This window comes from Taudactylus pleione, unplaced genomic scaffold (genome assembly GCF_031769625.1).
Source record: "Taudactylus pleione unplaced genomic scaffold, aTauple2 ptg000199l, whole genome shotgun sequence".
NCBI lineage: Eukaryota > Metazoa > Chordata > Amphibia > Anura > Myobatrachidae > Taudactylus > Taudactylus pleione.
Genome location: NW_028284601.1, coordinates 1749304 through 2037661, shown reverse-complemented (window position 1 = coordinate 2037661; position 288358 = coordinate 1749304). Strand labels below are relative to the sequence as shown.

At 46.2% G+C, this 288358-nt stretch overlaps 1 protein-coding gene across 1 annotated transcript; it reads right to left on the bottom strand.

The window, feature by feature from the left end:
- Window positions 1-69768: 69768 nt before the first annotated feature.
- LRFN1 (leucine rich repeat and fibronectin type III domain containing 1) lies at window positions 69769-266732 on the bottom strand. Its single transcript, XM_088477145.1, has 4 exons — window positions 266462-266732; window positions 148429-148518; window positions 92375-93776; window positions 69769-71674 (listed from the first exon to the last, which is right to left on the bottom strand). The coding sequence occupies exons 3-4, from the start codon at window positions 93754-93756 to the stop codon at window positions 70825-70827; spliced, it is 2232 nt and encodes a 743-aa protein (XP_088333271.1). The 5' UTR covers window positions 93757-93776; window positions 148429-148518; window positions 266462-266732; the 3' UTR covers window positions 69769-70824.
- Between the last annotated feature and the right edge of the window lie 21626 nt (window positions 266733-288358).

The following is a 288358-nucleotide window of genomic DNA, read 5'->3' as shown; positions in this document are numbered from 1 at the left end:
ATACATACTGCGCACATACCCACTGCACACATACATACTGCACACATACCCACTGCACACATACATACTGCACACATTCCCACTGCACACATTCCCACTGCACACATACCCACTGCACACATAAATACTGCACACATAAATACTGCACACATACCCACTGCACACATAAATACTGCACACATACCCACTGCACACATACATACTGCACACATTCCCACTGCACACATTCCCACTGCACACATACCCACTGCACACATAAATACTGCACACATACCCACTGCACACATACATACTGCACACATATCCACTGCATACATATCCACTGCACACATACATACTGCACACATATCCACTGCACACATATCCACTGCACACATACATACTGCACACATACATACTACACACATACCCACATACATACTACACACATTCCCACTGCACACATAAATACTGCACACATACCCACTGCACACATACATACTGCACACATATCCACTGCACACATACCTACTGCACACATATCCACTGCACACATACATACTGCACACATACATACTGCACACATGTACATATTACACAGAGTAATTATTTATACGTTTGTGTAGACGGGATCAGTATGAGTTACCGCCGGCCGCATGACCTGCAGTGAACTGGCCCGGCAGTGAAGATCCCAACAGGTATGTATTTTTTCTATTTACTAACCTAACCTCCCCTCCCTAACCCTAACCCTCCCTTAGGGGTGCCTAACCCTAACCTCCCCCCAGGGGTGCCTAACCCTAACCCTCCCTTAGGGGTGCCTAACCCTAACCTCCCCCTCAAGTATATAACCCCCGCTAAGTGCCTAAACCTAACCCCCCCTTCCCCTCACCCTAACCCTAAGTCTCCCGGGGGGAGTGCCTAACCTTAACCTCCCCCCGGGGGTGCCTAACCCTAATCCCCCCTTCCCCTAGCCTAACCCTAACCTCCCGAAGGGGTGCCTATCCCTAAGTTCCCCCGAGAGCCCCTAATCTAACCCTCCCTCCCCACGTGACAGTCCGTGCCCGGCTTAACTTCAATCGGTAAGCCGGGTGTCGGGCTCCCAGTTTAAGTCTAATGACAGGCGTCGGGATTTCGACACCTGTCATTAGACACTTGCCGGGATTAGACCATCGGCATCCCGACTGCATACCGTGTAGATATGTAGTTGCATAGTTATATGTGAGCATGCTTTAGATATGTGTATGGCTTTTCCCACGAGACCACATCCCCTTAATATTTTTCGTCTTGTGCACCTTCGGCGCGCACAACAGGACCCCTAGGGGCGCCCCCAAAATTATTCGCTTACCTTAAAAATTGGGCTCAGGCCGGCCCTGATGGTGTCCTCCATCTCCTCAGCGCTGAGGTAAAATCTGGCAAGCGCACTTATATGCATGCATGCACTTGACCAGCGTGCGCACGCATGCCTGTCGTGCACACGAGCAGCCAGGTGCAGGAGCACTTGGTAGAGCCGTGCACACATGATCGCGGTCTCCACGGCTGCCCCTGCTCCCTCGGCTGCTGAGAAGGTAAGTGAAAGTCTCTTTCATATTTCCTTCTCAGCGATTGTCGGGAGGCTTGCACCTAACCCACCAGCTGTTACTAGGTGGCAAGCCTCCCGACGAACAAAGGGGGTGTGACCATGTCATAATGAGGGCAAGCCTGTATCATGGTGGGGTGTTTATAACTTTCCTCTCCAACCAAATAACTGCTGTACGATTGTGAGAGGTAGTGCAGTGCAGTGCCTGCTGCCGTGCAGGTGTACGTCTGTTCCTTACCTTGCGTCGCGCCCTCTTCAGGCCGTGTGTTGAGCAGACGGTCCTGGAACACCCAAATAGAACACGGACACGATGACCTAGGGGGAAGGAGACGACGTGAGTACCGTCCTTCCTCACGTCAACCGACGCGCCCTACCGAACCGGGGGATAAATTCAGGTTTTAAGTGAAGATCATCATTGGCACTTTTGGCCTCAGATCCCGAATTTTCACCTATCGGTACTCACGCACCAGGTGAAGATCCGTCCTTGCACCGGGTTGCAAGGTTCACCGTCCGCCCAGAAGGAAGGAGAGATAGATAGTGACAAACAGGGAGAGAAAGTACACACAGATATTTCTCACCGTGTCCACTCTTGCTCTTTGTCCGCTCACTCGCCTACAGGTCCCTGTAAGGAGATACACAACACAGCCGTGCAGGGCCTAAACCTATGTCAAGCAACTACACATACTAAAACGGCATCACCCTCAACCTACAGTGTGTGTAGTGCGACAGATATAACAATAACTAAACTTTTGCCCTGCACGGAACACCAACCACAGACTATAAGTATACAAGAGCAAAACACGGTACTGTCTCTTTAAATGTCTGCTACCTACCTATCCAGAGCTGGCCAGCTCCTCTTCTCAGTGACTTGGAAAACACTACCTCATTGGTGGGAGCCGTACAGCTCTCCACCACTGCTCACACCTCTAATCATCCGCCTCTCTATATTAGCGCTGCAGCTAATGAGCACTGGGCCTAACGCCCAGGGTCTTACCTGCGGCTCAGGCCTAGGTGCCTGCCAAACGGTGGGCTCTGGTAGTGGCCTGGGCCTAATGCCCAGACCACTTTTTATGGGGCTCAGGCCTATTTGCCTGCCTATCTGTGGGGCTCATATATAGGGCCTAGTGCCCTCCTGTATGGGTACAGGCCTATGCCTGGTTTATAGCCACGGGCCTGGTGCCCGCCTACTTTATTGAATAGTGACCTTCCCGCTCGGCGCCGTCTAATACAAGACGGCGCGAGTGGGTGGGGCTATGACGTGGCGAGCCGCGATTGGCTCGTCGCGTCCACCTCTGATTGGCTGCTGGCCCGCGAGCCAGGTTTGGTTCCCGGCGCCGAAGTACCACCGGCACTGATGAAAGGGACCAGGCGGTCCCTTCACCAGGTGCCCGCGGTGTCTGCACCGACGCTAGCGACATCACTGTCCCAGCGCCGGCAACAGATGTGTCCCGCAGAGGACACATCCCCTCTGCCTGCCCCTGCACCTCTGCTGATGCTGGGATCAAACACTTGATCCCAGCACAGCCTTCCACACAATCAAACGTAGATTGAGAACATACCCAATCGGGTATGAGGAATAGAGCCCTCAAATCAGGACTGTCTGACAAATTCAGGACAGTTGGGATGTACTGTACGCGTAATGTAGATTCCCAAGTACTCGCTCCAATCTGTCTACAGAGATCTGTCATGGAGTAGAAAGCTAGAGTCAGGAGCTCTAATTGGCTCTAACAGCATCAGAGAGGCAGTTTGTACAGTGGACTCAACATACGAGAAAAGTGATGCTGCACCACAATTAGCAAATTAGATGCTTGAATGTCTGCTATTGTCCCTTATCAATGACATTGTAGTTTAGTTCTGCTGCCAGTTTAATCAATTCTCATACTTACCAACTTTCCCGGAAGTGTTTGGATGTTCCCGAACTTTCCCCCCCCACACCCCCTGGAAGAGTATCCACATTTCCTGCATCCCGCCCACTTCCTAGTGAAGTGGCCAGAGTGGGGAGATAAATGCTGGGAATCACGGCAACATATGGAGGGGCGGGGCTAATTGATACTAAAATGTGTAGAACCTAATGACATAGAAAGTCGGCCCCGCCCCCCTAGGTGGTCACAGTGACGGAAAGGTATATTTTCCCTTCAGATTCTGTACCTGGAAGTGACGTCAGTGAGGGCGGAAGTGCGGTTTCCTGCCCATACAGTCCACCAAAAAAAGAAACTTGTTCCCTCGCCGGCTTACTTCACTCGCCACGCTTTGGGCACGGTGGCTCGCCACAAGATTATGTTCCCCCTCTATGCCCACGTGGATGGTAGGGAATGATGTTAGTCTGTAACGGATGGCGTCAGGGTAAAGAAACTGAAGGGAAACTGTCCACTACCGTCACCAGTGTCTGCTCCCCGGCCATCTCCCGAGGAACAGATAAAGTAGGTAAGTATGTCACTTCAAAAGGTAGCATTACCATCCTTTACTAGTAACTAGGAGACAGCTTACAGCGCTGAATGAAAATGAGCAGGCCAGCAACGTTAGTAAACTAAAAGGGCAACGTGAGCTGTCAGTAATGACAGCTACAAGCTCTACCCCCAGTAGTGAGCACTAGAGGCTGCTGTGGATCCTCTATATTATACATAAATATCAAAGAGTAGTTGTAGCAGAACGATGTTCAGCAGGTCCCCCTGAGTCTAATAAACTAATAATCTGCAAATTATCAATACAAACAACAAAGGCTACATTACAAAAAGAGAAACAATGAGATCTAGGGTAATTAGGATCAGTTTCCCTGTAAACATTTAGCGGCATCACCCACAGATTGCATCAAAGCCGCTTCTGTCAAGTGAATACCCCGAGTTTCAGCAGTAAAATCCATGTTTGTATTCTTCAAAAATAATTATATGCTCAGAAAATGTTTTGGGTGTCAAACACTTGAAAGCTTTCGATTTTATCTAAATGACTGAGCCCATACAGGTATCCATTATGTGCAATTGTTTTTTAAATATAGTGAACAGTACTGGCGTGTTTCAGAAAACACCACTACGCTCACACTACAGTACTTATTACCAGCAAATAACAATGTAAGCAAGGCTATTTATCAACTAGGTATCCATATATCCATGGGGGGCCTATTTATCAAGCCTAAAACCATGCACAAACAACTGTTTCCAAATGGTTCAGGCAAATTTAGAAATCGGTACTAGTGAACAAAAGCCAAAGGCAGGAGATCTGAGAGCAAACTAATGCAGAATACCCTATCCTATCGAGAAATATGGTGGGACCAGGTGATCCTGAGGGGGTGTGGCCAAGTCCAGGAAACTTGGTCACGCCCATGCCACAAAAAAAAAATTCAATGAAAAATACTGCAAAGGGGAGCTTTTGTAACCCAGGCCTGGGTAATTAATACCCTGCCCCCCTCCTTGGCATCCTGAGAATACCATAGCCCCATTAATCTGAATGGGGATTGCGGTCTGGAGCAAAGCTACTGTATACAGAAAGATTGGCTTTTCAGTGCTTCGCCCCGATGGTTGATAAAATCACCACAGATACCTCCCTGCCATGTTGCACTATGCGTATGGGCAGCCCAATTTTTTTACATTTTATTTATGAACGTTTACTTATACATCGCCATCAAATTTGTTTGCGCTTTACCGTGCATGCCGTGATAAACAAGCTGCAAACGTAATGACAAAAGGCCGCTTCTCAGGCGCACTGTCCCAGATTTACTGCAATGATAAGGTAATGACTGTAATGACAACGTAATTGCTTAGTTACATTATCTGCTATCACTGCGAGTCGCAGGATTAATGGATTTTACTTAATGGGCAGAAAATACAAAAATTCATAAATAGGCCCCTACATCATGTATCTTACAATAGCTATACAGTATTTGGCACTTAGGTTGAATATTCTATGAAGGAGAAATTTAATTTTTGGGCCAGATTCAGAGTTGTATGTAAGTCCGTTTGGCGGACGGGCCGTGCGATTTCTAGCTACTGCGAATCCGCCAGCGCCTGCATACACAGCTTTGAGCAACGACGGGCACGCATCTCAGCCTTCTATCTACTTGCGGATGATTGGTAGCAGTAAAGGGACACTTGAACATAGGCCAAGGGTCCCAGGGGGGCGTTTCATGGACAGGTATACATAATTGTGGTCTATTCATAGGTGGGCGTGCGCAGAGGTCCAGCTGATATCGACCAGATCTTGTGCATGAGCAATGGAGCTGGTGCAGATGTGCGCTGATAGTGACAATGGTTACTTTCACAAGCAGATGTCTAAGGAGGATGGGGCTGCATAGACGCAGATAACTCCTAATAGGGGAGAAGAGACGTATTTTTTTGTGTGCGGCTTTGAATAAGCCCCTTTGCCTTCACTTGTCTGTAGCATTGTCTGTCACTATTTCATCTCTGCACTCAATAATGTCACCTCCTTTCCTCACGGCAAGAAGTAAAAAGCGGTTTGTAATTTAGTTAACGCCACAATAAAATGTTACTTTTGCAGAGAAAACGCAAAATGAAATGAGGTAATTTTTTGTTAATTTTTTATTTTTTTCCCCCTAAATGAATCAGCACCACATGTAGTATAGGGGAAGGAAATTAGGGTCCGATTCAGACCCGCTCACTAGGATACGTTCACACGATTTTTGCCATCTGCGCATGCCTATGCATCGCAGGGCGGGAACCAGTCTGAGCGATCGGGAAGCGTACGCTCACTGCGCATAGACACAAGTGACAGGAGAAGCCGTTTGTGGGTGGTAACGGGCTGGCCATTAAAAACGGGGGAGTGGAGGTGCGAACGCAGGCGTGCCTGAGCGTCTCAACGCCATTTCAGAGGCATGCATAATTAAGAGGCAGCATCATAGTACACGTCACCTGGTTGTATTTCACACTGAAGTGCTTGCTGTGCTTGCAGCAGGGTATAGTCAACCACAAGCGCTGCGAATGCATCCGATGGTTGCATACACTTCCTGGAGATGATGTGCGCAAGTGGGCGTCTTAAGTCAGGCTGGTGGGCGTCTGCATACACAAAGCGACCGGCACGCCAAGACATAATGGGTGTGCTTATGCCTTGCCGTGCGATCGCCTGCCTTCCCGAATTTGCATACACATCGAGCGAGCGAATGCATCTAGCGAGCGGGTCTTAATGAGGTCCTTAGACCCTTTGAAGGGAACAACTAGAAAAATCATTATTTTCTTACAAAAGCCGCAGGAAAAACAATATAGATATATTGAGTAATAAAAAAAAAGATAAAACTTTTTAATATAATACAGTGTAAAAGTCTACAGTCGTTCCGTCGATTACATTTTGAAGAACATTTTCAGACACCCCCCCACTCTTAAAGAAAATACCCTTAGACATTTCAATCTGTGACAGAGTGGAAAATCCTGCGACTATCTGAGGTAAAAACTACTGCTTCAAAGACCGTCATGTCTCAGGAAGCTCCGTATTGTCTGACGAACCAGTAAAGCTCCCTGTTCCACTGCAGATATTGTTTGGCATCACTGAAATGTACAGTCTGCCAATAAAACGTGTTTGATTCTGAGGGAAAGAGACAGTGAGGCGGGGAAGGAAGGGAGGGGGGGCAGTGATGCCGGAGGCGGCAGGGAATGGAGCAGAACATAAAGGGGAAAGGAGTGTAAGGGACAGGCAGAGATGTGTTAGCAGACAAGGAAATAGATACAAAGAGAAGGGGGGGGGGAGAAGGAGAGAGGTATAGATGGAAGAACGTAAGGGGAAAATATGAAGGAGGAAGGAGATAAGACTGGGGAGAGAGCGGCGGGAAGAGAGACAGAGCGAGCATTTGGGATAAGAGAGATGAGATAGTAACTGAGCTGGGTCTTCATCATTTATTATACCGGGGCTTCCCTGAGAGAAAATGCTGATCTGATAACTGGCGCTGGGAGAAGAGGCTCGGTGCTAGGTTGTAATCTGAATCCTCTCAGGGGAATTGGGGGCTGTGTTATGTCTTTTCCCTGATCTACCAGCCTGGAGTTGGCTTTACAGTACGGTTAATGAAGAAACATTTATCTGCACCTGTCAAAAAGATCTAATAGCGGAAAGTGCTCCCCTACCGGTCACCTAAGCACAGTGGAGGAAGACACCTTGTGGGTGAGATCAGTCACTAGATAGGAACTAGTTACATCTCTACTGGTATCAGGCACAATATGGCCGATCTATCAAACAAGATGTGCAGTCAATCCTCCAAAAATAAAAAATAAATCTGTTTCCAGAGGATTGCTGCATCTATTAGGAGTATTTAATAAAAGTATGTATCGGAGATATCCGCTGTGGTCCCTCAGATATCGATTGAAAATGCAGTCCCCATAGGTTTGTATGGGAACTGTGATGTATGTCCAAATGTATCAAGCACAGAAATTCCAAAGCTATCCGGAGATTAGTGCACGTTAGCTAATGGGTCCCTCTCCGGTAAAGACCGATTGTGCAAGGTCAGGCTGGGCAACCATCCAAAGACCCACACCATGCTCTCACAGTAGAGCTGGGGCTTTTCTGAGCATGCATGTGTCTGGGTCATGGGCAGTGGAGCCCCAAGCTTTCCAGCTAAGGCTGCCTATCTCACCTGTACTCTTATTCTCACCTGTGCTCTTATTTTTCTCTCTCATCTGTGCTCTATCTGTCTCTCACCTGTGCTCTATCTATTTATCACCTGCACTCTCTCTTTTTCTAACTTGTGCTCTTTATCTCTCTCACCTGTGCTTTATCTATCTCTCACCTGTGCTCTTTATCCCTCTCACCTGTGCTTTATCTATCTCTCACCTGTGTTCTCTTTTTCTCACCTGTGCTCTTTATCTATCTCACCTGTGTTCTCTCTTTCTTTCACCTGTGCTCTCTCTCTTATCTGTGCTCTCGCTTTTTTAAGCATGCGTAGTGCAGTTCAGGAAAAGCGACATCTGGTGGACAGAATGTTGTATTACACTCTCCTGGCTTTTCCAGTGTCTCAGTATGTTACGATGTGACTCAATATGCCATGAGGCGACTTAACACAGAAAGATGCCGCATGGCAGGACGTGACTAGCAGGGCGCGCTACATGGCATATAGATGCTAGATGTAAGAGGACATATCTGTATTACACACGCTGTGACTCCGCACAAATATGCAGCCAGGCATACATTATCATTCATCTCTAAGGGCTCTATTTATTAACATTATTTTTACTAAAATAAAGTGAAAAAGGGTGTTTTCACACCCTTTTCACATTATTTTAGTTTCACCTGTAGTTATTACAGGGCAATTGGAGTAGAATTAGTAAAATTCTACTCCAACCCCCAGTATCACTTATTTTTAGTAAAGCAGATCGCATTTCCCATAATTGTAATGGGAAATGTGATCTGTGTGCAAGTTACTAAAAATAAATTGTAAAAAAATACCGGGGGAAGCCCTGTGATAATAACGCCACCTGGAGGTGGCGTTATCCAGGGTCTCCTCCGGTTACCGGGCTCCCACTCTGCTCTAACGGGGAGAGCAGAGGCGGGAGCCGGTACCAGTAATCAGCTATGTGGTCTAATCAGACCGCAAGCTGATTGCTGTAAAAAAAAGAAAAAAAAAATGAAATATTTTTTTTTTACTTACTTGACTCCAGGGACCAGTGATCGGGCCTCCGGTGATGGCTCCTCTCCGGTCAGCTGGTCTCCCACAGTGCACTGGGGCCCGGTCATCAGGTGATCAGGCCCCAGTGCAGTATGGGAGATCACCTGATCGGGAAGCCCGGAGAAGACCACCGGAGGCCAGGAGGATGCAGGTAAGTGTAATGAAGGGAGGGGGGGTCGCGGGGGTCCGCGATCACGGGGGCGGGGCTTAGCGCCGGGGGCAGGGCTTAGCGTCGGTGGGGGGGTAGTAGCGGTGGTCGGTCGGCACATGCGCGGGCTCTTAGTCGCGGTATTTTTTCCGAAAATACCGCGACTAGAGTGCGGATGGGATCCGCAGGGACAGAGCTTTATCGCAAGCTCTGTCCCTGCAAGGGATTTATAGTAAATCCCTGTGATATTGCCTGAATTCGCAATGCGAATTCACTCGGTAATATCACACTACAATCCGCATTCAATATGCGGATTGTAGTAAATAGAGCCCTAAATCAGGCCCTCTGTCTCTCAACTGTGCCCTCGGTCTCACATATGCTGTTTAATTCACTCACCTGTGCTCTCTCTCTCACCTGTGCTGTTTATCACTCTCATCTGTGCTCTCTTTCCCTCTCACCTGTGCTCTCTCTCTCACCTGTGCTGTTTATCACTCTCATCTGTGCTCTCTTTCCCTCTCACCTGTGCTCTCTCTCTCACCTGTGCTGTTTATCACTCTCATCTGTGCTCTCTTTCCCTCTCACCTGTGCTCTCTCTCTCACCTGTGCTGTTTATCACTCTCATCTGTGCTCTCTTTCCCTCTCACCTGTGCTCTCTCTCTCACCTGTGCTGTTTATCACTCTCATCTGTGCTCTCTTTCCCTCTCACCTGTGCTCTCTCTCTCACCTGTGCTGTTTATCACTCTCATCTGTGCTCTCTGTCTCACCTGTGCTGTTTATCTCTCATCTGTGATCTCTTTCCATCTCACCTGTGCTCTCTCTCTCATACATGTGCTGTTTAGCTCTCTTTATTGTTTATCAGTGAAAAACTTCTCTGAAATGCCAGGGATAAAACTTACGGGCACAGTGGTTACCGCAATCACTGTCCCTGTGAGTTCCCAGTAGTACATAGCCAGGATATTTTTATTAAACATTAAAACATCCCCAGCGAGTTGGAACGTTAATAAAAGCTGAGCTTCTGTGCATCTATGAATCGCTCTAGTGTATGGGGAAGCGATCCTGAGATAGAGCTCGGGCACCACGGGAGAAATCTGAGATTTCTCCACGGTAACCCCTTCTGTGAATAGGACAAATCAGTGAAAAGCCCTATTATCACTGATAAAGGGCTTTTCACTGCTTCATGAATAGACCCCTAAATATGTCTCATAGGTGTATGCTCTATCAAGAGCTGTGTCTGTCTCTCTCACATGTGCTTCCTCGCTAGTATGTCACTCTCACCTGTGTGCTCTCAAGAGATACGTATGTCTCTCACCTGAAGAGTCATGCATGTGTGTCGCTCTCGAGAACTAAGGAGTCTACACTAAGCAGTGTTAGGAGACAGAGTGCAAAGTGATAAGAAAGTGATAAGGTGCCAGCCAATCAGCTCCCAACTGTCATTTTTCAAACACAGCCTGTGAGATGACAGTTGGGAGCTGATTGGCTGGCAGCTTATCACTTTCTTATCACTTTTCACTCTGTCTCCTAACACTGCTTTGTAAATAGACCCCTAAGTATCTCTGTCACCTCACCTGTGCTCTGTCTATTTCTGACCTGTGCTCTGTCTATTTCTGACCTGTGCTTTGCCTTTCACATCTTCTTGCCTTTCTCTTCCTCCCGAGCCAAGCATTGCTGTATCCTCCCTCTCTCCTCTCTCTCTCTCTCTCTCTCTCTCTCTCTCTCTCTCTCTCTCTCTCTCTCTCTCTCTCTCTCTCTCTCTCTCTCTTCTCTCTCTCACTCACCCCTCCCCCACCTCCTCTTATCACAGTTTACATCAGGATACAGTCACTTATTTCTCACCATCTGTCTGGGATGCTCACATGAGGGGTACAGTACTATACCCCCTCTTCTCTGTAGGTTCCTGGGAGAAACAGATGTTCATACCCTGCTTCATGTTAGTCAGTGGGTGTGATGTGGGACCTACACTATCATCTATTTTTATCTTGCCTACGACATACCCCTGCAAAAGAGCTCATACAATTAACCCCTTCACAGCCAGACACACAATTTACAGTAACAAGCTGTAACAAGTAATTCAGCCCTCCAGGACTATCAGGCAGCCAAGCAGAGTTCCTAATTAATGATCTAGCAGAACAAGATTGTCTCATTTCTAATTCCCCTTAATGGGCGGTGATATAATTTATGGCCATTAATGCAATTTAAATAACACTGTGAGCACAGAGGAACCTTTTACAGCCAGCCAGAAATAGTTGTATGACATCCAGTGCACAGGACAGAGCCAGCATCTACACATCTAAGTGATGTCTTCTTAAAATCTTTTTATGGGGCAGGAGAAGGAAGGGGTCACCTCTCCCAAATCTATTTCATTTCTCTGAAATCTGCTGATCTGCAAATATCTCCATCTGTCTAACCAGCATCCAGTCAAGTCAGGTGGGTACAGGGCTGCCTGTTCTGGTGCTCCAGTGCAGAACTCATTGTCCTTCTTTGTTGCCTAGACCAGCTAAAAATAGGTACATGCTTGGTACAGAGGTTTATATGATGTATATAGGTTTGTTTGAGCTGTGTAATGCTAGCATACTGCAGATGCGGAGGTCTGTACTTGTCAGCACTGTGACATGCTGCCATCTTGTGGTGAAAAATAATAATGGCATACACATACATTTGTGATGCTGATAAGGGGGGCATGGGAGTAAATTTACTAAGAATCGTGTTTGGGTGAGATTGCATTCTCGTGTGAGTTTAGCCTGTTTTCCCTCCTCACAAAATGGAAACACTTGCAGGAAACAAACATTAAAACTTGCACGAACTTAAAAAACACGACCAAATACACCATCGGCCAAGCTTGCAAGTACTTTCCATAGGAAACAATACAACACAGAAATTTACCAAGAATCAAGTTTTGAAACTCACATGGGAAATTACCAAACGCGCACCGAAATAGATTTTTCACTGAGTTCAGTATTTGCATGTGTTCACAGGTGTTTGAAGTTGCAATTAGTGGGAACACAATAATGATGTCTATAAAAGGGGCGAAATTAGTTGCATTGATTTGTGTGAAGTAAAAATGGCAGAATATACTACCATTGCTATTCACTGCATGTGGCTGGGATTTCAGAGTCTCTACCACCAGGCTTGAAAAACCCAGGGGCAAGAAAGTGAGCAGGCTCATTAGGTAATGCAGGTGCTACAAAGGCTGTGCAGGCTACAGTTTTTTTGAACCTGAAGGGATTGGCCGATGTTGAGGTCATACAGATGTTCCGGCTGTACCGTAACAACATATTCCATCTGTTTGACCAAGTCAAACTGGACCTAAACCAGTGGACCTAGCCCCTCTGCCGCCCCAGTAAATCCACCACTCGCAGGGACTGTCTATCAGTGGTGGGGACTCCCTGCTGATCACAGCCAGACAGGCAGTCCCAGGGGGAGGTGTTTTCTGCCCCTGGGACTGCCAATCTGGACTGCAATAGCACAGAGAGCGCTTTCCATGGGAAGCGACTCCTCTGCTATTACGGCAGCCCTATCTGGCTTCTAAGGGCTGCAACTCATGCAGCCCCTATAAACCAGCTGGCAGCTCCAGGGTTAAGCCACGCCCCCTAATTTAGGCCCCACCCATTGCAGCTGTCAGACTGTAGTCGTGCCTCCATGTGCTATCAGCTGTCAATCAACAGAATGGCAGGGAGGAAGGGGCTGCATAGACTGCAACCTATGATGTGTAGACCCCCGGCCAGACAGGGAAGGAGCCGCCGCTGACCTAGACCCTGAGATAGCACGTTCCCATGGTCTCAGGCCTGCATAAACTTAAGGCTGTGTTGTACTTTCTGGCTACTAGTAATTTTCAGTCTGTGACCGGTAGAGTTCTCTGGATATCCCAGTCCACATTCTCACAGTACCTTACTTAGGTCATGGCGGCATTTCAGCCACCAATGGATTCCTGCAACTGCTACCCTAGCCAGGAGTCACAGTGTCATGCAGTCAGAGTAGCTTTTTATAGCATTGCGGGCATGCCTAATGTCCTGGGTGATATTGACGGCACTCACAAGCACTGCCCAGATGGCATTCTTGCGGCGGGTTGATGTACTGGCAGACTTTCGTCCAAACAGCAGGTGGTGGGATTTCATGGTCCTCCCTATGCAGTGCCACTTATATAATGAAGTAGTAGTCCCCCCTATGTAGTTCCCCAGTAGTAGTCCCCCATATGCAGTGCCCCTAGTAGTAGCCCCCCCATATGCAGTGCCCTCAGTAGTGCCCCTTATCTAGTGCCCTAGTCGTAGTCCCCCCTATGCAGTGCCCCCCACTTCCCCCCAGCAGTGCCAGACAAAGACACACACAAAACTCACTAACCTTAATCCCCGCTCGTGCGCCCGCCGCCATCCGCTCCTCCGCCGGCCCGCTCTGCACTGTGGGAGAGATGTCATGGCGTCTCTCCCATCATCCATTGTGGGAGCCGGAAGATGGAGCTCATGAGTGAGCTCCAGCCCGGCTCTGGCAGTGGGCACAGCAGTTCTATAATGCATGCAGTTTGCAGATTTACATAGCATATACTATATATAGGAAATGTGTGTGCGAGATTGGATATTGCAGAGTTGTATAGGCACACACCAGTGTATGTCTCGAACTATGAACAGCCCGGTTACTGTACTTAACCAGTTGTGTTGGTTTATTGATATATAATATGACAGGTACAGCTGTACTCACTGTTACGTGTAATAGAGCGAAGCTTTAGCGGAGCGGGGATCTATACAGCTCACCAGCCAGTGAGTGTGCGCTGCTTGTAAGTAGCGGTGCAGGATGCTGGAACAGCTTTATGTCAGGCAATAAACAGGTCTCTGACATGGACAGTGCCGGATTAAGGCTTGTGGGGGCCCCGGGGCAACTAAGTTGTGGGGGCCCCATCGATAAAATTGCTACGGCCCCACACAACGACTACTATGCCCATTGTCTCCGGACTCTCCACTGGCCGGCAAGGATTGCTGTATACTACATCATGTCCGCAACACTGCTGGGGATCTAGTACACTGCTAGGGGCAAACGCAGGATTTTGAGTGTCTTTGGGTACATACTGCAGTTGATTACCGCGATATGTACCTAGAATATTGCAAATGACAGATCTTCCCATAAGAGCTGTCTTTTGCGATGGTTCCGGACAGAGGAGCTTCTGGGTTTAACACTCAGAAGTCCCTCTGGCATCCTTCTGCGCAAACACAGATGGCCGCAGGGGGTGATGGGAGGGGTCCGATCAGATCCCTCCCAAGAGGAAGCATCCCGATAAGAAGCCCATAAGCTTCTATGGGGTAACGCCACCTGAATATGGCGTTACCCATTAGAACAAAGCATTTTGGTGCTTTGTACATATGGGGAATGCGGTAAAACCCCTGAAAACTGCATTTTTGGGGGTTTTACCTCATTTTCCCCTTAAGTACATGCCACTCATAGAGAGGGAGAGGGGATAGAGGGGATAGAGAGTGAGATCAAGCTAGATAGACAGATTGAAGATATGAGATAGATAGATAGATAGATAGATATGAGATAGATAGATAGATAGATAGATAGATAGATAGATAGATAGATATGAGATAGATAGATATGAGATAGATAGATATGAGATAGATAGATAGATAGATAGATAGATAGATAGATAGATAGATAGAGGGATAGGGATGAAGCTAGAGAGAGAAGTCATGAGCAAGTTAGAGAGAGGGGGGGAGGGAGGAATGGACAGTCAGGAGCACATACATATTTCCCTACCTCCATTTACAGCAACAGGCAGCAGCACGGTAGGCTTCTAATGGGGGCAGGCACTTCACTGCAATAGGCCCCGCCCCCTGCCAATACACCCGCGAATCGCGGCATTATGTCAGTGTGGGGGCGGGGCTTCCGTCCCCTGCTGCTGTCCCGCTGTGTGCTGTCACTGCTGTGCAGTTCCTATGCTGTCGGCTGTGATCGGTAGTCGGCCACGGAGGGTCCACAGTGGCCAGGAGTGTTTTTGGCAGTGTGGGGGCCCCTGGACGACCGCCCCATCCGCCCCGCCTATAAACCCGCCCTGCACATGGATCTAAGCAGGAGATTACTGTCTCCCATAATTTCATTCTACAAGGAGTACTAAGGGCCTGATACAGCAAGGAACGCAGTTGCTTATATGCACGCAATCGGCCAATTGTTGTGTACTGGACATGTGTATGCATCGCAGTGCGCGTGCACGAACTAGCCATTGCGATACGCAGACCCATAACAGAGGATACGCAGACCCATGGCAGAGTGATTGACAGGAAGTGCCGTTTGTGGGTGGTGACGGGGTGGTTGGGTGAATGCAGGTGTGCCAGTGCGTTGGGACAGCTTTGCAGGTGCGTGCATAAATTAGCCACTGCGATACCAGATGCAGCCTGCACAGTTTTATGGGGTATATTTATTAAAGTGCAGGTTTTTAGAAGTGGAGATGTTGCCCATAGCCACCAATCAGATTCTAGCTATTATCTTCTAGAAGGTGCTAGTTAAATGTTAAGTCGAATCTTATTGGTTGCTATGGGCAACATCACTTTTAAAACTCACTTCTAAAAACTATCACTTTAGTAAATTTACCCCTTAGGATCAAATCCTGCTGAGCAGTGCAAATCCTGGACAAACCATGTTGTGATACAAATGTCACGAATGCTTTTTTTTTCCGCGCAGGGAAAATATTTCCAGCACTTTTTGCATGTAGCCCACAGATACCGGACGCTTACGGGATGACAATTACTGTATTTCAATGTTTTAAATTCTGCTCAATCTGAAAAAACAAATGTAAAGCACATAAAAAGTACATTTTTTTTTGTTTATTTTTTAAAATAAATGAATGTTGTATTAATCAGATCTCCATGCACTGAGATTATTAAAGACCTGATGAAAGCATTAAAACTACAGTACATGGTTTTTGCCCATGCACTGTAAAATACAACTCGGGACATACAGTACTGTGCAAAAGTTTTAGGTAGGTGTGGAAAAAATGCTTTCAAAAATAGAAGTATTAATAGTTTATTTTTTACCAATTAACAAAATGCAAAGTGAATGAACAGAAGAGAAATCTAACTCAAATCAGTATTTGGTGTGACCACCCTTTGCCTTCAAAACAGCATCATTTCTTCTAGGTACACTTGCACACAGTTTTTGAAGGAACTCGTCAGGGAGGTTGTTCCAAACATCTTGGAGAACTAACCACAGATCCTCTGTGGATGTAGGCGTGCCCAAATCCTTCTGTCTCTTCATGTAATCCCAGACAGACTCGATGATGTTGAGATCAGGGCTCTGTGGGGCCCATATCATCACTTTCAGTACTCCTTGTTCTTCTTTATGCCAATGTCATGAAGATAGTTCTTAATGAAATTGGCTGTATGTTTAGGGCCATTGTCCTGCTGCAGAATAAGTTTGAAATCAATCAGACACCTCCCTGATAGTATTGCATGATGGACGAGTACCTGCCTTTATTTCTCAGCATTGAGGACACCATTAATCCTGACCAAATCCGAAACTCCATTTGCTGAAATGCAGCCCCAAACTTACAAGGAACCTCCACCATGCGTCACTGTTGCCTGCAGACACTCATTATTGTACCGTTCTCCCCCTACTCACTCTTTTGGCTGAATATTTGTTGTGAACCTCAGGTTGATAATACATCACCTGCTAGTTCCTCCCAGGAGCAGAGGAAGTATGATAATTATGTAAAGGATGTGATCAACTCTGTGGATTTCTTTGTCCCCTGAATTAAGGTCCTTATAAATCTGTGATGTACTGGGGCAATTCCCTGATCTCCAGAAACCAGGATCGAGGTATCGGTGAAATCCAAAATGTTGGATCTCTCTGATTTTCATATCCCTACCAAAATATGATCGTGATCAGCAAATTGGGGATTTTTAACATGAAGAATTTCACAAATTTTCCCAAACGATCAGTATTTCCCACCAGCAGATCTGCGGTTTCGGTACAATCGGTAGATGTATGAGGACCTTAAGACTAGGCCCACAATGTAAATTCCAAACTACACCGCTACTCATGTACTTGCTGATCTTAGTATTCTCCTCTCAGGTTTAGTATTGACCCTCGCAGAATGTTTTGACTCCTGGCTGACAGGGGCACCAAGAGGGGGGGGGGTAGAGAGCAGGTACTAATTACCTGTGCCCAAGCTTGCTAGAGAATCTTTATGTTGGAGAAAAAAAAAAATTCTAGAAATTAATTATTAAATTCTCCCCCTGGTGGCAGGGGAATGTGCGATGCCCAGGTCCACAATGGGGAAACCTAAATCTGCTGTCCAAAATCTGCAGAGGAAGAGGATAGAAGTGACAACAGGTGAGTGTCAGCTCTTGTGACAAGTGAGCATTGTATCACCCATTAACGCTCACTGTGTTTATCTTCCAGGTATATATTTTGAGAGAGAGAAACTATTTTGGAGAGATAACATCTGGAGACTGTGTCAATTTATTTTTCAAATCAATGCGCAATAATGTATTAGAAATCCTAAGGATGACCTGAAGCCATCTACTGCATTTGTGAACCACTTCCCCTGCTTCATCTGCACTACACTCAGTTCCTCTCAATCACACCTGTATGTGTGAGGGCTCCTATTTACCCATGCTCATCATATGACCCTGGGTGAGAGAGGCTAAACTACAGTCAAGTGTTTAACCTAAGGTAAGTGTCATGGAAAATAAAACACCACCATAAAACTATGCAAGCATATTATGAAACCATGCCCCAACATGGCGAAACGCGTAAAGGAGTTATTTTTAGATTGCAATCCTCACATTGGTTATTGTAACTCTGTTCCTGCCATACTATTCAGCTGCTGACAAGTACTCCAGCACTATGATCTACATGATAATCATGGGATCATTCTGCATAGAGCTCGTCTACATATCTATCCGCACTGGACATACCATCTACATGCACACTGACTTCATTCTTATACTCTGTGCTAATGCCATAATCCAGAAGACCGAAGACCTCTTTCTTTCAAACCAACAGTCCAGAATTTGTCAAACTACTTAATTTGTTTTAAAAAAGATCCAAGGAGGAATCCCCTTTCTTAAGCAGCATATTTGAACCATTTTATTATTGCAGGGACTACATGTCCCAGAATACACCTTGGAACGGACATTGCTCTTAATAGGAATGGACATTGATTAACATTTAATTCAAGGATGTTAAAATCCAGTACCAAACAGACAACACCCTGTATAAGGACATTTTTGTTCTATCAGCATTTTGTTAACACTGATAAAATGTTTATTGCTACCTCTAAAAGATGTTTTGATGCTGTTGATATTTTACTGCAGCCATTTTTACTAGTCTATATTACTGATATCTGTGCTTGATATTTTTTATATTTGTACGGTAATTGTGCTAGCTCTTCACGTTTCACTTTCTTATTACATTCTAAAAATAAGGCACCACTTCACATTTATTTTCACATTATAAACTTGTCTGGATACAAACAAATGTACCATTACCAATTACCATATTGAATATCATCAGGAAACTCACCCATCCCCAGTGTTTATTCTTATTTTGTGACATTACCGACCTGGACTTAGTATTGCACCCCTTCTACTCGGCAACACCACATCATGATGGCAATGTCAAGCTTTTTGTCTTCCAATTGGATAGGGAATTCCTGGGCAAAAGCTGGCTGTCCTCAGTGAAGAGCATAATGGGCTTTCTAAATGTAAGCATTCAAATAACTTCACTCTAATTGATTAGTACAAAACCTTTGACGTCAGTGGCATGACTGTCAGAGGCAACTGAGGCAATACTTTGCTTCCCAGAGGTTTCAAAAGAATATGTGGACGGTCTTCTCCTGATAACATACAATAAAAGAAATGATCACAATAGTGTAAAACCGTTTCACAAAAACATATGCATAATTTTGGCTATAAATCCATTAATGATACAACATAGGAAGTCTTCAATAGAACTGTTGTAGCTTTAAACCAGGGGTATTCAACATGAGCCCCTCTAGCTGCTGTGTAACTAGCAACTACACAACCCAGCATGCCCTGCTACAGTTTTGCTATTAGTGCATGTTACAACTGTGGCAGGGCATGCTGGGTTGTGTAGTTCCACAGTAGCTGTAGGGTCGCCTGTCGAATAGGGAAAATGCTTTAACACATTGCAAATTGTCGCTCTGGACATAGCCAGTAGGTAATGCACTTACTTGATTAAGGTTTAAAAATATCTTTTTGTGTTGCTTTTTCGTTCCTTCTGTATGACGCTGGTCAATGTACAGTAATTAGGTACCTCTACGTCTTGATGCAGCAAAACATTACAGCGGACATACAAGGATCCACAAGGGTACAAGTCCACATTGCCTTCAGAAAGAGTTACCGAGCTCGAAACGCGTCAGCTCCTAGAATAGTCAAGCTTATTTGGACTCCCAGACAAGAGCTGAGTAACCTGTTACCAGTTTATGAGGTTACCACTTTGGAGGTTCTGGAGCCTTCAAGATCCAGGGGTCTATTTACTAATCAGTGTTAGGAGATAGGGTGAAAAGTGATAAGAAAGTGATAAGGTGCCAGCCAATCAGCTCCCAACTGTCGTCTCACAGGCTGTGTTTGAAAAATGGCAGTTGGGAGCTGATTGGCTGGCACCTTATCACTTTCTTATCACTTTTCACCCTGTTTCCTAACACTGTTTAGTAAATAGACCCGTGGGCCTTGATTTACACCAAAATTTGTACAAGTTGCACTCACACTGCTCTACAAGCTGGCAAGGTGTGTGTGTGGTGACATCAGGGCACCAGGGCAGAGGTGCAGCCACTATTTGAGCTTTCTGTGATTACGTGTCAGACACTATTTTGAGTGGGATCCTGTATATAGCAGCCATGTGCAGTTCTCATAGAAACTCACATCTACTGTATAAGCATACAATGAACCATTAAAATGTCCGAATTGACACGTCATGTAAAATGTCCACTTATTTTCATGAGCCATGACTAATTCAATACATACATGAAGCTAAGCAATACTCAACTAATCCCCAGAATGTCTGGGCAACTTCTGAATCTCCTGGAGTTTTCCCTGACTCCTGGGAAAGTACAGTTGGGCACCTTTCTGGATCCCGTCTTGATTAGCGAATTGCTTCATTATATCCACAAGTCCTGAAGCTCAGTAATGCAAAGTGTGACATAATGACTCAAATCACGATCTGCCCCCACGCTTGCTTTTTGCCCCTCCCCTCTGGATCCCTATGAAGGAGGCAAGTATGGGAAAAATGTAAAAGATCATTCATTCAGAGAGTGGCCTGAAAGTAATAATAGGAGGTCATTTAAAATGATGATTTTACTGTAATGTTTTCAAATCAACTTTAGAAGTAAAGGAACCAATCATTCATTTGCTTTCATTGTCAGACAGAAAATAACTAGCAACGTTTTGAAGTCAGTATCAGGACACAATTAAGACTCTCTTGTGATCCTCCCAAATCATCGCAAGATCCACTAAAGTCTTTATCAGAATCCATCCAAAGCACGCCCATATATGTCCCAATCACATCCATATTATTGCTAGGCCACACCTCTTCTGCGAAATGGTAGTGTCACTCAAAGTGTTGGGAGGTATGGAAAAAAGCTTATCAATATGCGACAAGTATATACTATCACCACCAGTCATTGATGACATTTACTAATACAATGGGCTTAATTCAGAGGCGGCCGTACGGTCTACGACCGCACGGCCGCCTCGATGTTTGGCCAGTGCGCATGCGTGAGACCCGCTACGACCGACAGCGCCGGTCATAGCGGGTCTCTTTCCAAAGGGGGTGAGCTGTCGATGTTGATTGACAGCTCGCCCCGTTTGGAAGGAGGGCCGGGGGGGGGTGGCAGCCCAAACGGAGGTGTTCCCATGGGAACGCCTACCATTTGGGCGAGGCCCCACTGACATGATGTCAGTGGAGAGCTTCCGGCTCTGACAGAGCCAGAAGCTCTCCGGGGCTTACGACAAGGGAGACCCTACCCTAGGGTCTCGTCGTAAGCCCCGATGGTCGCGATGGTCTCTTACCATCGCGACCATCACCCGAGCGGTCGTTAGAGCTGTGGGTGTAAACCCACAGCCTAACGACCGAAACAGAGGCGGGCGGTCAGGATGCAAGCGGCCGCCCAGTTTCTGAGCGACCGCTTGCATCCTCCGACTGCCTCTGAATGAGGCCCAATGTCTCTACAGTAATTGAGTTATACTCCGCTGCCTAATGATACTGACTGGAGGAGTCTTTGCCGGTCAGCATTAAAGGGTCTGTGCATGCGTGACCCAGCTTTGTCGGTTTATACCTACGCTGTGGGACTGGAACTTCTTTTTAAGGGACAACAGTAATAACAAAAATATATATATATATATATATATATATATATAGCTAAAAGGTAGAAAATAAAATTGAAGCATTCTTTCTATTAATATCCTGTGCTATTGCTACCCTGAGAAGGCGATAGCGTCAGCAGTACTGCGTGGTCCTTGTATGGCCGTAGTCCTTGTTAACTAGGGAAGCTTTCGATAGCAAAAACTTTCTTTAGTGCTGTGTAAAAGACAAGGAGAAGCTTTAGCTCTCTAGCAAAACACCCGCCTAATTGGTTGCTATGGTTTTATTACAGATTTGAATCTCTGAGCCATATAAGTCAATAGCCTCTGTATTTATAATTAGAGAAATCTGATCCGGAACAACGTGTACTGGGGGAAATGCAGTATAATAGAAAGAGAGCATGCCAGCAACCCAGCTTGGAATTTTGGCAATATGTCCTGGAAAATGACTTTGTCCAATGCAAGAAAGTAATGTGGGAATTCTGATGGCAGCATTTTAGCACAGGTACTGTACACTGTCAGACACAAGATCTTTTGTAAGGAGCCCATAGATTCTCATTGATTGAAACATTTATTGTAATCAGATCAATAGTTAATTAGAGCTTGATGTACAGCAGCTGGAAATACTTATGTGAAAAAGCTAATAAAACCCGTTCCAGCCACAAGGGGCTAATTAATCCAAATTTATGCTGTGTCCAGGAAAATCATTAGACAACGTCCTGTGCTCTGTGCAGTAATATCAAAAGAGAGGAGACACAGATATTTAGGAGAGTTGAGAGGACTGAGTATTACATGGTGCAGAATTTCAAATGACTGAAATGGGACACTCTTACTGTAAGTGCTGTCCTGCTATTACTTGCTATATAGTACTTGCTGTTGTCATTTTAATCTTCCAGGCAGATGTCTATTTCCCTGACCCTGGCTATAACAGTAGATAATCCATAACTTTGCAACTGTTTGAGTTAAGCAGGGGTGGGACTTGTAGGCCAGGGTGTGGTTTGTATGAATTGGGTGTGGGTCATGGGAGGGTTTTTTTATTTTGTGCTGATCTTACAGGAACAATGGATTACCCTAAAATGTACATGTCACCTACACACTATTGTACATCAGTCTGATGTCTAAGTTTACAGGACATTAAATATTATGTATACTTAGAATTTATTGGGGAATATTCCCAATAATTATAATTTCTTATTGAAGCAACAAGAAATTAAATAGTGCCATCACTTTTCCGGCCACACGTCTGCACATGCCCGGTCATCAGACCATGTATGTTCGACTGGCCAATGTTGGGGAGCCCTTTTTACGTAAGGCTATGATGGATACCGGGGCCAAGCTCCAGAGTGTTTTGCATTCCTGATTTTGGTCAATTTGGCATTTTATCAGCCTCAAAAGCAAAAAAAACCAGAGGGATTGCAAAAGATATCTCCCCTGTACATAATGTATATCTAAGTACTTACATCTAGGTGATGATAAGGGGCCAAATTACTAATTATTGGGCTTTGGACCTGATAATTATAAGTTCTTATTGCCGCTATTCACGGTAATAAAAAATTATCTACCACCGGCATGTATCATCTCACACATGCAGGGACAATGGAATCTAATAGGAGCCTGTCCCTCTGATGTGTAAAAGTAAAGTGATCGCATTAGCATTCGCTAGTGAAGAGTGATGGAGAGGGATCCTAAGGATCCCTCTCCTGATGCTTTTGGGGGGTATCCACTTAGCGACATACAAACGACAGCACGATTGCGACATTGCAATCGTGCTGTCGTTTGTATAGCTAGTGATGTGCCTAGATTGAGCGTTCACTCGTTCAGTCCCGGCACATCCCTCATCCCCACACATGCAGAACCTGACAAGATCGTCAGGTTGACCTGCATGTACGGGCGATGTCGGATGTCGGAAGCGACCTGCGGGCACACGCATCTCGGGTCGCTTCTATCCAAAACAAGCCCGATGCATGCGCGATTTGCAAGCGATTGCACGATAACGACATTGTTATCGTACAGTCGCTTGTTTAAATCGCTTAGTGGATACCCCCCATTTTTTGTAGCGCATAGGCTACAAAGGTTATAAAACCTACCTGGGCCAAGCTCCGGAATGCATTGCATGGTAAATTTGGCCACAAAATAGCCATGTTATGATACACCTGAACAATTGCATAACACCTCTAGAACCACACTACAGAGGTCTTCCTTTTTCCATAGAGAGAGATGCTCTCAAAAGCACCAAGATTCCACCAGGTCTTAAACTGAGGATAGTAGAGGTGATCAGAGGGTTAATGCTAGATTAGTAGAATATAATCTGCGAGAACAATGAGACTGTATAATTAAACTTGTGACTTTCTGACAATAACAGCAGGAGCTATATAATAACAGGTACTGTAGCTTGATAATGGTACCTGCAAACAAATGACACTTTCCAATATTAAGTAAGGTGATACCTAACAAAAGGTGATGCAGGGAGCAGGATACCATGGATCAAACTGGATTAGCAGACAAGGATTCAGGATACCAGCAGTACAGAGTATTCAAGGTATTCAGATCAGCTAGTTTACACCAAGGCATGAAGCTATAACTGACAAGGAGGTGAAAGCCTGGCTGCCTTATAACACACACATAGACCAATAACCAAACATCAATTACAACCAACACCTTGAAAGCGAAATAAGTAACAGGTGTGATGCTGCACATACAACTAAAGAGTATCTCAGCAATTAAACAACATTCCTGTGCAACCTCTGAGCACATACACTGTCCTGGTCTCCTAGCAATGACCGGGACCAGCATGCCAAGCGGCTACTGACGTTGGAGTTCAGACCATCTAGCAACCAGCCTGACCAGAGGAGGTAGTGAAACACCCCATAGGATTCTACTGGAGATCCTTTTGCGGTCGAAAATGGGATAGCTTTGATATCTGCTGCATTCCCCCGAAGATACATTCAAGGGATACTTATTATTTGCAGGTACCCCCCAAAAAAAGTTTTACTTTTTTTTTGTAGCACATCCCGCAAATAATAATTGATAAATAAGTCCCTGAGGTAATAATCATATTAGAATAACAAAACCACTTTAGACATAAAAGTAGATGGAAAAATGGTCATAGATGTAAGCACAGGGTGTGTGTCTGCACACTGCTTGGGCAGCCCCTGTCCTAATCTGTACCATTGGCACCTAGTAAGTGCTGGGATCGGTAGACACCAATCTAGCAGCATACTTGGGGACGAGGCTGTGACGCTGGCGGGCACTCCATTCTAGTGCTACAACTCCGTTGGCCAGCCTCCAGACAGAATAGCTTTGATGTGAGGAGCAGACTCAACAGAGCAAGAACAGCAGACGGATCAGCCAGGGTTCACAGAGTGGTCAATGTCTAGGAAAGGAGGGGAGGCAGTGAATGGTCTATATCTGTGGGGGCGAGTGGTCTGGATTCCAGTCAATAGATCTACATTAAAGGTTGACAATGTCTAGGTAGACACCACATGGTAGACAGTCAATAGCTTGACAGGGACAAGAGGTCGACACACAAAAGGTGGACATAGATGAAGATAGACAGGTGCAAAAGATCAACAGGGTCAAAAAGTCGACACTGAAATGGTCGACACATTTTGTTGTTGTTCGGGTTAGGCACTGACCGGAGGGTTAGGCTCTAGGAGGGGTGGTTAGGGTCAGCATTTACCCCGAGAGTTAGGGTTAGGCACTAGGAAAGACGGTAAGACTTAAGCTGGCCACACACTAGACCAACTTACATCCAACCAGCCAGCTAGTTGATTGGTTGGAATGAAAGTCTGGTAAGGGATGAAAGCAAATGACAATCAGCAATTTGCTCCCAAATGCCGGAAAATGGACAAAAACTGTTGTTTGAACAAATTGTTTAGATCAAACATTTAACAAACTTGTCTGAACGTCCATTTTCAACTATTTTCTGGCATTTAGGAGCAAATTACTAATCATCATTTACTCCCATACGTTACCAGATTTTTATTCCAACCGATCAACAAGTTGGCTGGTTGGATGTAAGTTGGTCTAGTGTGTGGCCAGCTTTAGGCACTTACCGTAGGGTTATGCACTTGGAGGGACGGTTAGGATTAGGCATTTACCCCGATGGTTATGGTTAGGCACCAGGAGGGAGAGTTAGGGCTACGCACCAAGGGGAGGGTTATGGTGAAGATTAGGGTTAGAAAACAATAACAACAACAACAAATTTAGATAATTTTTGTGTCAACCTTTTGACTCTGTCAACCATTTTGAACTTGTCTATCTTCATCCATATCAGCCTTTTGTGAGTCAACCTTTTATCCCTGTCGACCTATTGACTGTCTACCATGTGGGGTCTATCTAGACATTGTTTATTTATTTCCTGTAGATCTTTTATACCAGTGTAGCAGGGCTGAGTGTACCAGTGCGGTCACTCACCCTGCTACTAGGCATCCTCACCCTCCACGCCTGGATGGTGGGGGTGCCTTGGGGCAGCGGGAGCCCCGGGCATCAGAGTGGGGTGGGATCCGGAGAGATCCCAGCCCCGTTCGAGCGTGTGGTGGGGCCCATCCGCAAGCTGGCCGGCGGGTCAGGATCGGTCGTGATCCCACCCCCCATCCGGCGCAGCGGGCGTGGAGGTAGCGGCGGATTGCCGCCGCTACTCCACGGGCATGATGGCAAGTCTGAATCCTGGTGGATTCAGACTCAGCCAATCAGCACGTGCCCCTTTGAATGTGGCGCCGACTGTGAACCAATCAGGGCTCACAGATCGGCAGCCAGCAGGGGATGGCCACGGCGAGCCAATCGTAGCTCGCCGCGTCATCACCCCGCCCCCTGGCGTCGGCTTGAATTAGCTGGTGCGAGGAGAGGACGGGAAGTGCGACGGCCGGGACGGAGCGGTGAAGAGCTCCCGAAGATACTAGAAGGAAGACGACGGAAGTCCCGCCGGGCGGCGGCCATCGAAAAAGAGCTCCCCCAGGCTGCCGTCCGCCGGGCGAAGAGCTGCAGACCGGCGCCCACCAGGAGTGAAGACGGAGAAGGCACCGGAGGCCCCGGCACTGGTAAGTCTCTCACACCTCCCTAGACCACCAGGGTTCGGCGCTAGGCCGTGCCCCATTGTAGTTCGGCGCTAGGCCGTGGGTCATTGTAACTTGGCACTAGGCCGTGCACCATTGCAGTTTGGCGCTAGGCCGTGGGTCATTGTAATTCGGCGCTAGGCCGTGGGTCATTGTAATTCGGCGGTAGGCCGTGTCTCATGGTAATTCGGCGCTAGGCCGTGTGTCATTGTAGTTCGGCGCTAGGCCGTGGGTCATTGTAATTCGGCGGTAGGCCGTGTCTCATGGTAGTTCGGCGCTAGGCCGTGGATCATTGTAATTCGGCGGTAGGCCGTGTCTCATGGTAATTCGGCGCTAGGCCGTGTGTCATTGTAGTTCGGCGCTAGGCCGTGGGTCATTGTAATTCGGCGGTAGGCCGTGTCTCATGGTAATTCGGCGCTAGGCCGTGGGTCATTGTAATTCGGCGGTAGGCCGTGTCTCATGGTAATTCGGCGCTAGGCCGTGTCGCATGGTAATTCGGCGCTAGGCCGTGTTGCATGGTAATTCGGTGCTAGGCCGTGTCTCTTGGTAAGTCGGCGCTAGGCCGTGGGGTATGTTAATTCGGCACCAGGCCGTGGTCACTGTGAGTCTGTGTTAGGCCATAGGAGTTGCTGCTGTCGGCGTTAGGCCGTGATCTTTGTAGTTCGGCGCTAGGCATCGGACAAGGGGCAGTCAGGCTAGGCCACAGGTACACAAGGGCAGAAGGCCCTAGAAGCATCGTGAAAATTGGTCAGGCAGTCAGGCCCCCATCAAAGGTAGACCGGGCTGGGACCAGGACGTTCTCCCCCTCAGTCAGGCCCCCATTAAAGGTAGGCTGTTGGTAAGTCGCTGTATCTCCCACAGTCAGGCCCCCATTAAAGGTATCGGGTCCTGTGCGGGGCTCTTGCTGTTGTGTTCATCTACAGGTGCTGAGATCAGGACTCGTCCAGCAAAGGGACAAGATTATTGTTGGTGAGCGTAATTGTTTTGTTTGCTGTTTGTGTTGTGTGTCACCCAACTTCCCTTTTCCCTGTCGGGCGTTTTCGTTCGGGGTACACCCTTGTGCTTGGCACGTAGGTGTAGCCAGTCTGAGGCCACAAGTGCCAATGATGACCATCCACTGATCCCAGTGGAGGTCACCCCGCCTCAGCACCTTGTTCTTTTCCAGGGCCAGGAGTGGAAACCCAGTTCGCGACTGTCCGCGTCCGACCTGTGTTCCAGGACCATCGACGGGAGCGGCCTGAAGGTGAGAGTCTGGGAGTCAGGAGGTAAGTGCCCGAGTCCACCGGCACCGCAGCCGAGGCTCCACTCAGCCAGTTCAGGGGGACCCCCCCTCCCACCTCTTACATTTGGCGTAGCCGGCAGGATCCGGAGGATGGCGGACGCAATGTGGAACACCGTCGAGAGGACCCCCCTTCGGACAGCTCCGGAACAGAACCATAACCAGATGTGCGGAGATGAGAGTAACTGGATCACGGTGTCTGCAGAAGATGTCAAGGAGATACTGCAGCGGGCAATACAGCGCAGTAAGGAGGAGCGCCGGAAGGAGAGGCGCGAGAAAGCCGCCGTGACCCCCTGCAGGACATGTCAGCAGCTGGGACATCACGCCAATGAATGTCCCGGGCGCAAGGATAAGGCAACGGAGGATCCAGAAATGTCCCCATGGAAGGTCCCACCCATGGCCCAACGAGCAGTACGGAGCTGCAGTCAGAAGGACCTGGGGACGAGTCGACCCTGGTGTATGCTCTGTGGAATCTACGGGCATGAGCATCATACCTGCCCCTGCAAAGAAGAGTGGTACCAGGAGTCTGAAGCATTCCGGTGTGGAGGCTGTAGCAACCGCGAGCACGAGCTCCCAGATTGTCCATGGAATGGGACCCCGTGGATGACAGAGGAGGCCCAGGTGACTGATGACGAGGAGGAAGACGCCCTTCACCGGCAAGCAGTGCAACGATATCTGGCTGCCCGGCTCGAGACGGAGCTCCAGTGCAGCTTGTGCGGGGGCATTGGACATGACCACAACCATTGCCTATGGGATGAAGACTGGAGGTATGAGGATGACGCGCTACCCCGATGTGATCACTGTGGCAACCCTGAGCATGAACTGACAGACTGCCCCTGGGCCACTCCACAATCGACCAACAAGGAGGAGGCAGGGCAGCCTACAGAAGTACGAGGGTTCTCGGCGGAGGAAAGAGGTCCAGTGGGAGAGGCATCCGAAGGGAGTACGTTCTTCGACCAGCAGAGTGCCGCCCCTCCGAATGCACCACATGGAGAGTCGGTCACAGTCAAGGAACCGTCAGCCCCTCTAGGACGGTTGCAAGAGGCCAGTCCATGTCATGTGGAAGGACAGGTGCCCATTGGGAACGAAGAGCCAGCGGAGCCACCACGTCCAAAGAGGCACCCCAGACGGAGGCCCAGCTGTACCCGTACGAAGAGTCCCGACTCGGAAGCGGAGGTGAGTACTGCCTTTGTGGGGACCACAAAGGAAAAAGCAGGGAGGAGTGTAGCAGGGCTGAGTGTACCAGTGCGGTCACTCACCCTGCTACTAGGCATCCTCACCCTCCACGCCTGGATGGTGGGGGTGCCTTGGGGCAGCGGGAGCCCCGGGCATCAGAGTGGGGTGGGATCCGGAGAGATCCCAGCCCCGTTCGAGCGTGTGGCGGGGCCCATCCGCAAGCTGACCGGCGGGTCAGGATCGGTCGTGATCCCACCCCCCATCCGGCGCAGCGGGCGTGGAGGTAGCGGCGGATTGCCGCCGCTTCTCCACGGGCATGATGGCAAGTCTGAATCCTGGTGGATTCAGACTCAGCCAATCAGCACGTGCCCCTTTGAATGTGGCGCCGACTGTGAACCAATCAGGGCTCACAGATCGGCAGCCAGCAGGGGATGGCCACGGCGAGCCAATCGTAGCTCGCCACGTCATCACCCCGCCCCCTGGCGTCGGCTTGAATTAGCTGGCGCGAGGAGAGGACGGGAAGTGCGATGGCCGGGACGGAGCGGTGAAGAGCTCCCGAAGATACTAGAAGGAAGACGACGGAAGTCCCGCCGGGCGGCGGCCATCGAAAAAGAGCTCCCCCAGGCTGCCGCCCGCCGGGCGAAGAGCTGCAGACCGGCGCCCACCAGGAGTGAAGACGGAGAAGGCACCAGAGGCCCCGGGACTGGTAAGTCTCTCACACCTCCCTAGACCACCAGGGTTCGGCGCTAGGCCGTGCCCCATTGTAGTTCGGCGCTAGGCCGTGGGTCATTGTAACTCGGCGCTAGGCCGTGCCCCATTGTAGTTCGGCGCTAAGCCGTGGGTAATTGTAATTCGGCGCTAGGCCGTGGGTCATTGTAATTCGGCGGTAGGCCGTGTCTCATGGTAATTCGGCGCTAGGCCGTGTCATTGTAGTTCAGCGCTAGGCCGTGGGTCATTGTAATTCGGCGGTAGGCCGTGTCTCATGGTAATTCGGCGCTAGGCCATGTGTCATTGTAGTTCGGCGCTAGGCCGTGGGTCATTGTAATTCGGCGGTAGGCCGTGTCTCATGGTAATTCGGCGCTAGGCTGTGGGTCATTGTAATTCGGCGGTAGGCCGTGTCTCATGGTAATTCGGCGCTAGGCCGTGTCGCATGGTAATTCGGTGCTAGGCCGTGTCGCATGGTAATTCGGTGCTAGGCCGTGTCTCTTGGTAAGTCGGCGCTAGGCCGTGGGGTATGTTAATTCGGCACCAGGCCGTGGTCACTGTGAGTCTGTGTTAGGCCACAGGAGTTGTTGCTGTCGGCGTTAGGCCGTGATCTTTGTAGTTCGGCGCTAGGCCTTGGACAAGGGGCAGTCAGGCTAGGCCACAGGTACGCAAGGGCAGAAGGCCCTAGAAGCATCGTGAAAATTGGTCAGGCGGTCAGGCCCCCATCAAAGGTAGACCGGGCTGGGACCAGGACGTTCTCCCCCTCAGTCAGGCCCCCATTAAAGGTAGGCTGTTGGTAAGTCGCTGTATCTCCCACAGTCAGGCCCCCATTAAAGGTAGGCAGTGGTAAGGTATCTGTTATTGTATCGGGTCCTGTGCGGGGCTCTTGCTGTTGTGTTCATCTACAGGTGCTGAGATCAGGACTCGTCCAGCAAAGGGACAAGATTATTGTTGGTGAGCGTAATTGTTTTGTTTGCTGTTTGTGTTGTGTGTCACCCAACTTCCCTTTTCCCTGTCGGGCGTTTTCGTTCGGGGTACACCCTTGTGCTTGGCACGTAGGTGTAGCCAGTCTGAGGCCACAAGTGCCAATGATGACCATCCACTGATCCCAGTGGAGGTCACCCCGCCTCAGCACCTTGTTCTTGTCCAGGGCCAGGAGTGGAAACCCAGTTCGCGACTGTCCGCGTCCGACCTGTGTTCCAGGACCGTCGACGGGAGCGGCCTGAAGGTGAGAGTCTGGGAGTCAGGAGGTAAGTGCCCGAGTCCACCGGCACCGCAGCCGAGGCTCCACTCAGCCAGTTCAGGGGGACCCCCCCTCCCACCTCTTACACCAAACCCTACCTAAAGCCTGTGCATGACTATTAAAACCTACTTACTGCACTTGTTCTATACTCAGTGAAAACCTATGTCCTGCATAGAGGTGGTGATATTGGACCAAGGCTTATTTCTTGTACAGTATGTGGCATACAAAGTGTTTCCATGGGCTCCATCCTCTAGTATGACTCCACAACTCTTTCCCAGCTTGTGCCACATACCAGTTTATCAGTGGTGGAACTATCGGCTGGTGGGCCCAGGCTCTAGTAAGTGGTGCCCGTCCTCCCCCACCCTGTGTCCTCAGGGGCACTGCGGTGGTGCAATAGTTCAGCTGCTGCTGTTTTTTTCTCATATATGCCTATTCCCCGCAGTATACATCATTATTTTGGCAGCACTATGACCAGTCTAGCATGTCATAATTAACCCATAGCATCCACAAACTGTTCTGTTGGGCAAAATGCCACTCTAATTATTTTAAGCAATTAAATTTGGTGACGTTTGCCAAAGGACAACTGTACAGCCTCTTCTGGAACGTACCCCAAGCTATGCTTCAAAGCTCAGTGTGCTTAAAACAAATTCTCCCATCCCTTATCATCTGGGCCCAAAGCTTTCCAACTGCTGTATAGTGGATGCAAATTGTTTAATCCTTTGAATGCCAGAAGATCCTACAGTGTAGTGTTTGTGAAGAAACTTCCATGCAGTATGAATATTGAGCAGCAGGGGGCAGCAAAAGGACAATGTGAAATACAATTCTGAGAGGGAAAGGACAAGAAACTGAACAAGACTAAAATTAGGATTCTTAATGTAGCTGGGTCCTGTTTAAACAACGATGATATCGCCATAACTCATTGGTAAACATAACTGCTATCTAACTGCATGTCTGTGGGCAACGGTAAGATAAAGCTGGTAATTAATATTACAGTAATGTGCTTTTGAATATGTTTTATTGGTTTCAATAATTAGTTATGCAGACTACTACAGTAGTTAAGGAGCTACATATATTATGCCCTTTAAATCAATGCATAAACTAGAATAACAATGGTTTATTCAAAAAAGCATTTATAATTTGCTTACTGTACACTGGTATATTGCTGCGGAAGAAGCCACAGTCCCACATTCCAAGTGACTGACTTCAATTAATACAACAGAGCTTTTTCACTGTTTCAATGCACGGAGAACTCTACACGCATCTCGCAGAGTATAGTGAGGATGTGAGGGGTGGCTATGGGGCATACATGCCTACCCTCCCGGAATTCGCAGGAGGCTCACGATTTTTCGGGTAACCCCCCGCACCTCCGGAAGGGTAGGCACTTCTCCCACATTCTGCCCACTTCCTAGTGAAGTGGGCAGAATGGGAAGAATTTCCGTGGCGATCTCGGTTGCCCCCGTGTAGGGGGTGGGGCATAATGATGCGATTCTCCATGAATCGCACCATTTAGCCATGCCCCCTATTTAAATTAGCACCAATCGTGATAATTTGCCATGTAGGGGGTGGGGCTTAATCACATGACCCATCAGGCCCCACCCCCATCACAACCCACCTGCCTTTCCTCCCCGGGCATCTCCCGGGGAAGAGACAACAAAGGTGGGCAAGTTTGCCATGGGGTGCAGATGTAGTCTGGTATCACCTTTCTACACATGCTCTCACCTTCAGGCAGGGGCGTATGTTTAATGGGTGCAGGGTGTGCAGGGTACATGGGCCCCTGGGTCCAGGGGGCCCCAAACTGCACACCCTGCACCCTTATGTTTAATACATACCTCTCCAGAGTACCACAGCGGTGGTATCAGCGCTGTAAAAAAAATGGCCTGGAAAATGGCCGCCATGGCCAACTTTCCCGGAATTTAGCGCATTCACAATAGGGAAATCGCCTGGAAAATGGCTGCCGCACCATTTTACCAGTGACCTGTGCATGTGCAGTAGACCCTGGGCACAGACTAGTGCCAAGAGTCTACTGCTGTGTCGCTGTCCTCAGTGCGCTGCTGGCCACCGGAGGGAGAGGAGGGGGCCCTAGACAGAGACTGCACATGGACCCCCTCCTCTCTAAATACTCCCCTGCCTCCAGGCTAACGATCCATCCCAGTTGAAGGTCCTGGGAAGCAGGTCGGACGTTGATGGTGTGGAAGGTAGCCCTACACAAAAGGAAAACATGTGCTAGACATGGATGATCTCCACTGGGATCATTGGATGGCCATCATTGGCACTTTTGGCCGCAGACTTGTTTACACCTCAGTACCAAGCACCAGGGATGCAACCTGAACGAAACACCCAAAAGGTAGGGGATGGGGGGAAATACACAAATCACGCTCATTGAGTCTACTGTGGTCCCCTTGATGGACAAATGGTCCTGATCTCTACTGGCCACCCACATCGCTGTACTAGGCTGACCTATTCTACCTAGCGTGTACCACCCACAGCAACCTGGCTATACCATCACTCATCAGGCCCTAACTCTAGCTGACCAAGTGAACAGTAACAATCACAGGCTATGTGTAGTGGACTACCCAATACGCATTTACTAGGATCCCCAACAATGCATGGGCACAACAATACAGCAATAGTCAAAGCACAAAGCAACAATGCAGTTACAACACAATGCAATAATCACAAGCAGTCTACAACCCGAATTGACAAGATTACGAGGATCTTCCTAGCAGTGCCCATCAAACCAATGGGCTTATACCAACAACGGGAATTACAATCCAAAAAGGGCCTACTGCCCTCTGTGGCTCGGTCTGGTGCCATCTAAACAATGGGTCTATCATGAACTTCAAGGCCTAATGCCGCCTACCAGGACTTGTAAAATACTGTAGGGACTAATGCCCTTGGGGGTTGGCCTAATGGCACTTACTAGATGTTATACCAAACTATAGGGCCTAGTGTCACCTAACAAAAGGTAATGCTATGGGGCCTAGCACCCTTGGATGTTGGCCTAGTGCTACCTAACTATAGGGCCTAGTGTCACCTAACAAAAGGTAATGCTATGGGGCCTAGCACCCTTGGATGTTGGCCTAGTGCTACCTAACAATAAATTTATCCTGGGCCTACATCCCCTTGATGGCTGGCAGGCCTAATGCCCCCTTTTGTGTCACAACCTATTGCCTAAACATGCCCAAGGGCCTGCCACCAAAACCTCTGTGGTCTTTGGAGGATGAAAAAAGGAATTACCAGACCTGTAGTCGTCGGCTGAACGAAAGCCTGGTCTAGCCACGCCCACCGTGGCTGAACAACTCCGACCAAATCTTTGGGCTTTTTGTAGCCTTCACCTAAGGTGGGCCAATTCCCACAGCCTCAGGACTTCTAGCAGTCTTCACCTGAGGATCTCCCACATCTGCCTCAGAGCTTCCGCTGTCTTCACTGACCCTACTTCCGGTGGGCATTGATGTTCTCCTGACTAGCGGTGGCCTGCTTAAGCTACAGTATTTTGCAATGGCCACTATTCCGCCATCCATGTTGCCGCTCCTGGCCTCTTCTTTCTTCAGGAGCTCTTGCCTGTTCCAGCTCTGCTGTGGAACTGTCTCCTGATGCAGTGGTCGTGAGGGAGGGGGGGGGATCAAAAATCAAAACTAGCTCTCTTCCACAGGTAGATCACATCCACTTATATGTAGGGAAGTGCAGGCTCTGATTAGTTCGGATTTTCCCACCAAAAATCAGGTTTCAGAAAGAGGCAAAATGTCATATATCAAAGACAAACATCATCATTCCATGAAAGATGATGCTTGTCCATGAAAGATGACGTTTTGCCTTTTTCTGAGACCCGATTTTTGGCGGGAAAAATCCGAATTTGGCGGGAAAATCCGAACTTATCTGAGCCTGCACATCCTTACTTATATGTATTCTTGATCTAACACAAGTGTACATTTATAATTATAGATTGGATCCAAAAAACTTTGCGCAACCACAGCTGCCTAAATTAACAAGGGCTTAGGGTGTCATCTTACACCCAATACAGTAAATCACAAAGAAACATTTTAAAACCTCAGATAAAAGCTTTGAAAAAACACATCAATGTCATATTTATATGAGAATAAAAGTCTAATCAAATGTTCAAGTCACAGAATCTTCCAATATTTTCTTTGCTTCCCTCCTCAAAAGTCCAGACGACCAGGAATTGAGGGAGAAATTAAGAAAAGGGATAATGTATTGGTGTTATTATTTATTACCAATATATTATAACAACTGGATTATCCATTAAACGCACCTTACTCACACAGATAATGAGCAGGTGCATGTATCAAGATATCTTTTTAACACATTCTAATTTTCATAGAAGAGGGCACATATGAACAGTAAGGGACGTACCCCACTCACTTTAACATATGTCCATATACTCCTATAACAATTTCTTTTATGGTTGAGCGTACCATGTACTCACATGCAGCATCAGATGTTCTTTCCCATAAAGGTTTCTTGTAAGTTGGTCCTATATATGGAAATCCACATGATCTTCATAAATGTACCCAGCTTTACAGTCCAATATTTATACAAACAATTTAATGGGAATAATACTAATTACGCAACATGCAGCAGAGAAAATGGAAGACCCTGGACATGTCAAGCTATGTAGAAGGAAAAAATTACTGAGCTAGGATTTATAGCCCGATTCTTAGTCGGACACAATGTTGATGTCGGACGCAGTTGAGAGTTTCTTTAACTTCTGCGAATGGATCGCACTTCCGGCAGCAGCAGCATCTCCTGCTCTACTATTGGGAGTCTGGCACCAGTCTCCAGCATCATCAGCACGCAGATGGCAACTTCTCACTCATGAAGCTTCTGGCTGCTGCCTCTCCATGTTGGTGGCTAGTGCCAAAGGTGGGGGCACTGTGGGGGCCTATTCATCATCGAAGGCTGTATTTCTCCATGGTCTACTTCGGGGCATTGAGAACAGGACATGTAGCAGGTAACATTGGGTTGCAGTGCTGTGATGTCCAGCAAGGTGGATGTATGCGAAACACTGTGTTTTGGTTCTAGTTCATTAGCGTGTTTTGGTTTTGGCTCTGGATTTAAAAATGTATAAAAACAGCTAAAATCATGTCATTTGGGCCTATTTTTGTTTCTACAGTATTACTAACCTCAATAACATTAATTTCCAGTCACTTTTGACCACCACACAGCTCACGATATTGTTTCCACCAATATTGGCCAAAGGCTGCAGTGAGCTGATTGGCTTAACTAAGTGACAGAGCAAAGGCATACATGGCAGTTTAATAGAATATAGTACATCTAGGAAACATAGTGGCACTACAGTGGCAGACAGGAAGACAGTTTAATATAAAACTATACAATGTTATAGTATGTTTTCATTAATCAAGAACTAGATCAGAGATCTGAGGCCAGTACAGGGAGAGTATTTAATACTATTTATGTAGTGGAAGCCAGGTAAATCATTGATTGATTAATTATACGAACAGAGAAACCTATAACTATAAAAGGAATGAAAACAGGCATGTGGCTGCCAAACATGTAGTGTGGAAGCCAGTTAAAGCATACCATTGATTGATCTGATTTATTGCAGGGCTATTTTTCTGGAAAAATAGGTTCAGGAATTGTGGGTGGGGCTAATGGGGGTGGAGCTATAGAAAAACAGTTCTATATATGTATATACATATACATATATATATGTATGTATATATAATATATACACATATATGGTATTTAGAAAAGAAGGCACTCAATAGGGACTTTAAAATAAAACTTATCTTATGGAAAATACATTTTAGCCCAGGACATCACGTCATAGTTAATGAGATGTTTAGGAACTGAGTGCTGAAAAATAGCACTGATTGATTGATTAGATGAGAAGTAGTTATAGCTATAAATAAAAGAAAAACAGAGAAATGGGCCTTTCAAATCAGAAGACCATCAACAATTCCCTAGTGAAGTAAAGCCCAGTAAAGTACAATGAAAAGAAAAGTGGTGCACAATGGAATTGTCCTTGGGCCCTCCCACCCACCCTAGTTATATATTAAAAAGGACATGCACAGTTTAACATACTGAGCACTTCAGCAATAGGGACTGTCACTTTTGTGGCTGAAGTGCTTGGTTTGTTTGGGCCCCTACAAAACAAGCTACCAATTGGCTTAAGGTGGCTAACAGTATTGTTAAACATTTCTACAGTTATAAGGTGTCATTATCATCCTCACCCTCATCAGTGTTATTATCATCATCACACAATATTACCTCACCCCCACTGGAATCCACCATTACAAAAGTCTCTGCAATTGTTGTAATTGGCTGCAAAGGTCTTTCTAATAGAATTTGTAGATAATTTTTCCACATTTTGAGGAAGTAGGTGCCTATGCTGATCACTCACAAGGTTCCCATCTGTGCTAAACACTTTTTCCGAGTACGCATTGGAGTGTAGTCAGCTTAAGTGCACAATGCTGGTTTGTACAAGGGGCTACAAATAATTTTTTTTCCTCCCAGTATTCAAAGAGACTCTGTGACATGCTAATTTGTACACTGGGCCTGATTCAGCTTGGATCGCAGTTGCTAATATGCACGCAATCGGCCGAGTGTTGTATTTTGGACATGCATATGCATCGCAGTGCACATGTGTGAGCCATCCACTGCTTTGCAGAGTGATTGACAGGAAGTGCCGTTTGTGGGTGGTGACGAGGGTGGTCGGCAAAATGCAGGTGTGCCAGTGCGTTTGAACTCTGTGGCATAAATTATCCACTGCGATGCCCTATGCAGCCTGAGGCCTCATAGCGTGCAATGAAGTTAGCAATGGCTGAGTAAGGTCTGACCTTGTGCAAGTGTGCGTGAGGCTGCGATGGTACTCGATGTTACCGAGGTTTTCACAGTGTTGGTAAATATTACGGATGTGTGTAAGGTAAAGTGGGCGTCTGTATGTAGTGCTGCAGCAGCATAGTGATTGAAATGGATTAGCATACTATCGCAGTTGATCTGCGTGCTTAATCACAGCTGCGATCGCAGTAGCGATCCTTGCTGAATCAGGCCCATTGTCATTAAAATAATCTAATGCTTAGTGTATCAGATTGAGTCAAGGTAAAAGTTTCAGTAATTTTGTGCAACTCTTATAAGAATGACCAGATGTCATAAATGTTGTTTCATCCTCATCACCAGTGGGTCTCTTGGAGGAGGTCAGTTTTTTTTTCTTGGCAGCAGTATTTGCAGGAGAAACTGCAACAGAAGATGTCAATGTGTCATGTGCCATTGGTGTTGACAACTTGCTGGCAAGGAGCTCTTTGCATCTTGTAAGATCTGTGTTAGTTGGAAATAAATATATTACATAATGTAGTGACACAATTGCAAGGTCTTGACAACCCTTTGGTCCTGGCAAAGCGAATAAAGAAGTTGATCTACAAGTACAACATACTTAGCGGAATCACTTTGTTTCATTTCCTCCTTCACTTTCTCTAGCTGCTGCTCAAATAGTTTTATTAAGGGAATCACCTGACTCAAGCTGTCAGTGTCTCAACTCACTTTATTAATGTGCGCACACACGGTACGATCAGTCAGCGATAACGATATCTCTGACTGATCGTCCTGCACCTTCCCGGTTGATATCGACCAGGTTGGCCTGCATGCACGGGCAAAGGATGATATCGCAGGTCATTGGTGGGTTGGAAGGGACCAAAAAATGCACGATATGAACGATAACGATATGATCGATATTGTTCATATCGTGCATGTTAATCGTCCCGTGTGTACGCACCATTAGTTACTACTTCAAATGGTTTCAGGAGCTTGCATAAAACAGAGTATTCTACAATGTGCTGGCATAAGGTACATTCCCCATCCTCTCCCTATATCATGGCTTCATCAAAGCCTTCTAACTCTCACCCTAACCTCCTGCTACATGCTCCTTCCTCCCTATCTACCCCATGTCACGCCTGTTTGTCTGCCCCTCCCCATTAGAATGTAAGCTCTCATGAGCAGGGCCCCCTACCCTCTTGTGCTTCTCCTTAGTTATACTTTCATCTACTCCTTACTAGGGCACCTATCGCTTGGTTGCTTACTCCCTGTTGCTTATTTGAGTGTTATGATCGCTAATGTTGCAATGTATATAAACATGGTCCTTGTCCTGCATTGTATTATACTGTCACGGGTTTCTTGTTCACTTATTTAAATACTTTGTAAGGTGCTGCTGAACACTTGTGGTGCCATATAAATAAAGAATAATAATAATAATTAATAATAATAGTAATGGCTTGTTGTGTAGATTTGGATGACTTGTTGCAGTTCCTCCATTTGCTGAAGTATATAAAGGGAGGGTGGTTGTTGAATGCCAAAAATGTCCAGAAATTTTTGTGGCCAGACAGCATCTCCTGCACGCCTCTTTTATTTTTGAAAAAATGTAGAACCATTAAGTTTATCGTGTGGGCAAAACATGGGACATGTTAAAATTTACCCATTTGTAATGCTTGTATAATGTTACTTGCGTTACCGGAAATGACAAATCCCGAGGAGAGTCCTAGCAGGGAAAGCCATTTTGCTATGTCATCTGAGTTTTATTAACAGGTTGACACAGGTATGCCTCTTAGTGAAGCCGGTGATACAGAGTAGCCTGTCTGTGACTGAGCTGGCATTCTGTGTTATGCTGGGTACACACTGGCCGATATATTGTCCGATCAATTGATCGGCCAATATATCGTGCCCCCGTCGGCCAGTGTGTACAGATGATATGTCTGTGAACGACGTCGTTCACAGACATATCGCTTTGGCTGTGCTGCACAGCCAATGAACAGATATGTCTGCAGACATATCTGTCCATCGGCAAGTGTGTATGGGCAATCGGCTGATTGCCAGTACACACTTGCCGATGGACAGATATACTGCTGTGTGCTGGGCTGCACTGGGAGACTGTCAGAGGCTGCTAAAGCAGCAGCCCGAGCAGTCTCATATGCCAAAGGGAGGGAGTGATCACGCCCCCCCTCCCCAGCACGCAGCACCGCATCGGAAATGTTTTCTTTCCCCTGAAGGGGGCATGGCCACGCCTCCCACGATTAGGCCACACCCCCTACCCGCCTCCAGTCTGACTCGACCTGCTGCAGCAGCAGATGATGGTCATTCAGTGTGTATGAACGACCATCATCTGCAGATATACTGTATCTGTAGATCACTCGATCTGCAGATATATTTGTAAGGTGTTTATCCACCTTTAGATGTTGCTGCTGTAGGTGAAACACCCACCATGTGGGCTGTCACAGTCATGTAATCTTTTGTTTGATCAGTACCGCTTGTACACATATCTGTAGTTAAATGAATAGTAGGTACACTAGTATTTATTAGGACAATAACTAGTTTTTATTTAATGACCCAGTACAGTCGAGCAATTGCTTTTCTTGTAAAATGGAATTTAGATGGAATTTGGTAGCGGGGAGGCAGGACCTCAATTAGCTGTCTAAAACCACATGCATTTATTGTGGATATTAGATGCAGATCTAATGCTAATATAGCTGTCATGGTTTCAGTGAGCTGCTGTGCAACTGGATGGCTGCTTTCATACTTGCTTTCTCTTGCACAGGTTTGTTTTACAGTCAATTGCTGATTGAAATTACTAGTCTTCTTGGTCCCCTTCTGGGATGAAGATTCACCCATAGCACCATAGATTATTGTGTGTAACATGTGCTGCTGTTCTTTTCAATAAAAATATGTTTAGTGAAAAAACAAAAAAGATTCACCCATAGCAGCAGCAGTGATAGCGTGCAAGGGTTTTTCTGGGGAATCCTGGATAAAGGAGGAATTAGTTTTCACAAGCTGGATGCAGGAAGATTCCCTTCCATCACTAATGAGGAGATTGATGATGAAGGTGTTGGCGATGGAGGTTGCATGTACTGGGATCTACCTGAGAGTTGGAAGCTAGCTGATGCTGGATGGCTTATTACTATTTTACCAGATTTTTCCAAAAGCATTGCATGAACTCGCTGAAAATAACATAACAGGGAGGAGGTCCCTACCTCTACTTATGTTGGCTTCACAAATGGTAGAGATGGCCTGACAAATGCTGCCTGACAAATGTTGTCAGGATTTGGGTAAAAATAATTGTACACAATAGAGGTGGCTTTTTTGGACTTTTGCTCAGGCATGACAAAGGCCTTCTTTATTTCATGGGCAAAAACTGCTGCCACTGGTGGCTGACTTACTTTGACCCAGACAACATCATCATCAACATCTTCATCTGTGTCAGATACACAAATATCCCCTCATCCTGTTGCCCTGCATTTTAGGATTGCAGTTGCACTGACTGAGAAATTGCACCTGCCTTAGGGCTGGTGTAATTTCCAATGGTGCGCCTTAATGCACAGTGGCAGATTAGCGAAAAAGCCAGTTGGCTTCTGTATGAATCCCATCGGCTGCTGCATTAGCATAAAGACACAGTCACGGCTGTAATAGCCTAAGGAGCAGGATGGACACTGGCTTCATGAACCTGCTGCTGTGTCTCGATTATGCAAATTTGTACTCAGTGGTAAAGGCTCCGGCGCCTTACTTGCGACATACATTCTGAGCGCTCATAGGGTTGCACAAAAGATGGATGAGGCCACGGATGCGCCACCTATGGTGCGTCTTTGTACGTAAGTGGTGGATTACAGACCACACTATTGGGCGTCTAAGTGCAAAGTCCTGCTGCTGCGATATTTGCATATTTTCGCACAACCGCTGCGTGCGAAATCACAGCCGCAATGAGATTTGCAAATCTCTTTGATTCAGGCCCTAAGTCAGAACATGTGTATTCAAGCAGGGATGTAGCCTAGTATAAGCCAGCTCAGTACACAGGTAATATTTGAAGTAACAAAGTGATATCACAATCACATACCTCCCAACATAACCCTCTCCAGGAGGGACACAATGCTCTGGTCCTGGACTTCCCTGGTAAGAGGCGGGGCTGCAGCGCAGTTCAAAATTCAAATAGGGGAGTTACACCAACTGTCATTTCACACGCTGCCCAACATCACTGGCTGGGACTCACTGGCAGTTGGTGTGACTCCTCTATTTGAATATTGGGCTGTGCTGCAGCCCCGCCTCTGGAGCCTCCACCAATCATAAATTACCAGGGAAGTCCAGGACCAGAGCATTGTGTCCCTCCTGGAGAGGGTCATGTTGGGAGGTATGCAGTATTGTACATAATATCATAATAATAATAACAATCAGGCAAGAGAAAAAGGGTTGGGTCTAAATACCCCAGAGTTTCCTCCTATTGGCTCATTGACATTTGGAATCCCCTGAGAAGAGTCTCCTGGGAGCTGCAACTCCCAGAATTGCAGTCTCAGTGGCAGACAAGTGGCAATGGGCCAGCATCACAGAATACAGGATTTGAGGCCCTGCAGGTGCAGTCCCTGACAGCATCGTTCTCACTTACTGGAAGGCAGCCGTACATGTCTCAGACCTATCTCACTGCAGCCTGATTCGTGGCAGGAGCTCTCACTCTATAATTCAGTCTCATCCACTAAAGAACATTCTTATTCATTGAAGCACAGAATGAAAAGGATGAAGATGACATGTATCTGTTTGGGATTCTGCTGGGGTCTTTGCTTTCCCATAGGTATGAATCGTGCAGCTGTCAGGTAGTGCTCAGAATCCAGGAGGTGACAGAGAGCAGTAATGAATGTGATTCCTATCCTGTGCTTCCGCTTCTGTCTAATCTTCTGCACAATGGGCCTGTGTTTACCATCTCTGCATGTATCTCGTATCCTGGGCTATGTTTGCAGTTACTGTACACACTGAAGTGTGAGTTATTTTTCAGCTCTATGGACAATAAAAAATATCTTTTATCTCTAAAACGAATGAATATTTAGCTTCTTCCAATATGACCCATTTCTCCATCACACAGAAAGAGTTTCTCAGTAAAGTAACAATATACGATAAAATCACCCAAACCATTAAAATACTCCTCCGCCCCTGGTTCTGGTGGGTTTGCTTCTGTCTATTATAAGAAACTCTCTTGACCTCTCACATCTATATTACTATACCTTTTTAATGCTGACTTTTTAGGGTCTAAATTTGATTCTTCAAAGAGAAAGAGGGGTTGGCCCACCGGGGAGTGGTCTATGTCAACATTCATACTGTTGACATGAGAATGACGACACTGTCATAATGTTGACATGCTTAGTATGTTGAAATTGACCATTCATGTGACACTGATGAAATGTCAACATGATACCAGGAAAGATATATCGTTCCAGGAGGCCCAGCGGTGATTTACGTACCCGCGGCGGCTGCAACGGCGTCTTCATGGTCGTGGCTACCATGTGAGTGTCAGTTCCAGTGGAGTTATCTGACAGAGCAGCATTCAGCTCTATACCTAACCGCTACCCCTAACTATCCCTCTAGTGCCTAGCCCTAATTTCCCCCCTCAGCCTAACCCTCCCCCTAGTGCGTAACCCTCACGTACTGTAGCCTAACCCTAACTCTCCCCTTAGTGCCTAACCCTAACCCTCCTCTTAGTGCCTAATCCTCCCGTCCCATAGCCTAATCCACCCCCTAGTGCCTAATCCTCCCATCCCATAGCCTATCCCTAACCATACCCTAGTGCCTAAACTTCCCGTCCCATAGCCTAACCCTAACCTTTCCCCTAGTGCATAACCCTCCACCTAGTGCCTAATTCTCCCATCCCTTATCCTAATCCTCCACCTAGTGCCTAAACCTCCCATCCCTTATCCTAATCCTCCACCTATTTCCTAAACCTCCAATCCCGTAGCCTAACCCTCCACCTAGTGCCTAATTCTCCCATCCCGTAGCCTAATCCTCCACCTAGTGCCTAATTCTCCCATCCCTTATCCTAATCCTCCACCTAGTGCCTAAACCTCCCATCCCGTAGCCTAACCCTCCACCTATTGCCTAAACCTCCAATCCCGTAGCCTAACCCTCCACCTAGTGCCTAATTCTCCCATCCCTTAGCCTAATCTTCCAACTAGTGCCTAATTCTCCCATCCCTTATCCTAATCCTCCACCTAGTGCCTAAACCTCCCATCCCGTAGCCTAACCCTCCACCTAGTGCCTAAACCTCCAATCCCGTAGCCTAACCATAACCCTCCCCCTTGTGCATAACCCCCCGACCTGTAACCTAACCCTCCACCTAGCGCCTAACCCTCCCATCCATACCCTAACCCTTAACCTAGTGCCTAATCCTCCATCCCATAGTCTATATCAGTTCTATTGTGTACTATGGTCCTGATTCAGACCTGCTCGCTAGATGCGGCCGCTCGCTCCCAGCTTATGCAAATTCAGCTAAGTGATGTCAAGACAGGCGATTGCATGGCAAGGCATAAGCACGCCTACTATGTCTTGGCGAGCGATCACTTTGTGTATGCTGATGCCCATTAGCATTTGGTGAGATGCCCACTAGCGCACGTCATCTCCAGGAATGGTATTAAAACATTGGTACATCGGGAACCATCAGATCAGACCGCAGCGCTTGTGGTTGACTGTACCCTACCGCAAGCACTGCGAGCAGTTCGGTGTAAAAATCAACCAGGTGACGTGTACTATGATGCTGCCTGTTAATTATGCACGCCTCTGAAACGGCGTTGAAACACTCAGGCACGCCTGCGTTCGCAACTCCACTCCCCCGTTACTACTGGCCTGCCCCTGTTACCACCCACAAACGGCCTCTCCTGTCACTCATTCCACTGGGCTGCCTTTGCTGGGCGATCGAGCGCTGCCTGATCGCTCAAACTAGTTTGCGCGCGCTCACTGAGATGCATGCGCAAATGCATAACATCGGCCGCGTACGAGCGAGCAGCCGCTTGCGAACGGGTCTGAATCAGGCCCTATGTCTAGCACCTTTATTTCTGCAAGTAATCCAAAATGTTAATAACTACTGTACATATGCTTGTGACTCGGGGTGCTACCAATAGCGACCAGAATGATACATACAATTATACAATATACAAATATAAGAAGAGAGAAGCTTTGCGGTGGTGCTCTGTAATAAAAATCTGACTTTTATCTATTCACACAATAAAATGAAGACCTGTTAGTTAGGTGGCGTCACAAAATAATGAAAAATCTGATTACTTAAGTAGTAATTTCGTGTGAAAAAGTAGGAATGGTGTTTAAAAATGGTAACGCTGTGTGCTAATATTTACTGTGCAATGTATTTTTTATAATTCTTGATATAATAAGGAGATTCCCTATTGTTTTCTCCCATAGTAAATGTGTTACTAAATCCTCACCATTAGTTTGTGAATGGTGTTACACTTTTATTTGATAATATATCAGCGACACCATTCCTGGCGTCCCCAGAGAGGTCTCAGTGTGTGTGGTTATAACCATAATATCTAGTCTAATTAGGGCCGCTTATTAAACTATTAATTCATGAATGTGGAATAAATATTGCTAGTGGTTAAGAGCTCTCTAGGACGCCAGAGATGGTGTCGCTGATATATTATCAAATACAAGTGTAACACCATTCACAAAGTAATGGTGAAGATTTAGTAACACATTTACTAAGGGAGAAAACAAAAGAGAATCTCTATATTCTATGTAGTCTTGGCTTAACCCAACCGCCGCGCTATAATACACGTACTGTAGATAACACACGGGTGTGGATTGAAAGATCTACAGTAAAAAGGTAGACAGTGTCTAGATAGACAACAGATGTTAGACAGTCAATAGGTCGACAGGGACAAAAGGTCAGCACACTAAAGGTCGACATGTAAGAATGTTGACAGGTACAAAAGGTCGGAACAAAAAAATTGTTTTTTCTAACCCTAATCTTCACCCGGACCTTAACCCTCCCCTTGGTGACTAAACCTAACCCTCCCTCCTGGTGCCTAGCCCTAACCATCCCTTCTTATACCAAACCCTAACCCTCCCCTCTGGTGCCTAACCCTAACCACACCTTCTAGTGCCTAACCCTCCGGTAAGTGCCTAACCCTCCCTTCTGGTGCCTAACCCTAACCGTCCCTTCTAGTGCCTAACCCTCCCTTCTGGTGCCTAACCCTAATCATTGGGGTAAGTGCCAAACCCAAGAAAAAAAAACCCAAAAAACATGTGGACCATTTTTGGGTCAACCATTTTCATATCGACCATTTGACCCTGTCTAGCATTTGTACCCGTCAACCTTATTACATGTCAACCTTTAGTGCATCGACCTTTTGTCACTGTCGACCTTTTGTCCCTGTCAACCTATTGACTGTCTAACATCTGGTGTCTATCTAGACATTGTCTACTATTTACTGTAGATCTTTAGACTGGATCCCGTAACACACACACCGGAATGAATTATAAATACATTGCACAGTAAAACTTAGTACACAATGTTACCATTTGTAACACTTTGCCAACATTTTGACATGAAATTACTACCTGAGTAATCGTATTTTAATGACATCGCCGACACTACCTAACTACAGGGTGTTTCACTCGCTATTGGCCCCCAAGTTTTTCTTATAACTTTTAAAGTAATTGATGTCATTTAGTGACATGTGACACAGACATACCTTGGCCTATGAGAAACATGGGGAAGTCACAGCCAGGGGTGTAGCATGCGTGGTTCCAGTGGAGCATGTGCTCTGGGCGCCAAAATGGACAGAGGGCGCCATCCAGGGTTCCGGAATTCATGGTATATTGGCCGCCTGTTAATTTATCTCGGTTTGTTTGCTCTATATCCTAAATAAGTTATGAGTCTGAGATCCTTTTCTACATTTCATGCTCCTCAAGCTGCCCAGATTGCCGGCCCTCCCTATTCTCGGTGATCATTTTCTGTCACCTCCCCTTTCCTGTCAGATTGATTACATTCACTTCTCACCTCTTTAATTCCCTCCCCTCTCTATCATGTGATCCGCTCTTTGCCCCTCTCCTCTCCTTTGTTATTGGCTTCTAAAAAAATATTAGGAGAACTGAAATAATAATAATAATGGTGGTAGACAGAACATGGTTAGTAATACTCACATTATATAGGTGCAATGTATATATGTGAAGTAGGACCATAGCTGAGAATGGAGCTTCCCATAGGTGTTCCCACTCCAGTGATAGCTGCTTGTGGCAGTAATTGCAGTAATAATCTGTGCACCCTGTGGAATCTCACTCTAGCACATGTATTCTGTCAATTTAAGTTAAATGATCAGAATATATAATACAATCTGCTCTATTGACTAATAACAATGATTCCAAGGAGATAAGTCAGATCCTAGGTGCTATACATAAAGTAGTGCCAAAGGAGCTATCCCTTAATGTCAGATAGCGCATCACTAAAGCATTCCATTACCCCAGTTGGACCTCTACGCCCGGCGTGATACTGCCACTGTTTGCTGTTTTTCTCTTCACTTCAGTTTTCCCCTACAGGCTGGCCATACCCCACTGGCACAGGTCAGTACAGGGGGGCAGCACTATGACATGCACTGTCTCCGGGCGCCATGGTTCCACGCTACTCCTCTGGTCGCAGCAAGTGTTGAAAGTGTTCACCATGAGCATCCAGGCCAGCTGTTCACCACCCTAGTCAGCAGCGCAGTCATAGGCGAGCCACACCAACTGCCAGTGAGGATGCCAGCAAGGATGGCAGTGAGGATGACAGCAAGGATGGCAGTGAGGATGCCAGTAAGGATGGCAGTGAGGATGCTAGTGAGGATGGCAGTTGGTGTAGTTCCCCTATTTGAATTTTGGACTGTGCAGTAGCCCCATCTCTGGAACGTCAATTACTTTAAAAGTTATAAGAAAAAACGTTGGGGCCAATAGCGAGTGAAACACCCTGTATTAGGTCTTCATTTCAAGTAAAAGTTATACAGTATTTTAATTACAGTGCACCACCATAAAGCAACTCCTTGCTTCTGTATATTAGTATCTAAATGTCATTCTGCCATTTTGGATGCAATGCATCCCGCCAATGATCACATGCATACCGGCATTTAGTAGCGCAGTAGGCATGATCATTTAAGCAAAGTACTGGAAGAATATTAACTGCGCTAGTGCATATTTGCATCTTTTATAAACAATTACCCAAACACTCTAACAATATAAAACATTGGGGGTCATTCAGATATATTTCAATACTTATGTAATAGGTACCTAGACACTCATATTATTGCAGAAAAAAATGGTGAAAAATTACAGTAAAAGTAGGAAAACAGTTTTTTAGTTGTAGTCAACAGATTCTTTAGTGTGGTCCTATGTAAACGCAGATATTATGTGGCTGGGATCAAATATATTTTCTTATTTGGCAACACTGTCTCAAGATGCCACTCTCTGTCTGTTATAGTCAGTTTTATACCTGTATTGCCTGTATAGTGTGTCCTGCACTTAAAAGGTCTCTAATACCACTTTCAGACATAAAATCCCAGCTTCAGTCCGGCTCGGTCCCGGGACACCGAGCAACGGTTGAAGCCGGGCTACCCAATTCACACCAAGGGCTACAACCCGGATTATTCCCGGGTCGTCACCCTACACACCGGACCCGGGTCTTGCAGTGATCCGGGTCTTCCGGCATTCAGTGGGAACTCCAGGGCCACGGTCCCCGGCCAATCAGTTTGTTAAAGGCGTGATCCGGGTCATCAAGACCCATGTTGCATCTTTCACACTCGAGCCAGGCCGTCTAACCGAGTTGCAAGTCCTGGGGAAAACCCTGCTAGTGAGCAGAGTCGTGGAACGGGACTGTCAACCCGGGTTGCTTCTTTCAGACTTACTCCAGACCCGGGTTGATGCACGTTCACGCGCAAAAACCCGGGTTTTAGGCTTAAGTCTGAAAGGGGTATTAGATTAAGTGGTGCAGGCAAATAGTATGGTAACTTCCAGATATCAAAAATCACTGACCTGTTTGTGATGTAGTATGCAAATGGCCGAGCACTTGGCTAGAGTCTTGGGGCGATTGTCAGTGACATCCTCAGGTCATCAGAAGGAGCACAGTGCTCAGTTGCTTCTGATGAAGGAACACATTGCTCTGAAACGCGTTAAGCAGTTCACTTTTTAAGGGAGCATTTTTTATTTTTCGCCCTGGATACAGCCTTTGTTTTTATTGGACTTATCTGTATTGCCAAATAAGAAAATACATTGTTTAATTTGATCCCAGCCGCATAATATCTGCGTTTACATAGGACCACACTAAAGAATCTGTTGACTGGAACTAAAAAACTGTTTTCCTACTTGTTCTGGATTTGTTTTCACCATTTTTTTCTGCAATAATATAAATGTGTAGTGAAATATATGATTCTTATTTTTACAAGCTATATGTCCATGTTTTCCTCTGCTTTATGAAGTTATTACTGTTTATTGATAAGTTTATGTATTTTTATGCTGCAATTAAAGAGAATGTTTTCTATTGTTAGAGTGTTTGGGTAATTGTTTAGAAAAGATGGAAGTATGCACTAAGGGCCTGATTCAGAGCCGCTCGTAAGCGGCCGCTCGTTCGTTCCGAGCGATGTTTGCCCCACTGCGCATGTGTACAGATCGTAATACGCATGCGCGAACCAGTCAGTGCGGCCGAAAATCGTTTGTTCGCTAAATAGCGAATGCCTGCTAATAAGAGTGACAGGAGGAGGCGTATGTGGGTGGTAACAGGGGAAGGTGCTTGAAAACGGGGAGTGGAGATCAGAACGCAGGCGTGCTTAAAGGTCAAAACGGGCGTTTTATTGGTGTGCATAATTAATACAGCAGCGTCACTGACCACGTCACTGGGTTATTTTATAGCCAGAACTGCTCGCAAATTTGTGGTAGCAAACACCAACCCCAAGAATAGCGAGCAGTTCATGCGCTGGTCGATGTACTCGATTAATCTAATAAATAGCGGACATGACGTATTATGCGAGCGGCCAGGGGGCGTTTTTATAAAAAAAACGTCAGCATGTTTTGTTCGCTCGTTCAGACCTAGAGGCGGCAACAGACCGCGAAGAGCGAACGGTTCATTTGAATAGCCAGCCCCTTTTTCTGAACGAGCGAGCGCTAATAGCGACCGGCTCTGAATCAGGCCCTAAGGCAGTTAATATTCTTCCAGTACTGTTTCTTTTTGTTAGAGTTTGCGCATCGTCTTCTTATTAACAGCAGCTCGGCAATATTGCATCAATGGTCAAGCGCCAGTGACAACTTATTTTTTTTTATATCATTTAATTTAAGCAAAGGACAGCTCTTATCGTTGTAGGGATTTTCGGGTTTATGATCCTGGAGTCACTCTGTGCAGGCGCGGCCATTGACCAGCGCAGGTGGAGCAGTGGGGGACCCTGGGAGGGATCCTATTGGTTCCCTCTTGGGGAGAACTCAGAACAGAAGTCCATAGCCTTCTGTAGGCAATGCCGTCTACAGATGGCATTGCCTGTTGGGTCTTTTCCTTTCCGGTGTTTGGTGCGTATGGGAAATGCGGACGAACCTCCGAAAACTGCATTTCCTGAAGTTTGACCGCATTTTTCATCATAGTGCATCCCCTCCCTGGTGCCTTATGCCACTGTAGGATGATCCCTCATTGATTCCAGGCAAATCACCATCTTCTTTCTCCCACTGGAGCCATTTTGATAGAACATTCTTATCAGACCTCACTCCCCGGTGTTCTCTACCATTGTTTGCTGATCTTCATGCTAGGTATCTGGTCCCCAATTTCTTCTTTTACCAGTATACCCTGCTCAAACATGTCTCCTCTACTACTGCAGTCCCTAGAAGCTGCTTTTATTCTGGGTGCACTTAGCTGGCCAGCCACCACCGAGTTGACAGGTAAGAGTCCCCCCAGGGCTCCTCTGTTACTCTCATGTATTATAGATCCTATTGTGGTCTCGGAATGGACATCGGAAGCCCACCATCAAATGATGGCTGGGCTTCATCCTTTGAAACTTTCAATGTGACGGTAACTAAAAATCAAAACAAAAGAATTCGATGGCAAAAACTACTTAAATGACTGGTAGGGGGCGGAGCCTCTGTGAAAGGGGTTGGAGACTCCAGCTCCCCCGTTCATGTTACTGTGGGGGAGTGCCCAGCACTCTCCGAGATGCTGGGCTGCCCCCATGCTCCCTACTGAACAGATTTTCATGAAAGTTGCATCATTTTGTAGTAGAAATAACCTGCACTTATTCTCATCTCGATCCGTCAAGTTAAAGCTGAGCCATAACAAAAACAATTTTTTTTACATCATCAATGCAAAATAGGCGAGGGTGTGGCATCATGCGCGCGGCCGGTAAGGGGTGGAGGGGAGAGGTGCTTTGGGGCCGCGCAGGGTTGGATTAAGGTCTGTGGGGGCCCCTGGGCAACAAACATGTGGGGGCCCATATATATATATATTTATATATATATATATATATATATATATAGACACACACACACACATATAGACACACACATACAGTATATATATAGACATATACACAGTACACATATACATATATACATTACTTACTGCTTCAGAGGCAGGGAAAGGCATATTGGCCAGCAGCAGCAGAAGGGGGCGGAGCAAAATGCAGGGGGCGGGGCTTAATTGCGGGTTGTGGCAGGCTGCTCAGATAAAAAAAAACAAACAGTTCATCTTGGGGATCGGGGGCCCCCAATGTTTGGGTGCCCCGGGAAGACCATCCCTGTCGCCCTCCCTATAATCCGGCCCTGGGCCCGTGGTCACATGCATAGGACAGGCTACATAGCAGTCTTGGCACAGGGCACACAGTGACATTGGTGTGAGTGGTGGGTGAAGGCGCTGCTGCCACCAGTCTGTATAGCGCTGCTGGTCACATGGGACACTCCCACGACTGGGATCCTATGCTGCAAAACAATACAACTAGAACACCTCAAATAAAAACAATGTTGGCAGAAGTTATTACATCGTGGGCAACAGCTAGTATATACTTTGCCAGTGGGGAAATCTCCCACGCTATTGTGCGGTGAGAGGATTATCTTATCCATAGCATTTACAGGAGTGCTCTGGGAAAGGAGATTGTTGTTATAGAAAGAGAATTAGAACTATGGCAAATGTACTGAGCAGTGATCTCTGCGAGCCGACTTACTGGCGCCATCGGAAAAACTAGGTAAACTCAGATAAGAGAATTTTTTTTATACATTCATCCCTTAATATTTATCTTAGACAAATATATATATAGGATAAGAGTCCCTTTAATATATGAGGCTGGCAGCGTGCATGTGTAGAGATATGTTCTTAGCTGGGAACGGAGGGCAGTGGGAGAAGGCGCAGGACCGCAGGTTGGGGCGATAAGAAGTGAGGTTCCTGCAGCAGAAGAAAGCTGGGAGATAAGAGCGGATCAGTGATAACAGGATGAGAGAGCTGTGATATATATAAAAGGAAAACAAAGACACGGAGAGGGCAGGAGCCGGCAGAGATAAGAAAGGGAGGAGAGCTTCAGAGGATGCAGAAATAGCGCAGAGACAGGGAAGGGTAAGGAAAGCAGTCACCTTTATGATTTGGTATGTTGTGTACTAAGTTATGCAGCATGGCACAACCCGGCCCGCAAAGCCCCATTTTTTGCATTCCTTGGTTTTACACTTTTTTAATCGTAATCCTACACTATGTAGACAAAAGTGATTGGACACTGACAGCAAATAGATCAACGAGATTGTATGGTACTTTGTAGGTCCACCACGTGCAGTCATTACTGCAGACCCTCTTCTTGGCAAACTGACCACAAGTTCCTGGACAACAGCAGGTTGTATGTAAGTACAGTGACCAACTGGGACACTGAAGAAGGCTGAGTCGGCCTAGAATGCACCAGTCGCACCAAATCATCCCAGAGGTTCTCAATAGGGTTAAAATCTGGACTCTGAGCTGGCCAGACCACCCGGGTTACCGAATTTTCTGTATACCAGTCCAGCGTCGCCCTGGAAACATAACAGGTGGCATTGTCGTCCCGATAAAAACATTTGTTGTTTTTGTTTCCATAGAACTGTAAGTGCATGTGCCTCCCTATGTAGGGCTCTTGTAGAAACCGCCACAGTAGCGGCTATGTGGAACTCTTGTGCAATGGTATGCAATTCGCTTGCACTGGGATGTCCAATCACTTTTGTCTATGCAGCGTATTGATTAGTGCATTGCAATGGGCAAACTTCCCTAAATGTGACACCAGCACTGCGTTATTATATGATATTGCAGCCATCTTTTTTGCATCACCTAATCATACTTGACAACTCCCAAATTGTCCCAGGTGGGTTCTCCCGGCCTCCCGACAGAGTTGGCCATTTCCCACAGCCGCTCACTTTCCTGATTGAAGTGAGCGGCTCGGAGGTTCGATGACACAAATGGCATCATACTACTCCTGCTCCCCTGCTGTAAATGCTGTAACTCATGATATTAAAAAGCAGGGAGCTGGGCTACAATGACACTGAACATTTAAGAATGTCTATATTTTTCATGTCAGCATTTTGATAATATAATGCTGACATTCAAGTTGTCAACAGTCATAATAAAATAACACAGCCACTGCTAAAAGCCGGCGGCTTAGACGCCTGTGAGAGCCGCCAGGATAGGAGCAGTTATGTAAATGGTTAACTTTAAGACCGGACCTCTCAGCCTGGGCTGGTATTGGAAAATTGGTGGTGGTGGTGGGGGGGGGGCAGTGTGAGGTTTCCCCTATTTTTATGCTGGCATTTGTGGTCCTGCAAGTGCCGTCATGCCGCGGCAGGCTTGCTGGGACGTGTAGGCTGCCTGAAAAGAACATAAATATTTTTTAACTATCCATTAACCATTACCCACGCACGAACCCCATGCTGTTCCCCTCCCCCCCTGATTTTTAAGTATCAGTCCAGGCTGAGAGGTTAGGGGCTGGTTATTGATTTTTTTTTTTTTTTTTTTGGTGGGGGGCAATACATTGTTTTTTAAATGTAACTTTTTCTCTGCTCTTGGCAGCATTTAAACCGGTGGTGGCTCTCAGTCTCCATCCTTTAGCTGCATCTTAGATGCAGCCGGCTTTTAGCATCGGCTGTGTTGTTTTAATATGACTGACGACCTTTTGATTTGTCTATATTTTGACGTTGTCTACATTTTTGACTGTCGACCTTATGACCCTGTCAACCTTATGTCCATGTCGACCTGTTGGCTGTCGACATTTTGACTGTCAGAATTTGAAAAACATCACTGCTACTGTCAGGGGCAGGACCCCTCCTTGCTGCAGTGGGGCAGACTCTGGCATTGAGTCCACTGCGCATGCTCAGGTCTACAGCAATATTTCGCCTGCGCCATGCTCCTGTAGACTTCCCGACTGCGCATGTGCAAATCTGAGAAAATGGCCACCACGCCATTTTCCTGGTGAATTGGGCTGCTGTAGCGCTGACACGAAGTTTGAAGAGGTAAGTATTAAACACGGGTGTGCGGTATGGGCTGCCCGGGACCCAGTGTACCCATATGCACTGCACACCCTGCACTTATTATAGATACGCCAATAGCCATGGTTTTTGTATGGCGTTAATCAGGTGCATATGTCATGCTTAGTATAAAAAGGGGGGGTTAACCCCCTATTGTTCCTCAGCACACTGAATTATACTTGCAACAATATATGAAGACTAAGGGCTCTATTTACTACAATCCGCATATTGAATGCGGATTGTAGTGTGATATTACCGAGTGAATTCGCATTGCGAATTCAGGCAATATCACAGGGATTTACTATAAATCCCTTGCAGGGACAGAGCTTGTGATAAAGCTCTGTCCCTGCGGATCCCATCCGCACTCTAGTCGCGGTATTTTCGGAAAAAATACCGCGACTAAGAGCCCGCGCATGCGCCGACCCACCATCGCTGCTACCACCACCGACGCTAATCCCCGCCCCCCGTGATCGCGGACCCCCGCGACCCCCCCTCCACCCCCCCTCCCTTCATTACGCTTACCTGCATCCTGGCCTCCGGTGATCTTCTCCGGGCTTCCCGATCAGGTGATCTCCCATACTGCACTGGGACCCGATCACCTGATGACCGGGCCGCAGTGCACTATGGGAGACCAGCTGACCGGAGAGGAGCCATCACCGGAGGCCCGATCACCGGTCCCTGGATTCAGGTAAGTAAAAAAAAATGTTTACATTTTTTTTTTCTTTTTTTTACAGCAATCAGCTTGCGGTCTGTTTAGACCACATAGCTGATTACTGGTACCGGCTCCCGCCTCTGCTCTCCCCGTTAGAGCAGAGTGGGAGCCCGGTAACCGGGGGAGACCCTGGGTAACGTCACCTCCAGGGCTTCCCCCGGTATTTTTTTACAATTTATTTTTAGTAACTCTGGTCGGATCACATTTCCCATTACAATTATGGGAAATGCGATCTGCTTTACTAAAATAAGTGATACTAGGGGTTGGAGTAGAATTTTACTAATTCTACTCCAATTGCCCTGTAATAACTACAGGTGAAATTAAAATAATGTGAAAAGGATGTGAAAACACCCTTTTTCACTTTATTTTAGTAAAAATAATGTTAATAAATAGAGCCCTATATGGTAATAGAAATTCAGAGATATTGGTTGCATGCATTTGCAAATATTTGGGAAGCTGCTAGGCCACCTCACGGCTTCTCTGTTACTAGCAGTCCCTAACTTCTCTGTTACTAGCAGTCCCGTCCGGGGAGCAGGACATCCCAAAAAATGTCCAGCCCAGGACCCCCCCAGGGCATCACATGAAAAAAGGAAGAAGGGTGACAGTGAAGTGTAAAGTAAAGATGGATAAGACTAATTAATAAGTGTTGAAAAAGGGGTTAAAATATATATGAAAAAAAACATGAAAGAAAACATGAATAAAAAACAAACATTAAAGGTGATGTGAAAAGTAACTATGTGTATGAAGTGGTGATGCCATGAGGAGGCCCAGCCAGAGTAGCCTCGGGGCCCATGCCCAAACACTCTCCCCAAATGTAATATAAACCAATTATAAGGCCTCATAATAAAGGCACATATATTTTGACAAATGTGAGGCCACATGATAAAGGCACGTACATAAATGGATCCAAATTAAGAGCCAGCTTGCCTGGGAGCCACCCCTGGGAACTCCAACTAGCACTACTAGAACCAGCATGCCCTAATAATACTGGCTCATTCATGCATCTCATAGCAACAAACAAAAAATGGCAGCTGCTCAATTAATCTGGCAGTACTTTTCAGGTGCATGAAAGGAAGGGGTCATACCAAGTAGAAAAGGGGGGGGAGGTTTAACCCCCTATTGTTCCTCAGCACACTGAATTATACTTGCAACAATATATGAACACTATATGGTAATAGAACTTCAGAGATATTGGTTGCATGCATTTGCAAATACATGGGAAGCTGCTAGGCCACCCATGTATTTTGCGGATATCTTTACTCATGCACGGCTGAGTTCAGGGCCGTAGTGAGTGGTGCTGTCACGCAGGGCCCCACAGCTCCTACATCTGATGGGGTGCCTAGAACAGTAGCGTTGCTGCAGTGTTGCTGGGACTGTCCAAAGTACACTGCGAGCACGCACCCTGGAGTCTGTAGAGCCACTTGGACCATCCGGCCAGCTCTCTACATGCTCCTGCTGACGGCCCCACCCCCTCATGTAACCTCACATGTTTGGGGAGTGGGGTCGGCACAGGGCGGCAGTGAGACCTGCTCCGGCATTGGGTGAGGTAATCTATGTTACTGGGTCGTTAATTACCACACCTGCTTCCACAGACCAACATCCTCAAAATATGATCTATTGGGAAAACTTCAGTGTTGAGATTGAGGACAACTGTCTTATATCATGCATTAAATTTGTACATTTTTATGTTATTTTATTACATTGGTATTTGTGCATATATACAGTATTAATCTGTATAAAGTGTGCTTGGGTTTGACAGCATAGGCTCTAAGGAAGAGAAATATGTTGTTTTAAAGGGAAAAAATTGCTCTGCGCCCACCCAATAAATCAGAAACCATCCAATCCCAAAGCATAATGTTCACCCCTCAATGTGGATGCAACACTGGTTGCATTCTTGTGCCTAAAGCAGAGGCGGCTAACCTTTTTTCTGCCAAGGGCCATTTTGATAAACAGTATATAACAATATTCGCGGGCCTGGTGCAGACCACGCCCTCACTCCCTATGATGTCATAAGGGGCGGGGCCACAATCACCAGTGATTACAGCAATGCCTGGAGCATCCTCAGGATGCTCTGGGAAGCTGTAAGGGCAGCGGTGTGACCATCTGAAGCATTCTAAGGCCGCTCCAGACGGCACTGCTGCATAGATTCTGGCTGTAGGGTGCCATTCTGGGCAACCTGCTAGCCTCATAAGGCTAGCAGGATGCCCAGAATGGCACCCTACAGCCAGAAAAAAGCTCAGAGGGCCAGACCAAATTATTCCGAGGGCCTTATACCAGAGGTTCCCCATCCCTGGCCTAAAGCATCGGATCAGCTCCGATTGGCCAACCTCATTACATCAGATGGAGTAAAATTGCATCAGTTTCCTGTACAGACAGGTATAATAGCCCAAACACATGTGTGTGACCCCTCTAGCACCATTCTTGCTGCAAATGACCTTCAATCACACTTGTCCAGGAGACTGCTACATTTTGGGAAGCACTCCTTGTGTCACATATGCCTGAATGCTACAGACTGTAATAATGTTTGCATTTTCATTGCATAATAGTGACTATCTGCTTGAACCTCCTTACTGAACATCTCAATGTAAAATAGAGTAGTGTCAGCATTGGGGATCCCTGTAATCCCTACAACCCATTGGTCAGTAAGTGTGAGGTAAGAGATCAACAGGTAAGAGATCGACAATGTGTAGGTCAACAGGCAATAGATGGACTGCGTCAAAAGCTCGACCGGTACAAAATGGCGACTGACAAACATGTGTCGACCATTGGTGTGTCGACCATTTGAACCCGTCAACCTTTTGCACTGTCTACCTTTTGTCAACCTTTTGTACCTGTCGTCCTTTTGTCCCTGCGACCAATACCATGTCGACCATTTGGTGTCGACCTGTCATCCGGATACCTTATTCTGGACCATCTCTTCTATTGTGGAAAATCTATATACACTATCTATGGGGTATATTTACTAAAGTGCGGGTTTTTAGAAGTGGAGATATTGCCCATAGCAACCAATCAGATTCTAGCTACTATCTTCTAGAAGGTGCTAGATAAATGTTAAGTAGAATCTGATTGGTTGCTATGGGCAACATCTCCATTTCTAAAAACCTGCACTTTAGTAAGCACACTCTATGTATATAAAAGGAAAGTAATAGACAAGGCTGAAGCAGGTGGGAACAGGGGGAGAGTGGCATATTAACTGTTTGCTGACTGGAGAGTGCAATATTTCTTCAACGCTGAATGAAAGGATGCCAGTCACTGAGACAGATCTCTGTCTAGGCTTCAGAGCTTACAGTTGCTTACCGCTGCCTGGAGGTGGCCAGGTTTCAGGAGGTGTGAGAGATTCAGGAGGGGGGGGGGGGGGGAGATAGAGATTGATGGTGGGCATGGGAGATCAGGAGGATCTGGCAGAGGACAGGGAAGTGAAGCCGCAGAGATGTAGGGGGATTGCAGGGTAAGGAGAAGGGAAGCAGTAGAAACAGATGCAGGAATGAGCTGGGCGGAGACGCTGTCTCATGTGGCAGTCAGACAGCTGTTTTGTTGAAGAAGTGATTAGTATTAAGCACTCTGCTGGGCTCCTGACATATGGGATGTAGGAGATTTGCTGCCAGTTCTTGTTCTAATTATTGGGCTTGGGGAAGACTGATAGCACATAATGATGCTGAATATAAAGAAAACTCTACCCTGTGTACTTACATTCTTCCCATCCCACTTTAATCTTATATTGATGTTCTTTGCATCAAACTATTCTGTGTTGTATTACTGCTGCACCTCACCCAACATTACAGTGTGCTCTTATAACACTGCCCCTCTCGCCACCCTGCTCTGTGATCCTATACCACTGCCCCTCTCACCTCCCTGTTCTGTAATCTTACACTGCTGTCCCTCTCGCCACCCTGCCCTTCGATCCTATAAGGCTGCCCCTCTCACCGCTCTGTGATCTTATACTGCTGCCCCTCTCGCCACCCTGCTACGTGAATTTATACTGCTGCCCCTCTCACCGCTCCATGATCTTATACTGCTACCCCTCTCGCCACCCTGCTACGTGATCTTATACTGCTGCCCCTCTCACCACTCTGTGATCTTATACTGCTGCCCCTCTCGCCACCCTGCTACGTGATCTTATACTGCGGCCCCTCTCGCCACCCTGCTACGTGATCTTATATTGCTGCCCCTCTCGCCACCCTGCTCCGTGATCTTATACTGCTGCCCCTCTCGCCACCCTGCTCTGTGACCCTATAAGGCTGCCCCTCTCACCGCTCCGTGATCTTATACTGCTGCCCCTCTCGCCACCCTGCTCTGTGATCCTATAAGGCTGCCCCTCTCACCACCCTGCTCTGTGATCTTATACGGCTGCCCCTCTCACCACCCTGCTCCATGATCTTATACTGCTGCCCCTCTCGCCACCCTGCTCCATGATCTTATACGGCTGCCCCTCCCACCACTCTGTGATCTTATACTGCTGCCCCTCTCACCACCCTGCTCCTTGATCTTATACTGCTGCCCCTCTTGCCACCCTGCTCCGTGATCTTATACTGCTGCCCCTCTCGCCACCCTGCTCTGTGATCCTATAAGGCTGCCCCTCTCACCGCTCCGTGAACTTATACTGCTGCCCCTCTCGCCACCCTGCTCTGTGATCTTACACTGCTGCCCCTCTCACCACCCTGCTCTGTGATCCTATACGGCTGCCCCTCTCACCACTCTGTGATCTTATACTGCTGCCCCTCTCTCCACCCTGCTCCGTGATCTTATACTGCTGCCCCTCTCACCGCTCCATGATCTTATACTGCTACCCCTCTCGCCACCCTGCTACGTGATCTTATACTGCTGCCCCTCACCACTCTGTGATCTTATACTGCTGCCCCTCTCGCCACCCTGCTATGTGATCTTATACTGCTGCCCCTCTCGCCACCCTGCTACGTGATCTTATACTGCTGCCCCTCTCGCCACCCTGCTCCGTGATCTTATACTGCTGCCCCTCTCGCCACCCTGCTCTGTGATCCTATAAGGCTGCCCCTCTCACCGCTCCGTGATCTTATACTGCTGCCCCTCTCGCCACCCTGCTCTGTGATCTTATACGGCTGCCCCTCTCACCACCCTGCTCCATGATCTTATACTGCTGCCCCTCTCGCCACCCTGCTCCATGATCTTATACGGCTGCCCCTCTCACCACTCTGTGATCTTATACTGCTGCCCCTCTCACCACCCTGCTCCTTGATCTTATACTGCTGCCCCTCTTGCCACCCTGCTCCGTGAACTTATACTGCTGCCCCTCTCGCCACCCTGCTCTGTGATCTTACACTGCTGCCCCTCTCACCACCCTGCTCTGTGATCCTATACGGCTGCCCCTCTCACCACTCTGTGATCTTATACTGCTGCCCCTCTCTCCACCCTGCTCCGTGATCTTATACTGCTGCCCCTCTCACCGCTCCATGATCTTATACTGCTACCCCTCTCGCCACCCTGCTACGTGATCTTATACTGCTGCCCCTCACCACTCTGTGATCTTATACTGCTGCCCCTCTCGCCACCCTGCTATGTGATCTTATACTGCTGCCCCTCTCGCCACCCTGCTACGTGATCTTATACTGCTGCCCCTCTCGCCACCCTGCTCCGTGATCTTATACTGCTGCCCCTCTCGCCACCCTGCTCTGTGATCCTATAAGGCTGCCCCTCTCACCGCTCCGTGATCTTATACTGCTGCCCCTCTCGCCACCCTGCTCTGTGATCTTATACGGCTGCCCCTCTCACCACCCTGCTCCATGATCTTATACTGCTGCCCCTCTCGCCACCCTGCTCCATGATCTTATACGGCTGCCCCTCTCACCACTCTGTGATCTTATACTGCTGCCCCTCTCACCACCCTGCTCCTTGATCTTATACTGCTGCCCCTCTTGCCACCCTGCTCCGTGATCTTATACTGCTGCCCCTCTCGCCACCCTGCTCTGTGATCCTATAAGGCTGCCCCTCTCACCGCTCCGTGAACTTATACTGCTGCCCCTCTCGCCACCCTGCTCTGTGATCTTACACTGCTGCCCCTCTCACCACCCTGCTCTGTGATCCTATACGGCTGCCCCTCTCACCACTCTGTGATCTTATACTGCTGCCCCTCTCTCCACCCTGCTCCGTGATCTTATACTGCTGCCCCTCTCACCGCTTCATGATCTTATACTGCTACCCCTCTCGCCACCCTGCTCCGTGAACTTATACTGCTGCCCCTCTCGCCACCCTGCTCTGTGATCCTATACGGCTGTCCCTCTCACCACTCTGTGATCTTATACCGCTGCCCCTCTCTCCACCCTGCTCCGTGATCTTATACTGCTGCCCCTCTCACCGCTCCATGATCTTATACTGCTACCCCTCTCGCCACCCTGCTACGTGATCTTATACTGCTGCCCCTCTCGCCACCCAGCTACGTGATCTTATACTGCTGCCCCTCGCCACCCTGCTCTGTGATCCTATACGACTGCACCTCTCACCACTCTGTGATCTTATACTGCTGCCCCTCTCACCACCCTGCTCTGTGATCTTATACTGCTGCCCCTCTCGCCACCCTGCTACGTGATCTTATACTGCTGCCCCTCTCGCCACCCTGCTCCGTGATCTTATACTGCTGCCCCTCTCACCGCTCCGTGATCTTATACTGCTGCCCCTCTCGCCACCCTGCTCTGTGATCTTACACTGCTGCCCCTCTCGCCACCCTGCTCTGTGATCCTATAAGGCTGCCCCTCTCACCGCTCCGTGAACTTATACTGCTGCCCCTCTCGCCACCCTGCTCTGTGATCTTATACGGCAGCCCCTCTCACCGCTCCGTGAACTTATACTGCTGCCCCTCTCGCCACCCTGCTCCATGATCTTATACGGCTGCCCCTCTCACCACTCTGTGATCTTATACTGCTGCCCCTCTCACCACCTTCTCCTTGATCTTATACTGCTGCCTCTCTTGCCACCCTGCTCCGTGATCTTATACTGCTGCCCCTCTCGCCACCCTGCTCTGTGATCCTATAAGGCTGCCCCTCTCACCGCTCCGTGAACTTATACTGCTGCCCCTCTCGCCACCCTGCTCTGTGATCTTACACTGCTGCCCCTCTCACCACCCTGCTCTGTGATCCTATACGGCTGCCCCTCTCACCACTCTGTGATCTTATACTGCTGCCCCTCTCTCCACCCTGCTCCGTGATCTTATACTTCTGCCCCTCTCACCGCTCCATGATCTTATACTGCTACCCCTCTCGCCACCCTGCTCCGTGAACTTATACTGCTGCCCCTCTCGCCACCCTGCTCTGTGATCCTATACGGCTGCCCCTCTCACCACTCTGTGATCTTATACTGCTGCCCCTCTTGCCACCCTGCTCCGTGAACTTATACTGCTGCCCCTCTCGCCACCCTGCTCTGTGATCCTATATGGCTGCCCCTCTCACCACTCTGTGATCTTATACTGCTGCCCCTCTCTCCACCCTGCTCCGTGATCTTATACTGCTGCCCCTCTCACCTCTCCATGATCTTATACTGCTACCCCTCTCGCCACCCTGCTACGTGATCTTATACTGCTGCCCCTCTCGCCACCCTGCTACGTGATCTTATACTGCTGTCCCTCTCGCCACCCTGCTCTGTGATCCTATACGGCTGCACCTCTCACCACTCTGTGATCTTATACTGCTGCCCCTCTCACCACCCTGCTCTGTGATCTTATACTGCTGCCCCTCTCGCCACCCTGCTACGTGATCTTATACTGCTGCCCCTCTCGCCACCCTGCTCCGTGATCTTATACTGCTGCCCCTCTCACAGCTCCGTGATCTTATACTGCTGCCCCTCTCGCCATCCTGCTCTGTGATCTTACACTGCTGCCCCTCTCGCCACCCTGCTCTGTGATCCTATAAGGCTGCCCGTCTCACCGCTCCGTGAACTTATACTGCTGCCCCTCTCGCCACCCTGCTCTGTGATCTTATACGGCTGCCCCTCTCACCGCTCCGTGAACTTATACTGCTGCCCCTCTCGCCACCCTGCTCCATGATCTTATACGGCTGCCCCTCTCACCACTCTGTGATCTTATACTGCTGCCCCTCTCACCACCCTGCTCCATGATCTTATACTGCTGCCCCTCTCGCCACCCTGCTCCATGATCTTATACGGCTGCCCCTCTCACCACTCTGTGATCTTATACTGCTGCCCCTCTCACCACCTTCTCCTTGATCTTATACTGCTGCCCCTCTTGCCACCCTGCTCCGTGATCTTGTACTGCTGCCCCTCTCGCCAGCCTGCTCTGTGATCCTATAAGGCTGCCCCTCTCACCGCTCCGTGAACTTATACTGCTGCCCCTCTCTCCACCCTGCTCCGTGATCTTATACTGCTGCCCCTCTCGCCACCATGCTCTGTGATCCTATAAGGCTGCCCCTCTAACCGCTCTGCTCTGTGATCTTTTACTGCTGCCCCTCTCACCACCCTGCTCTGTGATCTTACACTGCTGCCCCTCTCGCCACCATGCTCTGTGATCCTATAAGGCTGCCCCTCTCACCGCTCTGTGATCTTACACTGCTGCCCCTCTCGCCACCCTGCTCTGTGATCCTATACGGCTGCCCCTCTCACCGCTCCGTGATCTTACACTGCTGCCCCTCTTGCCACCCTGCTCCATGATCTTATACTGTTGCCCCTTTTGCCACCCTTTTGTTGTATATACTCTTAGATAGCTGCCCTGCTCCTAACACTGCCATGTGCTTTTCTAGTGCCGTCCCACTAACCACCCTGCTTTGTGCTCTTACACCGCTACCCCGTCCTATCCCATCACCATGCTCTGAGCTCTTAAGGCCCCCCATACATCAGCAATGTATTGGGCTAATACACCGATGCCCAGGCGCCGGGGCATAGTGAAATCCTACATGTTGTATTTCACTGATTTGCCGATCCCGACCAAAATATGATTGTGATCAGCACATCTGGGATTTTTAACATGTAGAATTTCAATGATTCCCTGACGGATCGGCGACCATCGATGGCATTTCCGACCGCCGGTTCCGGTCCGATCGAGGGATCAATGAAGATGTATGGGGCCCATTAAAGTATATTGATGCACCTGTCCTAATACTTCAATGTGCTTTTATACTGCTGCCTCTGTCCTGACAGTAATCTGTGCTCATACACTACTTCCTCTGTCATTGCTATACTCTGTCATCTGATACAGCTGCCCCATCACGCCACCACACTGATTCAGCGCTGTATGCAAACCCAATGGTTGCAGATCCGTACTGAGCATGTGCAGAACTCTTTCTCCAAGCTTGCTCAAAGTGCACGGACGCACTGCGGCCGGTTGAGAGTGGAGATGGGGCAGCATCCCAAAAAACGGGGTGCATGTTGGCCCCCGTTATCTGGGTGTCCTGAAGCCAGTGAGTGCATCCTTGTACGCAGCTTCACTGGCTTAAGCTGTGTGAAAACACACCAGCCATCCTGAGTGCTCTGAAAGTTGCTCAGATGCCCGACGGTCACGCTGAGCAGCAGATCGCAGAAGCTGGTGGAGGCATCTAAACGCCTCCCGCGGCATTAGGATGTGTTAGCATCGCTGCTGCATATAAAGACAGAGCAGCGATGCTAATAGCGTACAACTATGAATCAGGCTTTATGTACATTAACTTCCCACTAGTGACCACAATAAATCGCACTGGATGCACTTTGGCTTTGTACCGCAGCAGGTTGCGCGTATTAATGTGCGTACCTATTCTCTGCTCTCAAGAGATACCTCCACAAACTAGAAGTGCGCCTGGCTGGCGGGGAGGTGTAACAATCTAAAAAGGCGCACCGTACTAAAGTGTCAACGTCACACCTTAGTCTAACCCAATACCGTTCTAAAACCACCATTCCTTCGAACGTTTGTGCTGTGCTCCTAGAACACTGCTTATTCTATCCTCCCTTATGGATCACATTGATCGTAAGAGCGCGGCGATTGGGGCAGGTGACAATTTGTGTATACCAGTGGGGCCTTTTGCTACATCGTACGGGGGGCCTGATTCAGAGATGTACCATACGCTATGCCGATATTATCGCAGTTAACCGATTATTGGTAAAATGCGCAGCCGTCTAAGTCGCACTGCGCATGCTTCAAGTTACATTACTGTCACTTTTTACCAGCAGTGTGATTGAAATTCAGGGACCGTTTGTGGGAGGTACTGGGGGGAGCGGTGGCATAAACGCAGGCGCGTTGCGACCGTTTTTTGGGCCATGTCGCAGCCTGCAATGGCTCCAGTACGGGCGGCTATTCTGCGTGACCGTGGGGTTACTCAGGAAGTCGATGATCGAGGTCTCTGCAACTGATGCTGCGTCTTTCTAGACAGTCGCTTGGAGTTCCGATGCCGCCTGTGGCCGTATCAATACCAATCCTGGCGGCTGCGACATTTGCCTATTTCTGAATCAGGCCCAGAGTGTGCGTTTAAATGCGCTTTCAATGAAAATCCCCCCTCTCCTGGCTATACTCTCATTACAGGGCAGGGATGCATCACTACTGCATCATTATAGTGACATCTTATGTAAATATTACATATGATGCCACTATAACCCAAGCATCGGGACAATACAGTACTGTACGAGTATATACATTAGTTTATTTGATGGAACATAAGGCACCTTAGAGATTTTTGGTTTCTTACATGATTATATCCCCATAATGACCTCTGCACTGTCCTAATATAACCACTACCCCCCAGGCACATTAGATACTGTAGTTCTTCTGGGCTTCCCTCTGCGCACCCACCCCTACTATACATTTCTGGGCTTCCCTCTGCGCACCCACCCCTGCTATACATTTCTGGGGTCACCTCTGCGCACTCACCTCTGCTATACATTTCTGGGGTCACCTCTGTGTACTCACCCCTGCTATACATTTCTGGGCTTCCCTCTGCGCACCCACCCTTGCTATACATTTCTGGGGTCACCTCTGCGCACTCACCTCTGCTATACATTTCTGGGGTCACCTCTGTGTACTCACCCCTGCTATACATTTCTGGGGTCACCTCTGTGTACTCACCCCTGCTATACATTTCTGGGCTTCCCTCTGCGCACCCACCCCTGCTATACATTTCTGGGGTCACCTCTGCGCACTCACCCCTGCTATACATTTCTGGGATCACCTCTGTGTACTCACCCCTGCTATACATTTCTGGGCTTCCCTCTGCGCACCCACCCTGCTACACATTTCTGGGGTCACCTCTGCGCACTCACCCCTGCTATACATTTCTGGGATCACCTCTGCGCACTCACACCTGCTATACATTTCTGGGGTCACCTCTGCGCACTCACCCCTGCTATACATTTCTGGGATCACCTCTGCGCACTCACCCCTGCTATACATTTCTGGGGTCACCTCTGCGCCCTCACCCCTGCTATACATTTCTGGGGTCACCTCTGCGAACTTACCCCTACTATACATTTCTGTGGTCACCTCTGCGCCCTCACCCCGACTATACATTTCTGGGGTCACCTCTGCGCCCTCACCCCGACTATACATTTCTGGGGTCACCTCTGCGCCCTCACCCCGACTATACAGTTCTGGGGTCACCAAGTCCCAATATATTTTTATTTAAACATAGAAATAAATAGTTCTTTTCAAATTCTAACACACTCTGGGCCTGATTCAGACCCGCTCGCAAGCGCTATGCAGTCACGAGCGGGTCGATGTTAGGCCACTGCGCATGCGCACGCTGCGGGTCTCGCACCAAAAGGGGGCGGCTGTCGATTTTGATCGACAGATCGCACCGTTTTGAAGGCATGGTGTGGGGGTGGCTTTACAAATGGAGGCGTTCCCATGCGAACGCCTGCCGTTTGTGGGCGACCCCACTGACATTACCAGTGATGTCAGTGGGAGAGCTTCCGGCTCTATTAGAATCAGTAGCTCTCTGGGGCTTGCGGCCACAAGACCCTACCACAAGGGTCTCGTCACAAGCACGATGATCGCGATGGTCTTGACCATTGCGACCATCATCCTGGCCGCTCGCAATCACTGTGGGTGGTCACCCACAGCTATGCGAGCAGCCAGGAGGCCGCTCCAAAGTAAAAAAAAAAACGCCCTGAGTCAGAACCATGATTCAGACCCGCTCGTGAGCGATGAGCGCTCGCAAGCGGGTCGATGGTGGCCCAGTGTGCATGTGCACAACGGAGCCGGCTCCGTTGTGCACATGCGCGAGACCCGGATAGCGACGGGCAAACCGTCGCTCCAGGTCTCGTACCAAAGGGGGCGTGCTGTCGATGTTGAGTGACAGCATGCCCCCTTTGGTGGGCGTGCCGGGGGCGTGGCTGCCCAGAAGGAGGCAGTCCCATGGGAACGCCTACCGTCTGGGGCCGGCCCCACTGACATCACAAGTGATGTCAGTGGGAGTGCTTTCGGCTCTGTTTGAGCCGAAAGCACTCCAGGGCTTGCGGCAACGAGACCCTACCACAAGGGTCTCGTCGCAAGCCCGATGGTCGCAATGGTCTTGACCATCGCGACCATCTTCCTGGCCGCTCGCTATAGCTGTGGGTGGTCACCTATAGCTATACGAGCGGCCGGGAGGCCGCTCTAAAAATCAAGAAGGACGGCCCTGATTCAGAGCGAGCGCTCTGTCAAAGCATCTAGCTCTGAATCAGGGCCTCTGTTCTATTTACTTGTGCAGTTGTCTGTGCTTTTCAAAAAAAGATTTGTCCCTGTAAGCTGCCTGTATGCCAGATGTATTCACCAGTATCTACTCTTACTACAGTATGTATGAAAAAGTACAGTGCAATGCACAAGCATCTGCAAAGCACCACTTACTGTATCTCTTCTCTTCTCTTTGTTGAATCTAATATTACATTTCTGGAGAACATGTATTAGGGAAGGTTTATAACAGCAAATGACTGTATTATGATCCGGCCGGATGGAGTTGTGGGTGTGCATCTAAAATCTGCAAAGAATGCAACGTCTATTATCTATAATTATATTTCTTCCATATACAGATTGTCCTTGGAAACAGTATTCAAGTGTTGGCATCTAAGCCAGTATCCGCGTCCCTCCAAGCACTGTGTGTTCTCACACCTTACTTTCCTTTCCACAAGCACCCGGCTCTTCCTACAGTATGTGTGGAATATTTGCCTGCTGCATAGCCAAATGTTATTCGCTTCATACATTCTGTAAGTGTCATGGAGTTGAATGCAGAGTCGTCAGTAAAGACGAAACGCACCAGGGGGGTATAGTTACTAAGCGGCAGTTCCCCAAAGCCACTGATTATAGGTGGATTTGCCTGCAGGATTGGAAAAAGCAACAGTAACATTAAAAGTAAATCCAGGCGTGTCTTGCATGTAATATTATTGCTGTTATAAAGCCGGCAGCAGTTAGTAGCTTTGGAAACCCTTCGCTTAGTAAATAACCCCCAAAGTCTTACATGCAAACATCCAGTGTACTCAGAGATGTGAATAAATAGCTTGTAGCTTGAGAAAGGAGTGTCTGGCATCTCTGAAACGTCGCTGCTGCTGCGACCAGTACCTCTAATGGTTAAAGAAGTCCTGTGACTGCCCACCTTGGGCTTAAATGTTACTATAAACTTCCATGCAGTTGTGAAGTTGAAGTTCTGGAAAGGAGTGCTTAACATAGTTAAAGTATATGTGTGTGTGTGTATATGTACATATATATATATATATATATATACACACACACATACATATATATATATGTACTCTTTGTAGACAAAAGTGATAGGACACACCCGCGCAAGCAAAATACATACCGTTGCACATGAGTTCCAAATAGCCACTAATGTGGCGGTTTCGACAAGAACACTTGGTAGGGAGGTCCATGTACTTATAGTTCTATGGAAACAACAAATGTTTTTATCAGGACGACAATGCCACCTGTGATGTTTCCAGGGCAACGCCGGACTGGTATACAGAAAATTCTGGCCAGCTCAGAGTACAGATCTTAACCCCATTGAGAACCTCTAGGACAAATTGGAGCAACCGGTGCGTTCTAGGCCAACTCGACCTTCTTCAGTGTCACAGTTGGTCACTGTACTTAATGCAGAATGGCAAAACATACCGCCTGCTGTTGTCCGGGAACTTGCGGACAGTTTGCCAAGGGAATCGGTATGTATGGCGGCCGGACTAATTACTGACGCTGGAATTCCGAACCATCAGCATACTGACTGGGGCTGGTAAGTACCCTAACCCTCCCCTCTCCCCCCCTAACCATCCCTTAGTGGTGCCTAACCCTAACCTCCCCCTGTTGGTGCCTAACCCTAACCTCCCCTGGTGTTGCCTAACCCCCCTTCCCCTAGCGTAACCCTCCCTGGGGGGTACCTAACCCTAAGTCCCTCCAGAGGTGCCTAAAACTACCCCCCCCCCGCAGCTAACAGCTAGCAGTCTCCGCTTACCTTCATTCGGTATGCCGGGGAGTTGGGATTTCGGCGTCTGGCTAAAGATAGGCGTTGGTATTTAGATGCCTATCTTTAGTACAGAGTTGGGCTTCCAGGGTCGGGATTCCGATGCTCCGGCACTCTGGATGCCAGTAAATGAACTGCATCCCTTGCCAAGAAGGTGTCTGCAGTAATCACTGCACCTGGTGGACCTACTAAGTACTAACATCAATAAAATCTCACTGATCTATTTGCTGTCAGTGTCCAATCACTTTTGCCTACATGTAGTATTGTATATATATATATATATATATATATATATATACACACTCACACGCATGTCAATATAGTTGTAAATAAATAAAAAAAATACACCAGACACACAGAGCAGTCACAGAAAGGACTTTAATTTCCCACTGCACCAACCAGCATCTCTCTCTTTCTCTCTCTCCGCCATAGTATATGTGCTGGGGAGAGCGAGGGCGACACACACGTTTTTAATGTAAAAACCTGTGTTAAGACGTTTCTGGATGATTTCACTTCCTGCAAAGTCCCAGAAAGGCTCCTGACTTGCGTGACTCAGAAAGGATCCAGACCAGCTAGATGTACAGAAAGTATATGGTGTCAGGACCCCAACAACATGGCCAACAAATCCCTCTAAGATGTCTCTCTTTCCACTGAGCAGGAAGGCTTTGTACAGTAGGTTTGAGTTTCGTGTCGTTTGTGCATATGTCCTGTTTCCCCCTGATGAACCAGCGTGTCCACCCTCACTTACAGGAAGGGTCACAGAGGGTTCCAAATAGCTTTTGTGCTGGTCTCTCTCTTGGTTTAAGGCACTGCTTCAAGGGCTCAGCCTTTATCTACACAACCCAAGCAGAACAACAGCCCTCTATATCCCCAAACCAAAAGGAGGGAGGCTCTTCCAGGAGGGCAAAAATGTGGGTCTGGGGCAAGGTGGAGGAGATTTTCGTAAAATTCTTGCAAGAAGTTTAGCACTCGGTCATTATGGTCTCCAAGAACTTGACTTGAATTGTTGTTTATCATATTCTGTAGCTCAGAGCAGCATTATCGTGTGGGCTTTGGAGAAACACATAGAACCTCAAGATAGCAGTGCCATCAACTCCTCCAATGTAGAAGCATGGTATAACAATGTAGAACATATCTGTACACTTCTAGGATCACCACGGTCTTTTCATGGAACAGCAGGCAACTTGTAACGAGTGGCAGGTATTTGGACTAGATGAGATAACTTGACAATGAACACGGACAATGTTCTGCAAACATGATAAAACCCAAAGTTTAGACTCTTTCTTTTAGTAATGCTGAGAAAGTGTACAGAGATATTAAACACCGCTATAAAATGCGACACTCACATATGAAAGTTGGATGAGCCCGTAGCGTGACAATAAGGTTTCATAGGAAGTGACCTTCCATGTTACCTGACCCCTCAAATATTTTGTGACCCTAAGATCTTCAAACGGTGCTCTCTAGCATCCACTCTGTGCTGCTAAATGTGACTCTCCGATGTCCCAGGGCAGCTTCTTGGGTGTGCAACTCCGAGGTGGACATGTGTCTCTTTGTCCGTGCCCTGCGTGGATAACTGTGGCTCTGGAACAGGGTGTAGTCTCCATCAAAGGAGAATCTATGTTGATAAGTCCTGGCAAGTGCTTTGGGCTCCAAACGAGTTTGCCCTTCAGTAGTGATCAGACATAGCGAGGTGGTCGAGCCTAACGCGCTGGTCTCTGTCTGGTCTCCATCTACAGAGAGAGAAGACAATAGGGCCACTGTCTGAAGATCATTGGTTGTCAGAGTTCTCCTCTTGTCCATTTCAGTCAGACATCCCAGAGAAGGAGAACAAGGTTGGTTTTCACATTTATCAGGGTCTTTGCCCTCCAATGTGGACTCTTTGGAAGCTGGGGGTAAAGGTTCATAGTTATTTTCCCCCAACTTGGCACATGAATTGGCACAGGCCATGCCTTGTTGCCCATTGGTTTGCGAATACACATTACTGACCCTGGCTTTGCCCCCTTCCTCCTGGCCGCTGTACACTTTGTATCTGATCATTAGGATGATGATGAATACTAGTACAGAGGCTACAATGATCCCTCCAATGATGATGATCATAGTGCCTCCCAGGAACTGGGTATGGAGCGGCCGACACTGTCCACTCTCTTCCTTTGTGTTGAACTGGATACATCCCACCACCCGTGTGGCAGTCAGTGAGGTCATTCCATCATCATAGACAGCCAGGACACAGAGGTCATATTCACGTCCAGGAGCCAAGTCATTGACCAAGAAGCTTCTGTTACTCGGGGGAATCATCCTGCATGAAGAAGATAAGAGATAACAGTAAGGGTGGAGATACCAGGAAAGAAAATAATATAAAAAACAGATTGCAGTAGCATACATTGCTGCTAAACCGGGCAATGCATTTATTTATCCAAGGTGATGACTTGGGCTGTGGAACATATTTTCACATGTATATAGTAGAATTCTCTTGGCAACTTCTGAATGATAGTCTGAGCATAGAGAACTGTTGTGATAGCTAATGTCAATTAAATAGTACATTTTATACACTGCAGGAGACCAGACATAGTGACAGACAGAATTCAGCATAAATCAGGTCACCTACTGTAATTCTCCAGATGTTACAATTTACAAGGATTGGGGGTGTAATTTACCCAAAAGAAAGGGTTTGGGAATCGCTTACATTTTTGCTTGTCCCATGATTTGTGTTATTTATTTTTTTCAATGCATTAAGTGGGGTTTAATGACTTTTTAAGTATCTTTCAAGGCTCATTAAGTGTACACAATAAATATTTGTGACCAGCTGGGAGTTTTCAGCAGGAAATCAGCAGAAGGACATACAGTAGCATAAAAAGCAGGCATCAACCTCGGCAACTCAGAACCTGGTTAAAGCACGTCTATACATTGCTGCAAAGCACGTCTATAGTATACCATAATGCAAAGCACGTCTATAGTATACCATAATGCAAAGCACGTCAATATATTGCTGCAATGCACCTCTATACTATGCTGCACAGCATGTCTATACATTGCTGCACAGCACGTCTATACCATGCTGCAAAGCACGTCTATACCATGCTGCAAAGCATGTCTATACAATGCTGCAACGCACGTCTATACCATGCTGCAAAGCGTGTCTATACCATGCTGCAAAGCACGTCTATACAATGCTGCAACGCACGTCTATACCATGCTGCAACGCATCTATACATTGCTGCACAGCACGTCTATACATTGCTACACAGCACGTCTATACAATGCTGCACAGCACGTCTATACTATGCTGTACAGCACATTTATACATTGCTGCAAAGCACGTCTATATATTGCTGCAATGCACGTCTATACCATGCTGCAAAGCACGTCTATACAATGCTGCAACGCACGTCTATACCAAGCTGCAACGCATCTATACATTGCTGCACAGCACGTCTATACATTGCTACACAGCACGTCTACACAATGCTGCACAGCACGTCTATACTATGCTGTACAGCACATTTATACATTGCTGCAAAGCACGTCTATATATTGCTGCAATGCACGTCTATACCATGCTGCAAAGCACGTCTATACATTGCTGCACAGCACCTCTATACCATGCTGCAAAGCACGTCTATACATTGCTGCAATGCACGTCGATACAATGCTGCAATGCACGTCTATACCATGCTGCACAGCACGTCTATACCATGCTGCACAGCACTTCTATACATTGCTGCACAGCACGTCTATACCATGCTGCAAAGCACGTCTATACAATGCTGCAACGCATCTATACATTGCTGCACAGCACGTCTATACAATGCTGCAAAGGACGCCCATACAATGCTGCAATGCACGTCAATACAATGCTGCACAGCGTGTCTATACATTGCTGCAAAGCGTGTCTATACCATGCTACAAAGCACTTCTATACCATGCTGCAATGCACATCTATACCATGCTGCAATGCACATCTATACCATGCTGCAACACATCTATACATTCCTGCAAAGCACGTCAATACAATGCTGCAATGCACGTCTATACCATGCTGCAAAGCACATCTATACATTGCTGCACAGCACGTCTATACAATGCTGCAAAGCACGTCTATACATTGCTGCAAAGCACATCTATACCATGCTACAAAGCACATCTATACCATGCTGCAATGCACATCTATACCATGCTGCAATGCATCTATACATTCCTGCACAGCACGCCCATACAATGCTGCATAGCACGTCTATACATTGCTGCAAAGCACGTCTATACAATGCTGCACAGCATGTCTATACATTGCTGCACAGCATGTCTATACAATGCTGCAAAGCACATCTATACATTGCTGCAAAGCGTGTCTATACCATGCTACAAAGCACATCTATACCATGCTGCAATGCACATCTATACCATGCTGCAATGCATCTATGCATTCCTGCACAGCACGCCCATACAATGCTGCATAGCACGTCTATACATTGCTGCAAAGCACGTCTATACAATGCTGCACAGCATGTCTATACATTACTGCACAGCATGTCTATACAATGCTGCAAAGCACATCTATACATTGCTGCAAAGCGTGTCTATACCATGCAACAAAGCACATCTATACCATGCTGCAATGCACATCTATACCATGCTGCAATGCACATCTATACCATGCTGCAATGCATCTATACATTCCTGCACAGCACGCCCATACAATGCTGCATAGCACGTCTATACATTGCTGCAAAGCATGTCTATACATTGCTGCACAGCATGTCTATACAATGCTGCAAAGCACATCTATACATTGCTGCAAAGCGTGTCTATACCATGCTACAAAGCACATCTATACCATGCTGCAATGCACATCTATACCATGCTGCAATGCACATCTATACCATGCTGCAATGCATCTATGCATTCCTGCACAGCACGCCCATACAATGCTGCATAGCACGTCTATACATTGCTGCAAAGCACGTCTATACAATGCTGCACAGCATGTCTATACATTACTGCACAGCATGTCTATACAATGCTGCAAAGCACATCTATACATTGCTGCAAAGCGTGTCTATACCATGCAACAAAGCACATCTATACCATGCTGCAATGCACATCTATACCATGCTGCAATGCACATCTATACAATGCTGCAAAGCACGTCGATACAATTCTGCAAAGCACGTCAATACAATGCTGCAATGCACGTCTATACCATGCTGCAAAGCACATCTATACATTGCTGCACAGCATGTCTATACAATGCTGCAAAGCACGTCTATACATTGCTGCAAAGCGTGTCTATACCATGCTACAAAGCACATCTATACCATGCTGCAATGCACATCTATACCATGCTGCAATGCATCTATACATTCCTGCACAGCACGCCCATACAATGCTGCATAGCACGTCTATACATTGCTGCAAAGCACGTCTATACAATGCTGCACAGCATGTCTATACATTGCTGCACAGCATGTCTATACAATGCTGCAAAGCACATCTATACATTGCTGCAAAGCGTGTCTATACCATGCTACAAAGCACATCTATACCATGCTGCAATGCACATCTATACCATGCTGCAATGCACATCTATACCATGCTGCAACGCATCTATACATTCCTGCACAGCACCTCTATACAATGCTGCAAAGCACGCCCATACAATGATGCACAGCATGTCTATACATTGCTGCAAAGCACATCTATACAATGCTGCAAAGCGCGTCGATACAATGCTGCAAAGCACGTCAATACAATGCTGCAATGCACGTCTATACCATGCTGCAAAGCACATCTATACATTGCTGCACAGCATGTCTATACAATGCTGCAAAGCACGTCTATACATTGCTGCAAAGCACGTCTATACATTGCTGCAAAGCGTGTCTATACCAAGCTACAAAGCACATCTATACCATGCTGCAATGCACATCTATACCATGCTGCAACACATCTATACATTCCTGCACAGCATGTCTATACAATGCTGCAATGCATCTATACATTGCTTCACAGCACGTCTATACATTGCTGCACAGCACGTCTATACAATGCTGCAAAGCACGCCCATATAATGCTGCAAAGAACGTCTATACAATGCTGCAATGCATCTATACATTGCTTCACAGCACGTCTATACAATGCTGCAATGCACATCTATACCATGCTGCAAAGCACGTCTATACAATGCTGCAACGCATCTATACATTCCTGCACAGCACGTCTATACATTGCTGCACAGCACGTCTATACAATGCTGCAAAGCACGCCCATATAATGCTGCAAAGCACGTCTATACAATGCTGCAACGCACGTCTATACAATGCTGCAACGCACGTCTATACCATGCTGCAAAGCACGTCTATACCATGCTGCAATGCACATCTATACCATGCTGCAAAGCACGTCTATACAATGCTGCAACGCATGTATACATTCCTGCACAGAATGTCTATACCATGCTGCAAAACACGTCTATACAATGCTGCAACGCATCTATACATTGCTGCACAGCACGTCTATACGATGCTGCAAAGCACGCCCATATAATGCTGCAAAGAACGTCTATACAATGCTGCAATGCATCTATACATTGCTTCACAGCACATCTATACCATGCTGCAATGCACATCTATACCATGCTGCAACACATCTATACATTCCTGCACAGCATGTCTATACAATGCTGCAATGCATCTATACATTGCTTCACAGCACGTCTATACATTGCTGCACAGCACGTCTATACAATGCTGCAAAGCACGCCCATATAATGCTGCAAAGAACGTCTATACAATGCTGCAATGCATCTATACATTGCTTCACAGCACGTCTATACCATGCTGCAAAGCACGTCTATACATTGCTGCAAAGCGTGTCTATACCATGCTACAAAGCACATCTATATCATGCTGCAATGCACATCTATACCATGCTGCAATGCATCTATGCATTCCTGCACAGCACGCCCATACAATGCTGCATAGCACGTCTATACATTGCTGCAAAGCACGTCTATACAATGCTGCACAGCATGTCTATACATTACTGCACAGCATGTCTATACAATGCTGCAAAGCACATCTATACATTGCTGCAAAGCGTGTCTATACCATGCAACAAAGCAAATCTATACCATGCTGCAATGCACATCTATACCATGCTGCAACACATCTATACATTCCTGCACAGCATGTCTATACAATGCTGCAATGCATCTATACATTGCTTCACAGCACGTCTATACATTGCTTCACATCACGTCTATACAATGCTGCAAAGCACGCCCATACAATGCTGCAATGCACATCTATACCATGCTGCACAGCACATCCATACATTGCTGCAAAGCACATCTATGCAATGCTGCAAACACGTCTATACATTGCTGCACAGCATGTCTATATAATGCTGCAATGCATATATACATTGCTTTACAGCACGTCTATACCTTGCTGCACAGCACGTCTATACAATGCTGCAAAGCACCTCTAGACCATGCTGCAAAGCACGTCTATACATTGCTGCAAATCACATCTATACAATGCTGCAATGCACGTCGATACAATGCTGCAATGCACATCTATACCATATTGCACAGCACGTCTATACATTGCTGCAAAGCACATCTATATAATGCTGCAAAGCACGTCGATACATTGCTCCAAAGCACGTCTGTACATTGTTGCAAAGCGTGTCTATACAATGCTGCAAAGCACGTCTATACCATGCTGCAATGCACATCTATACCATGCTGCAAAGCACGTCTATACAATACTGCAACGCATCTATACATTTCTGCACAGCATGTCTATACATTGCTGCACAGCACGTCTATACAATGCTGCAATGCACGTCTATACCATGCTGCAAAGCACGTCTATACAATGCTGCAAAGCACGTCTATACATTGCTGCAAAGCGTGTCTATACAATGCTGCAAAGCGTGTCTATACCATGCTGCAATGCACATTTATACCATGATGCAAAGCACGTCTATACAATGCTGCAACGCATCTATACATTGCTTCACAGCATGTCTATACATTGCTGCACAACACGTCTATACAATGCTGCAAAGCACGCCCATACAATGCTGCAAAGCACGCCCATACAATGCTGCAATGCATCTACACAATGCTGCAAAGCACGTCTATACATTTCTGAACGGATCCCTCTTTGCAACCCAGACCTTCTTCCCAGAGGAAGGAGCGGGTTGCGATGCTGGAGCAGGAGCATTCGCTCCCGCAGTTAAGCTCTGAAAATATTGTATTTTCGGAGCTTGATGAATGCTGTCCCCATACTAGTGTGTATGGGGCCATCCCGCGAGAGGAAAGTAATTAAGAGATATCCGCAGCGCGGGGGGGGGGGAGGTTTGATGACGCGATTCGCTGAATCACGTCATCATGACCCCGCCACATGCTTCACAAAGCCAAAAATCTCGGCATTGTGTAGCGGGGGTGGGGCCAAAATGACACTATTTCATGGCCACGCTCTACCCCCATTACTGGGTACTATGCCCGGCCACGCCCCCTATGCAGCACCACGCCGCCCTGCTTGACCGACCTAGCTGCCCCCTCCTGGAGAATGTGGGCAAGTCTGGTGTACTAAGTATTTAGGATAAATATTTTTGTTGCAAATTAATTGGTATAAAGTCATCGATTGATTCATATTTTAAGAAAAATTGCATGGTGTGGCTGAGTCGCGAAGACCGTGACATATAAAATGGGCCTATTTGCCACGATTTGAGGATATGTGTACGTGGACTTCTGTTTCATATCATTGTATATCATTGGTTTGTGTCATGATTCGCTCCATGTACAGTGTTGTGTGATATGTCAGCACTTTATAAATAAAAGTTGATAATAATTATAATAATAAATAATACTGTTATTTTACACTTTTATTTGCAAAAGCACGGCGAAACCACGCCTCCAGCCGCAATCCTGTCTCTTTCCAGCCAGGTGCAACATGATGGGGAGGTAGCCGCAGCCAAGGAGAACGAGTTGCGGCTCCAGGTTTGGGTCTGCCACTGACTTTAAATTAAGCTGCAAAAATGCAAATGGCTTTACATTTGCATTTCGAGATTCCGGATGTGACTGACTGTGAATATGGCCTTAAAGCCTAAACCCTTACCTCCAGGCTAATCTCCATTCATTTGTAAGATGTATGGAAAGTACTACTGGTGAGTAGTTGATGAGAGTTCAGAGGTGCAGCCAAGACAGGTGACTTGCCAATGAGCCGAGCACGGGAGGTCTGAGTAGCATCCTCAGAGCAGCATGAGTGTAAGGACTGTAACACCCGAGAGTACCAGGTGCAGCAGAAGGCAGGTCAGATAAAAGGGAAGGAGTACCCTGTAGTGAGGGGAATTGATATGCAATACCGCCGGCCACATGGTCGGCAGTTCGATTCCCGGCAGCGTCAGGCCGACAGAGGGACAGATACCGGCAGCAGCAGCCCGAAAGCGCTGGAAATCCCGATCGTTCCCAGGTAAGTATGAACTAACCTAACTACTCCCCTAACCCTCCCTTAGGGGTGCATAACCCTAACCTCCCTCCAGTGCCTAACCCTAATCCCCCCTCTAAGTTCCTAAACCACCCCCGGGGGGGTGCCTAACCCTAAGTCCCCCCCGGGGGTGCCTAACCCTAACCTTCCCTCCCCCTAGCCTAACCCTAACCTCCCGGTCGATGCCTAACCCTAAGACCCCCCCGGGGGTGCCTAACCCTAACCTTCCCTCCCCATAGCCTAACCCTAACCTCCCGAGGGGGTGCCTAACCCTAAGTCCCCCCGCGGGAGCCCTAAACCTAACCCTCCCGCCCCACGCGGCTGTCCCCTCGCGGCGCCCGGCATCCCTTCAATCAGGATGCCGGGCGCCGGTCTCTCGGTGTCAGTGAAATGAGTGGCGCCTACATCTAGATGCTGGTCATTTCACTCTCGCCGGGAAATGACAGTCGGGAAGCCGGCTGACGGTATAATGTCAGCCGGCTTCCCGATTGCATCCCTAGCGAGGTGAGAGCAGGGCAAGTTTAGAGACCTTGGGCCTGATTCAGAGCCGTTCGCTATTTGTGGTCGTTCGTTCAAAAACAAGGGGTGGCTATTCAAATGAGCCGTTCGCAAATTGCAGTCTGTTCCCACCTCTAAGTCTGAACAAGCGAGCAAAACATACGCTCGTTTATTTGATAAAAACGCCCCCTGGCCGCACGCACCATACGTCATGTCCGCTATTTATTAGATTAATCGAGTACATCGTACAGCGTATGAACTGCTCGCTATTCTTGTGGTTGGTGTTTTCAACCGCTATTTTGCGAGCAGTTCTGAGTTAAAAAAAACCAAGTGACGTGGTCAATGACGCTGCTGTATTAAATATGCACTCCCTTAAAACGCCCGTTTTGGCCTGCGTTCGGATCTCCACTCCCCGTTTTCAAGCACCTTCCCCTGTTACCACCCACATACGCCTCATTCTGTCACTCAAAATAGCAGGCCCTCGCTATATTGCGTACCAACGATTTTCGGCCGCACTGACTGGTTCGCGCATGCGTACTAAAAACCGTACGCATGCGCAGATGTGCGAACATCGCTCGGAACGAGCGTACTGCCGCTTGCGAGTGGCTCTGAATGAGGGCCCTTGATAGTAAGCAAGCGGGTCGATGGTCGGCCACTGCACACGCGCGAGCCTCGGAGCGAGTGAGAACTTTACTCGCTCCGGGGCTCGCTACAAAACGGGGCGGCTGTCGATGTCGATCGATAGCTCGCCCCGTTTGTAGGCGGCGGGGGGTGGCTGGACAAACGGAGGCATTCCCTTAGGAACACCTGCCGTTTGTGGGTGGCCCTACTGACATAATTTGTGATGTCAGTAGTGAACTTTCCTCTCTATTAGAGCAGGAAGTTCACTGGGGCTTGCGGGAACAAGACCCTACCACAAGGGTCTCGTCGCAAGCCCGATGGTCGCGATAGTCACGACCATCGCCAGGCCACTCGCAAAAGCTGTGGGTGGTCACCTGAAGCACTTGCAAATAGCGAGCGCCTCTGAATCAGGCCCTAAGACCATACTTGCCTACTCTTCTGGGACTGTCGGGAGCCTCTCGAAAATTGTGTGGCGCTCCCGACACCCCGCAAGAGGAGGCAAGTCCCCCGCATTGTCTGCCGACCCCAGCGACTGCACGTGAAAGTGGGCGGTTCGGAAAGGCGATGACGCGATTAGCGCTGAATCACGTCATCGTAGCCCCGCCTCCTGCTTTGTAATGCCGGTAATGGTGCATACACACGGGACGATCGTCAACTATAACGATATCATTGAACGATCCCCCCGCGTGCGCTGGATGATCGATATCGATCATCCAGCACACCACCAACCCACCAACGTCCCGCGATCAACAATCGCGGGTCCCTATAGTAACCTGGTTAATATCGAAAAGGCTGGCCTGCATGCCCGGGTGATGGACAATATCGTTATCGTCCATATATGCCCGCGCATCGCAGGTCGTTGGTGGGTCGGAGGCACCGAAAAATGCACGATATGAATGAAAACGATACGATTGATATCGTTATCGTTCATATTGTGCATTTTAATCGTATCTGGTGTACGCACCTTAATATCGGCATTATAAAGCGGGGGGGCGGGGCCGGGATGACGCGATTGTACGGACACGCCCCCACTCCACCCACTTCAGCCGCCCCCACCCTCCCTGCTGCACCGACCCGGCAGCCCCCTCCTGGAAGGAGCTGCCAGAAAGTCGGCATGTATGACTAAGACTGAGGAGCGAGAGACACTGACAGTCTTAATCAGTAAAAGGGGGCGTGCTGTCAATCAACATCACAACTAGTGATGTCAGTGGGAGTGATTTTGGCAGATTAAGGCGTTTGTGGGTGGTAACAGGGGAAGGTGCTTGAAAACGGGGGAGTGGAGATCCGAACGCAGGCGTGCCTAATTATGCGAACAGCGTTTTATGGGAGTGCATACGGTTTATGGGAGTGCATAATTAACAAAGTAGCGTCATGGCACATGTGACATGGGAGGTTTTTACACTGACATGATCGTAGAGCTTAAGAGAGGGTATGGTCACCCTTAAGCTCTACGACCAGTTCCGATGGTTCCCGATGGTCTCAATTAATCCTTATATGCCCGGAGATGACGTGCAATGCGTACGAGAAGGGGGCGTATTTTTTTGAATTCCGACCGCTTCCTCCCCTTGGTCGGCCAGCTACCGATCCGAACTTAGGGACGCAACTTGCAAGGGAATCATTTGCATATCCGGCCCCTTTTCCCGTACGACCGTGCGGCCGCTTCGACCGACTCTGAATGAGGTCCAGAATCTTTATGCAGGGAGAAGGGCAGGGAACAGAGGGCGTGCTGTCAACCAACATCGACAGCACGCATAAAGATTTGGTGCAAGACCCATAACGACGGCTTGGCCGTCGTTATTCAGGTCTCGCGTATGCTCACGTCGGAGCTCCCTTCGTTGTGTGCATGCGCAATTCGGCACCATCGACCCGCTTGCGAGCGTCCTGCGCTCGCGAGCGGGTCTGAATGACCCCCAGAATCTTTATGCAGGGAGAAGGGCAGGGAACAGAATCTTTATAGAGGGAGAAGAACAGGGAACAGAGGCCCTCATTCAGAGCCGTACGCTCTGAGCAGAGCGCACGCTCTGAATGAGGGCTGGGCTCCATTTTCATGGAGCGTCCTCCTGGACGCTCGTATAGCTGTGGGTCACCACCCACAGGCTATACGAGCGTGCTTTTTGATGGCCGCGATGGTCGAGACCATCGCGACCATCGAAATTGCGAGCCGGAGCCTGCGGTTGAGGTTTTCAACCGCAAGCTCCGGAGTGATTTTGGCTCTGTCAGAGCCAAAATCACTCCCACTGACATCACTAGTGATGTCAGTGGGCCGGCTTCTGACGGCTTCCCCGTCAGGGAGGCACGCCCCCGGCACGCCCACCAAAGGGGGCGTGCTGTCAATCAACATTGACAGCACGCCCCCTTTGATCGGACTTTCCTTCGCTCGTCGCGTCTGGCGCATGCGCACGACGGAGCTCCCTCCGTCGTGCGCATGCTCAGTGCATAACATCGACCCACTTGCGAGCGGACAGCCGCTCGCGAGTGGGTCTGAATCAGGCCCAGAATCTTTATGCAGGGGGAAGGGCAGGGAACAGAGGGCCTGATTCAGAGCCGGACGCAATTAGCGCTCGCTCGTCCTGAAAATAGGGGTGGCTGTTCAAATGAACCGTTCGCTGTTTGCGGTCTGTTCACGCCTCTAGGTCTGAACGAGCGAACAAAACTTGCGGTCGTTTTTTGTAAAAATACGCCCCCTGGCCGCTCACATCCTACGTCATTTCCGCTATTTATTAGATTAATCGAGTACATCGAGCAGCTTATGAACTGCTCGCTATTCTTGTGGTTGGTTTTTGCTACCACAAATTTGCGAGCAGTTCTGGAGGCCGCTCCATTTTCAGGTAGGAGGGCACTGATTCAGAGCGAACGCTCTGGTCAGAGCGTTCAGCTCTGAATCAGGCCCATTGTGCATAGACAGCCCAGCAGAGTGAGTGACAGGAGAAGCCGTTTGTGGGTGGTGACAGGGGCTGGCCACTATAAACGGGGGAGTGAAGATGTGAACGCAGGCGAGTCTGAGCATCTCAACGCCATTTCAGAGGTGTGCAAAGTTAACAGGTAGCGTCATTGTACACGTCACCTGGTTGTTTTACACACTGAAATGCTCGCAGTGCTTGAGGCAGGGTATAGTTAACCTCAAGCGCTGTGTTTCCCTCCGATGGGACCCGGTGTACCGATGGTTGAATGCATACACTTCCCTGAGATGACGTGCGCAAGTGGGCGTCTTAAGACAGGCTGGTGGGCATCTGCATACACAAAGTGATCACACACCAAGACATAGTGGGTGTGCTTATGCCTCGCCGAGCAGTACAGAGAGGTAATATTTGCCGTAGATAAACACTACAGAGGGAACATGTAGATACAACACAGAGCAAAGTGCACAATGTTTAAAGACAGATATTTCATATTATAGGAGAAAATTATTCTACAGTGTCTATAATTGTTAAGCAAAACATGGATTTCAGTCATTTTCTACATGTGCTCATTTAATAACAAGAGTGGAGACTCTTATATTGGCTAGCCAATGGATATAAGGGAAACATGAATATGGTAGTATACAATACATGCAGTCTGGAGATCGTTATGTAAAGGTAGTATAAGCAGCGACATGGGGACGGGGGGGGAGTCCGGGAACTTAAGACAGGTAGACCACCCTATGGCCAAAAATAAAGAGCATAGTAGTATCATGTACGAGGGATTGCCTGCCGTGCCGTCACTTACTGTAGCCGTATATTCAAATGCTGGTACGAAAGAATGCATCTAGCGAGTGGGTCTGAATCAGGTCCAGAATCTTTATAGAGGGAGAAAGACAGGGAACAGAATATTTATGGAGGGAGAAGGGCACGTATTAGAATCATTGTGGAGGGAGAAGGGCAGGGAACAGAATCTTTATATAGGGAGAAGGGCAGGGATTAGAAACATTGTGCAGCTAGAAGGGCAGAGATTAGAATCATTGTGGAAGGAGAAGGGCATGGAACATAGGGCTTGATTCAGAGCCGAACGCTCTAACCAGAGCACTCGCTCTGAATCAGGGCCCTCCTCCATGAAAATGGAGCGGCCTCCTGGCCGCTCGCATAGCTGTGGGTGACCACCCACAGCATATGCGAGGGTCCATGATGATGGTCGCGATGGTCAAGACCATCGCGACCATCGGGCTTGGGACGGAGACCCTGCGGTAGGGTCTCGCTGCCGCAAGCCCTGGAGTGATTTTGGCTCTATCAGAGCCAAAATCATTCCCACTGACATCACTACTGATGTCAGTGGGGCCGGCTTCAGACGGTAGGCGTTCCCATGGGAACGCCTCCGTCTGGCAGCAACGCCCCCGGCATGCCCACCAAAGGGGGCGTGCTGTCAATCAACATCGACAGCACGCCCCCTTCGGAACGAGACCCAGAGCGACAGCTATCCCGTCGCTAGCCGGGTCTCGCGCATGCGCACGACGGAGCTCCCTCCCTGATTCAGAGCCGGATGCTCTGACAGAGCGCTCCCTCTGAATCAGGGCCGTCCCTTTGAATTTTAGAGCGGCCCCCTGGCCGCTCGTATAGCTGTGGGTGACCACCCACAGCTATAGCGAGCGGCCAAAATGATGGTCGCGATGGTCAAGACCATCGCGACCATCGGGCTTGCGACGAGACCCTTGTGGTAGGGTCTTGTGGCCGCAAGCCCTGGAGTGGGGCCGGCCCCAGACGGTAGGCGTTCCCATGGGTAGGCGTTCCCATGCCACGCGGTAGGCGATGGTAGGCGTTCCCATGCCACGCCCCCAGTACACCCACCAAAGGGGGCGTGCTGTCACTCACCATCGACAGCACGCCCCCTGTGTAGCGAGACCCAGAGCGATGGCTTGCCCGTCGCTCTCCGGGTCTCGCGCATGCGCACGATGGTGCCGCCTCCATCGTGCGCATGCGCACTGCCCCAACATCGACCCGTTTGCGAGCGCTCGGCGCCCCCGAACGGGTCTGAATTAGGACCAGAATGTTTATGGAGGGAGAAGGGCAGGGATTAGAATCATTGGGCAGGGAACATAATCTTTATGGAGGGAGAAGGACAGGGATTAGAATCATTGTACATTGAGAAGGGCAGGGAACAGAATCTTTATGGAGGGAGAAGGATAGGGATTAGAAACATTGTGGAGGGAGAAGGGCAGATATAATCACTGTAGAGGGAAAAGGGCAAGGAAGAGAATCTTTATGGAGGGTGAAGGGCAGGGATTAGAATTACTCTGGAGGGAGAAGGACTAGGGGGATCAGAATCACTGTGAAAGGAGAAGGGCAGGGATTAGAATCATTGTGGAGGGAGAAGGGCTAGGATCAGAATCACTGTGGAGGGAAAAGGACAGGGAGATATATCAGTGTGTAGTAGGAAGAACAGGGTCACATATCAGTATGGGGTGAAAAGTGCAGTGAGAGTTATTAAGGTAGCAGGGAAAATACAGTGTTGAGCAAGTATGACAGAGAAGGAAATGATCATTGGGTAACGGGAGAGAGAGAGGAATCATTATGGATTTATTTAGTAATTGAGTGCTTAGAAATGTCAACGTTAACCCTCTAACTCATTTTAAAATACATTGGCTTGTTCAGAGACCCCATAGGAATAATGCTGGATGAGAAGGGGAAGTATATATATAATTACAGAGCAGGACAGAGGAATCAGCATGGAGCAGATACTACAGGAACGTTTTCAATATGGGGTGGAAAATACAAGGAAATGAATCAGAATGGAGTGAAAAAGACAAGGAGATCATAACTGGATCATCCATTAGTCAAACTCTGCTCCCTCCTAGGTTCCAGGGGGCACAGATGGGCCTTGAATTCTCATTATGTTTTTTTGTTTGTTTGTTTGGAGGTGGTGGTGGCGGAGCATGAGCCATCATGGGCCTGATTCAGAGTTAGGAGCAAAATATAGTAGCAATCAAGGTGCAATTTGTACCAGAAACAAACCATGTTGCAATCCAAGGGGTGCAAATGCTTTTATTTATTTATTTATTTTTGCATGCAGGGAAAATATTGGCTGCCTTTGCATGTAGCCCACAAATACTAGGCTATAGTCTTTAAACTGAAATTTAGATGAAGCGAGGAGACCCCTCTTCCCAACTACAAGTCTCTGCAGATTTTATATCTGCCCTCTCCCCCTGCATTGTAACATGGTTTTGGTGTAAACTGCTCCTTTTTTGGGGCCTTTTTGTTATTTATTATTTGTTCTTATCTCTGAAAAAGGCCCAACAGTACAGTATATGGCTCGGGCACCAGGGGTTCTTAATTGGAGGGAGATGTGAATTGAAAGAGATCTGTCCCCCTGGACTCCTCACCTGGTTTGCTGAACTCTCTCATCATGTTATTTCTGTTATCCACTCTATAATCATTTCAATATAAACTTTCTGATTTTATTAGAAAACTCATCTCTCTTGAGGCTCCGCCGCTGAACCAATCTGAGTTTAACCCCCTCTCGCTCACTCATTATAATTCTCCTTCCTTACGCTGCTTATTCTGAGATTTTCCATTATTATGGGGTGACAAGGGCAGAAAGGAGAAGCAAAATGACATAAGAAAACATGAGACAATTGTTACAGAGCCAGTAGTGGAAGCAGACAGAGAAGAATCAGTGTGGGGGCAAAGGGCAGAGATAGAGGGGGCAATGCAATGAGAGATACTGCAGGTCACACAAGAAGAACATATGTAACATTGTAAATGGTCTTTCAGGGACCTCTGATGAAGTGCCAGCCCGCTTGCTCCATTCCCTCCTGAACACAAAACAGGGAGACATCTTAGCTATAATCTCACTAAAATATAATATATAAAATAGACTAGAAATTTGGGATATACAGGAAATAGTGACATAGCTCTAGTGAAAGCAAAGAGCACCTAAAATAATTTTTTCATATACAGAAATGCAGTAATGCTCTGCTCTCTCTGGCCCTATTCACTACAATCCGCAATTAAAATGCGGTTGTAGTGCGATATTTTCGACTATATTCGCATTGTGAATTTAGGAAATATCACATAGATGTACTAACATCTGCATGCAGGGACAGAGCTTGCGACAAAGCTCTGTGCCTGCAAATCCCCTCCGCACACTACTTCTGGGAGAATGTGATCTCCGCCTCCGTCGAATACCGCAACCATCTGCTCTATGCAGCAGCTGACCAGGGTCACAGTGCAGGAGCCGGGAGACCAGCTGGACGGAGCCCCAGAGGACCTCACCGGCGCACCGATCACCGGTCCCTGGATGCAGGTAAGTCAGGCTTTCCTACCCTCCCGATTTGGACGAGAGCCGGCACGCAAGCTACCCTGTGGCCGCCGACCCTCCCGACCCCCCCCCCCCGGAGTAAATATAGAAACCACTGCAGTGGGGAGGGGCGGTGATGCGGTTCTCGTTGAATCGTGGCCCCGCCCCCCATCTTCACAAAGCCGTTCATTTTGGCATTGTGAAGAGGGGGCGGGGCCACAATGATGCAATTGTGTGGCCACGCCCCATGCCCTGCCCCCAAACGTCATCATTGCCCGGCCATGCCCCCCACTGTAAGCAGACATTCAGCTCCCTCCCGGAAGGAGAGAACTGAATGTCGGCAATTATGAGGTAAGTGGGTTTTTTTTTAACTATTTTGTTTGCAGTAATCGGCTCGCGGTCTATTTATACCACAAAGCTGATCACAGGGGGCCGGCTGCCGCATCTACACAGCTTGTCAGAGCAGGAGTTGGGGAAATGCCCAAATAACCGAATCTCCAGGTGGCGTTATTATCACAGGGCTTCCCCGAGTATTTTGTCACAATATATATTTAGTAAATCTGGGCAGATCACATTTCCCATTGTAAGTATGGGAAATGTGATCTATATGTGAATTGAAGGGATTAGAGTAATTTTTCACCAAAACTACTCCAATTGCCCTTTAATAAATATATGTCATACTAAAATAATGTGAAAAGGGTGTGAAAACACCAGTTTTCACATTATTTTAGTAAAAATGTTAATAAATGTCCCATTGTTCTCTAAACATCCACGCACGGCACTTTCCAGTTACCCTTCTCTTAAGGACATTACAGAGAAGTGGACTTGTAAGTTCCAAGTTCTTTTTCTCTGTAAAAAGAAGAGTAATTGTTTGTCCTCATAAATGTAGCCTCAATACATCACGCAGCGCAACTTGCATTGCTTGAGGTTGCCGCCAGGTCCGGTGCTACTCTGCTAGCATTGGGCGTCTTTTTTCACCGAAAAGGCGTGTAAGCCACCAGCATACAGTACTGTGCTGATTAATATGTTATGCGACACTTGTATTTCTGTTTGCACCTGAGTTTGTGTACGAACCACAACGGAACTTGGACTGCAAAAAGCTCCGGCCACTACATTGTAGCACTTCGCATACAGATTCAGAGACTCAGTTGCACACAGAAATATGCTGCGTACACACGGTACGATTAAACAGGACGATATGAACGATAACGATATCGTTCATATCATCCTATTTCTGGCCCCCTCAAACGACCAAACGATGGCCGAGGCGCGGGAACGAATGGTCGATATAGATATCGACCATGTTAGCCTTTTTACTATAGGGACCCGCGATCGTTATAGCAGTTGGGGGGTTGCTGCATGTGCTGGATGTTTGATCCAGCACATGCAGGACGATCAGACAACGATCGTCTGATCGTTGTCTGATCGTTAAGTCGCTCCGTGTGTACGGAGCTTTACAAGTGTTGCATATAAAATTAATCAGCACAGTCTGCTGGTGCATCCTAGTCACATCACATTGCCACTTAGATGCTTTTTAGGTGAAATAAGATGCAAAAATATGCCCAGCGCTGAGTATCACAGGACCTAGTGCAGCGATAGGGGCTTATTAGCGCGACTGCAACAAAGATGTATAAGAACACATCTGCAGGTGCCAAGAGAGGACACTTTTTCCCCCCAAGTTATCCCAGAAAATCTGATATATCAGTATGGATTAAACCCAAGAACATTTTTAACCAGCATGAGTCTCCTGTCTGTGCCAGCCATTCTACCTGTCTTTGCCTGCTGCTCTGCCCCTGTCTCGTTAATTAATGATGAAGGAATAATATTGTGTGGCGGTGCTCTATGTATTGTATGGCGGTCACTATTATGCTCTCTGTATTGTAGGGCAGTCACTAGGATGCTCTTTGTATTGTACGGTGGTCACCAGGATCGTCACTGCATTTGTTTTGTATTTGGGTACATGTCAAATAAATATTCCTTTATTATTAGAATGAGTCTAACAACCTCTTTAATTACCACCTATGTTTAAAGCTCTCTCCCTCGTACATGATGCTACTATGCTCTTTATTTTTGGCCATAGGGTGGTCTCCCTGTCTTAAGTTCCCGGACCCCCCCCCGTCCCCATGTCACTGCTTATACTACCTTTACATAACGATCTCCAGACTGCATGTATTATGTACTACCATATTTCTTGATAATCTCGCCAATAGGTTCTGTTCCTTTGGCATTTATTGCTCATGTTTCCCTTATATCCATTGGCTAGGCAATATAAGAGTCTCCACTCTTGTTATTAAATAAACACATGTAGAAAATGACTGAAATCCGTGTTTTGCTTATCAATTATAGACACTGTAGCAGGATTTTCTCCTATAATATGAAATATCTGTCTTTAAACATTGTGCACTTTGCTCTGTGTTGTATCTACATGTTCCCTCTGTAGTGTTTATCTACGGCAAATATTACCTCTATGTACTGCTCGGCGAGCCCGGATCGTCCCATTCTAAACTGTTTGCAGTACCTGACATTCTCTTTCTTTGCACAGTAAGGAATCTCATTATGGAGCCGCCTGGTAAAGGCTGATCTAATCTGATCAGTGCTCCAGTACAAATCTCAGGAGTGATGCTAGGAACCTCTCTTTTATTGAAAGGGCTGAGGGTGCTTTGGGAGAGACTAAAGTTGATGGGTAGAATGAAAGAGGAGTTTAACTTACTGGTTTGTACAATCTACCAGAACCTCTTACTGCAAAATATAAGGGCATCATGTTTCAAGAATTTTTTTTTCTGTGTTTTTTCACCAAGGCCTTCCTATAATCCTGCAGAATTGTTTATTTTTAGTGGTGTTACATAGAGCTGCGCTGTGCGAATAGATCACACTTGACAACTGATTACTTGCTCCACCAGGTGGCGCCAGAGTGGGAGACCCAGGTTGGAAATGTGGGGACGGCAAGATTTGTGGTATCACATCCCATGCACCTCCGACCTGGGCCTCCAACTGTGGCCTCTCTTTGGAGGGGATGGATAAAGAGTTGGTGGGAGTGATCTCTTCCCACTGTGCAGTTCCACTACTGAAGTCATTGTGCAGCAAGGGTTGGGGTCGTGATGATGTAATTATTCACCATCGATCCCCTGGCAGCTTACTTCTCTGAATAAGTGGGCGGATTTGTGAAGCTAGTCTACTGTCTTGGAGAGACCGGGGAAGCTCTATGAAATTTGGGAGTCTCCCTGACATTACAGGATAGTAAGCATATATGGTATAAATTAGGGATGTGCAGGCTCGTATAGGTTCGAATTTGCACGCAGAGTTCGGATTTTTCCCTCCAAAAATCGGGTCTCAAAAAGAGGCAAAATGTCATCTTTCATGGACAAACATCATCATTCCTGGACAAAAGTCCATGGAAGATGATGTTTGTCCATGAAAGATGACGTTTTGCCCCTTTCTGAGACCTGATTTTTGGAGGGAAAAATCTGAATTCAGCATGCAAATTCGAACCTATCCGAGCCTGCACATCCCTAGTATAAATGTATCAAAATGCAATGAGTATAGCTGTAATGTATGTAAGGGCAACATAACTAAATTGTGCAGGGTGGGTGTGTCCTTTAAAAATGTAATAACATTATGTAAAATGCTGAAACGTGAATTTGCAAAAATTTTCTCAGAGTCAAAAATGTTTCGGGACAATGATGAACGGCACAAAACTCAGGAAAGCACAAAACACTGACTACAACAATATTCTCATCTAAGAGACTATTATACCATTTTACCCAGATAATCTTTTTTCTTGGATCTAAAATTCAGCTTTGTAATGTCTATTACATTTTCCAAATTCCTGAGTTTATTACTGACTCTGGGCTTGATTCAGAGATGTACTGTATGTTATTCGATGTTTACGGATGCACGATTATCAGTAAACAGCACATGCGTCGAAGTCGCAATGCGCGTGCTTCAAGGTACATTACCGATGTCGCTCATAGCGACCTTTTATTTGCAGTCTGATTGGCACTAAGGGAGCGTTTGTGGGAGGTAACGGGGAGTGGCTGCAAAGGGAGTAGATGTGTCGCGACCGTTTTGGGGCCGTGTCACATCCTGCGTCTGCGTTCCCGTATGCCAGAAATAAGGCTCCGGTGTCTTAATTACCACGCCCATTCTGTGGGACCATAGACTCACTCAGAACTGCGATAATCGGATGATCTGTGATCGATGCCGCATCTTTGTAGGCAGTTACTGTGACATTTTACACTTTGCTTAGATTTGCAAAAGCCGCAGGTGGGCGTCTCAGTACACGTCCCGGCAGCTGCTACATTTGCATATTTTTGGATTGCAGCTGAGTACAAAGGACCTGATTCAGCAATGAACGCCGTTGCTAATACGCACGCAACCGGCTGGTTAAAGTGCGCATGCCCGAACTAGACGCTGCAATCGGGTCTGCGATCGCAGAGGCTACGCAGAGCGATTAACAGGAAGTGCCAGTGGGTGGTGATTTGTGGTGCCAGTGCACCTCAAAGGCGTTTCAGGAACGTGCATAAATTGCAGTGTGATGTCTCATAGCGTGCGTGGCTGTTAGCAATTTCTGAGTAAGGTCAGGGCTTGTGCAAGTGTGCGTATGGGTCCAATGGTACTCGATTGCACCGATGGTTTCGCTATTCTGCTAAGTATTACGGATGTGTGTAAGGTGGAAGTGGGCATCCTTATGTTAGGCTGTGATCGCAATGCTCTCCTGCGACCGCAATGCATTTGCATATCACCGCTGATATTAGCAACTGCGTTGCGTGCGCATTAGCATACTAGCGATCAATGCTGAATCAGGCCCAAAGTCGCAGCATCGGCGGCATTAGCGTACAACTCTGAATTAGGTCCTCTGTTACTTCATGTTATCACCTTGGCATTACTGCCAAGTATATTATACTCTTAGGTTGCTACTATGCATACAATCATACTACATAATGCTATAAATGTTATAAAATATTTGAATTAACTGATGTAAATGCACTAGACTGCGGCATATTATACTCCCCCCACTCTTCCTTGTACGTGACGACAGCGCAGCTAGAAACAGGTGCCGTGATCAGTAACAAGAACCCAATCAGGCTGATTAAAATCTAAGACACTCCACATGTATATAACATCATCATCCATTTATCCAGACACCACAACCATTAACCATTAACAGTTCTCCTCACCTGTATACCAGGGAATCATCTAAAGAGCTGTTGTACTGAATCTGATACATGCGGATGCCGGGGATATGACGCTCTGATGGCCACTGGATGACAACTGAGGTGGACTTCAACTTGTCCACCACAATTCTTCTATCCTGTAGGTTCTTGGTGTCGTTAAAGCCGGACTTGGTTGAAGTTGTGATGTCGGAGGAGCCAGGGTCGGGCTCTTTTATATGAGCCGTGTTGTTGACTAGCAATGGAAGGGGTACTATTGCCACTTCCACCGGGGCGGTGGCCTCTCCAGCTGCATTGGATGCAATACAGGTGAACGAACCACTGTCCTTTAGAGTCGTAATCATAATATCCAGGGTTCCATTGTCATGAACTACAATCCTTGTTGTATTGTGGATGAGCTTCCCGTCTGGGCCAATCCAGTGGACTGATGGCTCTGGATCTCCTACCGCCTTGCACTTGAGGCTCACAGATTGACCTTCCATGACAAATGTTTTGCTAGCATAGTGTCGGGTAATAAGTGGAGGATCACAGATAAACTCCTCCTCTTGAATTGACCAAAAATACTTATCCGTTAGCTGTTCTGGGGAGGCACAAGTCTCCAAGTCATCCTCCCTTGTCAGTCTTCTGAGCCATAAAAGCTCACAGTTACAGTGTAGAGGGTTCCCTCCAAAGCTGATGGCCAGAGAAGAATGGCTGGTGCCTTTTGCACTGGCCAACACCTGAGACCTGAGGAATAGGTTGTCTGGAGGCAGTTTGTGCAACCGATTAGAGGTCATATCAAGCCTCACTAACTTATGCAACATAGTGAATGTCCCTTCAGCAATATTGTCAATCAAGTTGTGGTCCAGAGTTAAAGTGTTTAGATTGACCATCTGCCCAATGTCTTCCCAGGGCAGCTCCTCCAGGTTGTTGTACGACAAGTCCAGGTCCTCCACAGTTGACAGAAACTCAATGAAGGCTCCAGGCTGGATAGAATTAATCTGGTTGTTACCTAAAATGAGATGGCGCAGATTGCCCAAGCCACGGAAATGCTCATTCCGCAGGAGAGAAAGACGGTTGCTGTTCATGTGCAAAGCTCTTAGAGACCGCAGGTCAGAGAACGCCAGAGGTACAATTTGGCTAATAGTGTTCCGGGACAGTGTCAAGTGCACCAAGTTGGTCATGTTGATAAAGTCCTTGCGTCGAATGATGGTGATAAAATTATCGGTCAGCCGAAGCTCCACCGTCCGACGGTCAATGGCTGGTGGAACGAAGAGGAGTCCTGTCTTGGCACAGAGCATAGTGAGGGTTGGAGAGTTTGTCTGACAGATGCAGCGGCCGGGGCAATGCTGAGCCCTCCCAAGGTACCCCAGAGCTCCCATCAGCAGCAGGCATAGCAGCTTCTCCATGGCCCCTTGGCCAAAAGAGTCTTCAGGGGAGGGAGTGAGAGAGAGAGAGAGAGAGAGAGAGAGAGAGAGAGAACAGTGAGTACATTATGACTACAAAGAAGCACCATCACAAATTACAGATTTGCATAGGAATTTTATCATTATATATTAAGAACCCTAGGGCAGTCAGTTAGAACATTTTAATCCCTTGGATAAATCTCCAAGAATGTCCTATAACTGCATTATACAAGCCTCTGTTTTATCATTCAAGTGTACAAGTGTATCAGAAGATTAAGCCCCAAAGGGGGAATTTATGAAAACTAATTCAACCAGGAAAGGAAAAAGTGTTTTTGTCCATAGTTACCAATCAGAGTCTGTCATTTTTCAAGTTCAATTCACAAATGAATGATGACGTCTGATTGGTCGCTGTGGTTAACACCATCTTTTTCCTCTGCAGCAGTCTCTATAATTGTTCCCAAATTCCGAGTATCATTGTAAACAATGGACAATTCTGGCAGCAAACCATTGTTCTGTAGGTAGTTAGGAAAACAAATTCCATAGATATCCAAAGTATTTTTATTGCTAATGGAAATTTTTTTTTTTTGCAAACAATTTTGTTATTTATTTTTAATTCACGTACTGTACCTTCCAGCATTCCTGATGGTTTACAACCAAAAGGGTCATAGTGGGAGATGTATCAAACTATCTAAAGACGACAGATAGAGAATTTGCCCATAGCAGCCAATCAGCTTGTAGCTACCATTTATCAAGTACTTTCTATAAAATGATAGCAATAAGCTGATTGGTTGACATGGGCAACTTCTCCACTAGTTTTCTTTAGAAGGTTTGATAAATCTGCTCCATAGACTGTCAAGTAAAGTGCAGTAGTCTTAGCCAAAATGGTTTTGACATGGTTGGTTCAGGGCATAAATTGAGTGAGGCAGGACATGGTGTAATCTGTATGCTCTTTACTGGAAAAGCCAATAAAAAAAACAACAACACAGTCCCAATCCACCCCCTTGTCTGCCCAAACCAGTTACAGCTACTATACACATGTCTATAACACTTGGAGGGAGATTCATCAAATCTTGAAGAGATACCATACCAACCAATCAGATCCGAACTGTCATTTTTAAAACACAGGGGTCTAGTTATTAAGCAGTGTTAGGAGACAGAGTGAAAAGTGATAAGAAAGTGATAAGGTGCCAGCCAATCAGCTCCCAACTGTCATCTCACAAGCTGTGTTTGAAAAATGACAGTTGGGAGCTGATTGGCTGGCACCTTATCACTTTCTTATTACTTTTCACTCTGGGGGTCATTCAGACCAGATCGCGAGCGCATGATGCTCGCAAGCGGGTCGATGTTGCCCCACTGCGCATGCGCATGACGGAGGGATCTCCGTCGTGCGCATGCGCGAGATCCGGATAGCGACGGGCTCTCCGTCGCGCCGGGTCTCGCACCAGAGGGGGCGTGCTGTCGATGTTGATTGACAGCACGCCCCCTTTGGTGGGCGTGCTGGTGGCGTGGTTGCCAGACTGAGGCGTTCCCATGGGAACGCCTACCGTCTGAAGCCGGCCCCACTGACATCACTAGTGATGTCAGTGGGAGTGATTTTGGCTCTGATAGAGCCAAAATCACTCCAGGGCTTGCGGCAGCGAGACCCTACCACAGGGTCTCCGTCGCAAGCCCGATGGTCGTGATGGTCTTGACCATCGCGACCATCATCATGGACGCTCGCATAAGCTGGGAGGATGCTCCATTTTCATGGAGGAGGGCCCTGATTCAGAGCAAGCGCTCTGGTCAGAGCGTTCGGCTCTGAATCAGGCCCTCTGTCTCCTAACACTGCTTAGTAAATAGACCTCACAGCCTGTAAAATAACGTTAGGAGTTGATTAGTTGGTGCTTTGGGGGAGAGGTATCAAAGCTTGGAGAGAGATACACTGGTGAGAGATCAAGTACCAAACAATCAGCATCTGTCACCTTACAGGCTGTGCTAAAAATTTACAGTTAGAAGCTGATTGGTTGCTATGAGCAACTTCTCCACTGCATCTCTCTCTGAGGGGGAGATTTATCAAAGCTTGGAAAGAGATAAAGTACGAGCCAATCAGCTGTTAAGTGTAATTTTTCAAACACAGCCTGTAAGGTGCCAGTTAGGAGCTGATTGGTTGGTATTTTATCTCTCTCCAAGCTTTGATACATCTCCCCCAAAGTACCAACCAATCAGCTCTTAACTGCCACTTTATCGGCATTTTAAAAATTACAGGTAGGAGCTGATTGGTTGGTACTTTTTCTCTCTCCACTGTATCTCTCTCCAAGCCTTGATACATCTCCCCCCAAGATTTGATGAATCTCCCTCTTGGATACATATGTTCATAATGAATACATACATATCCTTATTACATCTGAATGTTGTTTTAAAAAAAAATATATAACTTCGGAAAATATAAGTGCAAAATACTGTCATTGATATGTCATTAATTAAAAATAAGTAAACGCATAGCTTTGGGTTTATTCTGCATTATTGTCTCTACCATTTAGTACATTATAGAGCGCCGCACCTAAAATAATTGACCTAGACGTCACTGTCACTAATTTTGTCCATGAAGTGGATTAGTTAGTGACTAAATTCTTCATAGAAGTTAAATGCATAGCAATATATTAAATCAATTGTAAAACTGGTCATTTTTTGTGCAATAAAAATAAACTTCAAGGCTCGGTTATATTTTTGTAATAATTCAGGTTTTCTCGTTTTTCTCTCATATTACAAGTGCAAATACTGTATGAGAACTAAATAATTCAAGATGGCCGACCCTGCTCCACATTCAGGCATTATGGCAGATATTGATCAGTCAGGCAACGTTAAAGTATTTAGTGTCATGTCTTATGTTACCGGCATGCACAAAGCTCTCGCCGTATCAATATTAAACTTCAAAATCCCCTGACCTGGCCTGCGCTCAGGAGAAGAGTGATTATGGAAATAATCAAACTCATTAGACATATGGATTATTTACAGTAACTCAATAGTTACAATCATATCTGATCGCTATGAAGGGAAAGGATATATGGCTGGGTAAATGGCTGTCGGGGCTGTCTCATCTTCGTATCAGGGGCTCTGAGAAGACAGTTAGGCTCCATTTACTGTACAGCTCCTTCTTGCTGCCTCCTCTGGACCGGAGGCCCAGCCGCCCCACTAAAATCTGCCACAAAGGACTAGTCTTATTCTCCGCAACCCAACCTTCCAATGCACGTCTACCTTCCGGTGCACGTCCGAACTATGCCTCTGATTGGTATACACATTGCTTAGTGGAGCTGGCAAAGCATCAAGTTAGGATGAGAGACGCAGATCTATGGGAGACGAGTGTTGAGTTGTACAGCATGTTGGTGGAGTCTTGTTTATGCTTTGTATGTTATGCTGGGTACACACTAGACGATATGTGGTCCGATCCCGCGGATCGGAGCGACATATCGGGTTCATCGTAGAGTGTTGGTTTTTACACTCCTCCTAGCCGGACACAGTAACCATTTAATACAGATGAGACTTCAGTTCTCTCTTATTTTATAATAATATTTTATTTAGTTTGTTTTAATTATCTGATGTAGTGTTACTTATGTGTATTGTTTTTGTGATCATTACGATACATGTAATCTAAATGGAACATCCAATTTGTATCAATATGATAACTTCTAATATGGATGTGTTATTTGCATTTTAGCCTAGTAATACAAATATTGTGACTTTTTAGTGGCTGACTATAATCTTCCAGCGCAGTGATATTTTGTTTATTCATTTTTGTGTGGGGTTAGCAATTTCCCCTTTATTTATACTGCAGCAGGGATTTTATTATAGGTGAGACTCAGGCGCCAGAGATGTGTTTTTGTTTAGTTTACCATAATACCCCTCTCACACATAGAGCAAAAACCCGGGTTTTGAACGTGAACGCACTTTGATCCGGGTTTTTGTGTGAATGCAAACACCCTGGGACTTAGGGCCTGATTCAGAGCCGGACGCAATTAGCGCTCGCTCGTCCAGAAAATAGGGGTGGCTATTCAAATCAACCGTTCGCTCTTTGCGGTCTGTTCACGCCTCTAGGTCTGAACGAGCGAACCAAACTTGCGGTCGTTTTTTGAAAAAATACGCCCCCTGGCCGCTCGCATCCTACGTCATGTCCGCTATTTATTAGATTAATCGAGTACATCGACCAGGGTATGAACTGCTCGCTATTCTTGGGGTTGGTTTTTCCTACCACAATTTTGCGAGCAGTTCTGACTATAAAATAACCCAGTGACGTAGTCAATGATGCTGCTGTTTTAATTATGCACACCCATAAAACGCCCGTTTTGACCTTTAAGCACGCCTGCGTTCGGATCTCCACTCGCCGTTTTCAAGCACCTTCCCCCGTTACCACCCACATAAGCCTCTTTCTGTCACTCAAATTATCAGGCATTCACTATTTTGCGAGCACATGAATTTCGACCGCACTGACTGGTTCGCGCATGCGTATAACGATCCGTACGCATGCGCAGTTGAGCAAACATTGCTCGGAGCGAACGAGCGGCTCTGAATCAGGCCCTTAGTCCAGGGTCCATGACACTACTCTTTGCCAGGGTTGAGCTGAGACCCGGCAATTTCCTGGATCTTAAGTCTGAAAGGGGCATAAGGAAAAGGTAGTGTTTCATGGTTCCCTATATTTTCTCATTTGTGTGGGTGCCTTCTGGGTGTTTTGGTCTTCTATCATATTTTAAACATGTGTGGGTTATGGATAGCGATCGCCAATCGATGGTTTGCAACCATCGATAGACTATGGCTGAAGTAAAGTACTTTTGCAATCAATGAAGCAGCAGCGGTCCGATAGCTGAGGTCTGCTCAGCACTCAACCATAGAGTACTAAACCATAAATCAGTGGTGGCTAACCTTGACACTCCAGATGTTGTGGAACTACATATCCCAGCTTGTCTTGCCACAGTTTTAGCATGCCCTAATAGCAAAATGGTAGCAGTGCATGCTGGGATATGTAGTTCCACAACATCTGGAGTGTCAAGGTTAGCCACCAAGGCCATAAATGGTGCTCTACCGATGACTTAAAACTATCTACCATCGATGGTATAGCCTTTGATGGCCATCACTAGTGTGGGTTGATCATACCTCCCAACACCCTCGCTTGGAAAAAAGAGACATGGCCTAGCGGCAAGGGGCATGGCCTCATTGGAAAAGCCGTGCCCACGACACGAGCCACAGCCCCCATTTTCATCACAGGATACTGTGGTCAGTGGGTGGGACGGCGGGACAATGCCCAAAAAGTGGGACTGTCCTACCAAAATCAGGACGGCTGGGAACTGAGGGCCTGATTCAGAGCCGCTCATAAGCGGCCGCTTGTTCGCTCCGCGCGATGTTCGCACATCTGCGCATGCATATGGGTCATAATGCGCATGCGCCAACCAGTCAGTGCGGTCGGAAATCGTGTGTTCGCAAAGTAGCAAGTGCCTGCTAATTTGAGTGACAGGATGAGGCGTATGTGGGTGGTAACAGGGGAAAGTGCTTGAAAACGGGGGGTGGAGATCCGAACGCAGGCGTGCCAAATGGTCAAAACGGGCGTTTTAAGGGAGTGTATAATTAACAAAGCAGCGTCATCGGCCACGTCACTTGGTTGTCTCTTAGCCTGAACTGTTCGCATGATTGCGGTAGGAAAATCCAACCACAAGCACTGCGAGCAGTTCAGACGCCTTTCGATGTACTCGATTAATCTAATAAATAGCGGAGATGACGTATGATGCGAACGGCCAGGGGGCGTCTTTACAAAATAGCGAGCGCATGTTTCGTTTGCTCGCTCAGACATAGAGACGTCAACAGACCGCAAAGAGCGAGCACTCAATTTAAATAGCCGGCCCCTTTTTCTGAACGAGCGAGCGCAAATAGCGTCCGGCTCTGAATCAGGCCCTGACTTTTAACTAACTTGGCGCTCTGTAAATAAAGCATTATAATAATGCTGATGCGTATTTAAAAGTTTGTCAAATACAATTTATTGCAGATTAATTTAGCTGCAAACTAGCTTAAACTACTTTTTACTGGGATATAACCCGCAGACACAACATTATCCTGTTCAGTTAGAAATCTGCGTTAAGTAAATACAGTTTTCAAGGAGAGTTTATGAGGCTCTTTAGTTTGAACCTCCAGAGTAGGTAAAAAGTAGTAAGAAATCCTAATTTTAATGTAAAAATGGCAGGACACAGAGCAGTACCCATGGGACAACACTGCCAATAAATAATAATATATCTAGACTCTAGAGGTTTCTAAATACAGGTAGTAAAATAAGGTCAAGAAAGACATTATTCACGTAAGAGCAGAAAAATAAGTAACATGATGTATGGTGAGATGTTGTATTGATGGGAAAGGGGCATCTGATGGGAGTTACGTTTTCTTTTTTCCCCAACTTTTTAAAAACTTATATATACATTTCGAAAATCACTATAGAGACATTAATGTACCCGAGAATACTCTAAACACTTTTATTTGCTGGAAAACACTTGCTGGCTACCATTTTTCCATCATGTGTAAAAATTGCAAAAAAACAACCAATTGACTCCATACAATCAGCATCCAATAGTTTGCTTATGGCCTCTAACAGCCTCCCACATGGTCCTGCTATCCTATTTGCAAGTTGGTAGGTGTTCAGGATGATCCTCTCCTTCATGTACGAGTACTTCACAGAGGTTGCACACCATAGTTGCCAACATTCTGGCTACCCCTATGTGGGCACAGCGGGGTGCGTGGCATAGGAGGGGGCGTGGCTTGGACGTGATGTGGAATTGGGGGTGGAGTGGGGGTGTGACAATGTGATCGCATCATCGTGGCCCCACTACACAATACCGAAATTTGCCGGCATTGTGAAGCAAGGGGTGGGACCATGATGACACAGAGGGGCTGTGGAGGAGGCACAGGTTGGTGGCGGCCGGCCAGAAGGCTTGCCCACTTTTCCGTGCAACCGGGAGCGTTGGACGATTTTCGGGAGCCTCCCGGCTCTTCCGGGTGAGTAGGCATGTTGCACACTGCAGGAATAACCCGCAACATTGCAATACTGTTGCTAATTGAATTGCATGAGTATCGCTAGTGAAAATAATAAAAATGTTCGGCAAAGTGTGCACTAATGGAACTTCGCTCTGTGTAACTCGCATCTAATTGAATCTGCCCCTCTATGTGTAATCCCTCAAAATTTAAAATAATGGATTTTTTTTAAAGATGGGGAGCTCTGGAAAGTGATAAATTGGAGAGTGATAAACTACCAACCACTCAGCTCCTAACTGTCGTGTTACAGGCTGTTTTTGAAAAATGACAGGAACTGATTGGTTGGTACTTTTGGGTCTATTCATCATCACTTAATTTTTAGAAAAATTAACATTTTCATTTGCAGAACTTATCGAGCCATTCATCACGAAGGTAAAGCAGAAGATATCTCAGATATCTGCCAGAATGGCCTGCTGTCCCCATACACTAGTATCACAGATAACTCCTACTTACCTTCCTCTCGCGGAATGGCCCGCTGTCCCCATACATTAATATCACAGATATCTCCTACTTACCTTCCTCTCGCGGAATGGCCCGCTGTCCCCATACACTAGTATCACAGATATCTCCTGCTTACCTTCCTCTCCCGGAATAACCCGCAGTCCCCATACACTAGTATCACAGATATCTCCTGCTTACCTTCCTCTGGCGGAATGGCCGCTGTCCCCATACACTGTATCACAGATATCTCCTACTTACCTGCCTCTGGCGGAATGGCCCGCTGTCCCCATACACTAGTATCACAGATATCTCCTACTTACCTCCTCTGGCGGAATAGCCCGCTGTCCCCATACACTAGTATCACAGATATCTCCTGCTTACCTTCCTCTGGCAGAATGGCCCGCTGTCCCCATACACTAGTATCACAGATATCTCCTGCTTACCTTCCTCTGGCAGAATGGCCCGCTGTCCCCATACACTAGTATCACAGATATCTCCTACTTACCTTCCTCTGGCAGAATGGCCCGCTGTCCCCATACACTAGTATCACAGATACCTCCTACTTACCTTCCTCTGGTGGAATGGCCCGCTGTCCCCATACACTAGTATCACAGATATCTCCTGCTTACATTCCTCTGGCAGAATGGCCCGCTGTCCCCATACACTAGCATCACAGATATCTCCTACTTACCTCCTCTGGCGGAATAGCCCGCTGTCCCCATACACTAGTATCACAGATATCTCCTGCTTACCTTCCTCTGGCAGAATGGCCCGCTGTCCCCATACACTAGTATCACAGATATCTCCTGCTTACCTTCCTCTGGCGGAATGGCCCGCTGTCCCCATACACTAGTATCACAGATATCTCCTACTTATCTTCCTCTGGCGGAATGGCCCGCTGTCCCCATAAATTAGTGTAGGGACAGAATTCATCAAGCTCTGGAAATACAATATTTTCAGAGCTTGAGTGCAGGAGCATTCACCATCTTCAGATGGCGTGTGCACCCACTCTGGGCTCGCAACCTGCTCCTTCCCTATGGGAAGGAGTCCCGGGTTGCGAAGAGGGATCCTTTAGGATCCATCTGCCCCTATCCGGCGCCATCTGCTGGACCACAGGGCTCATGTGTGCATGTCCGAAAGGAGTAGTGAAGCCGCTCATGGGGACAGCTAATTTTCAGATCAGCTGTCTCTGCGCTGGAGCAATGATGAATTATCGGACCACGATAATTAACATCATGAATAGACTCCTTTACCACTCTCCAGAGCTTAGTACATCTGCCCCACAAAAGCAAATGTACTAAGCTATGGAAAGTGATAAATTGGAAAGGAATAAAGTACCAACCAGTCTGCACCTAACTGTCATTTTTCAAACACAGCCTGTAACATGACAGTTAGCAACACTCTCCAATTTATCACTTTCCAGAGCTTAGTACATCGCCCCTACAAAACCCTCAAACATTTATTCTGTAATGAAGACAGCAATGTGAAGTGATTCCTTCGGAGACACCCGCAGATATCCTTAGCTGAGAAATACTTAAATGTACAAAGACAATAATTCACTTTTTTGCAGAAATGTGAAGGCCTTAAATTGGACCTGTCACCTACATCAAGAACCCATCCAATTATCTGCTTTGGGCATAAGAGAAAGTTGGTAAATCTACAGTATGTGTGTGCCTGGGGAGACTGCAGGTCTGACAGCCTAACATCAGTTTAGAATAATGCCCAAAACACCAGTGAAAGCTTCTGCTGGTAACTGTCTGTAAAGCCACCCAGTGCCTTCCATAATAGATGCTAGCCCGGTCTGTATGTCATAGGCCCAGATGGGTATACTCTATGTCGTTCACTGTTTCCATCACCGTTGCCTCCTCCTTAGCCTGTGTTTTCGCCACATGTATAGATCTATTAGGTTACTGGGAAATGTATTCCGTAGGGGAAGAAGGAAGCTTTTATGGTCTGAAAATCAATAAGATTAGACTGCTAAGGTTAAAAGCCGATGAGTGCTGGAGATAGAGGCAGAACCAGCTCTGGTCTGTGCGTAGATATCCTGCAGATCACCGGTGACATCAGTTATACTCACCTCTGTCTTCCTCCCCTGCTGTCTCCCCGTTTAGCTGTGCAAATATTCTTTACCGACAATTTCCCAAAAAGTTTCTTAAAACCGACATTCTTTACTGATCCATTATTCACTGAGTGTATCGTTGAGTAGGAGCAAGACGGAAAAGGCATCCAAGGAGTGAAAGGCCCGACATCGCAACCCAAAACAATAATGAAGTGACTGCTACAATAAACTGGGTATTGTCAGAGGCTGATATATATTTTATAACTTAGCAACAGGCAAACAAATGATCCATTTGTTACTGTCTGTTAGCAGGTCCGGATTTAAGGGGGAGGTGTAGCAAATAGTGGTGATAGAAAATGTTTTCTATCAACGTTTATTGCAGTTATGCAAAATTTTCTTTCTCCGTAATAAACGTTTTTCCTGGAGCATCTGAGCGATGATAAATCGGCTGGAAAAAAAACAATTTTCTTCGCTTTTGAGAAATTCTTTCTTTTTAGGCATTTTTGATAAATAGGACCCTAAATCTTTTACACCTGTAGACCAAGCTTGCTGTGTCACTCCCTCCACTCCAACTGTCCATCACCCAGTTGTTTGGTGCAGCAATTGGAGGGATGCAAAGTACAGTAACCATACTTCCTGATTGGACTCATTGTAGATCCTGGAGTTCAACAGAAGTTGGGGCATAATTGCTCCTGGACTGCGTGCAAGGAACTAAGGTAAGGGCCTGATTATGTCAATTGGAAATGTTTGTAAATCTCATATATTTGCAGATCTGTGCATGCGGCACTTCGCATGTGCAGATCTGTTTCTGCGATGTCAGTCGCAGTGCGAGAAAAACTGCAGCATGGTTGACAAATTGAGGGTGTGCCGGCCTCGTTTTCTGAGCACGATGAAGCCAGTGGCCCCGGCAGCATGATTTACCTTGCCATAATGAGGGTTGCAGTCCGATGGTCACGCAGTTGAAAAGATGCTGCCTCTTTGGAAGCGGCGGCGGATCAGTGAAGCCGGCAGTGAGCATCTTTTTATACAAGGCGCCTACTGTGGCATTTGCATATTGTTACACAGCCGCTGCGTACAAGGATGCAGCGGCTGACACAATTGTATCCATCTCTGCAGAGCCGGCCTTTTCACTGGTGCCCCCTAATAACTTCCCATACCAAGCTGAACAGCCCCTCAAGAAAAAAACATGTTGCCCTCCTTATGGCCACGGGCCTAGTGCCCGCCTACTTTATTCAATAGTGACCTGGGCCTAGTACCCAGGTCACTTACACCTAATAGGGCAATAACTCCCTCGTGGGCCTAATGCCCCCTATGTAGCCCGGGTCTTGCACCCGCCTATATGCCCACAGGCCTATTGTCCGACAGTGCCCCCATGGGCGTAGTGCCCGACAATCCTGGTGGTCTAGGGAGGGGGTATACGGTAGGCCTCATGGAGGGCCTACCTGCTCCGTTGGAAGAGCCTGCGGGGGGGGAGCTTCATTGGCTCTTTTACTTTCCACCCTCGCAGTCCTCAGCCCCATTCTTCAGCGTTTGGCCCGTCCTGGCCAGCGGCACTGCCTCTTTTTTTGCTTCTTCCAGCCGGCGCCGCCTGTCTTCCTTCTTGATCACGGCATCTTCTGACCTCTTCCGCAGCTGCCATAACTCTTGCCGTGACGCTCTCTTCGGGAGGTCTTCACTTTTCCCTCTCCGTCGTCGTACTGCCTTTTCCCGCTCAGTGGCGTCTGATACAAGACGCTGCGATTGGCTCGTTGCATCTGCCTTCTATTGGCTGCTGGCCAGCGAGCCGGGTTTGGCCCGCGGCCAGAGCCAAACATTCGCCGTGGCCAACGCTGTACAAAGGCTACCGGGTGACGGGCTACAGTAAGCCCGCACCCGGAGCCAAGTCCTGCCCGCCGCGCCCGACGATTGACCGGTGCTGGGAACACATACTCTGTCCCAGCGCCGGTTACCCGCCGCCTATGCTTCCCCGGCACTGGGAGCAGAAATAGCATCCCAGCGCCGGACGTTGATGTGTCCCGCAGGGGACACATCTCCTCCTGCTGTGCCGATGCTGGAATCAGCCACTTGATCCCAGCACGGCTTTCCAAATGGCAGCAGCAGGGCAGGGGGAGGGCCATGCAGCGCCAGTGGGGGGGGGGGAACTGCGGCCAGGGGCGGATTGGGAACTAAATGTGGCCTCACGTGGGCGGCACCAAATCAAATATAGACGGGGCAGAGTAGGCGGGATTAGTACTTCACCCTACCTGTATACATACTGTATAAACAAATCTAGCGCTACATAGTTGTATGCACATACAAATTTAACGCAAACCACCCCATGCAGTGCTTGAGCACATTCATAAATTATACATGTACTATGAAGGAATTTATCCATTTCATCAAAATACTAGACACTGCATAAGTACAGGAACAGAATGATACAGTGTGCTTGGATATCCACAACATAATGTTAATTCGCAAGTACAGGGTATTGAGATTGAGGATTATTACCCAATTCAAATTCTGGGTTCTAGTTTAGTTGTTTCACAAATTGGTACCACCCAGAATAGATTTAAACCCCATAATGCACAGTTCAGTCATCAGCTTGTTATATGAACATAGTTGAATCCTAACCAATTCCAAACCCAATACAGTGTTCTCCCTTTGCTATATTTCTCAAGCGGTCCACCCAGCAAAATTCCCTGTCGCCCAGCACTGTGATGCAGCCAAAAGTCGCGCTATACTAACGGTTCATACAGAAACGTCAGTGGAGCGAGAATTATTGGCTGTGTCACAGGCAACGTCACAGTGCAGCTCACTGCTCGGAGAAGTAAGGAGGATACTGACCGCCCCCTCCACCTTGGCCTACCCTGCACTGGAGATTAGAATTACAGCCTCTCCGTCTCCTACCCAGAGCCGGCCAAACAGCAAGCGAGATGCCGAGTGGGAGGAGAAAAGGCTGCATGATGGGCTGCTGCTTACTGCCTGTGATAGGGTATTATCCGCCCTCCAAATGGTCCTCACCCCCTCATCTCCCTGCTACCTCATAATGATGCCTGGCATAAAAAAAATTCTGGGGAGAACACTGACTATGCAACAAGTAGATGTGTGAAAGACATACACATTATGTTCTTCAGTTCTTTCCTAACTTTATTTTCCTCCTCTTCTCTCTACCCTCCTATCTACCCATCCCTCTCTCTCCTGTTCCCGATTACCCTCCTATCTACCCATCCGTCTCTCTTCTGTTCCCGATTACCCTCCTATCTACCCATCCCTCTCTCTTCTGTTCCTGGTTATCCTCCTATCTACCCATCCCTCTCTCTTCTGTTCCCGGTTACCCTCCTATCTGCCCATCCCTCTCTCTTCTGTTCCCGATTACCCTCCTATCTACCCATTCCTCTCTATCCTGTTCCCTATTACCCTCCTATCTACCCATTCCTATCTCTCCTGTTCTAGATTACCCTCCTACCTACCCAGTCCTCTCTCTCCTGTTCCCTATTACCCTCCTATCTACCCATTCCTCTCTCTCCTGTTCCCGATTACCCTCCTATCTACCCATCCCTCTCTCTCCTGTTCCCGATTACCCTCCTATCTACCCATCCCTCTCTCTTCTGTTCCCGATTACCCTCCTATCTACCCATCCCTCTCTCTTCTGTTCCCGATTACCCTCCTATCTACCCATCCCTCTCTCTGCTGTTCCCGGTTACCCTCCTATCTACCCATTCCTCTCTCTCCTGTTCCCGATTACCCTCCTATCTACCCATCCCTCTCTCTCCTGTTCCCGATTACCCTCCTATCTACTCATCCCTCTCTCTCCTGTTCCCGATTACCCTCCTATCTACCCATTCCTCTCTCTCCTATTCCCGATTACCTTCCTATCTACCCATTCCTCTCTCTCCTGTTCCTGATTACCCTCCTATCTACCCATTCCTCTCTCTCCTGTTCCCTATTACCCTCCTATCTACCCATCCCTCTCTCTCCTGTTCCCGATTACCCTCCTATCTACCCATTCCTCTCTCTCCTATTCCCGATTACCTTCCTATCTACCCATTCCTCTCTCTCCTGTTCCTGATTACCCTCCTATCTACCCATTCCTCTCTCTCCTGTTCCCGATTACCCTCATATCTACCCATCCCTCTCTCTTCTGTTCCCGGTTACCCTCCTATCTACCCATCCCTCTCTCTTCTGTTCCCGATTACCCTCCTATCTACCCATCCCTCTCTCTCCTGTTCCCGATTACCCTCCTATCTACCCATCCCTCTCTCCACTGTTCCCCATTACCCTCCTATCTACCCATCCCTCTCTCCTCTGTTCCCGGTTACCCTCCTATCTACCCATCCCTCTCGATTCTGTTCCCGATTACCCTCCTATCTAGCCATCCCTCTCTCTCCTGTTCCCGATTACCTCTGTTCCCCATTACCCATCCCTCTCTCCTCTGTTCCCGGTTACCCTCCTATCTACCCATCCCTCTCTCTTCTGTTCCCGATTACCCTCCTATCTACCCATCCCTCTCTCTCCTGTTCCCGATTACCCTCCTATCTACCCATTCCTCTCTCCTGTTCCCGATTACCCTCCTATCTTCCCATCCCTCTCTCTCCTGTTCCCGATTACCCTCCTATCTACCCATCCCTCTCTCCACTGTTCCCCATTACCCTCCTATCTACCCATCCCTCTCTCCTCTGTTCCCGGTTACCCTCCTATCTACCCATCCCTCTCGATTCTGTTCCCGATTACCCTCCTATCTAGCCATCCCTCTCTCTCCTGTTCCCGATTACCTCTGTTCCCCATTACCCATCCCTCTCTCCTCTGTTCCCGGTTACCCTCCTATCTACCCATCCCTCTCTCTTCTGTTCCCGATTACCCTCCTATCTACCCATCCCTCTCTCTCCTGTTCCCGATTACCCTCCTATCTACCCATTCCTCTCTCCTGTTCCCGATTACCCTCCTATCTTCCCATCCCTCTCTCTCCTGTTCCCGATTACCCTCCTATCTACCCATCGCTCTCTATCCTGTTCCCGATTACCCTCCTATCTACCCATCCCTCTCTCTTCTGTTCCATATTACTCTCCTATCTACCCATCCCTCTCTCTTCTGTTCCCGGTTACCCTCCTATCTACCCATCCCTCTCTCTCCTGTTCCCGATTACCCTCCTATCTACCCATCCCTCTCTCTCCTGTTCCTGATTACCCTCCTATCTACCCATCCCTCTCTCCTCTGTTCCCCATTACCCTCCTATCTACCCATCCCTCTCTCCTCTGTTCCCGGTTACGCTCCTATCTACCCATCCCTCTCTCTTCTGTTCCCGATTACCCTCCTATCTACCCATCCCTCTCTCTCCTGTTCCCGATTACCCTCCTATCTACCCATTCCTCTCTCCTGTTCCTGATTACCCTCCTATCTACCCATCCCTCTCTCTCCTGTTCCCGATTACCCTCCTACCTACCCATCCCTCTCTCTCCTGTTCCCGATTACCCTCCTATCTACCCATCCCTCTCTCTTCTGTTCCATATTACCCTCCTATCTACCCATCCCTCTCTCTTCTGTTCCCGGTTACCCTCCTATCTACCCATCCCTCTCTCTCCTGTTCCCGATTGCCCTCCTATCTACCCATCTCTCTCTCTTCTGTTCCATATTACCCTCCTATCTACCCATCCCTCTCTCTTCTGTTCCCCATTACCCTCCTATCTACCCAACCCTCTCTCTCCTGTTCCCGATTACCCTCCTATCTACCCATCCCTCTCTCTTCTGTTCCCGATTACCCTCCTATCTACCCTTCCTCTCTATTCTGTTCCCGATTACTCTCCTATCTACCCATCCCTCTCTCTCCTGTTCCCGATTACTCTCCTATCTACCCATCCCTCTCTCTTCTGTTCCCGATTACCCTCCTATCTACCCATCCCTCTCTCTCCTGTTCCCTATTACCCTCCTATCTACCTATTCCTCTCTCTCCTGTTCCCTATTACCCTCCTATCTACCCATTCCTCTCTCTCCTGTTCCCGATTACCCTCCTTTCTACCCATTCCTCTCTCTCTTGTTCCCTATTACCCTCCTATCTACCCATTCCTATCTCTCCTGTTCCCGATTACCCTCCTATCTACCCATCCCTCTCTCTCCTGTTCCCGGTTACCCTCCTATCTACCCATCCCTCTCTCTCCTGTTCCCGATTACTCTCCTATCTACCCATCCCTCTCTCTTCTGTTCCCGATTACCCTCCTATCTACCCACCTCTCTCTCTTCTGTTCCCCATTACCCTCCTATCTACCCATCCCTCTCTCTCCTGTTCCCTATTACCCTCCTATCTACCCATTCCTCTCTCTCCTGTTCCCTATTACCCTCCTATCTACCCATTCCTCTCTCTCCTGTTCCCGATTAGCCTCCTATCTACCCATCCCTCTCTCTTCTGTTCCTGGTTACCCTCCTATCTACCCATCCCTCTCTCTCCTGTTCCCGATTACCCTCCTATCTACCCATCCCTCTCTCTTCTGTTCCCGGTTACCCTCCTATCTACCCATTCCTCTCTCTCCTGTTCCTGATTAGCCTCCTATCTACCCATTCCTCTCTCTCCTGTTCCCGATTACCCTCCTATCTACCCATTCCTCTCTCTCCTGTTCCCGATTACCCTCCTATCTACCCATCCCTCTCTCTCCTGCTCCCGGTTACCCTCCTATCTACCCATCCCTCTCTCTTCTGTTCCCGGTTACCCTCATATCTACCCATCCGTCTCTCTCCTGTTCCCGATTACTCTCCTATCTAGACATCCCTCTCTCTTCTGTTCCCGGTTACCCTCCTATCTACCCATCCCTCTCTCTTCTGTTCCCGGTTACCCTCCTATCTACCCATTCCTCTCTCTTCTGTTCCCGACAACCCTCCTTTCTCTCTTTCCCGTTCTTCTCCCTAACCCTTACATCTCTCTTTCATGTGAATCTCTCTCCTTTCTGTCTGTTCTCCCTTTGCTCACACTCAGACCCTCGCCACTCATTTTACCACTCACCCTGTACTACTTGCTCTCTGGATTTCCCTCGCCCGTCCCATGCATACCCACTGTTATGCTCAGTGCTGTATACGCATGTTCTTATTTAAACTATTACCTCAATATTAGTTCTTCCTTCCTTGACAGTTTACCATTTTTTTAACTTGTTGAATCTGTTTTCTCTCAGCTTTTCAGCTCTCTAACTTTAGCTTTCCCACATCAGTCATCCCATTAATTTCTTATTTTCTGCTTGCACCAATACATTTCTACCCCATGTAACTGTTTATTCCCTTTTCACACCACTCAGCACCCCCCTTCTGCACAACAGTCCCAATACCCTTCTTCTACATGCTGCTGCCCTCCTTCCTACGCAAATCCCCTGCATCACTTCCCCATTTTACTCACTTTACCTCCACCCACGCTATGTCCCCCTCCTATGTCCCCTTCCCAACATGTAGACCTTTTCATGGTGTCCCATGCAGCCTTCTCCCTGTCCCATTTGCCCATGTCCCCGCCTTGTATTAATCAGCCATGCAGTTTGCATCTCCCTATCTGTTTCTGTATCCCCAATATTTTCCCGACCCCCTGATCTACTTACCCCAATTGCCCTTTTCCAAACTAAATTATCTCCCTGTACTTTGAACACATTTAGTTTCGCACCACTTTCCTCATTTAATTACCTCTAAATTTCTCTCACCTGTTCACTAAGTTCACTGTCTCATCATTTTTTATCTAGAAAATGCAATAAAAGTGTGCAATGTCAGGCAGGTATAACAATAATCATACAGGAAAAAAGATACATAGAGAATGACTGGGAAGGTGCAGAAATTAAACATCTTTAATTCTTCCCTTTTCTTTAACCAGACAACCCGGGATACATAAGGCTTGTCGACAATCAAAATGTCGACAAGCAGTATGTAGACCCCAAAAGACAGGTTGCAGAATTCCCCTTTAACGTGTGCCATCATGTTGGCAGTAGTACTGTTGGCACCTGTGAAATGCTTTAAGTAGCACCTGCCTTCCAGGGTCCCCATAATGCTTGTCATTTTGATTATTGACAAGCGCACTGCATATAGAGACATATACATACTGACAGATACACACAGAGATGCACAGGCAGGCTTACATATAGAGACACATACATACACATATACACATACAGGCTTACATATAGAGACACATACATACACATATACACATACAGGCTTACATATAGAGACACATACATACACATATACAGGCTTACATATAGAGACACATACATACACATATACAGGCTTACATATAGAGACACATACATACACATATATACATACAGGCTTACATATAGACACATATATACATACACATATACACGCTTACATATAGAGACATATACATACTGACAGATACACACAGAGATACACAGGCAGGCTTACATATAGAGACACATACATACACATATACACATACAGGCTTACATATACATACACATATACAGGCTTACATATAGAGACATATACATACTGACAGATACACACAGAGATACACAGGCAGGCTTACATATAGAGACACATACATACACATATACACATACAGGCTTACATATAGAGACACATACATACACACACATATACACATACAGGCTTACATATAGAGACACATACATACACATATAGGCTTACACATAGACACATACATACACACATACACATACAGGCTTACATATAGAGACACATACATACACATATAGGCTTACATATAAAGACACATACATACACATATACACATACAGGCTTACATATAGAGACACATACACATATACACATGCAGGCTTACATATAGAGACACATACATACACATATGCAGGGTTACATGTGTGACACATACATACAGACAGGCATACAACCAGGGCCGGACTGGCCATCGGGCACTTCTGGCAAATGACACGGCCGGCGCCAAGCCCCTCCCGGGCAGCGTCCACCCGGGCATGTGGATGTTAGTGAGAAAGCAGGGCTGTCAGCCCGGCAGCCCTGCTTCCTCTGTTGCTATGTGCGGCCACGTCAGGGCCGGATCATAGGCACGCCCCCTGACTGGCTCCCGCCTCCCCGCAGCAGGAACCAAATGATGATCGCGGCTCTTAGGAAGCCCCGCCCCCTTTGATTAACTAATGCCGTGATTCGCTGGTGAGTAGGGGGCGGGGCCTTATGTCGCAAAGTGCCCGCCCCCTATAGAAAGCAGGTACCTGAGGTAAGTGTGCTTCCTAGAGAGCGTGCACACACTCCTTACCTCTCAATTCTCTCTGTTCCTCACTCCCTCCACTTCTCTCTCTGGGCCTGATTCAGAGCCGGACGCTATTTGCGAACGGTCGTTCAGAAAAAGGGGCCAGCTATTTAAATTGAGCGCTCGCTCTTTGCGGTCTGTTGATGCCTCTATGTCTGAGCGAGCGAACGAAACAAGCGCTCGCTATTTTGTAAAGACGCCCCCTGGCCGTTCGCATCATACGTCATCTCCGCTATTTATTAGATTAATCGAGTACATCGAAAGGCGTCTGAACTGCTCGCAGTGCTTGTGGTAGGAATTACTTCCCGCAATCACTGCGAGCAGTTCAGGCTAAAAGACAACCAAGTGACGTGATCGATGACACTCCCTTACTAATTATGCACTCCCATTAAACGCCCATTTTGACCGTTAGGCACGCCTGCGTTTGGATCTCCACTCCTAGTTTTCAAGCACCTTCCCCAGTTACCACCCACAAATGCCTCATTCTGTAACTCAAATTAGCAGGCCCTCGCTGTTTTGCGAGCGCACAATTTCCGACCGCAATGACTGGTTGGCGCATGCGCATTACGACCCATACGCATGAGCAGATGTGCGAACATCGCTCGGAGCGAACGAGTGGCCGCTTACGAGCGGCTCTAAATCAGGCCCTCTGTCCACTATTCCTGTCCCCCTCCCTTCCCCCTCCCTCTCTCCTCCTTTATCTCACTCTCTGAGGGGAATTCAATTAAGAGCGAATACATTCGCCTGGTCGAATCTGTGCGGCAGCTGCAGCACTTTACGGCAGCGGGATTTTGCTCAAAAGTGTTCGCTACCCCATAGGGTACCGAGCACTTTCGGGCATTGGGTTGACTGTGCGAAGGGCGCGAGAAGAGCTGCCGTTGGCAGCGTTTAAACGCCGTGGCAATGGCAATTCACACCCTTCGCCTGCAATTGAATTCCCCTCTCTGTCTCTCTCTCACTTTCTCCTCCCTCTTTTATGGTCCATACACACGTAGCTATCTACCAGCGATACGATATCGCTGGCAGATCATTATGCACCCTCCCTGGTATGCTGGATGATCAGTATCGATCATCCAGCACACCACCAACATACCGACTACTATAGCGATCTACCATCATCGATCGCTGGTTCCTATAGTAACTTGCTCTAAATCAAGCAAGTTAACCGGCATGCACGCCAGATGAATGATATCGCTATCGTCCATATGTGGCCCCGCATCGCTGGTTGACGGTAAGTTGGTAGGGACCATTTAAAAGAACAATTTTAAAGATTACAGTAATGATATCGTTATCGTTCAAATTGTTCATTTAAATCGCAACGTGTGTACGCACCATTACCCTGTCTCCCTCCCTGTCCCTTCCTCCCTCTCTCTCTTCCCCTCCCTGTCTCTCTCTCTCCCTCACCCCTTTCCCTCTCTTAGAGGTCTATTTGATGTTAATTATCGGGGTCTGAATGGACCCTGATAATTAACATTCTAACGCTACGCGAGCTTCGGAGCAACTCATCATTGCTCCAGCCGGAGACAGCTGATACGAAAATCAGCTGTCTCTCCAAAGTGTTTCACTGTTCCTTTCAGAGGAGACAAGTGCGCATATGTGACCTACGGGTCTCGCATGCGCACAAGAGTGTATGGGGACAGCGGGACATTCTGAGAGAGGAACGTAAACAGGAGATATCTGTGAAATCTACTGCTTTACCTTCTTGATGAATGGCCCAAAAACCTAATTTCTACAATTGCAGGTGAAAATGTTCATTTTCCTCTGCTTTTGTAAAAATGAAGTGACGATGAATAGGCCGCTATGTATCTCACTCCCTGTCCCTCTCTCTCTATTTCCCTGTCCCTCCTTCTCTCTCTCTCTCCCCTCCCTCACTCTCTCTGTCTCTCTCCTTTCCCCCTTTCTTCTCCCTGGCAATTTTGTTGATGGGGCCCCCACAAGTCTTAATCCGGCCCTTGGCCACGTCATTACTTAGTGACGCGGCCGGGTATGAGATGCACAGCGGGTTCGGGCCTGAGAGTAACCTGGGAGGAATGGCTGGACGACATTTTGACAGCTCCTGTGAGCTGCCAGTAGGATTGCCCGGCGACACCATGCTGAGGACATGGTGGAGTCACTGGAGTGTCACGTGCGGCTGCGGTGGTGTCATGACACGGCTGGCCGATGGATGAAAAGCATGGCAAGGGCGGACGAGAAGCTGACTGGATGGACTGAATGCCATCTTCGGACACCTCATGATCTGCTGACAGACGCCATCTGCAGATGCCACGATATTGCTGTGAGTGGCATAATGTGTTATAAGAAGCATTATTTGTGTGTCATAATGTATAAGGGGAATTACTGTGTAGCAAAATGTATAAGGGGCACTACTACTGAGTGGCACAATTTATAAGGGGCACTACTACTGTGTGGCATAAAGTGAATGGGCTCTGGGTAGCATAATGTGAATGGGCTCTACTGTGTGGTGTAGTGTGAATAAGGAACACTACTGTGTGATGTAACATGAAAAAGGGAGACTACTGTGTGACGTAATGTGAATAAGGGACACTACTGTGCAGTGTAGTGTGATGAAGGGACACTACCGTGTGGTGTAATGTGACTAAGGGACACCACTTTGTGACATAACGTGACTATTGGACACTACTGTGTGACATAACGTGAAAAAGGGACCCTACTGTGTGACGCAAAGTGAAAAAGGTACACTACTGTGTGACTTAATATGAATAAGGGACACTACTGTGCGGTATAATGTAATGAAGGGGCACTACTGTGTGGAGTAATTTCTTTAGATTGCAGGGCCCTCTACCCTCATGAGTTTCTCCTTATACTTTTTTTTACTTCTTACTCCTCAAAAGAGCTCTAACAATTGATTGTTGACTCCCTGCTGCTTATTTTGAGTGCTATGATTGCTAATGCAGCATATACTTGTCCTGTATTGTACTGTAAGTCACTGGTTTCTTGTTCACTTATTGTTTATGTACTTTGTAAGGCGCTGCGGAAGACTTATGGCGCCATAGAAATAGAGGATAATAATAATATGACTAAGAGTCACTACTGTGTGGCATAATTTGAATTGGGGATACTACTATGTGGTTACGCACCTTCCCAGCAAGACCACACCTGGATTTTTTTGCGTGTGCCTTCGGCACACGCTCTCCCTGGTTCACCTGTGGATTGCGGCACAAATGCTCTTTTGTAGTTACAGCTCTACTTTGGTGTGCACAGATGTGTCTTCTGAGTTCTGCAACTCTGCCCTAAACAATTCCTACAGTGAACACTATCTAATCGTGTACAACTACTAAGCTAGGGATTGGTCATTTACTAAAATGCCTTCCCTTTTCTCAGTGTGTGACCTACACCAGTAACGTCTGACTATGGCACATGTTTGAATCCATTGCCGGACGAGCGCTGTTGTAGGTATTAAATTTTTAAAATAGAGAATGATGTGTACTTGTATGTTGTTCTAATATTAATTATATTTGTAAGAGCATAGACTAAGAAGTGGGAGGGGCCAGGAATAGTAAGGGGAGGAGTCTATGCCAGGAGCCAGATGCTGTCGCGAGTTGGGCCTGCTTGCTCTTTAAATGCCAGGGCCTATTTTTAGTTCCAGTCCGGCCCTGCATACAACAGAGACACATACTGTACACAGGGATACAAATAGAGACACACACACACATATGCAGGCAAGGTCACATATATGAAATGGATATAAAGATGGGCTGGGTTACCTCTCAACTCAAGTAGCAACTTCACTCTCCTCCTCCATGATGCCAAGGCAGAAAGTTCAACAAGCAGGTGTAGCCCCGCCCCCTGCTCAAGTCAGAGCAGCATGTGCTGGTCTCCACCAATCAGGGCTCAGCACACGCTGCTCTTGACCTAAGGTGATCACAGAATAAGCACACTAGCCTGGCATAGCCTGCACCCCGCTCAGCCCACTACTGCCCCAGTTTGGATCTCCTCCCCAAACTCCAGTAGTAGTACATTACTCAACTCACTTCAGTGATAAGAACAGCTCCAGGTTGGTGGGGCATCTGCTTCACTCTGCAGTGTCTGCACTGCCTGCAGCAGCAGCTCTCCTGCACTTAGCCACGTGATTTACGAGGAGCTAGCTCGCGGACCACTGTTTACTCTGACAAGCTGCTTGTCATTCAAGAAGAGAGGGCGTGACCTGGGCCGCATATAAGAGAAAAAAAAAAAAGTCACCCGGCCGATCAAGCAGGCAGGCGGCCCCACTGGTATGTCGGCCCATCGGGAAGCTACCTGGTGAAGTCTACGGCCATCCGCCCCTGACTGCTGCAGAGCCCTGGAATGCCCCTAGGCATTCCAGTCGCCCCTAGGCATTTGCTTATTATGCCTATGCCTAGGGCCGGCTCTGCATCTCTGAATCTGCCCATAATTGCTTATGCAAGGTTATACACATTACTTGGCTGAAAAGCTTATAGGCATACATTCCACATTATTAGTGTGCAGTTGTATGAGCCTTATCCTGGTACAAAATATAATGGGTATGGTACCGATAGTGGCATCCCGACACCCATAAGAACGGCTGGTAAGTATTTTCCTTACCCCTACCCTTACTTCTCCCTCCCTGATTCCTAAACCTAACCCCCCCTCCCTAGTGCCTAAACCTAGCCTCCCCTTCCCCGCACCCTAAACCTAACCCTCCTCCCCAGTGGCTAAACCTAACCCCCCCTCTCTAGTGTCTAAACCTAACCTCCCCCTTCCCACACCCTAATCCTAACACTCCGTCCCCAATGCCTAACCCTAGCCCTCCCCCTGATGCCTAACCCTAACCCTGCTACCTAATGCTAACCTTGCCCAACACCCCGATACTTACCTTCGAGATGCTGACGGTCGGGATACTAGTGCCGGAGCCGTGACCTGATGGGATTTTGGCGCCATATTTAGACCGTGGGCATCCCGCACGCTGGGACGCCGACTACATCCCTCCCAAATTGCCATCAATGTGCACTCACTGAATATTGCCAGCGTGAGCATGCTCCGTTACAGCCCGGTTACCCTCCGTCAGTCACAATGTAAATGCAACTGTATTGCGTACAACACTGCCATCGCCCATTCTTGCATATGTTCGGTTCTGGGGCACGCTCAGTGTGAATACAAGCAACTGTACATCTGACCCCTGTCTACTCAGAAGCCACTTTATATATACTCATTTTCAACCTATTTTCCAATACCTTCATGGACAACTTTTCCCCCTTCTGTTATTACTGGCAGTACATATAGTACAGTAATTAGATTATGACAATGGTGGGTGTGCCACGGGGGCACAGCCCTAGTAGGGGCACATAGAGGGGTTTCCCTAAAACGTAGCAAATGTCAGTAGGTGGAGAACCGCCCTAAGAGCCAAGAAGGTGGCAGCTCCTGAAGAACCCTAATCCTACATCAGTAAGGAACATTTCCCATATTGTCTTTTGAGTTCTCTATATATTATAGTATTTTTTTCAATTCATGCCCAAGGACACAAGTGCGATATCTATCCTGAATAGACAGAACTGTTGTAGCTTTAAAAACATGTTGTCATGGCCAAGGCAGCATGAGGCTACTGTAGAAAAGATTCCCGCCGCAGAAGGTAATTGTCACCGGGATCGGTATGAATCGTCAACAGTTATGATGTTGACAGTCACAATGACAGCGCAGTTGTCATGTGATTTAAAGCATTTTAACAGGGTCGGCATTATAAATTTAAACATGAAGCTTTACCATTATGTTTAAAGGTATAATGTAGACACAGTAAAAATGCTTTAAATCACATAACTACTGTGTCGGCATTGTGTGGTCAACATTACACTGTCGGCAGTGTAACTGTTGACTTATAACTACCTTTCTTGTCACCCGATAAGGCAATTAACAATATTTTGTCTGGCTGCACCCTGTCTTGAATTAGGACATGTTATCCTGTAATATCATTTCACCAAAGAGCACTTTTTTAAAAAGAACCCAAAAAAGTTGTAAAGCAAAAGTCTTGAAATGTCCAAACTTTTGAGAGGACAACTTCTTGGGGGAGGGGACACATGAAATTAGGGTAAGGGTGCAATTGGGGTTAGGCTACAATATGAGTGTCACCACCATCCTATCAACTTTCATAGTTTTGACATATTGAACAAGTCAACATTTTGTCAGTTCTTTACTATTGTGTGGTACATAGGGGCCCTTACAAACTTTTGCTATAGTGCCTCCACCCTAACCATACAGACCACAGATCATCACATATCAAGCCCATCCCGGGCAGTCCATCTACCTGCCAGAAGGGTGACCCACACCGCACCCCTGGCTCTCACAGGGGGACCCACCCCAGTGACCCGGCACCAGTGGCAGCTCCCACAAGCAACTCAGCCCCACTGCTGCATTCACAACCACCAGCACCACCCGGTCGCTGACCGCTGCAAAATAGATCCTCTTGAACAACAGCTACTCATCTTTACCACCGCAGCAGCTTCAATCAGTCAACAAGGAACTGCAGCAACGCAACACCCCTATGGCCTACTGACCTCAGGCCTTACCTACCGGTAGGTACAAGACTTCGAGACTTTTCATTCATACGCGGGACGCCGCCAGGTGTACTACACCCACGAACCACACCCCTCTCGCTCTCCCCCCTCACCCACCGAGATTCCCAAGACTGTCGACCATAGTGTCCAGCAGGGGTAACGTTCCGGTCTGTTGAACCGCATAGAAAGGATCCCCCTGAAAGGGTCGACCCACCTCCCCAGTCTCTCCCCCCCACCTCTCTCACCCAACACCACACCCACCTTGTTGCCCGGGACTATATAGGAGAAGCACTGTGACTACTCCAATAAAACCATTTACTCCCACCTTGTGTCCACCTCTAACATTCCATTGGTCCACCCCTCCCCACTCATTCACACCACACACACTAGCAACCACATACACAGTCCAACACTCCCCCATCATCATTGCACCCACAGGGCGAGTGCACCTTCCGTACCCCACCATCTCTATCCAATTTTATGCAGGACCCGCTACGCCTGCGATCTGGAAGTGCAGCACCCCACTCACTCATATAGCACACCTTTAAGCCCACTAACATCACATCTGCCCACACAGCAGAGCGCAGTCCTACCCAACCATCACCATACAGAGTATAAGGTCTATATTAGTACTTAGGATGTTTGAAATTATTTACTGTTGTTAAAATGACAATTCCATAAAAATATGAAAAAAAAAAAAAAGCTGTGGCCCAGCGTCTGTGCATTTGTCAGCCATATATTTTTAGCCTCCACATGATCTGGGTGTGTGAGCTACTGCACACTATTTGGAAAATGACACTGAGATGTCTCAGGGCCTTAGACATTTTTGTTAGATTCTATCACTTTAATTTTAGTGCACAATTATTTTATGTTTGAAGAAGTGTTCTATTTACAGGTGGTGGGAACGGCCATGGGCACCAGGTTCGCACCGAGTTTCGCCAATTTATATATGGGGAAACTCGAGGTGGAGTTCATATGGAACGGCCCTTTTAGAGCGAACCTGGTGTTTTATGGCTGTTATATAGATGATCTGTTTATTATTTGGGATGGAGATGAACATCAAGCACTAGATGTTGTTACAAATTTAAATAATAATAATTGGAATTTAAAATTTTCACTCTTAATCACTTTTCGGTTGATTTTTTGGATCTAACCATCTTCTCGGAGGGTTCAAAAATATCTGCTAAGAATTTTAAGAAAACTGTAGATACTAACAAGTTTCTGCACTATTCAAGTGGTCATTACAAACCATGGGTTAGGATCATACCACAGAGTCAATTCAACAGAATTCGACTGAATTGTTTCTCTGTTGATAACTTTGAGGAACAAGCAAAAATTATGTACAATGATTTTGCTTCTCGAGGATATCCAATAGATTTATTGGACAAAGCCTATACTAATAGCCTAAGTAGAGATAGAAATGACCTGTTGGTACCAAGAAGTTCTATTTGGATTAGTAATGAATATCCTACAGAGTCCAGTATCTGTTTTGTATCCAAGTTCAACAACAAATCCTCACAAATTAGGAAGATACTTCAAATTTCAACATCTTAAGGCAAGATGCCATCTTGAATGATGTTATGAAGACTCAAGCTAAAATAGTATTTAGGAAGAATAGGAATCTCAAGTCACACTTGGCCCCAAGTGGTCTGAGAAAAATTCCACAATCCACTCAAGGCATTTGGTTGAAAAATACACGTATGATTAAGGGGTGCTTCCAATGTGGTAAAGGCAGATGTATTACCTGTAAATTTATATCTAACAAGGTAGACAAAGTGATCTCCAATTATGATGAAGAAAGCTTCCCTATAACAGATTTCATAAATTGTGACACGAGTTATTGTGTTTACGTACTGCAGTGCCCTTGTGGCCTGCACTACGTGGGCAGAACGACCCGCACATTAAAGACTAGGTTCAGAGAACATCGTCTGAACATTATAAATAAATTCCAACAACATAGTGTCTCTCGTCATTTTTTTAATGATCATAATAGCAATCCTGAAGGCCTTAGGATTACTGGAGTTAGAACTATCAGAAAAACATTCAGAGGAGGTGATAGATACAAACAGTTATGCTCTCAGGAAGCATTTTGGATCTTTTGGCTACATTCCCTCTTTCCTAGTGGTCTCAATGAGAATATTGATTTTGAATCTTTCTCTTAAGGTTAGCTGATAGAATTTTGAGTTAGTAATTGGGGTCATGGGCTATCATCTCCATTCCTTAATTATATTCCTATATACCAATCTACAAATATGTGATCATATATAGGTAACATGATAGGTGCTTTAGGATCTAACCGGCAATGGAATCATTTTGACCTATTGTGTATTGATCTTAAATAGGGACTAAGATTTATTGAAGTGGAAATTGGGGATACAGATAGACCATGACTCCTTTGTTCATCTTTATTATTCTTTATTATATACTAACTATTTTGTGGGCTGCTACATTTTGCCCCAATCAGTTTTCTGATGCTGATATAAAAGAACAGCAAGTTCCGACTATCACTACTCTGTGATAAAGCCCTATATGTTGGGGCAAAACCGGTCAGAGGACCCCCTGTTTACAGCACTTTTGGACCTGAGCTAAAGACACTGGAGTGTTGTGCCAAATACGGACTTTATTAAGGAAACGCAGCAAGTGCTCAGGATAACACAAGGTGTTTATAAAAGACCCCGGTGGACACTTAGGGGTATATACAATTAGCCGCGGGGTTTACCCGCAACTAATTGTTGCGCTGGTGGTGAGTCAATTAATGGGGACTCCACGCGCAGGTGTCCACGAGACCCCGCGCGCGAGTCCCCCGCTGTCATGCTTTACCTCGCACCTCATGTAGGTACGAGGTAACAGCTGCACGAAGCCGCCCTTGTCAGCCTCGCGCGCGTCAGAAAAACACACTGTTTCCACACTTCTCGCGGAAACAGTGTGTTCCCGCGAGCGAGGGCACATTTACTGGCGCGGGGAAAAAGCTATTTTAATAAATAGTGAGGAAGTGTTGATAATCGATGGGATCATTCATCCATATGTGACTACAAACTAACTATACTGTTAATGAGAACCAAAAATAAAAATAAAGTGTGAAATAATAAATCCACAATTTTTATTAAGGTGTGCTATTATAATTGATATTCGTAGTGTAAATAAATGGGTAAGTGATTTATTAATAACATTAGGTCCTATATAGGAATAAACATAATGAATACTGTGAATAAAATTATACATTAATAAATAGCGAATAAATTAAAAAAGTGTAATGAAATTAATAATATTGGATTATTCTAAATAGTGATAACAAAAATAAAACTAATGATTATTAGTTCCATAAATCCTAGGAATTCATATGGGGCATGATTTATGTTTTAATTGTTATTATATTCTCGTATGCAATAGTATGTCATTCATGTACCTATATTATGTATTACACATCGTATAATAAAAATTAATATTACGTAAATTTTAATATCTTCTATATTTCTACACATCAGCTCATTAAAATATAGCCAAATATCATTATTTAACAATGCAAAAAGGAGATAAATGGATTAGGAATATTTATTGTTTCCCTTAGTACATCTGAATTGTAGTTTGAATCATAAGAAAGCACCATATTGAATATTTTAATTCATCCCATTCGGTTCGAGACTATTCATAAGGAATATCATTCTAGATTCTCTTTTAAGAAGTTCTTTATTGATATCTCCTCCTCTTATTCCTAACTTTATTTTCTCTATCCCAAAAGCTTTCAAGTGTGTAGGATCCCCATTATGTTTTTTCAAAAAATGTCTTGCTACACTCGTCAGTGGTTTAAAATTTATGTGATCTGTTCTGGCATTTTTCACATTCCTGACATGTTCTGAAACCCTTTATCTTAGTTGTCTCTTAATCATTCCAATATAGTGTAGTCCACATGTACAGGAGAGGCAGTATATGACTCCTAAAGTTTTGCAACTAATATATTCTTTGATAACTATGTCTCTCCCGTATCTGTCTTTAATTTTCTTCTTGGGTTCTATGTAAGTACATGTCCTACATTCGCCACATTTGAAACATCCCCTGATCTTAGTGGAATTAATGTTTGCTTGTCTTTTGAAATGGCTATGTACCAATTTCTTTTTCAGGTTATCAGATTTTCTCCAACTGACTTTGATCTTATCTCCTAAAATCTTCTCCAGATCTTTGTCCAAAGTAAGGATTCCCCAATGTTTTTGTAAGATACCTCTGATTTGTTTCCATTGGTTACAGTAGGTACTCGTAAATCTAACTATATCATCCCCCTCCTTCTTATCTCTTTTGGGAGGAAAAATTAGGGTTTCTCTATCTTTTCTTCTGGCTTGATTGTAGCCAAATTTAATGGTTTTTTTATTATATCCTCGTGCTCTTAATCTATTTGTGAGTTCCCCAGATCTTTTCTCAAAAGTGTCCAATTCTGAACAGTTCCTCCTTGTTCTCAAAAATTCTCCCCTAGGTATTCCTCTAATAGTCGTTGGAAGATGGGAGCTATTAGCATGGAGGATACTATTAGTCACTGTTGTTTTTCGGTACATGTCTGTGGTGATCTTATTCTCATTTGAGACTTTGATCATCAGATCAAAGAATGTTATTTCTTTCTGATTCATTTCACTAGTCAATTTTAAGTTGATGTTGTTATGATTGAGTCTCTTGATGAATTCTACAAGTTCTTCTTTCTCACCTTCCCATATTATCAAAATGTCATCGATATATCTGTACCAGGCGACTACATGTTCTGTATATTGATCATTTTCCTCAGAAAATACTGTTTCCTTCTCCCAACACCCGAGGTACAGGTTAGCATATGTCCATCGCTGTACCCCGGGTTTGGAGATAAAATCTCTTGTTAAAGGTGAAATAATTTTTTGTCAGGATGAAATTGAGAAGTTGGAGGATGAATTTATTGAAATCATTAGGTTCTGCCATATTCAAAAAATACCTTATTGCTTTCATTCCATCCTCATGGCCTATACTTGTGTACAATGATTCCACGTCACATGTACACAGCCATGTGTTGCTGGTTACTGTGATGTTATGAATTTTTCCCAAAATATCTAGGGTGTCCCTCGTCTAGGATGGTAGTTCCAAAACAAACCTGCGAAGATGTTTATCCACGAAAATGCTAGCCTTTTCCATTAATCCATTAATTCCTGAAACAATCGGTCTACCAGGGGGTTGTTGAAGGTTCTTGTGAACCTTGGGTAGGGCATAGAAAGTTGGTACTTTTGGGTGTTCCACCCATAAATAGTCCCTTTCATTTTTCGTAATTACTCCTTGATTACTCCTTCCTGGACCATGTTTTTATATTGACACAGAAAATTAGCTGTAGGAATAAATATCAGAATTTTGTAGCACTTCGCATCATTAAGTTGTCTGTTAACCTCATCTATGTAATCCTGTTCCTTCCACAGGACTACATTGCCTCCTTTGTCTGAGGGTTTAATTTCTATATCTTCCCATTTCTCTATTTCATATAAGGCTTGTTGTTCTTGTTTTGAAAGGTTGTTTTTGAAGAAACAGTTTCTCTGATTATATAAATTATCCAGATCTTTGGAAACTAGATCAGTATAAGTTTTGACTTGTGGGCAAATCTGGGGATTAGGAAAAAAGGTTGACTGTTTCTTCAGGGATTTATCTCTGTTTATAGTTGTTTCTATATTATGATTGTCTTCCAATAATTCTTCTAATATTTCCAAGGCTTTTTCATCTTCTATACCAGTAAGAATTCCTTCTTCCCATAGGACAGAGGTTAGATCTTCTTTCTTTCTTCTTATTAAGGAAGAATTTTTTCAGAATCTGTTCTATACAGATCATTTTAATATTTCGCCTTATATACCTGTACACTATACTTTTAAAATAATTAATAAAAGCTATATTTTATTATTCCATATATTTTTTCATAGAATGCCATTAGAGTATTCTCTGAAACTGTGATTAGTGCACCAGACCTCTTTTTTCTCACTCTTTTTCTTTTTTAAGTGATTTATGATATTTTTGTGAGAAGGTCCAGTGGCACCTCCATTTATATTCATCTACCTAGGTGTTTTGCTGATAAATCTGAGAGGAGTATCACAGTAACAAGACAATCTATTTATTTTCTATGATAATAACATAAGTACTTGAATGAAATAATTATATTTAATCAATTTATGTTGGTGCGGTATCATTACAACTTTTTCTTCGTTTACAAGTTTGTTTAATGTTTGATCTAAACAATTTGTTCAAACAATAGTTTTTGTCCATTTTCCGGAGTTTGGGAGCAACTTGCTGATTGTCATTTGCTTTCATACCTTAAAAGATTTTCATTCCAACCAATCAACTAGTTGGATGATTGGATGTAAGTTGGTCTAGTGTGTGGCCAGCTTTAGGCTAACTCCCAGAGCAACCCCGTGGTTCAGGTATACCAAGTGCGGCTATCGCATGTGACATCAAGAACTTTATACAACAAATACTTACATCTTTTGCCTATTTGGAACTGTTTATGCATGTGTGATTTCCACAGAACTTTCTGTACGGGATACTTTCCACATTTAAATATGCAAGTGGAACACCACTTAATTATCAGCAATATCTAATTGTTCCATCAGCTGGATTTTTTTTCGGGAATGTTCTTATTCAATATATTGAATGCAAGTACATAGATCGATTTATCCATATTGTGATCTTAGTAATATAAATACTTCTAAAGATATTTATTGAAGTGTATTGTGATATATGTATATTTTAACTTGTACTTTGTAATTAAATTAATGTTATTGGGAAACCCGACTGCTATCTTAATTTTCTGCCATCTCGCAACTGGGCTCTATAAACAAGCGCAGTCCCATCTGTAGTTTGTGGTTTATCTTCTTTTGGGTGTACACACACCCTGATATTGTGGACTAGCAGCTGGTATGTTAATTTCAGAATTTATTCTGTGGATATAGTTAAATAATAGAACAAATATAGAATTTAATAAAGCTAGATTAGCGCCCAAGTCAATTGTTTTCTGTATATAACAAAAAACAAAAAGCTGTGGCCCAGCGTCTGTGCATTTGTCAGCCATATATTTTTAGCCTCCAGTGAGATTTTGAAAAAAAGATTATGGAGTAAATTTTACTAAAGTGCAGGTCTATAGAAGTGGAGTTGTTGGCCATAGCAACCAATCAAATTCAAGCTATTATTTTCTAGAAGGTGCTAGATAAGTGATAAGTAGAAGCTGATTGGTTGCTTTGGGAAACAACTACACTTTAGTACATATACCCCTATGAGTTTTAGAAGGACGCCGTTGTAGTTAACTTTCTTATTAAAGGAAAAAAACATTTCTGTGTGAAACTGCTGTCTGATGTGCACAGCAAACCAAAATTAGAACAAATCACACTACAATCACAGCTCTGGCTCAAATATGTTTAGTTCTAAAAAGTTCCTTGAACTTTGCAATGCATATTAATTCACTGTAGCTGTAATCATTTATGTAAAGCAAGAAGCATTTTGATGTAGTGGTTCATTAGAGTTACGTTATGAAAAAAACAATTCTGCTGGATTGCAGGAAATAATGAATAATTATTTTTTCACACTGAATGGCATGCAATATTTAATCTCACAGTAGCTTAGGCAATATGCGTGCCAGGCTTCTCACTGGTGTACAATTCTCAGGTTGCGTTTTTACAGTCCCTCGCCAAGAATGATTCTTGCTAACAATTAACAGCAGACACATTGAGGATCTAAAAAAAAAAAACTGTAGCCCATAGTAGTAACTACTAAAGCAGCCCATACACGGTGCGATTTTTTGTACGATGTGGACGATTTCGATCAACCGTAACGATCAATCGTGTGCATCGTGTGTTGATTCTGTGTATTTACGATGCTGATGCGCGTTCCCACAGTCGTATAGCTGGATCATAGATCTTACTGCAAAACCGCAAGATTACGATCTATTGTGTACAATGTGATACACATGTATGCATCTTATCGTATGATCGTAACAATCAATCGTACACCATTTGACCATATCGTATGGAGAATTTCAAGGGCAATCGTACAACACATCTTACCAACATAAAATCGCACCGTGTATGGCCGGCTTCAGACTTTGCTTTCATTGAGCTAAAATGGAGATGATTGTGTGTCAAGTTTTCTTTTTTTTTTTTTTTTTAGAGAGATTGCACATTGGTAGCAAATTATTCCCTTTGTCGGTGACCTGAGACCAGAACTGAGGAAGCAATTGTTTCTTATTTACTGGTGTACTGTATACCTGGAGAGTGTATACTCATGATGAATAAAACACCTTCTGTTTGAAATTAGATGCACAAACATTTAATACTTGATGAAGTAGAGCAAACACCCTTAAGATTTTAATAAAGTTTTGCTTGAGCTGCAGAGAATTAGTCCCCCTGAGTTTTCCTTTTTCCCCCAGAGGCTGGGTGACATGTTTATGATGGGTTACAGGAGGTGACACACTGTTTTCTTCTGTTCCCGGGAGAGATCTGTCAGCTGCCCTAGGATAGGGAACGTGAGCCTGAATCGCAATGACATACTTGGACAGAATAAGCGTGGACTTTTCACTTTGATTAGACCTCAAAAGGGACAAGCAGGCTGTTCGAGACTGTGCTGCTGTCATGGTCAGGAACGCGGGGTGGAAGGGTGTAATCGGAAAATCTAAGTGTCAAAGCAATGCAGTGTCACTGGCACAATACACAATGCAACTATTATCTACATGATTCCATCTGCAGTGTGTGTGATTCTGGAGGTTCCAGAAAACATCTGTTGCTCTGTAGGGTTCCAACATTAGCAGGTTCAAGAGCGCAAGGTGATATGGGCGCTTGCCAAATGGAGGCAGTGATTCACATCAAAGTAATTAGCAGTTCCTTGTGTGGGGCTCAGTGTAACAGGTATTTTATTGTTTAATCACTATGATAACACTTTGGTATCACAAAGCTTTTAGGAACTGTATATAGTTATATTGCATAAATAATTTTTAATACTTGCACCCTGCATTAGTGTAACTAGGGAAAACAGCATAGTGTATATATGTGACTTCTACAGTATCTGAATAGAATTGCCCGGGCTACTTTACAGCGGCACAGGTACATCTATGCATGTTACACATGGGTATCTTTAGCAATAAGTGCTTATCGCGCTTATTAAACGTTGCGCAGGCAGCCGAGTGATCTGTGCATGCGTGACCCGGGTTTGCCAGTACAGGTACACACATGCACAGTGATAATGGAGACACAGACTTGGGCTTTCAGTTCCATTTTTCTTATAGGCTACCCCTGAAATCACCATTGTGAAATGGCGATAGTGATAAGAGGACTCTTCTTAAATAGGTTTCCCCATGCTTTTCAATGCAGACCTTTCTTGGAAGCTGGGAGTACAGCCGGTGCATTCATTCTCTCAGTATTGGCATTGCCTTGTCTGACTTTGGGCCTGATTCAGAGCCGCTCGCTATTTGCGGTCGTTCGTTCCAAAACAAGGGGTGGCTATTCAAATGAACCGTTCGCTCACTGCGGTCTGTTCACGCCTCTAAGTTTGAACGAGCGAGCAAAACTTGCGGTTGTAATTTTGAAAAATACGCCCCCTGGCCGCTCGCACCATACGTCATGTCCGCTATTTATTAGATTAATCGAGTACATCGACCAGCGTATGAACTGCTCACTATTCTTGTGGTTGGTTTTTCCTACCACTATATTGCGAGCAGTTCTGACTATAAAACAACCAGGTGACGTGGTCAATGACGCTGCTGTTTTAATTATGCACACCCTTAAAACGCCCGTTTTGACCTTTAAGCACGCCTGCGTTCTGATCTCCACTCCCCGTTTTCAAGCCCTTTCCCCTGTTACCACCCACATATGCCTCATCCTGTCACTCAAAGTAGCAGGCATTCGCTATATAGCGAACAAATCATTTTCGGCCGCACTGACTGGTTTGCGCATGCGTATTACAATCCGTACGCATGAGCAGATGAGCGAACATTGGTCAGAACGAACGAGCGGCCGCTTACAAGCGGCTCTGAATCAGGCCCTTTGTCTCTTCCCGTAGCATCCTTTTCCGCAGTACTTATTCTGATAGCAACTCTATTGCTTCTAGGGCCTTATTCAGCATGGAACGCAAGTGCTAAGACGTACGCACCCGGCCACTGTCAAAATATGCGAATTAATGCGATCGCAATGCCTCCGCAGCACAATACTCAGACGCCCGCCCCCTTCCCTTTACTCACATCCATAATACTTAGCAAGATTGCAAAAATATTGGTACAATCGAGTACCATTGGACCAATACGCAATATAGTGATTGACCTGACCTCACTCAGGAATTGCTAAACTTCCTGCACGCAGTCAGTGCTCAGGCTGCGTATGGGTTCGCAGTGTATAATTCATGCACGCCCCTGTAACAGCGTTCAAACGCACTGACACGCCTGCATTCGTTAGACCACCCCCCGTTACCACCCACAATAGGCACTGCCATGGGTCTGTGTAGTCTCTGCAATCATAATCTCGATCGCAGTGGCTAGTTTGCGCTCACGCATTGCGATGCATGTGCATTGTGATGCATACGCAGTGCGCAACTATCGGAAGATCACCTGTGTATAAGTAACTGCGCTCCTTGCTGAATCAAGCCCTTAGTGTAGTGCTTCCCGCCGGTTAACCACCGATGGTTGATGGTTTTGCCATCGATGGTGGAAATCCAATGGTTCTCTTCAATCGATGGTATAAAACCCCGTAATGTATTTTTTTCACCATGTGCTGGAGATGGACCCTAGCTCCACCCCCGACACAACCCGAGAAGCCCGACCCACTTCCCGGCAAGTAATAAAACAGGGATGACCATTGGTGAATGAAACAATCAATGGTTCCCAGCTGATAGTTTCACACCATCGAGGTTAACCACAATGGAACCATCGATGGTTAACCCAGCGATAGCCATCCCTACACCCAGGTAATGTCAACTCCTCCTTTCTATCTGGCCTAAATCTTCTACTTCTATGTTGCGATACTCAACTGCAATTGGCGCATTCCGATGCCACTTTCCAATTCTCTGCTCCTTGGGCATGCTGGGAAATGTAGTTACCAGTGCCCGGGGAAGCAATTGGACTGACTCGAGCCAACGGCTCGTTTTCCCCCTGTCTTGTGAACAGTTGTACCTTGGGTCCGGAGATTACATTTCATAATAACGCAATCCATGAATGTAAAAGAAAAAAGTGCCTCAAGCTTCAGTGATGTCTCATCCTACTGGCCTGACTGGCTCAGTTCTCATGAATAGTCATTCAGTCCATACCGTGTCTGTCTATACTGTGTGCAAGTGCATGTAGACAGTGAATGGAATCATGTCACTGCCTGTAGCTATGGGCTTTTACAGTCTAAACATCCAGCTCTATGTAATGTTCGATGGAGCATGGTATACAGCTGTTAAAGGAAATGTATTCTTTATTTGGGACTGTACAATTAACTTGTGTATAAACACAGCATCATGAGAGCAAAGGGCTTTGAGACGTAAGCAGAAAAGCTTTCTACCGACTTCTCTCAGGGGGGCGTTAGCAGGATCTACAGCGATGCATTCTAAAATGGAATATCATTTAGGAAATAGAAGTCAATATTTAGCCTTAAATAAACTAGTCATGTGCTCATTTAGCTTCATTGAATCTGACCTTTATTGTGTATTTTGGTTTCGGTGGCCTGTTTACTGTATAGTATGAAGGCTAAAAATAACCCATATATCTCAATGATACAGAAAGCCGAAGGAAAGCATCAATTCATAATATCTGCGGTGAGCTTACTGCCTGCCTTACCTATAGATGAACAGTCCTTCATTTAACCCAAATCACCTTGTCCCACAATCCCTTTAAAGTGCTTCCATTTTGGGTCTCGGGTACATCTGAATTAGAGATGGAGGGGCCGTAACTAGGGCTGTGCGAGCAGTGCCCTTTCCTAGGGTGAAACAGCAGCCTGCAGGACGCTACAGGCAGTGCTCTACGTCTTGGTGTCAACTGCCACACCCACTCGTGTGATGTCACAATATTGTGTCTGGGTGCGTGGCCAGTACAGGGCGGCACAGTAGGGATGGGACATCGTAAGAAAACATTGGAAGTACCGATGTTTTTATTGGATACAAAACATTGGCCCTCATTCAGAGCCATACGCTCTGAGCAGAGTGCACGGTCTGAATGAGGGCCGCCCTCCATAAAAATGGAGCGTCCTCCTGGACACTCGTATAGCTGTGGGTCACCACATTTTTGGTTAATAAATAGCGCTCAGCGCTCTCGAGCGGGTCTGAATTAGGCCCATAGTGCAATATAGCCAAAAAATTTTACACATTTTATTTGATATCACACTTGCATTTAATAAATACAATCGACGAGACCCTATATGCCTGATTTTATTTATTAAATGTGAGTGTTATGTCAAATAAAATTTGTTAAATTTTTTGGCTATATTGCACTATGTGGCTGATTCAGACCCGCTCGCAAGCGAGTCGATGTTTGCCCCCTGCGCATGCGCTGCCTCCGGCGTGAGCATTTGCGAGACCCGGCCAGCGACGGGTGCTTCGTCGCTACGGGTCTCGCACCAAAACGGGGCGGCTGTCGATTGTGATTGACAGCTCGCCCCATTTTGGAGGCGGGCAGGGGGGTGGCTACACAAACGGAGGCGTTCCGGAAGGAACGCCTGCCATTTGTGGGAGGCACCACTGACATCATCAGTGATGTCAGTGGTGAGCTCCCTGCTCTATCTAGAGCAGGAAGCTCACTGGGGCTGGCGGGAACGAGACCCTACCACAAGGGTCTCGTCGAAAGCCCGATGGTTGCGATGGTAGGGACCATCGAGACCATCACCTGTCCGCTCGCAAAAGCTGTGGGTGGTCACCCACAGCTTAGCGAGCGGACAGGAAGCCGGCTCCATTAAAAAAAAAACGCCCTGATTCAGAGCGAGCGCTCTGATAAAGCATCTGGCAAAAGAATCAGGGCCTATGTCCTCTATTTCTCTTTTTTATTGAGCCATTGAGGAATTATTTGGAGAAGTTGAATTCCCCTCCCTTATATGGAGAAGAATACATGTCCTTAAAAATTTTTTGGACATTTATATCCAGTTGGAAAGACATTTAATGTAAGGACTGGTTCATGTGATTAAATGTGTTTATGTGCCATCTATGAGGAATATATTATTGTATAATTGTGACTTTTTGAGGATTTTGTGAAGAGTCTTCCATTCCCCTTGGGGGCTGCATTTCACTGGTTTGCGCTGTCATTATTACATTCTGTTATTATTGCCTGTATTCGCAATGTGAACTCAGTCAGAAATATCACACTACAATCTGCATTCTAAATGCGGATTGTAGTAAATAGGGCCCTAAGTCATAATGGCCAGTATGAGTATAAAACAATTCTTCACCCTTGCAGATATGAATTAGACTGTAAGGGGTAAATTTAAGTGCCGATTTCTATTCGATCTCATCCGAGATCAATCTGGATGACATAGTCCGAATTAACTAAGCTGCCGAGTTGCTGTCATTCGTGTTGTTCAATGGTGTAATCATTCGATATCATTTGTATTATTAATTTATATTTATCGTTCGAGTTAGACTAACTCGAATGAACAGACGCACGGATGGATCAGCGAGATCAGTGATACGTGCATCCGTGTGTAAAAAATAAACACAGAAGCACGGATGGATCAGCGAGATCTGGGCTTCTGTGTTTAAAAAAATTAAAACCTGTGTAACAATAAAAAAAAAAAACAGCGTGGCCCCTCCCCCAAGAGAACAACCAGTACCGGACTTTAGAGACCCAGAACTGCTTGTGCTAAATACAGGGGACAAACAACGTAGAGGTCCCCTGTATTAAGCACAACCAGCACCAGGCTATTCATAGCGAGCCCTGGTTGCCAAAATACAGGGGACAAACGACATAAGGGTCCCGTGTAATTAGCGCAACCAGCATTGGGCTATGATCTGGTCCTGATTCTGAATATACAGGGGACAAAAACCGTAGGGGTCAACTGTAATTTCCATAACCAGCACCATACATTTTCTAGCGGGGGGGGGGGGGGGGGTAGTGCCACAGCCAGGGAAACCCTTTCACCGGGGCCCCCAGCCAAAGCATTACCCCTGACCGCTAGTCAGCCCAGGTTGGGGATCCCTGGGGAGCTGGGGACCCCCTGAATAAAGGAGTCCTCCTCTCCAGGGCACCCCAGGCCTAGGCTGACAGCCTGGGGCTATCCCCGGCACCCCTGGAGCGGTGGGTGCCGAGTTGATTTTTTATGTAGTGTGGTGCAATTGATAGTAGTAAAAATATTGTCTTTTGCTGTGGAACTACAGGTCCCAGTGAGCCTCCATAGGGATGCTGGTACTTGGAGAACCACAAGTACCAGCATGCGGGGCATTACGGGCCCGCTCTTACCTGTAGTTCCACAGCAAAAGAAATACAAAAAACCACAGAACATAACAGTTTAATAAAACTTACTGTACATGCAAACACACATGCACACTCACACTCACTATCTCACATACTCACCTATGTATCATGTCCCCTTCTCCACAGTAAGAATCCATAGGGTACCTGAAAAACAAAACACTCACCTCCTCCTATGCGTGGATCACGTCCTCTTCGTTCCATGTAGGCATCCATAGGGCTTGCAAAAAAAAACAAACCGAAAATACGCGGACCAGTGGACATTAGTACTGTTCTCTAAGGACAGTACTACCCAAATGACGGCTCAGCCGCGGGATTTCACTATAGAAATCCTGGTGCTGAGTGCTCATTGGCTGAGAGAGGCGAGACTTCCACCTCTCAGCCAATGAATGGTTCCCACCATTGACTTCAATGGTGAGAACCGTGAAAGTAACCTTAAATTACCTTTGCGGTTCTCACCATTGAGTTCACGGACAATATTGCCGCATTCGATGTCATTCGAGGTTAGTCAATTTACCCCTAAGTAGTAGTACCCTAAAAAATTAGGGGTCTATGAAAAGTGATAAGAAAGTGATAAGGTGCCAGCCAATCAGCTCCCAACTGTCATCTCACAGGCTGTGTTTGAAAAATGACAGTTGGGAGCTGATTGGCTGGCACCTAATCACTTTCTTATCACTTTTCACTCTGTCTACTAAGATAAGGAATCATTTGGAGAGGAAACTTATTTTTTTGCCATTATCTTTTTCAACCCTCTCTAGTACATACATAGGTAGGAATTGGTATGATATACCACCGGACCCATGCCCGGCGGTTGGAATCCTGACAGCGGCGTCCCGGCAGAGGAGGAAATCTCGATCATCCAAGGTAAGTATTGACTAACCTAATTCTATCCCTTAACCCTCCCTTAGGGGTGCCTAACCCTAACCTCCCCCCCCCCAGTGCCTAACCCTAATCCAGCCTCTAAGTGCCTGAACCTAAGTCCCCCGGGGGGGGGTGCCTAACCCTAACCCTCCCCCCCGCACGGCTATCCGTGCTCGGCACCCGGCGTCCCTTCGATCCCTAGATTAAGACGCCTGTCATTCAACCCTCGCCGGGATTAAGCAGTCGGGAAGCCGGCTGTCAGGATTATGTCCGCCGGCTTCCTGACTGCATACCACATAGGTATAATCCTCCATCTTTTCTAAATACAAAATATAACCCAGCACCACGGGATTTGAATGTCCTGATGAACATTTTTCTGAGGCTCTCCTTAACGAAATCTGGATTCTGGAGTAGACAAACAATCTATCTTTAAGCAAATTGGATCCCGGAATTAAAACCATAGCAAGATCACAGGGACAATGAGGAGGCAACAGATCTCCAACCTCTTTACAGGAAATGTTCAATACTTGACAATGTCAGCCATTTCTTTAATACCAGGACTTCAACTCTAGAAGTAGAAGCTTATCACTATAGTCTATTATTGAGGTTTATACTGTACATAGATAGGACAACAGATCTTAATGGATGCTCTCAGATATGCCTGACCCATGTCAACATAGGCAGAAAAGAACACATGACCATTATATGACAATGTAGTAGCCTCTATTGACAAATATATGGCAAGTTGTTATGCAATAGTATGTAGTTGTAGTGGATAACAGTAAAGCACTCAGAGAATGTATGCAGAGATCTGTACTGCAAATACATACAAAGCACTGACTATCACTTATATCTAATTGTAGATAAATCACAGGTACAGAAAAGATCAAATACAATAGTGCACACCAATGTCAATTGCTGGAGACAGACAGAATAATGTTTAAGTATTACAAGGTCAGGGCTGGCAGCAAACAAAATGCAGTCAAAAGAATAGCCAAGGTCAGTAATAGTAAACGATATATGAAACCAGTATCAGTAACAATGTAGATCTCACCAGCACAATTCACTACATTCAATCATGAACTATCAATGGTGGAGGTGAAATGCCAGGAAAACTATTTAGGCTAGACTGGTGCCGCAGACTATATTCTGAGAGTTCGCCTATAAGCGGTACACCTTGGAGAAGATTGCCAGCACGGATAAGAGGAGGATGAGAAACAGCCTTACAGCCACTACATAAATTATCTCAGTGTACACAGTCACACTCGCCTAGGGCCCAGTGGGATCCAAGGGGCCAGTGGAAGAACCCCAAGAAGTCCGGTCGGTCAAAATGCTCCCAGAGGAGCAGTGCACAAGTACCACGTGACGTCACATGGTCCCATCTACATTTTCCGAGAGTCCTGCTGTCTGCACAGTGCACTGTCACAGACTTAAGGTGCATACACACCGATCCGACATCGTGTTCGATTTCCCTTGAAACACCTCCCCGGCAGCTCTGCACACATTATGGTCCATCTTCAAACGATCCATTGTGCATCCGTGACTTTTTTCCAGTGCATTGTGTCCCAGATTGTCAGATCTGCCCTACAGCATGGCAGATCTGATGATGCGATGTACGACCAGCGGGGACGCGCATTGCATCGTGAGTGGGGACCCACGATTTGGGCATATTTTACATGACCTGTCGTTCCGATGCATCGGAATTGGCAAGATCGGGTAAAATATCTCCAAGTGTGTAGGCATCTTAAGAGTGACTGTGCATAGCAGGGGGGAGGAGGAGGGTCACCGGGTCTGCCGCCCAGCCCCAGCTGCTCCAACTAGCTTCGGACCACGCACCGATTCCCCCCTGACCGCCATGGGAATGGACCCCATATCACCGCGAATCATGGCATTATGTCGTGAAGGGCGGGGCCTAATGAATCAAGGTGTCCACCCCCATTAGCAACCTGTCCTGTACCTGCAACAGCTGCTGCATTAAGTGTAAGTATGTTATGTATGTGTACTGTTTTAGTGTATATGTATGTATGTGTTAGTCTATGTAAGTTATTGTGTATATGTGTTAGTGTGTGTATACTATGTATGTTTTTGTGTATATGTGTTAATGTGTATGTATGTGTTCATTTGTATTTGTGTTAGTGTGTGTAGACTATTTATCTGTAAGTGTTAGTGTGTATGCTATATATTACGTATATATATATATATATATATATATATATATATATATATATAAAAATGTATATGCAGTATATATGTGTGTGTATGTATGCATATATGTGTATATATATATAATATATGTGTATATATATATATATATATATATATATAGTGGCAGTATCACCAGAGGTGGCACTGGTAGGCAGCAGATTCTTTGTGGGGCAGGGGAGATCCGCCAACACAGACTAGAAAAGCATTGTGGGAAGATGTATAATGGCTCCCGTATGACCAGAGCCCAGGTGAGGCTGCTGGTGGACACAGCCAGACAGTCCAAGTGGGGCTGCAGTGTGAGTGAAGCAGACCAGGTGGTCAGGATCATACCTGCAAGGAGGCACGCAGATCCATATACCTCTGACACTGTCCTTGAGAGGCAGCAGCCAACAAGCTGAGAAAGCTATACCAGGCCAGGAGACCAGTGTCCAGTCCTGCATGTGGCAGGAAGGACCACAAATCTCAGAGACTGTGAGAGACTTTCATGCAGATTAGCCGCTTCTGTAGAGAGGGTTCAAGAAGTGAGCTAGTGCCCTAAACAAGGGCTAGGTTTGTTTATTACTTTTCTGTTTCCTGATTTCACATGCTGGAAGTAAAGCATCACTTACGTTTATTTAACTGGAATGCTACGTGTGGACTCTAATTCTGCACCTACTCACTGCACCACTGACCCCAGTCTACCGAGCTAATTAACCCCAAGTATCACAATATATATATATTCTCTTCGTGAGTGCCCGGTCAAAGCAAATAGATAAATAGAAATGTCCAAAGTATTAGACGACCAGCACTCCAAATTAATGCAAAAAATGAAGTTTTTATATCACCATAATGTTCATTCAAACAGCATATCAATACATAAAGCAGCGTCAGTTCCCAAAAATGTGCAATAGTGCAAAGATGCAGAAGCATAAATGTGATACTCATCATGATGAGTGAACCATCGCTGTGGCATATGGAGTGTGTAGCCCGGCCTGACAGCTGTTTCGACACCCTCAGGTACCTTCTTCCTGGCGCATAACGACACAACTGCTTGCCTGTATTCTTATACCCTCAGTGAGAAACACCTGAATCTCCTAATGACGCTATCACCTAGCACTCACCTGTGCTGCTCGCATTCCCTGGAACCTCCGTGTGTTCAGGGCCCCGGAAGTGACGCGTGCGCTCCAACGGAGCTTGTGTTCCACAGTCCGGAAGTCATTTTCCGGCTTAGTTGTCAATGCTTCATATTTTGCTACAGTATCAAAAATGAATACATTTCACAATAGCCTATAGCCAATCATACCATATAAAGAGTACTTCAGTGCCTAGTGACAGCATCATATAGTTTTGGCTATGTCTCACAGAGGGTAAATATCATACTGTAAAATCACAAAAAATCACAAAAAGTGCTGAATAGACACAAAAAAAACATAGAAACAGAAGATATGTTATTAGATGTGACACTTCATAAAAAGCAACTAAGATTTAATTCTTCATTAAGCCCCAATGGTGATGTGGAGCGTAAATCGTAAATCCAGCGACACTCATTCTGTAGTAGTTTTTTACCACGATCACCGCCCCTAGTGAGCGGCGGTATGTGATCGATCGGCATCACTTTAAAATCTAAGAGGCTATGACCCATCTCAACAAAATGCCTAGCAACAGGGGGAGTATTGCCATCTACCCCAACGAATGCTTTACATATAGAGGAGCAGTGTAACGCAATCTGCTCTTTGACGGACCACCAGTCGATTTTGTCATGTTATTGATAAATATCATATTACATAAGAATTAGTTTTTATTTGATAACACCTTTTACTTGCAACGCCGGGGAACCGCGATGGGTTCTAACATGGCCCCGGCGTATGCAAATTTATTTATGCATGAATATGAGAAAAGATACATTATGTCACATCCATTAGCTAAACATATTTTGTTTTATGTTCGTTATATCGACGATGTGTTCATGGTGTGGTCTGGTGGGGAATACAGCTTGCTTGAGTTTACAAATTATCTTAACTCTATTGAAAGCACTATTAGATTTACTTTGAGATTTAATGTGACAGTAATTAACTATTTAGATGTAACGATCGACATCACTGGTGATAAAATCAAGACATCTGTATATACAAAGACAACGGACAAAAACACGTTATTGGCAGCAGATAGCTTCCATCCTAGACCTCTTAAAAGGGGTCTGCCGTATTCACAACTATTACGTGTGACACGAATAACTTCCGATAGTGAGGAGCTACCAATGGCTCTCCAACAGATGGCAAAAAAATTCATTGAGAGAGGCTATGACCAAAGGGAGATTAATCAAGCAATTGATAAATGCCTGCAACTTGACAGAACTACGCTGTTGGACAGTAAGAACAATGTACGTGAAGCTAAACCAGAGCGACTGGTTTTAATACCACTTTTTCGGTCAGTTCACAGATAATCAAAAGTGCAATTTTTCGCCACTGGCATATTGTGCAAACAGATCCAGCATTAGCTAAGAGTTGTAAAGATTTACCATTGATTAGCTACAGACGTAGCAGTAACATCAAAGATATGGTTATAAGAACGAATGTTGGAATAAAAAGGCCAAAAACCTGGCTATCCCTAAAGAATGGAGTGTTTCGCTGCTCAGGATGCATTAATTGCAGATTTTTGATCGTTGGGGAACAATTCAAAGATCCACAATCTAAGCGAGTATTCAAAATCCACCATCGATTAAATTGTGAGAGCAAATTTGTCGTGTACATAATAAAATGCCCGTGTAACCGCCTTTATGTGGGCAAGACTGTCCGTATGCTTAAAGAGCGGATTGCGTTACACTGCTCCTCTATAAGTAAAGCATTCCTTGGGGTAGATGGCAATACTCCCCATGTTGCTAGGCTTTTTGTTGAGATGGGTCATAGCCATAGATTTTAAAGTGATGCCGATCGATCACATACCGCCGCTCACTAGGGGGCGGTGATCGTGGTAAAAAACTACTACAGAATGAGTGTCGCTGGATTTACGATTTACGCTCCATATCACCATTGGGGCTTAATGAAGAATTAAATCTTAGTTGCTTTTTATGAAGTGTCACATCTAATAACATATCTTCTGTTTCTATGTTTTTTTTGTGTCTATTCAGCACTTTTTGTGATTTTTTGTGATTTTACAGTATGATATTTACCCTCTGTGAGACATAGCCAGAACTATATGATGCTGTCACTAGGCACTGAAGTACTCTTTATATGGTATGATTGGCTATAGGCTATTGTGGAATTTATTCATTTTTGATACTGTAGCAAAATATGAAGCATTGACAGCTAAGCCAGAAAATGACTTCCGGACTGTGGAACACAAGCTCCGTTGGAACGCACACGTCACTTCCGGGTTCCCTGCTGGACGCATCGATCTGAACACACGGAGGTTCCAGGGAATGCGAGCAGCACAGGTGAGTGCTAGGTGATAGCGTCATTAGGAGATTCAGGTGTGTCTCACTGAGGGTATAAGAATACAGGCAAGCAGTTGTGTCGTTATGCCCCAGGAAGAAGGTACCTGAGGGTGCCGAAACAGCTGTCGGGCCGGGCTACACACTCCATATGCCACAGCGATGGTTCACTCATCATGATTAGTATCACATTTATGCTTCTGCATCTTTGCACTATTGCACATTTTTGTGAACTGACGCTGCTTTATGTATTGATATGCTGTTTGAATGAACATTATGGTGATATAAAAACTTAATTTTTTGCATTCATTTGGAGTGCTGGTCGTCTAATACTTTGGACATTTCTATTTATATATTTATTTGTATTTAGAAATCCACCCAGGAAAATCCTGCGTTTGCCCCTGGGCCCGCAGCTCGCCCCAGGTCCCAGCCCCAGCATGCACATCAGGCTCTGCACAGTGCCACTGCCAAGCTTGCTACCGCCCACCAGCACCACCCAAAGGCCAGAGGGACAGGCAAAGCTGCAGAGGCCCTGGATCTCAGGGAAGCACAGCAGCCAGCCAGGCAGGGTACTGTATTAGGGTGCGTACACACCTGAATGATCGGCAATCATGCTGATGTTCAGGGTGATTTGCCTTCATCCTGGACATGATTGCCGGTACACACTACACGATTTAATGAACGACGGAACGATCACATGTTCCGTCCTACATTAATATGAATGGCGCTGCATGCGATGTCGTGTGATTGGCCGTTCAAATTGGGCAAACACACTGTATGATATGTCTGTTTTATCGTTACGATTTGCCCAAAATGGGGACAATATCGTGCAAGTGCGTAGGCAATCTGATTTAAAATTAAATAATTAATAATTATGGGCTAAGCGGTTATCGGTAGACTGCGCATGCACCGTGATCGCACAGCACTCCAGCCAAGGAATAGTGCTATGGATTATTTGAGAGAGGGGGCCCCAAACTGGTATCTTGCCAAGGGCCCCATGAGTTCTAAATCCGGCTCTGCACAGTACCAGTGACCGTCACCAAGCACCTGCTGTTACAGTTACAATACCTGCTGTATAGTGGTGTAGCAACGTTCCCCGCAGACTCCGCGGCAGCTTCTGTCCTGTTGCTGCATCCCCCAAAGCCGCAGTGCACACAGAGTGCCGGTAGGGGGCGGCCGTGCACCGGGGGGAGGTTGCGTCTTCAGGTTACCCAGGTTACCCTGTGACCGCTCTGTCTATGTAGAGGGAGGTACACATGCGGCTGTCGGACGGACACTCTGGAGACAGCGTTTGCCGGCCAGCGTGCGGACTACTCCCGGCATATGATAAAGTGACAGCTTATGGCACTGGCAAAACTATTAGCCAGATCGACACATATTAAATCTCTCTCTCTCTCTCTCTCTCTCTCTCTCTCTCTCTCTCTCTCTCTCTCTATATATATATATATATATTAGGGGTGAGCGGGTTCGGATTTCTGAAATCCGATCCCCCCCGAGCCCCCCCGATCCAAGGCCGATCCGAGTCAGGCTCGACTTTTCCCGCCTGACTCGGATCTGAAATCGAGGCAAAATTTCATCATCCCGCCTTCCGGGTCTCGCGGGTTTTGGATCCTATATAAGGTACCCGCGTCGGCGCCATTTTCTCACTCGGCTGTGGACAGTGAAGAGGGAGGGTGGGAGTTAGGGCTGGCTGGGCTGTGTAGTGTACTGTAGTGTTGTAGTGTAGTGTAGTGCAGTGTAGTGTTGTGCTGTGCTGCGCTGTGCTGCTGTTGTCCATAGGGGCTGTGTCCACTACTTCAAAGTCCATAGGGGCTGGCTGGACTGTGTTGTGCAGTCAGTTGTCCATAGGGGCTGTGTCCACTCCAAAGTCCTGTGCAGTGTCCCAGTCCTAAAGGGGTGCTGTAGTGTTGTCCAGGGGGTGCTCTGTCCGTCAGGGGTGCTCCCCCCAAGTGCTAAAAAAAAAAATATTTTTTCTGTGTTTGTGAATTGTGTGCACTGTGGCTGCACGTGCATCAACAAAGGAGCAGCGCCAAGCGTGCGCCTGTGTCCCATAAGTAAAAGGCCGGCTGGCTTGTCCGTTAAAGGGTGCTGTAACCCCAAAAGGGCACTCCAAACAAAATAAAAATATATATTTTTTTGTGTTTGTGAATTGTGTGCGCAGTAGCCGCACGTGCATCAGCAAAGTAGTGCCAAGCGTGCGCCTGTGTCCCATAAATAAAGGGCCGGCTGGATTGACCGCTAAAGGGTGCTGTAACCCCCAAAGGGCACTCCAGTCCAAACAAAATAAAAAATATTTTTTTTTGTGTTTGTGAATTGTGTGCGCAGTAGCCGCACATGCAGCAACAAAGTAGTGCCAAGCGTGCGCCTGTGTCCCATAAGTAAAAGGCCGGCTGGCTTGTCCGTTAAAGGGTGCTGTAACCCCCAAAGGGCACTCCAAACAAAATAAAAAAAAATATTTTTTTGTGTTTGTGAATTGTGTGCGCAGTAGCCGCACGTGCATCACCAAAGTAGTGCCAAGCGTGCGCCTGTGTCATAAGTAAAGGGCCGGCTGGCTTGCCCGCTAAAGGGTGCTGTAACCCCCAAAGGGCACTCCAAACAAAATAAAAAAATATTTTCTGTGTTTGTGAATTGTGTGCAGTGTAGCCGCACGTGCATCAACAAAGGAGCAGCGCCAAGCATGCGCCTGTGTCCCATAAGTAAAGAGCCGGCTGGCTCATTTCTTAAAGGGTGGTGTAACCCACAAAGTGCACTACTCTCCAGCAAAAATAAAAAAATATTTTCTGTGTTTGTGTGCGCCTTAGCCGCACGTATATATCAATATAACATAAATGGAGGACCAAACTTTCTCCGATAAAAATAAAATAGGGAAAGATCAAGAACCACTTCCTCCTAGTGCTGTTGCTGCTGCTGGGAGTTGTTCATCATCCCAGAGAGGAAGTAGGAACACCACTACTTTTACTAAACAATTGACCCTCCAACAGTCCTTAGCGAGGAGGATGAAGTACGACAGCAGTCATCCTGAAGCAAAACGTATAACTGAGGCCTTGACTGCTATGTTGGTGTTAGACGTGCGTCCGGTATCCGCCATTAGTGCAGTGTGATTTAGACAATTGATGGAGGTAGTGTGTCCCCGGTTCCAAATTCCGTCTAGATTCCACCTGCATCCTCAAAGCAGCAGCGACAAGCGTGCGTCTGTCTGTTAAAGGGTGGTGTAACCCTCAAAGTGCGCTCCACAAACAATAAAAAAATTCTTCTTTTTTTTTCTGTCTTTGTGAAATGTGTGGGCTGTAGCCGCACCTGCATCCTTAAAGCAGCAGTGACAAGCGTGCGTCTGTCTGTTAAAGGGTGGTGTAACCCTCAAAGTGCGCTCCACAAACAATAAAAAAATTCTTCTTTTTTTTTCTGTCTTTGTGAAATGTGTGGGCTGTAGCCGCACCTGCATCCTTAAAGCAGCAGCGACAAGCGTGTGTCTGTCTGTTAAAGGGTGGTGTAACCCTCAAAGTGTGCTCCACAAACAATAAAAAAATTCTGCTTTTTTTTCCTGTCTTTGTGAATTGTGTGGGCTGTAGCCGCACCTGCATCCTCAAAGCAGCAGCGACAAGCGTGCATCTGTCTGTTAAAGGATTACATCGGTGACAGCATCCAAGTAGGCATGTCAGACAGTCCGTACATGTACTGGCAGGAAAAAGAGGCAATTTGGAGGCCCCTGTACAAACTGGCTCTATTTTACCTGAGTTGCCCCCCCCTCCAGTGTGCACTCCGAAAGAGTGTTTAGTGCAGCCGGGAACCTTGTCAGCAAAAGGCGTAGGAGGTTGCTTCCACAAAATGTGGAGAAGATGATGTTCATAAAAATTAATTATCAACTTTTCCAGGGAGACCAGCCTCCAGAACGTACAGAGGGACCCGTGGTGGTGGATTCCAGCGGGGACGAATTAATACTCTGTGAAGATGAGGATGTACACAACACTGAAGAGGGTGAGGAATCGGTGAATGAGGAGGATGAGGACGACATCTTGCCTCCGTAGAGCCAGTTTGTGCAGGGCCAGATTAATTGCCAGCTTGTTTTGTGGGGGCCCAAACGAACCAATCATTTCAGCCACAGTCGTGTGGCAGACCCTGGCGCTGAAATGATTGGTTTGTTAAAGTGTGCATGTCCTGTTTATACAACATAAGGGTGGGTGGGAGGGACCAAGGACAATTCCATCTTGCACCTCTTTTTTTTCTTTGCATTATGTACTGTTTGGGGCCTAGTTTTTCAAACTGCCATCCTGTCTGCCACTGCAGTGTCACTCCTAGATGGGCCACGCGTTTGTGCCGCCCACTCGTGTCGCTTAGCATAGTCATCCATCTACCTCGGCGCAACCTTTTGGACATAAAAACACTATTGTGAGGTGTTCAGAATAAACTGGAAATGAGTGGAAATTAAGGTTTTTGAGGTTAATAATAGCATAGGAGCAGAAAAATCAACACATTCTGTGATTTTAGCTGTTTTTATGCTTTTTAAAAAAAAAATACAGATCCAAAACACAAAACCCAGAACCCAAAACACGGAAGGGTGGTTTTGGCAAAACCAATCCAGATCCAAAACACGAAGAAAGATCCAGATCCAAAACACAAAACACGAAAAGTGGCCGGTGCACACCCCATATATATATAAATATATATATATATATATATATATATATATATAGATAATGGAAGAAGGTGGTCTGGTCTGATGAATCACGTTTTCTGTTACATGTGAACAGTCGGATGCCTATGCATCGTTTAACTAGGGAAGCGATGACTTCAGGATGCACTACAGGGAGAAGGCAAGTCGGTGAAGGCAGTGCGATGCTCTGGGCAATGTTCTGCTGGGAAAACTTGGGTACTGGCATTCCTGTGGATGTTACATTGACCAGTGGCATAACTAGGGTATTTGGAGCCCAGGGCCAATTAAAATTGACCCCCCCCCTACGTGCGCGCCAAATAAATGGGCGTGGTCGCTGAAAATGGGGCGTGTCAACATGACACATAAACCTTTCTTGTCGCTCTGGGAACATTCCATTCCATATGCACCTAAATGCAGTGTCCCTTATACAGTCCCCCCTATGCAGTGCCCCCAGTAGTGGCCTCCCTTATGAAGGCTCCCAGTAGTGTCCCTTATACAGTGCCCCAGTATGTAATGCCCCCAGTAGTCGTCCACCTTATGCAGGCCCCCAGTAGTGCCCCTTATATAGTGCACCCTATAGTGGTCCCCCTTATGCAGGCCCCTTATACAGTGCCCCCAGGAGCGGTCCCCCTTATGCAGGCCCCTAGTAGTGATCCCCATGATGCAGTGGCCTTTATACAGTGCCCCCCCAATAGTGATCCCCCTTATGCAGGCCCCCAGTAGTGATCCCCCCTATGCAGTGCCCCTTGTGCCCCCAGTAGTAAGCCCCTTATATAGTGCCCCCAGTAGTAGTCCCCCCCTAGGCAGTGCCCCCAGTAGTGGTCCCCCCTATGCAGTGCCTCTTATATAGTGCCCCAGTAGTAGTCCCCCCTATGCAGTGCCCCAGTAGTGGTCCCCCAATGCAGTGCCCCCAGTAGTAGCACTCCACAAGTAGTGTGCCCAGTAGTGTTCCCTCCCGATGCAGAGACCCCAGTAGTAGTCCACCCCCAGTAGTGCCCCCAGTAGTAAATAGACAGGAAATGTAACCAAATAGGTAAAATCAGGCGCTAATATGGGTTGTTGTTCTAATGCAGCTATTAAGTGGCTGGAGTAGTCAGCTCCAGTGAATATCAGAAAGCCATACAAAATTAAAATAGCAGCACTGTTAACGTATTTGATTCCTTAGCAAATGCACCAATTCAATAATCTTAATACATATATAACAATAATTCAAAAAATGTTAAGAATGAATAAAATCAATATACATATAAAATCATACAAACTGTTGTATCTTATCAGCTGTTAAATCCAAGAACCATAAAAGAAAAGGGAAAATATATACATGTAAGTCACTATTGCTTGTTCCTATTTAAATCACTGGACCAAATTGAAGTTAAGCAATGTGATATTTAGGGCACCTCTTTCGTGGGGGCATATTCCACATAGATGGTGATAAGCGCGGTTCCACAATAGATAGGTTCTGGAGGTAGGTAGGGGTGAACACTGACGCGTTTCGCTGCTGTCCTGTGCAGCTTTATCAAAGGTGACTAGCCATGTCCCTTGTTTGGGTATATATACCCTTCTAATCAAGCAGTGCATTTCTATACATAAAAAGATTATAAACAAATTATAAATGGAAGAGATTTTCCGGTCACTGGGACGCAATCACCGGAAGTCACTGATGAACCACAAACAAATAGGCCGCGATGTCAGCTTATAACTCAGTTATGATCACGCTCTTTGGGGGGTCCTCGTAATAAGGGGTTTATGGTTGCTGGAGTTAACACGGGCACCCGGCGGAGTGTCAGGAAGTTCAAACCACAGGTCAGTGAAAATATGAGATAGAGGTCCACACCATGTATTGTATATCATGTGACTGCACTTGCATCTCACTGACCGGAAACTCTCTTCCGATGTAGAAGTTAAGGATGTTATATATTCTTCATCCTTAACTATATCACAAACCTTTAGAAGTAAGTCTGCCTCTGAATCTCCTTACTCAATATTAGATATATGGATTTGTTTATAATGTTTTATGTATAGAAATGCAGTTTATTGAATAATTGGTTGTATCAGGTGTAATCAGCTGCTTGTTTAGAAGGGTATATACTGTATACCCAACCAAGTGACATGGCTTTGATAAAGCTTCACAGGACAGCAGCGAAATGCGTCAGTGTTCACCCCTACCTACCTCAAGAACCTATCTATCGTGGAACCGCTTGAACCAGCAATGGACCTTCATCTTAATTGGGACTCCCTTTGTGCACTTTGGAAACTACTCTCATTTTGGTGGATGAGGCTCCACTAAATAGAGATCGCAATACTGGTGAGGACATACCCTTTTCTTGGATTACTAACATATGTACCAGTATTTACGGGACACTATCCTCCAGCAGTGTATCTGCGCTAATCACCATATATGTGGAATATGCCCCCACGAAAGAGGAGCCCTAAATATCAAGTTTCTTAACTTCAAGCAATACTGACTTACTTGTATTTATTTTCCCTTTTCTTTTATGGTTCTTGGATTTAACAGCTGATAAGATACAACAGTTTGTATGATTTTATATGTATATTGATTTTATTCACTCTTAACATAAATATTTTGAACTATTGTTATATATGTATTATGATTATTGAATTGGTGCATTCGTTAATCAAATACGTTAACAGCGCTGCTATTTTAATTCTGTACAGCTTAGTAAATACAGTAGACCCCTGTTTCTGCACTCAGCTCCGCTACGGGGAAGTGAGAATGAATGAGTGACTGCAAAGGCTGCTTTAACTTTCATTTTTTAATGATGTTTCTAATAACCGTGGAAATTCTAAGCTGGAGGCACTTAGATATCTTACAGCCCTCTCCTGCTTTGTATCACTCAGTTATCTCTATTTTCAAGTCTTCAGCCAGCTGCTCGGATTATCAACAATAGTGGTCACAGTGCTCATTCAACTGTGGAATTGTCTTCACCTGGCTTCATTTAAGCTTTAATGAGTCAATCATATATAGAGGCTTCAAAATAAAAAAAATATTAATCAGCAAGAAGGGTGGGGAAACTTTTGTGTTCAATTTTTTTTGGAATATTAAAATGAAGCTAGTAATTGTGTGTTAAAAATAATGAGTATACATACAGTGGGCCTGATTCTGTTAGGGTTAGGCTAGGGTCTGGTTTAGGCACTAGGGGGGTAGGCTAGGTATTATGGTTAGGCACTTGGGGGAAGGTTAGGCTCTAGGGGGAGGGTTAGGGTTAGGTACCAGGGGGAAGGGTTATGGTTAGGCACTAGGGGGGAAGTTTAGGCACTAGGTGGAGGGTTACGCACTAGAGGGAGAGTTAGGGTTAGGCACTAGAGGGAGAGTTAGGATTAGGCTAGGGTTAGGCACTAGGGGGAGGGATAGGGTTAGGCACCAGGGGGAGGAACTGGTTTAGAAACTAGGGGGAGGGTTAGGCACTAGTGGCAGGGTAAGGGCTTTGCACCAGGGGGAGGGTTAGGCACTAGTGGTAGGGTTAGGGCTTTGCACCAGGGGGAGGGTTAGGCACTAGGGAGAGGGTTAAGGTTATGCTAGGGTTAGGTATTAGTGGGAGGGTTAAGGTTAGACACAAGGGGGAGGGTTAGGGTTAGGAACCAGGGGGAAGGATAGGGTTAGAGTTAAATAGAAAAAAATTAAATGTGTAGACCATTTGCGTGTCAACAATTTGAGCCTGTCAACCTTTTGACGTCGACCATTTGTCAGTTGACCTTTTGACCATGTCGAACATTTGTCAGTCAACCTTTTAACCTATGTTGACCTATACTGTCAATCTATTACACCACACCCACAGATACTACTATTAGCATAAGTTAATAAATTTGAGTTTGCATCCAAAGAATGCAACTTAGCCAGTACCCAAACATTTGCTTACAGCTGCAGATGTCATACCTACCTCTTACCGGCGCGGTGGTTGTTACATCTTGGAGCTAACAGGTCGGTGTCGTTGTCATGTTGTCATTGCGACAAGGGAGCTTTGATGGATCTAAAAAAAAAAAAAAAAAGACATTTATTACTCATAAAGGTACTGTACAAAGCACTGGGATTATAGAGCAATGAGTACAGAAAACATCTAATAAATCTTTTAGATCTGCATTCCGCTGTCATAAAGGGCCGCTTTATAGTGTTGGCAATAAAAAAAACAACCTTTTACTGTATGTACCTCACAGTTCTCATTATTATGACTTAAACTGTACCAGATCTAGCAGTGCATAGCTGCCCAGCACAAACCATCACAACGGTTTTCATATTTAAAGACAACGATTTAAATACAGGATTATTAAATGTTGTCACATATCACTATTGTTATACTCTATTTGCTTGTATGAAATATATCCTCATCCACTGTTGTGTGATGAACATATACGGATACAAGCTGATTGCTAGATGCGGTGAGGTGCACATTGTGTACCTATATGCAGTGTTAGTAAATAATTAGCACTGCAGTAACACTATAAGGAGTCCTGACAGGTAATTGGACAGGAGACAGTTCTGTGGAAAGAGGAAATGATATGTGGAATCTCCGTATGAGTTGAAATAACCTGTTGTTGTAATGGATGATTAAAACGGAATGAGTTGTATCCTGGTTTTGGGACAGTACAGAGCCTAATTCAGAAATGCAACGTAAATGATACATTATACAGAAATGCACTGTTAATATACAGGTACATTATACATGCCAACATGTTTTTTCTCCTCTCTGGGAGAAACCCAGTTGGGAGATGCAAGTGATCACTGGGGTGGGGCCGTGTTATTTATGCTATTAGACCCTGCCCCAGATGCGACAAAATGTCATGAATCGTTGATCCACGGGAATGGGGCGGGGTTAAAGTGATGCAATTCTCATTGAGGGGCCTATTCATTATACCTAAAATTTCTCTGGAGGTAATTAGGTAGAACTTGCATAGAGCTCTACCTAATTACTGGAGGAATTCATCATTCCTCCTCCCCATAACTATCTATTCCGAAAAGCTGTCATTTTTGCGATGACAGCTTTTCGGGAAATAAATAGTTTTCCCTCTCTACACTAACTTACCGCAGCTGTAATCAGTGCTGCGCATACGCTGTTACATTCGTTAACCCAGCGCATGTGCAGCACTACCTACAGCTGCGGTCATTTTGTGTCCCCTCCCCTCCTCCCCGCTCACCTGCCCCCCCATCTCCCTCTGCTCACCTCCCCCCCGTCCCCGACTTACCTGCTCGCGCAGCAGCCTTAGGCTATGCTGTCATGTGGTCTCCCCAGCAGAACTCATTCGTTTTGAAAAAAAACAAAACGTTTTTTTTCTAAACTTTATTGTGTTCTGCTGGGGAGAACACATGACAGCATAGCAGACAGAACCAGAAGACTGACCAGAGCGCCGGAGGGAGATGCCAGGGGATATGCCCAGCTGGAAGCAGGTAAGTGCTACCTACTATACGCCACCTCACAGTGGCGAATAGTAACACCATCAAATTCCGAAAATACATAATTTTCGGAATTTGATGAATACCATAATTTCCATATCCCCATACTAATGTACTAATGTATGGGGAGTGTGGAAATTAACGCAGGGGGACTTAGCAAGGAGATGTCAGTGATATCTCCTGTGCTAAGTGTGTTCATGAATACTAAAATAACATTAATTAAGGAAAATGTCCTTAAAAAAGTTATTTTAGTGTTGATGAATAGGCCCCTGAGTCACGTCATATAAGCCCGGCCCCCTCCGTACGGACACCGGGATTCCCAGCATTAATCTTCCCATCCTGTCCGCATCAGGGATGCAGGAGATCCACCCACTTTTCCAGGGGACTACCCTGAAAATCGTGTATCTCCCGGACCTTCCAGGAGAGTAGGTATGTATGAGGTGCATGAGTACAGTTCAGCAGATTGATAAAGTAGCAGAAATAAAATCACATGGCATACAGAAAAATGTCAGCATCAGACATGACAAGGGACATGTGAGGTAGACTTATAGAGGACAGACATGAGATAGAAGAGAGGACCCTACCCGAGAGGGAATCGGTATGAAATACCGCCGGCCGCCAGATGAGCAGAGCCCGGCAGTGGAAGCCCGACAGCGCTGGAAATCCCGATCGTCGCTAAGGTAAGTATAAACTAACCTCACCTAACCCTCCTTAGGGGTGCCTAACCCTAACCTCCCCCCCAAGTGCCTAACCCTAATCCCCCCTCTAAGTGCCTAAACCTAACCCCCCCTTCCCCGCTGCCAAAACCTAAGTCCTCCGGGGGGGGTGCCTAACCCTCCCTCCCCTAGCCTAACCCTCCCGGGGGGGTGCCTAACCCTAAGTTCCCCCCGGGTGCCCTAAACCTAACCCACCCCCCCGTGGCTGTCCCTTCGATCGGGATGCCGGACGCCTATCTCCCGGCATCGGGGAAATGTCAGTTGTCTACATCTAGACGCCCGGCATTTCACCCTCGCCGGGATAGGAGTCAGGAAGCCGGCTGCCGGTATTAAGGCAGCCGGTTTCCCAATTGTATACCCCCAAGAGAGCTTACTTTTTAAAAGGGGAGTGAAGGGAGGCAGTAAGATAGAGCGGGACAGTTTAATGTGGGTGATGTGGAAAGACATGGAAAACATTCAGCAATGTAGAGGTTGTTGGAAATTATATGTGTGCAGGTGTTGATATTTCAGAGTTATGTAGGCACACACTAGTGGATGACTATGAACATCCCAGTTACTTAGCCATTGTTGTTGGTTTATTGACAAATATAGCAGGTAAAGCCGTACTCACTGTTACATGTAGACTGGTAAAGGTTCGAAGCAGGGTTCCATACAGCTCACCAGCTGGTGAGTGTATGGTGCAAATAGGTAGAGGTGAAGGATGCTGGAACAGCGTTATATGCAGGTACTAATCAGGTCTCTCATAGGAGCTAAGTAGGAGACTACTGTATCCCACCATGTCACTCTTACACAGCAAAATAACAAATGGGTACAGATCTGCACCTAAATAAACCATGTTGCAATGCAAGGAGTAAGAACGCAAGGTGTTTTTGCATGTAAAGAAAACACTGCGTGCTTTTGCCTGTAGCACACACTTGCAGAAAGCATTGGTATTACACTGCAATTTAGAGTTCAACCTCTTTAATTGAGAAGCAACATATAAATATATGGAATAGGCTGTGAAAACATCATTGTATAATACTGCCTGTTATTATGTGAAATCACTCATGTTATATCAACATCCCTTGAAGAGTGTGATAAATATATACAGATAAAACATAAAACCATACTTGCCTACTCTCCTGGATTGTCCGGGAGGCTCCTAAAAATTGGGTGGCACTCCTGGACGCCCAGAAGAGTGGGTAAGTCTCCTGGAACCACCCACTTCCTGAGTGGTGGGCAGTACAAGTGGGCAATGATGCGATTTGTTGAATGGTGTTATCATGCCACTGTCCCCTCCACCGTCCACGTCACAATGTTGGTAATCAAGGAATTGTACAGCGGGGGGCGGGGGGGTGGGACCACGATGATGTAACTGTGTCATCACGCCCCAGCACCGCCCACTTTTGCCACCAACCTGGAGGCAGTAGCCCAAAGGTCAGCAAGTGTGCATAAAGCTAATTACTGACGGAAAAATATTGATTGGTACAATCTCCTTTTGGTTTAATAGACAGTAACTCATGAAAGTACAAGGTAACTTTGAAACTACGTTTATTTCATTTGACTAATTTACAGAGCCATAACTAGGGGTGTGCAGCCAAGATTGCTTGTGCAGTGCCATCCGTATTATCCTGTGGACGGCCCAGGTGGGCACACTGCAATCTGTGCGGCTGACCAGGCACCCTCTGGACTCCCGGTCAGCGCTCCACTTAGGTGCTTTCGCCTCCCCTTTTGCGCAGCGTCATGATGTCATGACGGGGTGCGCCCAGGTGTAACAATGTTTGCTTGCCGGGGACAGTGCTTCTGAAAAGAGGCCATCCTAGCAAAGCATTTTCCCTATTGTGCCGTCTTTCAAAGAAAAATGTTAAGCTTTTCGGAGCTTAGTAAATAGTACCAGACTGAAGCCCACAATTGATATCTCCTAAGTTTAGGCTTTGTTAAATATGTTAGTCACTTATATCATGATGCTTCCTCATGATTTTTGGAGGAAATTAGGTTATTAAATAGGCTAATTAAACTTTTTCACAGAGGTCAATTCATGATAGGGTAAAAAGCCATATGGAAAAACAGGAATAGGAATTGGGGCGGAGCCGGAGACGGCCATTGACGTCGCATTGGGGGCGGAGCCGGGACGGGGCCGTGCAATCTCATCATCGTGGCCCCGCCCCCTCTTCACAATGCCATTATTTTTGGCATTGTGAAGCAGGGGGCGGGCCACGATGACGCGATTCTGCGCGAATCGCGTCACCGGCCCCCCGCTGCGGGGATTTCTATTTTTTTCTGGGGGGAGGTCGGGAGGGTCGCAGGCTTCCGGGAGGCTTGCCTGCCTTTCTGGGGGGCCGGGAGTGTCACCCGAAAATCGGGAGGCTCCCAGCCATATCGGGAGGGTAGGCAAGCCTGCTCTAACCCTCCCTCCCCGGTGCCAAAACCTAACCCCACCTCCCTAGTGCCTAAACCTAAACTCCCCTTCCAAGCACCCTAAACCTAAGACCCCCTCCCCAATGCCTAAACCTAACCCACCCAGTGCCTAAACCTAACCTCCCCCTCCCTGCACCCTAATCCTAACCCTCCCCTCCCCTCCCTGATGCCTAACCCTCCCCCTAATTCCTAACCCTGCTAGCTAACGCTAATTTCCCCGTAACACCCCGGTATTTACCTTCAGGATGCCAACAGTCGGGATACTGGTGCCAAAATCCTGACCTGTCGGGATTTGGGCGCCGGTATTAAGACCGTTGGCATCCCACACGCCGGGATGCCGAATACATCCCATATTATATGTATTATTATTATATATATTATTATAGGGTAGGAGCCTTCATCGGCAATAAGATTTCCCAAGTTATGTCTCAGATAAGCTATCCCATATAAAGCATGGGGGACCTTATTGGGCGTGTAGCTTTGCTATCCTTGTTCTGAAAGCCTACTCCCGAATATTCACAGATCCCACTGAACTGAAGACAGCAAATGCCATGCAGGTGACTATGGATGAATATATATACGGCTGTAACATACAGTAAATGTAACATTTAGTTACAGTATGTGTTATCTGCTGCAGTATCTGCTAATACTCCTGTGTGGTAGGTTGATCTAAGATGGTCACAGGCCTTGCCAAAAATGATTATTACAAGCAGAGATAAGGTAATACATATCATGGTCATTTTCAGACCTCTAACAATGATAAATAAATAATTTGCTAAGCTCCAGAGCACCTGGAAAATGAGTGTGGTGCATCAATCCCTCACAGACACAAATCAATATTTATAATGAGAGGGTCATGCTTGAGAATGGAACAGAATAATATATGGATATAGGACCCTGTGCCACCGGGTCTAAATTGTCCTGGCAGCAATTTCATTTAAAGTAACCCTGAAAGCCCACTGATCTCTAATTTGTTTGGGGAGAATTAACCCCTTCCTTCACGGCTGCTGCACGCTTTCTAATGGAGAATCAGGAAAGTCTGTACTGAGACATCCTGAGGACGCTTAACGCCGATATTTACGCAGATCAAGCAATTGTTTGCCATTGCGCACGCATGGAAGCCGCCCTGCGCACGCGTAGCGTTTGTTTTGCGGGAGATGCCCTGACACTGGCAGGTTAGCTGACCCATACTGTATATACATAGTATTTTTTATATATATTATTTGTTGCATTGGACATTCTTTATAAATATATACGGTAAATCATCCAGTGAATGAACAGTTACTGTAAGGAAATTGTCTTGCTTATGATGATGATGTATGTAACATATGCAAAATGTATTCAATTTTGAGATATGGAACATATTCATTACTGTATCTACGTTTTGAAGAAATTGTGGTTTAAAGATTGTAGTAATAGTTAGAATTTTACAACCAAAAAAAAAACCCAGGAGATTTGCAGAAATGACCAGTGATTTAGCAAACAAAGCTAGCAAATGAGCACGCAAGACCAGTAAATGAACAAAGGACCTCATTCAGAGCCGGACGCTATATGCGCTCGCTCGTTCAGAAAAAAGGGGTGGCTATTCAAATGAACCGTTCGCTCTTTGCGGTCTGTTCACGCCTCTAGGTCTGAACGAGCGAACAAAACATGCGGTCGTTTTTTGGAAAAATACGCCCCCTGGCCGCTCGCATCCTACGTCATGTCCGCTATTTATTAGATTAATCGAGTACATCGACCAGCGTATGAACTGCTCGCTATTCTTGTGGTTGGTTTTTCCTACCGCAATCTTGCGAGCAGTTCTGACTATAAAATAACCCGGTGACGTGGTCAATGACGCTGCTGTATTAATTATGCACACCCTTAAAACGCCCGTTTTGACCGTTTGGCACGCCTGCCTTTCGGATCTCCACTCCCCGTTTTCAAGCACCTTCCCCTGTTACCACCCACATGCGCCTCCTCCTGTCACTCAAAATAGCAGGCATTCGCTATTTAGTGAATAAACGATTTTTGGCGCACTGACTGGTTCGCGCATGCGTATTACGATCCGTACGCATGCGCATTTGAGCAAACATTGCTCGGAACGAACGAGCGGCCGCTTACGAGCGGCTCTGAATCAGGCCCAAAGTAACTTACTTTAATAATAAAACAAAGCCAACAGGTCAACTAAAGGCCCCCATACACGGTGCGATATAGCAGCCGATCCGACGGATTAGTACGATATCACTGCTATATCGTACCGTGTGTGAGCATGATATCGGCCAGTGAGCGCTCCCGTGTGTGGGGACTGCCCGATATGTCGGCTGTCGGAACGCAAGTCGCATAGCAAGGTGCATATTGCACCGTGTATGGGGGCCTTTACTGCGATGGTATGTTAAATCGAAGTAAAATATACTACAAGTAGATTAATAATAATAATATTGCCTATATGTATTTCTGGAACACTGTATACTCCATGGCCTCCTAAACCAATGATACTTGGAGCAATTATTTTTTCCTTCTCTGTGTTACTATAGTACCATATTCGGTTCTCTTTCTCAGGCCATTTCCAAGAAGTCAGATCTGACATGGTCATGGTGCTGACTTACACTTGGTCATGTGTATTATCTTTCACTATTGCTGAATAAAACTCTCCCTCATATTCTACAATAACATAGTCGTTAATATATAAAGTTTTGACCATGTGTCGGATTCCATCTAAATTCTCTTCATTAGAGTTCTCATCTGAATTCTCAGGGGGAAATGTAATTGTTTTCGTGCACCCAATCGCCCATCTAAACTGATGGGGTGATATTCAATAGTTTCAGTTTTTCGTCCATGTTGCATCCAAATAAATCGGGTTTAGCCCATCGTCCACTGCATCGGGCAATGTGCATGGTCGGCGCAATGTATCATGCTGTTACCTCGTGCCATCGATGGGTACGCACATCATGTAGTGTGTACCCAGCTTAAGAGGGAAGTGGGCCCCGTTTGCAAGATTACAATCTATGGTGAGCTCCATCTGTGATCAACATGCAGTCCGCTGCGCAAATTCGCCCACTTTACAACAGGAAGACATCACAGATCCTTACGAAATAAATTCACCCTCATTGGACAACGTTTGCCTTACCTGTATTATTTATTTCTTTAGTAACAGTTTCTTATATAGCGCAACATATTCCGTTGCGCTTTACAATTGGAAACATTGAGCAAAACTGGGTAATAACAGACAGATATATAGGTAAGAGGGCCCTGCTCACAAGCTTACAATCTATAGCAGGGCCGGCTCCAGGGGTGCAGCCCTTAATAATGCGGCCCCCTGTGACAAAATTTGGGGCGTGGCCTAATTACCATAGGCCATGCCCCTATGTGACGTTATTTGGAGGCGTGCCCGCATGGTACGCCTCCAAATAACGTCAGGCTGGGGGTAAAGCCCAGCACTCAGCCACTGGCTGGGCTTCCCCCAGCCCTCTCCCGTCAGTGAATGGATGCAATGCGCATGCGTCCGGCATCCATTCACACTCTGGGGGTCCGGCACCACCACACAGCTGTGGTGGTGGGGGTTCCCAACCTCCCGATTTGACCACCCGCGGGCAACTTTGACCCGCGGGTGGAACAGCGGGACAATACTGTCCCGCTGAAATTGGGATGCTGGGGAGGGGTGCGCCCTCTACGGGTGGCGCCCCTGTGCGACCGCACTGGTCCAACACCCCTAGAGCCGGCCCTGATCTATAGAGAAATAGGCATTGATACACAAGGATAGGTGCTATATATTGCATTTTGGTCCAGCCAGAATGCAGTTTCTTGGTGGGCTGTATGATCCAGTTACACAGGAATGTCGGCCAAATGTCAGGAAGATGTGAAAGAAAGACAATGTGTGAGGTTGTGTGTGGACTGTGAAAGGGGATGTAATTAGATATGGAAGCTATGAAGCTTATGTGGGCGGTTCCGGAATCTGAACGCTTGAAGGTTTGGAGACTACAGGAAAGTCTACAGCTGGGTACACACTGACAGATACATTGGCCGATCAATTATTCGGCCAATGTATCTGCTGCCTGTCGGGCAGCGTGTACCGGCGATATGTTGGTGAAAGTCGGCGTTCACTGACATATTGCATTGGCTGTGCTGCACACTGACTGATATGTCTGCAGACCGCCCGTACACACACAGCGGCAGCCGCGAGAAGGGGGGCGGGACACTCTCCCGCCCACCGGGATACACCCCTGACACGCCCCCAGGTCGCCAAGACACGCAGCACGACACAGAAGATGGCCGTTCAGCGTGTATGAACGCCCATCATCTGCAGATATATCTGTCAAGTGCGTACCCACCTTTACTGTGCGTGATAGGGCATTCCACAGAGTGGGTGCAGCCCGAAAAAGTCCTGTAACCGTGAATGGTAGCAAGTAATGCGTGGTGTACAAATGCATTTATTCTTCAAAATAGTCTGAATGCTAAAATGTCTTTCGTACAGCATAGACAAAACCCTGTACAAGAAAAACAACGAAAAAAATTAAATCACGAATGGTCGCAGAAGCATATTCTGTGCCTGGGAGATTAAGGGGACATCAATCAATGTGAGCAAGGCATTCACCAGCAGTCAATCACTAATTTGCTAGATCCGACAGATGTCATCAGTATCACCTGATATTTGCACCAAGCCCTGCGGCTTGCATATCATCAGTCTGTTTTGGACACATTTCCATCTTTTCTCATCTCTGCATGCAAACGCACTTGTGTGAACATTGTGCTCAGTTACTATATATTGCTGTCAGAATTCACAGGCGTTTTGGGGATTCTGGACTAATAAAGTAAAGAGGAATGTCTCAGGGCACTACTATATTAACACCTTAATAGACCAAAACAAATAAACAATAAAACAATAAACCCCAACGCGTTTCAAGTCACCAGGAATCTTCCTCAGGGCTGCATGTCCTGGTGACTTGAAACGCGTTTGAGGTTTATTATAATCACCTGTGTACACCTATAAGGATGTTGGGATATCTTGACTAGTGAACCTACCTGGTCTAACCCCCTGGAATGGAGTCTGGAAGTGAGGAGGGAAGTTTCCGGAGCCTCCCACTGACTAATAACCAATTCCATTTCCAAGCTCCCTCTGGTGGAGCCATCACGGTACGGTTCCAATCCCGTCAGTCCACATTGTTTGTTCTATACCATAATTTTAGATTATATTGGTATGGTAATTTTATTCATATTCTATTTTACTATTCATTCCATATCGTGTGTCTGTGGTAATAAATTAATTTTTGATCTGCACTATGTTCCATCCTTTTTATTTTTTTATTTTAGTGCATATGATTTAAGAAGAGAGCACACTTCATACAACTCTGGAAAGACTCCTGAAGGCGTAGTGGCCTGATCCGTAATATTCCATAAAAAGCACCCTTCTTGTAGAAGAGGACACTTTTATCATTAAAAGGACTTTCACAAATACCTGAAAAAGGTCTACTTTATGAGACTTCTAATTAAGATTTTTATTGTGTTTATCCATAAAAAAATAATTCAGTTTATTAAGGTGTTAACATAGTAGCACCCCGAGAAATTTCTCTTTACTTTATTGCTCTGAAATTGTTGTATTGGGGTACGACTGGGAATATATCAGGCAGCATAACTAGGCGCGTCAGGGTGTTTTTCACCTTCATTGTTTTGGGGATTCTGTATCGTTACACACCAGTGCCTACCCAGAGGTGCAGGGTCTAATGGGGTACTGGTATTCCCGCAAGGGAATTTGGACTTTCTGTAGCTGCAGTTTTCCCACAGACTGCGGGCACCCTGGATAGAACCCACTTGTAACTAGCAGAGGACACCTCGGAGGGTGACACAAACCAGTAGTAATTAAGAGGATGTACAGTCTAAAGGTCGACAGCCATAATGTCAACACCACAATGTCAGCAGTTATAATGTCAACACTGTCAAAATGTTGGCGCTAGAGGCCGACGCTGCTGGAGGAAAAATGCTGGAGTCAACGGGGTGTTTGTAACAGAAACCTGTGGGGGACGTCGGCCAAACCCCCCGAAACCACCAGAGAGGCCTCATTCCACAGCGCTGGACATGTTTGCTGCGGTGTATGACAATTGCCCATTCACTCGTATGCCTGCGGAGATGGACGAAAATGATAATAAACAGGAAAATTAACAATCCAAAAAGCGCCCCCTGCCCAGCGGTGCCCTGTGCCATGGCACAGGTCGCACTACCCTAGTTACGGCGCTAACCCTATCGGTTTTCTATTTTCAACTAGCTTAGTTTTTCAATTAGTGGAACTGAACCCAAACATTGGCTTTTAGTCTCGCTGTATATACACTAAAAAAATGTGTGCAAAATTAGATATCAGCCACGTCCGTATATTCTGCAATTAGTTAATTACCCTTAGTGAGAGCAAGTTACATTAACCCAGCTCATTTACCATGTGTATCTCTTAATGATATTACCCTAGTTTTCCCACAGTCACAGATGGGGCTATATTTATTATGGTACGCCACGGCACAAAATGTAATTTGCAATTAACTGTAATACACTGTGTTACTCACAGTTAAACAAATCAGAGATCTTTTACAATGCAGCACCGTTCCCCAGCTAATCCTTAGCCGATGTATATCTATCACAGCAATAAACTACCCCACCTGTAAATGATACAGAACAGCCATTTGATGACAGATTGAGGTGTAATTGGAATGGCAGATTCTTACACTAAAGTAATAATGGGCACAGATGGGAAAATAGAACACCACAGATAAGCTGATTACAGTGTAACACAAATACAGAAAGGGAAAAAAATATTAAAACTCATACCTGCCAACATTGCCTTTCCATGGCTAAAACGGGTGTCACCTGGCAGAAAATAGGCAGCACTTGTCCGAAAAGAGTGTGGTTTGGCCAGATCTGGCTTTTAGTTGAGTTGACCTGAGCATTATATGAGGGGATCGAGATGCGAGGCCTGTTTATCCAGAATGTTAGGACATGTTTGCAGGTATGGGGAGAAGGGGCTTGGACTGCACACCCTAATTTTAAACATAATAAGAGGTGCTGCCATGCTGAGACTTGTAGTACAATGCAGGGGACAAAGAATGCAGGCGCACACTCAAAATACTAAGAACAATGATATTCAAAATAATCCTGATAAACTGTACAATTAACATGGAGTATAAGTGAGGTTCACTTCTTAGTATATGTGTGGCCAAAAATGTTTTCCCATCCCGCTCGTCAAGGTGAACCCCATAAGATGGGTCCCTAACATCCCTAATTGACATTAGGTATAGTACATCCTGGATAAATTGACATAATGCTTTAGTATTAGGGATGTTAGGGACCCATCTTATGGGGTTCACCTTGGCGCAGTGGATGGGAAAACATTTTTGGCCAAACATGTACTAAGAGCCTCACTTAGGGGTAAATTTACTAAGCTCCGTGTCCTGCCTGTTTCTGTCCGTTTTTAAACACGGATAGGATCAATCAGAACTGGGAGGTATTTTATCAGAGAGATATGTGCAGGCTGCTTGTGTATGTAAAAGTTATTAAAGGGTTAATATGTAAAAAAAAAATGATGTAGGTTTCCCACCAAAAAAACATAATGAGGCCCCGGGCTCCTAAGCCAGTCCTAGTTCTAAAAATAAGGGGGAGAAAGGTGTAGGGTTTCCCGTATTTTAGGAACCAGCACTGGGCTTTGAGAGCCAGTACTGGTTTTGAAAATAGGGGAAAAATATGGCGTGGGGTTCCCCTTATTTTTAAAACCAGCACCGGACTCAAATCTAATCAGGATGTAAAGCCACAGCCAGGGGCCCTTTCACCGGGTCTCCCCGGCCAAAGCATTAACACCCCAAGCAAGTTAGCCCAAGCCTACCCAGCTGAGGGGAGATGGGGACTCCAGGCTTAGGCTGAAGCCCGGGGCTCTTCCCTGCACCCCTGGCCGGTGGGTGCAGGGGTAATAGTGTGACAATTAGATTTACACTATTGTTTTTTACAGTGGAACTACAGGTGCCAGCGTGCCTGCCCTTTGGCACTTGTGGAACTACAAGTGCCAGCAAGCAGCCGCACCTGAACCCCCACTGTAAAAAAAGGTAAAATAACGACAGAACTCACACACCGTACAAAGTATAATTTTACTCACACATACTTACCTTCTACCAGATGTTCACACTCACACATACTTACCTTCTACCAGATGTTCACACTCACACATACTTACCTTCTGCCAGATGTTCCGTCCCCTTCTCCAATAGAAATCCCACAATTTACCTGTGAAAAAAATCCAATACTCCCCTACCTCCTGGCGTTGCATCTGTCCCCTTTTCCAGTAGGCTCCACGAGACTTAAAAATCGCCTTTCTCGTACCCCTCGGACATGTGAAGATGTATGTGCATGACAGAGATTGGCAGGTTTATGTCGTTCGCTGGGCCCGCCAGCCAATCAGAGGCCGCTCTACAGTTAGCAGCCGCTGATTGGCTGTGACCCATGTGGCTGACAGTCAACACAGTAATTTCTGTCCATTCACCAGTCTCTGTCCATGCACCTCCCCCCAGGTTGAGATTATGGGGCCTATTCATCAATACTAAAATAACATTTTTAAGGACATTTTCCTTAATTACCTTTATTTCAGTTTTCATGAAGAGACTTAACACAGGAGATATCATGGTTAAGTCCCCCTGCGTTAATTTCCACACTCCTAATACATTAGTACATTAGTATGGGGATGTGGAAATTATGGTATTCATCAAATTCCGAAAATTATGTATTTTCGGAATTTGATGGAGTTACCATCCGCCACTGTGAGGTGGCGAATAGCAGGTGACACTTACCTGTGTCAGCGTGTGCAGGTCCCCCGGGATCTCACTCCATCGCTCTGGGCTCTCCTCTGTCTCAGGTGGCTGCTCGGACACTGTGTTCTCCCAGCATAACACAATAAAGTTTAGAAAAAAAAAAGTTGTTTTTCTTTCTAAACTGTACTGTGGTCTGCTGGGAGAACATGTGTTAGAACAGCCACCGGAGCCAGGGGCGCTGCAGCAGGCAGGTACAGTAAGTTGGGGACAGGGGGGAGGTGAGTGGAGGGGGAAGGTGGGAACACACTAAACTACCGCAGCTGCAGGTAGTGCTGCGCATGCGCTGGTTTTATGAATGCAACAGCGCATGCGCAGCACAGATTCCAGCTGCAGTAAATTAGTGTAGAGAGGGAAAACTATTTCCCGAAAAGCTGTCATCGCAAAAATAACAGCTTTTCGAACTAGATAGTTATGGGGAGGAGAAATTCTGAATTCCTCCGGTAATTAGATAGGACTCCGTGCAAGGTCTAAACCTAATTACCTCCATCGAATTTTAAGTTATGATGAATAGGCCCCCCAATCCCTCCATACTATTAGACTCCATAGCCAATGAAGTGTTAAGAAAACAAAGCAATGAAAATACAGTATATAACAAACACTTGTTAGCCAAAATAAAGGCATTTAAAACCACTCACAGGAAGTCCTTTGCAATGAGCTACCTCAAGGAGCTCATTAAAAATGTACAACTGCCTATATATAGACATAAAATTGTAATTTGCCAACACTTATTTTATGAATCTATTAAGTGATAAAAATTGTGTTAAAAAAAAAATGCCTCACACACTGGTCACCCCATAGATCCCTGGGACACATGTTGTATACATCACACATACACACTTATCCCTCACATTTACCCCCTATTTTGCATTTGCCAGCTTTAAATTAGCTACAAAAATTGCACACAAGCATGCCTGTGCACAGTGGTCCAAATGTGCACCTTGGGGCATACTACTACTGGGGGGCATACTAATGGGAGGCATACTACTGGGGACACTGCTACTGGCGGCATACTACTACTGGGGGCCTGCTAATGGGGGCACTACTACTGGGGGGCATACTAATGGGAGGCATACTAATGGGGGCACTGCTACTGGGGGGCATACTACTACTGGGGGCCTGCTAATGGGGCCACTACTACTGGGGGCACTACTACTGGGGGCATACTACTACTGGGAGGCATACTACTGGGGGCCTGCTAATGGGGGCACTACTACTGGGGGGGCATACTACTGGGGGCCTGCTAATAGGGGCACTACTACTGGGGGCCTGCTAATGGGGGCACTACTACTGGGGGGCTTACTACTACTGGGGGCACTGCTACTGGGGGCCTGCTAATGGGGACACTACTACTGGGGGCCTGCTAATGGGGGCACTACTACTGGGGGGCATACTACTACTGGGGGCACTGCTACTGGGGGAATACTACTGGGAGGCATACTACTGGGGGCACTGCTACTGGCGGAAATACTACTACTGGGGGCACTGCTACTGGGGGCATACTACTGGGGGCCTGCTAATGGGGGCACTACTACTTGGGGGCATACTACTACTGGGGGCATGCTACTGGGGGCAATACTACTGGGAGGCATACTACTGGGAGGCATACTACTGGGGGCACTGCTACTGGGGGGCATACTACTACTGGGGGCCTGCTAATGGGGGCACTACTACTGGGGGGGCATACTACTACTGGGGGCATACTACTGGGGGCCTGCTAATGGGGGCACTACTACTGGGGGCCTGCTAATGGGAGCACTACTACTGGGGGGCATACTACTACTGGGGGCACTGCTACTGGGGGCATACTAATGGGGTACTACTACTGGGGGCCTGCTAATGGGGGCACTACTACTGGGGGGCATACTACTACTGGGGGGCATACTACTACTGGGGGCACTGCTACTGGGGGCATACTAATGGGGTACTACTACTGGGGGCCTGCTAATGGGGGCACTACTACTGGGGGGCATACTACTACTGGGGGCACTGCTACTGGGGCATGCTAATGGGGCACTAAAACTGGGGGCCTGCTAATGGGGGCTTACTACTACTGGGGGCACTGCATAGGGGACCCTACTACTAAGGAGACTGCATTGCAGGCACCACTACTGGGGGCATTGTATAAGTGTCACTACTACTGTGGGCATTGTATAAGGGGCATTACTACTGTGGGCATTGTGTAAAAGGGTCACTTCTTTGGGCATTGTGTAAAAGGGTCACTACTGTTGGCATTGTGTAAAGGGGCACTACTGTGTGTCATAACATAAATAAGAGACACTACTTTATTGTGTAATATGAATCAGGGGCACTATGGCCCTCATTCAGAGCCGTATGCTCTGAGCAGAGCGCACGCTCTGAATGAGGGCCGGGCTCCATTTTCATGGAGCGTCCTCCTGGACGCTCGTATAGCTGTGGGTCACCACCCACAGGCTATACGAGCGTGCTTTGTGATGGCCGCGATGGTCGAGACCATCGCGACCATCGAAATTGCGAGCCGGAGCCTGCGGTTGAGGTTTTCAACCGCAAGCTCCGGAGTGATTTTGGCTCTATCAGAGCCAAAATCACTCCCACTGACATCACTAGTGATGTCAGTGGGCCGGCTTCTGACGGGAGGCGTTCCCGTGGGAACGCCCCCGTCAGGGAGGCACGCCCCCGGCACGCCCACCAAAGGGGGCGTGCTGTCAATCAACATTGACAGCACGCCCCCTTTGATCGGACAACAACGAGCGAAGGACTTTCCTTCGCTCGTCGCGTCTGGCGCATGCGCACGACGGAGCTCCCTCCGTCGTGCGCATGCTCAGTGCATAACATCGACCCACTTGCGAGCGGACAGCCGCTCGCGAGTGGGTCTGAATCAGGCCCAATGTGCGGTGTAATGTGAATAAGATTGGCACTGTGACTCCTAGGGCTGTAGCCCACTTTGTAAACAAGTACTGAGATTCTGCTGGCCGTACCCCACTGGGTGGGGCACTACTTTTCATTTCTGCCACTGCTGTGTGGCAATGTGTAATAGATGTGCTTTAAACTGTGGTGTCTGTGCCGCTGCGCCACTGCTCTGTTGCTTGGTAACCAGTCAGCTCACTGCAACCTTTGGCCAATAATGATGAAAACTATAATTTAAACTGTGAGGTGGTCTAAATTGACTGTAAATGACTGGAAATTAAGGTATTGAGGTTATTAATACTCTAGGAAGAAAAAAAAGCCCAATTTATGTGATTTTAGCTTTTTTTTGTAAATTTTTGTAAAAAAATCCAAATCCAAAGCCAGTCACCGCAGTTTGGCAAATCCAAATCCAAAGCCGGACGATGAATTAGAACCAAATCCAAATCCGGCAAAAATGGTCCGGAGCACATCCCTACAACAAACGCAAGAGCAAACACAGCAACGTCCACCTCTGAGTAAGGCCCACAGAGAGGAGGAGAAAACATAATGGGGGGAGGGCTGAAGATAGGGAAGAGACAAAAAAAAACAATAAACTGTAAGAGGAGATTTATCAAGTCTTGGAGGGGGATACAGAGAAGTTGAGCAAAGCAACCAATCAGCTTCTGTCATTTATCTAGCACAGTATTTGAAATGACAGTTTTAAGCTGATTGGTTGCATTGAGCAACTGTTCCACTTTATCGCTCTCCAAGGCTTGATACATGTCCTCTATACAGAGAGACAGACACATAGGCAAAGTCGGGGATTATAGTAAAATGGCTAGAGGCATGAAGAATCCAAGGACTGCTACATATCTGAGTTTTATATATCCCTCAGGTTCCAATCTCAGAGCATTATTACTAAACATGTACCCATGACCTCCTTCTAGGAAATATTTGGATAGCATAACTTATATATCAGAAACCCACTTAAATGCCGGGGACCCAATGATCTTATGCCTTCAAACTATAGGCACTACCTTCCCATACTGACAATGCACCTTTTAAAGGCTTCCAAACCTCGGCACAAGGGCCATTCTAACCCCAGCCAAACCCTCCAATCTCACATCCTATTAGCCCTCAGGAACGGCAAGGACGCTGTAATTAAGGTAATCCGCTCTGTCACCTCTTACGCATACCTCGAGCACCAACTATTCCTGTTTCCGACAGTTTCTATAAAACCTTGTAATCTGTAGTCATCAAATTAATCAGGGGTGGAAAATAGATGAGACTGAAGTTCTCTTTCAGTAAAATGTCACAGAGGAACGGGTATTCCTGAAATAGTAGGACACTATTGTGGCTGAAAATTACTAGAATTCTGAATTGACCTCTCTACACAGACAACGGGCCCGATTCAGACATGGGAATAGAGTAAGATAGAGCAGGTAACTGTGCACCTGGACAAACCATGTTGTAATGCAAGTGGTGCAAATACATACATTCGTTTTGCATGCAGTGTAAATACTGGCTGCTTTTGCATGTAGCCCACAAATGCTGGACAGCTTAATTTTTACACGCTCTACAGGGGGGCGCCGTGTGCCCCTTAGCTGGAGGCAAATCCAGGGTTGGGGGGCGAGATCAATGTGATTGCTCCCCCTGCACACTCAGAGGAGGCTACTACAGCCTCTCTGGTCCCACCTCAGCCCAGCACACGCTGGGGAGACACAGGCTGCTGCCACTAACAGGTAAGAGTGGTGGGTGACAGACCCAGGCCATTCCATCAAGAACAAGCCCAGCTAATTAGTAATTGCCCCTCCCCCCACCCCCAGGGCCGATTAAGGGTTGTGGGGACCCCAGGGCAACTAAGTTGTGGAGGCCCCCACAAGCCACATGGAGCCTACCACCCCTCCCCTCCCTCCCAATCCATAAGGAGCCTAGCCTCCCCCTTCCCCCAGCTGATTACTCTCATGATCTGAGCCCGGTATAGCTGCTCCCTCCCTAGTCCCCTCATCAGTGTCACGTGACACATCACGTCTGTGACGCTGATAAGGGGACTAGGGAGGGAGCAGCTGTACCTGGCTCATTCAGGCCAGGTGAGTAGTCAGCCGATGGGGGACTTGGACATGGAACGGGAGCTGCTCTGTGCTGCATGCATTAGAAATCAGAGACGCGGCAGCTGATCCCCCCTCTGGACACCTGTTCTCGGCAGGGTTACACTGACTCTGTGTGGGGGCCCCTCTGTGTGGGGGCCCCCCGGGGCGACCGCCCCTGTCGCCCACTCTTTAATCTGGCCCTGCGCCCCGCCCCCCTTCCCTCTCGATACCCCTGGTTACCTTTCCCCATATAGATTTTCTGGCAGGGTAACGCTGGGGTTTCCTGGACGGACATTCAGTTACTGCAACTTGCATCCTTTATTTCTACTTTCAGGCAGCATTGATCCCTGTCCTATACAAGTAAAGAGAAGTTTAAATCTCCACCCATGTCAAGACCTACAGTACAGTGGTAGTAAATACTGAAAACTAGGGGTGTGCACCGGCCACTTTTCGTGTTTTGTGTTTTGGTTTTGGATCTGGATCTTTCTTCGTGTTTTGGATCTGGATTGGTTTTGCCAAAACCACCCTTCCGTGTTTTGGGTTCTGGGTTTTGTGTTTTGGATCTGTATTTTTTTTAAAAAAAGCATAAAAACAGCTAAAATCACAGAATTTGTAGGTTTTTCTGCTCCTATGCTATTATTAACCTCAATAACCTTAATTTCCACTCATTTCCAGTCTATTCTGAACACCTCACACCTCACAATAGTGTTTTTATGTCCAAAACGTTGCACCGAGGTAGCTGGATGACTATGCTAAGCGACACGAGTGGGCGGCACAAACACGTGACCCATCTAGGCGTGAAACTGCAGTGGCAGACAGGATGGCAGTTTGAAAAACTAGGCCCCAAACTGTACATAATGCAAAGAAAAAAAAGAGGTGCAAGATGGAATTGTCCTTGGGCCCTCCCACCCACCCTTATGTTGTATAAACAGGACATGCACACTTTAACAAACCAATCATTTCAGCGCCAGGGTCTGCCACACAACTGTGGCTGAAATGATTGGTTCGTTTGGGCCCCCACAAAACAAGCGGGCAATTAATGTGTCCCTGCACAAACTGGCTCTATGGAGGCAAGATGTCATCCTCATCCTCCTCATCCACCGATTCCTCACCCTCTTCAGTGTGTACATCCTCATCCTCACAAAGTATTAACTCGTCCCCACTTGAATCCACCACCACAGGTCCCTCTGTACCTTCTGGAGGCTGGTCTCCCTGGAAGAGCTGATAATTCATTTTGATGAACATCATCTTCTCCACATTCTGTGGAAGCAACCTCCTACGCCTTTCGCTGACAAGGTTCCCGGCTGCACTAAACACTCTTTCGGAGTGCACACTGGAGGGGGGGCAACTCAGGTAAAATAGAGCCAGTTTGTACAGGGGCCTCCAAATTGCCTCTTTTTCCTGCCAGTACAGGTATGGACTGTCTGCCATGCCTACTTGGATGCTGTCACCGATGTAATCCTCCACCATTCTGTCAATGGTGACAGTATCATATGCAGTGACAGTAGACATGTCAGAAATTGTTGCCAGGTCCTTCAGTCCGGACCAGATGTCCAAACTTGGTCCTGCCTGCCCTGCATCACCGCCAGCGGGTTGCTTAGGATACCTAAGTTTTTTCCTGGCAGCCCCAGTTGCAGGAGAAAATGAAGAAGGAGCCGTTGACGTGTCACGTTCCGCTTCAGCTGACAGTGTGTTCACCAGCAGGTCTTTGCACCTCTGCAGGCTTGTGTCGGCCGGAAAGAGAGACACCACATAGGCTTTAAACCTAGGATCGAGCACGGTGGCCAAAACGTAGTGGTCTGATTTCAACAGATTGACCACCCTGGAATCCTGGCAAAGCGAATGAAGGGCTTCATCCACAAGTCCCACATGCCGAGCGGAATCGCTCCGTCTTAGCTCCTCCTTCACTTTCTCCAGCTGCTTCTGCAAAAGCCTGATGAGGGGAATGACCTGACTCAAGCTGGCAGTGTCTGAACTGACTTCACGTGTGGCAAGTTCGAAGGGCTGGAGAACCTTGCACAACACGGAAATCATTCTCCACTGCGCTTGAGTCAGGTGCATACCCCCTCCTTTGCCTATGTCATAGGTGGATGTATAGGCTTGTATGGCCTTTTGCTGCTCCTCCATCCTCTGAAGCATATAGAGGGTTGAGTTCCACCGCGTCACAACCTCTTGCTTCAGGTGATGGCGGGGCAGGTTCAAGAGTGTTTGCTGGCGCTCCAGTCTTCGGCACGCAGTCGCTGAATGGCGAAAGTGGCCAGAAATTTTTCGGGCCACCCAAAGCGTCTCCTGCACGCCCCTGTCGCTTTTCAGAAAATACTGCACCACCAAGTTTATTGTGTGAGCAAAACATGGGACGTGCTGGAATTTGCCCAGATGTAATGCCCGCACAATATTGGTGGCGTTGTCAGATATCACAAATCCCCAGGAGAGTCTAAGTGGGGTAAGCCACTGGGCGATGATTTCCCTCAGTTTCTCTAAGAGGTTGTCGGCGGTGTGCCTCTTACTGAAACCGGTGATACACAGCGTAGCCTGCCTTGTAACGAGCTGGCATTTCTGAGATGCTGCTACTGGTGACGCTGCTGCTGTTGCTGCGTAAGGTGATACATCTACCCAGTGGGCTGTCACAGTCATATAGTCCTTAGTCTGCCCTGTTCCACTTGTCCACATGTCCGTGGTTAAGTGGACATTGTGTACAACGGCATTTTTCAGGACACTGAGGACACTTTTTCTGACGTTTCTGTACAGTCTCGGTATCGCCTGCCTAGTGAACTGGAATCTAGACGGGATTTGGAACCGGGGACACACTACCTCCATCAATTGTCTAAATCCCACTGCACTAATGGCGGATACCGGACGCACGTCTAACACCAACATAGCAGTCAAGGCCTCAGTTATACGTTTTGCTTCAGGATGACTGCTGTCGTACTTCATCCTCCTCGCTAAGGACTGTTGGAGGGTCAATTGTTTAGTAAAAGTAGTGGTGTTCCTACTTCCTCTCTGGGATGATGAACGACTCCCAGCAGCAGCAACAGCAGCAGCGGCAGCAGTAGGCGTAGCAATGCAGGATCCTCCGGAGGAATCCCGGATAGGAGAGTCAGTCATGCCAGTGACATGGCCTGCAGGACTACTTCCGATCCTAACTAAGGAGGAAATTGACGAGGAGGGAGTTGACGGTGTGGTTTGCAGGCGCTTGGATACAACAGGACAACGGGATTTAGGTGTCCCTGGACTGCTTACGGTCTTAGCCAAAGTTTCTGAACTTGACAGTAACTTTTTATGAACGCGCTGCAGGTGCCGTATAAGGGAGGATGTTCCTAGGTGGTTGACGTCCCTACCCCTACTTATTTCACCTTTACATATGGTACATATGGCAAGACAGTTGTTGTCCGGATTTGGATAGAAATATTGCCAGACCAAAGAGGTGGAATGTTTGGTCTTCTGCCCAGGCATGACCGTGATGGGCTTTTTCATCCCACGGACAACAACTGTCTCCCCCGGAGCCTGATTTAAACAAACCACATCACCATCAGAATCCTCCTCGCCAACTTCCTCCTCAGCGCCAGCTACACCAGTATCCTCATCCTGTTGTACTTCAACAGTGACATCTTCAATTTGCATATCAGCAAGTGGACTGTGGGTGCTCCTTTCAGCACTTGCAGGGGGCGTGCAAATGGTGGAAAGAGCCACCTCTTCCCGTCCAGTGCTGGGAAGGTCAGGCATCGCAACCACCACCACACTTGGACTCTCCTTGGGGATTTGTGATATCTTCTTAGAAAGCACAGTTCTTCGCTGTGCTTTTGCCAGCTTAACTCTTTTGATTTTTTTAGTGGGAGGAGGGCTTCCATCGTCATGTGAAGCTGAACCACTAGTCATGAACATACTAGGGATCGACCTTAGCCGTTCCTTGCCACTCCGTGTCGTAAATGGCATATTGGCAAGTTTACGTTTCTCTTCAGCTGATTTAAATGTCTTTTTCAAGGTCATTTTCCTGAACTTTGCCATTTGGGATTGTATGTGCCCTCTACTATGACATTGGGCATCGGCCTTGGCAGACGACATTGATGGCATGTTATCGTCTATGTCATGACTAGTGGCAGCAGCTTCAGCACTAGGAGGAAGTGGTTCTTGATCTTTCTCTATTTTATTTTTATCGGAGAAAGTTTGGTCCTCCATTTATGTTATATCGATTTGATATATACGTGCGGCTAAACACAGAAAATAATTTTTTTTTTGGTTTGGACTGGAGTGTACTTTCGGGGGTTACAGCACCCTTAACGGTCAAGCCAGCCGGCCCTTTACTTATGACACAGGCGCACGCTTGGCACTACTTTGTTGATGCACGTGCGGCTACTGCGCACACAATTCACAAACACAGAAAATAATTTTTTTTTGGTTTGGACTGGAGTGTACTTTCGGGGGTTACAGCACCCTTTAACGGTCAAGCCAGCCGGCCCTTTACTTATGACACAGGCGCACGCTTGGCACTACTTTGTTGATGCACGTGCGGCTACTGCGCACACAATTCACAAACACAGAAAATAATTTTTTTTTTGGTTTGGACTGGAATGTACTTTCGGGGGTTACAGCACCCTTAACGGTCAAGCCAGCCGGCCCTTTACTTATGACACAGGCGCACGCTTGGCACTACTTTGTTGATGCACGTGCGGCTACTGCGCACACAATTCACAAACACAGAAAATAATTTTTTTTTGGTTTGGACTGGAGTGTACTTTCGGGGGTTACAGCACCCTTTAACGGTCAAGCCAGCCGGCCCTTTACTTATGACACAGGCGCACGCTTGGCACTACTTTGTTGATGCACGTGCGGCTACTGCGCACACAATTCACAAACACAGAAAATAATTTTTTTTTTGGTTTGGACTGGAGTGTACTTTGGGGGTTACAGCACCCTTTAACGGTCAAGCCAGCCGGCCCTTTACTTATGACACAGGCGCACGCTTGGCACTACTTTGTTGATGCACGTGCGGCTACTGCGCACACAATTCACAAACACAGAAAATAATTTTTTTTTTGGTTTGGACTGGAGTGTATTTTCGGGGGTTACAGCACCCTTAACGGTCAAGCCAGCCGGCCCTTTACTTATGACACAGGTGCACGCTTGGCACTACTTTGTTGATGCACGTGCGGCTACTGCGCACACAATTCACAAACACAGAAAATAATTTTTTTTTTGGTTTGGACTGGAGTGTACTTTCGGGGGTTACAGCACCCTTAACGGTCAAGCCAGCCGGCCCTTTACTTATGACACAGGCGCACGCTTGGCACTACTTTGTTGATGCACGTGCGGCTACTGCGCACACAATTCACAAACACAGAAAATAATTTTTTTTTGGTTTGGACTGGAGTGTACTTTCGGGGGTTACAGCACCCTTAACGGTCAAGCCAGCCGGCCCTTTACTTATGACACAGGCGCACGCTTGGCACTACTTTGTTGATGCACGTGCGGCTACTGCGCACACAATTCACAAACACAGAAAATAATTTTTTTTTTGGTTTGGACTGGAGTGTACTTTGGGGGTTACAGCACCCTTTAACGGTCAAGCCAGCCGGCCCTTTACTTATGACACAGGCGCACGCTTGGCACTACTTTGTTGATGCACGTGCGGCTACTGCGCACACAATTCACAAACACAGAAAATTATTTTTTTTTTGGTTTGGACTGGAGTGTACTTTCGGGGGTTACAGCACCCTTAACGGTCAAGCCAGCCGGCCCTTTACTTATGACACAGGTGCACGCTTGGCACTACTTTGTTGATGCACGTGCGGCTACTGCGCACACAATTCACAAACACAGAAAATAATTTTTTTTTTGGTTTGGACTGGAGTGTACTTTCGGGGGTTACAGCACCCTTAACGGTCAAGCCAGCCGGCCCTTTACTTATGACACAGGCGCACGCTTGGCACTACTTTGTTGATGCACGTGCGGCTACTGCGCACACAATTCACAAACACAGAAAATAATTTTTTTTTGGTTTGGACTGGAGTGTACTTTCGGGGGTTACAGCACCCTTAACGGTCAAGCCAGCCGGCCCTTTACTTATGACACAGGCGCACGCTTGGCACTACTTTGTTGATGCACGTGCGGCTACTGCGCACACAATTCACAAACACAGAAAATAATTTTCTTTTGGTTTGGACTGGAGTGTACTTTCGGGGGTTACAGCACCCTTTAACGGTCAAGCCAGCCGGCCCTTTACTTATGACACAGGCGCACGCTTGGCACTACTTTGTTGATGCACGTGCGGCTACTGCGCACACAATTCACAAACACAGAAAATATATTATTTTTTTAGCACTTGGGGGGAGCACCCCTGATGGACAGAGCACCCCCTGGACAACACTACAGCACTCCTTTAGGACTGGGACACTGCACAGGACTTTGGAGTGGACACAGCCCCTATGGAGAACTGACTGCACAACACAGTCCAGCCAGCCCCTATGGACTTTGAAGTAGTGGACACAGCCCCTATTAACAACAGCAGCACAGCACAACACAGCCAGCCCCTATGGACTTTGAAGTAGTGGACAACAGCAGCACTACACTACACTACACTACACTACACTACACAGCCCTAACTCCCACCCTCCCTCTTCACTGTCCACAGCCGAGTGAGAAAATGGCGCCGACGCGGGTACCTTATATAGGATCCAAAACCCGCGAGACTCGGAAGGCGGGATGATGACGTTTTGCCTCGATTTCAGATCCGAGTCAGGCGGGAAAAGTCGAGCCTGACTCGGATCGGACTCGGATCGGGGGGGCTCGGGGGGGTTCGGATTTCAGAAATCCGAACCCGCTCACCCCTACTGAAAACGCACCTCTTCAGGAAAGCTTATACAAAACCACCCACTTAACCTCCCTAAATTATACAACCTAATTACCTCCTCTCTGCACAGTTCAAACAAAATTCACATGTGTTTTTTTCCACACACCAACAAGAAATGCTGCCAACATTTCTGTATGACTGGATTATACAGCCCACTAAGCACTTTTTAGCTTTGCAATCTGTCTGGGTCATTGTGCAATACAGTATGTAGCACTTAACCTCGTGTATTGAATTCCTGTTTCCCTATAGATTGTGCACTTGCGAGAAGGGTCCTCTTACTTATCTGTCTGTCTGTTAATACCCAGACTTGTTTTATTACTGTGTATGCTGTAAAAGGCACCAGAATATGCTGACACTATAAAAATAAAAGATAATAACACATAACATTTTATTAGTAAATAAATAATAATAGTATAGTATAGTAATAATACTATCCGCACAAGCCTGGCTATTCCGACTTAACGATTTTGAAGAGGATTGTTTGGGAAAGGACCTACCAGACATGTCAGCTAATTCCTTTAGGGGACTAATTTTTACATACCAGACTTTTATGCAGGTCTGGTGCAGGTGCTTATCTATAATGGGTGCAGGGTGTGGGGTGCAGACGGGCCCCTGGGTACAGGCGGGGGGCCCACACTGCACACCATACACCCATAATTTCACCCATACCTCTCTGAAGTCCCACGTTGGGTGCCGCAGCCCTGCACAAAACACGTCCATTTTCCCTGCGTTTTGCGCAAGCGCAGTGGGGAAATCGCTTGGAAAATGGCAGCCATGCCATTTTCCTGGTGATCTGCACATGCGCAGTAGACTCTGGGCACAGACTCGTGCCCAGAGTCTACTTCTGCGGAGTCCACTGCCGGCCGCCGGGGAGAGAGGAAGGGGCTGCGGACGGGGAATGCACACGGGCCCCCTCCCTTCTTAATACACCCCTGGTCTGACGTGATAATTTCGACTAAATTTGCAAAGTGAAAATTTATATTTCAGATTGAATTTAGCAAAAATCCCTTGCCTGGAAATGGATAAGAGCCTAAAAGCAACGTAGAGTTGCAAGCAAAGTGATAGCTTATGTTATCACTTTGCTTCTGGGTTCGGACCCAGTAAGCACACTGCACATGCATCAGTGGGGGAGGATGGGAAAAGTCTGGAGGATCCCCCTCTGTAAGTGCAAGAGCAGCCCATAGACTACTACAGACTAACGTCATCTGAAGATGGTGTTAGTTACCGGGGGGCCAAGCTCCGGAAGATGGTGTTAGTTGCCGGGGGCCAAGCTCCGGAATGCTTCACATTCTGGTGGTTGGTAAATCTCACAATAGAACAGTCTCCCAGATACATTCTGGGGATGCTTGAAATTTGTGCATATCACCTGAAAACGGGTGTTCTCATAGGATATCCCACTCATTTGTTTTGAGAAATATGCCAATTAGAATAAATTAGCTCCTTTATCAAAGGAAGGTCTAACGGCCATTGGTGGGCAATAAGGGGCCCTCCAGCTGTTGAACTACAAATCCCAGCATGCATTGCAACAGTTTTAGCATAGCAAAACTGTGGCAAGGCATGCTGGGATGTGTAGTTCTACAACAGCTGGGGGCCGTTTATTCCCCACCCTTAACCCCAACACCGTTTAATGGGAACAGAAGCAGGAGATCCATATTATGAGAAAACACCGGGATGACATCTGCTGGACACGCTTGAATACTTTCAGACAGTGGCTCCCAAACTGTGGGCCGTGGCACCCTGGGGTGCCTCAGGACACTTGCAGGGGGTGTCTCAGGTTGGTGGTCCAGCACCATTTAAAATTCTTTATGGTCAATGTAATGTAAATATGTGCACAAACAGAAGCGCAAACCTGTCCACCACCACATAACTGACCCTAAGGATGACAGGTAAGCACAATATACTTCACTTTACTACTTTACTTCAGTCTTTTTATGAATTTCTCAATAACAAACTTTTGGCTTAGGGGTGCCGTGAAAATAATGTTGATGCACTAGGGTGCCGTGATTCAAAAAAGTTTGAGAGCCACTGCTCTAGGAGATAAGTATTAATCTGCTTTATCGCTGGTATTGCACAATGCCAGTATTAATGGATAATCGTTCCAGGACAGCTGTGTGTGGAGGTCCGTAACAGAAAAGGGATCTTTCCTCCATATCTAATGGTACTGTCTGCAAAATGCAACATCATGAACAGACATCCACAAATGGATTTTAAAAATCACAAAGAGGCTGTTCACATGCACAACCATCTCCTTTTATATACATAATCCTCAAACACACCCACAATTCACTCTATTGGTCAGATAACCAACCACCTGACCACTTAATTCAGCTAATCTACCTAGTAACAAGGCTGTCAAGACAGCCAATCAGCAAAAACCTCAGGATTATTATTTATTCTCAAGCCTAAACGGCTTTCACCTGCTAAAATCTCTCTGCACATGTTACATCTGCCCCACCTGCAGTGCAGAGTTACTTGCTCTTTTTTGCCATTCCTGCCACCTCAGAGTCAGGTCCAAAATGAGGATCTATTCGTGATTACTATTCTGGCATCACTCCATTACCAGATTCCATTTCTTCTCTCTAACCCTAAACCCTCCGCACCTTTAGTTTTAATTTTCATTCTCATAGAAAAACGTATTACCACCTAGTATTGTGTGTTAGAGTTTTCTCAGTAGGGTTTTTCAAGTTATATGTTTGTTTGTTTTTTAAATGCCCTAGCAGCAATTGAACATAATCTTATTCATCTTAAACAATAAACTTAAACTATGATAAAGACACGGAGACAGATGTGGCGTTCAAACTGGTCAGCCTTTTTACTTAAATATCAACAAATAATTAGTATGGTCGCGACCGAAGGAAACAGCAGCGATCAATGATTACCAATCAGATGACTGCAAAAACTTGCAGGGCCAATTGCCCACTCAGCAAGCCCATACAGTAGGTCACATGAAACTCCCCCATACTTTCAAAGGCCGGTTAGCCAACCAAGGCTGCTGACCCCAGTAGGGGAGTGGCCTATTAAACAGTTCACTGATCTCTCAGCTGCAGTTCTTTCCTGCCCAATGCCAAAGAAAAGAAAAAAGTGTCATCCAAAAATTTGCAAAAATAGGGAGGGAAGGAAAAATACTGAAGTGAGGCAGCTTCCTGTTGGGAACTGACCTAAGTAAATTATAGCTACTCCCTTAAATACACCCCTAATCATACAATCGGTTAGCTACCAAAACGTACTATTTACCCTCCGTTAACCATACAGGTGTACGTTCAACTGTCCTATAGCCTAGGGCAGTGATTATCAACCTTTTTTAACTCGAGACACACTATACAAGATTTTAAAATTGCCAAGGCGCACTTTTCACTGATGTGACATGTGTGACCAATTAAAAAACATACACATTGGCTCCAACATAAAAAAAATACACACACATTGGCCTCCACAGGAATAAAACACACTACTTTGGCCTCCACATGAATAAAACACACTACTTTGGCCTCCACAGGAATAAAACACACTACTTTGGCCTCCACAGGAATAAAACACACTACATTGGCCTCCACAGGAATAAAACACACTACATTGGCCTCCACAGGAATAAAACACACTACTTTGGCCTCCACAGGAATAAAACACACTACATTGGCCTCCACAGGAATAAAACACACTACATTGGCCTCCTCAGGAATAAAACACACTACATTGGCATCCACAGGAATAAAACACACTACATTGGCCTCCTCAGGAATAAAACACACTACATTGGCCTCCTCAGGAATAAAACACACTACATTTGCATCCACAGGAATAAAACACACTACATTGGCCTCCACAGGAGTAAAACACACTACATTGGCCTCCTCAGGAATAAAACACACTACATTGGTCTCCACAGGAATAAAACACACTACATTGGCCTCCTCAGGAATAAAACACACTACATTGGCCTCCACAGGAATAAAACAACACTACATTGGCCTCCTCAGGAATAAAACACACTACATTGGCATCCACAGGAATAAAACACACTACATTGGTCTCCACAGGAATAAAACACACTACATTGGCCTCCACAGGAGTAAAACACACTACATTGGCCTCCTCAGGAATAAAACACACTACATTGGTCTCCACAGGAATAAAACACACTACATTGGCCTCCTCAGGAATAAAACACATTACATTGGTCTCCACAGGAATAAAACACACTACAGTACGCTGAGCTGACCGCTGCTGTACACTTCACAACCGCACGCGGCACTCTAGTGTGACGCGGCACAGTGGTTGAAAAACAGGGGTTTCAGGTCCATGCTGCACACGTGGGTGCCCTCCATCTTCAAACAGGTTTTACAGTATTTTGAAGAAAATTGTTTTTTTTTACAAATAAATAGTAAAACAAAGTACACATATTAATAATTCAATAGATCCATTCATTGGTTTATCTTAATTTGATACCTATTTTTTATTAGTGTTCATTATGAAAAGATGTTTTTTTCTAACAAAATAAGTTTTGTACCAATCCCCTCAAAAGCTGCCATACTGGCCAAAACTCCATGCCCAAAATTGTGTAAGCCAACACTTACTTACCACATGAGATGGAATGGGGAAGCTATCGCTGGAACAATCCACAAATTATTTTGTGGAAACTACCTTTTGCAACAGTAGTGCTATTACCTGTGGTTACCCATTGATAAATAGGGTGAAACTTTATCTCTGGCGAAAATTGATGTTTTTCCCATTTAAAAGGAGACTCGTGAGAGAAAAACATCCTTATTTTGTTATTTTGCTAAATTTTGCGGTATCCCAGTCTTGAGGCCCACTTAAATATGACTCTTCACCTATACACAATCAAAGCATCCATTTTGTGGGCTGAACCAATATTCAACCTAAACAATCCACAAAATGGCTGCCTCAGTGTGTGTCTGTGTGCTGGCAAATAATCCACTATAATCACAATTTGCTGTACACAACTCCTCTTCTGATCTCCCGATCAGTGTTTGCTATTACACAGGAGACACAGAGAACCTGCTTACTGTACCGTCTGCAGACAATTCTCCAAGCTTCTAAATTAGACTTTTGAATAAATGAAATTCACTGGAGCATAATGGTGGGAATGAAAAGAAGACATTATAGCTGGAAATGGCTTCCTCTCTATTCTGAACATTTCTGTTCAGTAAAAAGTCTGTAATTGTGTATTTATTGTATGTACTGGCTGCCTGGAACAATAAAGCCACAGGAGAGTGGAGAGGCAGAAAAGCGATTGTCAAGCAGAGGCTGGCGCCGAAGCGGTCTGTAATATACCTGTGACTTGTAAACCATAAACGCCTGGCGAACACGCCAGTATCGTACCTTTGGGCTTTATATACGTACATGTTAAAATAAGCTATATCTCTCTCTTTCGATCGATAGATAGATAGATAGATAGATAGATAGTAGATAGATAGATCGATAGAGGCACTATTTTAACTGGGCTGAACAATACAAAGGACATAGGGCCTGATTCAGACCCGCTTGCAAGCGCATAGCGCTCGCTAGCGGGTCGACGATCGGCCAGTGCGCTTGCGCGGTGTGCGTGAGCCCTGGGGGGCTCGCTACAAAACGAGGCGGCTGTCGATCTTGATCGACAGCTCGCCCCGTTTTGTAGGCTTGGACAAACGGAGGCGTTCCCGAAGGAACGCCTGCCATTTGTGGGCGGCCCTACTGACATCATTCGTGATGTCAGTAGTGAACTTCCCGCTCTATTAGAGCAGGAAGTTCACTCGGGCTTGCGGGAACCGAGACCCTACCACAAGGGTCTCGTCGCAAGCCCGATGGTCGCGATAATTGCGACCATCGCAAGGCCGCTCACAAAAGCTGTGGGTGGTCACCCACAGCTATGCGAACGGCCTGGATTCAGATTTTTAAAATGTAAGTATCCCCTGAATGTTTGATAGAGGTTCCAGAGCAAATGTCGGAGATATCTGCTAAGATTTCCCAGTTCCCTGTTCCCGATCGCAATAGCAGCCTGCATAGGTTTCAGTGGGGGCTACTATAGACATTTACCAAGCTCCGTAATGCGAAGCGTTAGTCATTGTAACATATAGGCCACATAGCGCGTAATTTACTGGGAGACAGCCACCCGTACACGTGTGCATTATTCACAAAGCGATGCGAATAGGACGCACACGCAGCTTCTGCTGATTATAATGATATACGACATGCCTGTATTCTGTGGGCAACTGCATCTGCATGCGAAATGCTATGCTGCAGTGTCACAGTCGCCGATACTGTAGCATTCCGCATGCACACAGAATATAGCGTTGCCGCATATCATTTTAATCAGCAGATGCTGCTTGTGCGTCCAATTCGCATCACTTTGTAAATAACATGCACTGGAAGGTAAAAAGGCACAAAAGATGCTCGGCACTACAGAGTTGCACAGCGCTCACGCATTATGTTTAATGTTACTTGTAGCGGACGGAGGTAAGATGGATGTGGGCACATCTGTATAGGGGTCTATGGGCCGAATTCAAGTAGAAGCAAAAAGTCAGTTGCCGGACTTTTCGCCATCATCGCAGGTTTCAGGTGCGAAAAAGCATCGCGTGCGTCCCCGTCTATCCCCGTATTCAATTTGAAATCGGCGAAAACGGGACCAGGCGAAACGCAAACAGGCGAAAAGTGCTGTCATTTTTGAGGAAATCACCCCCCAAAAGATGCTCTGACATGGGGGTTCACTATGGGTACCCCCGAATAGCCCTGCTAAAGGTATTTGGGGTTTTTAAATGGTCTCAATAGGCGCTATTTAGCGTCTTTCAGCAAGTACTGAAGAATAGCATTTTGCAACTTTTTTGGGGGGGAAATAAGTAGTCCCATCAAATTTGGGGTACATGAAAATGGGTGCAAGCATATTTTAAAGTTGCTAAGGCAAGCATTAAAAAGCGCTAAAAACGCACCTTCAGCCAACACCTGCAATCCAAAAAAACCCTCCCCCATACTTCCAGACCCCCCCCAAAGGCCATTTCGCTACTTTTTGATTTTGTACCCCACTTTGATTTTTTTCGCCTATTTTTTCAAAGTGCTTTTTTGGGGTGTCTTTTGTGTGTTTTTAGCGTTTTTTGATGCAATTAGCGTCAAGGGGGGGTATAAAAATGGTTTAGAGGGGTTGCTGCAATTTTGCACCCCAAAACCCAAATTCTGCACTTTTTTCCATCGGGTATCTATTGGCGAAACTTTTCCGCTGGTTACAAGGCGCAAACGTTTTGCACCGACGAAAAGTCGGAATAATTGAATACAGGGATAAGCTGAAACTGGCGAAAATGATGTCATCGGCGAAAAAGTATTGCGGAAATTGACTTTTCGCTTCTAATTGAATATGGCCCTATTTATCAAAAGGCTGGTGTTTTGCTTGCAAGCTAAAGAGCCTTGCCGTATGCATCAAGGAGGTATTGCCGATGATAGTACTTGTACCACTGCCTGGAAGGTTAGTCGGGCTGCAATGATCATGCTGCAATCTTTATTCATGTCAGTATGGTGATTGCAGAAGAAAGTCATAGAGGAACGATTTATTCTTTGGTGTCGATAGAAAATCATAAAATAACAGACTACTGTATTTTGCAGAAAACTCACCCCAGTGAATATAGCCAATCCATTTTTAGGGTTTCCTCTAAACCTTACACAAAATGATCCTAAAACACAATGATTGAAACAGACAGCTTCCAGGTGATGTGTGCTATCAAACACGTATTGTCAGGAATATTTCATGTATGTACACCTGGGAAGTTGATGAACGTATTTCAGAAATTCAAAATGTACCAAGTGTAGACAGTTAAAGCATATTGCTGGTGTATTATTTGTACTAATATTGTTTTCGCTGAATATGTGTGTACTATTGGCAATGGTATAAACCAGCGGTTCCAAAGTCACCAAAATAGTCCAGGGACTTAACCAGTGTTGTGCTTTATTGAGTAGTGATAAGTTTGTACAGCTGTACTCACTGTTACATATACTCAGCATACAGATAAAACAGAGCATGAGCAGAACCATACAGAGCACCAGCCGAAGCTGTCTAGGCACCCGGGGGGCCATTTATACAGCGCACCTGAAGAGTCATTACAGGTAGTCTGTGCAGAACTACAAACATCACACCAAGGTCCAGCCTTCTGCCCCATTTTGCCACCCCTTTTAGCTCTGCAGTATAGATATTTCCATTTTACCCCTAAATTATTTCTCAGTTTAGCCTTTTTGATGGCGCAAATAAATCCTGATAGTAGGGGAACCTCAGACTGATTCATTATATGTGTCACTGTTAGAACGGGTCTGGTATGAAAAGTTGTCATCGACATATTGGTGTCGATCTGAAGTCCATGCCGGCATTCTGACCGGATCCCGTTAGGACAGTATTAAGACATACTGTTTTCGACCCTTACTGTACTGTATGTCTTCCCTAGCGTTACAGTGTAAATATTACATATTATATATATCATGTATTGCACAGCTAATATTTATTTATACATAATTGAACACATCCACGTATTAAACTTTGCAGTAATATTAATAATATAACGTGAGCATCTTCATCTGTCACAGCAGTATGGGACCTTTTAATGATTGTAGAAATTTGGTGAGGAACAATCAGTGGCAACCCCCAGGACTTTTGTGTATTTGAATGGTGGTGATCACCTTCTTTTTAGCACAACAACCGACTCTTCTATCTATAGGTGCATTTGATCAAAGTAGCATATAGTCTGGTCTTTACCAAATGTATTTGTCATTTAGAGACACTGACGGGTCTGTTTATTAAAGGATGAAAAGCTCTATGTCCGGCTAAAACGGGTGATCTAGCTGGAGATAGGGCTTTGCCAAGTCACTGTTGATAGCATATCCCCCTTAGCATCGATGAGGTAGGTGTTACAGAATGTATACAACAGACAATATATTATATTTAAGGGTATAATTATTATACAGAGAAAACAACTTTGCTCCATATCTACTAAAGTCCCCCTGGCTGATGACAGCTGTGACTGGGTATCGTGCCAATAGTTTTGAAAGGTCTCATTAAGGCTTCCCCGTACCACCCTATTAACTGGGACAGCGGCAGTGTTGGCTTATTCCAAACAGGGTACATGGTGAAAAAAATGTTGTTGTTTTTTTTCTTTAAAGCAAAGTATTGTTTCTCTAGGTTCCACAAGCCCGGCGGTTCAAATCCCGACAGCAGCGGGCTGACACGGCTGAAAATACTGATCGTCCCCAGGTAAGTATGAACTAACCTAACCCCCCTAACCTTAACCCTCCTTAGGGGTGCCTAACCCTAACCTTCCCCCAGGGCCTAACCCTAATCACCCCTCTAAGTGCCTAAACCTAACCCCCCCCTTCCCCGCCGCCTAAACCTAAGTCCCCCGGGGAAGTGCCTAACCCTAAGTCCCCCCCGGGGGTGCCTAACCCTAACCCTCCCTCCCTACATCTAGACGCCGGTCATTTCACCCTCACCGCGATATGACAGTCAGGAAGCCGGCAGTCGGTATAATGTCAGCTGGCTTCCCGATTGCAAACCACATGGTTCACCTATACGCAGACATATCCAGGACAGAATAGCAAAGTGGTTAAACTCTTTCCACCGCCAGCTAGTATCGATGGTATTGGAGAACATGCTCAAGCACCTACATGATAAAGCATCTACATGGCATTGGAGAAGAGAAAGTTAAATCAATTACATGGTATTGGAGAAGAATATGGTAAAGCACCTACAAGGTATTGGAGAAGAATATAATAAAGCACTTACATTGTATTAGAGATGAAAAAGGTAAAGCGTCCACACATAGTATTCGAGAAAAATATGGTAAAGTCTTAACACGCCTACATAATAAAGCATTTACATGGTATTGGGGAAGAATATTATAAAGCATCTACATGGAGAATAATAAGGTAGAACATCTACATAATATTGGAGGAGTATAAGGTAGAGCATGTACACAGTATTAGAGAAAAATAAGGTAGAGCATCTACATGGCTTTGGAGAATAATAAGGTAGAGTGTATACATTGTATTAGAGAAGAATAAGGTAGAGCATCTACATGGTATTTGAGAAGAATAAAGTAGAGCATCTACATGGTATTTGAGATGAATAAGGTAGAGCGTCTACATGGTATTGGAGAAGAATAAGGTAGAGCATTGACATGGTATTGAGAAGAAAAAGGTAGAGCGTCTACATGGTATTTGAGAAGAATAAGGTAGAGCATCTACATCGTATTTGAGAAGAATAAAGTAGAGCATCTACATGGTATTTGAGATGAATAAGGTAGAGCGTCTACATGGTATTGGAGAAGAATAAGGTAGAGCGTCTACATGGTATTGAGAATAATAAGGTAGAATGTATACATGGTATTGGAGAAGAATAAGGTAGAGCATCTACATGGTATTGGAGTAGAATAAGGCAGAGCATCTACATGGTATTAGAGAAGAATATGGTAGAGTGTCTACATGGTATTGGAGAAGAATAAGGTAGAGTGTCTACATGGTATTGGAGAAGAATATGGTAGAGCATCTACATGGTATTGGAGTAGAATAAGGTAGCACGTCTACATGGTATTTGAGAAGAATAAGGTATGGTGTCTACATGGTATTTGAGAAAAATAAGGTAGAGTGTCTCTATGGTATTGGAGTAGAATAAGATAGAGTGTATACATGGTATTGGAATAGAATAAGGTAGAGCATATACATGGTATTGGAGAAGAATAAGGTAGAGCATTTACATGGTATTGGAGAAGAATAAGGTAGAGTGTATACAAGGTATTTGAGAAGAATAAGGTAGCACGTCTACAGTTACATGGTATTGGAGAAGAATAAGGTAGAGTGTATACATGGTATTCGAGAAGAATAAGGTAGTTCATCTACATGGTATTGGAGAAGAATAGGGTAGAATGTATACATGGTATTGGAGAAGAAAATAGATTGACTACATCAGGGCTCGACAAATCTTTGTAAAATATAGGAGCCATCTTTAAAGTTTAGGAGCCAAACCAGCGTCCATTACCAAAATATATGAAAGCTTGTATAAACCACCACAAATGCCCTTTCAGTGCCCCTCAACCTAGTAGTAAGCCACCTGTAATAGTGCCCCCAGTAGAAAGCCCCCTGTAATAGTGCCCCCAGTAGTAAGCTCCCTGTAATAGTGCCCCCAGTAGTAAGCCCCTTGTAAAAGTGCCCCTTGTAATAGTGCTCCCAGTAGTAAGCCCCCTGTAGTAGTGCCCCCAGTAGTAAGCCCCTTGAAATAGTGCCCCCAGTAGTAAGCCCCTTGAAACAGTGTCCCCAGTAGTAAGCCCCCTGTAATAGTGCCCCGAGTAGTAAGCTCCTTGATATAGGGCCCCTGTAGTAAGGCTCTTGAAATAGTGCCCCCAGTAGTAAGCCCCTTGAAATAGTGCCCCCAGTCGTAAGCCCCTTGAAATAGTGCCCCCAGTAGTAAGGCCCCTGTATTAGTGCCCCCAGTAGTAAGCCCCTTGAAATAGTGCCCCCAGTAGTAAGCCCCTTGAAATAGTGCCCCCAGTAGTAAGTCCTTTGAAATAGTGCCCCCAGTAGTAAGCCCCTTGTAATAGTACCCCAGTATTAAGCCCCCTCTAATAGTGTCCCCAGTATTAATGTCCCCAGTAGTAATACTCTGTATAAGTGCCCCCAGTAGTAAATCCCTTGTAATAGTGCCCCCAGTACTAAGCCCCCTCTAATAGTGCTCCAAGTATTAGTGCCGCCAGTACTAAGCCCCCTGCAGTAGTGCCCCCAGTACTAAGCCCCCGCTAACAGTGCCTCCAGTACTAAACCCCCTCTAAGTGTGCCGCACACACACACACACACACACACACAAAAACCAACAGAACACTTACCTTAGGCCATGATCCTGCATTCGCTGCGTCTGCCGCTCTTCTTAACTATAGGAGAGACGTCTCTCCCATAATGCCCGTGGGGGGAGCCGTACGCCGGAGCTCAGGAGTGAGCTCCGGCTGCCGTTGCGGGGAGTCGGGCGTTCGCCGGTAACATTTCAGCGGGCGCCCGGCAGGAGCTTCCCGACGGTGGCGGGGACTTGGGAATCCTGGTCGCCAGGACTAAAATCTTATTCGCCATGGCGACCTGGTGCCCGGGATTTGTCGAGCCCTGGACTACATGATATTGGAGAAGAATAATGTAGAGCGTTTACATGGTATTGGAGAAAAATTGGGTGAAGTGCAGTGGAGGCTCCAGAGGTGGGACTGCAGCACAGTCCAAAATTTAAATAGGGGAGCCATACCAACTGCCAGTGAGTCCCGGCCAGAGATGTTTGGCAATGTTTGGAATGGCAGTTGTTGTAGCTCCCCTATTTGAATTTTGGACTGCGCTGCAGCCCCACCTCTGGAGCCACCACTGGTGAAGTGTCTACATGGTACTAGAGAAGAACTACAGTAAAATACTTCCATGTTGCAGTGTTTCTATTCAACGGTCACCCAGACAACTATGAAATACTTGTGACCATACTTGATCGCTCCACCGGCCCACAAGCTCACATTAGAATATGGGAAATGCAAGCTTGCAGATGAATACAAAAGGAAAATAGAGAGTGCAAACAATAACAACGGGCCTGATTCAGCAATGTACGTAAAACCGACGGTTTACATACAGAACATATCTGATTGTTGTGGGTCTGAACATGCGCAAAAACAGAACGGGTCTTGCATAATCATTCGCAGCCTCCCCTTAACCACAGCATGTCAATTTGTAGGGCGTAGTTCACGACTGTTATAAAAACGGGGGGGGGGGGGGGTCATGTCGCCCCAGTTTTGTAGGCATGCCAAGTCCAGGGTCTGCATTGTCGGACGGAGACTTCCAGGATCTGGCAGAGGGTTCCGACTGCCAGAATGAGTAAGCTTCATCATGCTCTGCACGTAAGTCACAATATTGGGGTGAGAGCTTTAATAAGCACTGTGAAACACATGACTCATTTGTATGCAAGAACCCTGGTCACCTAGAGGTCAGCTGACACGTTTAGCATGTGCATCTGCATTTCCTCCACGTTTGGAAAGTTGTGATGACTCAGCTGAAGAAGTAATCAACAGGAGACCAGGTGCCAAAAGGATGAGAATATGTTATGTATGAAGTCTGTCTTTAACACCAGTGCAGGTGCGTCATGAAAGCACACTTGCTACACAGACTCCAGAGACCTGACTCATGTCAATTAAAGCTTCTGTTCTTCCAGACTAAAGTAAGGTGAAAAGAGTCACCAAACCTAATGGGCAGCATATAGAATCAGAAGAAACAGTGCAATATAACCTATCCTTCACTGCCGAGTCCCCTTACTCTAACCGGAAAGATACCAGGAATAATGTACTTTATGTATTCCTCAAATTTATGTCAGTGAAGAAAATGGCAAAAAGCAAGATTCTAGCTATAGGTCCGCTAATTTTTTACCGTAGCGCAGGGTGATATTGTCAGGTGATCTCCTGACAATAGCGGCTAAGGGGCCACATCATTTGAAAGAGGAGACTCCTCTCTTTCAAAAGTGGGTGCCCCTACATGTGCACATGCAATTATGTAACAGGGCATGTATATGCAAAGGATGAGCCCCACTCGTCCTCCAAAGTGAAGGGGTTAATGCACTCCGAAAAGCAAAACTCTTTGGAGCTTGTCTCTAAACGCTAAGACCATCTGAAGATGTATTTTCTAGGTATTACCTATGGCGGAGCTCTCTGGCACCCTCTGGTGGCCCCGCACCGACAACATGGTGTCTCGGTAGGGGGCTGGGCCGACGGCAGTAGAAAGTTTAGAGCTGCCCAGATGCTCTGGGCAACTGTAGATACTACAGGGTGTGTGCCCGGATCATCCTTTGGATGCTCTGGGCAGCTGTAGATACTACAGGGTGCGCGCCCCGATCGTCCTTTGGATGCTCCGGGCTGCACCGAAGCAGCAGTCTAGACTGGCGGCAGTCTACCATTCCAGGCACCCTGCTAGCCAGATGCAGGGGCTGTGGGGCAGTGATAGTGCCAGACCCAGACTCCAGTGCCCTGGGTTATGGCATAGCTTGCACACTCCTCCCTATGGCCCTGGGCTGTTCTCAGGGACCCCTAAAAGGGCATGTTTTACAGATCTCCTAGTTAATGCACAGGTATATTCATTACTGACAGACAAATTTTACAAGACCCATAGGTGGAGCTAATTATTTAACTGAGGAGATCTGTAAAACATGCACTGTTAGGGGTTCCTGGGGACTGGAGTTGGCAAATACTGCCCTATGGTTAAAGCACTGCCAGATCCCTCCACTGCTGTACCTGTTTCTGTGCATGTAATAGGCCGGATTAGAGCCCAGCAGTAACTATTAGCAATAGCAAATACTTTTTAATTAGAATCGTCACTGGTACAGCCTCTTAATGGGGGAATCAGTATGATTTGCCGCATGGCCGGCGGTTCTAATCCCAGGAGCGGCAGCCCGACAGAGGAGATCCCGATCGTCCCTAAGGTAAGTACAACTAACCTAATTCTACCTCCTAACCCTAACCTCCCCCTGGGGATGCCTAACCCTAACCCACCCTTCCCCTAGCCTAACCCTAACCTCCGCGCGGGGGGGAGGGTGGTGCCTAAGTTCACCCCAGGAGCCCCTAACCTAACACTTCCCCCCCCCCCGGCGGCTGTCCGCGCCCGGCGCCCTGCTTACCTTCGACCGGTAATCTGGGTGTCGGGCTCCCGGCATAGGTCTGACAGGCGTCGGGATCTCGACACCTGTTATTTGACACTTGCCGGGATTAGACAGTTGGGAAGCCGGCGGTCGGCTTTGCTGGATGTGTTGTCTCATTAAATTCTTCAGATTAGTCCTCTTATCAATGTGAATAGTGGCGATAAGACCAGGCACATTAAGCTGTCGTTTCTGCGATAATTGGTAAACTGTTTTTTAAGACAAAATGAAAAATGTAATGGAAAAGTTCCCTTCGGTCGTCGCTGACTTCGGCCTTAGTTATCCTTATATTAGTTCACTGTCCAATATCTACAATTAAACCAAGATGATGTAATTGCTGCTCTTCAGTTTGAAGGATCCTTAATAACTTGTGAAGAAAGTGTCAAGTGCACAGAAACACGTCAAGGAGATATGAGGAAAGTCTGATTTCATTTTGTGGCTTTCATGAGTGGCGTGACGACTATACTATGGATCAAAATGAGGAGCAGCTCTTATATCATCTTGGCTCAACTGTGGATATTAGACGGCGAGTTACAATAACAGGGTGGCTGAAAAGGAAGGGAGTTAACAAAAAAACAGACAGAGGGGCTTATGCAATAGGGTGCGACTTCCACCTGCTGCGGGTACTCCTGCGAGTCTTCCCGTATTTTGAAAGCGTCAATCATTTTAAAGTCAGAACCAGCTTGGTTTTGCCTTTACAATGATTGCCAATTTAAAAATACGAGACGACTCGCAGGAGTTCCCGCAGCGGCTGGAAGTCGCAGGGTATTACATGAGCCCCAGACTCTCTTATACCTGCGGGGGGACTCGGAGAGTTATTGGAGTACTGTACGACTGATATCGCGACCATCGGGCTTGCGACGAGACCCTTGTGGGTAAAAATTTTAAAAGTGGGGGGACAAGCATAAAAAGACGGTTAATGTTTTGTCAGTAGCCTAGTTCTGTTAGTCATTGGTTAGGATTTCAGTGGGTGGAGTTAAGGGTTTGTATTTTGTTAGTTTGGGCTGGCTTAACAATCTGGTTCCTCTTTGATCGATTGTCATCCCTCCCTCCATCCCTAGTTGTCGGCTTTTGGGGTTTGTGGGAAAGAACGGCTGCAGTGAGCGTCTCGTCAATAGATCATGAGGTGGTCTTCCCGAATACAGGTCTGAACTGTTTGTATCCTACTGGGGTCAGCGACACCACCGGTCCAGGTGGGCCTTGTGATATGCGTCATTGGGAGGGGAGTTGGTTACCTCAAGTGGAGTGTGATGGGTAGGCAGAAGGCCCCCATCTAGGCTGTTCTTTCTTTCACCGCCATGCTATCCCATTTCATGAAATAAAAATAAATACAGATTATCCTTTTCCCCCACCAATGTGTTGTCTGTGTCGTTATTTTAGATAAGCTATGTTTTGGTTAATTGTCTTCGAAGTATTGCTGACATCAGACAATAAGTACAGTAGTTAAAACTTGAATTGAATAGATTCTTGACATAAGGTCCCTTCTATCAATGAGTTTCATCATACCCGATGAGTTTTTAAACTCGTTGTGTATGATAACAGGGCTCCAGCAAATCTGTCCTCTGTTTGAAAAATGACAGTTGGGAGCTGATTGGCTGGAGCACCATTCATCATACGCAATGAGTCTTATTACTCGTTGTGTATGATAAAACTCGTTGTGTATAATAAAACTCGTTGTTAAATGGGCCCCATAGTCTATAGGCATAAAAACACCCCTGCAAATGATCCATAAAATACACAAGCCCCATGCACACTGATTAGACTCCAAAGTCCCGTCACCAGTTTTCTTCTAGTCTGACCTATGGACTCCTGGCTATACACCATACTTACCTACTCTCCCGGGCTGTGCGGGAGACTCACTATTTTTTGGGTAGTCCCTGAGACCCCCGGAAAAGTAGGTGTATCTCCTGCATCCCGTCCACTGCCTAGAGAATCATTAGTGCGTAGGTAGGGGCGGGGCTAAATTACACAGACCCTCGGTTTGCTGCATTTTCCCATGACAGGGATGTGGTCTAATGAAGAAGCCCGCCCCCTAAGTGGTCAGCTCTATCTCTTCTACGGGCTTCTCCTAGAGAGGAGGTATTCAGTGTTGGCAAGTATGCTATACACATTTAGTGCTAATTGGCAGTAGTGTGTGTGGGGGGGGGGGAGGGGGGACTGGGCTGGATTATGGGCCTGGGGCTGAAAATTATCAAGGGCTTACGGTGAGAGATGTGACCAGTGCTGTGTGGGTGAGGCCAGTACCATGTGGTCGTGTACATCCCCTACTGCACCAATGTCTTCCTAAGTGCACAAAAGTAGGAAAATTGCAATAACATTTTTGATACTTTTGATAAATGACTGTCCATGTGTCTGGTTATCATCATGCTGTCATAATGATGGACCTACTTTTATGTGGAGGCCTGGGCCAGTGGTACAATCTGCCCCTTTGTTATTCTGGCCCTGTGGGTGAGGGACGGACGGACAATGTTGGATCAAAAATAATATTTTTGGGGGGATTCATAAAGTTATAAAGAATTTTACTCAATTAAAAGTCTGTGGGGCCTATTTATCAAACGATGAATGGCCCAGTAACCATGCGGGAACGCATATTTAAGTTAACGGGCCATTCATCATCAGGCCCCTTGGTATTCAGCAAACTCCGAAAACTGAAAGTTTTCGGAGTTTGCTGCCGAGAACAAGCGCCATCTTTAGACGGCGCTTGCTCATGTAGCCAAGGAGTTCTGGGGATGCGAAGAGGAATCCGAGCAGATCCCTCTGCCGCCTCTTCACTAGCTCCACAGTGGCTGTGCACATGCGTGACCTCGGGACAACAGGGAGGAGGTAAGTAACGCAGCTACTTCTGTAGCTGCGATACTAACCATGTGGACAGCTGCTTTTTGGAGCAGTTGTCCCCTCACCGGAGCAATGATGAATTGCTCCGGTGTAATCTATTCCCCGCTGCGAGTTGGATACTTCGTCATAGGAGGCTATACGGCCTTCGATGATGAATAGGCCCCTGTGTTTGGCTGTGCAAATGTCTAATCTTCTACCACAAACCTATGTCCCACAGCAAATACAGTATATAGGTGCAATTGCCAAATCAAAGCCCTAAGCATGTCCAGGCTGCATCTGTGCTGCAGCACGTCCATTCCACACTTCATAAGAGACCTCTATTGGTTATAAGTAGGCAAAGAGAATTACTGTACATCCAGCAACCATAAACTCTATCGGGCTTATGTGAAAAGGCAATGGGAAAAATGAGATGTAAACATGTGCAATTTTGCTCACAGCATCTAGCCCAATTCGCTAACAGCGGTGTTGGGAGCTGAATACGTTTATTAAGTATCCTGAGCACTTATGCTTGGTTGGAGAATTGCATCAACCTTAACCTAGCATTTTACTATGAGATTTTTAATGCTACCTTTTTAAGTGTTCATTATGCTATTGCTATTGTCCACCTTTTACGAAAATGCTAATCACTGAGGCGCTGAGGCAGCAAACTATGCCATGAATTGTCTGATTTTGCTATGTGCATGCCTAGAACACATACACACCCACGCCAATTTGCGTTATTTTGCCATTGATGCCAGTCTGCAGGAGAGACGGGACTGGTACATTCTAACATTGGTTGGGTACGGTAAGAACGCGTTTACACAACTGCAATATGCAAATATCACCCAATTTTGGAGGGACGGTCCCACTTTATAGGCAGTGTCCCAGACCCAACGCCCCACCCGTGCGCTGCAGTGTTCCGCAGGGGGTGGGTGTTGGGTGGCGAATGGGTGCGCACAGAGGACCTCATTCAGAGGCGCTTGCAAAAAGCGAGCGCTCGCTCTGAATGAGGGCGGCCGCTTTTTTTTTTAAACCGGCCTCCTGGCCGCTCGCCAAGCTGTGGGTGCCCACCCACAGCTTTTGCGAGCGGCCAGGTGATGGTCGTGACTATCGCGACCATCGGGCTTGCGACGAGACCCTTGTGGTAGGGTCTCGTCTGCCGCAAGCCCCAGTGAGCTTCCTGCTCTAATAGAGCAGGAAGCTCACTACTGACATCATGAGTGATGTCAGTAGGGCCATCCACAAACGGCAGGCGTTCGTTTGTCCAGCCACCTCCCCCCCTCCCCGCCTACAAAACGGGGTGAGCTGTCGATCAACATCGACAGCCACCCCTTTTGTAGCGAGCCCCGGAACAAGCGAATTTCTCACTTGCTATGGGGCTTGTGCACGCGCATTGCACAACTATCGACCTGCTTGCGAGCGGTTCTGAATTAGACCCAGACTCTTTACACTGCAGAGAAAGGCTGGGGGCAGCCCATCAACCCGGGAAGCACTGGGCACGCCCCCAGCATGGGTGTGACATAAGGCCACGAAGGGGGCGCGTGAAGTAATTCCTTCCAAATGCTGGCAGGTACAGTATGAATGCAAATAGCGAATGATGTTGGTTTACCAGCCTTAATGATACACCTGTCATTGGCTATTTGCAGTTTGCTCACTCTGGTTGTACTTCTTTGTCACTCGATATATATTCTGCTTCCATGTGTAGAGAGATGAGATTTTATAAATGTAATTGCTGCCCATAGCTAGCGCATTTATTGTACATAAAAAAAAAATTACTTAAACGATGAGTACAAGTGGGACTTGGGTGTCTGAGATTTGCGCTTATAAACCAGGTGCCCGTGTTGCAGTTGCCCGTCATACCGCACCATGGAATTAATGCTGCTCTGCATATTGCCGCAAGTCCAGATTTTTTTATTAGTAAACACAAAATGTGCTGCGTTTTAGTGTGTGACTCTGCATCAGGCCCTAGAGCTGCAAAATGTATTTTACGCTCTTTGTGCCTGATTCAGCGCGCACAGCTGAACGCAGATTCCCGATGGTTGGGAATCTGTGCTGGCACCTGTCCCATACAGCGCATGTACAGTGCGTGTACGCACGCAGAGCGGTAGCAGACTGTCAGTGAGTGACAGTCTGCTGTCGTTTGTGGGCGGCAAAGGACCCCGTTTTCCGAAACAGAGGCGTGGGGGGGAGGGAAGAGACCAGGATCCCTGTCGGCTGATGGAGATTTCGTGGCCTCTTTCTCTCATCTGTGGTGGCCGACTTGCCTGACCCCATGGGTCACTTAGGCGGCCAATGTTTTCGCAGATTATCCAATGCTGCCTTGTACAACGCCTCCTGCTGCATTACCGTAATCGCAAGGACGGAATTGCAAAGCTGCTTGCGTGCAGCCTTGCAATTCCGTCCTCAGCTGAATCAGGTCCGGTATCACCTGTACCAGCTAGTAACAGGAACACTTACTCTCCCAGAATGTCCATGAGAATCCTGAATTGTTCTGCTGGACTCCCAGAAGTGGGACCAACCTCTTGGATCCCGTCCACTTCCCCAGTGAAGTAGCCAGACTGGGGCTTGATGACAGTTTGCCATGAATTTCATCATCACGGCCCTGCCTCCAACCTGCGCAACGGCAGAAGTGCGCAGCTGAGGCCGCAATGATGGAAGTCGCCATGCTATGCTTCCTGCTGCTTGGACATCACTACAGTCTCCCAACGCAGGAGAGAATTAAAATGTAGGCCAGTGTGATTGCAGGGCTTCCCCACTATCCATAGCTATGAGGATAGAGAATAAAATCAATATAGGAAGAAACCCCTAATATGAAATATAACATCTGATATTAAGTATAATATATAAATCAAAAGAAGGGGTGGAATTGCTCTTACAGTACGTCATCATCACAAGTACTAAGAATTCCGTGGAAAACATACATAACAAGAGGTGCTAACCGGTTTCACGTATTAGCCATCGTGGGTTAATAATGTATGCCGTCAGCCAATCATAAAGCATTCTTTCCCCAGGTTCTCCAACGGTTCTGGGATCAGAGGGTTAAACGAAATCCACAGCGACATTAGCACTGCCTGGAGTGAGCTGACCAGTGCAACCCCGCTGTTTGCATGTCACGTCCGCAGATCACAGCACGCAGACAACACTGATTGCTACGCCTAATTGTGCTGCCGAGTGTAGAAGTGTTCTGCGAAGGCTGCTTAGCGACTATGGCCCATAATCCCCTCCGGTATATATTCCACTCTCTTTCAGAGCTTGTTCTTTGAAGACAAATTTTCAGAATACAATAATGCAGAGTGGAGTGATGGCTCTTTCATCAATGCTTCCCATCTGGCAGATGCTCTGTCAGCCCTACACTTATTGAAAGGAGAGAGAGGTTGCACGAGAGAGGAGGCTGCTGAGAGTGACCCCATAGGGGAGAATGTTTAATTAGAGGATGCTGAAGAGAGACAATGATGCAGCATGCGAATGCAGAGGTTGCGGAATCCATCACACCCCTGATTGCAGGTGTTGTGCTGTTATTGTAACTGACTGTGGCGATGGGATCCCTGTGTAAATTCTCCCGGATAGGGTGAAGCATCTCTTTATATCTGTCTGATGTGTGGTCTATTCATCATACACTGAATGTACCATTAAGTGAGCTTGACATGACGATTATCGATCCGTGCAGCAGAGCTGAAGGTTTGTGTACGAGGAGGTTACGGAAACATATGATGGACAATTGGCTTAGCATATATTAATTTTATATACACATATATATATATAAAATTCTATTAATCCATGGTCCATTACCCTTGTAACAATCATTAGTCTGAGGCTGGAAAGGTGACCTCTAGGAAACATTCATTCTTACTAATACGCTATTCTCCCTGCCTAGTAGATCCACAGGGATGCCATGGCTAGGATGGCACGGGTCAGGACATTATTATTATTATTCTTTATTTACCCCATGCCACAGATGCCTATGCCCACAGCTGGGGAAACAGCAAAGTCAAAGCTGCTCAGGGGAAGGTTTTGACAGCACAGCTGATTGGACAAGTTGCAGCTACTGACCAATCACCCGTGTTTACAAACCGCGCAATGAGGAACATGAGAGTACTTCCTTTATTTCCCACGCTAAAGGCCTGATTATGAGTTGGACGCTTGAGCGCCTGCTTCTATTCCCGGTATTGCAAATGCCGCTACAAGCAATTCCCTGGTGTGCAAGAGTGTCTCTGAATGTGCACTTTAGCTGCTCAAATACCGCTTGGTGCCTCTTTAGGCGCAAACCATGGAAACTTCCATCAGCCGCATGCTAGAGTTTTCTTTCGCCACTAATTCAGCAACTTGTCTCTGTGCCTCCAATTAGCCACATCCCAGTCACCGACCGGGAACGCCCAATAAATGTTCAAGACATTTTTGAGACCCTGCGTCTCAATGGCAACTCTGAGCGCATGGACTCTAGACGCATGCGAGGAGGGGAAATAGACACAGGCGCTGTAGAAACAAAAATAATCGCTCACCTGTTTGCGACAATCACACTGCGTCCGACTCAGGATTAGGCTCTGGGGGTTGTATTTACTAAAGTCCGGGTTTTTAGAAGTGGAAATGTTGCCCATAGCAACGAGATTCTACTTATCCTTTATCCAGCACCTTCTAAAAGATAACAGCTAGAATCTGATTGGTTGCTAGGGGCAACATCTCCACTTCTAAGAACCCGCACTTTAGTAAATATACCCCTAACAGTGGAAATCTCACCCCTTGGGAGGCAAGATCATGAGCAAAAATAATGTATTCATGATGTTCTCCGTTAAGGGGCTAGGACGGCTACTCGTACAATTTGTACACACGACCGTCAAAGGTAAAATTACATGTGACCAATCATATAAAAATAACAAACTTGGTCCCTTATGGGGTGACATTTGCAACATATCCCATAGAGGGCTGGTTGTTACGTTTGTTCTGACAGATCAGGTGGGTTTGATCCGCTGATGCCGTCATTATGGATAAACCATCTCTCATTCTCCATATCGTTATTTACTGTATACTCAGTGGTGGGAATGGTCCGGAATACAGCGCTATGCCATAACGCCATTTCTCCTAGGCTTTCATTGTAAAACTGTTAAACGCCACGCACTTACGTTTTCCATACCACTGCTTCGAAATTCCCACTTCAACCACTGTGTATACATATAATATATTATCATTGTTATTATTACTTTCTATAATCATTTAACCATGGGTTCAAGTACGCTGAATCACTTCTACATATGTATTGCAGACAAATGGAATGGAGTGGTGAATTAACCATAGAGAGCTAAGCTAGGGAGGGGGTATCAGACAGCCCAGATAAAAGGGGCATAAGGTGGAAATAAATGCAAGTACTACTTGACGTTTTGCATATGACTGAAATCAAGTTACAGCTGCACAGGTAGCACGGTAAGAGTTAATAAAATCATTTCATTTACATAAATAAAAACAAATATTGCACTGTCATCGTTATTTTCTCAGTAGTACATGAACATATTGGTATAGCGTGCAGGCTACATATGCTCCATAATACTGACAAAGGTGCTCCATAATACTGACAAAGGTTTTTATTATTTATATCTATTGCCTGTCTGAGAGGCCCTGCCTAATACCAGCAAATGTGAGGGAGGGCTCAGATTCAACAGGTGCTAATTGCCAGCAGTGATACATGCAAATGTGAGGGAGGGCTCAGATTCAACAGGTGCTAATTGCCAGCAGTGATACATGCAAATGTGAGGGAGGAGTCAGATTCAGCAGGTGCTCTAAAAGCAACAGCATTATATGCAAATATGAGGGAGGAGTCCGATTCAACAGGTGCACTAATTGCCAGCAGCATTATATGCAAATATGATGGAGGAGTCAGTTCCAGCAGGAGCACTAATTGCCAACAGCATTATAGTTTATGCAAGCGTGACAAAGGAGTCAGATACAGCAGGTGCACTAATTGCCAGCAGCATTATGTGCAAATGTGAGGGAGGAGTCAGTTTCAGCAGGTGCTCTTATAGTCAACAGCATTATATGCAAATGTAAGGGAGGAGTCAGTTTCAGCAGGTGCTCTTATAGTCAGCAGCAGTATATGCAAATGTGAGGGAGGAGTCAGTTTCAGCAGGTGCTCTTATAGTCAACAGCATTATATGCAAATGTAAGGGAGGAGTCAGTTTCAGCAGGTGCTCTTATAGTCAACAGCATTATATGCAAATGTAAGGGAGGAGTCAGTTTCAGCAGGTGCTCTTATAGTCAGCAGCAGTATATGCAAATGTAAGGGAGGAGTCATTTGCAGCAGGTGCTCTTATAGTCAGCAGCAGTATATGCAAATGTGAGGGAGGAGTCAGTGTTAGCTGGTGCTATGTTTGCCAGCAGCATTATATGTAAATTTGAGGGAGGGGAGAGTACCCCAGGTACACTTTTCAATAAAAATGTCTGCAGTCACTGAAGCTTTGGTTAGGATAGAGGCTCCCAAACTTTACCATTACAGTCCAGTTTTAAGGATATCCATGCTTGAGTCCAGATAGTTTAATCAAATAAACTGAGGTACTAATTAAGCCCAAGCATGAATATCCTTAAAACGTGGACTGTAGCGGCAGAGCTTGGGAACCTCTGGGTTAGGAGATTGAAAGGAAAACTATAAAATGTCCTTTATTCTTTCATAACCCAGTCATCTAAATAAATCCTCACTTCTGGTTTTAGATAAAATAATGTGGCTTTGTGTTGTTTGGCAATGCAATTTATTTAAAAAAAAAGTTTATATCTACCATTGTAGTAGTTTTCTGTTTAAATACACAGACATGGCCTTTGATGATATCAGGAGTTTCCCTCCCTTGCCATCCACCTGTGTAGTCAGCCAAATCCCTAACATGTGCGTTGTTAGTACAGCTCTAATGCGAGGAGAGCGGAACCTGCCCATGTTGTACAGGAAAGGCCTCGCGTACGAGGATTGAAGTGACACTGCTCACTGGGAGATACAGTAACAGCTAGTTCCATCCTGACAAGTGTTTTTTTTTTTTTTTTTAACCATGACTGATGGACTTCGAAGACTATTAGATGCGTCACTACGATACAAGACCCGTTGGATTCTGTCTCCTGTCAGATGTGGGCAGAAAGCTACAATTTAGCTGCCTGCTTATCATTCTGTACCTGTATGTAAAACTGAGGAGTCTTATTAGCTCAATACACAGGCAAATGTTTCAGATAAATTTAAAAAAAAAAAGAGCTTTGTTAGCATTACTGCCTCTCAGCACTGAGGTCATGAGTTAAATTCCTGGTCATGGCTGATCTGTGGGAAGTTTGCATGTTCTCCCCGTGTTGCATGGGTTTAATCCTAGTATGTACAGTATGTGATATGGATTGTAAGCTCCAATGGGGAAGGGACATTGGAGTATCTATAATGGCAGTGGCGGTGCACACAGACCCACATTGCTCACCCTACTCCCATAATTATACTTACCTCCCAGAAGTCCCACATCAGTTGGTACTACAGTACAGCAGAAATCACCGGGGAAATGGTGCGGCATCCATTTTCCCGGTGTTTTGAACATGTGCAATAGAGAAGTCTACAGGAACGTGGCACGGGCGCCATGTTTCTGGAGACCTGCCCATGCTCAGTAGATTCTGGCACAAAGCCTCGTGCGCTGCCAGAGAGGAGGGGTTACGCACACGGACCCTCTCTTCCCTTAAACCACCTCTGGGCAGGGACTAGTGCGAATGACAGAGATTTCCTCTGCAAAGCGCCGCGCAATATGTGTGAGTTATATAAATAATTATTAATAAATAATAAATCATTCCTGAAGCTCTTTTGGATTTCTTCCAGACCTCAGCCCTTCCTGCTCCTTCTCCTATATCCTCTGTTCCCACGTCACCGCCCGTAGCCTTCACCGCAGACATCTGCTCCCTGATTGGAGATTGAGTGCTTGCCGCAGAGTATGGTGGAGGAGATCAGACCTTTATTCCACACAGGGGTCAGCCTCAGGCCATTAATTATAAAGAAAATAACAAACTACCGACGACTGTTTGCCTCTGTTTACAAGCATACGCGCAGCTCTGTTACATACTCGGTGACAGAAAAGCTGTTCCCTAATTAGATTTTTTTTTTTTTTCCAGTTTTTTTTTCTTTCAATTGTCGCTCTGCCCAGCCATGTGCAAAAATGAGGAAATAAAATCTATTCTCCCAGGATTTAACGAAGAGACGTTCTATGTTCTCTGTCACATGAGCTGCATTGCAATTGGCAAGGGACCCTGGGTTGGAGGAAGTGATGCTGCTGGGGGTGCATCAAGGAGCCAGGATCACACTCGAGCACTCGACCTGCCTCTCACTCTCTCCTTGAGGAATGTGAAAACTGCAAGTGAGCGCAATGTCTACAATATGGATGTGCCAATAAATGGATGTGTCCTAAGCGGAACTAGCCGTGTAAAATTGGATTAAGACCATCAAACATCTGTCAGCTGTGTGTTTGTTATATTCTCTAGGCTCAGCCATTGATTTCGTTCTGTATTGTTTGCCGATGGTAAATGTCATTGAGGTTTATTTACTAACAAAATGCATATGTGCAGGAGCTGGTAACAAACAATTAGACCTTCGCATCATTGAGAGTCATTTAAAAAACTGCGAATGACATATAGGTGCAGCATATATTTTTTGCACACAAATTCCCCTGAGGAAGCTGCAATTACCCTGTTTGGAGTGCATTCATTTGCTTGGGGGTTACAATGTGCAGGATTGCAGGTAGTAATAGGGATATCAGGCCTCCTAACTTTAATACTTCTCCAAATGAGACCGGTGACGTGACCACATCACAATGGACTTGTGACCACAACCCATTGGGGGTGTCTAGGGCTTTTAAAGTGCAAGGCTTCCCCAAGCCCCCCCACCCATTCCCTTCTGCTCTGCACACAGTGAACAGGATATACAGAAACCAATCAGAAGGGCGGGACAGAGCTCTCATATTGGGACTGTCCCATCTAAGCAAGGTCGGACTGGCCCACAGGGGAACAGGGGAAATCCCTGGTGGGCCCCACTACCTGAGGGCCCCACACTGTCCTCTAGGGGTCCTGTTCTAGACTGCGCACTATATTGAACACTGTTACTCTATTGGAGGGTCAGTTATCTTGTGGAGTAGGACCACTGAAAAACATTGGTTCTTGGCTTTCTTCTATAGAAACTAAACCAAAAATTTGCCGTTAGCCAACTGTGGTGGCTGGCCACACCCCCTCTGGTTTATGACCACACCCCGTAAGCATGGGTCCCTACTACTGCATTCATCTGGTGGGCCCTTTATGCCCCAGTACGACACTGCATCTAAGGGGCATATTTACTAACGTGCAGCTTTTTAGAAGTGGTGATGTTGCCCATAGCAACCAATCAAATTCTATTTATCTAGCACCTTCTAGAAGAAAATTGCGAGAATCTGATTGGTTGCTATGGGCAACATCTCCACTTCTACAAACCCAACATACATACAGTTGGGAGCTATGGATGTTGACAACAGCAAAAATTTTATTTAACCCCTTTGCTGCTAAGCCTATTTTGGCTTTTTCTTCCTGAAAGACTTTGAAAACTTTTTAAAAACAATATTACTTTCTTATTTCCCCTCACACGCAGAGCCAGATTAACTAAAGGGCAGACGGGTCGGCCGCCCAGGGGCCCCCACATACTGGTGTGGGCCCCCACACAAGGCTACTGTACATCACCAGCATGGGGGGCACTGCGGCATATGTGAAGAGGGGTCACTGGGGCACTACAGTGTATTTAACACATTTGTGGTGCTGGTTATATTTACACATGATACTTTTTAATAGCAACGCCAGCATATTATATTGACAATTTTATTAGTTGCTCTGGGCTCCCCACATACCCAGCCCTGCTCACACGGCAAAAACATCCAAAAAGGCAAAAAAAAAAAGCTTTTTACTGAAATGGCAAGAAAGTGAACTAATATGAAATGTGTGCAGTTATTTTTCTAACCACCACCAAGAAATACTGTGTGGCTTTTGCTACCGTTCCAAAGCAGCAAAAAGCCGCATTCTACACCCAGGTTATATAATACAATCTGCACTTGAAGATAGTGATGCATTTACATTTTTTTTAATTTTATTATGTGTCTGAATGAAACACATAGAGGGGATGATTTTGAGTAGTGAGGAGCTCTGGGCATGATTCAGACCTGCTCTGTAGCGCTATGCGCTCGCAAGCGGGTCGATGGTGGCCCAGCCGGCTCCGTCGTGCGCATGCGCGAGACCCGGATAGCGAAGGGCAAACCGTCGCTCCGGGTCTCGTACCAAAGGGGGCGTGCTGTCGATGTTGAGTGACAGCACGCCCCCTTTGGTGGGCGGGACGGGGGCATGGCTGCCCAGACGGAGGCAGTTCCCATGGGAATGCCTACCATCTGTGGGCCGGCCCCACTGACATCACAAGTGATGTGAGTGGGAGTGCTTTCGGCTCTGTTAGAGCCGAAAGCACTCTTGGGCTTGGGCAACAAGACCCTACCACAAGGGTCTTGTAGCCGTAAGCCCAAGAGTCTTGACCACAGCTATGCGAGCGGCCAGGAGGCCGCTCAAAAAAACCAGGGGGCCTGCCCTGATGCAGAGCGAGCGCTCTGTCAGAGCTTCCGGCTCTGAATCAGGCCCTCTGTTCACAGACGCAAATCGTTTTTGCGTACAGTGCATGCACAGATGAAAATTTACTCATGATTATATGCGTCCTATTCTGAGTTGGCTGGAACCTGGTGAGATCTGTCTCTCTGTGAAACTGAGCGTTTCGGGGCGGGAACTGGGCGTTGGCAAAGTGACTGGACATAACTGCCCTGACTTGTGGGAGTATCATGGGCGTGTTCAGGGCCGGCTCCATTGGTCGGAGCACCCTGTGCCGGCCCCCTCCAGAGCGCTCTTTCCAGAGCGCTTCGCCCGCGCGCGACCGAAAATGGGGGTGTGGCCTAATTACCAAGGGCTCACCCACCATGTGACGTTATTAGGAAGCGTGTCTGCCTCCAAATAAACGTCAGGCTGGGGGGAACCTTACTAGTTGGGCTTCCCCCAACCCTTTCCCGTCGCTGAATGGATGCCGCGCGCATGGGCGCAGCATCCATTCAGGGTCTCCAGGGTCCGGCACCGCCGCACAGCTGCGGCAGTGGGGGGTCCCCAACCTCCCGATTTAACCACCCGCGGGCCACTTCGGCGCACGGGTGGAAAAGCGGGACAGTAGTATTCTGCTGATATCGGGATGTTGGGGAGGGGTGCGCCCTCTATGGGTGGCGCCCCTGTGCGGCCACTCAGGTCGAACACCCCTAGAGCAGGCCCTGGGCGTGTTCCAAAAGCTCAGTGCAATTCTGAGTACTGGGAAGGGAAGCCTGTTACTGACAGATCTCTAGCAGCTAGCATACCAGTAGGCGGCACGGGTTTCCGCTTGCCCATGCATGATCCCGAGCATTAGTTGAATGGATACTTGCACTAGCATAAAGAGGAAAAATGCGCTACCGCGGCTGCCCGCAATTACAGCCACTTGGCGTGTAACTCAGAATCAGTCCCAAAATGCGTAGGAAAAATATGGTAGCACAACACAACATACCATTTTGAAAAATAGACAAACAATCCAATCAAATAAAGGAACCCCTGTGTTTACTGATGCCAGGTTGGGCAAGAAATAGGCATTATAACTCTACAGTATCTCTTTATATCCTAATGCTCTTTAAGGTGTTAATGGCTGGTGATCACAAGAAAATAACTACAGTGAGTTTGGAAAGTTCCTCCGCAGTGACAGTGGCGGCTCCAGAGGTGGGGCTGCAGTGTAGTTCAAAATTCAAACAGGGTCACCACATCAACTGCCACCCAAATGCTGCTAAACATCGCTGGCCGGGACTCACTGGCAGTTGGTGTGGCTCCCCTATTTTAATTTTGAACTGTCACACACATAGCACACAGTCACTGCAGAGGGACTTTCCGAACTCCCTGTACGAAGGGGACACATTCTCATTCCCATCCTGAGTAACCTGCAGTATTTAGGTTCCCGGATGGGGATGATCGTGTACTTTAGGTGCCATCTGTCATCTGTCAGCTCAACTACTTATCCTTTAGTGCAGATTGATATTATCTGGTGATCACCAGATTTTCACCACAAAAGGGGCCAGATAATTTCAAAGAGTGGACTCAAAATGAGGGAGTCCCCGAGATTAAAGCCCCGTCCCCATCCCGGGTCTGCGCAATAACAAATAAACCACCCTTTGAATTTCTGCAGTGCTTTAACCCCTCCTTTGAATCTCTGCAGTAGGGCAAATTCCACTCTAACCCACTAAACAAGCTCAAGCTGATGTGCAGGGGCAAATGCAGGATTACTAAAGTGGATTTCTGCATATAATTCCATTTAAGTCGTTAATGCCATAAGTCATGGGTCTATGAAAAAGGGGGCGGGGAAGGGGATAGTCTCATATTGTCCCTGGCCCATTCCCATAGACCTGTCAATCACAGCATTATGCCATGAGGAGGCAATGCTCCGATCCCAGACACAACCCTGTAGAAATGGAGACAAAGCTGTCTCCATCAGGGGGAGTTTCTGGGTACTCAGAACCTCCTCCAGTGTGTGCCACTGCTGTGTGAGGCGGCAGACAGTGACAGATGCTTCCCTGTAATGACCTGATCTACCCAGCTTCCATCAGGACAAGCAAACTTCTTAACCCTAACCCTCCCCCAGTGCCTAACCCCTAAACCTAATCCCCCCCCCCATCCCCGTTAATTACCTTCGGCATCCCAGCGGTCGGGATGACGGCGCCGAGATTCTGACTGACATCGGTATTCTTGCGCCATTAATGTAAGCGTCGGCATCCTGACCGCCGTTATGCCAAACGCATACCACCACGGTTTGATGGTCCAGTATCAAATTATTTATGGTCAATATGATATGCTAAACCAGTTCTGGTGGTTGCCAATCATAAAATATGTGAACGAGCAGTAGCACAACCCTGTCCATCACCAAATAACTGACCTTAAGGATGACAGACAAGCATAATTTACTTCATTTAATAATTTTTGCTGAGGATCTCAATAGGAAACTTTTGGCCTAGGGGTGCTGTAGAAAATTGCTGATACTCTAGGGCGCCATGATTCAAGAAAGTTTGAGAACCACTGGCTTAAGTCAGTGTTCATCCTGAATGCTTACTATTGCACTAGACAAATCAAACCAAATGGGGTTTATTTATTACACTGCAGTGAGCCAAAATTCTGGGGAAAATATAAGTTTTCCCCGGGAGAATGGCTAGTGCAGCTGTTTCTTCCAATATACTGTATTAAAGGGTTAATGCTGTTACTCTAGTGACTGCACTTTCAATGGGACGTAGTTTTAACCTTCTAGGGCTGATGCAGCTTTTATAGCAAAATGGACGAAAAATGACAAGAAAAAATGCATTAAAAATGAGAGTATGATGGTGCGAAACACATCGCGGTGCCGCGTACCTTTGGCACTTGGTCTCATGGAGAGGAGATCTGAAAAGTAGAGTTGTAAGGCCCCAAAACAGGGTTTAATAAAAAGGTCGACAATAACAATGTTGACACCACAATGTCAACAGTTATGACAACATTGTTAAAATGTCGAAAGGTGAAATGTCGACATTGTCAGAATGTCGACATTATGCTTAGGCCGGGAGGGTTAGGTTGCGAGAGAAGGCTAGGCTGCGGGAGGGGGGTTAGTGTTAGACAGTAGAGGAAGGGTTAGGGGTAGGGACAGCGGAGAAAAAGTCAACGGAAAGCCGGAGGATCACAGTCACATGACTGCCGGGACACGGAAGCTGCGCTGGACTCTCTGCATTCATCGAGAGCAGGTAAAAGTCACCGCTGGGCTCAGTGGCAAATGCAGGATTTTGAAAGGGGGGTTTCCAAATAATCACTCGCCCGCCCCCCCCCCCAGCAGTAGTATAATATGGCACCTGGCTGCATTCAAAAAAAAAATACTGGGACTCCCAGCCCGCCCCCCACCCCCCCACAGAAGCAGAATAGCAGTAGCAGTAGAATATAAGTAGAATATAATAAGGGGGGGAGGGGGTGGGCTGGGAGTCCGAGTATTTATTTTTTTGAATGGTGCCGCACCATTCAAAAAAAAAAAATACTTGGACTCCCAGCCCCTGCCGCCGGCCCGCCCGCAAGATCCCCGCCGCCGCCCCGACACATACTGGCAGCTTCAACAATTCGGCGGCCGCCCGGCGCCGAACTCAACAGCTCCGGAGGCGCGGCAGTCCACAGAGCGCCGCTGACAGCTGAGAGGCGCTGATGTCACGGTGCCTGCCTGGGAACTGGCTGGGAGGGGCTTGCGCGCTGCAGCTCCCCCTACAGCCAGCCCAGGCAGTGCCACAGTAATTCTTTAAAAAAAAAAAAAAATGTATTAAGCAGCGCTGCTCGAACAGGGGGGGTTTCCAGGGACTCGGAAACCCCCCCTACGTGCGCGGGTGGGGCTTTATGTTATACGTCGACATTAAAATGGAAATAGCAGCTTAAATTACCTGTATTGCTCAATAGTATATTTTGTGGTTCGTACATGACCTGACAAGATTGTCGATGCATACTGGCAATTAACTTTAAAAAATTTTTTTGGCAATTGAAATGCATTATTACACAGTAGCTTGCAGAAAACCATGCTATCATCAAAGATTCCCCTTTAACCAGTTAATATTATTTATATGTAAAATTTCTCAAATTGAAGTGTTATCAGTCTGTCAGGCCAAGGATGTGTTCTAGGCTTCCAGCTGGTCTAATCATATAAATATTATCCGGAGAGGACTGGAAGAAGCACGTCGAGGTGAGATAAATATCACACTCCACTGGCTTACAAATATGTCAGTGTTATGTCATTCCGCCACACTCCGTGACATCTCGGCGACAACTGAAGGCGCCTGCCGCAACCTCCGCTAAATCTCTGCACTCAAGGATATAATATATATAATACAATTACATTCATATGGTGCTTCAAATGTGTATGATTCATTTTCCTGCCTGCTTCCATTAAGTGATTACAGATAACCAAGATATATTTTGAAAGTCTGCATTAAGTAATCATTTTTATAAATTCTATTAATATGATGTATTTGCTACATATGCTCTGTAAGCGTGTTATTTATCACATTATTATTCTGTTTGCATATAGGGATCTCTCATTGCTCAGTATTTTGTTTATAAGTTGTTGACGTAGTTCGCCGACATATCAGTTTGGACCTGCAGCACCGATGCCGATATCTCTGAATGATATATCCGTGCAAATGACTGTGTGCAAGGGCAACCCGTCGACACTTGCTGCAGGGACCGCCGACACTGATATTTCAACTGGGTGGACAAATTTAAATGCCCGCTCAGTTGTGATGTCAGCCCAGACACATGAAGCGGCCGATTGGTCAGTGTGTATAGCTTACCAAGTGGCTGCTCTGCTGACCGATCCATCGTCTAAATGTGTACCCAGTAGGGGTGAGCGGGTTCGGTTTTACTCGGATTTACTCGGTTCTTATCGCCACTTTTCCGCAAATTCGGATTTATTATATTGGCTATCCAAAACACATGATAGGCGATAGCCAATAAAATGCTGTTTAAAGATCCGAGTAAATCCGAGTAAAACCGAACCCGCTCACCCCTAGCCCAGCCTTAGGGAATTTCGCTCTGTGATAAACTGACCCCATAGTGCCACTGTTTGTGTACATGTAAACCTCTAGCCTGGCATTCGCTCCAGCAGGAATCAAATACATGCAAATTACAGCAGCAGGTGAGCCTCACCATCCCCTCTGTCTTAAAACCAGTGTGCTCTTTATACTCAGGATTAGGCCTGATGTCAGCATGAAAGGTTTCTAAGCTCCCTAGGGAAGGTGCGGGATCCACAGCTGATAATGAACAGTGCGACGTGGTGCCGGGGTGTTCACTGTGCATACTATTATAATAATATGCGTGCATGATGGATTAGAAGCTGTATAATTACAAGATTGTGCACCCATGTGTGTAATGTCATATGTTTAGTCTGCCTTTGTGTTTTGTATATGGGCATGATACCATGCATTACGTGTTCTGTCATTACTGTATAGCTCTGCATGGAAGCTCTGCGACATAGCCTGTTTATTTATGGAAGTGGGTGGAAACTGTATCTGCTGTAGCTTCAGCTCAGTCTTTCCCCTGCCCTAAATACAGAGGTAGCTGCAGGAATAGCCTGGTCTCCGAGTGGTTTACATTTGCAGTTGTCATTTCTATGGTTATGGTCTGGTATCGGATTTCCTGTTCTCGGGCAAAAAATAAATAAATTTATGAAAAAAAAATCTGACATACAGTCTAACGTTTGATTCATATAGACATCACAATTCCTGCATCAGTTGGACTGGTGACTCACATCACTGCCCTGTGCTGCTGGGAACCTACTGTACATTTATGAAGCATACTTGCCGACATTCAGCTCCCTACTTCCGGGAGGGAGCTAAATGTCTGCGCGCAGCGGGGGGCGTGGCCGGGAGTTGACGAGGCATTGGGGGCGTAGCCGCACGATCGCATCATCGTGGCTCCGCCACCCTCCTCACAATGCCGAAAATATTATTATTGTGAAGCAGGGGACGGGGCCACAATAACGCGATTCAGAGCGAATCACGTCAATGGACCCCCCAGCTGCGGGGGTTTCTATGGGGGAGCAGACGGCAGCTGGGAGGCTTGCCTGCCTTTCCAGGGGGTTGGGAGCGGCACCCGATATTCGGGAGGCTCCTGACCTAATCGGGAGGGTAGGCAAGCCTGTTATGAAGCACAACTGCACCCTGAACCATGCAGCTTTAAAAGCCATCAGCTTTGGTGGGTGCTGCAACATATTATGGTTACTGTCGAATATTGGTTCTTAACGAAAAACTGTTTTGCTACGTTCAACAAATGTAATGTACAGTATATACAGCTAGGCTTTGCACCAGGGAGCCTCAATGGTCTGCCGAGCAGGCATAGCCCTGCACACATAGGCTTGCCGTATCATCCCTTTAATTTGGGACAGGTGAACCAGGTGAAATGGCAATTTAAAGTCAGCTGTATCCTCCGCCATTGGGAGAGGCCTCAGCAAACCATTAGTGTGCGTGCTTACTGTAGGTGAACAGAGCATTGTAAAACACCTTTATACAGCAGGCCATGAACACTTTACATTTAAATTCAAGTTTTCAGCCAGGGCAGTAACAGGAACAGAAGAGCCCTTGGAAGCAGTGGCGTATCTATAATGGGTGCAGTGTGTGTGGGGCACACGGGCCCCCAGGTTCAGAGGGGCCCCGCACCGCACACCCTACACCCATATTATTTTAAACTTACCTGTCCGTGGTCCCATGGCGGCTGTCAGCGCTGCTTAGAACACTGGAAAAATGGCCGCCGCGGCCATTTTTCTGGTGTTCTGCGCATGCGCAGTAGACTCCGGGCACACTCTAGTGCCCGGAGTCTACTAATGCTCCAGTGGCTGGTCAGCGGCGTCAGTCGGCTGCCGGGCCACCGGGCGGAGAGGAGGGGGCCCCGCACAGGGAGTGAACACAGGCCCCCTCCTCTCTTAAGACGCCCCTGCTTGGAAGCGCAACTACATGGAGCAGTCTCAGTGGCAAACGCAGGATTTCTAGAGGGGGGTTTCCAAATGCTTGATTTTAGAGTGAGTGTGGCTTATCCAGCTTTAATATGCGTCATACAAAATGTATTGTGTGTCATGTTTCCAGCATATACAGGACCAGAGATCACAGTAAGCCATTAAATGCGGCAGTAGGCCATCCTGTTTGACTGAATGTTTTAATTTTAGATGTGAGCACCATTCCAGGGCATGGGAGCAAGTCCGGGAGTCTGGGGGAGCAGCAGAAGACCCTAGCACTGCCCTGGACATATATGTAAATATTGGACATAGCAGTGCATTCCTAACAGTGCATGTTTTCCAAATCCCCTAATTGGTGCACATGTGTATTTATTACTGGCTGATACATGTTAAAAGATCCATAGGTTGTGCTATTTATTTAATTTATGATACTGAGAAGAACATGCAGCGATATTAAAATTCCATTATATTACTATTCATGGTGTGGGCTGGGGAGGGGGGTTTCCAGGAAGACGGAACCCCCCCCTGCGTTTGCCTATGAGTCTTTGGGGCCCCAGCTAGGTGGATGAGTTACATTAATAAAATATTTCAATAGGTGGCAGCGCAGTGTTAAGGACAATCAGGACATTGCTGTGTTGCTATTGCAATTTTGTGCTGTTTATGAATACGCAAGAGTAAGGGGTCTTAAATCAATAGACCTACAATAAAAAGATAGACAGTGGCTAGGGAGACACCAAGTTGTAGACAGACAATAGGTTGACAGGTACAAAAGGTCGTCATGGTCAAAAGGTCCACACAAAAATGGTTGACACTTTTTTTTATTTCTGAAGCTGCATACAAACAACGATTTTTTGAACGATTATCGTTAAACGATATCGTTTAATGATAATCGTTTGAAAAAATCGTTCACTTTCTGAGTCAAACGATGAACGATTACCGTTCATGCGCGTTTACGTTTGTAATTTGTAGTTCAGTCAGACTGACCAACTCAACGATTTTCCTTAAGGGAATATGCAAAAATCGTTTGTAATTCCAAAAAATCATTCATTACACTTTAAAAAATCTGACAGATAATCTGACAGAAAATCGTTCATAAAATCGTTGGTAACAAAATCGTTGTGTGTGTATGCAGCGTTAGGGTTAGGCACTAGGAGGGACGGTTAGGGTTAGCCACATATCCCGCCGGTTAGGGTTAGGCACTTAACGGAGGGTTATGGTTAGACACTAGGAGGGTCGGTTATGGTTAGTTAAAAATGTTTCGACCATTTGCGTGACGACCATTTTTTTGTGTAGACCTTTTAATCATGTCGACCTTTTGAACATGTGGACATTTTGTATCTGTCGACCTTTTGACTGTCTACCAGTTGGTGTCTACGTATTAGACGCTGTTAATGGTTTTATTGTAGATCTTTTAATACACACCCATAAGTAGGAGACAGGAGAAACCGGAAGGAGTTTATTTTACCTCCATGATGTTATTAGATACTTTCAATGTGCTCATTCTAGGTGCATAAGATAAAGAAAGCACATCATCCCATGTAACTAAAAGACATATAATCAATGCGTATGACACACACTTGCAGGCAGTTCCAATGTCACCTTATCCTCATCTGTAATTTAGTACATTTATTATGGTGGAGCAGCAAGCTATCACACCAGGAGAAAATTCCAAACTTACACATGAAGGAGGAGAAGCAGGCGTTAGACAATGGTAACAAGTGTTCGATCGCTATGGTCCAGTGCAAATTTTGCATTCAGAAGCAATATTAGTAAATAAGCCCCCCAGACATGCAAGCACACAATCAGAATAATACAGCCACTGTGCAGTGTTAGGGAATAAAAAATGTGCTAATCCCCACAGTTCTGCTAAATAAGACGCCGCTGGGATCACTACGGTCGGCTTCATTTGCTCAGTGTATACTATTTTAGCACTTTTAATTGACAGAAACAGAGATATATTATATATACTAAAGTGAGCGTTTTTAGAAGTGGAGTTGTTGCCCATAGCAACCAATCAGATTCTAGCTATTACCTTATAGAAGGTGCTAGACAGGGGTGTATTTATAATGGGTGCAGGGTGTGCGGTGCACATGGGCCCCTGGGTCCAGTGGGGGGGCACACCCTGCACCCATATTTTCTAATACTCACCTCTTCGAGGTCCCGCGTTGGGTGTCCTAGCCTTGCACAAAACACCGGAAAATGGCTGCCGCGGCTATTTTTCTGATGCTCTGCGCGGACGCAGTGAGGAAATCAACAGCAAATTTCGCGGTCGCCATTTTCCCTGCTACCTGCGTATGTGCAGTAGACTCTGGGCACAGACTAGTCCCCAGAGTCTACTGCTGCTGTGGTCAGACTGCCGCCGGGGAGAACGTAGGGGACTCCCGGACTGGGAATGCACACAGGGCCCCTGCCTCTCTTAATACACTCCTGGTCCTAGATATATGTTAAGTAGAATCTGACTGCAGTGGCAAACGCTGGATTTCTAAAGGGGGTTTTCCAAATGCTTTATTTTACGATTGTGGCCAGTCCATGAAGAGGGCGTAATTAGCACTTATCCAACTTTAATATGCATCATACAGAGTGTTTTGAGTGTCATAATTCCAGCATATACAGGACCAGCGATCACAGTAAGTCATTCAATGCGGCAGTAGGGCCATCCTGCCTGAGCTGAATGTTTTTGTTTTCAGATGTGGGCACCATTCCAGAGCATGGGAGCAAGTTTGGGAATCTGGGGAAGCAGCAGAAGAACCTAGCACTGCCCTGGACATATATGTACATATTGGTCTCCTTATGCACTAAATAGTGTATTACTAATGCTATTAATAATTTACCCTGTTGATGGTCTATACCAGTGCACCCCTAACAATGCATGATTTCCACATCTTCTAGTTGATGCACAGGTTATTTATTACTGGATGACACATGTTAAAAGATCCACAGGTGGTGCTAATTACTTCATTTGTGATACTGAGAAGAACATGCAGCATTAGTAATATTCTATTAATCACTATTTCTATTGTGGTCATGGTGTGTGCTGGGAGGGGGGCCGAGAATTTGGTTCCCAGGCAGCCAGAACCCCCCCCCCCCCGCCCGCATTTGCCTATGGATTGGTTTCTATGGACAACATCTCCACTTCTAAAAACCTGCACTTTAGTAAATATACGTCTATATATGAACAGCAGACCATAGACACGTACTGAAATCAGACACATGACGGTCCATCTACCATTTGGGGCTGTCACTTCGTTATTACAGGTTTTCTGTATTTATCGGAAATACTGTTCAATTTAAACTCTTTTAAATATCCAACTAGTGGTGTTAGGCAAAGGCCATCAGGGATGTGTTTTACAGCTTGATAGTCTGGTACAGTATATTTCAGTGTTTTTAAATCATTGGTAAAATTACACTTCCCTGTATAAACCTGCAAAAGGCATCCCCTCAAAATGACTTGAAATTATAGTTTAAAGCCTGGTGTCCACCGCCTCCAAGGATGTGTAATAAGCAAGTCCATTCCCTGTTACCGACAGGCACCAGAGAATCCTCTCCATCCCCATGAATCTCATTTAAAATTTAAATATCTAATACCACAGAACAAAATTTGCTTCTTTACGTGCGGGCAGCTAGACTGCTCTTAGTTGTCATCGTCTGCTGTGTGCCTGGCTCCTCTCGTCAGGATAAACTACATTTTGGACCCCTGACACTTGGACACACAAACTCCATGTATATAACATAAATATGGAGGCGTTCCCTCCCTCTAAATAAGGATATGATGGAGCCAATTTTCGATTATGCTTTAGCGTGCAATTTTGCATTATTACAAATGATCTATGGATAAAGTATATATTATATACAATATATCAGAGACGATTTACATTATAACATTTAAGTTTAGGATGTAATAGAATGTGACACAAGGCCCAAAGGTACCAGGCTCCAATTTGCTGGTCCTGGCCATATATAGCTGCTAAATTTAAAGTGGCATTTAGTTTTATGCCAAAAACAACCAGGTTTTGCCTTAAAACAAATTGCTGCTTTAACTTTCGCAGCAGGACCAGCAAATCAGAGACTGTTAAATTTGGTCCGAAGTCTTTTATGTACTGTGTGCCTGATTCAGAGATGTACACTAACCCGATGGTTAGTGCACATCTCACATGGTCAGTGGTCTGCGCTTCCGCAGCCTGGCCATAGGGACAACTGCGAATGATGCAGGGGCGTATCTATAAAGGGTGGAGGGTGTGCGGGGAACACGGGCCCCTGGGTCCAGGGGGGCCCCGTACCGCACACCCTGCATCCATAATTACTTAGCTCTACGGAGCCCCACGTCGGCGCGGGGGTCCGGCGCTGTAAAAACGACTGGAAAACAGCTGCCGCGGCCATTTTCCCGTCGTTTGAGCATGCGCAGTACAGGGAAAATGGCTGCCGCTTCCATTTTCCTGGTGAGCAGCGCATCCTCTATAGACTCTGGGCGCACTCTAGTGCCCAGAGTCTATAGCTCCGGTGCGGGCCGCGCACAGCTCAGTGCGCTGCCGGCCGCCGGACAGAGAGGAGGGGGCCTGTGTCGGAGACTGCACACGGGCCCCCTCCTCTCTAGAAACGCCCCTGGAATGATGGTTAAGATTGTTCCGATGGCGATCCCAGACTGTGACCTTGGTCATAGCGCTGGGATCATGCAGATGCAGCAAGGAGGTGCCTGTTTCCTAAAGACACCTCCTGCTGCATTTGCATTAAGCCCTGGAAAGGCCTAAGCGGCAAAAATGGCTATTTTCACTGGAATGAGGGCTCTTTTGCTGCTTATCAAGGGCTAATGCTGGCGGAGGCTATCACCAAGCATTGCTGGCGATATCCCCAATCCGATATAAGATAGATATCAACAATTTAACAATGGCAATGGCGGAGATGTCCTCCGATCACTATGATCTCAGACTGAGTGATGTGGGAATAAATCTATATTTTTTATTATTAAAATAAAATGGTTTTTGTTTTTTTTCTTCTTAAAAAAATATTATATTTTTATTTTACAAATGTCTTTATGTTTTTTTACATTTTCATTGGATTACTACCAGGAAGACCGAGACTAAGGCTTCCAGTGACCTGGCAATGTCAGGTGACGCAAACGCAGAATGGACCCCGACTGGCCACGACGTGCTAACTCTCTTCTTCCTGCTGTGGGACGAACACGATGGGAAGCTGACAAAAGCTCAGATGCTATGGTGAATTTACTTTGTGAAATAGGCAGACCAGAAAAAAACTGGACTGCTATGAAGTGGATGTGCACAATGTTTTCCAAGAGGGTTTGATGAATTCCATCCACGTACACAGGGCTACACGAGGCACATCACATAGCACTGATGGAGGAGAGATCATTTCAGGTGAGCTTAAAGTCATCAGTGATAGAGGAAAGTGCATCCAAGAATATACATTATAAATGTAAAATTAAAGGACGGAGGACTTATTAGCTTTTATCTTCTAAGAGGCTCTTTTCTTCTTCAGTTACAGGCGAAGCTGGTTTTGGCCGGACAACTGCATCTGTGTCACAGTATAGAGATGAGAGCACATGAAATAATAATGAATTTCTACAAACAGTCCTGATTTTTATATTGCAAAGGGTGCACAGTGCACTTGAAATGGGGATACGTTCATGCCCATCACTGGAGACCTTGTACTACAGTAAAGTTATTGAGAACACAGGTCATTCTATAAAACAGACACTTAGGGGTATATTTACTAAAGGGCGGGTTTATAGAAGTTGAGTTGTTGCCCATAGCAATCAATCAGATTCTAGCTATTATCTTCTAGAAGGTGCTAGATAACTGATAAGTAGAATCTGATTGGTTGCTACGCGAAACATCTCCACTTCTAAAAACCTGCACTTTAGTAAATATACCCCTTACAATTGAGGAAGATGTGCTGACTAAAGGCCCGATTCAGACCCGGATGCAATGCAGCGATCACATGCTATGGCCGATTGTCGCCCCTCTGCGCATGCGTATGCTTCAATATGCGTATGAGCGAGCCAGTCTCAGCGATCAGGAAGCGATCGCCCGAAGTACACAGTCTGTGGGTGGTGATGGGGGAAGGTGCTTGTAAACGGGGGAGTGGTGCTGTCAACGCAGGCGTCAAAACGGTGTTTACAGGGCGTGCATAATTAAAGTGGAGCGTCATCGTGCACGTCTCCTGGCTCTTTTTTTGACAGCAGCACTCGCAGTGCTTGCGGCAGGGTAGGGTCTACCTCAAGCACTGTGTATGCCTCCGATGGTTCTCGATGTTACCGATGGTTTAATATACTTCATGGAGATGACATGTGCTGCGAAGGTAAAGGGGGCAGCATTAAACCAGCTTGCTATCGCTTTGCCGCCGCACGCTAAGACATTGAGGGCGTCCTTAAGTCAGGCCGTGCGATAGTGGAATTTGCACTAGATTCTAATGAAATTGCGTCATATTGGCTCCGCCTCCTCCATATTGGCCCGTGAATCGCGGCAATTTGCTGCAATGGAGCGGGACTTAAGAACATTCTGCTTGCACTCCAGTCTGTCAGGGGGGGTTTCTGAGTACCCAAAAGCCCCCCCTGCGTGCGCTACTGAACCCCATTGCAAACAGGAGAGAACACTGATAGGGCCTTGGGGAAAATTGAACTCAAGACCTCAGTGCTGTGAGGCAGCAAGCAATGTTAACTATTATACCAACTGTGCTGATCCTGTTGCTTGACACTTAGGCCGAGGGGAAGGTCCAGTCCATGGGCCTGATTATGAGTCGGACACAGTGGTGCAATGTCTTACACTGCCCATGCTTCTGAATCGCAATGCGCGTGTTCCAATTTTATATGGACAGAGGACTTCATTCAGAGCCGCTCGCAAAATGCGAGCGCTCACTCTGAATGAGGGCGGCCGCTTCTCTATAATGAGCCGGCCTCCTGGCCACTCGCTAAGCTGTGGTTGACCACCCACAGCTTTAGCGAGCGGCCAGGTTGATGGTCTTGACCATCGCGACCATCGGGGCTTGCGACGAGACCCTAGGGTTGGGTCTCGGCAACCGCAAGCCCCAGGGAGCTTCCTGCTCTGATCGAGCAGGAAGCTCCCCACTGACATCACTGCTGATGTCAGTGCGGCCGCCCACAAAATGGCAGGCCTCCGTTTGTGAAACCACCCCCACAAAACGGGGCGAGCTGTCGATCAACATCAACAGCCGCCCCTTTTGTAGTGAGCTCTAGAGCGAGAAAAATTCTCTCTCGCCAGGGGGCTTGCGCACGCGCAGTGCGGCCGCTGCGCGTGCGCAGGGCATAAACATCGACTTGGTTGCGAGCGATCAGCGCTTGCGACCGGGTCTGAATGAGGACCTAAGTCCTGTAGTGGTAAAGCCAAAATAGAAAAACCTGGGATCCACATTCTGCAGTATCCATTCCCAAGAAGGCACGGATTTGCTGTCGGTTCTGCGGCAGTGTCATGGTCCGTATGTCCTGGATTCTGTCAGTGGTCAGATGAAGCCCCAGTGAGCTTTCGGCTCTAACAGAGCCGGAAGCTTACCACTGACATCACGCGTGATGTCAGTGGGGCCGCCCACAAACGGCAGGCGTTCCTCCGTTTAGCAAGCCACCTCCCCCCACCCCGCCTACAAATCGGTGCGAGCTGTCGATCACCATCGACAGCCGCCCCTTTTGTAATGAGCCCCGGAGCGAGAGAATTTCTCTCTCGCTCCGGGGCTTGCGCACGTGCAGTGCGGCCGCTGCGCGTGCGCAGGGCCTCAACATCGACCCGCTTGCGAATGCTCAGTGCTTGCGAGCGGATCTGAATGAGACCCAGAGTCGCAGTACAGATTTTAATGAACGGTAGCGGAAGTTTATTGGTAATCGTTGACTAAGAGGTGGCTAAAAAGATGTTGCCTAAGGACACTAAAAGTGGGTGTCTCAGTCCTTGCACATTCGGACACACATATGTACACCAAGGAAAGTAAGTGAAGCAGCATTAGCATAATGTCTCAGATGCAACTATGAGTCTATGACAAAAGTCGCATATATGGACACTGCCACATTGGACTCAGAATAAGGTCCCATGATGTTGCAGTAATATCTGCACGGACATGAGAGTGACCAGCGATCGAAACGTTGCCGCAAGAAATGACAAAAAGAAGGCACACGAGAGGAAAACAGGAAATGAAGCTCACAGCGGAGGGAAGACAGGTTATCTCATGAAATGTTGGCTCATACCTAAGAGGGAAAATAACATCCAAGAAATCAGAAGCGCACTGCTGTGAGAGAAAATGACACCTCGGGAGATATAATCTCATTGTGCAGTTACCCCAGGAGGTAAGCTCACGGCAGAGACAGGAGAGGGCATCTCAAGAGATATTAGCTAATAAATAGAGAAGGGAACAGCTCATCAGATGTAAACTCATCCTTGTGGAAAGAGAGGACATCCTAAATATACTGTATGTTTCCAAGTTATAAAATGGGTATACCAGGAAAAATATATATTTTTGGGACATATATTGTTGATATAAATTCCTTTACTATTATTATTATCGTTTATTTATACGGCGCCACAAGTGTTCCGCAGCGCCTTACAAGGTACATAACCAAAAAAGTGACTTACAGTAAAATACAATACAATGAAGGACAAGGGCATGGATTATATACATTGATACATAGGTGGCCATAACACCCAATTAAGCAACAGTGCATAAGCACCAAGTGTTATGTGTCCTAGTGGTGAGTAAGAAGTAGATGAAAATAAAGTGAGGAGAAGCACAAGAGGGTAGAGGGACCTGCTCGCAAGAGCTTACATTCTCAAGGGGAGGGGCAGGCAGATGGGCATGATACAGATGGGGAAGACGAGGAGGGAGCATGTAGTAGCAAGTTAGGATGAGAGCTGGAAGGCATTGATGAAGTAGTGGGTCTTGAGAGCCCGTTTGAAGGACTGAAGAGAGGTGGAGAGTCTGATAGGGAGAGGGAGAGAGTTCCAAAGGTGGGGAGCAGCACGGGAAAAGTCTAGGAGGCAGGAGTGGGAGGAAGTAATCAGTTGGCATGAGAGGCGGCATGCATTTGTTGAACGAAGAGGGCGGACAGTAGAGTGAAGGGAGATGAGGTCAGAGATGTAAATGGGGGAGGAGTGTGTGAGGGCTTTGCAAGCGAGTGTGAGAACCTTGAATTGGATTCTGAAGGGGAAGGGGAGCCAGTGGAGGGCTTGTAAGAGAGGGGAGGCAGATGTAGAGCGTTTGGAGAGAAAGATTAGTCGAGCGGCAGCTTTACTGTATATTATACTGTATATTATACGCATATTTCTCCCCATGTGTTAAATGATCGGTGGTGGAATTTCTTGCAGTAAACGTAAGGTGGGTACTCACTATCGAATAGTCTGTGATGTTCCGATAAACGCTCCGATCCGACGCAGTGATTTATATCGCACAGGCGTGCACCAGTACACAGGGCCTGATTCAGAGGTGGCCGCAGCGCTGATGTTTGCGCAGTTGAGCGATTATTTGCTACTGCGCATGCGCCAAAAGTCATAAAAACCTCTACAGCACATGCGTCACACTGAGTGTGCAGGTCTGTACGCAATAGCGGCATGAGATACAGCTAGACAATACCACGGGCGTTCCGGGGAGGTGGCCTGAAGTGAACGCAAGAAAAGGCTGTCACAGGGGAGCGTCCTGTCAGTGAACGCGGCTGTGTTTCTCGGATGCAGAGCTGCAGAGTCAGAGGCCATGTTCAGTGTAGTTTCAGAAGGTTTGAAGCCGTTTAACGGCTAACGCTCCTGCATACACTTTCCAGTTATTCAGTTATCGGCCCGGTGAATGGACAAAATGTTCCCGTCTTTAATGCTTTGGGCTGGGATACAGATCTGTTTTTTGCAGAGCTGCAACATTGTTGCAATAATGTATAAACAACTAGCAGTAGTTTTATTGTTGTTAGTGGAAGGGGGAGGAGAGCTCTTCACACTGTTTTTGTAAGTTGGACGATGATTGAATTAAGCGCGCTGTTGATAGCGCCGGGAGGGAGCTCCCAGATCTATTCAATACAGCGTGCCGTTAGGGTGACTAAAGGATTTCTTCTCAGACCCTCCTGAGGGTGCAAAGAGTAATCCGACTGCTAATAGTCTCGCAGTCAGCACTTTAGTTGGAGAATGTCGGTTCTCATGACTTAACCTCTAAGTTAAGTAGCGAGAACCGGCATTCTCCGACTTAAGTGATTGTAGTTGGATGAAACAGCGCGCTAAATTGAATAGCTCCGGGACCAACTTCCTGGAACTATTTTACTCCCGCTGAATTCTATCACCCCCTTAGGGGCTTCTTCATATCAGTGGCCTTTGTGCCCCCTAATCGTTGTCGTACTAGACAACCGCCTAGATTCGCCTTATGGAAGTGTCGGCGCTGCATATATTATGTCAACGATTTCCTTCCTCCTGTCTTCACCACCCACCTTTACCAGTAGCACTGGATGCAAAGTTGACAGATTCTGCAGCATTCTCACAGATTCAAACTAGTCATTAACCCTGACAATGTAGTTTTTAGAAAAGGAATAGACTCTCTTGAAAGGTTCACAACCATAGCTCCAGTTCTATACAACAAAGGACCTTCAATATCAGCACACGGGTGTTCTAGGAAGGCTATCTGGCCAGAAATGCGACAGCAACCATGTTGACATTTGTTAAGTCGACACCCAATGTTTAAATTAGAACGTCGATATGGTTCGACAGCATGTCGACATACTCAGAATATCGACATGCTCACAATGTCGACATCTGAACTGCCGCCATGTGCCAACAGTTATGGTAAGGCGTTGCTAGGAGGGTTTTGGCTTAGCCTGTGGGAAAAGGTTAGGGTTAGGCACTAGGAAGGGATTAGGTATAATGAGGAAAATACTCACCGGAACGCCAAAGCAGAGACATTGCCACCGGAACTGATCCTCACATGACCACTGGAACCCTGGAGAAGACGCTGGTGTTGCTGTATCTGCCGGGACAAGGTGAGACACCACTAGACCACCGGGAACCGTTTGTCAACAGTTCATCATGTCGCCATATCACCTATGTATCACTGCTGACATGCTGCATGTCTACAGTTCGTGTATGAAAAAATTGAGACTTCTCTTTCACAAGAGCACTTCAAAAAAGCAATTGTAAGGACGCTACTGGGTCAAATTTAAAAATACAAACCTCAACCTAACTATTACTGTTAACCCCAAACCACACAGCCTAGACATTAGCACAATTTTTTTTTTTATCTGAACCTAACCTAAGCTTTTAAGAGAATCTGCCACCATTATCCTCGAGATTGCTGTCTTATTACTCGCAGTAGAAAGCCTCAACATAATAGCCACTCTCCAGAAGGCTTAGGCCAAAGTCACCCATGTTAAAACTGAACCTGTCCAAGCAAAACCCCCATCCAGAATCCAGCCACCCACTCTATCAAGCCCAGGCAGCCATACTCACACTAAAGTGCACTCTAACCCCGTCCTTCCTCAGAAGTCTGAAGTCACCAGGGAGCGATTTGCTACCAGTAATTCTGTTAGATGAAGACACCTGAGTTCATGTATTACCATTACCAAGGAAGAGCCTGTCCACGATATCTAGGACATACAGTACAAGACTTGATCAATGCCTTTGAGAAGAAGCACTCAAATAGCTCACCTCACCCAATGCTGCTGTTAAAGACCTGAAAAGACAATTTATGTCCATGATGGCCAAACTCTGTTTAACAAATGACTATAGTAATTAAAACAGTCAGCTAGGCAGATCAAGAATAAGCTCCACCGTATAAGCTTACAATGTTTAGATTCTAAGCTCTCATGAGCAGGGCCCTCTTTCCCTCACTTATACCATCATCTCCACCAACGGCACCAAACCTTTGGGTTCAGCACTACGCTGCTTCTGTGGGTATTATGGCTGCATAAGCAGCAATGGCTATATAGCTTGAATCCCAATGTTATGCAATGTTCTGTATTGTAAGGTAATCACTGATTCAGTGGTCTACGAAAATCCAATATTTTTGCAGATCGAACGATTGTTTGCAAATGAATAAGTATAAAACCCGTGATTGCATTGTGACTACTCTAGCACATAGGAACCAGGTAGTCAGCCATTGGGGGTGGTAACGGGGGAGGTTAGAAATATGCAAGCGTGTTTGACCGTTTAAACGCCATTTCATGGGCGTGCATAAATTAGCCACTGTTATCCCCGTCACAGCATGAGAGCTCTCTGCGTGTCAGGAGAGCTGCAGTGTTTGCGGCTGGTCAAACCTGACTCACATGCTGTGTGGCTGACTGATTTGTGCCGATGTTGCCGATGTTTACACTGTTGTATGGATATGAGAAGGCAGCAATGGGCGTTTCTATGCTCGGCTAAGTTTTGGAAAGCATTAGCATATTTTAGCAACTGCGATCCGTAAAAGATAACTGTTGCGATTGCATTAGCGTAAATCTCTGATTTAGGCCCTAGTGGTGTGTACAGATGGGACGATCGATACCGATCATCCAGCACACCACCAACTCTCCAATGACTATAGCGATCCGCGGTCAACGATCGCGGGTCCCTATAGTAACCTGGTCGATATCGACCAGGTTAGCCTGCGTGCACAGGCGATGGTCGATGTCGACCATACATGCCCGCGCATCGCAGGTCATTGGGCACCGAAAAATGCACAATATGAACGATAGCGATATGATCGACATCGTTATCGTTCATATCGTCCATTTTAATTGTGTATACGCACTAAAAGTCTGGCATTTTTTTTCTTGTTTTGTTAGCACTACATCTGTTTATGCATTATGTAAGGTGCTGCAGACCCCTTGTGGCGCCATATAAATAAAGAATAATAATAATAAATAAATCTTGTCACACCCCGCTTAATTCTATAGTTTCAAAAATGAATGATAATTAAGATGATAACAGCAGCCCTGATGTTGGCACTAAACTCTGTTTCCTTTCACATCATAGCTGTAGTGTCAGTGACCCAGACTGCCTGATACCCCGAGAGTTACCTCTAGGGTAAATAAACTTCGCACATTAATAAAACGGTACCACTTGTTTAGAGGCATTGAACCAGCCTCCACCCCTAACAAATTTTTATTGAAGCAAAATAAATGTTTATAGTACAGTTACTTTGATGGCTTAAAAACACCACTGTGCTATTATACAGAAAAGGAACGATGCTTACTTTACACATTCATTGCGTGGGCTTCTGTATAAGCCCTGTGCGTTGTGTGTGTCCCACTTGCACAATAGACCTCTTCCTGTTTTAGTACTTTTTGAAATTGAGGATTTTCTGGGCTAAGTACCAAATACAAGGGGACAGGGCAACGCTGAGCTTATGGCATGTAAGTGCAACCAGCACATGCCAGTCATCTGTAAATGGCATGCTATATATCGCTAGTCCCATTGCTGCTATTTTCCTCCCTTGCACCAGGGACTTAGTTATTTTACACCGCAGGGCTCTAAGACCTCACAGTCCTCGCTGCCTGCTCTCACTGCATCATTGATCGCTGGGTAATGTTACTACCTGCAACTCAACTCTGGAACCAACCAACATGGAACTGGCAGCAAGTCTTGGCTTCTTGTCTAGGCAGCCAGGCGTGCGTGTGTGTGCAGGGTCCAACAGCTTATTCATCAGAGAGCTATCTGTGCCACCACACGGGGAATGGCAACGCACAGCCATCCCAGCAGCCAGACACAGGTAATCTGCACCACTGTTCCAGCCTCTGCCCTCCCTCCTTTTTAGAGAGAGTCATTTTAAAAGAAGATAATTTGGCAAAAAGGAGGAAGGTAACATCCTCAGTGATGCCAGTGAATATCTATATAACTTATTCCTAGGGGACACTGAACCCTTGTTGTTTACTTCCTCCCACTCACTACCCCCCTGCTTAATCCCAAATGTGTCTGTCTCCCATAGAACAATTTTCTAAAACAATGCTAATATGTAGATCTCAATGTGCTCTAAGGGAGGAGGTGAATGAAAGCTTTTATTTAAAAAAGACTACATTTAAAATAAAATGAGATGCGATGCGAGCCATGTACATGTGCGGTGACTGGGCATACTTCTCATGTATCAAAATGGTTTCTCGTGTCGCAAAGAAATAGTGTTAGATACACTCTAAGAGTCGAGTCACTAACCAATGATTAAAGGCAAATAATTATTGTATATAGATAAACGGGATGCAGTCCTAGTGTCGACATTTAGAATAACAACACCGTAATGTCGAATGCTGCCGGATGTCGACATTCAGGATGTTGACAACTTAATTCAGAATGCCGACATGCAACAGATCTACAGTACAATATGACCATATCAGCTTTAGGGTTAGTATGTGGCTGTGGTTAGGCTGCGATTAAGGCCAGATCGTATTGTTGACATTCGCACCATCAACATTCATGGTGCAGACATGTTGAACACGTCAACGTCATGTCGGTGTTCACAATTTGAATTTCGACGTCTCAAAAGTCGATCATTGAGACGTGACGACATTCAGAACATGTAGACATCATTGTGTTGACATAATGAATGTCGACCATATAACTTAATCCATAATGAAAGTTGACATAGTGAATGTCAAACTCTTAAACCACACCCTAGGACTTAAGCTTTTTAAAATAGTAATGTATTATTACCATATTATATTCATATATTGTATTATATTAAGTAGCTCAAGTCTCCCAGGCAGTCTTCAGCCATAAAACAGGTGAGAATTGTTCATCTGCTAATTTTGGACCCTTCTTTTTGACCACATTGGGACTGATTCTGAGTCGGACGCAGTAAAGTGATTATTATTCCTTCTGCGCACGAGTCATTGTAGCACTGCGCACGCGTCCAAATAGCGTGCGCACAGAGATGGAGTTGCGAATGTGGCGCACAGGAAACGCACGGTCTTAGAAATGTGTTGAAAATGTGATGTTGTAATAAGGTCGACTATGACGATCTATAGAAAAGGAATGACCAGGATTCCTATTCAGGCGCTACGCAGGGCTGCGTTTCCTAGCAGCTGTGTGTACAGGAGATAGTCAGGGGCCTATTCATTAACACATAAAATTCTCTGGAGATAATTAGGTTTACAGCTCGCATGGAGTTCTACCTAATTACTGGAGGAATTCATCATTCCTTCTCCCCATAACTATCTATTCCGAAAAGCTGTCATTTTTGCGATGACAGCTTTTCGAAAAATAGATACTTTTATCTATGTACTCTACCTTACCGCAGCTGTAATCAGTGCTGTGCATGCGCCGTTACATCCGTAAAAGCAGCACATGCGCAGCGCTGCCTACAGCTTCGGTAATTCTGTCCCCCCCAAACAGCCCCTTGCCCCCTCCACTCACCTCCCCCCTGTCCTCCACTTAACCTGGCCGCTGCAGCCGCCTCCAGCACCGTCTGCTGTGCTGACACTGTGGGCCTGATTCAGAGCCGCTTGTAAGCGGCCGCTCGTTCGCTCTGAGCGATGTTCGCACAACTGCGCGATGTTCGCACAACTGTGCATGCATATGGGTTGTAATACGCATGCGCGAACCAATCATTGCAGTCGGAAATTGTGTGCTCGCAAAATAGCGAATGCCTGCTAATTTGAGTGACAGAATGAGGCGTTTGTGGGTGGTAACAGGGGAAGATGCTTGAAAACGGGGAGTGGAGATCCGAACGCAAGCGTGCCAAACGGTCAAAACGGGCGTTTTAAGGGTGTGCATAATTAACAAAGCAGCGTCATCGACCACGTCACTTGGTTGTCTTTTAGCCTGAACTGCTCGCATGATTGCGGTAGGAAAATGCTACCACAAGCACTGCGAGCAGTTCATACGCCTTTCGATGTACTCGATTAATCTAATAAATAGCGGAGATGACGTATGATGCGAGCGGCCAGGGGGGCGTTTTTTTCTGAACGAGCAAGCGCAAATAGCGTCCGGCTCTGAATCAGGCCCAGTGCTCTTCCGGCAGAGCACAGTAAAGTTTAGAAAAAAAAAAAAAACCGTTTTTGTTTTCCTAAACTTTACTGTGTTCTGCCAGGAGAACACAGTGTCAGCACAGCAGACAGAGCCTGAGAAGCGACCAGAGTGACGGAGGGAGCCGGCAGAGGACCTGCCCAGCTGACAGCAGGTAAGTGTAACCCGCTATACACCACCTGAGAGTGACGTATAGTGACACCATCAAATTCCAAAAATACATAATTTCTATGTCGCTGACGATGCGTGCTCCCGCACATCCCCAGCAACATCGCACGTCAGACCTGCATGCAGGTCCAACGGGCAATATCATCAGCGGGGGCCATCACAGCTCTGACCCGGAATCACAATCACATGATCCCCAGGGACCCATAAGCCGAGTTGGACACGCTGCAGCCGTCAGGAGCAGGTAAGTCACCGCTGGGCCACCAGGGATGATATGTCAATATTCTAACATTTCCATATGTCATCACTGTCTACATGACTGTCAAAATATCATACCCACCCATTGAAAATGCAGGCGGCATTTCAAGGCGGTGACAGGGAGGTGGCGAGGCGCTTGCACAGAGATGGTCCATCTTATGGGCATGTTATGGGAGTGTCACAGGCTTGTCGGTGAATGTGGGTGCACACACGGACGCTCCACTGCTCACATAGAGGCCGCACTCGGATGGAGAAACTGTGTCTGACATAGGGCTGCTGCCAGTTTCAACGGTGCGACTGCTGGAGTTGTCTAAAGACGCACCAATCAGTATTTCTGCGTCTACGGGTGCTGACAGTGAGCGGCTAAGTCCCTGCGCATTCTACACACTCATAGTGTCATTAGCATAAAATCCCAGACGGATGACCGCCAATAGACGCAGACACAACTCAGAATAAGCCCCTGTGCGCAATCACTGAATTTGGGATGGGAGAGTTATGTTCTGTACAGTGGAAAGCAGGAGTGATGTTCTCTAACCATTTGCTACTCCCAGCTCCTGGCCAGAGGCACCTCAGGGGACTGCTGCTCCTGCTGCTGCAATGGTATAAATAACAATTCTGCTTCTGCACAAAGAAACCCCTCCTTCCCCTGACATGCCTCTGAGTCTGAGCCTGAGCCATAAAGTTCAGCTAGAAGAAACCCTATGAGGTAATGTACCTGCCTTTTATATGGTGAATTCCCTTCAATCTACTATAATGCAGCGAAACCTGTCTCTTTCCTCTTTTATATTTGTTCATGCTGAAGCCACGAGCATTAAGGGAGCAATAACACGGAAGAGATAGGATGCAGATATACAGTGGTGACACTTTCATCACCTGGGTACATTAGCTCTGGGAAAGCTGTGGGTGCACTTAGTATTTGTTGTAAGCAGTGTAAGGGCCGAGTACCTGTCACACAGAATTCATCCTATGGAGTTCATTTATTAATATTGTATTTTTACAATGTGATCTGGGTGCGATATCAGCAGTAGCACCGAGACGTAACAAAGGGGTTCCGTTCAAAAGATCGACACTAATTTGGTCGATACCAAAGGGTCGACATGCCAAAAGATGGTCGACAGGTACAGATGTCGACAGGTTCAAAAGGTCGACATGGAAAGTGTCAACACATACATTTTTAGGGTTAGGTTTAGGGTTAGACACTTACCGGTGGGTTAGGGTTAGACACTTGGAGGGACGGTTAGGGTTAGGCACCAAGGGGAGGGTTAAGGCTGGAACACACTAGACGATGTCTAGTGTGTACCGACCTCAGGTGCCGGCATTGGCAAGTGTGTACGCATTTGCCGATGCCGGGAGCGACAGATATCGCTGCTATCGCCCGTGGAACCTGCATGCAAGTCCGATGGACGACGTCACGCATGAGCGCACATTGGCCCTCATTCAGAGCCACTCGCTAGCGGCAGTACGCTCGTTCCGAGCGATGTTCGCACATCTGCGCATGCGTACGGTTTTTAGTACGCATGCGCGAACCAGTCAGTGCGGCCGAAAATCGTTGGTACGCAATATAGCGAGGGCCTGCTATTTTGAGTGACAGAATGAGGCGTATGTGGGTGGTAACAGGGGAAGGTGCTTGAAAACGGGGAGTGGAGATCCGAACGCAGGCGTGCTTAAAGGTCAAAACGGGCGTTTTAAGGGAGTGCGTAATTAATACAGCAGCGTCATTGACCACGTCACTTGGTTTTTTTTAACTCACAACTGCTCGCAAAATAGCGGTTGAAAACACCAACCACAAGAATAGCGAGCAGTTCATACGCTGTACGATGTACTCGATTAATCTAATAAATAGCGGACATGACGTATGGTGCGTGCGGCCAGGGGGCGTTTTTATCAAATAAACGAGCATATGTTTTGCTCGCTCGTTCAGACTTAGAGGTGGGAACAGACTGCAATTTGCGAACGGATCATTTGAATAGCCACCCCTTGTTTTTGAACGAACGACCACAAATAGCGAACGGCTCTGAATCAGGCCCATAGTCATCGACGGTACACACTGGCCGATAGTGTGCACTCTGCATTAGGGTTAGGAAAACTAAAAGGTGTTGACCATTTCCATGTCGACCTTTTGAACCTGTCGACCTTCTGCACTGTCAAACTTTTGACACATCGACCCATTTCCATGTCGACTTTTTGGTGTCTACATTATTATTGTCTATCTTTTGTACCCAGCCCATAATAAAGAGTACACACAGGGCCAGGGTCTCCGCCACGGCGATGCGCTAGGAGTGAAGTGACCGCATGATGCGATGTGATGGGACCACTGCGCATGTGCGGCCTACAGACCAGCCTACAGCGGCTAACGCTATCTTAAGATGCATTCGCTTCGCATTCCAGAGCTTGGTATATCTGACAGCATTGCACCCCCCGTAAAAACCGATGTGAGCAGCGGCTGCTGTACTGTAAATATTGGGCACCTATAAATAATAAATTCAATGCTAATGTAACAGAAAACATTAGGTAGGGGCAGGGGCATATCTATAACGGGCCCCCGGGTCCAGGGGGGCCCTGCACCGCACACCCTGCACCCATATTATTTAAAATTCACCTGTCCGTGGTCCTGCGTCGGGTGTCAGCGCTGCACAGAACACCGGAAAAAGCCCGCCGCAGGCATTTTTTTCCGTCTTTCTGCACATGCGCAGTAGACTCTGGGCACACTCTAATGCCCAGAGTTTACTGTTTCTGCGGTGGCCGGCCAGCCTCATCTGCCGGCAGCCAGGGAGAGAGGAGGGGGCCCAGCACGGGAAATGCACACGGGCCCCCTCCTCTCTTAAAACGTCCCTGTGTAGGGGCAATGAAATTGTGCAAGCGGCGAGTTCCATGAGCGTGCACTACCATCTCCCGTGTGCCTGTAGATTGCAAATGGTGAATAATTGAACAAATAACCATGTCACAGACAAATGCATTGCGCCCAGCAGAGAGCTTCTGATGTACAACTAAATCATGAAATGTTAACTTGTAATGTAAGCTCCCCTTGAACACCACTTGTCACATATATCTCGGACTAAACAAATTAGCAATACTCAGCGTGATCTCACTGTTTCAACCATGTCCCCCTGCAAAGAGCCTGCACAGAAACCAAGGCGCTTGTCATTTATTATTGACCGTGCACACATCACTCAGAGATGTCATTAAAGGGAGCATTAAGGTAAAAGGTAAGTAGCACCTGCCAGACTCCTGTATTTTCCGGCGATTCCTCTACTTCTCCATAGGCTATTTGAAAAATGTTGCAGATCTCAGAGTAAGGTGAATGCACAGTCACAAGAAAAATAATAAGACCTGACAAAGTTGTAATGAGTGTGGAACGTTTTCCTCTTCCGCAGCCCTTTCGTGTACAAATTGCTTGCGACTTTTATTGTTAATAATGTCCCCCAGCATGAATTGTCCTGTGTTTATTGGGGCAGAACAATGTATCGGAGGATTGTATCCTTACCCTTCACCTAGAAATAACAGAAACATGACAACATAAAAGCACACAGACTTGGCTACTCCCATCCAACATATCGCTAATAATAATAATAACAACAAACACTGAAGTAATGCAAAGCGGTTAAAAGAAAATTGGGATGTAAACGATTAAGGGGTCTTTGTACTAAGCTTTGGAGATAGATAAAGTGGATGGAGATAAAGTACCAACCAATCAGATCCTAACTGTCAAGTCACAGGCTGTGCTTGAAAAATGACAGTTGATTGGGACTTTGGACCACATTCAGAGCGGGTCGCACAGAGCGTGCAGTCGGTCTGAATGAGGGGAGGACGTCTTGAATTTTCAAGACGTCCTCCTTTGCGGTGGTAAGGCTGTGGGTTAACACTCACAGCCTTACGACCGCCTAGGGTGATGGTCCCGATGGTCAAGACCATCGCGACCATCGGGGCTTACGACAAGACCCTAGGGTAGGGTCTCCCTTGTCGTAAGCCCCGGAGAGCTTTTGGCTCTGTCTGAGCCGGAAGCTCTCCACTGACATCACTAGTGATGTCAGTGGGGCCGCCCCCAAACGGTAGGCGTTCCCATGGGAACGCCTCCGTTTGGGCTGCCACCCACCCAGCCCGCCTTCCAAACGGGCTGTCACCCCCCCAGCCCGCCTTCCAAACGCCTTCAACATCGACAGCTCGCCCCCTTTGGATCGAGACCCGCTACGACCGGCGCTGTCGGTCGTAGCGGGTCTCACGCATGCGCACGATGGCGCCGGCGCCATCGTGCGCATGCTCTGTGGGGGGCCATCGACCCGGTCCGAGCGCATCGGCGCTAACGACCGGGTCTGAATGACCCCCTTTATCTCCGTCCACTTTATCTCTCTCCAAGGCTTAGTACATAGACCCCTAAACAATAATCAACGCGCAACTAAATGCGCAACTGTATGAGGGAGTCTATGTTACTGTCAACTAATAAGATAAATGGCTCAATACTAACAGCCTGTACCCAATATAACTCATCCCACAAAGAGGGCTTACTAATTCCTGATCCCACTCCCCACATATCCAACACCACAACTATATCAGCACGTATGACAGCATGTATCAATGCACTGAGACGTAATATAGGACCAGGAGATTTTTTTTCATTAACTGTGTTACTGCAGGATGAAGCGGAAGATGTTTTGTTGAGCTATATTTAAATAAATTGCATGGTTTGAACATATAAAGCTGGGTACACAGCATACTTGCTGACTTTCAGCTCCCTCCTTCCGGGAGGTAGCTGTCAGGCTTCCACGGCGGGTGGGCGGGCGGTGCGGGGGGGATGTGTCGCGGCAGAAAGGGGCGTGCTGCATTATTGGGGGCGGAGCAATAGGCGTTGTGAAGCAGTGGGCGCAATTCAACGTGAATTCAACGTGAATTGCGTCCCCAACCCCGATGCAGGTGTTTCTATTGCAACCGTGGGTGGGGCCGGGAGACTTGCCTGTCTCTCTGGAGGGACGGGAGCGGCACCTGATTTTTCGGGAAGGCACCTATATAATCGCCGGGCTGTCCTTTGAGTCTGACCCACTCATGCACTATGGTAATAGTGTGTATGCACCTTAATCATGTTTTCTAGGAAGACAACTAGTGAAAAGATCAGGTCTTACATGCGATTTAATTTTCATCAGTATTGAAGGTACAATATCGGACAATAAGTGTGCACGCACTTTCCATCGCTCTGTCCGATGCTTCAGCCCATACTGCTCCAGCAGAAGCAGCGCTGCCTTTGTGTCTCTTTTAGTATTTATTATTATTATTATAATTATTATTATATATTTTAGACATGAGTATCCTGGATCGCAAGTTAGATTGTAAACGTGTGTACGCTGGGATCGTTACTTTGATCCGGACTTCCGAACATAAGTGAAATCGAAAGTAATGTAAAATTGCATTGAAAGTATGATTGCAAGTGTGTACCTAGCTGAACTCCATTGGCGTATCTATAATGGGTGCAGGGTGTGCAGTGCACATGGGCCTCTGGGTCCAAGGGGGCCCACACCTCGTACCCGGCACCCATATTATATACTTACCTCTCCAGAGTCCGGCTTTGGCCGCGCTGCAGTCAGTAATCACCGGGAAAATGGCACGGCTGCTATTTTCCCAGAGAGTTGTGGGTGCACAATAGAGAAGTCTCCAGGAACATAGTGTGGACGCCATGTTTCTGGAGACCTGTGCGTGGCCAGTAGACTCTGGTACAAAGCTGGAGTCTTTTGCGCTGCCGGAGAGGGGGGGGGAGGGGCCCACAGAGTCTGCACATGGGCCCACTACTCTATTTAACCAACCCTGCTTAACGTAAGTATATAAATAGTAAAAAAATGGAGAAGTGTTTGGGATGCTGTACACCCACTGGAGGGCAACCCTGTATTGATGGAAGGGCATTAACTGCCATTGGACAAGACAAACAGAAGAAATGTCAGTATAACACACAATAGAAAGTGACCCAAAAACACGTTCTGGACTGTTTATCACCTGTAACTCATAAAAAGTGCACACACAGGAACATATCACAGGACTGCACGAGAGAATGAACTTGTTGATGTTTATGAAATCTGTAGTCACATGACATCTCAGATGCGGATGTGATGAATTTGCCCAAATTGCAATGCGATATTTGAATACATTTCAGGGATGTATCAAATATTGCATGCAAGGACAGAGCTTGCGAGAAAGCTCCGTCCTTGCGAATCCTCTCCAAGCACTTCAAAGGGTATTTTTTGCTAAATATACAAAGATTGTGTCTGCGCATGTGCTGGCAACTGACCCCCCCCTCCCTCTGCCGCTAAGCCTACACTTACCTGCACCCATGGGACCTGTGATCCAGTGAGCTCCTCTGTGACTACGGTCAGCTGATCGCCAGGCTCCTGCTCTGTGACCCCGGTCATCTGAAGTGTGCTGTAAACTGAAATGCAGGTTTACAGCACACATCAGATGACTGTGGTCACAGAGGAGTTCACCAGATCACCAGTCCCTAGGTGCAGGTAAGTTTTTAAAAAATATTTTAAAGCTTTTTTTACACTGTAATCAGCCTGTGGTCTATTTAGACACACAAGACTGATCACAGGTTTCGACTCCAGGCTTTGCACTGCCTGTCAGAGCAGAACAAGAGTCAGTAAAATGGGGGAAAGCCCTAATAACGCCATTTACAGGTGGCGTTATTTTCACAAGGTGTCCCCTGTTATTTTTTCACAATTCAATTTTAGTATATCTGAGCAGATCGCATTTCCCATTACAATGATGGAAAATGTGATCTGCTTACTAAAAAAAATGCGATAATAAGGGCTTGGAGGCAAATTCTGCGAATTCTCCTACAATTTAGTACATAAAGGTGATACTAAAATAATGTGAAAAGGGTGTGAAAAAAGCAGTTTTCGCAATATTTTATTAAATATAATATTGATAAATATGCCCGTAAGGGGTCTATTTTGTAAGCCCATGAAATAATATTTCAAACCAATAGAAATCATTCTTTTCAATCGCTAAACAAATTAAAATATTTTCTTCTCTAATTTTTACAAATGTATTTATTTTTGCCAACTTGGGCTTTTCATTCTCCTGGGTTGTCCATTCTTCTGGACAGTGCTGTACGCAGGCAAGTCCAGGTCATGGATGCGCATACAGTTCTTTGCACTGGCAGGTGAAGGATAAACTTCTTACCGCTGCCAGCCAACATCGCTAGGGAACTGATCATCGCTCAGATGTCATGGCGAACTGATGATTGTTGGTTAATTGGCCTGAAAAAAAGGATTTTCTATGGCCTCATACTGATAAATAAAACAATGTACGTGGTAGGTGTGAATATCCAATAATGATTACTATTATAAAGTCTCTTTCTAGTTTTCCCACAGCATATACACACATCTAATGGGGCATGTTAATAATAAAACATGCTTGCTTTTAGAACTGTATGGGAAAAAACACTATTATTGCTGAATAATTATAATATAATTAGCCGTAGCTGGCGGCTTCGCTCATGATGAAATCACAACATTGTGTTTTATTTGAGGTGTTCTAGTTGTATTGCTTTGCATAGGAGCCCTGTGGCGGGAGTGTCCAGCAACGCTATACAGACTGGTGGCAGCAGCGCCATCACCCACCACTCAAACCAATGTCACTGTGTGCCCTGTGCACAAACTGCTATGTAACCTCTCCTATTAACCCAGCACTCACACCAATGTCACTGTGTGCCCTGTGCACAGACTGCTATGTATCCTATCCTATTCACCCATCACTCACACCAATGTCACTGTGTGTAATGTGCACAGACTGCTATGTAACCTGTCCTATTCACCCACCACTCACACCAATGTCACTGTGTGCCCTGTGCACAGACTGCTATGTAACCTGCTCTATTCACCCACCACTCACACCAATGTCACTGTGTGTCCAGTGCACAGACTGCTATGCAGCCTGTCCTATTCACCCACAACTCACACCAATGTAACTGTGTGCCATGTGCACAGTATGCTATGTAGCCTCTCCTATTCACCCACCACTCACACCAATGTCACTGTGTGTCCTGTGCACAGGCGGCTATGTAACCTATCCTATTCACCCACCACTCACACCAATGTCACTGTGTGCCCTGTGCACAGACTGCTATGTAACCTATCCTATTCACCCACCACTCACACCAATGTCACTGTGTGCCCTGTGCACAGACTGCTATGTAGCCTATCCTATTCACCCACCACTCAAACCAATGTCACTGTGTGCCATGTGCACAGTCTGCTATGTAGCCTCTCCTATTCACCCACCACTCACACCAATTTCACTGTGTGCCCTGTGCAGACTGCTATGTAACCTGTCCTATTCACCCACCACTCACACCAATGTCACTATGTGCCCTGTGCACAGACTGCTATGTAACCTGTTCTATTCACCCACCACTCACACCAATGTCACTGTGTGCCCTGTGCAGACTGCTATGTAGCCTATCCTATTCACCCACCACTCACACCAATGTCACTATGTGCCCTGTGCACAGACTGCTATGTAACCTGTCCTATTCACCAACCACTCACACCAATGTCACTGTGTGCCCTGTGCACAGACTGCTATGTAACCTGTCCTATTCACCAACCACTCACACCAATTTCACTGTGTGCCCTGAGCACAGACTGCTATGTAACCTGTCCTATTCACCCACCACTCACACCAATGTCACTATGTGCCCTGTGCACAGACTGCTATGTAACCTGTTCTATTCACCCACCACTCACACCAATGTCACTGTGTGCCCTGTGCAGACTGCTATGTAGCCTATCCTATTCACCCACCACTCATACCAATGTCACTATGTGCCCTGTGCACAGACTGCTATGTAACCTGTCCTATTCACCCACCACTCACACCAATGTCACTGTGTGCCCTGTGCACAGACTGCTATGTAGCCTATCCTATACATCCACCACTCACACCAATGTCACTGTGTGCCCTGTGCACAGACTGCTATGCAGCCTATCCTATTCACCCACCACTCACACCAATGTCACTGTGTGCCCTGTGTACAGACTGCTATGTAACCTGTCCTATTCATCCACCACTCACACCAATGTCACTGTGTGCCCTGTGCACATACAGCTATGTAGCCTATCCTATACATCCACCACTCACACCAATGTCACTGTGTGCCCTGTGTACAGACTGCTGTGTAACCTGTCCTATTCATCCACCACTCACACCAATGTCACTATGTGCCCTGTGCACAGACTGCTATGTAACCTGTCCTATTCATCCACCACTCACACCAATGTCACTATGTGCCCTGTGCACAGACTGCTATGTAACCTGTCCTATTCACCAACCACTCACACCAATGTCACTGTGTGCCCTGTGCACAGACTGCTATGTAACCTGTCCTATTCACCAACCACTCACACCAATTTCACTGTGTGCCCTGAGCACAGACTGCTATGTAACCTGTCCTATTCACCAACCACTCACACCAATGTCACTATGTGCCCTGTGCACAGACTGCTATGTAACCTGTTCTATTCACCCACCACTCACACCAATGTCACTGTGTGCCCTGTGCAGACTGCTATGTAGCCTATCCTATTCACCCACCACTCACACCAATGTCACTATGTGCCCTGTGCACAGACTGCTATGTAACCTGTCCTATTCACCAACCACTCACACCAATGTCACTGTGTGCCCTGTGCACAGACTGCTATGTAGCCTATCCTATACATCCACCACTCACACCAATGTCACTGTGTGCCCTGTGCACAGACTGCTATGTAGCCTATCCTATACATCCACCACTCACACCAATGTCACTGTGTGCCCTGTGCACAGACTGCTATGTAGCCTATCCTATTCACCCACCACTCACACCAATGTCACTGTGTGCCCTGTGTACAGACTGCTATGTAACCTCTCCTATTCACCCACCACTCACACCAATGTCACTGTGTGCCCTGTGCACATACTGCTATGTAGCCTCTCCTATTCACCCACCACTCACACCAATGTCACTGTGTGCCTTGTGCACAGACTGCTATGTAGCCTATCCTACTCATGTGACTGCAGGCTCAAAGCACCTGTCCCCCCACCCCTTACCAGCCAAGTGCATGGTGCCACACCTATCTCTTGTACTGATGATGTCAATTAATTTTGTTTTTGTGAATGCTCAGCTTTAATTTGACAGATGGAGATGAAACAAAGTGCAGGTTATTTCTAGGAGTTCTTACTACAAAATGATGCATTTTCATGAAAATTGGTTCAGTAGTTTTGGCGCCAATTTGGAACAGACACACACAACGTTATTATAATATTAGTAGCACTGTTATTATTTTAGGACATGTGTACACACAAAGAAGAGACTTGCACAGTTTTATGGGGTATATTTATTAAAGTGCAGGCTTTTAGAAGTGGAGATGTTGCCCATAGCAACCAATCAGATTCTAGCTATTATCTTCTAGAAGGTGCTAGATAAATGATTAAGTAGAATCCGATTGGTTGCTATGGGCAACATCTCCACTTTTAAAAACCAGCACTTTAGTACATATACCCCCTATATCCTATACATGTGGGGAAGAGGGTGCTGATATTTGGAATATTCTGTACACATGACGAAGAGACCTTACAAAGTGAACATGAGGCTATTGGCATGATACATAATGTCGACACTGATGTAATGTCGACATTGTTGACTTTACAACACTTATGCTTTGTCTGATTCTATTCCTAATGCTAATCCTAGCAGCAAGACCGACATTATACAATGTCAACATTTCCAATGCCGACACTATCATTGTCAACATTTTGCAGATGTTGACATTAATGATGTTGACAATTTAACCATGTTGACAATTGACATCATCAATTTTGACGTTCTGCTGTTGACATTGTGGATGCCGACATTGAAACCGGAGAAATTCTGACTATACACATAGAGTAAAGGCTTGTGAGGTCCAGGATATTTTGTACACATACAGAAAAGACTAGCGAGGTCTAGAATGTTCTGTACACATGAAGAAGAGACTTTTGAGGTTTGGATTGTTCTGTACATGAAGAAGGGAGTTGTGAGGCTTGGTATGTTCTGTACACATAAACAAGGGAGTTGTGAGGGTTGGAATGTTCTGTACACATAAAGAAGGGGGTTGTGAGGTTTGGCATATTCTGTATACATATAGAAGGGAGTTGTGAGGTTTGGAATGTTCTGTATACATATAGAAGGGAGTTGTGCAGTGTGGCATGTTCTGTACACATATAGAAGGGAGTTGTGAGGTTTGGCATGTTCTGTACACATGAAGGGAGTTGTGAGGGTTGGCATGTTCTGTACACATGAAGAAGGGAGTTGTGAGGCTTGGTATGTTCAGTACACATAAAGAAGGGGTTTGTGAGGCTTGGCATGTTCTGTACACATAAAGAAGGGAGTTATGAGATTTGGCATGTTCTGTACACATAAAGAAGGGGATTGTGAAGTTTGGCATGTTCTGTACACATAAAGAAAGGAGTTGTGAGGTTTGGTATGTTCTGTATACATAAAGAAGGGAGTTGTGAGGCTTGGCATGTTCTGTATACATAAAGAAGGGAGTTGTGAGGCTTGGCATGTTCTGTATACATAAAGAAGGGAGTTGTGAGGCTTGGTATGTTCTGTACACATAAAGAAGGGGGTTGTGAGGTTTGGCATGTTCTGTACACATAAATAAGGGAGTTATGAGGTTTGGTATGTTCTGTATACATAAAGAAGGGAGTTGTGAGGCTTGGCATGTTCTGTATACATAAAGAAGGGAGTTGTGAGGCTTGGCATGTTCTGTATACATAAAGAAGGGAGTTGTGAAGCTTGTTATGTTCTGTACACATAAAGAAGGGAGTTGTGAGGTGTGGCATGTTCTGTACACATATAGAAGGGGGTGGTGAGGTTTGGCATGTTCTGTACACATGAAGGGAGTTGTGAGGGTTGGCATTTTCTGTACACATGAAGAAGGGAGTTGTGAGGCTTGGTATGTTCTGTACACATAAAGAAGGGAGTTATGAGATTTGGCATGTTCTGTACACATAAAGAAGGGAGTTGTGAAGTTTGGCATGTTCTGTACACATAAAGAAGGGAGTTGTGAAGTTTGGCATGTTCTGTACACATAAAGAAGGGAGTTGTGAGGTTTGGTATGTTCTGTATACATAAAGAAGGGAGTTGTGAGGCTTGGCATGTTCTGTATACATTAAGAAGGGAGTTGTGAGGCTTGGCATGTTCTGTACACATAAAGAAGGGGGTTGTGAGGTTTGGCATGTTCTGTACACATAAATAAGGGAGTTATGAGATTTGGCATGTTCTGTACACATAAAGAAGCGGGTTGTGAGGCTTGGTATGTTCTGTACACATAAAGAAGAGGGTTGTGAGGTTTGGCATGTTCTGTATACATAAAGAAGGGAGTTATGAGATTTGGCATGTTCTGTACACATAAAGAAGGGAGTTATGAGATTTGGCATATTCTGTACACATAAAGAAGGGAGTTGTGAGGTTTGGTATGTTCTGTACACATAAAGAAGGGGGTTATGAGATTTGGCATGTTCTGTACACATAAAGAAGGGAGTTGTGAGGTTTGGCATGTTTTGTACACATAAAGAAGGGGGTTATGAGATTTGGTATGTTCTGTACACATAAAGAAGGGGGTTGTGAGGTTTGGCATGTCCTGTACAGATATAGAAGGGTGCTGTGAGGCTTGGTATGTTCTGTACACATAAAGAAGTGAGTTGTGAGGTTTGGCATGTTCTGTATACATAAAGAAAGGGGTTGTGAGATTTGGCATGTTCTGTACACATAAAGAAGGGGGTTGTGAGGTTTGGCATGTTCTGTATACATAAAGAAGGGGGCTGTGAGGTTTGGCATGTTCTGTATACATAAAGAAGGGGGTTGTGAGGTTTGGCATGTTCTGTACACAAGAAGAAGAGTCTTATGAGGTAGGTTAGAATCATCCTGTACACAAGAAGATGCTTGTGAGACAAGGTATATATTTCAAAATAATATATCAATATAATATATGAAAGTACGGATTAGTACTATTAGTACTACAAGGACCTGCACTTTATGGGTTAAACTTCTAAGCGATCCTCTATCTTATTAAAGTTAAATGACGGCAAAGGACCCTCTAAAATCTCCTTGCAAGTGACACCCTCCCCCCAGTGAGTACTCTATTGAAGCATCTTGCTGTTTCTCAAAGTCTCTCATCTTCAGACACAATCCACCATCAAAGCGTCAACCGCAAACTCGCCACATGCTGTCGAGTCCTGAGAACAAGCATGTGGATACATCACATAACAGATTAGAGAAATCCCATCAACAACACACAGCCCCTTACCACTCTACATGATTCTGGGGTCCTCAGAACCAGGAGTCTCTTCCGGAGAACAGCAAGTGCATAACATATGTGGACTAATCATTGTACAACCTACAGTGAAGAGATATATACTCTAAACATAGAGAAATGTACTGTGTTCTTGGGACAGAGGTCTAAAGAAAAACAGACTTCCATCTCTTTCTGTGCTAGTGTGATACTCCTGGCTCTGAAGGGGCCAATGGATGGTGCAATTTTGGAGGCTGCCATTAGGTGGAGCTGTTACATGCCAAGATAAGTCAGCAACATGACAGTGAGTTTGTAGTTACACATGCGCAGTAGAGAGACGTTGAGGAGCGGAGTGCAGAGTGGGGTGAGCTGCCACAGGTCTGCTGTAAGAGACAAGAGACTGGGCAAAGCATTATCGCTGAAGTGGGGAGGTGACAGAAGCCACTGAATACCCACTGATGGTGCGATTAGTTACCTCTGCAGAAGCGCCAGAATGAGATGGAGAGCCATAGACAGTGTGTCAGCATTGGGAGCCACAGCTGAGATCCGTGGAGGCTGTGAGTGAGTAAAAGAGCTGTAAAATGGAGCTGTCAATACTGAGCTTTGACACTACTGAAAATTGTTTAGAAACTATTGAGAATGGTTTGAGAGCTACTGAGATCTGTTACAGAGTATTGCGAGAGTGTATGAGAGATACTAAGAATTAACAACAAATACTGATAATTGCAGAGATTACTGTGTTTTGCTATATTTCAAGCATTGTGTAATCCTGACATGTGCAAGAGACTGAGGGCAAAAGTTACTAAGCGGCGTGTTCTAAACCCCGGCAGTTTGGTGGCAGTTTGGCGGTGGTTTTGCTATCTGCAGATTTACTCAGGCCAAAATCACTGCAAAACTGCCACAAAACTGCCGTCAAAACACATTGTAGAATAGAATAGAACAGGGCTGTCATTTAGAAACTGCTGCAAAACCGCCACCAAACCCCCGGGGTTTAGAACAGAATAGAACCCTCCGTCAAACCGCCACGAAACCGCTGGGATTTAGAACCCGCCGCTTAGTAAATATTGCCCTGAGTTTGAGTTAACAGCACAATATTCTTCTTGATTGAGCTACTAGAGAAACAGTGCCTGAGTTTGTTAGTATAGAGAGTGCCATCAATTTTGTGTGAATACAGAGCTGAGTTAAAGAGCACTTTGGGACTGAGTTATTGCTATTGTGCAGTGATGAAGATAATTGGGATGTATTGCAAGTGGAACTGTGTTTATTGTACCTTATCATTGGAAAGCCAAAGCTATTGCTCTCTGAAATCTAAGCTAAGCTTATACCAATTGTGGAATACAAATACATGCATGTTATAGAACAGTGATCATCCAGCAACAGAGTAGTTGGATCAGCAGATGGAGATGGTATTCCAGCTTCCTACAGGTTTTGTACACTAGAAGCCTGAGCAACAGGACTGAGACGTATTCCAGTTTTTCATAGGTCCCTCACAATAGGGAACCGAGCAGCTGGACTGAGATGGTATTTCAGCTTCTCACAGGTCCCTCACAGCAGCAGTCAGGAAGAATTAGACCGGACATTTGAAGCAATGGACAAGACAGGTTGCTTACATTAGAATTCAGTAAGAATGGACAGGACAAATTGCCACCAGCAGGGGTTAGGTGCAAAGATGGGACATTATTCTCACAGCACATTTCAGGATAAAGGGACAAGAAAGATTCCTTATGTCAGTGATCAGGGTTCCCACGTAGTGCTTCAATAATAAAATACAGGGCAGGTTTCTCATTTTGTAGCAGCAATAAGAAGACAGTGCAGGTTCATGACATCATTTAGTCAGATTGAAGTGAACTGAACAAGTTTCCATCAACAGAGAACAGAATGAGAAAACATTCTGATGCGGATATATTTGATCAGGACAAGTGATCAAAATAAATTCCTCAACACAGGAGAAAGCCTAAGTTCACTGTGGTCCCACCTTTTTCACATCAACATTCCTCAATATCTTAAAAAGCGCAGCACAGTAGGATGTTGTGAGGACAGATGTGAGAGCTGAGAGACGACAGCAATACAGCAGATGGCTTTGTGTGGTTGGGCTATCCATGTGCTACTCAGTCTATGGGTATAATACAGGCACCATGATCATGTGACATATGCCAAAAGCCCATTTCAGAAAACCTCCCTATGTTCTTACATTTGTCACCGTGAATGAACAATGGTTTGCAAAATGGCCAATTCTAACACAAAATGTCAGCAATCTGCATTTTCTTTTCGCTCTTGAACATCCGTCAGTAACATTTCCTGCTGTTTACACACACTAAACGCTTTTGTCTTGACTTGTTTCTTTATGTGAATATCATTTAACTGGGAATCTCAAGGCATCAGAGAATATTTACAGATATTTTCAGCAACAGGGATTTTCTCTGAGTGCAAATACAGGAATTGGCAGCACAGCACAGGGAGATCTCAATATAGTGGTATGACTTAAGTATTGTTGTCAGCGGCTGTAAATGTGAGGATACTACCAAAACAGCATGCTGAATGTTTAGGTAGTATCCCCACATTGTTCGTTTGCTGGTAAGTGGCATGTTTAACGTTATAATACCCGCATGACAGGGGCGTTTTAAGATAGGAGGGGGCCCGTGTGCAACCTCCATTTGGGCCACCTACTCTGTCAGTGCACTGAGCGCAGTAGATTCTGGCTTCATGCCAGAATCTACTGCGCATGCGTGGATCTCTGGAAAATGGCCGCCCGCACCTCTTTCCCGTGGACATCTTTTCTGCACATGCGCGAGTCACCGGGAAAATGGCCGCTGCCATTTTGCCAGTGATTTTTTTTCTGCTTTGCAGCGCTGGTCTGATGCTGCAGAGCTGAATACCGGAATCTGCGGAAAGTTAAGTATAATTAACTACGGGTGCAGGGTGTGCGGTGTGGATCCCCTTGGACCCAGTGACCCGTGTGCACGGCCCACCTTGCACCCATTATATAGACGCCCCTGCCACATGGTTAAAATGCCTTAAGTAGCACTAGAATGGTGTCGAGAATCCGGTGCCAGCGTTGTCATATCGACATAATGACCGGGTACCAGGATTTTGGGTCACTATTGTCCAACACAGAGAAAAATACTAGAATTGTTGCCAGTTGTTACAATACAGTATTCATTTATTACCTATAAAATCTAATAGGAAAGAACAATGCTCAGACATTATGAATAATAGGAACGCCATCACTGCGATCAGAAACGGGGATTTACGTCTGCTGGTTATAAATATGCTCAAATGAACTATGTGCCTATGTATTACACCAAGGTGAATGGAGTTACAGTAATTAACGAAACAATACAGCCCTATTAGCAGATAAAACCATACTGGAACAGTAGATATTTTTAGGACCCATAAATCTGCACTAGAAGCCCCTAGCCAAACCCCATGCAACCATTTTTTTCCCAGGCAATATTGAAAAATCAGAATGATAATAAAGCTCATCAGCTTAATGGCAGTGTAGGAAGGGTGTGAGGGGGAAGATCAATCGGGATCACAATTCTCTTGCTCACCCCACCCCTCCCCTCCGTCCTTTAGTCTGGGAGCAGAGGAGCTCTTGGAAAAATAGCTGCCAGCAGCTTCCACTAGCTGGAGGAGAGGGGGGGGCGGAGGTGCAAAAATATTTACCTAGGTGATAGCAAGACCTCATAAAGCTGCACTATTACGGATCTGCATATCACTCATTTATGAACTGGGTACAGGATCCCGACGGTCAGAATCCCGGATGTTGGTGAGTATTCTGACCTGTACCCTAACTCTCCCCCTAACCCACCCACCCCTCCTGCAGCCTGATTGGCCCAACTCCCCTCTGCAGTACAAGCAGGGATGCCCTTCGATGGGTGAATCCATTGATGGTTTCATGCCAGTAATGCTAAGCATGGATATCGATACCGATCTATGGCTAACCCTCTGATAGCCATCCCTAATAACTAAGGATGTGCGCCAGACCATTTTTGCCGGATTTGGATTTGGTTCTAATTCGTCGTCCGGCTTTGGATTTGCCAAACTGCAGTGACTGGCTTTGGATTTGGATTTTTTTACAAAAATTGACAAAAAAAAGCTAAAAATCACATAAATTGGTCTTTTTTTTCTGCCTAGAGTATTATTAACCTCAATAATATTAATTTCCAGTCATTTACAGTCAATTTAGACCACCTCACAGTTTAAATTATAGTTTTCACCATTATTGGGCAAAGGTTGCAGTGAGCTGACTGGTTACCAAGCGACAGAGCAACGGCACAGCGACACAGACACCACAGTTTAAAGCACATCTATGAAACATTGCCACACACCAGTGGCAGAAATGAAAGGTAGTGCACCCATCCAGTGGGGTACGGCCAGCAGAATCACAGTACTTGTTTACACAGGTGGCTACGGCCCAAGGATTCACAGTGCACAATCTTATTCACATTACACCGCAAGTGCCCCTGATTCACATTACACCATAAAGTAGTGTCTCTTATTAATGTTACGACACACAGCAGTGCCCCTTTTACACAATGCCCACAGTAGTGCCCCTTTTATAATGTCCAAATTAGTGACCCTTATACACAAAGCCCACAGTAGTAATACCCCTTATACAATGCTCACAGTAGTAGTGCCCCTTATACAATGCCCACAGCAATAGTGTCACTTACACAATGCCCCCAGCAGTGGTCTCCCTTACACAATGCCCTCAGTAGTAGTGCCACCTATGCAGTGCCCCTAGTAGTATGCCACCATTAGAAGTGCCCCTAGCAGTTGTGCCCCTTGTAGTATGCCCCCATTAGAAGTGCCCCCAGTAGTTGTGCCCCTTGTAGTATGCCCTCATTAGAAGTACCCCCAGTAGTTGTGCCCCTTGTAGTATGCCCCCATTACAAGTGCCCCTTGTAGTATGCCCCCATTACAAGTGCCCCCAGTAGTTATGCCCCTTGTAGTATGCCCCCATTACAAGTGCCCCTAGCAGTTGTGCCCCTTGTAGTATGCCCCCATTAGAAGTGCCCCTAGTAGTATGCCCCCATAACAAGTGCCCCTAGTAGTATGCCCCCATTACAAGTGCCCCCAGTAGTTGTGCCCCTTGTAGTATGCCCCCGTTACAAGTGTCCCTTGTAGTATGCCCCCATTACAAGTGCCCCCAGTAGTTGTGCCCCCATTAGTTATACCCCTTGTAGTATGCTCCCATTAGAAGTGCCCCCAGTAGTTGTGCCCCTTGTAGTATGCCCCATTACAAGTGCCCCCAGTAGTTGTGCCCCCAGTAGTTATGCCCCTTGTAGTATGCCCCCATTACAAGAGCCCCCAGTAGTTGTGCCCCTTATAGTATAGCCCCAGTAGTTGTGCCCCTTGTAGTATGCCCCCAGTAGCACCGCCTTACACGCTCCTGCTGGTGACCGCAGCCGTCCGCTCCTCTCTGCACTATGGGAAAGACGTCATGACGTCTCTCCCATCACCCGCAGCGGGGAGAGCCGGAAGATGGAGCTCATGAGTGAGCTCCAACCGGCTCCCTCCGTGCAGCAGCCAATGAAAGTCTGTGTGACTCTCATTGGCTGCTATAACAAACACACAGCTGCCGCTGGCGGCTGTGTGTTTGTTTCTGTGTAGGGCAAACCGCTATCACTGCGTTCTGCCCTACACTAGAGGAGCCCTGACGTCAGATTCTCTTGCGAGAATCCGGGATCAGGAGGCCACCGTTCGGCCCCGAAGGGGGATCCGGGTCAGGCGGGGAACAGGCGGGTGGACTCGGATCCCCAATGTTCGGAGCGGTTCGGATTCCACAGAATCTGAATTGCTCATCTCTACTAATAACGCACTGTATCATATTTGCCTTTGGTCTGCATAGTGCAGCGCTGGGATTCTGATTGAAAGGTATAGTATGTATTATAACTAGAGATGTGAGGTTTGGTTCTCCAGAATTCCGAACCACCCGAATCAATTGAATCCGGACAGATCTGAGTCACGGTTCAGGTCTCCCTGCGGTTCTGAATTTGGATTTTAAATCTGAAGTTCGAGTTTTGGATTGCAAAAATTACATGATTTTTTACGGTTTTTAAAAACTTTTTATAATTTTTTAAACCCAGATTTAAAACCAAAACACTTGATGGTGGTTTTGCAAAAATAAAACCAAAACATGAAGATGAATCCACATCCAAAATTAAGACTAAAACTAAAACACTGGAATCAGCGCACATCTCTAACTATAACCTCAAGAGTGAGATTTTGACCATCTAAGAATCACTGGCATAAACTGTCTGAAGAAGCGGGCAACACTCCTGTGAAACGCGTTAAGTTATGCGGATTCTATGTATGATGTATCTGATGGTCACCCCACAAGCAGTCCAGAGGCAGCAGTTAAGGTTTATTTCTGCTTGCACCTCCAAATTTAATCTGCCCGCTAGGATTATTAGACAGCCACTTTTTTGTGTTTGAATGTTTATTTTATTACATTGGTCGAAGTGCATGTAGAAATGTGCCTTTACCACAAATGAACATCTGTAAACTGCAAACTGCGTAACACACTGACATAACTGGATGAGAGAACCCATCTCTGCTGCCCCTGTACAAACCATGCTTGCCTACTTTTGGAAAAGCATTTCAGGGAGATTGTGGAAGCAGCATCTATGAGCGCGGTGGTAAAGTGGGCGTGTACTACTAAATCTGAGAGCCCCAAAGCAGTTAGTAAGATCTAACTTAAGATCTGATACTTCTCAGCAAATACATGTAACCATAGGGATCATTGTGCCTTATAACCAATGCAGGGAAATGATACTACTGATCCCATTTGAATTTATATATATCTCTGTTTTTTCTTTTATATAACAGTGTCATAATGGGAGTAAGGTGAAATGAGGGAGATAGGTAGACTCTTCAGGGAGACTGGGAGATTGCTGCTATTTCAGGGAGTCTCCCTGACAATGAGGGAGAGTTGGCAAGTTACAAACATCAAGTCTTTTTGCCCTCCCGAAAAGCAGGATAAATACACTAAATGCTTTTCTACCCCATTATTTCAATTAATTAGTGTGGTCCAGCAACATTAATCTTGTTTATACATTTAGGCAAACAATGAGACGAGCCCTGACAGTCAATGATCATTACATGCACATTTCTAAGTAAATATTTATATCACCCTTTAGTACAAAGAAGTATGCAGTTTTTATTGCTTACGTTATTTATTTACACCAAGTTCAACCATATAGGTTTTTTTCTTAAGGCTTAAATATGCTACTAATTATTTTATATAAGTTTTTATATTTGCTACAGTTAGGGGGGAATTCGGCTGTTCCTGCACGCCCAATATAACGTCTAAAGTGACCGGGAGCTAGTCAATTGCTTATGCTAATGGAAGCCCATTATTTTCGCTCGCACCCTCCGGAGGTGGCAAGCAGAAATCTGCAAAAAGTCAGGCTTTTGGGCATACCAACTGCAGTTTTGGAAACGTGCTCAATACTTTGCACGGGTTTAGCCGCTGGGAGCGACATAAGTAATGGTTGCCCGTGGTACTCAAGCCAATCAGCAAAACAATAGAATATCTGGCGCCCATACTTACGGGTTACAGAAAATAATAGAATTCACCCTTTAGTATAGATTTTGCTATACAGCTTATATAACTTGTTAGACAAACTTCATTTACAAAGTACACTTGGAAAAACTTAATGGTGTGTGATTTGCGCACATCACTGCTTTTCAACTGGTTTTTTTTTTTTTTGGAATGACAATTACAAACCGTCGGATGTATTAAATGCAAAATCATTGGAAAATCCAAGCAAATAGCTATTTAAATTTTTTCAGCACACTGAATACAAATGTCATGTAATAAGCCACGAGTTCAAAAATCAACGACGACAAAGAAATTTCGCCAAACAGTTGATGTACCTCCGGCCAGCGAAATTGTTCAACCTGCATGCATTTTGAGCCATGTATTTAGGGAAAGAGGGGAATTATTTATTTAATTTATTATTGAGTACACATAAAAAATAAATAATAACAAAATTATAAATTTAAGTTCATTTTTGCCATATTATTTAATATTGATGGAGGCAGCAATTATACTGCTCACTTGTGGCATTACAGGTGCCAGCACTCATGTGTAAAATATTATAGGCCCTGTTTTTTTATTCTTTATTACTGTACCAAAGAATAAATTAATTAAATAAATTGTACCCCTTAAATATATGTATCGTCTGAGCCCCAAAATGACCTATTAATGACCTATTAATTAGTGACAGTTAATAATGTGCCTCATTATTATGTTCTGACTGGGCATATAGTTGGCCAGAGTGATTTTGGCTCAAATTGCCTTTGATTTTGGTATTACAAACCCGCTGCCAATTGCCACACATTGATTTACGGTTTTAACTCTTTAAGATGCTAAGTACTACATCTGGCGGCTTACAGACTAAAATCAATCTGCATCAACTTTGAACTTTCCACCCTTCACATTTCATTACACGTGCCCCTTGTAAAACACCATGGGGTATATTTACTAAAGTGCGGGATTTTAGAAGTGGACATGTTGCCCATAGCAGCCAATTAGATTCTAGCTATTGCCTTTTATAAGGTGCTAGATAAATGTTAAGTATAATCTGCTTGGTTGCTATGGGCGACATCTCCACTTCTAAAAACCTGCACTTCATACATGCCTACTCTCCCGAGATCTGAAGGAGGCTCCCGATTTTTCGGGTAATATCCCCCGCAACCTCGGTAGAGTAGGCACTTCTCCCACATCCTGCCCACTTTGTAGTGAAGTGGGCAGGATGGGGAGAATTTTCTCGGGGAACGAGATTCAGCGGGTAGGGGGCGGAGCTTATTGAGGTAATTTTATAGAATCGCATAATTTGGTCCCGGCCCCCACTTAAATATGCGGTAATTGCAGCACTTTTAACACAAAGCGGTGGGGCTTAATGGCATGAACCGTATGACCCCCGCCCCCATCAACGCCCAACTGCTTCTCCTCTACGGCCTTCTCCCGATTAAGAGAAAGTATGCTGCACTTTAGTATATATATCCCCATGACTTTGTGCCAGTGCACCTGGACGGTTTGCCCACCCCACATCTAGGTGCCCGCCTGCTCTCTTCCCTGAGGAGACACCTCCACACACTAGCCGTGCACTGGGGTGTGCAGAGAGGCAACAACATCTCATGAAGCACATTGTGTAAAAGTGCTAACGTCACTTTTCAGTCAACAGATATTTTCTGTGTTTCTGCTAAAATACTGTATAGTGTGGTCTTATTTATGGCTTAATTTAATCACAAGCATAAAGGGATAACAGGATTATTTTATTCATATTGTTCGGATTGCATCTAGAAATGCCCTCACTCCATGGAATGGCCAGGAAAAGCCGGCAAGTTTCCCGGCCGGCCGCCTACTCCCCCCCCTCCGCAGGTGTGGGTCATGACGCAATTCGCGGTGAATCACATCATGGCCCCGCCGCCTGCTTCACAATGGCGGTAACCTCGACATTGTGTAGCAGGAAATGGGCCACGATGACGCGATCGCGCAGTCACATCGTCCACTCCACCCCTAATGCCGGGTAACATCCCCGGCCACGCCCCCCTATGCTGACCTGGCTGCCCCCTCCCTTTCCATTAGGAGCCAGAATGAAAAGGCTGTTGGAAGCCCCACTCTAAGTGGTATATGTACTAAAGTGCGGGTTTTTAGAAGTGGAGATATTGTCCATAGCAACCAATCAGATTCTACTTAACATTTATCTAGCACCTTCTAGAAGATAATAGCTAGAATATGATTGGTTGCTATGGGCAACATCTCCACTTCTAAAAACCAGCATTTTAGTAAATATACCTCTATCTGTTTTAAAATGGGTATATCAGGAACAGGGTGACTTACAGGACAGAAATCAGTATAGCTTCCCAAATCACTGCAGAACAGAAATCACTGCCGAGCAGAAATCTCTGCAGACCAACATTGGAGACCATGGCATACTAAATGTGCTTGGTGGAAATTAGTAACTGTCAGTGCAGGTGTAGTGTGGCAGTTGATCCTCCGACTCTCTGCTCTTCCGTTGGAGCTCTGCCTGTCCCATATCAGCCTGTGCCTTCAGATTAGTGCAGTTTTAGGCACTGGAAGACATCCTGAGCGAAATTGCTTAAAATTTTAAATCAGAAAACTCCACGGCCTACTTAGTGGGCACCATATAGACCTCCATGGCCCTGACGAACTTCAAACATAGTCAAAAACCTAATCAGAGTCAAACTGCACCACCATGTCAAATTTGGTGGAGCTAGGTACAAAACTGTGGCCGTGCATAAAGGACAAATATGAAAGACCAAGTTAAATAAATAGTATTGGTTTGCATTTTTATTTCCCACTCATTACATGAGGAGCAATATAACAAAATAAAACATGCCTAGATCCAGCCCGACAATACCTCTATCTGTCCAAGCCTTAATCAGATTCAATCAACCACGTCCACATTCTTGACCAATCTACCAAATTCTGCCATTTGGGATGTACAGGAGCCCTCCACTGAACAGAGACTAAACTATTGCAAAACAAAAGCAAATTAACTTCTTTGGGCCCTGATTCTTACTCACATGCAATGCCGGTGTTCAAAATAAATAGGTGCACAACGCATATGCCCATAGTCATACTTACCTACTTTTAAAGTCCTCTCTCTGGGAATCGCATAATTTTAGCTCTGCCCCTCCCTACGGACCGTCCATTCCTGCTATTATCTCCCCATCATGCCCAATTCACTAGGAAGTGTGCAGGATACGGGAGATCCAGCCACTTTTCCAGAGGTGCTGGGGACTACCCGAAAAATCTTGAGTTTCCCGCAACTTCCAGGGGTGTGGGCAAGTGTTTCCATAGAGTGTACATACCAAATAATCTTTTTTTATTTTTATTTTTTATATTTTTTTTGAGGGGAGGATTTTTTTTTGCCTGTATAGGAGATATGTAAATTTTGTTGAAAATTTGTAGTTATTGTTTTAACTCTTTCCACTTTTGATAATTATATAAAGAGAAAACTTAAAATACAAGTTGGGTACATAAGAGAGCGACAGATGTCATACAATAATATAAAAGTTAGACTGTCAAAAGCTTATCAAAATGAAATCTAATAAAATATGATCATTTACTAAAGGTCGTGTTTGGTGATGGTTTAAATCCACGCCCTTCGGCAGGGGTTTCAGCCACCAGGTTTACTATTCAGAAATTTGGAGAGTAACTGAAAGCAGAATTGAAAAATGTCTAAACTGACGCAAAACTGTCTACAAGCTATCTGCCAAATTAAGTTGGAAATATTCATTGATTGCTAATTGGGCCAAGATCTATTTATGATGGAGGCAACAACAATTGTTATATGCCAAGTGCTTCCCCCACCATTAAATAATTGTTGCCCCTGTCACAAATAAAAAAAACAATGGCCCCATTACCAATCAATATTCATTATATAATAATGTAATTATAAGATTATTATTTTATTTTGTCCTTTTTTTAAATACTATAGCCATAATAAATGTATTTAGCCTCCTCATCTGCTGTTTGGCCAGATACCTCGTGCTGTGTGAGGTGTCCCACCCGTCAGAACCACCTCTTCGTTGGATTCTTCCAAATTTTTGGGGGGCTTCCATTCTTTACAGTTGAAAAATCAGGAATGAGATATGTGTAGTATCGTTTAGAAAATCCAGCAGGTTTTAGAACCTCCGTATTTGCTAAAGGCAAATCTGACGTAAAAAAAACAAAGTAAGATAAGAAAAATGCCCCCAAAGCTGTGATCCTGAAGAGTTGATATTTCCCAACACTCAGACTTCCTGCCAGTAACCATGTAGGACAAGGCAGCCAGACTCTTTAAGCCATTTTTTTTAAAACTGCTGATAGCAGCGCAAAATAACCTGTACTCAGCTACTCTGCAAATGTAAATCAAACAAGTTCTGTCAAGGTAATGGAGCTTTAAATATGTATTTGTGACTGTTATTAGTAGTAGTTCCTTTAAATAAGGCCACTTGGGTCGGTATACAGAGGACTGGAGACACCTAGCCAATTTCCTTTGAGACCATTTCACCTACTGAACTTTTATAGACTAACCATAGAATTAGGCTCGGTACCCAGGCTTTATGTTAATTGGAATTTATAATTTTTCTCCAAACGTATATATTTGCATGATTATGAATATAATAGATGGGTTGGTTACGGGATCCGGACGGTCAGGATGCAGGCGGTGAGAATACCGACAGCGGCATCCCAACAGTCAGAATCTCGACATATTTCTGTAAGTATTATAAGCCTTAACCTAACCCTCCCCCTAACTGTAACCGACCCATCTCGCAGCCTAACCCTCCCATCCCGCAGTCTAACCCTCCCATCTCACAGTCTAACCCTAACCCTCTTGTACCGCAGCCTAACCCTCCCATCCAGCAGCCTAACCCTCCCCTCCTGCAGCCTAACCCTAACTCTCCCCCTAACCCTGAGTCTCCCCCGGACCCTAATAATTAGCTCCACAATCTGTCAGTATTGTGACTGTCAGGATGCTGATTACGGGCCTGATTCAGACCCACTCGCGAGCGCTGAGCGCTCGCAAGTGGGTCGATGGTGGCCCAGCGCGCATGCGCACAACGGAGCTGGCTCCGACATGTGCATGCGCGAGACCCGGATAGCGACAGGCAAGCCGTCGCTCCGAGTCTCGTTCCAAAGGGGGCGTGCTGTCGATGGAGAGTGACAGCACGCCCCCTTTGGTGGGCATGCCAGGGGTTGTAGCTGCCCAAACGGAGGCGTTCCCATGGGAACGCCTACTGTCTGGGGCCGGCCCCACTGACATCACTAGTGATGTCAGTGGGAGTGCTTTCGGCTCTGTTTGAGCCGAAAGCACTCCAGGGCTTGCGGCAATGAGACCCTAAAACAAGGGTCTCGTCGCAAGCCCGATGGTCGCGATGGTTTTGACCATCGCGACCATCTTCCTGCCCGCTCGCCATAGCTGTGTGTGGTCACCCACAGCTATGCGAGCGGGCAGGAGGCCGTTCAAAAAAAAAAATAGCCCGGCCCTGATTCAGAGCGAGCACTCTGTCAGAGCGTCTGGCTCTGAATCAGGGACTACATCCCTAATAGATGGGAGCTCGCTAGTATAATGTACTACATACCTCCCAACTGTCCCACTTTGGCGGGACAGTCCTGCTTTTTGGGGACTGTCCAGCTGTCCTTTCCTGCAGGCAACAGTGTCCCGTTAGGTGGGTGGGGTGGGGGAGAACTCTCACGGCATCTATACAGTGTGGGGAGAGCCTGGGGGCAGGGCTGCATCTCTTGAGTCCTGTGTATGGCCCCAGACTGATGAAAAACGGAGGCATGCCATGAGACTACACCCCTTCCCCAATAGGCCACGCCCACTTGTTGTGCACCAGCTTTTGGCACGTGCACCAGTATGGTATGAATACCATGAGGAACTGTCAGATGTGGAAAAAATACTAACAGCAAACAATAATATCAGACAATGTTAGGTCACTGCTATGAGATTCAGTACTATTAGATAATGGGAGTCTAGTACTATGTGCTATACTGGAAGTCATCAATACTAGAACTTCCTCTCTGTTCAATATAGGAGTTCACCAGCACCAGGGGCTTCCACCATCTGGTTCCTCCCTCCCTTGCACTATCCTTGTCACCTGTGCATTGCTCACTTGCCTCCTTCTCCCATTCAGTGACTCTGACTGTTTGCTCGTCAATAGCTCAGGTAAAGGATCATTGAGCACCAATGGAGGTGGAGCAGTAGCGCAGTCCAAAATTCAAATAGGGAAGCCACACCAGCTGCCACCCCAAACGCTGCCAAACATCGCCAGCTGAGACTCACTGGCAGTCGGTGTGGCTCCCCTATTTGATTTTTTGGAACAGCCCCACCTCTGGAGCCTCCAATGTTGAGTACTGAATCAACTCGTTTCTGTAAGCTCCTGCTAGCTCAGCGAGTTGCCATACCCCTTCCCCTGCTTCTGTCCTGCCAAATCTGTGGTGCGTTAATTTGTATTTCTCCTATGTACTTGTGCTTTGATCTGCCAATGCGTACTGCATATTGTATTTATGCTCTAAGATCCTGTTTCTCTTTTCTACGTATACCTTTGTACGGCGATGTGTACACTTTGTGGCATCTTAAAAATAAAAGAGAATATTAATAATACCAGGTATGGCGGGCTCATTACTATCGCTTACCAGCGATTAAAGTTTTTAGAAGTGGACATGTTGCACATAGCAACCAATCAGATTCTAGCTATTGTCTCCTAAAAGGTGCTAGTGAAATGTTAAGTAGAATCTGATCAGTTGCTATGGGTAACATCTCCACTTCTAAAAACTCTCACTTTGGTAAATATACCCCTTATAGGGGCCTATTCATCATCAATTAATTTTCACAAAAGCAGGTGAAAATGCATACTGTATTTTCACCTGCAATTGTAAAAATTAAGTTATTGGTTCATTCATCAGGAAGGTAAAGCAGGAGATATCACAGATATCTCCTACTTACCTTCCTCTGGCGGAAAGGACCGCTGTCCCCATACACTAGTATCACAGATATCTCCTACTTACCTTCCTCTGGCGGAATGGCCCGCTGTCCCCATACACTACACAGATATCTCCTGCTTACCTTCCTCTGGCGGAATGGCCCATTGTCCCCATCCACTAGTATCACAGATATCTCTTACTTACCTTCCTCTGGTGGAATGGCCCATTGTCCCCATACACTAGTATCAAAGATATCTCCTACTTCCCTTCCTCTGGCGGAATGGCCTGCTGTCCCCATACACTAGTATCACAGATATCTCCTGCTTACCTTGATCTGGCGGAATGGTTTGCTGTCCCCATACACTAGTATCACAGATATCTCCTACTTACCTTCCCCTGGCGGAATGGCCTGCTGTCCCCATACACTAGTATCACAGATATATCCTACTTACCTCCCTCTTGCGGAATGGCCCGCTGTCCCCATACACTAGTATCACAGATATCTCCGGCTTACCTTCCTCTTGCGGAATGGCCCGCTATCCCCATACACTAGTATCACAGATATCTCCTACTTACCTTCCTCTTGCGGAATGGCCCGCTGTCCCCATACACTAGTATCACAGATATCTCCTACTTGAGCTGGCCACACATCTAAAGATTATCTGTCCAACCAGCCAACTAGTTGATTGGTTGGAATGAAAATCTGGTAAGGTATGAAAGCAAATGACAATCAGCAATTTGCTCCCAAACGCCGGAAAATGGACCAAAACTGTTGTTTGAACAAATTGTTTAGATCAAACATTTAACAAACTTGTCTGACGACCATTTTCATCTGTTTTCTGGCATTTAGGAGCAAATTGCTGATCATCATTTACTCCCATATGTTACCAGATTTTCATTCCAACCAATCAACAAGTTGGCTGGTTGGATGTAAGTTGGTCCAGTGTGTGGCCAGCTTTACTTTCCTCTTGCGGAATGGCCCGCTGTCCCATACACTAGTATCACAGATATCTCCTGCTGACCTTCCTTTGGCGGAATGGCCCGCTGTCCCCATACACTAGTATCACAGATATCTCCTACTTACCTTCCTCTTGCGGAATGGTCCGCTGTCCCCATACACTAGTATCACAGATATCTCCTGCTTACCTTCCTCTTGCGGAATGGCCCGCTGTCCCCATACACTGGTATCACAGATATCTCCTGCTTACCTTCCTCTTGCGGAATGGCCCGCTGTCCCCATACACTAGTATCACAGATATCTCCTACTTACCATCCTCTGGCGGAATGTTCTGCTGTCCCCATACACTAGTATCACAGAAATCTCCTACTTACCTTCCTCTGGTGGAATGGCCTGCTGTCCCCATACACTAGTATCACAGATATCTCCTGCTTACCTTGATCTGGCGGAATGGTTTGCTGTCCCCATACACTAGTATCACAGATATCTCCTGCTTACCTTCCCCTGGCGGAATGGCCCGCTGTCCCCATACACCAGTATCACAGATATCTCCTACTTCCCTTCCTCTGGCGGAATGTCCTGCTGTCCCCATACACTAGTATCACAGAAATCTCCTACTTACCTTCCTCTAGCGGAATGGCCTGCTGTCCCCATACACTAGTATCACAGATATCTCCTACTTACCTTCCTCTTGCAGAATGGCCCGCTGTCCCCATACACTAGTGTCACAGATATCTCCTGCTTACCTTCCTCTGGCGGAATTTCCCGTTGTCCCCATACACTAGTATCACAGATATCTCCTGCTGACCTTCCTTTGGCGGAATGGCCCGTTGCCCCCATACACTAGTATCACAGATATCTCCAACTTACCTTCCTCTTGCGGAATGGCCCGCTGTCCCCATACACTAGTATCACAGATATCTCCTACTTACCTTCCTCTTGCGGAATGGCCCGCTGTCCCCATACACTAGTATCACAGATATCTCCTACTTACCTTCCTCTGGCGAAATGGCCCGCTGTCCCCATACACTAGTATGGGGACAGAATTCATCAAGCTTCGAAAATATATTTTCGGAGCTTGAGTGCGGAAGCATTCGCCATCTTCAGATGCGCAGTCCCGTCACTGATCCGACAGGAGCTTCTCCGAAAAGAAGCAGTGAAGCTGCTTGCGAGGACAGCTGATATCGCATCAGCTGTTACCGCGCCGGCGCAATGATGAATTGCTCCGGTAGCCGCGGCGAGTCAGAATGTTACTAAACGGGGTCCGGACCCCAATAATTAACATCATGAATAGGCCCCTTAGGGCTCTATTTATTAACATTATTTTTACTAAAATAAAGTGATAAAGGTGGATCGAGGGGGCGGGGCTTGGTGAAGGGGCGGGGCTTAGCGCCGGGGGTAGCAGCGGCAGCCGGTCGGTGCATGCGCTTGGCACTTGTCACGGTATTTTTCAAGAAAATACCGTGACTAGTGTGCGGAGGGGATTTGCAGGGACATAGCTTTCTCGCAAGCCCTGTCCCTGCAAGAGATTTGTAGTAAGTCCCTTTGATATTGCGTGAATTCGCAATGCAAATTCGGTCGGTTATACCACACTACAATCTGCATTACCAATGCGGATTGTAGTAAATGGAACCCACCGGGCTCTATTTATTAACATTATTTTTACTAAAATAAAGTGAAAAAGGGTGTTTTCACACCCTTTTAACATTATTTTAGTATCACCTATAGTTATTACAGGGCAATTAGAGTAGAATTCGTAAAATTCTACTCCAACCCCTAAGTATCACTTATTTTTAGTAAGCAGATCGCATTTCCCATAATTGTAATCGGAAATGTGATCCGACCATAGTTACTAAAAATAAATTGTAAAAAAATATCAGGGAAAAGCCCTGTGATAATAACGCCACCTGGAGGTGGCGTTATCAGGGCCGCAACTAGGGGGGCTGGAGGTGCATGTGCACCGGGTGCGCCGCTGTACCCGGTACCAGTGACCTCCAGCCCGGCGCTGCAGAGAGGCTCCAAGCCGGACGTCCGCTGGTAATATTTATCACCAGCGGGCGCCCGGCTCCTTCTCTGCAGCGACGTGGTGTAGCCGGAGGCTGGAGTTCTCTCCCGAACTCCAGCTTCCGGCTCTCCCCACGGGCACTATGGGGGAGACGCGGACCGGACGCGACGCTGGATGCAGGAGCAGGGTTCAAGGTAAGTATTTTTTTTAATAAGCTGCTCTACAGGGGCATTATCACAGGGGCATTACTATGGGGGCATGGGCATTACCACAGGGGCATTATTATGGGGGCATGGGCAATAAGGGGCATTACTAATGGGGCATGAGCACTACAGGGGCATTATTATGGAGGCATGGGAATTACCACAGGGGCATTACTATGGGGGCATGGGCACTACAGGGGCATGAGCCAGCAGCGAGCGGCTCTGAATCAGGCCCTGTGTCTTTATTTTAGATAAGTTATATAAGAGGTTATGCTAATCTATGCTGTGTTAGATTTGTGCTCACATATGCCGATAGCGCGGGAAGCAATCGGGAAGCCGACTGCCTATATACCGGCAGCCGGCTTCCCGACTGTCTTATCCCGGCAAGGGTGAAATGCCGGGCGTCAAGATGTAGACGCCCACATTTCCCCGACGCCGGGAGACTGGCGCCCGGCATAACGATCGTAGTGATGCCGTGCGCCGCGAGCGGACAGCCGCGGGGGGGGGGGGGGTTAGGTTTGGGGCTCCCGGGGGGGACTTAGGGTTAGGCACCCCCTCGGGGGACTTAGGTTTAGGTAGCGGGGAAGGGGGTGGTTAGGGTTAGGCACTTAGAAGGGGGATTAGGGTTAGGCACTTAGAAGGGGGAGTTAGGGTTAGGCACCCCTAAGGAGGGTTAGGGTTAGGGGGGTTAGGTTAGTGGATATTTACCTATCCACGATCGGGATTTCCAGCGCTGTCGGGCTTCCGCTGCATCGCACTCTGCCCCTATCGGGCTGCCGCTGACAGGAATCGAACCGCCGGCCGCACGGCTGGCGGTATTTCATACCCATTCCGATAGGGCGTTTATAGAAGCACACCATTACAGGGGGCACACTACTATTAATCATTAGTAACGCATCATAAACTGTGCCATACTATTATCAAACATTACGTATAATATACTGGGACACACTACTATTAGACATTAGTAGCACATCATATACTGGGAAACTAATATAAGACATTAATAGCATAACATATTCTGGGACACACTACTATTAGACATTAATAACACATAATATACTGGGACACACTACTATTATACTTTAGTAGCGCATCATATACTGGGGCACACTACTATTAGACGTTACTAACACATCATATACTGGGACACACTGTAACACATATACTGGGAACACTACTGTTAGACATAGTAGCACATCATATACTGGGACATACTACTATTAGACATTAGTAACACATCATATATTGGGACTCATTACTATTAGACATTAGTAGCACTTCATGATCATATACTGGGACTCACTAGTATTAGACATTAGTAGCACATCATATACTGGAGCACACTACTATTTACATAAGTAGTACAACATATACTGGGACACACTACTATTAGACAGTAGTACCACTTCATATACTGGGAAACACTGCTATTAGACATTAGTTATATATCATATACTGGGGCAAACTACTATTAGACATTAGTAGCACATAATATATTGGGGCACACTACTATTAGACATTAGTGGCACATCATATACTGTGGTACACTACTATTAGACATTATCAACACATCATGTACTGGGGTACACTACTTTTTGATATTAGTAACACATCATATACTGGGGCAAACTACTATTAGACAGTAATACATCATATAATGGGGCACCCTACTATTAGACATTAGTAACACATCACATACTGGGGGTGTACTACTGGGGCATACTACTATTAGACATTAGTAACACATCATATATTGGGGGCACACAACTATTAGACATTAGTAGCACAACATATACTGGGAGCATATTAATACAGTATTAGATACTGGAGCACATTACTACAGTATTAGATGCTGGGAGCACATTACTCTTAGATACTGGGAACACTTAGGGGTCTATTTACTAAGCAGTGTTAGGAGACAGAATGAAAAGTGATAAGAAAGTGATAAGGTGCCAGCCAATCAGCTCCCAACTGTCATTTTTCAAACACAGACTGTGAGATGGCAGTTGGGAGCTGATTGGCTGGCACCTTATCACTAACATCACTTTTCGCTCAGTCTAAAACTGCTTAGTAAATAGACCCCTTAGTATTGGATACTGGGAGCACATTACTATTAGATATAGCAAGCACTTTTGTATTACTGTAGGTACAAGAAGCACATTATTATTAGATACTGGGCGCACATTACTACAGCATTAAACACAGAGCATATTATTACTATACATATAATCATATTAGTCTTAGATACTGGGAGCACATTTCTATTAGATACAGCAAGTAATCTGGGAGGACATTAGTGTTAAATACTGGGAGCACATTACTATCAGTGCAGCTACAAGAAAAATATTACTATTACATTCTGATAGCACATTAGTATTAGATACTGGTAGCACATTACTATTAAATACTGGGAGCACGTTACTATTAGATACAAGAAGCACATTACTAATAGATACTGGCAGCCCATTACTATTAGATACAACAAGCATATTAGTATTTGATACTGGCAGCCCATTACTTTTAGATACTGGCAGCCCATTACTACTAGATACTGGGAGCACATTACTACTAGATACTGAAAGCACACTAGAAACTGGACGCCCATTACTGTTAGATACTAGAAGTACATTACTATAAGATACAGCAAGCACATTAGTATTACTGTAGAGTGTAGATACAAGAAGCATATTACTATTACATACAAAGAGCACATTACCATTAGATTCTGGGTCTGGGAGTACATTATAAAGTATTAAACACTGGGAGCACATTACTATTAGATACAGCATGCACATTAGTACTAGATACTAAGAGCACATTACTATTATATACAGCAAGCACATGACTATTATATACAGCAAGCACAATAGTCTGTGATACTGAGAGCACATTAGTATTAGATGCTGAGAACACATTGCTATTAGATACAGCAAGCACATTAGTATTAGAAATTGGTAGCACATTAGTAGTAAATACTGGGAGCACATTACTATTAGTTACAAGAAGCACATTACTAATAGATACTGAAAGCACACTAGAAACTGGACGCCCCTTAACTGTTAGATACTATAAGTACATTACTATAAAGGTACAGCAAGCACATTAGTATTATTGTTGATACAAGAAACATATTGCTATAAGATACTGGGATCACATTACTATTACTGAGGGTACAGCAAGCAAATTAGTATTAGATACTGTGAGACAATTAGTATTAGATACTAGGAGCACATTAGTATTAGATACAGTACATTAATATTAAATACTGGGGGGCAAATTAATATTAAATACTGTACTGCAAACACATTAGTATCATTGTAGATACAAGAAGCATTTTACTTTTACATACAAAGAGCACATTACCATTAGATTCTGGGTCTGGGAGTACATTATAAAGTAGTAAACACTGGGAGCATATTACTATTAGATACAGCATGCATATTAGTACTGTATTAGATACTGGGAGCACATTGCTATTAGATACAGCAAGCACATTAGAATTAGCTACTGGGAGCACATTACTATTAGATACAGCAAGCACATTAGTATTAGCTACTGGGAGCACATTACTATTAGATACAGCAAGCACATTAGTATTAGATACTGGGAGCACATTACTATTAGATACAGCAAGCACATTAGTATTAGCTACTGGGAGCACATTACTATTACATACAAAGAGCACATTACCATTAGATTCTGGGTCTGGGAGTACATTATAAAGTAGTAAACACTGGGAGCATATTACTATTAGATGCAGCAAGCACAATAGTCTGTGATACTGGGAGCACATTACTATTAGATACAGCAAGCACATTAGTATTAGCTACTGGGAGCACATTACTATTAGATACTAGGAGCACATTAGAATTAGCTACTGGGAGCACATTACTATTAGATACAGCAAGCACATTAGTATTAGCTACTGGGAGCACATTACTATTACATACAGCAAGCACATTAGTATTAGATACTAGGAGCACATTACTATTAGATACAGCAAGCACATTAGTATTAGCTACTGGGAGCACATTACTATTAGATACAGCAAGCACAATAGTCTGTGATACTGAGAGCACATTAGTATGAGATATGGAGAACACATTGCTATAAGATTCAGCAAGCACATTAGTATTAGAAACTGGTAGCACATTAGTAGTAAATACTGGGAGCACATTACTATTAGATAGTGCAAACACATTAGTATCACTGCAGATACAATAAGCATATTACTATTACATACTGACAGCACATTACTATAAGATACTGGGTCTGAGAACACAATACTACAGTATTAAACACTGGGAGCATATATCTATTAGATACAGCAAGCACATTAGTATTAGATACTAGGAGCACATTACTATTAGATACAGCATGCACAATAGTATTAAATACTGGGACTGGAGCACATTCTATAACTGTACATACTGGAAGCACATTACTATTAGATACAAGAAACACATTACTGCTAGATACTGGGAGCACATTACTATGAGATACAAGAAACACATTACTGCTAGATACTGGGAGCACATTAATATTAGATACAAGAAACACATTACTGCTAGATACTCGGAGCGGGAAGCAATTGGGAAGCTGACTGCCTACATACCGGCAGCCGGCTTCCCGACTGTCTTATCCCGGCATGGGTGAAATGCCGGGCGTCTAGATGTAGGCGCCCGCATTTCCCCGACGCCGGGAGACCGGCGCCCGGCATCACGATCAAAGTGATGCCGGGCGCCGCGAGCGGACAGCCGCTGCGGGGACTGTTAGGTTTAGGGCTCCCTGGGGGTACTTAGGGTTAGGCACCCCCCCGGGAGGGTTAGGGTTAGGCTAGGGGGAGGGAGGGTTAGGGTTAGGCACCCCCACGGGGGACTTAGGTTTAGGAAGCGGGGAAGGGGGTGGATAGGGTTAGGCACTTAGAGGGGGGATTAGGGTTCGGCACTTGGGGGGGAAGTTAGGGTTAGGCACCCCTAAGGAGGGTTAGGGTTAGGGGGGTTAGGTTAGGTTAGTCTATACTTACCTATCCACGATCGGGATTTCCAGCGCTGTCGGGCTTCCGCTGCTTCGAACTCTGCTCCTGTCGGGCTGCCGCTGACGGGAATTGAACCGCCGGCCTATATCATACCCATTCCCTGGGAGCACATTACTATTAGATACTGGGAGCACATTACTATTAGATACTGGGAGCACATTACTATTAGATACAAGAAACACATTACTGCTAAATACTGGGAACACATTTACTACCTATATTAGATACAAGAAGCACATTACTAATAGATTCAGCAAGCACATTAGTATTAGATACTAGGAGCACATTACTATTAGATACTGGGACCAAATTACTATTAGATTCAGCAAGCACATTAGTATTAGATACTAGGAGCACATTACTTTTAGATACTGGGACCAAATTACTATTAGATTCAGCAAGCACATTAGTATTAGATACTGGGAACACATTACTATTAGATACTGAGAGCATATTTACTATTAGATACTTGAAGTACATTACTATTTGATACTGGTAGTACATTACTATGGGATCTCTATAATCATCCACTAGAGGCTCACTACGACCAGACATTACCAGCCTACTAATATATAGGACATTATGGGATCACTGTGATCATACAAAAGGGGCTCAATACAACCAGACATTACCAGCCTACTGATATAGGATATTCTGGGCGCACTATGATCATGATGGTACACTAGGGGCTCACTACAACAAGACATTGCCAGGCTACTGATATAGGACATTATGGAATCACTATGATGATACACTAGGGGCTCAGAACAACCAGTCATTACCAGTCTACTGATATAGGACATTATGGAATCACTATGATCATACATTAGAGGCTCACTACAACAAGACATTACCAGTCTACTGATATAGGACATTATGGAATCACTATGATCATACACCAGGGGCTCATTACAACCAGACATTACCAGTCTACTGATATAGGACATTATGGAATCACTATGATGATACACTACGGGCTCACTACAACAAGACATTACCAACCTACTGATATAGGACATTATGGAATCACTATGATGATACACTACGGGCTCACTACAACAAGACATTGCCAGGCTACTGATATAGGACATTATGGAATCACTATGATGATACACTAGGGGCTCAGAACAACCAGTCATTACCAGTCTACTGATATAGGACATTATGGAATCACTATGATCATACATTAGAGGCTCACTACAACAAGACATTACCAGGCTACTGATATAGGACATTATGGAATCACTATGATGATACACCAGGGGCTCATTACAACCAGACATTACCAGTCTACTGATATAGGACATTATGGAATCACTATGATGATACACTACGGGCTCACTACAACAAGACATTACCAGCCTAATGATATAGGACATTATGGAATCACTATGATCATACACTAGGGGCTCACTACAACAAGACATTACTAGCCTACTGATATAGGACATTATGGAATCACTATGATCATACACTAGGGGCTCGCTACAACCAGACATTGCCAGACTACTGATATAGGACATTATGGAATCACTATGATCATACATTAGGGGCTCACTACAACAAGACATTACAAGCCTACTTATATAGGACATTATGGAATCACTATGATCATACACTAGGGGCTCAATACAACAAGACATTACCAGCCTACAGATATAGGACAGTATGGAATCACTATGATCATACACTAGGGGCTCACTACAACAAGACATTGCCAGACTACTGATATAGAACATTATGGAATCACTATGATCATACACTAGGGGCTCACTACAACAAGACATTACTAGCCTACTGATATAGGACAGTATGGAATCACTATGATCATACACTAGGGGCTCACTACAACATGACATTGCCAGACTACTGATATAGGACATTATGGAATCACTATGATCATACACTAGGGGCTCACTACAACAAGACATTGCCAGACTACTGATATAGGACATTATGGAATCACTATGATCATACACTAGGGGCTCACTACAACAAGACATTGCCAGACTACTGATATAGGACATTATGGAATCACTATGATCAAACACTAGGTGCTCACTACAACAAGACATTACCAGCCTACTGATATAGGACATTATGGAATCAGAATGATCATACACTAGGGGCTCACTACAACAAGACATTACTAGCCTACTGATATAGGACATTATGGAATCACTATGATCATGATGATACACTAGGGGCTCACTACAACCAGACATTACTAGCCTACTGATATAGGACATTATGGAATCACTATGATCATACACTAGGGGCTCACTACAACCAGACATTACTAGCCTACTGATATAGGACATTATGGAATCACTATGATCATACACTAGGGGCTCACTACAACCAGACATTACTAGCCAAGGGTGTGGTATAAAAGATAGACAATTAAAAGGTCGACAATGTCTAGATAGACACCAGATGTTAGATAGGCAATAGGTAATAGTCAGGGACAAAAGGTCGACACACTAAAGGTCGACCTGGAAGAAGGACGACATGTACAAATGGTCGACAGGGTCAAAATGTTAACATGAAAATGGTCGACACACCAGTGGTCAACACAAGATTTTTTTGATATCTAACCCTAATCTTCACCCTTACCCTAACCCTCCCCTTGTTGCCTAACACTAACCCTCCCTCCTGGTGCCGAACCCTAACCGTCAGGGTAGGTGCCTGACCTTAACCGTCCCTTCTAGTGCCTAACCCTAACCATCCCTCCTCGTGCCTAACCCTATACATCAGGGAAGGTGCCTAACCCTAACCCACCAGTAAGTTACTAACCCTAAAAAAAAAATGTTTCGACCATGTTAGTGTCGACCTTTTGACCCAGTCGACCATTTGAACCTGTCGGCCTTCTTTCACGCCAACCTTTAGTATGTCGACCTTTTGTCCCTGACGACCTATTGCCTGTCTAACATCTGGTGTCTAGCTAGACATTGTCGACCTTTTAACTGTCTATCTATAGTCCGGGGGCCACTAGCCTACTGATATACGGCATTATGGGTTCACTATAATCACACACTGGGAACTCACTATTATTAGATAATGGAAATGGAAAACTTTTACTTGTATCAGACATGAACAAACTAAAATAAAAACATAGCAGTTCACTATTATAAGAGACTGGGCAGTCATTAATATTATGCTACAAACTAGCAGCTGATTAGACACAATGCAGCCACCTCAGTCAGACAATCTGTGAGAGATCACTATGTTCAAACTTTTTGAAATCCCTGCCTTTTCCCTACTGCGTGACACTCCCTAGATTTAAATTCACTATTGTCATATGCTTAGAATTAATGTATCATTATCAGGGTTCTCATTTTCACAATGTGACCCTTGTGAGCCAACTACCTGTATATTGCTGAAATGCCTTCTTGTCAGATGACTAGAACACATCTTTATCAGACATTTATGATGTAATTCTAAGCAATCATGTAGGTGATAGAAACTGAAATATATTTCCGTCTTTTTCCACAATTTTAGTCTAGAGATCCAGGAAATAAGAGGACTGTAATAGCTGACTATTGGCTCCCCAAACAAGCAAGATGACTGACCATCTGTCACCAAATACACCGCTAAGATTTGTCTCACCGGTTCTCACATACACGCAAAAAAAACATAAGCAAATGTTGTGCAGGCACATATGATTATGCATATTGGCTATCACTATTTAGTACTATGATGCATTATGCGTTCACATTTTCTGCCAGTTTCCTACTATCCTGCTCACTAGTGACTATCACAAACCTTAAAGAGCTATAGACACATACATTGTATACATGGGTCAGTATTGTATTTGCAGCTACATGGAACAGCACAAGGTTAGGGCTATATAATTTATGCTGTGTACTAGGATATATTCTGCTGACATATTTCAACTATGTAGCATCTCTATCAGTGTCAGTCTGTGTGTGCTGATGACAACGATGGAAGCTGTATGATTTATGCAGCTGTCCTGTGGTAGGGATGGAAGAAGCACAGACTCTTTAATGTAGAGTGCTGATTAGTGATAAGATTGCAGGATTCATGTTGCTAGCATGTCACATGGGATGTACCATGGAAGTCAATGTCATGTCTAATGGCTGCAGCATGTATGCTGGCGACATGTTTTCCAACTGCACCATGCATGCCGTTGACATATTAAAAAGATGCTTTTTTGCAAGATATGAGTTAGTGACATGTCTCACAATGGCAGGATGTATGTTCCTTCTGTGTCTAAAGGTTATCGAATGTGTATTGCTTACATGTCAGAATGCACCATAAAGCTTTTTCAGGCATGTATGTTGATGCCATGCATCAGCACTTTAAAATGTATTATATGCCATTGACATATATTAAGACTGTAAGGTGTTTGCTCTTGACATGATGAACATTTTACTTTTTGGTTTGTATCATAAAGATGTTGAATGCTTGTCTGTAATTACATGTGCAGTGTCCAAAATCCAGATTAGCCTGTTTTATGGAATAACAGTTCAGCACCATGGACAGCAGCATAAGAGACAGCCACAGCATGCATGGACAAGGGCATTAGAGACAGCCACAGCGTGCAAGGACAGGGGCATTAGAGACAGCCACAGCATGCATGGACAGGGGCATTAGAGACAGCCTCAACATGCATGGACAGGGGCATTAGAGACAGCCACAATATGCATGGACAGGGGCAATAAAGACAGCCACAACATGCATGGACAGGGGCAGTAGAGACAGCCACAACATATAGGGATTCCAGAGACATCCAAAACAAGCCATGGACAGGGGCATGAGAGACAGCCACAACAAGCCATGGACAGGGGCATGAGAGACAGCCACAACAAGCCATGGACAGGGACATGAGAGACAGCCACAACAAGCCATGGACAGGGGCATGAGAGACAGCCACAACAAGCCATGGACAGGGACATGAGAGACAGCCACAACAAGCCATGGACAGGGACTTAATATACAGACCAACATGCATGGACAGGGGCATGAGAGACAGTCACAGCAATTAATGGAAAGGAATATCAGAGACGACCACAACATGCCATGGACAGGGGCACCAGAAAAATCCATAGAATTATATGGATAGGGGCATCAGAGACGGCCACAACATGCATGAACGGATGCATCAGAGACAGCCACAATATGCCATAGACAGGGCATCAGAGATACAGCCACAGCATGTCATGAACAGGGACATCGGAGACAGCCACAACATATCATGGACATGAGGAATCAGAGACAGCCACAGCAAGTCATGGACAGGGGTATCGGAGACCGCCACGACATGTCAGAATCATGGTAAGAAGGGAATGTCAAAGAAAGCCACAGCACCAACACAGACAGCAGCATGGTCTGAGACTACCCAATGTAGATCCAGAGACAGCAACTGCCTAGAAAGAGACAGCCAGGGAAGATCTAGAGTCATCATCCTCCGGGAGAGCCAGCTGCCAGCAGCAGTGGGGAGGGGAAGGTGGGCACTGCGGTGTGTGGCACAGGCTGCACCTACCTTCAGCTGGGCTTCCTCTGCGCCATGCCATCCACCTGGTGCCCGCCGGCCGCCCCTCCTGCAGCAGCCCCCGCCTCAGGAAACCAGCTGGCACTAAGGGGCATTCAAAGGGCAGAACCGGCCCCATCCATTTCTCCGGATCTCCGGCCCCCCCTCCTACACGGCACACAGCGCTATCCCGCGGCGCCCCGGCACTTAGCACTCCGTGGCTGCCCCCAGAGAGGCAGGAGATGGGCGCACATCCGACACCCGGGAGCCTCCTCGTCCAATCCCTCGCTCGGTGAGTCTGGCTGGTCGGGGCGGGGGAGGCTGGAGGTGACAGGGAGGGATGAAGAGGCTGGGAGGGTCCTGCTGGGGAGAGGAGGAGCCAGGCTCCAATCCTTAGCACTGCACCACGTACATATACTGTACATACATACATACAGTACATACATATATAGGGCTGCCATATACAGACACACGCCTGTAAATATTATATGTACACTCTGATAACTGTGTAACCCATAGACATACATACTCCATACTGATATTTACTTACAGAGAGTTACACATGAATACATTGTATCTACAAACAGATAACTAACACACACGTCCCATATTCAAATATACTTTCAGACAGTTACACATGGATACATTGTATCTACATACAGATACTTGCGTAACACACACAAATTCCATACTGATATATACTTCCGGATAGTTACACAATTGTATCTCCACACAGATAACTGTCACATGCACACACTCTCCATACTACTATATACTTACAGATAGTTATATAAAGATACATTGTATCTACACACAGATAACTGTGTAACATACACATACACAATCTATACTGATATATAATACAGATAGTTACACATGAATACATTTTATCTACACACAGATAATTGTGTAACACACATACATACATACATACATACACAGTGGCGTAACTTCATCCCAGTTGCCCAGAGGCAAGATAAGTGTTGGTGCCCCCTCCCCCCCCAAAAAAAAAAACAAAACTTCAAAGTGCTACAGGGGAAAAAACATTATAAATAAAAAACTCTCTCTCTCTCTCGTCCGACTATGGCCTCCAATGTGAGCAATTTAGCGTCTCTATACTGTACACAAGCAACGTCATCAACACACCCATACTATGTTACATCTGTGTCTGCTTAGCCAACCCCCTGTAGCTGCCTAGTAATGCCAAAAAAATCATTTTTTGTATACTGCATGTGCCTGTACTGCAGTGCTGCACGAAGCATGAACGGTGCAACTCTACCGCATTCACAGCCGAAAAACATTGCACAAGAAAAAAATAAACATGGCCCTCCGCAGGAGATAAAACATATACATTAGCCCCCATAGAAAAAAAATAAACACGTTGGCCCTCCGCAGGAGATAAAACATATACATTAGCCCCCATAGAAAAAAAATAAACACATTGGCTCACACAGAAAACAATAACACACATTGGCCCCCACAGAAAGCAAACGCATTGGCCCTCACAAGAAAAAAAACAAACACATTGACCAAAATAGGAAATAAAAAAAAGCCCCCACAGGAAAATATAAAATACATTACCCCCCACAGGAAAAAAAAATGAAACAAGCAAATTGGCCTGGAGAGTGCGGATAACTTATGTCCCTGGGTTGGGGGTGCTGTGTCTAGGGGGTTGAGGGGAGGTAGGATAGGGAGTGTATGTCCCTAGCTATTGGGGTGGGGGTGTCGTAGGGTGTATAGTGTATGTAACCGGGGCTGGGGGTGCGGTGGCCAGAGTACGTCTCTGAGGCCAGGGAGGGGGAGGGTACTGTATATAAAGGGGGCCGGGGGTAGGACGGGTTACAGGTATGTTTTGTAGGTGGGACTAATGGCTAGGGTGGGCCAGGGGGTAGGGTTGGTTAGCCTATTAGCCCTCAACAGAGCCAGCACTTGGTGCATAAGCTCCATACACTCCAAGGCCGCTGGGGGCAGGATTGGAGGAGTAGTGGGAAGCAGCGGGCAGGATAGGAGGAGTAGTGGGAAGCAGGGGGCAGGATAGGAGGAGTAGTGGGAAGCAGGGGGCAGGATGGCAGGAGTAGTGGGAAGCAGGGGGCAGGATGGCAGGAGTAGTGGGAAGCACTGCAGGGAGCAGGATAGGAGGAGTAGTATGAAGCACTGCGGGTGCCGGACTGTAGATAGACAGTAATTAGTTAGACAATGTCTAGATCGACCCCAGTTGTTAGACAGTCAATAGATCGACAGGTACAAAAGGTCGACAGGTACAAAAGGTCGACACACTAAAAGTCGACATGTAAGAATGTCGACAGGTACAAATGGTCGACATGTCAAAAGGCCGACGTGAAAATAGTCGACACAAAATTGATCGACATAACTTTTTTATATATTTTTTTAGGTTTAGGGTTAGGCACTTTAGATGAGCCAGTGTCCAATGTCATTCCCTACCATCCAACGTCATTCCCTACCCTCCAAGTGGGCATGGAGGGAGAACAAATCCATGTGGCGAGCGAAGCGAGCCACCGTGCCCGCAGCGTGGCGAGCGAAGCGAGCCCGCAAGGGGCCGAATGATATTTACACAAAAAACATTAAAAAAGTGTTGACCATTTTTATGTCGACCTTTTCCATGTCGACCTTTTAATCATGTCTACCATTTGTACCTGTCGACCTTCTTACATGTCGACCTTTAGCGTGTCGACCTTTTGTACTTGTCGACCTTTTGTACCTGTCGATCTATTGACTTTCTAACAACTGGGGTAGATCTAGACATTGTCTAACTAATTTTTGTCTATCTCTTATACCACACCCAGCACTGCAGGGGGTAGGATAGGAGGAGTAGTGGGAAGCAGGGGGCAGGATGGGAGGAGTAGTGGGAAGCACTGCAGGGAGCAGGATAGGAGGAGTAGTGGGAAGCACTGCAGGGGGCAGCATTGGAGGAGTAGTGGGAAGCACTACAGGGGGCAGGATAGGAGGAGTATTGGGAAGCAGGGTAGGAGGAGTAGTGGGAAGCACTGCAGGGAGCAGGATAGGAGTAGTGGGAAGCACTGCAGGGGTTCAGGATAGGAGTAGTGGGAAGCACTGCAGGGGTTCAGGATAGGAGTAATGGGAAGCACTGCAGGGGGCAAGATAGGAGGAGTAGTGTGAGGCACTGCAGGGGCAAGGACAGGAGGAGTAGTGGGAAGCACTGCAGGGGACAGGATAGGAGGAGTAGTGTGAAGCACTGCAGGGGTTCAGGATAGGAGGAGTAGTGGGAAGCAGGGGGCAGGATAGGAGGAGTAGTGGGAAGCACTGCAGGGGGCAGGATTGGAGAAGTAGTGGGAAGCACTGCAGGGGTTCAGGATAGGAGGAGTAGTGGGAAGCAGGGGGCAGGATAGGAGGAGTAGTGGGAAGCACTGCAGGGGGCATGATTGGAGAAGTAGTGGGAAGCACTGCAGGGGTTCAGGATAGGAGGAGTAGTGGGAAGCAGGGGGCAGGATAGGAGGAGTAGTGGGAAGCAGGGGGCAGGATAGGAGGATTAGTGGGAAGCACTGCAGGGGGCAGGATAGGAGGGTTAGTGGGAAGCAGGGGACAGGATAGGAGTAGTAGTGGGAAGCACTGCAGGGGGCAGGATAGGAGGAGTAGTGGGAAGCAGGGGGCAGGATGGGAGGAGTAGTGGGAAGCACTGCAGGGAGCAGGATAGGAGGAGTAGTGGGAAGCACTGCAGGGGGCAGCATTGGAGGAGTAGTGGGAAGCACTACAGGGGGCAGGATAGGAGGAGTATTGGGAAGCAGGGTAGGAGGAGTAGTGGGAAGCACTGCAGGGAGCAGGATAGGAGTAGTGGGAAGCACTGCAGGGGTTCAGGATAGGAGTAGTGGGAAGCACTGCAGGGGTTCAGGATAGGAGTAATGGGAAGCACTGCAGGGGGCAAGATAGGAGGAGTAGTGTGAGGCACTGCAGGGGCAAGGACAGGAGGAGTAGTGGGAAGCACTGCAGGGGACAGGATAGGAGGAGTAGTGTGAAGCACTGCAGGGGTTCAGGATAGGAGGAGTAGTGGGAAGCAGGGGGCAGGATAGGAGGAGTAGTGGGAAGCACTGCAGGGGGCAGGATTGGAGAAGTAGTGGGAAGCACTGCAGGGGTTCAGGATAGGAGGAGTAGTGGGAAGCAGGGGGCAGGATAGGAGGAGTAGTGGGAAGCACTGCAGGGGGCATGATTGGAGAAGTAGTGGGAAGCACTGCAGGGGTTCAGGATAGGAGGAGTAGTGGGAAGCAGGGGGCAGGATAGGAGGAGTAGTGGGAAGCAGGGGGCAGGATAGGAGGATTAGTGGGAAGCACTGCAGGGGGCAGGATAGGAGGGTTAGTGGGAAGCAGGGGACAGGATAGGAGTAGTAGTGGGAAGCACTGCAGGGGGCAGGATAGGAGGAGTAGTGGGAAGCAGGGGGCAGGATAGGAGGAGTAGTGGGAAGCACTGCAGGGAGCAGGATAGGAGGAGTAGTGGGAAGCACTGCAGGGGGCAGGATAGGAGGAGTAGTGGGAAGCACTGCAGGGAGCAGGATAGGAGGAGTAGTGGGAAGCACTGCAGGGGGCAGGATAGGAGGAGTAGTGGAAAGCAGGGTAGGAGGAGTAGTGGAAAGCACTGCATGGGGCAGGGTAGGGGGAGTAGTGGGAAGCAGGGGGCCGGATAGGGGGAGTAGTGGGAAGCACTGCAGGGAGCAGGATAGGAGTAGTGGGAAGCAGGGTTTCAGGATAGGAGTAGTGGGAAGCAGCGGTTCAGGATAGGAGTAGTGGAAAGCACTGCATGGGGCAGGGTAGGAGGAGTAGTGGGAAGCAGGGGGCCGGATAGGGGGAGTAGTGGGAAGCACTGCAGGGAGCAGGATTGGAGTAGTGGGAAGCAGGGGTTCAGGATAGGAGTAGTGGGAAGCACTGCAGGGGGCAGGATAGGAGGAGTAGTGGGAAGCAGGGGGCAGGATAGGAGGAGTAGTGGGAAGCACTGCAGGGGAAAGATAGGAGGAGTAGTGGGAAGCACTGCAGGGGGCAGGATAGGAGGAGAAGTGGGAAGCACTGCAGGGGGCAGGATAGGAGGAGTAGTGGGAAGCACTGCAGGGGGCAGGATAGGAGGAGTAGTGGGAAGCACTGCAGGGGGCAGGATAGGAGGAGTAGTGGGAAGCAGGGGTCAGGATAGGAGGAGTAGTGGGAAGCACTGCAGGGGGCAGGATAGGAGGAGTAGTGGGAAGCAGGGGACAGGAGTAGTAATGAGAAGGGACTCGCCAGGAAGAAGTACTCTATGCAGATCACAGGTCCTGGCCAGTGGTTCACTGCTCTCTTCCTGGGAGAAGTGAGTGCATGTGAGCACCAGGGAGACTGCGCCGACTGCCGGGGAACTAGCTGCTAACACAACGTGCCACTACTCTGTATTTGGCTGGCGTCGTGATGGTGCACAGTCACACTGCACAGGCGGCGGAGATTACGGGAAGGGGAGGGAGAGGTGACACAGAGGCAGGGGGTGGAAATTGCCTGTCAGCGGAGGTGATGGGAGGGGACACAGGAGCTGGGAGTTTCCAGTATGTGTTTCGCAGCGGAACGCATATTCTGGCAGCGCAGCAGCCGGCACTTGTACTGCAGACACATGAACCTGCCTGGGCTGACAGGCAGTGGCAACCGTTCCGGCAGATTCATGATCGGCACAGAGCTCAGCCTTGGCGGCACCTCTGTGACAGCACTGCCAGCAGGACATGGAACTGGGGACAATGGAGCAGCGGAGGTGCCCCCTTCAGGGCTGGTGCCCGGCAGCAGCTGACTCCATTGTCTCCCACAGTTCCCACACTGTACATACATACATACATACATACATACATACATAATCTATACTGATATATGCTTACAGATTTAACACATGGATACATTGTATCTACACAGATAACTGTGTAACACACACATAAACTCTCCAAACAAATTATATATACTTAAAGATAGTTACACATGGATACATTGTATCTATTGTGACACAGTTAGGTTAGGGGGTCCCTCTCCTGGGTAGAGGACTCCTTCCTTTCACACACAGCAGCTGGGAAACAGTACGCCAGACTGGATGCAAGTACAAGCTGGTCGGCGCCAGTCTTTATTGTGCAATGTCAGAAATAACACAAAGAAAACATAAACGTAAATCCTAGCCCTGTCGGGGCACTAACTTCACAGGTAGTTCCCTCACTACCAGAACCTGGCAGGGCCTAATGCCCTCACCAACAACAAAAGCACAGCACAACACTTACAGTTAGGTTTTCAAGTGTCTCTGAGCAAACTCCCTGTCTGCTCTCCCAGGTGAGACAATCAGCCCTAAACAAATTAGGCTTATATTGGCCACTCTCAGGTGAAAACTAACAAGCCTGTTACCAGGCTGCGAGAACCAAAACCTGGAGTGGCCGTGGGTGGAGCCCTCCCTCTCCTCTCACCCACAACACCCAGGTCCCAAACCGGCTTTTCAAAAAGCCGAAACTCAAGCCTGCTACACTGCAGACTTTCTCCTGGGGGTTTAAAACACATAAGACAGGAATCTGGGACAAATGTACCTGCCACAGACCACTTTACCAGTGATCCTATCACATATCCCCCCCTTTGTTTCGACCTGTGGGGCGGAACAACTGAAGCCCCCAAACAATGAACGCATGACAACGCGTCAGCATTGGCCAGCTGGCTTCCTGGCCTGTGTTCCACTGAAAATTTAAAAGTTTGTAACGCCAAGAACCATCTTGTAATTCTCGCATTACTGTCCTTATTTTCAGACATCCACTTCAGAGGGGCATGGTCAGTGATCAATTTGAACTTTCTTCCGACCAAGTAGTACCTGAGAGCCTCTAACGCCCACTTTATGGCCAATGCCTCCTTCTCCACTGTGGCTTAGTTTCTCTCATGTACATTCAACTTTCTGCTAAGATAGAAAATAGGGTGTTCCTCACCCTCCTTGTTCTGGGACAGGATCGCTCCTATACCTACTTCTGATGCATCGGTTTGTACTATGAATTCCCTTTCAAAATTAGGAGTCATCAGGACTGGTTGGGAACACAATGCTACTTTCAACTCCTGAAAAGCTTTCTCTGCCTCAGGACTCCATTCTACCATGACTTTTTGTTTGCCTTTGGTCAGGTCAGTCAGTGGGACTGCCATGGTGGCAAAGTTGGGTATAAACCTCCTGTAGTACCCCGTAATTCCCAAGAAGGCTCTCACCTGCTTCTTATTCAAAGGCCGTGGCCAGTTTTGTATGGCATCAACTTTATTGAGCTGAGGCTTTATCAGGCCTCTGCCAATGGTGTATCCCAGATATTTTACTTCCTCCATGCCTAGACAACACTTTTTTGGGTTGGCTGTCAAACCTGCCTTATAGATGGAGTCCAACACTGCTTGTACCCTGGGTAAGTGAGACTGCCAATCAGGACTATGAACGACCACGTCATCCAGATAAGCAGCCGCATACCATCTATGGGGCCTTAGAATCCTGTCCATCATTCTTTGGAAGGTAGCAGGTGCCCCATGTAGCCCGAAGGGCAACATCTTGTACTGAAACAAGCCCTCTGGCGATGAAAAAGCTGTCTTTTGTTTGGCGCTCTTGGTTACTTGCCAATACCCTTTGGTTAGGTCAAGAGTGGTTAAATACCTTGCCGTCCCTAGTCTCTCAATCAGTTCATCCACTCTTGGCATCGGGTAGGCATCGAATTTTGAAACACTGTTCAACTTTCGGAAGTCATTGCAGAAACGTACACTCCCGTCGGGCTTTGGAATCAACACAATGGGACTTGACCATTCACTATGTGATTCTTCAATAACCCCTAACTCTAGCATATTTTTAATTTCTTTCGACGCCGATTCTCTTTGTGCTTCTGGTAACCTATAGGGCTTTAGATTAACTTTAACTCCTGGGTCAGTGATGATGTCATGTTTAATGACCGAGGTTTTCCCAGGTACGTCAGAGAACAGCACCCTATTTCTAATCAGAAACTCCTTGACCTCTTGTTGTTGAATTGCCGACAGGGTTTTTGCCACTGTCACTTCGGGAACTAAGGGCCCTGGACTTACTGGAGGGTCTCGGACAGCCGACAGTACCGTTCTATCTTTCCAGGGCTTTAACAGATTTATATGGTATATCTGTTCCGGCTTTCTTTTCCCCGGCTGGTAAACTTTGTAATTGACCTGCCCCACTCTTTCTAAGATTTCAAAGGGCCCTTGCCATTTAGCCAAAAGTTTATTTTCCACAGTGGGAACCAATACCAACACTCTGTCCCCAGGAGCAAAGCTGCGTAACCGAGCATTGCGGTTGTATACCCTCTGCTGTGCCTGTTGAGCCTGTTCCAGGTGCTCTCTCACTATCAGCACTACTGCAGCAATTCTCTCCTGCATTTGAGAAACATACTCAATCACCATTTTGTAAGGACTAGACTGCCCCTCCCATGTCTCTTTGGCAATGTCTAGTAACCCCCTTGGGTGTCTCCCATACAACAAGTCGAAGGGTGAAAACCCGGTGGAGGACTGGGGAACTTCTCTTATGGCCAACAATAAATACGGCAATAAGTAGTCCCAATCCCTACCATCCTTGTCGACCACTTTCCTAAGCATGTGTTTTAACGTCTTGTTAAACCTCTCGACCAGCCCATCGGTTTGGGGGTGATAAACCGAAGTTCTTAACTGTTCGATTTTGAACAGGCGGCATAACTCTTTCATGACTTTGGACATAAACGGTGTACCCTGGACAGTTAGTATCTCCTTAGGTATACCCAGCCTGCTAAAGACATGAACTAGCTCTCTGGCAATGGTCTTGGTTGACGTATTGCGCAACGGGGTCGCTTCCGGGTACCTGGTAGCGTAATCCATTATGACCAGAATATACTGGTGTCCCCTGGCAGACTTCATTAAGGGTCCAACCAAATCCATCGCTATTCTTTCAAACGGCACCTCTATAATAGGCAATGGAACTAGTGGACCCTTAAAATGTGGCCTGGGAGCATGATACTGACACTCAGGGCAGGATGCGCAAAAGTCAGACACCTCTTTATGAAGCCCGGGCCAGAAAAACCTCTGCATTATTCGCTCAGTGGTTTTATCTACCCCTAGATGGCCTGCCGTTATATGACCATGGGCCAGATCCAACACTGTTCTTCTGTAGGCTTTGGGAACTATTAGTTGTTCCACAATATCTTCCCCCTTCTTAGTCACCTGATATAATAAATCCTGACACATGTCCATGTGGGGATAGGACAAAGTACTATCAGGGTCTACGGGTTTAGCATCAACTACTTTTACATTCTCCCTGGCTTTTACCAAAGTAGGGTCATTCAACTGCTCCACGGCAAAGACCTCTCTTCTGACCTCTAAATCAGGCAGATGATCACTTGGCCCAACAACACTTCCCACCTCAATGGGAGGCACATCAGTTGGCGGGCCACCGTCACGTTCCGCATTCTCTAGCTCGCCAACCATAGTAGAAAAAGGGAATAACTCTGACTCAGAAGAAACTCCCTCCTCCACTACATCGACAACCTTCTCAAATGGATCGGAGTTGTTCACCTCTGGAACAAAACGGCTTTCCCACAACTTCCAGAAGTGAGCAAAGTCTCTCCCCAATATTGCATCGTACACCAGACCATGCACCAAACCCACAGAAACTATAGCAGAGCCACATGGTGTCTCGATGTTCACCTCGGCCGTAACATAATATCGAGTATCCCCATGTATGCAGGTCACACCCACAGTTTTCCCTGTATGCCTCAAGGGGTTCACCAGCTCAGCTTTTATAAGTGTCACCAAGCTACCAGAGTCTAACAGTGCCTCTACTCGGTTGCCATCTACAGTGAGTACACACATGTGCTTATCAGTCTCAGCCTGCCGGTCAGCCGTACAGGTTGTCTGTGCAAAGAAAGACCCCCTGCGGTAGACATGAGCAGTATCACATTGCATAGGTTCAGTTGTAAGTGAACAATTAGCGGCAATATGGCCAAAGCCACCACATCGGAAACACTGAGTCATATTAATGTCTAGTCGTTTACGGGGCAAGAACCTTCCTGGCCTGGCAGGCCTGTCTCCAGGTTCTACACCCTCAGTCTTAGGTACATTCCACCGCCCAGCACCCTTCTCCCCTGGAACAATCTTACCAGTGTCTGTGGGAGTTCGCCGGTGCGCCATCGGGGCTCGGTGGGGCATACTCATCAGCTCCTCAGCCACCACGTACCTCTCCACCAGCTCGACCAACTGGTCTGCGGACTTAGGGTCTGCATGGCTCACCCACTTGCGCAGAGTCACAGGTAATGATCGCAGGTACCGGTCCATCACGACCCTTTCCACGATCTGTGGTCCCGTCAGCGTCTCGGGCTGTAGCCATTTTGAGGACAGATGGATGAGGTCATGCATCTGTGAACGTGGAGGCTTGTCCCTATGGAACTCCCAGCGGTGGACCCGTTGGGCACGAACAAAGGTGGTGACTCCCAAGCAAGTTAGGATCTCCTGTTTTAGTTTTTTATAGTCCTTGGCATCAGCCAGGCATAAGTCAAAATATGCTTTTTGTGGCTCCCCAGACAAAAAAGGTGCCACCAGACTTGCCCACTGCTCCTTGGGCCAACTCTCCCTTTCGGCCGTTCTTTCAAATGCGGCGAGATAGGCCTCCACATCATCGCCCGAAGTCATCTTTTGAAGGAAGTGACTGGCTCGTACGGAGTGAGTGGGGGTGGGAGGACCAGTAGCAACATCTCTGGGCCGGGCGACCAGGTGCTGTATCACCTCTCTTATGGCCTGGCTGTTTTCCGCTAAGGCCTGGCGGGTTTCCTCAATGGAGACCTGTTGAAGTCTGTTAGTCTAGTGCTGAGCTGCTGTAGCTTCCTGCTGAGCCCTGGTAGATTCCTGCTGAGCTTCTGTAGCTTGGAGCAAGGCCTTAATAATGTCCTCCATTTTGTCCTGGGGTGTAGGTTGGAAGCTGAACCTTGCCTCTCTGAGCATTGGCTGACGCCTCCTCTATGGGACTCCAAGGACACAGTGTTATTTCCACACTCACAAATTGGGTGTCTGTCCCTTTAATTTTTAAATGGAAAGTTTTCCTCTTGCTGCAACTTTAGTGTGTGTGGTTGCCCGTATTCTCCACCATATTGTGACACAGTTAGGTTAGGGGGTCCCTCTCCTGGGTAGAGGACTCCTTCCTTTCACACAGCAGCTGGGAAACAGTACGCCAGACTGGATGCAAGTACAAGCTGGTCGGCGCCAGTCTTTATTGTGCAATGTCAGAAATAACACAAAGAAAACATAAACGTAGATCCTAGCCCTGTCGGGGCACTAACTTCACAGGTAGTTCCCTCACTACCAGAACCTGGCAGGGCCTAATGCCCTCACCAACAACAAAAGCACAGCACAACACTTACAGTTAGGTTTTCAAGTGTCTCTGAGCAAACTCCCTGTCTGCTCTCCCAGGTGAGACAATCAGCCCTAAACAAACTAGGCTTATATTGGCCACTCTCAGGTGAAAACTAACAAGCCTGTTACCAGGCTGCGAGAACCAAAACCTGGAGTGGCCGTGGATGGAGCCCTCCCTCTCCTCTCACCCACAAACCCCAGGTCCCAAACCGGCTTTTCAAAAAGCCGAAACTCAAGCCTGCTACACTGCAGACTTTCTCCTGGGGGTTTAAAACACAAAAGACAGGAATCTGGGACAAATGTACCTGCCACAGACCACTTTACCAGTGATCCTATCACACTATACAAAGTTAACTGTGTAACACACACACATATACATACATACATACATACCATGTTTCCCCGATAATAAGACCTACCCTGAAAATAAGCCCTACCCTTACTTTTGTAACCCGGTCCAAAATAAGCCCTACCCCGAAAATAAGACCTACCAAGATCCCATTTTGAGCTGGGAACGCTTCAGAGGCCAGCGTTCCCAGTCATGCAGTGCGCGGGTGACATCATGACGTCACCCACGCGCTGAGGATCCTGTGCAGCCGCACCTGCTGGATCATGTTAGATCCAGTCAGCGCGCAAGCGACAGGGACATCCCGGACGGCGGCGAGTCAGGTAAGTACTGGTGGGTGGGGGATCAATTAAAGAGGGGCTTGCACTACAATAAGGGAGGCTGCATAAGGGACACTGCTACAGGGGGGCCTGCATAAGGGGCACTTCTACAAAGGAGTCTGCATAAGGGGCACCACTGTCAATGTTAATTAAAATTAGACCTACCCCGAAAATAAGCCCTATGGTGTTTTTTTTAACAAAAAAAAAAATAAGACAGTGTCTTATTATCGGGGAAACACAGTACATACATACATAATCTATGCTGATATATACTTACAGATATTAACACATGGATACATTATATCTACACACAAATAACTGTATAACACACACATACACAATCTATACTGATATATACTTACAGATAGTTAGACATGGATACATTGGGGTAAATTTACTAAGGTTCGAGTTTGGTTGAGAATCCAATCTTGGGTGAGTTTAGGCATGTTTTTCATCTCGCAAATTTACTAAAGACAAACTCGGGGTGAGTTTGGGAGAGATTTCTAATTTTCACTGAAAAACTCGGGTGAGACTGCAAACTTGATTAAACTCACCATTGGCCAAACTCTGAAGTACTTTTCATGAAAAAGATATAACTCAGGAATTTACTGAGTAACGAGATTACAATCTCGTGTGTATTTGTAGCAAACTCGCAGCTAATTCGAAGTTTCAAATAGACCTCCTGAGCTGCGACTTTGACAGAAACATACATAGATCAGTGTGATTTGTGTATGTTTCTGCATGGTCACCTTCTCTAAAGTGTTAATTTAAAAAAAAATGATGTAGGATCCCACCCCCAAAAAAGCAAAACAGCCCCGGGCTGCTCAGCCAGTCCTTGTTCCTAAAAATAGGCGGTAAAAATTAATAGGGTCCCCCGTATTTTAGGAACCAGCACCTGGCTGCTGAGCCAGTCCTGGTTTTAAACATATGTGTGGAAAAATTGCGTAGGAATCCCCCTATATTTAAAACCAGCACCAGGCTCAAATCCGGCTGGGGTGTAATGCCACAGCCAGGGAACCCTATCACCGGGTGTAGTTCCACAATTGCCAAAGGGCAGGCATGCTGTCACCTGTAGTTCCATGGTAAAAAAAATAGTTTATTACTATTTAAAATACTATTACCCCAGTACCCACAGCCCAGGGGTGTGTGGAAGAGCCCCGGGCTTCAGCCTAAGCCTGGGGTGTCAGGAGAGGGGGGACCCCTTTATTGGAGGAGTCCCCACCTCTCCCTGAGATTCCTGGCTTGGGCTGACCAGCTTGGGGCGCAAATACTTTGGCTGGGGTGACCCTGTAATAGGGTCCCCTGGCTGTGGCATTAAACCCCAGCCGGATTTGAGCCTGGTGCTGGTTTTAAATACAGGGGGACCCCTACATAATTTTTAGCCCCCTATATTTAAAACCAGGACTGGCTCAGCAGCCAGGTGCTGGTTCCTAAAATACCCCCGTATTTTTAGGAACCAGGTCTAGCTGAGCAGCCTGCGGCTGGTTATGCTTTTGGGGGGGGACCCTACGTCATTAAAAAAAAAAAATGAACCCATTTTTTACAGGTATATCACAAGCAATCTTCACATATCTCACTGATATGTGCAGGCTGCTTGTTTGGGAGAGTTAGGCAGAGAGAAGACACTGCAATCTCAGGTGAGTAATCTCCTTTAAAACTTGCTTCTCGGGAGAGAAATCTTGATCTGCTTCACCATCGGCCAACTCACTTCTTAGGTAAATTTCTGAGTTCCAGAAGCATGAAATCACCCGTGTTTCAGCGATGCTAATCGAGTTGAAAAAAAAAAAAAATTCGATCAGACTCGATTCTTTGTAAATTTAACCCATCGTATCTACACACAGATAATTGTGTGACACACACACATCCCATACTAAAATATACTTAGATAGTTACACATGAATACATTGTATCTACATACTGTACAAATACACACATATACACTCTCCATACTAATATATACTTACATATAGTTACACATGGATACTGTCAGGATTTGGCCTGGGATCGGCCATTACTCACCGCGGAGCTGGCTTCCACTGATCAGTTATGGGCGCAGCCATGTTGTCTTTCTCACATGACCAGACTTTCCTCCAATTGTAGCCTTGCAGTCTATCAGTTGACTGTCTCATCCAATGACCAGCTACCTAAGGGTATAAAGCAGGACACCAGGAACAGGAAGTTGCCTGAACAACTTTTCTATTTCAAGTTGATACTTCACTGTAGTGCTGTTCCAAGCTCCACGCTGTTCTTATCGCCAGTGCTCTTTCACTAGACTCTGCTGATATTCTCTAGTGTGCTTTTCATCAGTCTCAGCTGATATTCTCTAGTGTGCTTTTCATCAGTCTCAGCTGATTTTCTCTAGTGCAGTGGTTCTCAAACTCGGTCCTCAGGACCCCACACAGTTCACTTTTTCCAAGTCACCCAGCAGGTGCACAGGTGTATTCTATACTCACTGACATGTTTTAAAAGATCAACAGGTGCAGCTAATTATTTCACTAGTAATTATGTGTAAGGAGACCTGCAAAACATGCACTGTTTGGGGTCCTGGGGACCGAGTTTGAGAACCTGTGCTCTAGTGTGTTTCTCATCAGTCTCAGCTGATATTCTCTAGTGTGCTTTTCATCAGTCTGAGCTGATATTCTCTAGTGATAATTGCATTGATAATCTCCAGTGATATTCATCATCGGTCACTATCGATATTCTCCAGTGATAACCAACATCGGTCTCAACCGATATTCTCCAGTGATAACCAACATCAGTGTCACCCAATATTCTCCAGTGATAACCAACATCAGTCTTAACCGATATTCTCCAGTGTTAATTACATCGGTCCCTACCGATATCGTCCTGTAATACCTGACTTTGGTCCTTACTGCTATTTTCAGTGAAACCATACATCACTTGATACCACTATATCACATGGGTTCCCATCGATTACTTCATGTGATACCACAATATCGGGTTTCATTCTAGCCACTCAGTTACCATCTGCTTTGCTAGAACCCGGGTACCAGACCAGGGGGCTGCGAAGACCAAATCCCAATTGGAAGGGTCACTGGTGGAAACCATTAGCGAGTTAGACCCCGCATCTCTGGTCAGGTCTCGTCAACACCTGGAATTAGCCGTTGAGGAAGACCTACATTCTTCCTATTTGTTTGCTGCTCCCTCCTTACCCTGTGGACCTGGCTCTCAGTCCTCCGACTGAAGATCTCAAGGGCCAAGTCGTGACAGATACATTGTATCTACACACAGATAACTGTGTAACACACACACACACACACACAATATATACTGATATATACTTACAGATAGTTACACATGGATAAATTGTATCTACACACAGATAATTGTGTAATACACACACATACACACACTCCTTACTGGGCCTGATTTAGTAAGGATCGCTATTGCTATATCTATACGTCCAAAAACACAAATATAGAATATGTGAATTTGTTTCTATTAGACTTATTTACTAAACTAAATTTGCAGGATATCCCCCCAAAACACCCTTTTTCGGGTATATACAGCTATGCGTTAGTCACAAATAAGATAGTGACCTGTATAATGCAATTAGTATGAGGCTCAGAGTCCTCCTTATGGAGACGAAAGCTATCAAATGTAGGGTGGGGAGCCCTCCTGATACCCCAGTTAGAGAGGAAAACCACCTGATGTTGGGACTTTGAGGACTGAGGGCCTGATCCAGAGCCGCTCGTTCGCTCCAAGCGATGTTTGCCCAACTGCGCATGCATACGGATCGTAATACGCATGCGCGAACCAGTCAGTGCGGCCGAAAATCGTTTGTTTGCTAAATAGCGAATGGCTGCTAATATGAGTGACAGGAGGAGGCGTATGTGGGTGGTAACAGGGGAAGGTGCTTGAAAACGGGGAGTGGAGATCAGAACGCAGGCGTGCTTAAAGGTCAAAACGGGCGTTTTATGGGTGTGCATAATTAATACAGCAGCATCACTGACCACGTCACTGGGTTATTTTATAGCCAGAACTGCTCGCAAATTTGTGGTAGCAAAAACCAACCACAAGAATAGCGAGCAGTTCATACGCTGGCCGATGTACTCGATTAATCTAATAAATAGCGGACATGACGTAGGATGCGAGCGGCCAGGGGGCGTATTTTTCCAAAAAATGACGGCAAGTTTGGTTCGCTCGTTCAGACATAGAGGCGTGAACAGACCGCAAAGAGCGAACGGTTCATTTGAATAGCCACCCCTATTTTCTGGATGAGCGAGCGCTAATTGCGTCCGGCTCTGAATCAGGCCCTGAGTTTGATTCAAGTGCAAAGTGGGAGGACAAGTTGCAAACAAGCTAAATAAGGTTCTGGGGCCCTCATTCAGAGCCGCTCGTAAGTGGCCGTACGCTCGTAGTCATCCGATGTTGTAAAACCACGCATGCATCTGTGTAACAGTGCGCATGTGCGTATGGCTGATTGCGATAATTTTTCCAGTCGTTCGTCGAATAGTGAACAGGAAGTAACATATCAAATGTGATTGACAGAACTGTCCGTTTTGGGGCGGTGACGGGGGTGGAGATGGCAGGCGTGTCGAGGCGTTTTTGGGGCGTACATAATTATCTGATGCGAATGGCCAATGTGAACGGAAAAAGTGATACGTCACTGACTGATCTCCTTTCCATTAAAACTTCTCGCTCAGCTTGTGGTCTGCCTCGGGATGGTCTCTTCGTCCTTCCCGAGGCACATCGATGCTCTTTCGATTTATCAATTGATGCCACAAAAACAATCAGTGTTGAATTTTAAAAATGCTTGTAAGGTGTTTAGCAAATAGCTTTTTTTTTGTAGCAAAAAACCGTACGCAGGTGAACTACTCAGCTGCTAATTTCTGGGTTATACAATCAATTAGCTTACAAAAGTATTTAAAAATTGCGTGTTTTTGCCACATTTGTTTTTTTAATTTTTTAGGGCAACAATATTGTATGCATGTTTGTTCTTTTTCTTCATTTTTTAGGGGCAAAGAAAACAATCGTCCTTTTGTTTTTTGCTAAGTGTTAATTAAAACTCATAAATTGTTTTTAACCCTTGGCTTTTTTTTGCCAAAATAATGTTTAGATTTCCGTTGTATTGTTTGTAATTTTGTTTGCGTGATTACCTTTTAACCAGTTTTTTTTTAAACTACCAATAGAATTGTGCAGATTTTAAACAGTATTTTTTTTTTGACACATTTTTTTTTATTTTTGTGTTTTTTCAAAAATAAAATCTGGATAACGTAAAAACAATAAACAAAATATTTTAGAAACACACAAACAAAAAAAGTGTCATTTGAAAAACACAAACAAACAAATTTTAAAAACAATTCACAAGAAAGGAGAGGGAGGTTTTGGCCATTAAGGAATATGGGGCAAACACAGAGAAGGATGTTGTGTCCTCTGGACTAGGCATAGGGCTAGGCACATTTGGAGGGATGGCTGTTGTTGTGCCCGAGGTGGAGGGTCCTGATGTTCCGGCAGGAAGGGAGGCTGGCTCCAACATCTGCTGGCGAACGAGCTGCTCCAGGGCATTTGCTATTCAGACATTGGCCCCAGTGTTTTCCGCCAGGGCCTTAGCAATGGTCACGTTGGCCGCAGCACTTTGCTCCAGGGCATCCGCCACCCGTAGCAGACTGGTGTCCAGCCTCAGCAGAATCTCGGTGTGCTGATCCGTTTTAGTATTGAGATCAGTGAGGAGGCCCACTGCCTGCGAGGGGGAATGCCCTGGACTGTCTGCCACAGGGTCCCCAGCCGGATCTACTGCTTCCTCCCCTGCAGAGCCAGCAGAAAATCTGCGGCCAAAGCTCCTTATTTAATTTCCGTTCGCTTTTTTTTGATTGTTCAGCTTTTTTTTTGGATTTTTCGAGTAAGTCTTTTTAAAAACCACCGTAAAAAATAATAGTAAATAGTTTACAAATGTTTATACTAATTTTTTTTTATTTTTTTTTACACTTATTTTGGCATTGCCCCCATTGAAGTTTTTGTACTTTGGGATATTTGTCTGTTTTTGGTAAGTGTTTTTAGTTTCATGAAGTTACAATTTCGATGTGTTGGTCTTCGCATATGTTTCGCTAAGTAATCTTGTTTTTTTTCTTGGACCAATTATGTCTTAACACTAAATATAGCGTACTCTTTTGCGAAATAATGTTTGAGTTGTTTTTAATTTAAAATGAACGTACTATTTAGCGGACTAATGTCTCCTTATTTAACTGTAAAAGTTGCGTACTATTTAGCGCACTGTCTCCTTATTTAACTGTAAAAGTTGCATACTATTTAGCGCACTAATGTCTCCTTATTTAACTGTAAAAGTTGCGTACTATTTAGCGCACTAATGTCTCCTTATTTAACTGTAAAAGTTGCGTACTATTTAGCGCACTAATGTGTTTTGAATTTTTCATTGTAAAATCATGTTTTACCACTAAATGTAGCGTGCGAGTTTCCGAACTAATGTGTGCTCCCTTCTCTATTTTTTACCCCCCAAAAATGTGTTTACAATCCAAATTTTCCTAAGAAAAGAGAAAAATATTTTCTACTTTTGAAATGTAGGTTGTTCTACTCATGACAAGTCCCCGGCCTGTAAGCATCTTTGGATTTCTTACAAAAGATAAGTATATTTTTCTTTACACATTTGTCTAAAACAATAACTACCTGGCTTACCATTTCAGGTTGATGTTGGTCGTATTATATTGGCCATGGTTCCAGAACCCGACCAACCTCAACTTCGTCCCAGGCATAGGCCTCGTAGGCATGCAAGGCCCCAGATATATAGAACACGTGTCACCCTTTTTGGAATGCCAGAAGATGAGGTATTAAGATGATACCATCTTCCTCCACAAATCATCATAGACACTCTCTCATTAATAGAGAGTGATCTTGAACGGCAAATTGACAGTCCTACAGCAATACCACCACTTACGCAATTAATGTTGGTGTTACATTTTTGTGCCTCAGGATCCTTTCAAACCACTGTGGGAATAGTTGCCGGAATCTCCCAATCCTCCTTTTCAAGGATCCTGAGGGCAGTGATGGAGGCCATTTTTAAACACCTCCATCATTTTATTAAAATGCCATTGGATATGGGTTCCCTTAGTGTGGCGAAGGCTAAATTTACCAAATTGCTGGCTTCCCACACATCATAGGGGTTGTGGATGGCACTCAGATACCACTTCAGCCTCCAGCAAGGCTGGAGGCTATATTTAGGAACCGAAAGCACTTTCATTCGATTAATGTAATGGTGGTATGTGATGCCTCCCTCCAGATCCTGTCCCTGAATGCCAAATTCCCCGGAAGTGCACATGATTCCTTCGTCATCCGGCAATCAGGGATTTGGCACAAATTAAACAACCTCCAAGCTGGTGATGCGTGGCTTCTGGGTAAGTTTAAACCTTCTGTTGAAACCAATGCAAATGTTGTTACACAATGGTCCTGATGTTTTTTTATATATTTTCACAGGAGACAGTGGTTACCCTTGCACGCCCTGGCTGCTCACTCCTTATTTGGTTCCCACACCAGGGCCACAAAGTGAGTATAATTCTGCACTTACAGCCACCAGGCAGATGGTGGAGCGCTGTATCGGCCTTTTAAAAGGCCGATTCAGACGTCTCCACCGCTCTGGTGGCGACCTCATGTATTTGCCGGCTATGGTTTCCAAAATTGTGGTCCTGTGTGGGATATTTCACAACATCGCCATAAGGAGTGGTGTCCCAATGCAGCCAGAGGATGCCTTGCCTGAGGATGGCCCCCCCAAGGTTGGTCGGAGGTCAGTATGTGGGGGGTCCATACGCGATGATGTGGTGGCCAGATTTTTTAGGTAATTTTTTTTTTTTTTTAAAGTTAATTGACACAATGTAGACATGTAAGAATTTAATGGCCAATTTTAATTTGTGTTTTATTTGTTTGTCTTTTATTCCATAAAATTAAACTAAAAAACGATGCCTACTACCTGATCCAAAAAATTGACTTCATGTGGACACATTGGATATAACTTCTGGAACAATGATTTCTTCGCCTCATTTGTGGATTCATGTTGGCATGCTACTTCTTCAAACAGTTCTTGATTGTTGTTGTTATTTTCTTTTTGGTGTTGGTTGTATTTTTGAGTGTATTTTCACTGTGTGAATTGATTGTGACAATTCACTTTGTGCTTATTATTTGTGTGCATAAAATTTTTGTTTAACGTTAAACAAACATTTCCTTGGTAAATTACAAGCAAGTGTAACCTGGTCCAAAAAAGGCAAACTTGCTTAATGGCTAATCCTGTAATGTGTTAAATTGTAAAGTATTTTACCCTGCTTTGTGGCTAAAAACAAACAGCAAAGGTATTATGGTGAATCAGTATGTTTTCTAATCTTGGCCTAAGCAGGTTTGTTTACATTTTTACATTACCCACAAAACTTTAAAAAAAAAAATGCAGTTAATTCTACAAACCTATTGGTATTGTTAGGTGTTTAATGTGCCAGCTTACATACTTACTTGAGCTTTCTACAATCTAATTTACATTACGGCAAAAATCATGCTACAATAGTCGACTTATGTAAGGTTCAACAATCTAATATTTACAGACAAGGAATGAGACTTTAATAAATCAAAATATTATTTATTTTATGGAACATTTTTAATGTGAAATAAAAAAAAATTAGTGCTGCTGGAGCACCAACAAATGATCCAGGACCATGAGCATGCCTACTACATGGCCCTTCAAGCTCTGCAAAACAGGTCTTGGTTCTGCCTCTGGTCCTCTGTGGGTTATAAAAATGTGTGGATTACTAAAATGAGACCTTAATTTATATGTTACCAACCAACTTAAAAATCAGACTATACTTAAAAAAAAAAAAAACAACAAAGTAATGCCAAACGCAAAGATTGACTAAAAAAAACCAAAACCCCCCCCCCCCCAAAAACCTAAACAAATAGGGAGTACTACACAAAAATACTACATTTGTTGGTACCGTAAACAAGAAAGACAGAAAGACACAAGTATGAGTGTTTGGACATGTGTCATATGTGTAAGGGGAAAACATCCTAGACATTGTTTCACAAAGATATATATCCAAAACATTAGAAATACTTAACAAATTTGAAATGCACAGGGAAAAGGATAACATCAACCAAAAACAAAATTATGCAAAAGCAAACAGAGTTTAAAAGGGAAACATATCGGTCATAATGATGACTGGGCCTGGAGCCCCGACATCGTCCTCCTCAGAGGTGGGCCAGTGGTGGTCGGATGGAGGAGGGGTTATTTGGCTTGAAGTTGAGGGTGAGGAAAAGAGAGGGGGGGTGGAGGGGAGGGTGATGAAAAGAGAGGGGGGGTGGAGGGGAGGGTGAATTTTGAGGGATGGGAATGTGATGAGAGGGAGGGGCATCATGGTCTGCCAGGTCTGGGGTGGAGGGGGAATTTGGGGAAGGTTTATGGAGAGGAGGTTTGGGTGGGAGTGGGGGATAGGGGACGAGCCCGACGTCGTTGACGTCGTAGTCTGCGCTCAGCCCCTAAATGATGGATAAAAATTAATATTATTAAATATTTTATTTTTTAATTAAAAAATGTACACACCCAAAAATTAAAAAAAAAAAAACGCTATACGGAAAACATGCACACGCAGGTATGTCCTAAATAAAGAAACAGGGCTATACAGAAAACATGCACACGCAGGTATGTCCTAAATAAAGAAACAGGGCTATACGGAAAACATGCACACGCAGGTATGTCCTAAATAAAGAAACAGCGCTATATGGAAAACATGCACACGCAGGTATGCTTACATTTAAATTGTTAATAAAAAAACCACTTACTTTCAACAATTTGATGACGCAAATTGACCAAAAGGTGTGGGGATCTGCGGCGTAGATCAGACCATCGCCTTTCGAGCTGGCCGATATTGCGGCGGTAGCTCAA

Coding starts and splice junctions, on each gene's coding strand:
- LRFN1 (XM_088477145.1), bottom strand. CDS start 93,756: ATGGAGAAGCTGCTATGCCTGCTGCTGATGGGAGCTCTGGGGTACCTT. Junction 71,675..92,374: donor GATGATTCCCTGGTATACAG/GTGAGGAGAACT, acceptor TTCTTCATGCAG/GATGATTCCCCCGAGTAACA.